The following is a 288,358-nucleotide window of genomic DNA, read 5'->3' as shown; positions in this document are numbered from 1 at the left end:
GGAATCAAATGGTGTTGAATTAAGATGTTGCAAAAAATGGGTGGAGTCTCTGATATATGTACTTGTTTTTTGAATAAGAGGTTGTAGGAAGTAATCCACATATTTACCAAGGGGTTCTAGGATACTGTTTATCCCTGCAACGATTGGTCTTCCTGGTGGTTTTACTAAATCCTTGTGCACCTTTGGGAGAGTGTAAAAATGTGGTATCTGTGGATATAAGTTTGTCAAGAATTTCTTTGTGTGATGGTTTATCCATTCCAGTTCCTCTGCTTTATCCAAAAGAATTCCCAAATTCTGTTTAATTTCTGCTGTTTGGTCATTTACTAGTTGTGCATAGGTATTGCTGTCTCTGAGTTGCCTTTCGCATTCTTCGTTGTAATCCGTCGTATTCAACAGTACTAGACCACCACCTTTGTCTGCAGCTCTTATTGTAATGTTTGAATCACCATATACATCTTTTATTAGTTTTAATTCATGTGGTTTCATATTGCGTCCAGTTTTAGACTTGAAATGTATTTTTTCAAAATCTCTTTTTACTTGTTTTTGAAAAATATCTATTGATGGAACACTAATTGGAGGGATAAAAGTGCTTTTACTTCTGAACTCTTTCAGATCCTCTTTTTTTTCTTCTTCCTTTTTGTTTTCAGTTTCTAGTTCCTCAAAAAACACTTTTAGCTTAATTTTCCTAATAAGTTTGTATAGTTCTATTTTGGATTCAAATAAAGTGCTATCATATGTTGGCACAAAGCTTAGGCCTTTTTGTAATGTCTGTAGTTCTTGAGTCGTCAATATTCTTGTTGATAGGTTTATCACGATGTTTTCTTTTGTTGTAACCTTGTATTCGGTTTCCCTCTTTGTCTTTCTCTTCCCCCTTCTTGTTCGCCTCTGCCTTTCTCTAAAAAAGCTGTTCTTCCTCTTGTTGAGGCTTCTGAGGGTCTTGTGTACCCTGAGGTTGTTGGCAGACCCTCTTCTTCCACATTAGTAGACTCTCTTTCCGTGTCTGTTCCTGAACTGGACGTTTCACTAATGTTCGTAGGTTTAGGTTTTCTTATTGGAGGACCATATTTGTCCATCCAGGTATAAACTTCATCCTTTAAATAGTCGTATGTATCTCTTTTAAATAGAATATTGGCGACTCAAGAACTACAGACATTACAAAAAGCCTTAAGCTTTGTGCAAACATATGATAGCACTTTATTTGAATCCAAAATTGAACTATACAAACTTATTAGCCCTTATTAGGGCTACCATGGCCCCTTCTTACGCTAACTCATTCATGCACAAATTTGAAACTGAAAATGTTCTACTTAACCAACGGTGGCAGCAACAGCGAGGGATCTGGATAAGATATATTGATGACATATTCGGAATATGGAAAGGCAGCGAATCGGAACTACTTGAATTCTTTGATTACCTAAACAGCATAGACACAAGAATACAGTTCACACATGAATACTCTCGAGAAAGTATACATTTCTTGGATGTACAAATTAGAATAACAAACACAGGATATCAGACCACTATTTATCGTAAATCCACAGACCGGAATAATTTACTTCAACGGCTAAGCTTTCACCAACCAAGCCTCATCAAAAACTTACCATACAGTCAGATGCTTCGTGTGAAAAGATTGGTGAGTGATCCAATAGAGTATGAAAAGGAGGTCAAAGAAATGGGAAAGAAATTCCTTGACCGTGGTTACATGCAAGAAGAAGTGTCGGCAGCGGAAACACGCATAGCGACACAGACAAGGGAAGATCTATTGAAAACAAAAATCAAAAAGGATGAAGAATCTCCCCTAGTATTTGCATCAAAATACTCAAGACAGAGTAACCACATTAAGACAATCATTAAAAAACACTGGAACACAATGACCTGTGACCACCGAGTAGAACACCTATTCAAAGAGGCCCCGACATTCGCATATCAACAAAGCCACAATCTGAAGGATAAACTTGTAAAAACCAAACCAGCACAGAAAAAGAAAACAACGAAAAGATGTGGTACTTTTCCCTGCCTGAATTGTAGCAACTGTGGCTACATAATGAAAGGTGATACCTTGAGACATCCGTACACAGGAGAAACTATAAAATTAAAAAGATTCGGGACATGTGACTCTCAAAACTTGATATACACTATAAAATGTCCCTGTGGTTTACATTACGTTGGTCAAACTGTGAGAACAGTCAAAACAAGATGGAATGAACACAGATCCTGTATACGCAATAACAACAAAACCTCGGCTGTGGCCAGACACTGGCAAGACAAGAAACATAACTTGGCACAAATACGCTTTGCTATCCTAGAGATAGTGGAAAAGAGAGATCCACATGAAAACTTCCAAAAAACAATGGATCAACGAGAAGCTTTTTGGATTGACCGTTTGAGTTCTCTGATGCCTAAAGGAATGAATGAGGAGATCAACTTTATGTGTTTTTTGTAATTTAGAATTTCTGACTTTGCATAAATACCCACAGATGTTGGATAACCTTGGATGGATTCCAGACATTGGTGCATAAGACTGATAGATTTAGACACTTGGATTAACATTCATGCTTACCTGAATAATCATTGCGTGTTTTAATTGTTTAAAAATTATTTTGGGTGAATGTCTGCTGCTTGCACCTGTAGATGAAGTACTTTTAACACTATACACTATTTAAATCATCATTTAGGTTAACTGTCTTGGGTTGCACTTATGACACACTATTGACGCTCTTTATATTCATATTGAGACTCACTGCTCTCAGCTAACTACATTAGTACCTAACATTGGTCGAAATTTAGATAATGAGCTCTAGGCTGTGTACTTTGTGCACACTTAGCTAATTTTTGCTAATAGTTGCCAATGAGGCAGACATACCTCTCATAATAGCCAAGAGAAATAGTAGGAATAGCGTAGTTCATACATCATGAAACACATGGCGGACATACCATTTAAAAGAGTAAAGAGAAATAGTAGGAACAGCAGAGTTCATGCATCATGTGAAATAGGTAATACACCAGAGATACTCATGTGTAATGACACATAATGTATTTAACAGAGAGTATGTTCATATGAAAGGGTTTAACACACGGCAGACACACCTTTCAAAAGAGTTTAGAGAAATAGTAGTAATAGCATAGTTCTTACATCATGTAATACACGTAATGCACCGTAGAAACCCATGAAAAATCACACATAGTGTATCTAACAAATAGTATGTTTAGCTATCCGAATAAAGAGTTAAACACATGAGTAAGGCACTGACAGCTCGACTTATCGCACATAGTGGGACAGAGGTTGCCATGGAGACATCCCCGCCCCAGGGTTAACACCCGGGGGTGGGGCGCGAGGCGTACGTGCTCCAGCATTCCGGTTGGACCACGGCGCCCCGCCACCGTCTCCATGACAACGTTTAAATCAAACACATAGGCATGCGCGCGCACGTCTCTCTTCAGACGGCAGGACAACGCTGGAACTCTAGGTAAGCATCGGCGAATACTCGCCGCTCTTTACAATAGATACAACAATATGAGAATGGCTGTTTAATTGCCTATCTCTTCAACAGAGGCATGATGGACATATGCGCTTCGTTACGCATCTAAACATACTTAGCCGTGAGGCCGCGGGGGTTACAATACGAAATAGAGGAACAGAAGCCCTTGGGGCTTGTAAACACTAGAGAGAAAAACGCATTCAAAGCGATCAGGTAGGACTCGTTTTTGTCCTAAAAATCAATGCATATAGAGCTCATAATGCTGAAACTAAATGGCTATTTCTGGTTGTTTATTTTTCATCTGGCGGAACTATTGAATATACGTAGGACAAACCAAATGGTATGTGTGAATTCGTTAATATACTGTATTCAAACCACGCAATGCATTTAAACTGATGAATATATAATTATGATTAGCTTGATGATGTAATCAAGTGCCTATATACAGCCCTGACGAAGGTTCTAACCGAAATGCATTGGCAGAATGTATATTGATGGCAAAATATAATAACACAGTATAATGTGAATCAATAATTATACAAAAACGGGAATGTGAATAAACATTCCTGGCTAAAAGTACATAGATACATTTGACTTTTTTTGTATTTAATTTGAATAACATATTGAAGAAGAAATTGAACTTCTTGGAAAATTTGCAGCCCTACAGAGGGGCCAACTGAGATGCGCCAGTTATAATAAGGCAGAGTTGCCTTGTTTCTGTATTTTCATAGCGAAAAGGACAACATTCTGTAGAAAGTTGATACCAGATCCTACAGCTGCGAGATTTTGATGAGCAGATACTCCAAAAAATATGGCATCTGTTTATATGATTTTTATAGAGGCTGCACATGTGTAAATATGTATTTTGCCAAAATTAGAATTTGTGTTCCAGTGCCTAGGGGTGGATGCTCAGCATCATAAAATTATACCATAAAGATGAGACTCTGTTTATCTCATCCAATCAAGGCAGAGAGTAGACTCTGACCCAATCACCTTTCACAGGGGCAGACTTAGCTAAGCCGGCCCATACACCCCTTTGTGATGTCATTTTTAAGGCACACATAGAGACAGCTGAGAGACATAGGGCTACTCCCTGATCCAGTGACCTTCTTGATTCCGGCGAAGCACTCTGATCCAGCTTTCTACATCCAGCTTTAAATATTCTTCCAGATCCAGATGCCAGATCTCTTGCCAGCAATAGAGACTATTGATTTCCAGCAAGGCCCCAATCCTCAGATGTATTCTTTCCACTCAGTAAAGCACTGTGTGGTGTGAGAAGGCCATTTTGAACCAGTATCCAGAAATCTCTGGCTTGCCACCACTAGGCTTGCCTGAGGAACTCGCCATCCAGCTGATCCAAATACCCACATACTATGAGAGCAGATCCTGTGCCAATCCGGCGACCGGCCTAGAGGATCCAGTCCCATGCCTGAGGTGCTGTTTTTCCTAATTTTTTTGTGTAACATGAAGGTTTGGACATTTACCAACTGTATTCAAGTTGAAGTGAGAGTAACCAAAGAATAGTCTGTTTTCCAAAGCCAGGTAGGTAGCCTGTTCTTTGGAATAAAACCACCATGGTTAAGGGCACAGTTAATTCTCACAGAAAAAGAAACAACTGTGGGTTTTAACGCCCACAAGGGCAAAGCTGTGTAGGAAGACAGGAAAGGATAGATTTGAGTTCTAAATGTCCCTTCCTTCTGGACTCTTCTGTCCCTGTGTAGCGCTGCTGGGCTGCCTATAAAAACAGTGGATAGAATAAGAAGAGACACTAACTACTTCTAAATGTTATGCATCATTCAGCCTTGCATCAATGTGCCCATCAACCACTCTCTCCCCCTATGTGTTAGCATGGGGAGAGACAAATACCCGATCTAAAAACAGTGTTTACGTGATGAGGCGAACATACATCCACTTGGTTGTGTACATTTATTTGCCCAAGGATTGTTTGTCACACCCCGTCCACTGTGAATTTTAAAAGGACTACCACAAAGACAGGTCGCAGTCACTCTGAAATTGTGTTAGACCAACATCAAGAGACAAACAATACAAAACTCTCCACTTGGCCGTCTTCCTATTAGTATGGCAGGTGGAGGATGATAAAAAACTGCTCATGTATAGAAGGTATCTATCATATGTAGCAATTGCTGTCTACCGGTTTCAGCGACTCATGTTTGTAAAGGAAGCTTTCTTCAGGACAGTCTTTTTCTATGTATTGACAACACAGGGGTAAGAGAGCTAAGTTCTGTACCTCCGTGTGTAATTTCTAGTAAGGAAAATTGGATAATAAATACTTTACCACCTCCTCGGTGCGGCAGGGCTGTAACAGACAGGTGACCTGTGTCAAGACAAAAGCATATGAAATGCACACGTCACCATTGGTTGTTCACTGCCAGTAGATGGCTTGCAGGATTAGCGGGTTTCTAGTGCTAGTCCTGTTCTTAAAAATACTAAGCTGAGCGTGGTGTGGTTTACCTCTTAGCTTAGTTGTTACTCAGTTATTGGAAGTTTCAAACAGGGGTTTTAAAATGGAACCCGTGGGGGCTTTGCTTGTATATTTTGTGACTTGTCGAACTGGCCCGAATCGATCTCTCAAGGAATGCTGCTAAGGGCTTTCATTCCCTGTTAACTTAATCATTTGCCCCCATATACTTTGTAAAGCTGTTTTTCCTAAACCAGATCCAATCCGTGACCAGAACTGACGGCCCCATTTAAAAACGTATCCAGTGAGTATAAATAGGAAGAACTGTGTCCCATGGTATAATTGCATACTCTTGTACCTATCCAACCCATCACATCTTTTATTCAGTACCAGTATTATTAGATGCACTTTGCATAGTCTTATCCCTATCTCAGACCCATCATCTCTTTCCTTCAGAACCAGTATTGTGAGAACTATCTTTGCGCTGAACCTTTTCTCATCTGGAGAAGTCGAGTTTCCTTATCAGGTGGGTCACCCTGATCCAGTGGCTGTAAGATTCCTGTGTGGTATTCGCTTTTTCATAGTCATCCCCTAGTGTAAGCAAATCCATTTGTCATTTTCAAAAGTGCATTTCCGTTTTCAATTCTCACGCCTATTTTTCAAAAATGATCTTTACTAAAACCTCCCTAACTCCCTCCTAAACTGCACTCCAAATCCGTGTGATTGTCCCGTTATCGCGAATATCGTGCAATGAAAAGTTTGCCGCGATTTTAAAAATCCGAAAGTTTTACACTTGTAAAATAGCTCTAAACTGCTTCCGACTTGGGCCTTGAGATTTCAATTGTTTTCTGCTGACCAAATCATTACTTGTGCGTGTGTGCAATTATCCAAAGCGGCTCCCATACAAATGTATATCAATTTCAGTAGTTTTGACCATATTTGGTGTTTTGCCCAGTCCATTCTAAAGACAATTTTAAAAGCCATTCGAACAGCTGGACGGTCAATTCTGTTTTCTCTTGTGTTTGAAAGGGGGAAAGTGGGACTGATATTCTGTTTGATTAGTGCTATTCCTGAGTACCTGCTCTCTCCTCCTATCTCCTTACATTGCCTTTTGGGGGCTTGAGGGGTGTTGCAGGGGGAACTGCTAACCACAGTGCTATCTCACCTGAACCAAAACAAAAGTTTTTTTTTCTGTGCTGCATTTGTTTTTCTTATTACCTATTCCTTGCGTACTGAATATATTATTCAGTGTTCTGTCACCCGATTGGTGATTGTTGTTTATCTATTAAAACATATTGTGATTACATTTTAAATACATAAATAAATATTTACCTTTGCAAACCAGCCTGATTCCTGGTTCAGTGTGACAGGGGTGGGGTCCAGGAGAAGGGTGTGATATGAGTGGTATATCATTCAGAATATTGAACTTTTAGACAAAAAGAAATAAGGATTTCAGATGTGCTCTACATGCTGTGCTTTGACTTGGGTGTGTGCTGAATTGAAATCACTTACAGCTTGGGGGCTCGTCGCGGGATCCTGAATTAGACATACCACTTGTGACAGTCTAACACAGCGTGCTAACTGACGGCGTACATACACCTTGTTGGGTTACCATACTGTGCTACACTGTACAAGCACCCTTCATTAGAAATACTCAAAGGAGTTGGGCCTGTTTGCAAAAGTAAAGTATCCCTGAGATAAGCCAGAAGGAAATTAATATTTCCGGAATGGCGATCCCATTGGAAATCAATATTGCAAGGGAACACCTACTGCACACATTGTTTGTCAGGGGTGAATGGGTAGAACAGGACAAAGAGATATGGCTGCAACAGATATGGCTGCAGGGAATAAAACAAGAAGTCACTGAAACCAACCTTCATTTCTGGCAGCACAAGGGCCATTACATCAAGCACTTAGAGAATTGTTTATGACCCCTTAAATAAAAGAGGGGCAATGCAAAATTGCCAAAATAGCAGCCTACCTGCACCTCCACGTAGGAGGCATACAGGAAAAGTATGCCAACCATGTAGACTTCACAAAGAGGCAAGGGGAAGCAATGCAGAAAATCCAGACTATCTGGACTCTGCAGAGCAAAGGCTCCAGTGTAGCCAAGAAGCTAGGCAGTATGCCACGAAAGTGCAAGAAGAACTGACGCTCTTACTGCAAAAGAATGCAGAGCAAGATGCCCGGGTACTGAAACTGCAAAAAGAGTGTCAGGAAAGGCTTGATTCTTTAAAACAGAGTCAACAAAAACTTTTAAAAGAGCATGCGCAGAACAGAAAGTCACCTTAGAAAACCACCTAGAATCTTTAAAAGGGGAAATAATAAATGAATTATTAAAGATTTAGAATCCTAAACAGAGTTTGATAAGGAACGCCAGAAAGCTGTGCCCTTAAAAAACAGAGGGATAAACTGGCTGCACAAAGGGGCACTCTAACTCAGGAAAGGGACGCCTTAGGCCAGGAAGTCAGCCATTTAAAAACAAAGTTAGAAGAAAATCACCTGGCCCTTCAGGAACTTGGTGAAATCAAAATGGATTATGAAAAGCTGTTAGAGCACACCAGGTGGGTGGAGGAGGCACTGGCAAAGAATAATCAAACCAGTAAGGACCAAATTCAGGAGGTGAGTCTCCTGCAGCAAACATTGGCCCAATACTCCCAATTCAGGCAGGAAGCATAGAGCGACAATGAGGCTCTCTGTGAAAAGAATGACAGGCTCCATAGACAGATAGCCATGCAAGAACAACTCATAGAGACCAGTAAGGCCTTAATGGAGGAACAAAAGGGTCAGATCTTGGCAGGCCATCAGGAAATAGGGGCTGAAAGAGATGAGGTTAGATGGGAGACAGAAACCCCTGAGCATAACATCAGGAACCCTGGTATCATGGACTTGAATCCCTTCATTTCCATGGACCCTGCAACCCCCATGTCCACTGGCTCATATGAGCCAAGGGCCATGGGGATGGTAGGCTTCACTTCAACACAATGTGAAATATGGGACTGATAGGTCAATGCCTCCCAGAAATGGAGGGGCAGGCATATATGTACAGGTTCCCAAATGCTAGGGCCAGCATCTCTGACCAGGGAGACTCCAGTGAGGGGAGAATCAGAGAACTGGATCCTCAGAAATATCACCTACCAAGAGATCAGTCAGTAAAATTTGGTGGGGAATTCCATGAGAATAGGCCCACTAAGACCATACTAAAAACTTCTTCCCAGCTAGGACATTGGGGGAGTACTCAACAAATCCGGGGAGCAAGGGAGAGTCAGAAGACTCTTCTGAGCACCACCGGTCTCAAGAGACTAGGCCCCTACATTCTGCCAGCCATTTCCAAGCTTGCAGAATCAGGGAGAGCCTAGAAGATCAGACAGCCACCTCTGGTAGCAGTGCCTCTGAGTCAGAGGATGAGTGGACCAGGGTGACCAGAACCAAAAAGGCCAGCAAAGTTAAGAGGGCTTTGCTGAAAGATCCCCTGATGCAAATCGAACCTATTAGGAGCGTCATCACGCCCTACCACAAAAATGCCAAATATTCAGTTTGTGAGCTCCTTCAATTGTTTGAGCAAATGATGGAGACTTTACACCTGAAGGACAGTTAAAGCTGTATTCAGGATGTCAAGTGCACATTTTCACCTGAATACTCCAGCTTTTTTGCGAGGCTGGAGGATCAGAACCATTCAAGATGGTCCACCTATAGGGCGGCCATCCTAAAGCATTTTTCCATTCATAGAAACCCTCAAGAGGCCCGCAAGGCAGCCTACAACCTGCAATGTGGGGAGGACCAGGCCCCACAAGAATTTGTCCAAGAACTGAAACGTGCCTTTGCACAGCCCTACAGTAGGATGCACACTGACAGTAGGGAATTTGTCAACACCATCTTTCATGCTCTCCCTAAATACATTATGACCCAGCTAGTGAGGGACTTTCATGAGAAAAGATCACTAGACTGGGTCATTGAATAGGCAACTCGCATCTACGAAGTGCAGAAGTCACTAGAAAGTAAAAATACTAACAGAAGCCCAAAACCAACCAACACCCCTGCTGCTGCTAAGGTGGCGGAGGTGAAGGTTGCCCCCATTTTAGATCTGGAGATGAGGGGGCCTAAAAACATTCAAGCACAGAATTGTACCAACCCCAGACCCTGAAGGCCCTCAGGCCAATTCCAAAAAGGGATTCAGGGCGGTAACCCCACAAATGGGACCCCTAATTCCCCTGACTACATCAGCCCACACTACAAGGGCAACAGACCCATCCTAGGCTGTATGTGGACTCCCCCAGCCCAAGGGGGGGTCCAACCAGGCAGCTGCCAACCCAGGGGACTTCCCTCCTCACTTTCCCCAGGAGGGCAGTAATCCTTTAAATGCCGGGCCAAGTTTCTTTCCCCGGTGCCCGCCAAACCACAACCCCCAAAACAACCCTTCTTTCTTTCCCAACTTTCCTGAGCCCAGACAGCCCAATCCGGGAGAGAGAGGCCAAGGGTGGAGGGGTACCAGAACTATCCTAACCAGGGGTATTACGGGAGAAGGTATAACTACCCTTCACGTGATCAACCAAGGGTAGACCAGAGGACCCCGTACCAGCCAGAGTGGGTGTCCCAGCTGGAGTGCCAGGTCCTGAACATGGCACAGGATCTGGGTCCATGTTGAGGGCGCAGCAAAACCCTCCAATGAACATGGTGATTCAGAACTCGTCAAATCAAGGGACTAGTGCTCCAGAACAATGACGGGGGAAGAACCCAGACAACTCACCGATTCCCAGGGAGGAGGCACAAGGGGAAGGGAGGTGTAAAGCCTTAGAGGAAGCTCCCTTCCCCACTTGTGAAAAGCCCCTGGAAACCCAGGTACCAAAACCAGAATCTCCTGCCCCCGAAAGTCTGCAACCCAAGGAACAGATTGTGGGTAGGAGAAATAAAGAGCCTAAAAAGGCCCATTTTGTGGAGGAGGTGCAAATCTTCCAATTTGAAGGAGAGGGGTCCTTAGAGGATTCTGGGAAAAGGATCTTCTCCTTCAGGGATGGGGGAACTCCTCGCAAAGAAAAATGAGTCCCAAGAGATCCTGATCAAGACTGGGTAGATGTGGGGACCGAGTTAAAATTGGCCATCATCAAACCCCAGAATGACCATTAAGAAAATCACCTTGTGCAAACCAATTCCGGTGACTGCCTCCAAAACGGGGGTGGGGGCAGTCCAGAATCAGAACCAGGGGAGTCCAAAACTTCCCCCATATCCAATTGCAACCTTTTTCTTACAGGTTCCCAAGATCCCAAACAAAATCCTGCCCAAATCACCCCTCTGCCAGTATCCAAAGCAAAAAATTCAACTCACCAATTGGCCAAAAATGTGCATTATCTTTGCCCCCTTAAGGAAAAGGAGGGAAGATTTTATGCCCCGGTCCAAATACAGGGGCATTGGACAATTTTGGCACTGGTGGACACTGGATCCCAAGCCACCCTTCTGTCAAAATGGGCCTCTGATCAGCTGAATTCGGGAAGGGGGGGAGAAATACCAAATCCCTCTTACCACTCTTCCTGGACAACTTCAGAATTTCAATGGGAATTAAATTCCTGTCGAGGGGACTGCAGATTTAGAAATTAAAATTGGGCGACACAAGGTGAAGCACCCGGTCATAGTTCTAACTCCAGAATGCACACCATGTTTACTAAGACTGACATCTTGCGTAGATTGTCTCCCCTCATAGATTGTGTAAACAAGGTCCTCTGGACCCAGACAAATACAATCGAAACATAGTGTCAACCATGTTAGTTTAAATGGCGCATGCCACATGGTTGAACAAGAACCTGACCAAATTGAATTCCACTTCGAGAAAAACCAAATCCCAGACGTGACAGTAATTGCAGTAGGACAATAAATTGGTGATGGGGAGTCCTCTCTATTTCTGAAAATCAACCTTCCTTCCAGTCTAAGGTGGCATTCCACGCTGGAAGGAAACACTCTGAAATTCTATACAAATTCACAATCGGAAAATCCTACTCCTATAGTCCAAGTAGATGAGAAATCAGGTCAAAGGTTGGCTGATATTCAGAAAATTGGAGAGCAGTTGTTCATCCCTATTCAGTTAAATGAAGGGAAGGACTCTGTTCTCGCCCGAGTGTGTGTGAACAACGGTAAGAGCTTCATCAGCGAGGCCATGTTCCGCAAACTCCGAAAAGATCCAGCCATTCCCACATTTAAACTGTTAGACAAATGGGAAATGGACCTGGAAACACCCAATTCCAAACATCTCCTGCCAAGCAGGTGTATGCTCAAAAGTTCCATAGGCAACAAGAGCTTAGTCCATAATTGTTGGGTCGTGCGAGATGTCCCTGCTGCATTTTATTTAGGCAGTGACATTCGCAATCGCTTTGCCATTAGTTTGGACCTAATAAACTTCAAAGCCTGGTCCCAATTAGCAGGTAATCCCATGGACTTTGACGACCCAGAGAAAGCATTTCCATCAGCTCAACTGCTGCCATATGCAGTCGAAATTCAGATTGGAGAGGAAGTCACCATTCCAGAACGGACCTGACAATTTTCAATGGAAGTAAACATTAAAAGAGGACAGAAACTGAAAAATCCTGACTCCTATGTTCATCTCACTGCTCATTTCCAACAACAGTGGTTGGGGGTAAACCCAACACCACTAGTCAACCTAGAACACAACACCATTCCAATAGATGTGGATAACAGCGACCTAAACAGTATCACTCTGGGTGCATGCACCATTATTGGAATGGTGGTTGATGACCAACATTTTTCCATAGATTTAGGTAACCAACTGTTAGGACCAATCCCCAAGGACTGTTTTGACAGTGATAGCAATGATGACACAACACCAGGCAGGATCTTCACCCGGCATGGGGGGATTTCCTGGTGTACTCTTCCTGCCCTTATGGTAAGGAAGATGTGACCTGTGACTTCAGGAGGGATGAGGTGATCTTTCAAGTCCAAAAGGACTGCCTTCCCCACCTGAAGGCATCAGTCCAAGCCAGTACTTTGACCAGGGCCTTCTCCACCCAGGTGGAGGAGGCCGCTGAGATAGCCAAACCAGAAGACTTTCCAGATTTCAGGCAGATGGTTGAAGAGAGAGTCAACCTAGCAGATGCCTGTGAGACTCTGTTGCAAAAGCCAACATTGAAACAAGTTTTCTTAGATTTTCAAGATCCATTTGCGGTGGACTCTTATGACTGTGGTCAGACCGACATCGACACAACAACAATTCCCATGGACCCTGGAATGACTCCAGTGTTTGTGAAGCAGAATCGCTTGCCTCTCGCATCAATGGAGTCCCTTACTGAAATAAGTAAGAACCTTGAGTCCCGTGGGATAATTCGTCCAGTCCACAGCACCTTCAATAATCCAGTGCTGGGTATTTTTAAACCAAACGGCCAGTGTAGACTCTGTGCAGACCTAAGGGAGCTCAACAAATGGGTCCATACTTCCCGATGGCCTCTTCCCTACATTGACCAAGGGCTGGCCCAGATCCAGGGGTCAAAGGTATTCACTGCCATTGACCTGACCAATGGGTACTGGACTGTACCTGTCAGTAGAGAGGACCAATACAAGCTGGCCTTTACCTTCGGGGGCAGTAGTACACTTGGACCCGGACTCCCTTCGGATACATCAACTCCGGCAATGAATTTAACATCTTTCTGCATAAGGTCATGCCCGACTTGTGTGAAAGGGGTAACGTGGCCTATGTAGATGATGTTCTGGTCAAAAGCTCAACTGTGGAGTAACACATAGCGGAGATCCGTTATGTTCTGACACAGTTGAGGGCTGCCGGAGCAAAACTCACTTTCCGAAAGGCACAGTGGTGCAGAACCTTTGTCAATTTCTTCGGGCATGAGATAACTCCTGAGGGTCTCTGTTCCCAGGAAAAGAAAGTAGAAGCACCCCACAACTCTGTATGAACTAAGGAGCCTCCTTGAACTAACTAATTATAGCAGAAAGTTCATTGAGGACTATGCAGAGATCACGAGACCCCTGATCCATCTGTTGAAGGGGGGGGGTCAAGTGGGAGTGGGGTCCAGAACAAACTGAGGCAGTAAGACAACTCAAAAGAAGCCTCTCACAAGCACCTTGCCTAGGTTACCCTGTCAAAAACAAGGAGTTCTTCTTGGAGACAGGGTTCTCAAATACATGCTTCATTGCAGTATTATATCAAAAACATGACAAGGTAAATAAAGTAATCTCCTATGCGAGTAAGACTTTATCCTCTGTGGAGGGAAAATTCAATGATTGTGAGAAGGCACTCCTGGCAACGGTGTGGGCATTGAAGAATTACCGTCCGTTTATTTAGGGGGAACACATCATAGTGAAGACTCCACACCAACCTTTGCAATATCTTCAAAGTGACAGAGACCGGGCTGGAAATGTGAGTAATTCCCAAATTACTTCCTGGATTCTGTCAATGCAAGGCTGTCCTGTGGAGGTCAGATATGGCCAAAAAAAGAAGAATACCCTCGCGCAAGGTCTGGCTGACTTGCATGATTGTGTCAGAGAACACTGTCTCGAGGACGAAAGCCTTAAAATCAAGGACAACATGGAGGCCTACCTTAATTCCCCACACAAAGTCTATGAAGAAGACAAGTGTGGGGGAATGCCCACTGTCTATGTGGATGGGTGATCCTCCCATGTTGATAACAACGGGGAAAAGGAACTTGTGGGTGGCATGGGGAATGCATGGGTGAATGATGGCCCGGAACCCTCCACTGGGTACAAAATCGGTCCCTGAAGTAGTCAAGTGGCAGAGTTGATGGCTGTGCATCAAGCCATCCTCAAAACTGTCCTACACCAACTCCACAAACTTGTCATAATCACTGATTCAGATTATGTATGGAACGGTTTTGTGGAACACCTGGTTAACTGGAAAACCACAGGCATGCTATATGCTAATAATAGACCTTTAAAACACAGAAAATTAATACAACATATTGATGATCTGGTCACATCGAATGGGATGACCATCTACTGGAAAAAGATCAAGGGACATTCTAAAGTAGAGGGACAAGGAAAAACTGGAAATGATCTAGCTGATCAGCTGGCCAAAACCAGAGCCATCCAAGTGGATTTACTTCAAATTGAGTCCCTGTTGGGGGAAATCCTTGTCACTGCCATCACTAGGTCCCAGACAAATGCTCACAATGAACTCTCAACTGCACAATGGAGTAAGGAGACCCCAGATGCTGATTTGATTATGGCTCAAAAAGGGAATCTAATAATTGGTAAGTTTTATCAACACATTGAGGACCGTGAGAACTTTCCCCTGACGGATACCGATTAATTTGGGAAAGAGGACCTCAGAGTGTTGATGAAATGTCCAAAAAGGTTCCAAATCCAAGACGGTTTGTTGGTGAGGAAATCCATAGCTGGCCATGACCAGTGGGTGGTCCCTACCTCATTCGGAAGCCTGATGCTAAGCCACGCCCATGATGCGGCCACAGCCGGTCATCAGGGGTTTTATACGACATTAGAAATCTTACGAGAGGTTGCATACTGGCCACACATGGGGCAGGACCTCGACCAATAATTGAAGCAGTGTCTTTTGTGTGCACAGTTTCAGCCCACATCACTCACACACCGTGCTCCCCTTCAAAAGAGATGGATGACACTGCCTTGGTCAGATTTGCATGTCAATTTTATTTGGCCCATGATTCACTCCTCTAGGGGAAGTAAGTACATGTTGACCGTGACATGCTTGTTTACTAAATGGGTGGAATGTCTCCCGGCCCCGAATTGCAAGGCAGAAACAGCTGCTGTCCTGATAATCAATCACATCTTCTCACGTTTTGGACTACCCCAAAGGATTGAGTCAGACTGAGGTAGCTACTTCACCAGCGAAGTGATGACAAAGATGTGGGAGATACTTGGGGTCAAAAGGAAACTACACATATCCCACCAGCAGTCCTCTAGTGGTGGGTGAGAGGTACAACAAAACTATTGTGAGCATATTAAAAAATGTGTGGCAGATTCTGGGCCAAGTTGAGACATTCAATTACCCCTTGTCCTGATGGCCATCAGATCTATCCCTTCTACTGCAACAAAAATGTCTCAATTTGAGCTGATGACTGGATGAAGGATGGTGCTACCCAAGCATCTGCTCTACAGACCCAAGAGCAGACCTTGATAAATGCCTCCAAAACTCACGAGTATGTTGAGAATCTGAGAAAACACCTTCAGCATGCTTTTGCCTATGCTCAGGGGAATTTAGAGTTATCTGCAGACAGTATGAAGACCCACTTTGATCTTAAGACAACTAAAAAAGAATACCAAGTAGGAGACCGGGTCTACTTGTACAATTTCCAAAGGAACCAATCCAAACAGTGCAAATTCCTCCCAACTTGGTGGGCCCTTTTGAAATTGTAGACAGAATCTCACCAGTCTCCTACAGAATCTGCATCCCCATGGGCAGTTTGGCAGAAGGGGAAGATAAGTGAGTCCACATAAACCAGCTAAAGAGTTGCCATCTCAGGCATACTTTGCAGCAAATAGAGCAACCAACCGGACACCCAGGTGTAGAATACTGCCAATTATAGCCAATGCAAGTGTCTATCCCACTGCTGACATCCCCAAATGATGTGTGGACAAAGCAGTGGGAAAATATCCATAGCCATGCTCTATTCTATCTTCTAGCATCTGGATTAAGAATTATCCAAATGATTACCAAGGAGGACCACTCGGGGCCCGGGAGGAAAGGCCCAAGGAGCCGGAGTGCTGCTCCATACTTCCAACCAGAACCAACAATACTCCTGACCAGAAACGGGGAGGAGAGCGTGTCCCTTCAGCACTGACGGGAGAAGCATCTGAATTTCTCTGTATGGACTAAAGAAAAAAACATCCCAATCTGCCGACTTCCCCTTGACGGGTGGTCAAAATCAAGTCAGGAGGGGGGGCTCTGTTGGATGTATTGACCCACTCTGCTATGCTATGCGGCATCACCCTGCCAGTTATGGGGAAAGAAACAGCAACAATAGCAGCAAAAACTTTGTGTGTATCAAAAATCTACAAAAACCTTCAGCACACAAAAAGAGGGACGCGCAACCTGCCACCCATGGTGCATGTGCGGGGGAATAGAGAACACCCTGCAGAAAAGGTGCCAGTGGGCTCCATGACCAGCAAACAGAGTGCAGAGAGAAAAGCAGCACTTTGCAAGTGAAACCCCAAAATGTGCCTACAATTGTCATTTGCTTTGTTGCCCAAAAACTCCAAAATGCCTATAACACATCACCTTTCAACATTCACAATCTTGCCTGTTGCTAAAATCCATGTATCAAATGAAACATTGTGAAACAAACAAAGTCTGAGAAAACTGACAGCCGCTATGCCAAAATCTTGGTGCAGTACCCTGGGCGACCTGAATGACAGCTGTCAGAGGTGCATTAAGGCAGCTTTAAAATGACCTTACTCTCAAAAGTCTGCTGAATTAGCAAACATAAACAGGATTGTTGCCAAAACGGAATACAGATTTTAGTTGTATTTTTGATTCCACAGATTTTAAGGCCAAGAAAGAAATGCAACAAATGTGCTTTTTTTCTATGTTTAAAAAGTTAATTAGCTTGGCTGAAATTGCAAGGACTTGAAAAGCAGGTTTTTCTACCAGAAGAAGGGCCTTCCTCTCAACCGAAAATCACTGGGCAGTTTTAAATGCAGGGTAGGACAGAATCTGGTCTACAGAGAGCAAAGGAACAATGACAAGCTGCAGCTCAGGAAACTGGAGGTGTAAAGGCGATCGTAAATGGCTCTTGGCAGGAACATTCCCCAAGGAGGGGGTGTTCCTGGACTCCAGGGAGAGACCAAGGGGTGGAGCCAAGCGATCATCTGTTGCTAAACATGAACAAAGAACACTTTTTAAAGATGTATAACTTGTTAGTCAAAATGCTGAAAAATATAAAAATGACAGAGTTGTTCATTTAATTTCTGGCTGCACGTGTGAAGAGGCGACAAAACCGTGGGGCAGGTGCTGGAAAGGAATGGCGAGATATGTGATTTTACGCAAAATGTATTACTGTTAGAATTGTAAAAATGTACACGCATATCCCTATGTTAAACACCCACATTTGTGGAAATTCGCTTAAAAATTGGAAATTGTGTTCATAGCGAAAAGGACAACATTCTGTAGAAAGTTGATACCAGATCCTACAGCTGCGAGATTTTGATGAGCAGATACTCCAAAAAATATGCCATCTGTTTATATGATTTTTATAGAGGCTGCACATGTGTAAATATGTATTTTGCCAAAATTAGACTTTGTGTTCCAGTGCCTAGGGGTGGATGCTCAGCATCATAAAATTATACCATAAATATGAGACTCTGTTTATCTCATCCAATCAAGGCAGAGAGTAGACTCTGACCCAATCACCTTTCACAGGGGCAAGCATAGCTAAGCCGGCCCATACACCCCTTTGTGATGTCATTTTTAAGGCATACATAGAGACAGCTGAGAGACATAGGGCCACTCCCTGATCCAGCCACCTTCCTGATATCGGCAAAGCACTCTGATTCAGCTTTCTACATCCAGCTTTAAATATTCTTCCAGATCCAGATGCCAGATATCTTGCCAGCAATAGAGACTATTGATTTCCAGCAAGTCCCCAATCCTCAAATGTATTCTCTCCACTCAGTAAAGCGCTGTGTGGTGTGAGAAGGCCATTTTGAACCAGTATCCAGAAATTGTCTGACTTGCCACCACTAGGCTTGCCTGAGGAACTCACCATCAGGCTGATCCAAATACCCACAGACTAGGAGAGCAGATCATGTGCCAATCTGGCAACTGGCCTAGAGGATCCAGTCAAGTGCCTGAGGTGCTGCTTTTCATAGACCAGTTCTTATCTGTGACCAGAACTGACAGTCCCATTTAAAAATGTATCCAGTGAGTTTAAATAGGAAGAACTCTGTCCCAAGGTCTTGTCCCTATCCAAACCATCCTATCTTTCATTCAGTACCAGTATTGTTAGATGTACTTTGCATAGTCTTATCCCTATCTCAGACCCATCGTCTCTTTCCTTCAGAACCAGTATTGTTAGAGCTATCTTTGCGCTGATCCTTTTCTCATCTGGAGAAGTTGAGTTTCCTTATCAGGTGGGTCACCCTGATCCAGTGGCTGTAACATTCCTGTGTGGTATTCGCTTCTTCATAGTCATCCACTAGTGTAAGCAAACCCATTTGTCATTTTCAAAAGTGCATTTCTGTTTGTAATTCTCGCGCCTATTTTACAAAAACGAACTTCACTAAAACCTCCATAACTCCCGTTATCGCGAATATGGTGCAATGAAAAGTTTGCCACGATTTTAAAAATCTGAAAGTTTTACACTTGTAAAATAGCTCTAAATGCTTCTGACTTGGACCTTGATATTTCCATTGTTTTCTGCTGACCAAATCATTGCTTGTGATTGTATGCAATTATCCAAAGTGACTCCCATAGGAATTTATAACAATTTTAGTAATTTTGATCATATTTGGTGTTTTGCCCAGTCCATTCTAAAGACAATCTCAAAAGCCATTCGGACAGCTGGACAGTCAATTCCGTTTTCTCTTGTGTTTGAAATGGGGAAGTGGGACTGATATTCTGTTTGATTAGTGCTATTCCTGAGTACCTGCTCTCTTCTCCTGTCTCCTTACATTGCCTATTGGGGCTTGAGGGGTGTTGCAGCGGGAACTGCTAACCACAGTGCTATCTCACCTGAACCAACATAAAAGTATTATTTTCTGTGCTGCATTTGTTTTGTTTATTACCTATTCCTCGCATACTAAAGATATTATTCAGTGTTCTGTCACCCCATTGTTGATTGTTGTTTATCTATTAAAACATATTGGGCCTCATTACGAGTTTGGATGCAGCCATGGTGCTATTAGCACCATGGCTGCCTCCAAACCGGGCTCCATTACCGGGTTCCTTCAATGAGGAATAACCGGGTCATTCCAACATTGGAGGACCTGGTAATTCCTCCTTGAAGGAACCATTCCCCATTCTCATTTGAGCCCCCATAGGGCTCAATGGGAATGGGGAGGGAGGTAATAACGGGCACATTACAAATGGCCTGTTATTACCTCCCTCTTCCCCTCGCGGGACCCGGAAAGGATGTCTGGTTTTACCAGACATCTGTTCCGAGTCCCGCAAAGGGAATCTCGTAATAGGCGCTCCCCTAATGAAGGGTGCCGGTCCCGTGCTGGCACCCTTCATTACGGGAGCGCCAGGATCGTAATGAGGCCCATTGTGATTACACTTTAAATACATAAATAAATATTTACCTTTGCAAACCAGTTGGATTCCTGGTTCAGTGTGACGGGGCGAGGGGTTCCAGGAAAAGGGTGTGATATGAGTGGTATATTGTTCAGAATATTGAACTTTTAGACAAAAATAAATAAGGATTTCAGTTGTGCACAACATGCTGAGCTTTGACTTGGGTGTGTGCTGGATTGAAATCACTTAGAGTATGTTTTTAAAGCATCTCCCATGGTGTCTCTTGTGATTAGTGGGTTGATTGTATAGTGCTAAAGCATTTTATGCATACTGTTAGGATCAACATATGCAAACGGACTAGTTGTTAATGTGTCTTCAGATATGTTGTATGCTTATTTTATGTTATTTTCAAAGTGGCTGATTCATGGAATTTGTGCGCCGAAAAAGGGGGATTTGTGTGCCATTCTGCCCGCAAATCCCCATTTGTTAAACAGGGATTAGCGGGCAGAATGGCATACAAATCCCCGTTTTTTGGCGCACAAATTCCATGAATCAGCCCCAATGTGTTTGTTTTTGTAGCATTCATTGTGCTTTTTGAGATAAAGTATAGCTTGTTTGAGTCAAGTAGTTGTTGCCAAATGTGTTTGTCTTGTATTGGTGCACCAATCACCAGCACAATTAACGATTGATTTACTGGGCATCCTACTCCGAAAATGTCAGTGTTTTCTTTCAGGTCTAAAAGTAAATATTCAATCTTGCCACAAATGCCTCAGTAATTGTGATGGAGGCAATTTGCCAGTTTTGTGTTGTAATCATATCACAGTTTGCACTGTTTCAGGTTATGCCACTCACCCATATGTTGAATTGCTGGAGAGCATCGGGATGGTGTTGGTAATAGCTCGAGATGGAATTTGGTTGTCTTTGAGCTTAGTATTTCAATATGAGCAAACTAAAATGAAACCTGTTATATTTTAGGCATGTTCTATTGTGAGGTACAAGCCAAACATTTTGATTGCTCATTGCCCTCATGTTTGTGACACATGCACACTATTTTTGCAGTTTTTCTGTAAAATATTCTACAGCAGGTCACATATACTGTGCCAGAAATCTCAGCTGAGGTTTTGCAAACTTTGCAATTGTTTTGTATATGTTTCACAAAGAAAGTAATGTGTTAGAAACCACTGGTCGCTAGTGAGATAGATTTGTTTTCTTGATTTACTGCAGTATCAAAATATTAGTTTGTATGTTATTTATTTGTCAAACAACTTCTTGTGCTGTTCCCGTTAGCAGGGTTCCATTTATTTGTTGTAATTCTGGAGCTGTACACTTTTAACTGTGGTAGTGAGTAGTGTGTTAATGTATTTTTATGATGACATGTATTATTGCCAGATGCTGCTGAAACGCAGCCCAAAGATGTGTCCACATTGTCTGCTGCATATGTTCACAGGACCAGAGTCCATGTTCTGAACAGTTGATTTATATTTTATTTTATAGTTTTAAAAACGAACCTAATTTGAGTGTAGCAGAGCACAGAACAGGGTGTGGGTAGCCAGTAGTTGGGCTGGCATATTTTCTGTGCATACATTGGGATTGGTCCTTGTTAGGCGGAAACCTGTGCAGTTCCCTCTGGGACCACTGCAAAAGATTTAGGACTACAGGTGTTTGGCAGTAAACCCACTTGGTAGCAGCCTGTACCACACAGATTCACTCGGTAGCTGTGGCTGAGCAGTCAGACTTCCCTCAAGAAGAGTTAGGCAGTATGTGGAGTATACAAGATAGGGCAATTTACACAGTAGAACAAGCAAACACGGAACAGAGCTTCGGTGTAAAGATATATAGTTATTTATTTATAAAAACACATCTATGAAAAACACACTGGCATTAATACGGCAAACAACTTCAATTTCAATTACTATAAGTAAATCAATCCCCCTAACAATAGTTCGACAAGTCTAGGTTCAACGGCACCACTTATTTGCAGACAGAGGTGAATGCTTTAACCTAGATGGCACTCTAGTATTTGTTAGGACGGGAGAGAAAAAGGCAGGGTATGAAATCAACTCGGTACCAACACTTTTACGAACAAATGCAAGGCAAGTAAGGCAGGGTCTGCTGTAGATCGCAGAGTTCAGAGGCCAGGCCCACTCGGAGAGAGGCAAGGCGATATGTCCCAAAAAGTAACACAGTGGAAATGTACTTCGAGTCTTTGGCGCAAATTGTCACAGAAAGATTGGACCAGTTCAGAACAGAAAGTTAAGAAAGCTTGGTGGCGACCCAATGGAGAGGCAAGGATTAAGACACCTCACGCTAACCGTCACAAGGGAAGCCAGGCGGACACGGTACCTTGTATGTGGAGAGACAGCTCCGGCGGGGGCAGTTGTTCCTGGTGGTGGATGCAAGTCGGGGCTTTGCCAAGAGAAGAGATGCTCTCGTCGTGGAAGGAAAGTTGAAGATCGTTGCACTACCAGGGAAGAGACCAGCCCGGAGTGCTCTGTCACAAGGCACCACCTTTTGTTTGCGGTACGGGTTAGTGGCTATCCGGTTGCCGGGGTGCTCAGTACGGGCAATTCGACCACTACGCCCTGGAAGCGAAGAAAAAGCAAAGGGGACTGGTTGTTCTCACCAGTCAGGGGAAGAGACTCTCCAGCCGGGAGATCTCCTCTGTCGTTAGGAAGTGGTGAGTCGGTTCAGCAGGGCTCCACCGGAGGTGTCGTCGTTGCAGGTCGGCTCAGTTTTACCCTTGTCAGATTCTTAGGTCCTGTGGCGACTTCTGAAGATCCAGTCCCAAAAGCCCTGCTTTTATGCAGAAACCCCCCATTCATTCAGCCTAGCTGTCAATCAAAACATGCTAAGTGGTGAGCGGGGTGGCTCACCACTTGGGCCAAACACACCAGAGTGTGACGTGAGTTGGCACGGCAACTCAGTCCAGGGTGCCTAAACCCCCTCCCATACCCCCTGTGGTACCCAGACAGAATGGCACCACTTTGGAGGGCCTCTGTGCAGAAGCCCGCCAAAAGTGGAACAAAGGGCTCAACCTTTGGTTTAGGAGTCACAGAGACGAACACAGAAGCCATTTTAAAAACCGAGTTCTGGCAGAAAATACCAACCGATAGATTTATTTAAGATAAATAAACCGGTGGTATGTTAGAGATTAACAAGAAAAAGTATTAACCTCCAACAATGGGAAGAATCCCATAGAGTTATATTCGGGGTCGAATATAACAAGTAGTTTCCACTGCCACCAGCCAAAACTCAACGAGGGGGGACGGGACAGTGCCCCCTCAAATAACAGACCCAGGGGTAATCGAATTACTCCTACTAGTACGTCCACAATAGGATGGTTTGTACTAGTTCTGTTAGTAAATTTAGGTCTAGTAAAGCCAATGGTGACTTTACATGCCCTGGGAGACAGTAGTCAGTCCCAGGGTATGGAGTCTATGGTGGGGATCCTCTAGGACGCCCCAGTGTTACGGCACGGAGGGTGCAGTGTAACACACATAGTAAAACATATGAGACCCTATGGAGTAAAAGACCCCATAGCCCATAGAACACATTGACATTTAAAGGAATTAACCACATTCATGTCCAAGAGTGGGAGAAAAAGAGTCTCACTCTTGGCAGGATGGAAAAAAACAAACTCCAGAAATCCAGCAAAGCTGCTGGAGGACTCACTAGGTTAGGAAATTCAGCCTAAACAGAGAATTCTCCCTAACACTCCTTGGTCAGGCGTTGTTGAAAAAGCCGCCTTTTGAGAGATGTGCGAAAATGGAGAATTGTTCTTGATACTGAGCAGCTATTGTCCTTTTTTGTATTATTTCTGAAATGGTTGAAAGATTTGAACACGTGGGAGCATGCTGCAGCTTGATCTACATGACCATTTATAAACTGGACATAGTGTCTGGTAATGAGCAGCATGGGGTTCAATATGTCCTTGGGAAGGTTTTGGGATTACAGTTTCTTTTTACAAAACAATTTCATTCCCATATCCTCTACAATGTGGATCTGTTGCAATTGGATTTTCTTTTCCTGGTGGTAGGCTTCTTGATTGTAGTATTATGCTAGGCCAGTAGTATGACACCAATTAGCCTCACAAATGTTGCAGAAGTTATCTACATTGATGTTTTATATGTTTCTTAGTTTAGTTTCTATTTTTATAATACATTTCTGTCAATGATAAGCATTCCTGCAGCCTCTTTCCTTTACAGTTGTTGAGACGGTGCAAGTGGATTGAGGTCACCTGACATAAGCCCTGCCCAATTGTCAATCATCTCCAACTGTTGGTGCCGTCCTGTTTTCTAACCTTTTTTCCCTACTTAAGCAGCCCCTAGCCTCTCTCCTTTGCAGTTGGTGAGCAGGTGCAAGTGGATCTATCCTAAGCCCCTCCCACCTTCTTAGCCCTTCCTCTTCCTTTCTGCTCTTAACTCCAAAGTGAAAGGAAAATGAAGAAAAGGGCAAATCCTGTTTGGACCTTTTTGTACCGGGAGGACCCAGGGTCCTAACCCCTGCTCCGACAACATGCAAGCACGCGTCGGCATGCGCTTTCTCCCTCCGTCCCCAATGGTCATCCGCACCATCACCGGACAATGCCAACGTCAAAGACATTGCCCCTCCTCTAAGGCTTGGCCTCCACAATGCAGCAACCTCACCCAGATCAGCCTCAAGCTCATCACAACCCCCACCAGATGTTGATGCTCACCGATGTCTGCTCAGCTATCACCCAGGCAGTAGACATTGCCAACCTCATCACTACACACAACCTTTGACTCCATCTTCATCACTGAGACCTGGATGACACGCACCTCCACCCCATCCTAGATGTCCTTGTCCTGACAGATACAGCATCCATCACAGAGCCAGGCCGAGCAAGACAGATGGAGGCCTTGCCGTCAGACACAAGACATTGTGGCCCTGCACCAGACTTGATGTCAACAACATTGGCTTTCTGCTCTCCCCTGCATCATGCCAGACAAACCTCTAGGATCTCCGAGCAACCTGCCAACAACTAATGAACATGGCCATGTCCTCCTACTATCAAAATAACAAAGCAAAAGCCAACAACAAAAGCAGATCCCTCTTCAGCAGTCAAGCAGTGTGTCAACCTGCTACTGAACCCTGCCATACCACACTCAATTGAAAAATCCACCCCCCATCAACACCTTCGTCATTGACAAAATCAGCAAGATTCGCCAGCGCATAGACACCAGCTCTGCATCCACAGACCCGCCTCACATTCCTCCTTGTAAAATATCCACACACTGGACAACATTCAAGCTACTCTCAACAGAAGACCTTGTTGAAACACTAGCCGCCCTCAAATCCACATCATATACAGAAGACATCCTCCCAGCATCAATCCTCAAGACACTCCCCGCAGAAGCTCTCCTTCCCTACCTGGAGATCATCAACAGCTCCGTAAATCAAGGCACCTTCCTATCGACCCTAAGAACAGGACAAATCCTCCCTCTAATAAAGAAACCCACGCTGGATCCTGACAACCTAGGTAACTATCGCCCCCATCCTCCATATTCCCTTCCTAGGTTAGATCATAAAAAAGTGGATGCTGTGCAACTGCAGTAACACATCGACACAAACAATATCCTCCAAACCTACCATTCCAGATTCAGACCCAGATGCAGCATAGAGACAGCAACCATACGGGTGGTGGACGACAGCCTCAACATCCTTGACGATGGCCACCCCTGCCTCCCGGTTCTACTCGATGTCTCAGCTTCTTTCAACACAATAGATCACCAGGCACATATGGACACCATACATTGGCACATGGGGATCAGCAACCTTGTCCTATGCTGGTTCAAATCCTACCTCGCCAACCGCAATCAATTTCTTCAGATGGACTACGATAGATTGCCAATGCTACCCATCACCTATGGAGTCCCACAGGGTTCCATCCTCTCCCCAGTGATCTTCAATCTATACATGGAGCCATGGGGAGCCCTCCTAGCCACACACAACATCCACATCCACTAATACGTCGATGACACACAGCTGTACCTCAAGATTGACTCTTGAGTTCATATTTGAAGCTCGACCCCTCCAAGACCGAATTCCTGCTCCTCCCTAACAATACTGAACACCCAGACATACAGACCTGGCTATCAACCATGAACTATGAGGGATTCAGAACTGAGCTCACCTCCTACGCCAAGTAACTCACATTTCACATCGACAAACACCTCTCCTTTAAGGCACACATAGCTAATAAAACTCATACAGCTTGGTATCAGCTCTGCCTCCTGTGAAAAGTCAAGCCCTTCCGCCCTCCGGACAGATGTAGATCCACTGTTCAAGCACTGGTCCTATCCAACTTGGATGGGGGAAATGCACTCCTAGAGGGTCTCCTGTAATCCTCCTTTGTGCCCCTGAGAAGTGGCCAACAATCAGCTGCATGCCTCATCAAGGGTCTATGCAGATACAATCACATCACCCTTACTCTCATCAGTCTTCACTAGCTCTCACTGCACTCACAAATCACCTTCAAATCTTGCTGCATCATTCAAAAGGCAGTCACCCTCAAGTCACTCAGCTACCTCGAAGAGAAACTCTGCATTTCCAACAGATGGCACACCACCACAAACCAGGACACGTACAGACTTGAAATCTGCTGCTACAAATAGGAAAAGACCAAAAAACAAGCCTTTTTAGGTCTACACCTCAAGACTAAGAAACCTCCTCCCTTCCGGCATCAGACTCGCCCCCCATGCTCCTACAAAACAAAAAAGAACTCAAGACCCCAAGGAGTCTCTCATCAACACATAGGCCATCAAGTCACCCCTTGTCCACCTGACTCACTAGACTCCATCTTCCCCTCTCCTACCTGTGACCCTGTACAGCTGTACCCATCCTCTTTCCCCCTCTGTTTCCTACGCCGCATTGTAAATCTGTTCTGTTACCATGGAAACCCACTTTGTTATGCATTTATAATGTTGTACACCTCTGTAAAAAGCTCTGTTAGGTATCCATATTGGTGTATTCCTCTGTAAAGTGCTCTGTTTCATTTCAAAGCTAGGTCTGCGCTCAAAAATAATAATAATAATAATTATTATTATTATTATTATTATTATTATTATTATTATTATTATTATGCAAATAATGTTTGTTAACGATCCATATAAATACATTTATTTTTAGAATTAATGCAATGGCAATAATTGCTTCTAAAATTCGTTTTCTTTGATAATAGACACATTATGTTCCCTTGCATTTGTATTGCTCCTACAGCCATAGGTTATGGCGATAAAGCACTTGCTGCCTGTGAACAAGACAAAGGAGCTATTTTTTTCAGGAGGGAGGCACAAAACCAATGAGATATTTGGGATGAGGGTGAGGGATAGAGAAGATGCTCAGGAAGGCATTGGAAGAACATGTAGAGGAGCTATGTGTGCAATTGGGCCAAATATTTTGTGATACTCAACTACCTACTATGGGGTATGCCTCAGTTAAGAGAGACAGCTGGTTCCCAGGTTTATGTCTGGAACGTACTCATCTCATGGTGAGCAAAGTCATTTTAAAGCCATACCTAAAAAAACAGACGGAAAAGCCCTTCTACTTACTTTCTTTGGTAGGCCCCCAATAATCATTTGGAAGGAGTTGCATGTCAGAAATCTGAATTTGCCAAGGTTGCAAAAAGCACCGAGAAAAAGCCAGCAAAGGGATGTTCTTTTACCCAACACCCAAGGACTATGCTTCTGTGCAATGTACCTAATGCCCCACATCCTCTATATTGCTCTGCAGTGGTCAGACCTTGAGACTTCCACAGTTTCATGGTGAGCCAAGGCATGGCCAGAAACCCAAGTGTGACCAGAATTGATTAATGTTACTTGTCAGAATTGTGTATGAGATTAGTGCAGACTCTAAAATGTGGCAGCTTTTGGCAGACATTAAAAAAAAAAAAAACATGGTTAGACTTCATTGACATTGGCGGACATGCTTTCCCTGTCTTTTGTGTGTGTTGTGGCTGATTTCGTTGAAATTGCTTTGCAAGCTAATTGTTTGCATTTCCCTTTTGATGGAGGTGGGGAATGAGACCTACTTTGGTGGTTGGTATGTTTGTACTTTGTGAGGTGAGAGTTGCTTGTACATTTTCTAAGAATTGTTTGAGTGCAGTGTGCGTGTAAGCCTCTCCCTTGTTTGTACCTACATGTTATCAGCAGCAACACTCAGTCATCACTAATCTAAATCAAGGACATTCTATGATCAACCAGTGCATTGCGTCATTGGAACATATTTACTTGTTTATATGTGGTTGTTTGTCTGTTAATAAGCTCTACCTTATTCTGTTTTTCATTATTTCTGCCTGAAATGGATAAGGGGCTACCACTTGTTAATGACTTTGGGCCTCATTACGACCCAGGCGGTAAGTTACGGCCTGGGTCGTACCTTTACCACCATGGCGTAAACTACGTTTACGCCATGGTGGTTGGCGGACTTACCGCCCCATTCCGAGGTTGGCGGGGCGGTAAGTCCCCAATCCCCATTTACCCTTCCCCATTCCCATTTTTGCCCCATAGGGCATAATGGGAGTGGGGAAGGCGTTAATTACGCCACCGTAAATTACGGTGGCGTAATTAACAACAAGGTCCCTTAGCGCCATGGATTTTAACACCTGCTAAAAGCAGGTGTTAAATCCTCCATGGCGCTAAGGGACCTCGGAATCAGGCGGTAAGGGTCGGCGCTCTTTACGCCGCCGTAAACCCCTTACCGCCTGGGTCCTAATGAGGCCCTTTATGTGTTATGGTGGCCATTTAGTTTTCATCTTTTTAAGAACTTGAGAAACAGTGGCTGTGCTATTTTTAACTTTAGAACGAAAGGTATGTTCACCCTTTTCAGTTGGCAGGGGTCACTAATAATTGTAGGTATGTTGGTGGGGTAGCTTTACTGGTCAGGTAATGGGTCTGGGCCCTCTGTTAAGCTATTGCTTCATTTGGTTGCGTAACCTGGGTACTAAGCCATTATGTAGGTAGTATGCACGCTGTTCTGTGGACTACTGGTTACATTATTATAGGTGCAGTAAAATAGCATTGTAGATGGGTATGTATTAACTCGTTTGCTCTATTATACTTCTATATGTTAGCCCCCTCAGAGAGTCTGTCATCCAATCAGGTTGCTCCAACCCCAGGCTTAGTTTCATGACCCAAGCCCAGGTTCGGAGCAACCCAAACACTAAGCCTACTTGCTGGCTATCTTCCCTCCCAAGCCATGCACTGCCTTTACCCTTGAGTTTCCCCACCTGCTCCTAACCCTCCCTGGCAAAACGTATTTGAGTGAATGTGGTGCCACCTCCTCTTTTAATCTTCATACAGCATGGCTGCCCATGGCCCCCATCGAAATGGAAAAGGGGCTCCCCAGAGAGGCCAGCCTTTCGATTCCATGGAAGCCATATTAATCGGGAAAATGTTTGAGAAAATCAACAGGTTGAGCGCTTGCTGAGACCCACTGCTTTTCAAAAACATATTATATTGTGCACCAGGTTCTTTGGCCAGATGTGCTAATAGCAATACACATCCATTCTGAGGGCTGCACCGGGTGTTAATGGCACTGTGGCCCCACATTAATGCTCTGGATTCACTCAGGTCAATAACCTCCAGAAATGATAATAAGCTTAACTGGAAAAAACATTGGGATGAAACCAAGAGAAAGTGCATGATTGCCACCATGACATTAAGTAACTGTATTGAATGTCAAAGTAATTTCTCTGGTAGTACTACATTGAATTTATACCCTGCCAAGATAGTGGCCTGTATGATATATGGGGCTGCAATTTGGGATGGACAATTTAGAAATGAGTTGGATAAATTCGAAGAAAAACTGCTGAGGATACTAATGAGAATGCCTAATAATCTCTCGTATGAATATATTCTATTAGAGTGTGAGCTAAACAGTGTGAACAGTAGAGTTCAATATATGATCACCATGCTGTACGCTAAACTGATAAGGCTATATAACGACACCTTTATGGTAAAGTTAACAAAACAGCATGGATTGATAACCAATAGAGCTGTACTATCTACACTACATAGATGGAGAGGAGCCTATTTAAAATGGATCAATAATGATGTCTCTGGTTGGATATGTTCTTAGAATATTGCTACAGAAGAAACTGCAACCCATTTTATCAATTAGCATATCCAGACTGTATAACTATCCGTTGGTATTTGATGTTTAAGTTTAATATATGTAATGTGCTAGAAATATTAGGTGCAAAGTTGGTATCCAAAAAGAATATGGAATAAAATGGAATAAATGTAGTAGAATCTGTGCAGCATATTATATGTGTCTGTGAAAGCCCAATAGAGCTACGAAGTAAATATCTTTTGGCATATAACAATACTACGAATAATTGCAATCTAGGCGACATTTGGGTAAAACTGTTAGAAGGGAATGATATGAATTACATTTTTTATATGATTACATTTTATGTGTTGATACTATCTATTTTTAAAGAACTATTGAATGGAATATTGCTCTTTTAACAAAATGTATTTATATTAGGCTAGTCAATAGAATGTTTCTTTTTTTAGATATCTTTCTCCTAGACTATCAATGTTTTTGGAGTGCATTGAGATGTATTGTGTGTGTATGTTTATATGCAAAGTATTTTATTGCTGTGAGCATATTATCAATAAATAAATAAATACTCCTGAATATATGTTATCTAAGCAATATGACCCTCACGGCGGGGGCATTACCGACTCAGATAATGCCCCGGGGCCCATAGTTATAGGCCCCGGGGCATTACCAAAGTCAGTAATGCCCCCGCCGTGAGGGTCATATTGCTATTAGTACCCCGGCCTGTATTATATGCATGACCGGGGCACTAAAAGCATTTTTTTCTGTCCCGAAAAGCCGCAGCGTTTTGGGACAGAAAAAAAAAAAAACAACCAAGAAAATGGCCGCCGGAAAAGGGAAAACCGGAGTCCGGTTTCTCTTTCCATGGCGGCCTTCGGGAGCAGACGTGCTGCGAACACAAGTTTTCCCAGAGTGTCCGCTCCCAAAAAAAAAAAGAAGCAGAAGGTAAGTGGGGTTGGGAGGGCAGGAGGGAGGGGAAGGGGGGAGAAAAAAAAAAAGTACATTCGTCCCTGCCAGGGGCCGATGGAAGCCTCGAGCTGTGTGGAGGCGCAGAGTCTCCACACTGCTGGAGGCTGCCATCGTCCCCCACCAGGGACGCAGGAGCAAGAAGGTGAGTGAGGTGGGTTAGGGAAGAGGGAGGGAAGGGGGAAACAAAAATAAAATCTTACCCGAGTCCCCAGCGGGGGGCAGAGGCAGCCTCTCAGCCGTGGGGAGGCTCGGAGCGGGGATGGCCCCGCTTCGAGCCTCCTCATTGGCTGAGAGGCTGCCACGCCCACCCACCGAGGACAAGGCAGCTGGAGTCCCGGCCAAGAATCGAAGGATTCTCGGCCGGGTAAGGACCCGGTGAGAGTCAATCAGAATGCGTGTTGCATTCTGCTTGACTCTCGCCGGGTACTAATAAATATTAAAACATTACTAAGGAGTTCTGTGATGAAGTAGAGAAGGTAAACTCCAAGTTTTGAATATTGTTAAAGAACTACTTGATCAAACCAAGGAAAGGGAAACCCCACTATAAACCCCAAATGTAAGGGGTAGAGATCACAAGAAGAGGATACTCAAGGGGAAACTGTATTGTTAGTCGTAATAACAAGTATATAATGTATGTAACACAGCATACAAAATATATCTGGAAGGCAATGAGTGATATGCCCAAGCTTTTGCAGTTAACAAATGAATATGTGTATTGTATTATTAAAAAGAATTGCATGTATGAACGTAATCCAAATGTTATGGTTCACCAAATGTTATTCTTGAACACATTGGTAATACATACTGGAAAATAGTCACCAATATGTGAACCACAAGGGTACCAACACCATACAATAACCATATATGTCAGAGATGTTTACAAAATATGCAGCACCTATTGCCTGACTACATATGGCTGCTAAACAAGATGATGGAGAAATGGAAAACCAGCTAGTTTCGGCTTTCCACTGAGTTTCTGGCCACCTTCATCTTGGTCAGATAAATGCACAGATCCACCTCGATGAATCTTGGGCAACCTTGGTCTATATAACATGTCATAAGTAGTGGCATGCCAGGGTAAGATACAAAGAAGCACCTCGCTGCATGCCACATCATATTTCTCTTATTGGCACAATCTGATATGTGTGTTTGCTATTGAAGTCTGATATGGTTCATCAGCTTGACAATGCGACCGGCGTCTCGGGCACACAGAATATCCAATTATATGTGCTGATCCAGAACATAGAAAAGCCATCACAAACTACCTGATGATTTATAATATTTATGTTTGATATGAAAGTACGATTTCAATGTGAATAACACATGGTCACACAGTGTCATCGACTTTAATACATACATGCTACTTAGTCTAATGTAACCGCTGTTATAGTTGCTGCAATGTAGATATAAAGATAAATTGTAAGTGACATCAAGTCTCAGTTAAGCGAGGAAGTAGGAATTGCGGTGAAACTCTGAACAATAAGGGACTGGAAGAAGGAGACACATTGTAGGGTTAGTTCGATCGTTGGATGAATAGAAGATTTAGTTTGGCAATCAGGACTGGGAGAAGCACATAGTTGTTACTTGAGTGTTGGTGTGTAGTAGAAAGTGGACATATCTTAAGGAGAGTAGGGGAATACGTATTAGGTAGATACTATAGTTAAATACCTATTAGGTAGAGATGGTTGTGAAATACACATCACATAGATATACACAAGTTTTGTGAAAAAGGTTTTCTCTTTTAAAACCAAAACAAATAAATAATTAAAAAAGAAAGCCTGGGAATATTGCTTTTATTCTGTAATCTTGGTTTCAGTGAAAACATAATGTGTCAATATGTTTGTGGAAATTGTAACACATGTATAATATATGTATGGTTTGTATTCCTTTTTTAAGTTTGCTTTTTTAATGTTAGAGGGTGTTTCTGTGCATTAAAAACCACATGTTTAATGTATAAATAAGAAGGGCTTGTAAGGAACAGAACTGATGTAATGTGTGGCATGCAATATTTCCTTCTTGACAGTCGGCACTCTTTTGTGTTTGTATATGTGTGTTTGTTTCTCATTCTTGTTAACCCCTTGCTGTATTTTCAGTATCTTTCATTCTCTATTCCTGAAATGGATTACGGATTACTAGTACATTGTGCCTTTACAATTTATGTTTTTTTGTATCTTTTGACTTTTTAGGAAATATGAGAAAGTCTTCACTATTATCTTAAAGAAATGTACTGGCACCCCGTGGATGTGTGTGGGGTGCTTATAGGTATATGTTAGGTGGTGGAACACCATTACTGGTGAGGTAATAAGTGGGGGGCCTGTTGCAGCTGATGCTTCACTTGAGATTGTATCCTGGGTACTGGGACATTATCTGATTGGTAGGGCACCCTCACAATGGAGCATATTGGTTAAATACCAATGGTGACAGTAATATGTTATTATTAGCATGTACGGGTCCGGCGAATACATTGAATAAAGTACCCCATAACATGTGTTATAGGGATATTGCAAATAACTGAGTCATTCTGAAATGAAATAGTGGAGAGTGCTTAAGGCAGAGTATTTGTATAAAGTCACATAACTGTTGACTTGGAATAATTGTTTTATATATGGTAGAGGGTAATTGAATGGTCATTATATAGTGCAAAACACCTCTATGATTGTCATTACCTCCTCGGGTGGGCATAGCAGCCAATGAGTTTGGGTGGTTAGCCTGCTGAATGTCACTAGGCAAGCTTATGTATGGAGAAAGGAGACAGCTACTTTCCTCTCCATCCCCGATTTTCCCAAATCAATCCCCCACTCCACCTTTCCCATGCCCATCTTTCCTTGCACACAGACCTATCAATTGGGGTGCCATCACTGCATTGCTTCTCACAAGGGACTTGCTCTTCCAAGACATGGAAGATGGGTTTCACATTGAGTGCTGACTTCCATTTCAATGGGAACCGTGTTGTGTTGCTTGAGTTATTGTTTTAAAGGACGAGCCGTGTACGAGAGTGTGATGCATTCGTTCTTAGTAATCTTGGACGTAAACCCGGGGTGCTAATGTCACCATTAACCTGTCACTGGTTGGTGAAGCCTGCACCCTAGGTGATTATTGCATAGCTGCGTTGTTGGTTAATGTATTTTAAGAGCTGTTACAGTTGTTGGTGAATAGAGGCAGCTTGCAATTGGTTTGCCTGTTAATAGTGTCAATCTAAAAAAAAACGTTTTGTGTAGCTAGAGCTCATGGGGTGAGTCTCAGTTGTACACACATTAAACATGTGTCGTACAGAGTGTGTGACCTGCACTGGCTTGTGGTAGAAGTGTCTTTTTAAGGAAGAAGTGGCTTTGAGTGGAGGTTATCCCGAAGTTAATGGTGGCAATGGTTTAAAAAAACGGTTAGTCTCACTAAAAGCTAATTTGTGATGAAGGGGGGTGGTATGGATAGCAGGGGTTGGATAGTGGAATGGTGGCACGTGGCTTTGGATGAAGCTAGCACCATAGTTGCTCATGAGCTGGGAAAAAAGAGCTGCCCAGACAGTAGACTTACAGCTCGCAGGCTTACCTCCTTCCCTGATAGGTCACAATTCGGGCATTGTCTGACGTGGGTGCTTAGTGCCTAAACCCCTTTTTTTTTAACAACCTTACCTGGTCATCTGAAATCAAGAGGGTATTCATGATACGAGTTTTAAAATTCATCATGAAATTCATCAGGGTTAACATTAATTTGCTATTTAATAGCTTGGCACGCCACCCTCTTGGCAATTCCTATGATCCAACTATTGGCAGGGGAAAAATATCATTGCCCTCATAAAATGCGCTATCTGGGCCAACCTGGTTGCTGTCACCCATTACGGGGGGTAATGAAGGTGTGACTGAAGCAACTGCCAAACAAGACACCCGGTTATCGACATCCAATTGGCACGGTCTTTTTCCTGAGGTACCGCTCTAGCTATCTCTTGGGTGCTCAATGTGGCGGACATGTGCAGGATAGCCCACCTCCCAGTAGAGATGATTGCCAACTCTGTGGCCCTAATTGCTTCATCCAATCATATGACTTTTTGTAGATAATAGTCCATTGTCACCTTCCCCCCCTTAGATGCCTGCCTGCCACTATATTTCCCGACAGAGGAGTTTTGTACTTCTCTTTAACTTTCCCGTGTTTCTTTGGACCCTGGTAGCCATAAGGCTTGGGGTCCCTTTATGTTTCATCTTATTCACCACCGCCTATAGCAGAATAACAAAGTAAATCTAATAACTCTGATTATTTTTGAATCTCTGTAGCTCCTACGATATCATTGGTTCACCACAACCCAGGTGCTATATGATTTACTAGTAACCAGTATCAACTTAAAAAAGTTATGACAGCAATGGCCATGCAAAGTATCAAGGATATCTGGGAATATCCTATTCAGTCTATGAGAGACCAATAAGAAGGAGCAATGTGAAATCCTAGAAAACCTGTGATACAACCCTTAGTAGAAAGAAAACATAGTTAAACATTTAAACAGTTGAATATAGTTAATAGTAATAAAAATGAATACACAATTAAAAGTGTAGATGATGATGATGCCAAGTTCCAGAAGCAAAGAAAGTATCAATAATATGTCAATAACATGTCAATTTATGTCACAGACACGCCCGACTGGCACATGGGGCTGCCAGAGTCTGTCTCACCGTCCCCTGAGAAATTAGTCAAATACGTTTTTCACCGTAGGCCAAGATCACCTTAGGCCAAGATCACCGGGCTCACTCAATACATGATCCACAGTTAACAGTTTACACTAAGGGGCAACAGGGCCCACATTAGCCCACACCAACCACGGCAGAGCAACGGTCGCAGCCTGGGTTTCGACGGGGAGTGGTGACTCTTGGCAGTGACTCTAAATGACTCTTAGCAGCAGTTAGCTTTTGTTGGTGAGTTCCTCATCCTTTATTGCTTCGCTGCTCTGGACACAGAGCTTCTCCTCATAACGTGGGACAATGCTGCGAGGATTGAGGTCTACCAATTGAAATAGGATCTCCAAGGGGGTCTCCAAGGGGCAGGCAAAAGGGAAGGGGTATGCAAAGTGTAAGGGATCAAGATTAGGTTGGCCAAACAAAACCTGGAGATACCCTTACTCGCTTCACCTCGCCAGCGGACCTGCAGATGAGCAGACCTGTGGACTGCAAACTGCAGACTGCTTCAGTTAGCAGCCAGCGCCTCTGAAGGATCTTCAAAATTAATATACTAATAGCTTGAGGAAAGGTCCTCTGCCCTTTGGATTTACTTGTGCTGAAGTTCTCAGTCAGGAAAGTGGACTCCCAAAATGCAGTATCCCTAAATTATCCTTGTGGAGCAAATTCAAGGGTTATTGAGAATACTTTATTACTGGAGCGTGCAAGTCGTCTCGTGCCCCACACCCAACACCTAAGACTGCAGCACTCCGCTCCCTCCGCTTGTGGTGCGTGTTTTCGATCTGGTGGCATATACTCTCAGTGAATGTAGTGGTAGCCAGACTCCCTCTCTAGACGGCACAGCAAGAATTCACAGGGACTGCCCCCAACATCTAACACTCCAGCAAATATTAAATAAAGCATAAATCTCAACTGTAAGACAGTGTTTATTAGATACAAACAAACAATGTTTTTAATAATATGGCACAAAGCTCATTACTTTCATAAGTATACATTCATCACTTGATAGTCATTCAAGACAATTTCTCTTTGGACTCATACAAATTTAGAGATTGATCCAAAAGTATAAGGGTTGTTCAGAACAATAAGTTTTCTACCAAATCAGTATTAGGATTAGGTACTATTATAGCCAAATATTTTTGCTGATATACAAAAGAGGCTTGTGGATTACACTGTTGGGTAATGCGTTATTACATTGCAAGGTTTTTTTTGCATCGTGTCTTGGCAAAGGTTTTCAGCTGAAAAACAAATTGAAACATATAGGGGGTGGTTTGGTAAGGGCATATAAGGGGTAGGGAGGTGTGGGTTATAGAGACGCAAAATATGGAAGTGGGGAATTTGGGAGGGGACCCCACAAATATGAACAAAAAAATTAGATACGTTATTTTCGGCTGAAGATTTTTGGCAAAGTATACTGTAAAAAAAAGCCTGGCGATATAAGAACTATAAGAACATAGAGTCCACTGTTGTAAGGTAACCTTCCCTCAACACAGACATTGTAAATATTATCTATTGAAATGCAAGCATTCATCATATAGAATATATTTAATTACAGCTTTTGTGAAATAGAATGGCTGCAACATGGCCAGTTCAATATTTTTTAGGTTGGAATCTGTATTCATTTTGAGCTGATCTTGGTTTTTATGGAAGTTTTCTATTTTAGAAGACTAGACATGTATATATTAATTATATTTGTTTCTTTAAAGCATAATTCAACAATGTGTGAAGAACGTGCTAGGAGGAAGGATCGTTTGAAGGGTAGTAACATGTTTAAATGTAGAACTGTTCATGGTCATTTTTCAAGTTCTGTAGACAGCTATTTAAATGACAATACACCCATGACTGTTAGTGATAACATTTTTGAAAATTGCCAAATTCATATTGGAGATATGACAAGCCCATTACAAGTCAACATTTTCAAATTAATACTGTTAGTAGTTAGAAAGAAAGAAAAGTTTGTTTTTTAATTAGAAAACAAAGCAAACTTCTTTAGGTTCTAGGCAGAGGAAAACAGATATATGTAGAACATTTTTCCATTATCAAGTTTTTACAAATCAGTGGAGAAGTGTGAAATCAAAATCTAGATATGTAATGCTACAAAAATGTAACATGTTTGAAGTGATTGCATTGCACATGTTCATATTCTCCAGGTTATTGTTAGACTGATGCCAAAGATGTCTAAACTGCCTAAACCATTGTTGGTGCAAGGTGTGAGAGGCAAGGTTGTATATTTACCTCTCAATTTGCAAGAAAATATCACATGACATTTCAGATTTGTTTGTTGTTTTAGTAAATGGTGTTGCCAGAAAAGATAAGAACATTTTGCAACAGCTTATATATATTGGAAAGTTGAAAGATGCTTCTACTGAAGCACAATTATTTGTACAAAGGCAGTCTGACTGTACTATGTTTATGTTTATGTATGCTTGTAATCCGGAGAAAGCCCGTGAGCATCAGGACACGGAAACACAGAGGTTCAGAAAACGTCATAAAGCCAAGCTTACAGTAGTGGAAACAATCTAACTGACTTTTATCGGATAGAGTAGATTAGTGAAAAAGATGCGTTTTCAGAATTTCCTAAAACTCTGATAATTTTCCTCTAGCCGGAGGGTAGCGGGCAGCTTGTTCCAATGTTGTGCTGCCCGTACTGGAAAGGATCTGGCCTGGCCTGTAACACGATTTGCGTGTGGTACATTAAGCAGGCCTAAATCGGCTGATCTTAAATGTCTCTGGGGAGGGTAGCTTGAGAAATGTTCTTTGAAGTAACTCGGTGCATCGCCAAATGAACTATTGTCATTGACTTGAAAATGACTCTGTCTTCAACCTTAAGCTAAGGTAAGGATTTTCTTCCTGTATATGATCTCTGTTTTTGATTCACTTTACTATGCGAACTGCATCGTTTTCCATTACTTGGCGTCTCTCTATTTCTCTCTTGGTGGCTCCGAGCAACAAGGCATTGCCATAATCTAGTTGCGACAATATAATCGCCCTAGCAATAGTGGACGTGTTTTCCTCATTGATGAATATTCTGATGGCTCTCAGTAGGCGCATGTAATATGCATTATTTTTGTGCAGGTAATTAACCTGGACCTCTGACCTCACTAATGCTTCTACCATCATCCTAAGCATTTTAACTTGTGTCGTTACAGGAATCTTAGCCTCTTTAATGATGAAAGCTTTTTATTCCATCCAGAATTCTATGCATCTATGCATTGTTGCATCCAGAGTTCTATGATGTTATAGACCTCTGTTATTTTTGCACTGTCCGTGGAGTGGTCAGGTTTTAGTTTGAATATTGATATGATATGATATGGCATTTGTAACGCGCCTATACACAAGTGTTTCAAGGTGCGACGAGGCGGGGGGGAACAAGGGGAGAACAGACAACGATCCTACTAGGCCAGGTGTCATTCAGATCGCGCAAGTGCAAGAGTAGGGGGACTGGGAAAAGTGCAAGGGGAAGGGGAGAGGGGAAGTGCAGTACATGGTTAGTAGAATACAAGATAAGTAATAGGGCCAGCTGGTGGCAAGTGCAAGGAAAGTGCAGTACATGGTTAGTAGATTACAAGATAAATAATAGGGCCAGCTGGTGGCAAGTGCAAGGTAAGTGCCGGGAGAAGGGGCTGTAGATACAGAGACAGTCCCGTAGTGCAGGTAGGCAGTGCAGGGAAGAGTGGCAGGGCCAAGGACCGAGATCGGTGAGTGGCCAGTTGCAGATTCAGTGCAGGTTCAGTGATTTTAGCAGGGTAGAGAGGAAGAGAAAGCGTAGACAAAGAGGAAGGTTTTGAGGTGCTTCCGGAACCGGAGATGGTTCTCCTCAAGTTTCAGGGAGGCAGGAAGGCTGTTCCAGAGGGAGGCCCCTGCTGCGGAGAGAGATCTACCCCCAGCTTGTTGCTTGGAGAAGTGGCTGACTCTGAGGTAGTTGGAGGTGGATGAGCGAAGAGCTTGAGAAGGAAGATATTTAGGAAGAGAGAGTTGAAGGTATTTTGGCCCAAGGCCCCAGAAGGCCTTGTGGACAATGCCGAGGGTTTTGAACTTAATCCTCGCGGCCACTGGGAGCCAGTGTAGCGATTTCAGTCCTGGAGAGATACGGTCCCTGGGCTTGAGGCCAAGGACAAGTCTCGCAGTACTGTGCAAAGAGTTGCAAAGAGTGGAAAGTAGAGGCAGTAATATTTAGATAGAGGCTGTTACAGTAGTCCAGCTTTCGAGAGAACCAGGTTTCTGGAGACAGTGAGCTTCTGGGGGAAGGAGAGGAAAGTAAGGATATCTCTAAGGAGGTGTAGCTGGTAGTGTGACTTCTTAGAGACGTCAGATATGTGAGGAGAGAAAGAGAGTGTGGAGTCGAAGATGACCCCGAGGTTTTTTGCCTTCCAGGTAGGAGCAGGAAGAGGGCCAAGGGAGGCCGGCCAGAGAGCAGCAGGGAAGGAGGGAGTGGGTGTTGTGATAAGTAAAATCTCAGTCTTACTGGCATTAAGGCAGAGATCGTTGGCGGCACACCATACCTGGATAGCAGAAAGACAGTCGGAGATGAGGGAAGGGGAAGAGGACGCCGAGGGTAGTGTGAAAATGAGCTGGGTATCATCCGCATAGCACTGAAAGTTGGGACAGAGAGCGGCAATGCGGTGAGCAAGAAGTGCCAGGTACTGGTTGAACAGCCAGGGGGAGAGGTAGGATCCCTGGGGGACACCACAGGTAGAGAAAAAGATGTCAGAGAGGAAGGAACCCAGTTGGACCTGGGAGGGTCGATTGGAGAGGAAGGAGGTCAGCCATGCCAGAGCTTATCATCGGCATAATTTGTAAAGAATAGGCCAATGCTTTCTAATAAATCGCAGAGACTTGTCATATACAGGTTAAAAAATAGAGGGGGTAAGCTGGCTCCCTGAATGACTCCAAAAATAATGGGAGCGGCCTCTGAAAATGAATCCCTCCAGTGTTCTCTGGCTCGCTGATCCTTCAAAAAAGAGGATAACCATGCCAGGGCAGCTGGCGAGCAGCCTGTTATTTTGTCCAGCACATGTTGTAATAGCTGGTGATCCACCAAGTCAAATGCTGCACTAAGATCGAGTAGCATTAGAATCCCAGTTTTGCCTCTGTCGATCAATTCCAGCATATGATTCTGTAAGTCTAATATGGCAGTTTCAGTACAGTGAGCAGCCCAAAAACCTGATTGCTGCTCATGTAGGGTTCCTAGGCCTTCAACGTGCTTCTGAAGTTGATTAGTCGCTATTTTGTCAAGAATCTTTAGAATGAAGTTGGAATTTGTGATCGGTTGTAGGTTACCTGGGTCTTTTGGATCCAGGCTGTCCTTTTTGACCAGTGGTGTTGTAGTCACCTCTTTGATTTCCCTGGGCACTGTACCCTCGTTGAAAGAGGCATTGATTATCCTAGTTAGAACTGGAGAGAATAGTTCTTTATTATCTAGAATAATTTTTGTCGGCAGAATATTCTCTGTGCACAACGTAGATTTCATTGTGGCCATCACTAAGCATAGTTCTTCCTCTGAAATAGGTGAAAAACTAAAAATGTCTACTAAGTGCTCTGTGTTTCCCGAAATTGCTCTGGTGATGATAATGTTGTTTCTGGCTTTCTGAATCTTAGCTGAAAAAGCCTCTTGTACAACATCACAGTCTTCCTTTGAAGGGGCAAAAGAGTGTGAGAGCGCCTTTAGTTGCTCTATGACCTTAAGTATTTCAAAAATGTTACTAGTGGCATTTGGAGCTGCTGCTATTTCCTTATTGTAATAATTCTCCTTTGCTTCTCTAACTACTTTCCTGTACATATGATTTAGGCGTTCCAGTTATCTTTATTTTCCAAAGTTGGATTATGTCACCATATCCTTTCCTTGTCTCGTTTTTCTAGTTTTAGTTTATTGATGTCCTCATTATACCATTTGCGATGATTATTGTTTATTCTCACCTGTTTCGTTTTCAGTGGAGCAACTTGTTCCACCAGATCCATTATGTGTTTCGAGTATTTCTGTAGCATGTTCTCACAGCTGCCGTTATCTTTCTCTTGAAATGACTCTAATATCTTGGATAGACAGGGGGTTAATTGCTCTGATCCCAAGTTTTTAAAGTTTCTGCTTAGCACCTTCATATGGGGGTTCTCAAGACATGTCTATGTTGATGTTGAGTCAACAAGCAAGAGCAGTGAAGGTCAGTTCCACTGTCTAACTGTTGAGAAGGGAATCATTTTTATGAATATTACACTATTCATCCTCTACACTCAAGTGAATTCATGAGCAACAGTTTACAATTATACCAAACGAAAGCAACAAATCAGTGTCTGGGGAAAAAGAAAAATATGTTTATTTTGTCCCTATGCTTTTTTCTACTGGAAAAGGAGTCAGATTGGATGATCGGAAGGTTCTAATTTCTTCTTCAGAATATTTTTGTACACGGATGTATGCTGAAGATTCCCAATTCCGATTCTGCAGCAATGTTGAATATATTTGTCACATACTTTATGAAAGTACATTTTTGACATTATGTTGAAGTACTGTCATAGAAATTATAAAAGTAAAATAAAGTACTACAACTAATGCAAATTTGGCTTTCCAAGGCCTGTGACACCAGTTGACCGCGCAAATAGCCTAATATCATTTGTTTGGCTAGGGGTTGAAAGCCGAGATGGAAATGTCCGAGGGAGAAAAGTCCAAAGACTATTTTTCCGAAATAACATTCAGTCTTTTCTCCCCTGGACATTTCCCACATGGATAAAAGGCAGAGCACAAAAGCACACTCTGAGCAAGGCAAAGCTCAGGCAAAGCACACAAGGAAGCAGCAGTTCCAGGATGGCAATTTAATACAAGGCAAAAGATGGCAAAGCCAAAGAGGTTTGCAAGGAGGGACGTACACTTGATCTTTTCAATGGAAGACTGTTACTTTCATGAACCTTTGAGAAGACCAGGATTCAAGGCTGAAGAACCCTGTTTTGTGTGTCAAAGGCAGCAGGGGCACTCCTGCATCGATAGACAAGTCGCAGAGAGTCATTTACCACTGTGGTGCTGTCCTTGGTGCCTACAACAAAGCAGTCAGCACAGCCAGTGAGTGGGGGGACTGATACCAGGCCGGCCTGTGTTGAAGCTAAGGCTGTAAGCAGCAACATTCTATAGTGAAACTTGAAGAGAAGAGTGTTTGAGACATATGTGGCAAAACGACGCAAACACAATTTAAAACAATGGATAAGTGATTATACTTTTAAGCCAAGATACAATAACATACAAAGAGTGGTCTGGCACCACGTGGGTGCTCATTCAAAAGTTTCTGTTAGGTATGCCGCTGAAAGCTGGCGAATGTGAAGAGCGATAAACAATTGTGAAATCAAAGAGGTGCTGCAACGGGTCATGCCAAAACCTGCACCCATTTGACGGTCTTTGATAGATGTTGAATAAGGTAAATGAAATTGGCCCGAGCCCGGTTGAGGGAGACAAATAGAACCGTGTGTGAAAGAGGATCTGAGCCGGTCAGAGAATTATCCGGGGTGCACAGGAATACACACGAAAAGTTGAACATTGTGTTAAAAGGGATCAGAGCCTGACCAAGGGGGATCCAAGATCTGAGCCCAACAGAGGGGGATCCGAGATGTGAGCCTGACTGAGGGGCATGCAGGGTAAACAATCAGTCACCCGAGAAAGAATATCCTACGAGAAATTGGATGCATAAATAATTTACAAACATTGCGTTGAGAGGATCTAAGCCCAACTGAGGGGGATCCGAGGTAAATAGTCTAAGCAATTGAATGTGTATACAAATCTGGAAAAGGAAAATAACTTTATTGTTTTTTTTTGTTAATCAGGCCCTCTGAATAAAGAGACTTTGAATGGTAAGAGACTTGGGCACGGCAGGCCCTGATGCTAATGATTGAACTGTATCCTCATCCTCGAGTAGTCAGAGACTGTGCTAAGCGTGAGTGTACCGCCTTGTGCTGAAAACATAGGGAAGGGATTCAAACACTTCTTTATTGTTCGCAATATTGTTTCCCCCCTATTTGTATTTACAAGTAAGGATTCACAATTGGTTTATTAGTATAGGCCCTATTATTTTGACAAGACTCACTCTGCAGGGTACACTCTGGATGTTGCGACCTCCTCTTCTCTAACTCTCTCACCACTCCTCTCTCTTGGAGTGATCACTTTCTCTTTTCTTGCCATCTCTCTCTCTCATCACCGCAGGTCAAGCTGACTCCAGCACTGCCACCTACCTTCTCGGTCATCCGACCCATGAAGTGTGTGAAGTTGAGGCTTTTACCGCTACTTTCTCTCCTCCTCCTGCACCTTTCGCTGACTCACACCCTGACACAGCCCTCTCTAACCTTCCTCTCTCTATCTCTAACACTCTGGGTGTCCTTGCTCCTTTCAGGAGGATCCATTTGAAGCCCAAATCCACATGAACTCTTGGTACGATTCCGATCTTGTGACCTTAAATGCAAGTATGGGGTAGTGGAGAGGAAGTAGAGGGCCTCGGGTGCACCCCCTGACAAACTGGCCTGCCACCTGCTCCAAAGTCAGCACAGACTCTCTGTCCTCTCTAAGAACAGAGCCTACATCCAAGCCTGCATCTCTGCAACATCTAACAACTCAGCCAAATCTGCAAGGAGCTGGCCAATCCCTCTGCAGTCTCTACCTCTCCTGTTCCCTCCCTGGCACTCTGCATGGCCTTGGCCTCTCATTTCACTACTTAAACTCATTGCATACTATCCATCCTCTCTTCCTCTACCTCCTCTACCACTCCTGGCCTGTCTTAGGCCATCTCTCCTCCTCCTTTCTCCTCCTTTCCCATGTTCACCCCTGAGGATGTTTCTAGACAAGCTACCTCTTTCTCTCTTCCTCTCCCCTGCTGATGCACCTGACTGCTCAGTGCACTGGTTACCTGGTCACCCTCTGAACTCTAGCCTGGTCTTCTGCATGTCCAATTGCCCTTGCACTGCCTCCAGGCTCCCCAGCACTTAAAGGTCTGTATCTGCAACCCCACAGTTCCTTCTCTCTGTGTTTTTGAGCCATCCGCTGGCTGTCATTGTGAGTTAACTGGACTTCCCCCTTCCTCTCCCACCTGGCATTTATCCCCTTCCCTATTTCCCGCACTTATGGTATCTGATTGACACAAGTCCTAGTAAGATCTTTCTTTTGATGTCTCTTGTTTCCCCCGCCTTGTCTTACTTGTTTACAGGCACGTTATAAATGCCATATCATATCATAAAACACTAGGAGGACTGCATTATTTTTATTTGATGGTAGTAGCTTACTCCCATCTATAGATTAAGGATTAGATAGACATTTTTCAAACCCTTGTTTACGTTCAATAAACACCCTTGAACTGTGGTTACTTGTGTCTGTCTTGCTGTTGATACCATGCCTTCCTTGCATAAGTCACTGAGGAATATGTATCTTTTAAAAATAGATAAGGAATGCCAATTCATTAATGATTAGATACTGTCATTGCTCAGCTGTGGAATGCAAATACAGATGTACAGTACATTGCAGATGATACTACAACCATTGCTCATTATGTTACAGCCTACTTGACAGAAGCTGAAAGGAGCAATGCAGCTGAAGTTTGTGCAGACTTATCAGTAGACAGCAGTCTTAGAAACTTTTGAGCTGTGTACTCAAGATGCTCTCTCATAGAGAGTGTGGAAGCTATGAAGCTGCAAATCGGCTAACTAGCTTTCCTCTGAATGGATGCAACATTGATGTGTGTGCTATGGCTAAATCGTGGCCCAGCTACTACAAGGCATTGATTACTGAAGCCTTTCAGTGAAATTCAGCAGTTAGCTGAAATAATGCCCTTTATTACAGAGCTTTTCAAAGCCAACTTGATTGATACCTATTATCCAAATAAGTCTAGAGAGATGGAGAATATGTGTTTATATATATATATATATATATATATATCGAAATATTGAACAATGACACAGGATGTTTAAAGTACAAGGATATACTGGTTGTCTAGTGAGACATGAAAACCCAAGTATCATCAACCACATGAAACTGTCTTGCCAAACTGCAGAGAAAAAGGAATGTTTGATGTTTGCTTTCTGCAGTTGGTCTTCCCATGGCGTGCAGAATGTGATTTGCTTGGAAGATTTGAAACTTTTGAAGAATACATTCTTCGAGAAAAAGAGTTAATTAGATATCCAAAATGTGACCAGTACTTAGAGCTACTGGGGAATAAAACAACATCAATAAGAATGTTTTGCAGCTGAATTGGCAAAAGAGAAGCATGAGCAGTGGTTGAAGTGTACGAAAAGAAGTAGTGGAACTATGATCCCTGGGGGCCTATCCCCACTCCCCACAATCCCCATCAACACTACCCCACTGACATGCAATCCAAACACCCAAAGAAACATACCTGCTGTTTAAGGGAATGTTCAGTGTAGTGCATTGAAGTCCAAGTTTCAACTTCTTCCTAACACATTCATTTTAAAAATAAACCATTGTGGAATGGTTTCTTTTTCAAATAAAAGTATCAGAACAGTAAAACCTTTAAAAAAAGGTAGAGCAGCACCGCGCCCAACAGTCTTTGCCCACTTCGACCACTGCTCCTTCAGACAGTCAAGATTCTGCAGTAGGACGTGACAATCTCTTTGGCAAGACAATTATACAGACTGATACTGAGCTCACTATGAAAGAAGTAGAAAGTGCAATGCAACTAACTAAAGTTACAGATGAAAATTATGAGACAAGTAAACTTATTGTAGAACAGAAGCAAGTTTATTGTAAAATCACCATTGCAGAGTGGCCTGGTCAGCATGGGCCTCCCAGCTTCCACCAGGACCGAGCTCTCCCCCTCACCACCAAGCACGCACAGAAGGTGAGCTCTTGGGGCTTCTGCGGCACATAACCACCACCCCATCACAATCTGCACTTTTTCCCACCTTAGCACAGTTTTTGCTTTGTTTTGTTTTATTGCAAAAAAGAAAACAAGAAAAGGAAAGGGAAGTCAAATCCGACACTAAAGTGTGTTTAAATTACACATGTGCACCATGTTTCGGGCAGCAGTGCAACCCTAAATCCTTACGTGGCTGCTTCTTTGCCCATTACCAACATGGCCACCTATACTTCTGGCACTGGAGTGCCTTGGTACAGAGAAGGACCTCACTGATTGGCCTTGCTGACCTGATAAAGTCAATCAGACTTAGCTGGCAGGCGAATGCCAGCCCGCCTCTGAAGGTCCCAGACTAATATATCGAGGAAAGGCCTGTTCCTCCACCATTGCAGAGTGACCTGGCCAGCACAGGTCTCCCTGCTTACCCTGTCCCCACCAGGCATATGCAGATGGTAAGCCCTTGGAGCTTCTGGGGCACATAACCACCGCCCAAGCACAATCAGTGCTTTTGCCACCTTAGCACAGTTTTTACTTTTGTTTTATTGCAACAAAAGAAAAGATAAGAAGAAAAGGAAAGTGAAATCTGAAACTAAAGTGTGTTAAAATGACACATGTGTACTGTGTTTCAGGTCCAGTGCGTCTCTGTTTCCTTGCTTAGCTGCTTCTTTTCCCCTCACTAACATGGCCGTCTATCCTCCTGGCAACGGAGTGCCTTGGTCCTGGGAAGTACCATACTGATTGACCTTGTTGGCCTGATAAAGCCAATCACACTTAGCCGGCAGGCGAATGCAGGCCTGCCTCTCAAGAGGCCACTCCTAAGGCTCCTGTCTGCTGCCTGGCCAGGTCTGTGGGTCCTCTCCTACACCCCCACGACCCACTGCTCATGGAGGCTGAGGAGACCTCTGATCTCTCTGGACATACTGTAATCAACGGTACAGCTAACATTTCATGAAAGTCAGTTCCCTTAACTAGCTTCATTAACCCTTTCCTTCACTCCTGGGTCTGTCCCATTTCCCACTCATCTCAGCTGGACTCCCACCAATCTAGCTGTGCCCAATTGCTGCATGTGTTACACTTGTCCTTCTGTAATTCAAATCTAGCTGTTCCTAATTGGCGTATGTGTTTTCACCGTCCTGCTGATAACTGAATCTAGCTGTGCCCAGTTGGTGCATGTGTTTCACCTGTCCTGAAATTCGAATCTAGCTGTGCCCAGTTGGTGCATGTGTTTCACCTGTTCTGCTAATAACTGAATCTAGCTGCGCCCAATAGCTGCATGTGTTTTCACCTGTCCTGCTGATAACTGAATATAGCTGTGCCCAGTTCGTACATGTGTTTCACCTGTCCTGCTGATAACTGAATCTAGCTGTGCCCAGTTGGTGCATGTGTCCCCACTAGCTGCCGCACTTCCCTCTGTATGCCCCCTCCCTTCTGCTCTCTACCACACCGACCCCCTTCTTGCAAGTGCTTCAGTGCTTCATACTGGTAAATGTATCCCCCCTCCAATGCAGCCAACCATATCGTTATCTATCTATCCTATCCTCTCCAACTGCTTTACTATCTCCTATCCTTCTCCTATCACTAAATCTGGTTGGAAGAAACTAAAGATGGACATACTGGGCTCGAATCCAGGCCTTCCTATTGCAAACACATAAGTCATGGCTTCCGCTAGAGAGATTATCACTGACATCCTTTTCTTTGTTATCGCGCCTGACCGATGGAGTCGCTACATGGTCGGCTTTCTCTGTCCTATCGCCTCTTCTCCCATTAATGGTGGCACTCACTGGGAGGTTCTCCTTGACCTCTTTGCCCTGATGAAGGACCAGTATTTAGGTCTGAAATGCATTGGCAATTTGTTGGAATTCTGTTCCCTCAACTAAAGATGAACTTTGGAAATTAAAAATAACTACAAACAAAACTATAAAGGACTATTGTCTATCTTTACAGATGGAAATCTAACTATTCTTTTATTCTTCAACATTATATGAAATAGTGAAATATGCTTCAGTAGTTTTTACTACATTACTGGCGACCCAAGGTCTGATGAAAGCTTTTCATCAGACACATTTTTTTTCTTTAGTTTTCCAGGAGAGTGCATACTGGGTTACTTAGGATTCGCCACTAATCACACAAGGAAAGTTGCTTTTGGGGTGATGGGGGAGAGGGCCACCAGAAACTTTGGGACAAGCCCCCCAGTGGGTGAGGCAGTAAGGTCCGGGCACCCTTCTCCAAGGGGAGATGGGTTGCCAAAGGAAAAAAGTGAAAATGGTGGAACGCATTTTAGGGGGTCTGTGGGGCACCCCAAAGTGATGGGGAATTTTCTAATGGGACGGGGCAGTGACACCCTACCCACAATGGAGTGGGGGTCATGTCATGCAGCCCTCCCTGGGCCCAGATATCTGCTCCTAGGAAGGGACACCTGAGCCCAGGGAGGAGTGCAGGACACCCCCCTTATGTGCCCCCAGGCAGGGGTACATGAGATGCGCCGCCCCTCCATGGGGGTGGGGGTGGAGAGGTGCACCCCACTTCACATTACAAAATTCCTCAGCGGTGTTGGATGCCCCTAGCTCACCCCCGTAAAGTGCAGACTGCCATTTTCAATTTTTTTCTTTGTTTTATCAAACTTGCCTTTGGCGCAGAGGGGCACATTGGGGTGCCAATCTGGCCCCAGGGTGCCCCAAACGTACTGGCCAATGCAATAGGGGGGGCAGTATGGGTGCTTTGGTATTTGGGTGGGCTGACACAGATAATTTATGTTTTGTGTTTCCCTTTACAGGTCTTCAGCAGTTCAAGCTTCTCCCTTGTTATGTACGTATGGAATTTTGGTTATTTCAACATTGTATAGTACGTGGAGGGCACATTGCTATTGGGGTGGGTGGGAACTGGGCCTGTAGTGTTGGTGTTGTGAAGGGGAAAGTTCCCCCCAGTCCAGCTGAACAGTGCTGTTCCCCTGGGAGGGCAGTTTGCCACTTAGCCATCGGTACACGTTTTTTTGTTTGTGCTGGCGGTTGCCATACGCCCCTTGGTCTTATTCTCATTTCCTATCATTGTGCAGTCCAGCTTTCCGTGGTGGTAGATGACTGAGAAGTGTCATGTATCTGGTGGAAGGAGCTGAAAAATTCACAGATAGATGCCTGACAGTTTGGATGTGTTATTGGTAGGCAAAGCACTGAATTTCATTCTTTTATGTTTCCTTTGCAGTTGCGGCTACTGAAACGCTTTTGCTGACTTATGTAAATAATACATATATTACTTGGTAATATGGGGGTTGAGGGTTACTGTGGTGGACTGAAGTGTCAGTGGTATGGGTGGGGAAGGGTAGTAGGGAGGTTTGGAGGCCAGTGATGGGTGTGCCTTGTATTGAGGAAGGTGGCTGATTTGCAGAAGGAAAGGTTTGGCTGACATAAGTAGCAGCAAACTTTCAAAAATGTGTTCGTTAGTTATGCAGATGGTAATTTTTTTCTGAGCATGCTATGCACACTTGGTACAGAACGCATTACTTTTACTGCAACGGTCACCATTTCTGTGGTCCAGTTCCAGAAGTGATTCCAGTGAGCCCCGCCAGGGACCCCATCCTTTTTGCAGGGGGAAAAGCTGTAACGATGGGTAGCTTAAGGGGCAGGACAGTCAGGGGGGTGATGTCATTGGCCTTGGGCGTCCAACTCCCAGGTGGATATTTTGTCCCCCAAATTCAGTGGGTGCAGGGTGCCTCTCTGCCTTGGTAGTCGAGTTCCCCCAAGTTCACCAGTGGTCCTGGAGCTGTGGGCAAAGCATTCACAATCAAAGTGTCTAAAGTTGCATCCATTTGTGGTAAATGGGGTAAATTCTGTCAGGGTACCTATATTCAGAGAGTCTACAAAACAGATTTGCTGTGGACTTCATATCCTCTGGCAGACTGGACACCCTGCCAAAGTATAGTGGTGTAGCATGTGCAAGTCACCTTACCACAGTTCAGTGCAGTTGATGGCCCACAGGAGTAGTAACCTTCACAGATTACAATTTAGCCAGCACAACTGTGTTACTGGCACAAGGTGACCGACTGTGACATACTGTCTTCTTCACCTCTTTCCCCTGAAAATAATGTGCCAATTTCGTATCGACTTACTGTAATCTCACATGAGAGGTTCGAAAGGTGAAGTGTGTGTCTGGGATTGTTACAAGAGCCATGTGTTGATACAATCATTGTTCTATTTGGTAAACTGTATGTCTAGCCATAATCATGGGAGTTTTCCTGTTTCCATTTCCTAGTGAGGATGAGGGTCGTGTGGATTTTCAGCCACTCTTCCATCAAAAGGGCTGCATGACTTTTCCGAGGGCCACCCACATCTGGGTCTGGAAGGGTTGGCCTCACGGTGCATTGGTTTGGGTTTGGGGGGATGCACCTACACCAGCTCAGAGGAGCCATCATCGATGCCCAGGCAAAAGGAGAGACCGCCCCCCGATCTTATAGTGGTGCACCTGGGAGGAAATGATTTGGCGTCTGTGGGACGGAAGCGGGTACGGGAGCAGCTCATAGGGGACCGGAATGAATTGCAGAGAGGTTTCCAAACACTGTGGTGGCCTAGTCCCAAATGATTCCCAGGAGGAATGGAGAACTCCAGGGAATGCAAGGGCCATCAACCGCTCGGTGTGGAAACTGAATGGTGAATTTGCTAGACTGACAATGGGCAACATCAGAATTCGGACCATTCACCATAGCTTTATCAAAGGTGAAGTGATGTTTCACAGAGATGGGGTGCACCTTTCAAAAACAGGCATGGATCTCTTCATAGAAGACATTATGCAATTTGCCCAGATGCTATTTTACGCCCAGTAATTGATGGATGTACTGGATTATTTGAAACGTGAATAAAAATGGTAGTAAGTATGTTGGCAGTGAGACTCCCACTTCCTAGCAATTGTTTGTGTTCATGGCATGTCAATGCATTCAGTATGTCCGTGCTCCTTATTTCTTAGCTACCCATCACCACTTGCATCAGCCTAAATTAATTTGCTTGCCCTTGCATTAATTTTGTCAACACATGCCCCTATGTGAATGAGCAGGTGTTTTTGTCAAAAGTGTGCCAGTCTTGAAGGGCCTGCCATGTACTTTTCTTATCTTCCTTGTCTGCGTCTTGATTGCCTCTGGCTTTTCAACTCACCCAATCACTAATACGTTGCATGGTTGCTTCTCACCTCCATTTCCCATCCACCAGCATCCCATGGAGGAGGGCATGGTGCAAAGCATGTTGGCTGTTTCTGAATAGGTAGTGTGGCTGCAATCCTCGTCCCCACACTTGTATTTGTGTAATGTATAGCAGAAGAGGATATCATCCTTAGCTTTTTGCTGTCTTTCTTTTAGGTGCAGGTGTGTTGTAGCTGTCTACCCACTTGTAGGAAAGCAGTCAGCTGGTCCTTAGCATTTCACGTGAGTTTTTGCAAAGTAGTACTCTGTTTATTGTAGTGTGCAGGGTGTACGTCATATTGCAGAGGGCTGCTACAGTTTGAGAGCAAAGTCTGGACCTTTTGGTGTACCTGTGTGGAGTAGGTTTGTGGCACTGATTACCACTTACTCTGCTACGTTCAATACTTTGAGAAGCACACATACTTATTGTTTCAGTCTTCAACTGGTCTTTGGGCAGTGAAGGGTTCCATAGCGACAGTACTTATGGCTTCTCATCGATCAATGTCTGGTGCCGAGGCTTTAGCTGCAATGATGGATTCTGGCTCAGAGCAAGGCACAGAGGTGGACATGCAATCTGAAACAGATATCGCTTCTGTTGATGAAGAGGAAGAAAGAGTGCATCCATCTTTTCGCACACTTCCCACATGCATGGGACATGTAAGGGGGAGGGGATGTGCAGGACGGCCACGCAATGTGGCAGTTCCTGACATGGCTGAAGAGTCGCAGTGGGTGACTCCAGCAATGATTCAGCCTGTCGTGCCCCCTTTCACTGGTATATCAGGGTGCACAGTGAATACAAATGGGTTTCAGCCTATTGATGATGGGTTAATTGCAGATGTGGTTCAGCACATTTATACGCTGCACAGTTCTTGAGGTCAAGGGGTCCCACTCTCAAACCCTAGTCCAGAGCACAAGCATGGGTTCCCACAACCAATGTTGAAATGAGAACATTTTGGGGTCTCTTTCTGCTCATGGGAATTTCCCACAAGCCGTCTGTCTCGACATACTGTTCTACTGTAGCTCCACTTTATTGCCCGTTTTTTGCAGCTACATTGAGCAGAAATTGCTTTCAAGCACTGCGCCGTATGTTGCACTTCAATGACAACTCGGAAGCGTTACCCAGAACTGACCCAAACTTTGATAGGCTCGTCCCCACATGTGTCCCGATGAAAACGGTATTGCACATGTGTGGGTGCACCTACCTGGGGCGCAAAGGAAAAGGGTAACCCACTCGTGAGGTGTGCCAAATGTGCCCCTCTGCGCCAAGGCAAATTTGGTTAACAAAGAAACCTCCCCACAACACCAGCCATGATATATTTTTTTTGTTGCCCTCCACCCCTGGGGCAGATAGTCACCCATCCGCCCCAGGGGTCTCCATACATGTGGCCCCATGCTTTGGAGCCACGGGGGGAGGGGGGCAGCCCCCGCCCCCATACTACAAAGATATCCCTGGTGTCTAGTGGCATTGCTGCCCACAGATCGAGCGCCCTGGAGCAGCAATGCGGGAGCAGCAATGCTTACACAAAGGGTGTTGTTGGCAAGGGGACAATCTCCCCTTTCCAACGACACCACCACAAAAAAAAGCCCTGGTATCTAGAGTCCCCAACCCCCTCCCCGCTTCCCATAGATTATATTGTCTGCATTTTTTTTTACCCCCACCCATCCACCCTCAGGGCTCTCCATACATGTGGCTCCATGCTTTGGAGCCGCAGGGGGAGGCGGCCGCTTACCTAGTAAGCATCCGCCCTCCCTCCATACTACAAAGACATCCCTGGTGTCTAGTGGCATTGATGCCCACGGATCGAGCGCCCTGTGCCCGATCCGTGAGCAGCAATGCTTACACAAAAGGGGTGGAAAGGGGAGAATCTCCTCTTCCCAACGACACCCCCACAATAAAAATCCCTGGTGTCTAGGGTCCCCAACCTCCTCCCTCCTTTCCATAGTTTATTGTGTCCGTGTTTTTTATTTTATTTTTTCCCTCCACCCCTGGGGGCAGATGGTCACCCATCCGCCTCCTGGGGTCTCCATACATTTGGCCCGTGCTTTGGGGCCATGGGGTGGGGGCGCTTACCTAGTAATCAGCCCCCCTCCCCCTGCACTGTAAAGACATCCCTGGTGTCTAGTGGCATTGTGCCCAGCACCCGATCCGTGAGGAGCAATGCTTACACAAAGGGTAGGGTTGGAAAGGGAAGAATCTCCCCTTTCCAACGACACCTGCCTCGATCTCCAGCTCGAAATACAACCGGAGATTGAGGCAGAGGAAGAAGGGCACTCACCTTCTTTCTTCACTGTGGAAGCCGAAAATGGATGCTGCAGTGAATTTATTTTACAGTTTCACGCCAGCATGCTTTATGCACACCGACGTGAAACTGAGTTAATCCAGACCCCTGGCAGTGAGAGAGGTCCTCCCCCTCACATAGCCCAGGGGTTGGATTACAGGGATCGCTCAAAACAGACCGCCAAAAAGGATGAGCTATCTCGTCCTTGGCACTACGGAGGTAATGTCAAGGATGAGATATCTCGTCCTGGCACTTAAGGGGTTAAACGCAAGTGTAGGGCAGCTAAGCAGAAATGGAATGTGTTGGGTGAACCATCAGACAAACTGCTGCCTCCTTCAAATGCATAATCGACTCTGCATCTGCACCAAGAAAAGAGACATTATCCAAGCCTTCATCTCCATGGCATAAAACTGGCATAAAACAAATCTACATGGAACTGGCCAAACCTGCAGCAGCCTCATCTTCTTTCACACCCACTCATGACCTCTTTTCCACCCTCTCTTCCACACCACAGCATACACCAACACCAGAGCTTCCCGTGGCACCCCCTCCACTTCCCCTCTCTTCCCTCTCACCTGTCACACTGGATGAGGTCACCAGAAAAGTCTGATCTATGAAGGCCTCATCCAAACAGGTGGACCCCTGCCCCACAAAAACCATTGAAGATAATCTCAACTCCCTCACCTCAGGCCTGGCTGATCTGTGCAATCTCTCCTTCTCCACTGGAGTTTTGCCAACTGTCCTCAAGCACCCCCTTGAGCACCCTCTGCTCAAAAAAACCCTTAGCCAACCCCTCCTTTCTGGAAAACTACTGCCCTATCTCCATCACTCCTTTCCAGGGCAAACCTACAGAGATGCTTGCCATCTCTCAGCCGACCCTCGACACTGAATCTATTGGTTGCCTTCATGACCATCAATCTGGCTTTATAGCATCGAGAGGCAAAGAAACTGCTCTTCTGAACACTTGCGAAGACATGCTCTCAAATCTTGACACTATTACCACCTCTATCCTCATTCTCCTTGACCTCTCTTCTGCATTCCGCACAGGTAACACAGCATCCTAATTGCACGTCTCTGTGGCACCCTGGTAATCACAGGTCAGGCTCTGGCGTGGTTAACCTCCATCTTCTCCGGCCGCCCATCCCAGGTGGTACTCAGAGCCTTTCACTCGACTGTCACTCTCTTAGTTGGTGGCATTGACCAGGGATCTAAGCTATCCCCCTGGTTCTTCAACATCTATCTGATTCCCTGGCAAGTCTGATTGCCACTTTCACCTCTAACTTCCAGTGCTATATGACACGCAGCTATCTTTCAGGGTCGCCCCGGGCCACCTCCTCATCCTTGCTCATATCTGACTGTTCATTATCCAGTCAGGGTGAGCTTCAAATTACCTCTGCCTGCCTCAATGCCAGTAAGACTGAGATTGTTTGGATTGGGACCCCTGGTCCCTGTTAGGCAGAATCATATGCAGTACCCTTTGGGAACACTACACACAATTAAGACTACAAGTGTAAGTATAGTTTTACATTTGGTACAAGCCTGTACTACACAGTAAAGTGGTTGTGATGGCTGAGCAGCCAGACTTATCGCAAGAGTAAAGTGAGCAGTACAATAGTTTACACAAAGGAAAACAATTACTATGATTCAAATAAACACTGATTCAAGGTTTCTGAGTAAAATAATATACATTTATTTACACCATCAGTTATAAAACAGTTCACTATAATAAAGCAGCAGAAAATCACAGTCTTAATATACTACAACAACACCCAATCAATTATGGACAAGTTACACTCAAATTGAAGTGTGAGCAAAATGGCACAGCAGCATTTTAAAAGGGAGAAAAGACAAGGTTATCCAAAATCAATAACACCAACAAGTTATAGGCAGAGCAATCTAGAAAAGGCTACTACAACTAGGCTTCAAGTCAAAAGGTCTGGGCCAATGTTAATGGTTCAGAGTCTTGGCAGAGGATCACACAGTTCAAAGTATTTTGCGGTTAAGTCTTTGCCAAGAGTTCAAAAAGGAAGTCGGTCAGAGGAAAGGTTATTCAAAGGATAGGAGAAGGACAAGCCTTTGGAGAGGCGAAAGGTTTCCTGAACTTTCACCGCGGTCGGACGGAACAAACAACCAAATTCACACAGTAGCTTAAAAGAAGAAGAACACTGTAGCTGAGGCAGTTGTTCCTGGCAGTTCCTGCAGGCTCACATTTCCTGCAGCTTCAGTCGAGGTGAAAAGAAGGAGGATGGCTGGAGGGACCTGCACTGCCCAGAGATGAAGCCAGCAGCGGAGCAAAACAGTGAATAAAAGGTGTGCTCCTTAAAACCTAAACTGGTTCTCTTCCCACTGGCTATCCGATCTACTGCAGTGATGCACAGCAAATTCTACTAGGATGAGGACCGGTGTTTGGTGTTTGGCGAGCTGGTTGTTCCTACCAAGCTCAAGGTGAGAAGATTCCTTGCAGATCTCCTCTGTCGTCAAAGTTGTAGGCGATTCGGACCTGCAGCAGGCTTCACCGGGTATCCAGTAGTTGCAGCAGTAATCTTCCTTCAGCTTCTCGTTGGTTCTCTCATTCCAGTGACGACTCTGCCTTCCACTCCCAGAGACTGGCTTTTTATCCACCAAATCCCCCATTCACACAGCCTGGCTGTCAATTACACGGCAGGGTGGCTGTCCTGGCAGGGCAGCCACCTAGCCAATCAAACAAGAGTTCGACATGGGTCTCCAAGGAGACCCTGTGCAGGGGGCCTCAAACCCCTCCCTCACATCCTGCCCACCCAGACACGCAGGTGCCTAAGGAGGACTTCTGTGCAGAAGCCTGCCAAGGGACGTCGAACAAAGGAACCAAACCTGGTTTGGCGCGAAGAGTAAAACACTAGAACGACCTTTGCAAAAAGATATGGCGAAACAACTCGACTGGAACCAAGTAAAATTAAAAGTGGATTACCGGGTTTGAGTTTGAGGCTACCACCATAGCCTCTAACGGTACTAAGGCTATTTTCTTGGTCTGCGGTAGAATAAAAATGGTAGATACTACTGCCACCAGCCAAATCCTAGAGAAAGAGGAACATACTATTGTTCCATGAGAATAAGACAAAAGGGGATAACTATTAACCCCTCCAGTACTCTATTGGAAGATAGGGTGTACTGGGTCTGTACATTTAAAAAGACTAGTAAAGTCAATGGCAACTTTACATGTTCTAGGAGACAGTAGTCAGTCCCATAAAATTGAGTTTAAAGTGGGAAGTATGAAAGAGACATCCCTGTGTCTCTGCGCTGATGGTTCCGGGTGACACACATTAAAAATAGGATGCCTATGGGGTGGGTGAGACTTCATAGCCCATGAGCATAAAAATGTATAACACACTGAAAATGAAAAGTTCAAAGCCCAAAAATATAGCGAAAGAGCTGGAGGGCTCTAAGTTAGAGGGAATTAAGCACTTGTGTGAGAAATCTCCTTAACACTCCCGCCATCCCACTTTCACTTTGGCCGGTCTCCCTTGGCCCTATGCCCACACGCACCTGTGAGGCAAAACCTTGGGGTCAAATTCGACTCCACTTTCTCCTTCTCCACTCATAGCTCGGACATCTCTATAAAGTCCAACTACCAGCTACACCTCCTCAGGGGTACTCTTCCATTTCTTACCTTACCACAGTGGCTCACTGTCTCCAGAGACCTAGACTACTGCAACGGCCTCTTTCTCAACCTCCCTGCCTCTTCTCTGTACCCTCTGTAACTCATCCAGAACAGAATCACAAGACTCATCCATAGCCTCATCGTTGACTCCACTCTCTCCTTCTCCTCTCACATTTTGGACATCTCTAATAAGTCTAAATATCAGCTACACCTCCTCAGAGGTATTCTACCTTTTCTCACTTTCCCCCAGTGGCTCACTGTCTCTAGAACCCTGGTTCTCTCTAGGCTGGACTATTGCAACAGCCTCTTCCCCCGACTCCTGTCCTCTGCACTGCGCCCTCTGCAACTTATCAAGAACAGAACTGCAAGATGTATCCTTGGCCTAAAGCCCAGGAACCACATCTCTCCAATGCTGAAATCCCTTCACTAGCTCCTCGTGGCTGCAAGGATCAAGTTCCATACCCTCTGTATTGTTCACAAGGACCTTCTACCTGCAACGCTGCCTACCTTAATACGGTCCCTCACGAGCCCTCGCTCATCTACCTCCAACCTTCTGCAAGTGAGCCGGTTCCCCAAGCAGATGTTTGGATGGAGATCCTTGCCCTCATCAGGTGGCTCCCTCTGGAATAGCCTCCCTGCCACCCTCCATCTTGAGCTATATCTCCTTAAGTTCCAGAAACTCCTCAAGACTTTCCTATTCTCCTCTTCCTTCTCTCTCCCTCTAACCTGCTAACCCAGTCTCTGTTATTTCCCCCTGTCCCTCCTCTTCCTTACAGCTTGTTGACTGGCAGCCTGGTGTACCTCACAGTTTCACAGGTCCCCAGCACCCCCACCAGTCCTCTTTTGCACTTGCCTCAGGGCCCTACACCCCTCCCATACTCACTGCACTTGAGAATTAACCCGAGAGTTGCTCTCCTGCACTTGCCTCAGTCACAAATAACCGGGTGCACTTGATCCTCTCCCTCCCTTTGACCTTCTGTGCACTTGCATGATCCTTACGCACTGTGCCGGATGTTCATCTGTCTGTTCAACGTTGTCTTCACACTGGTAAAACTGCCATTAGGCCTATTTGCCATATCTCTTACTGTTAAATGTATTTTCTACACACTTACACTTCCTGTGCAGACTATTATCATCACAGAAATTCAAGGGCTCTGAGTGACTGCTGTTTTTCCCCTTGTTCCCACCCTCTTTCAGTGCTTTGAAACACTTGCCTGTGGTTAGGCGCTATATAAATAAACAATATCAAAGATAGGTGCGTACATGTTTTACAACATGACAAGCATGAATGTTCTTGTGTCCAATACAAACCTCTCCTGATGTATGCTAGTGGACAAGAGGGAAAGGGACATTGTTTTTAACCAATTGCTCTCTGTCATGTATTGTAACTGCTCCAACAGGTTTAGCAACATTCAATAGAAGGAGGAATTAGTTTACATCCATTTCTGATGCTACCAGTGGAGCTTGACAATAAACTAGAGTATCGAAAACTTGGGTCAAGTGCAGCACAAGAAGTAGAAAAAATGTGTAGGAAAACTAAAGGCCTTTTGATTGTAGATGAAGTTACTGTGGTGTCTTAATTGATGCTAGCTTACATTGACTAGCGAAAGAACAACTATGATGTTTTCTTTGGAGGTAAACATGTTCTTGTTTTTTTTTTATTTTTTACAATTAACTTCCTTAAAAGGTTAACCATTTTTCAACAGGCTTCACTCTAATGATAATCAAAAAACTATAGGTAGCATTGGTAATTTCAACCTTTGGAATTGTTTTAAATTCCAGGAACGTAGTATTAACTTGAGGCAATATGCAGACATAGATGCAGACATGCTTAATACAATTATATAGGTATCCTTGAAGAGAATATGAAAACAGTCTTAAAAGGGAGACTGATTTCTAACATGATTCATGCAGGTTGCACTGTGACTGATGTCATGTTGACTCTTCAAGAAAATACATTCTTTTTGTTGCTTTGATGTGTACAATTGGAGAGTGTGACAAGTTCAACTATAATGCAGCTCTCTGAGAAGCAAGACATTGTAGAGATAACATTTTGCAATGTTTTAGATGGCAATCTTATGCCATTAGAGTTAGATAAAAGCGGAAAGACTTGACTAATTAAATTAGAGGGTTCAATTACGAAAAAAGCAGGTCTCGAATCAGTTTAAAACTGTGCATCAATTCATGAGCAATGTTACAGAGAAAACTGAATGCAGTAATCGGTCTAATAAATTGAGCAATGGGGAGATTGGGTGAATTTCACATGTTTCCTCACAGAACAAAAATGTAACATATTCAAGTAAAGTTTGATTGTGTAGAGGCACCTCATTTGATTTCTCGGTCCTATGCACACTTCATGCTATTTAAGGATACCTTTGTGAAAAGGACACAATGTCCATTGTTTTCTTCATATGCAGTTATTATTCATAAATCACAAGTGTTGACTTTAGAAGCAGCACTAATTGGCATTGTTCATGCAGTGATACAGTGTTCAAAGAAAGAATGTCATATGTAGCCCTGTCACTTGTAATAAATATTGAAGGTTTACTTTGATGAAACAAAAGTGACAGCTGTCATTTCCTGCATTGAAGAAAATAATAGAGTATGTTTACTGTATGTTCCTCATCTTGACTTTATACCTTTACCTGCAAAAGACTTAGCAAGGAAAGCGAAGGAACCAGTGAAGCTACATTCAAATGAACTTGTTGCTCTTAAGAGTACACAATAAGGGAAGCAGTGTTGGAAATTCATACAGATATAACATACTCCCACTGTAGATTTAGTAATCAAACAGAGGCGGAATGCTATTCAAATGCAGCTTTGTGCATGTTGTTTAAAATGACACTTCTGATGCAAGAAATAGCTTCAACAGTCACCAAATAGCTATGTTCAATGTTTTAATTGTTGTAATGATATCAATAGACACTTTTCTGCAATGCAGATGTGTAATATAGTACAGACTTAGTCTGAGAAGATAGACAATCCCCCAAAGCCATGTGTACATTGTTTTCTTTAAATGTTCTTATGTTTTATTGAAAGGTAATAATCATAGAAAAGGGGAAACAGTTGAAAATGTAGATCTTCTTGAATCTGCAAATAGAAATCTGTAAGAGGGCAAACAATAGTTTATGATAGAGCAGCCTCTGAATCACAGAACAAATGCAATCTCAGAGTGTCCACTGCAAATACACCTGTATTATGTATATTTACTGATACTTACTTTCAACTTCACCCACAGCATGTGCACAGTGTGAGTGCTGAAATCAGAAAGGTAAAACTCTACAAAATGGTGCTTATGATACTTTTCAAACAGCAATTACACAAAAAGAGGACTATAGTATGAAAACTACTAACATGGCTGAAACAGTTCCACTGCAACCTATCACAGGCAAGTACACAATTGCAACAGTAACACCAACCAATTACAAACAGCAACACACAGACATCATGAATGTCCCACTACCACTACCACAAATAGAAGAAATTCAAACTTGGAGTTGTTTTCCTGCAAGCAGAGAAGAACAGCAGAGATCATGGCTGGTTTTAAAACTGTGTGCCTGATTGGAGAAATGCTACAGTCAGTGTACCACAAACACTATTACAGACATATACAAACATGCACAACCGTGTAACCATCATTTCATAATGGCTGCTACGAGAGGCTATGGAAAAGGCTCATCGGCCATAGACATCCATTGTAGCCACAGTTTTAAACAAAATGCTACCTGTATCCACAGGTACAGGTAAATTTTTTATATACTCAAAAACAAACATTGTCAAGAATTCACATGACACAAGGGTAGAAGTGAGGTCATCAAATAAGAAAGACATGTAAAATTGTGTTGTTTAACATCCACAGAATAATATGATTATTGCAGAGAAACTTGTGGCTAAATACTTGCGGCTATTCTACAACCAATCAGCTAGTGTGGTATGTTTACAAGGCTATGCCTAGGTGCAATGCTGAATACCTACTTGTTTGCTAAGAACCAATGAAACCAGGTATTTTTATTTTACATGGCTGCGGCTAATAAGACAAATGAAAAAATAAAGCTGCCTTGCTCTCCCAGGCCCACACCACGTGCCCACCATATCTCTGCCAGCTCCCTCCACTCCCCTGACAGTCTCATCAGCTTACCTGCCCTCTCCCATTCCTCTTATAACACTTGTTATTTAAGTGAAGCGGGTTCACTGGTGGTGTTGGAGTGGCCCTCATTTTCCCTGAGTGGGTCCCTGCTACTATACTACCCACACATTCATATTCCTCTTTAAAATCCCTTATCTGCAGGCTTGGAATCTCCCCCAGACTCTCTCTGACTCTAGCCACCATCTACAGGCCTCCTGGCCAGGTTTCCCACTTCCTTTATGCATGGGTTAGCCTCACGTCTTCTCTTGTGACCTCCTCTTCCAAGCTTCTCTTCCTTAGAGATTTCAATATTCACCTCAACTCCTATGATGTGACCTGTAGTGCTTTCTGCAACCTCTGTGACTCTCATTCCCTCTCCATTCTTCACTCTGATCCAAAGCACTCTGCCAGATATACCTTGAATGCTGTCATCACCTCAGACCTCCCCATCTCCAACCCTCTCTTTTCACCCCTCTCCTGTACTGATCATGTCCTTCTTTTCTCTCACTTTGTCCTCTTTGGTCCTCCGGCTAAGCCTCCCCCTGCACTGCCAGCCTCCTTCTCCTACATTAGTCTGTTGAAGTGAATGACAGCTGCTGCCTTTGCCACCACCTTCACTCCCCCCTATTACATCCACTGACTCTCACTCTGACACTGCCCTCTCTAACCTTCAACTCACCATCTCTAATACAATTGATATCATTGCCCCTGCCATGAGGGTACATCTGAAGCCTGTTCCAAGTGCAATTCTTGGTATGCTTTGATGCAAATGCAGCATTGCCGTGTGGAAGTGGCAGGTTTCTAGCACATTTTCTGACAATCTGGTCTGCCCCCTGTTCCAAAGGCAATACAGACTTGCCATCTGCTCAAAGAGAGGGCCTATATAGAGGCATGCAACTCCACGGCTGCTAACAACATGGCTGAACTCTTCCAAATCTGCAAGGAACTCGCCAATCCTACCGCAGTATCAAACTCTCCTCTGCCCTCCCGAGCAACCCTGCACTTCTGTGGCCTCTCATTTCTTCACCAAAACTTAGGACATCCTCTTTTCACTCACCCCTTCTCCACATACTTCTCCGTCCCCCTCCTCTCCACCAGGCCTCCCTTGGCCCCCATCTACCCTCTCCTCTATTCCCCTCATTTTCTCCCATAACATCTCATGAGGTTTCGAGACTGCTCTATGCAAGACTTCTCAAAACAGGTGTTCACCAGACACTCCAGAACCATCAAGGATAACATTGTCTCTCTTGCTCCAGCCTTGGTTAATTTCTGTAATCACTCCTTTGCCACTGGTTCCTTCCCCACTATTCACAAGCACTCCTTTGGGCACCCTCTCCTCAAAAAGCCCTCTGCTGATCCTTCCGGACCGGCAAACTGACACCCTACCTCCACTACCCCCTTCTTGGACAAGCTCTTGGAAAAGCTGGCCATCTTCCAGCTTGTACACTGAATGTGTTGCCTCCACGACTACCAGTCTGGCTTTAGAGCTGCCATAGGCATGGAAACTGCTCTTCTGAACACCCCTGAAGACTTGCTCACTAATCTCGACTCTTCTTCTGTCCTTTTCATTCTTGACCTCTCCTCTGCCTTTGACATGATCAACCATGCCACCCTGATAAATCGGCTCTGTGACAAGCTTGACATCACAGACCTGGCTCTTGAATGGTTTGCTTCCCTTCTCTCTGATCGACCCTCCCAAGTCCACTTGAGCCCTTTCCTTTCCACCATCTCACGCTCCACCTGTGGTGGCCCTAAGGGCCCCTATCCTCTCACCCTGGATTTTTTATATTTACCTGGCTGCCCGGCACATCGTGTCACCTCCTTCTCTCCTAATTTCCAGTGTTATGCTGATCACACGTGGCTGTGCTACAAGTACCCTCTGCTACCTCTTCTTTTTCCTCTCTCATTTCTGATTGCCTATCTGCTATTCAGGCATGGTGCACTGCTAACGAGCACTTAATTAATGCCAGTAATACAGAGATCTGTCTCATTGGGACTACTCCCACTTCATCCTCCCCAACTCTGACCATCTTCCTTGGGCCCCCTACCTCACACTTGTGTGAAGAAAAAACATTGGTGTCATCTTGGAATCCTCCCTCTCCTTCTCTCCTCACATCATGGAGCTGGCCAAGAATGGCCACTTCCAGCTGTACCTGCTCAAAGGCATTCTCCCCTTCCTCGTCTTCCCTCAGATGCTCAATGTCTCCAGAGCTCTGGTTCACTCCAGGATGGACTACTGCAACAGTTTCTACCTTAATCTGCCTAACTCTTCCTTTCCCCCTTCAACTAATTCAGAATAGAGCTGCAAGACCTATCAATGGCCTCAAGCCCAGGGACCACATTTCTCCAACCCTTAAATCTCTCCACTGGCTCACTGATTCACTGGCTCACGGTAGATGTGAGGATCAAATTCAAGACACTCTGAACCAGCCACAAGACTTTCCGGGTTCTGGGACCACATTATATCCAACTCTCTTTCTCTCTAAATACCTCCCCTTCACTCAGCTAGCTACAACTCTTTGCAAAAGAGACATTGTTCTAAGGAGAGAATGGGGGGTAGATATCTCTCCTCTGCAGGTGTCTCCCTCTGGGATGGCTTCCCTGCCCCTCTCAGACTTGAACCAGACCTTACCTTCTTTTTCTCTGATTGCTTCCCCTCCACCTCCCTTGCTAATGTCCAATCTACCTTTGACTGGTAGAATGGTTCATGTCAGAGTCTCTCTTGGTGTCGGGCCATCCCCTGCCCAGTCTGCCTCTGCACTTATTCTTCCTGTCACTGCCCCTCATCCTGTGCTTGCCTCAATGCCCCTAACCCACACTCAGCTGGAATCTTGCACCCTTTGGAGCCTCCCAGACCCTTAGTGTACTTAGCCGTGGACACCTCTTCCTCCCCCTGGCCTGGTCCACCTGGCCTCCTGTACACTTTCTTTCCCATGGGTCCTTCCATCCAGTGCGTGACCCTCTCCACCACCCTACCCCATTCACTTCCCATTACCGCACTTGCACAATCTGAATGTCAGAAGGCCTATTACATTCACTTCTTCCCCCACCCTCTTCCTCCCCTCCGGCCTTGCTGCACCTCAGACACTTGTGTATAGGAACATTACAAATGAACAATAAATACATGTGTTCCCTTTTCATTTCCTTTTCACAATAACTCTTTCAAGGCATTCTGAACATTGGAAAGAAAAATATGATTTCCAACATCTGTCAAATGAACTCCATCTCTACGAAAAATATTCACGTCATCAAACTTTATGTTCTCATTGTGGAAAGAAGTGATTCCTACACCTTGTAAAAAAGCACATGCATCTTTATTAACGTTCCGGTAGGCTTTTTACTTTTGTGGACAAAACAAGTTTGAACATTTCCACATTTGCCTTTGATATATTTGTGAAAAAGTAATCTTCGAAGCTAGACACCGTTCCATTAGCCTTTTAAACATATCCTTCATGGCAAACTGCAAGGATACTCCAGTCAAATAGCCCAAACTGTTGCCTCCACAATGTACAATAATGATGTCTGGACATTTAAACCAAACCATATTTTCACACAACGGTAATAATGCCACCCAGTTTAACCCACAACATCCATAATATGACACCTCCACTTCTTCTACTCCAAGATTAGCAGAAATGCCACGTTGCTCAGTGTAAACCTTCAACTAATGTATCCATGAATCTCCCAGCATCCACAAACTCTGCTTCTTCATACCCATATCCATCCTTCTACCAGTTCACACAAGAAAGAAAACAATTTCTACCATGTGCACAGCAATCCTATTTACATGCCAGATAGCCTTAAATGATCCAGAGGCACATGGGAGACTGAAGATTATCGTGGATGGCCACAGACACCATCACACAGGTAGCCCCTCTACCCTTTTTACTTGTATGTTTCTAACACTCCTTCATTAGCTGTTTTCAAACAGTCACACATCCAGCTTTCAATCACATCCGAAAACTTGACATGTAACCCTGTCACCTCAGTTGAACACTTCAGATGTTCATTTAATTTCTCAGAGTACATGTCTCCTGTCATTCACAGCCTCCTGCATCAAAAACTACTGTCAAACACTCCAAGATTTCTATTCCAAGATTCAACAATATATCCATCCAACAAGACATAGTACAGTTATGCTTATATTTTTTTAAGTAATTATTTTCAACACATTTATATATATATTCAGTGAGAAAACTTTGTTAAAGGGACGTTATGGTTAAGTTGTGCTACTAAAAACCTATGAAATTCAGTGAAAACTCTTTGTCAAAGGGACGTTATGGTTCCAAGTAAAACTGAAAAACCCTTGAAATTTGCCAGTTATGGTAAGCTAAGCAACCATAACTCGCGCCATCACCGTGCACTGCTAAGACTAACACCCAGGACATCAAAGATGACATCACAAATGTCATTGATGACATGCGGCGTTCCGGTGTAGGAAGGAAAATCTTTTACCAAGATGGCCACCATGGAAAGGGAAGGCAGGGTGTATAAAGAACACAACAGGGAATGAGCGGGGGGGGGCAGGGGAGACACATGGGCATGAGCGGGGGTGAGAGGGAACAGGGTTCAAACGGGGCATGAGCTGGGGGTGGGGTGAAACACGGGGCATGAGCGGTGGTGGGGGGAACATGAGAGAGACACGGGGCATGAGCAGCGGGTGGGGGGTACATGAGGGAGACACGGGGTATTAGTGGGGGGTGTGGAGGAACACGAGAGAGACACGGGGCATGAGCGGGGGGGTACAGGGCACACACAGGACATGAGCAGGGGTGGGGGGGAAAGGAGAGAGACAAGGGGCATGAGCAGGGGGTGGGGGGAACACGAGGGAGACACCGGGCATGAGCGGGGGGTGTGGGGGGTAACACAAGGGAAACACGGGGCATGAGCGGGGGGTGGGCGAACACGAGGGAGACACGGGGCATGAGCGGGGGTGAGGGGCAACAGGAGACAGACACGGGGCATAAGCGGGGGGTGGGGCCAACAGGAGAGAGACACGGGGCATGAGCGGGGGGTGTGGAGAACAGGAGACAAACACGGGGCATGAGCGGGGGGGTGGGGTTGAACAGGAGACAGAGACGGGGGTGGGGCCAACAGGAGAGAGACACGGGGCATGAGCAGGGGGTGGGGGCAACAGGAGAGAGACACGGGGATGGGCGGGGGGTGTGGAGAACAGGAGACAAACACGGGGCATGAGCGGGGGGTGGGGGGCAACAGGAGAGAGACACAGGGCATGAGCGGGTGTGGGGAACAAGAGACAGACATGGGGCATGAGGGGTGGGCAACAGGAGAGAGACACAGGGCATGAGCGGGTGGTGGGAACAGGAGACAGACACAGGGCATGAGCGGGGGGTGGGTGGGTTCAGGAGACAGACACAGTGCATGAGTGGGGGGTGGGGGGCAACAGGAGAGAGACACGGGGCATGAGCAGGGGGTGGGGGGAACAGGAGACAGACACGGGGCATGAGCAGGGGGTGGGGGGAACAACAGAGACAGACAGGGGGATTGCGTGGGGTGTGGGGGGCAACAGGAGACAGACACAGGGCATGAGCGGGGAGTGGGGGGCAACAGGAGACAGACACGGGGCATGAGTGGGGTGTAGGGGGCAACAGGAGACAGACACGGGGCATGAGCGGGGGTAGGGGGGAACAACAGACACGGGGCATGAGCAGAGGTTGGGGAGAACAGACACGGGGCATGAGCGGGAGGGGTGGGGCTCAACAGGAGACAGACACGGGGCATGAGTGGGGGGTCGGAGGAACACGAGACAGACACGGGGCATGAGCGGGGGGTGGGGAGAACAGGAGACAGACACGGGGCATGAGCGGGGGGGTGGGGGGCAACAAGAGAGATACACAGGGCATGAGCGGGTGGGGGAATAGGAGACAGACACGGGGCATGAGCGGGTGGGGGCAACAGGAGAGAGACAGGGGGGATGAGTGGGAGGTGGGGGGAACAGGAGACAGACACGGGGCATGAGCGGGGGTGGGGGGAACAACAGAGACAGACACAGGGCATGAGCGGGGGGTGGGGGGCAACAGGAGACAGACACGGGGCATGAGCGGGGGGTGGGCGGAACAACAGACACGGGGCATGAGCGGAGGGTGGGGAGAACAGACACGGGGCATGAGTGGGAGGGGTGGGGGGCAACAGGAGACAGACACGGGGCATGAGCGGGGGGTGGGAGGAACAGGAGACAGACACGGGGCATGAGCGGGGGGTGGGGAGAACAGGAGACAGACACTGGGCATGAGCGGGTGGGGGGAACAGGAGACAGACACGGGGCATGAGCGGGAGAGTGGGGGGCAAGAAGAGAGAGACACGGGGCATGAGCGGGTGGGGGGAACAGGAGACAGACACGGGGCATGAGCGGGTGGGGGGAACAGGAGACAGACACGGGGCATGAGCAGGGGGTGGGGGGAACAACAGAGACAGACACGGGGCATGAGCAGGGGGTGGAGGGAACAACAGAGACAGACACGGGGCATGAGCGGGGGGTGGGGGGAACACCAGAGACAGACACGGGGCATGAGCGGAGGGTGGGGGGCAACAGGAGACATACACAGGGCATGAGCGGGGGTAGGGGGCAACAGGAGACATACACAGGGCATGAACAGGGGGTAGGGGGCAACAGGAGACAGACACGGGGCATGAGCGGGGGTGGGACGAACAGGAGACAGACACGGGGCATGAGCGGGGGCTGGGGAGAACAGCAGACAGACACGGGGCATGAGCGGGGGGCTGGGGGGCAACAAGAGAGAGACACGGGGCATGAGTGGGTGGGGGAACAGGAGACAGACACGGGGCATTAGCGGGTGGGGGGAACAGGAGACAGACATGGGGCATGAGCAGGGGGGTGGGGGGAAACAGGAGATAGACACAGGGCATGAGCGGGGGGTGGGGGGAATAGGACACAGATACAGGGCATGAGCGGGGGGTGGGGAGAACAAGAGACAGACACTGGCCATGAGCGGGGGTGGGGGGCAACAGGAGACATACACAGCACATGAGGGGAACAGGAGACAGATACGGGGCATGAGCGGGGAGTGTGGAGAACAGGAGACAGACACGGGGCATGAGCGGGGGGAACAGAAGACAAACACGGGGCATGAGAGGGGGGTGGGGAGAAGGGGAGAGAGACACATGGGGCATGAGCGGGGGTGGGGGGAGGGAGAGAGACACACGGGGCATGAGCGGGGGTGGGGGGAGGGAGAGAGACACACGGGGCATGAGCAGGGGATGGGCGGGAGGGAGACACACGGGGCATGAGCGGGGGGTGGGGGGAACAACAGACACGGGGCATGAGCGAGGGGTGGGGAGAACAGACACGGGGCATAAGCGGGGGGGTGGGGGACAACAGGAGATAGACACAGGGCATGAGCGGGGGGTGGGGGAACAGGACACAGACACAGGGCATGAGCGGGGGGTGGGGAGAACAGGAGACAGACACTGGGTATGAGTGGGGGGTGTGGGGGGCAACAGGAGACAGACACGGCACATGAGGGGAACAGGAGACAGATACGGGGCATGAGCGCGGGGTGGGGAGAACAGGAGACAGACACGGGGCATGAGCGGGGGGAACAGAAGACAAACACGGGGCATGAGCCGGGAGTGGGGGGAAGGGGAGAGAGACACATGGGACATGAGCGGGGGTGGGGGGAGGGAGAGAGACACACGGGGCATGAGCGGGGGATGGGTGGGAGGGAGACACACAGGGCATGAGCGGAGGGTGGGGGCGGGAAGGGGAGAGACACACGGGGCATGAGCGGGCTGGGGGGAGGGAGAGAGACACACGGGGCATGAGCGGGGGGTGGCAGTAAGGGGAGAGAGACACACGGGGCATGAGCGTGGGTTGGCGGGAGGGAGAGAGACACACGGGGCATGAGCGGGGCGTGGGCGGGAGGGGGAGAGACTCACGGGGCATGAGCGGGGGGTGGGCGGGAGGGGGGGAGTCACATGGGGCATGAGCGGGGGGTGGGCGGGAGGGGGAGAGACACACGGGGCATGAGCGGGGGTAAATGGAAGGAGAGAGACACACGGGGCAGGAGCGGGGGTGGGGGGAGGGAGAGAGACACACGAGGCATGAGCGGGGGTGGGGGGAAGGGGAGAGACACGGGGCATGAGCGGGGGTAGGGGGGAGGGAGAGAGACACACAGGACATGAGCGGGGGTGGGGGAAGGGGAGAGACACACGGGGCATGAGCGGGGGGTGGGCGGGAGGGGGAGAGATACACGGGGCATGAGCGGGGTGGGCGGGAGGGGGAAAGACACACGGGGCAAGAGCAGGGGTGGGCGGGAGTGGGAGAGACACACGAAGCATGAGCTGGGGGTGGGGGGAAGGGGAGAGAGACACAGGGCATGAGCGGGGGTGGAGGGGATGGAGAGAGACACACGGGGCATGAACGGGGGTGGGGGGAGGGAGAGAGACTCACGGGGCATGAGCGGGGGTGGGGGGAGGGAGAGAGACACACGGGGCATGAGCGGGGGTGGGCAGGAGGGGGAGAGACATACGGGGCATGAGCCGGGGTGTGGGCGGGAGGGGGAGAGACACACGGGGCATGAGCGGGTGTGGGGGGGTGGGAGAGAGACACATGGGTCATGAGCGGGGGGTGGGCGGGAGGGGGAGAGACACACGGGGCATGAGCGGGGAGTGGGCAGGAGGGGGAGAGACACATGGGGCATGAGCGGGGGTGGGGGGGAGGTAGAGAGACACACAGGGCATGAGCGGGGGGTGGGGGGAAGGGGAGAGACACACGGGGCATGAGCGGGGGTGGAGGGGAGGGAGAGAGACACACGGGGCATGAGCGGGGTGGGGGGGAGGGAGAGAGACACACGGGGCATGAGTGGGGGGTGGGCGGGAGGGGGAGAGACACAAGGGGCATGAGCGGGGGGTGGGCGGGAGGGGGAGAGACACACAGGGCATGAACGGGTGTGAGGGAAGGGAGAGAGACACACGGGGCATGAGCAGGGGTGAGGGGGAGGGAGAGAGACACACGGGGCATGAGCGGGGGGTGGGGGGGAGGGAGAGAGACACATGGCGTTCGTGTGCAGGCGGCAGATCCCGCTCCTCGGCCCTCCACTGGCCACCGTGTGCCGATGGCGTGAGCATGGGGCTGTGTTAAGCAGAAACCTGTGCAGTTCCCTCTGGGACCACTGCAAGAAGTTTAAGACTACAGGAGTTAGCAGTAAACCCAATTGGTAGCAGTCTGTACCATCCAGATTTACCTGGTAGCTGTGGCTGAGCAGTCAGACTTCTCTCAAGACGAGTTAGGCAGTATTTAGAGTATACAAAATAGGGCAATATACACAATAGAACAAGCAGACACTGATCAGAGCTTGGGTGTAAAGATATATAATTATTTATTTAAAAACACATCTATGAAAAACACACTGGCACTAATATGGCAAACAACTTCAATCACAGTTACTATAAGTATATATCAATCCCATAACAATATTTCGACAAGTCTAGGTTCAACGGCACCACTTATTTGCAGACAGAGGTGAGTGCTTTAACCTAGATGGCACTCTAGTAATTGTTAGAAAGGGAGAGAAAAAGGCAGGGTTTGAAACCAACTCAGTACCAACACTTTTACGAAGCAAATGCAAGGCAAGCAAGGCAGGGTCTACTGTAGATCACAAAGTTCAGAGGCCAGGCCCACTTGGAGAGAGGCAAGGTGGTATGTCCCAAAAATACCACAGTAGAAATGCACTTCAAGTCTTTGTAGCAAAATGTCACAGAAAGGTTCGACCAGGTTTAGAACAAAAGTTAAGAAGGTCTGGAGGCGACCCAGTGGAAAGGTAAGGATTTAGGAGACCTCACGCTAACCGTTTCAAGGGAAGCCACGCGGACACAGTACCTTGAAAAGTGGAGAGACAGCTCTGGCGGGGGCAGTTGTTCCTGGTGGTGGATGCAAGTCGGGACTTTGCCAGAAGAAGAGATGATCTTGTTGTAGAGGAAAGTTGAAGATCGTTGCACCACAAGGGAAGAGACCAGCCGCCGAGTGCTCCGTCACAAGGTACAACCTTTTGGTTGCAGTGCAGTGGTTAGTGGCTATCCGGTTGCCGGGGTGCTCAGCACGGGCAATTCCACCACTAGACGTCCCGGAAGCGAACAAAAAGCAAGGGACTGGTTGTCCCCACCAGTCAAGGGAAGAAGACTCTCCAACAGGGAGATCTCCTCTGTCGTTGGGAAGTGGTGAGTCGGTTCAGCAGGGCTCCACCGGAGGTGTTGTCATTGCAGGTCGGCTCAGCTTTACCCTCGTAGCATTCTTAGGTCCTGTGGCGACTTCTGAAGTTCCAGTCCCCAAAGCCCTGCTCTTATGCAGAAAACCCCCATTCATTCAGTCTAGCTGGTAATCAAACATGCTAAGTGGTGAGCTCACCACTTGGGCCAATCACACCAGAGTGCGACTTGAGTTGGCAAGGCAACTCAGTCCAGGGTGCCTAAACCCCCTCCCACACCCCCTGTGCTACCCAGACAGAATGGCACCACTCTGGAGGGTTTCTGTGCAGAAGCCTGCCAAAAGTGGAACAAAGGGCTCAACCTTTGGTTTGGAGTTACAGAGGCAAACACATACGCCATTTTAAAAACCGAGTTCTGGCAGAAAATACCAACCAGTGATTTTATTTAAAACAAATAAACCGGCAATATGTTAGATACTAATGTGAAAAAGTATTAGCCTCGAACAATGGGAAAAATCCCATATGAATATATTCGCTGTCGAATTTAAAAAGTAGTATCCACTGCCACCAGCCAAAACTCGACGAGGGGGGATGGGACAGTGCCCCCTCTAACAACAGACCCAGGGGTAATCAAATTACCCCTACCAGTACGTCGACAATAGGATGGTTTGTACTGGTTCTGTTAATAAATTTAGGTCTGGTAAAGCCAATGGTGACTTTACATGCCCTGGGAGACAGTAGTCAGACCCAGGGTATGGAGTCTATGGTGGGGGTCACCTAGGACACCCCAGTGTTACGGCACGGAGGGTGCTGTGTAACACACATAGCAAAACACATGAGGCCCTATGGAGTAAAAGACCCCATAGCCCATAGAACGCATTAACATTCAAAGAAATACCACAAATCATGTCCAAGAGTGGGAGAAAAAGAGTCTCAATCTTCGCAGGATGAAAAAAACAAACTCCAGAAATCCAGCAAAGCTGCTGGGGGACTCACTAGGTTAGGAAATTCAGCCTAAACAGAGAATTCTCCCTAACAGGGTGGAGGAACAGGGGAGACAGGGAGCATGAGTGGGGGTGGGGAGGACAAGAAGGACACATGGGGCAAGAGTGGGGGTGGAGGAAAGGAGACAGACACAAGACTTACTGTGCAGACGGCGAGGAACAACGATGGCGGGCGTCTCTGAAGCCAGACGCACTGCACGCTATCACCGCATCCAATGAGAGAGCACGTCAGATGTCCGCGGACATCACGCAAGCTGCTTGCCCAATCACCATCCTGTCCGCGGAGCGAACAGGGAAGTGTGTCCGCGAAGCGAACACAGATATCACTAATTTTTTTCACTTACATTTTTTTCATTTTTTTAAAAACTACTGGACGGATTTACACCAAATAAAGCAAAGCACGCTTTCGGGACCAAGCCGCCGCTGCTGCCGCAAATTTGGTGTAAATCCGTCCAACATTTTTGGGCTGTAGGCGTGAGCAAAGTTTTTTCCCATTATGTCTATGGGAAAAAAATAAGTGTTGGGACCCCCCTATAACTTTGCCCCCCCGGACGAATCCTCACCAAACTTTGCAAACTTTACCGAAAAATTTGATGCACTTCACGCTCCACGCCGTCCAATCAGCAAACACGTTGCATGTCCGCGAACATCACGCAAGACGATTGGCCAATCAGGACACTGTCCGCGGAGCGAACAGGGAAGTGTGTCCGCGAACCGAACACAGATATCACTAATTTTTTCTGACATACTTCTTGGTCATTTTAAAAAAAACTACTGGACGGATTTTCACCAAATTTGCAAAAGCACGCTTTCGGGACCAAGCCGCTGCTCCTGGTCCAAATTTGGTGGAAATCCGTCCAGCGGTTTGGGCTGTAGGCGCGAGCAAACATTTTTTCCCATTCAGTCTATGGGAAAAAAAAGTGTTGGGACCCCCCCTATAACTTTGCGCCCCCGGGCGAATCCTCACCAAACTTTGCAAAAAAATTCAGAGTGACCCAAATACTTTTTTTGCAAAGTTTGGTGAGGATTCGTCCAGGGGGTTATAAGCCGCCCAAAAAATGCTCTTCCTATGGAAACACCAACTTAACCATAACTACATGGCCACTACCGTGGCCATGTAGTTATGTAATATATATATATATATATATATATATATATATATATATATATATATATGCAATATATATTACATGGCCATGTAGTTATGGTTAAGTTGCTGTTTCAATAGGAAGAGCACTTTTTGGGCGGCTTATAACTTCGCTCTCCCTGGACGGATCCTCACCAAACTTTGCAAAAAAAGTATTTGGGTCATTTCTTTGCAAAGTTTGGTGAGGATTCGTCCAGGGGGGCCAAAGTTATAGGGGGGGTCCCAAAACTTTTTTTTTTCCCATTGACTGAATGGGAAAAAAAATGTGCTCGCGTCTACAGCCCAAACCGCTGGACAGATTTACACCAAATTTGGACCAGGAGCAGCGGCTTGGTCCCGAAAGCGTGCTTTTGCAAATTTGGTGAAAATCCGTCCAGTAGTTTTTTTTTTAAAATGACCAAAAAGTAGGTAAAAAAAAATTTGTGCTATCTGTGATCGGTCCGCGGACACACTTCCCTGTTCGCTCTGCGGACAGTGTCCTGATTGGCCAATCGGCTTGCGTGATGTTCGCGGACATGCAACGTGTTCACTGATTGGACGGCGTGGAGCGTGAAGCGCGTCAGATTTTCGGTAGCGCCCGCCATCTTGGATTTGCGGCCGTCCGCAGACAGCGGAAACTTTGTTCAAAATTTTTATTTAGTAGAGTGTGTTGATGTGTAGGAGTGTTTGGGGAGGGTGGGAGTGTATGAGATAGGATGAAAGTTGTGTTTTGTATGTGTTAGATGTTCTTTTTTGTGTTTGATTTGTCTGCGGACATCACAGGTGTTCTGAAATGTTCTAAATAAACTGGATGGGGGTGTTCTGAGGACAAAATATGTGTCAGTTTTGTTCGCAAGCAAACTGAAACTGTTCTAAGAACACTTGCAGTGTCCTGGAATGTTTGCAAATAAACAAAATGGGGGTGTCCTAAGGACGCTGTCCGTATTGTTCGTTGTCAAGTTGAATATGTTCTAAGAACACTCGCGGTGTCCTGAATTGTTCGCAAATACACAAAATGGGTATGTTCTGAAGAAGTTGTCGAACACTCGCTGTGTCCTGAAATGTTCGCAAATATGAATGGGGGTTGTGGCTGACAATTTGAATGTGTTCTAAGAACACTCGCGGTGTCCTGAAATGTTTGCAAATAAACAAAATGGGGGTGTCCTGAGGACGCTGTCCGTATTGTTCTCTGTCAAGTTGAATGTGTTCTAAGAACACTCGCGGTGTCCTGAAATGTTCACAAATAAACAAGATGGTGGTGTTCTGAAGACAGTTCTAAGAACACTTGCGGTGTCCGAGGAATGTCCGTAGGGGGTGCCCTGAGGACGCTGTTCGTATTGTTCTCTGTCAAGTTGAATGTGTTCTAAGAACAATTGCGGTGTCCTGAAATGTTCGCAAATAAACAAAATGGGGGTGTTCTGAAGACGTTTCTAAGAACACTCCCGGTGTCCTGGAATGTTCGTAGGGGATGTCCTGAAGGCGTAGTCCGTATTGTTCGCTGGCAAGTTGAATGTGTTCTAAGAACACTCGCAGTGTCCTGAAATGTTCACAAATAAACAAAATGGGGATGTCCTGAGGACGCTATCCGTATTGTTCTCTGTCAAGTTGAATGTGTTCTTAGAACACTCATGGTGTCCTGAAATGTTTGCAAATAAACGAAATGGGGGTGTTCTGAGGACACTGTCCGTATTGTTCGTTGTCAAGTTGAATGTGTTCTAAGAACACTCGCGGTGTCCTGAAATGTTCGCAAATAAACAAAATGTGGGTGTTCTGAAGACGTTTCTAAGAACACTCGCTGTGTCCTGGAATGTTCGTAGGGGGTGTCCTGAAGGCGTAGTCCGTATTGTTCGCTGGCAAGTTGAATGTGTTTTAAGAACACTCGCAGTGTCCTGAAATGTTCGCAAATAAACAAAATGGGGGTGTCCTGAGGACACTGTCCATATTGTTCATTGTCAAGTTGAAAGTGTTCTAAGAACTATCGCGTTGTTCTGAAATGTTCATAGGGGGTGTCCTGAATATGCTGTCCGTATTGTTCGCTGGCAAGTTGAATGTGTTCTAAGAACACTCATAATGTCCGCGGACATTAAAAGTTTCCATAGACCATAGTTGAAATGTTTGACTCTATGGATGTGATATGCTGCGGCGGTTGTTGCCAGGGCATAGAGTCTTGGGTGCATGACCATTTGGGTGCAACAACCACCGCAGCATATCACATTCATATTTGCTTATAACTTTGGGTGAAAAACAAATGTATAAGGAACAAAGGTATTAGATACTATGGATGTGATATGCTGCTATGGTTCTCCTTATTATTGTATACTTACTGTTTGGTCTAGTAACGGGAGTCCATGTTCTTCTTGTTCATTTCTGTGATAAAACAAAATAGCATGTTAGTATTAGTATTTTGTAATGACTTATTACATTGTATAATCAATATATATTTTTTTTTTGGACCCTTATATTTAGTAGATTACAAATCAGAGTACTGTGCAATTTGCTCAGTTTCTGTATTTGTTGCTAAAATCATTGGGTCTGTGGGAGAAAAAAAAATCCATGTTGGATTAAAAAAAAACCTTTTTCTGTTATGCTACAGTTTATTTGTTTGTTTTCAGTGTTCACTTGTTGTTTCTGGCTAATGCTTTATACTTTGGCTTGTTGTATTTTTTTGGAGCAGTAACATATTATTTATTTGTTTTGATATTATAAAATTTTGGAGCAGTTAGATACCAATTGGGGTATTCTAACTGTCTATTTTTTTTATATATTTTAGTGGTATTGATTTATCTATTTGGATATTGTTAAATTTTGGGACAGTTAAATACCAATTGGCGTATTCTAACTGTGTATTTTTTGGTCTAATTTAGTGGTATTCATTTATCTGATTAGTTGTTGTAGAATCTTTGAGCAGTTAGATAGCTTTTGGAGTATTCTAACAGTTTATATTTTTTTAACACAAGTTTACTTAGGGTTTAAATACAGTTTAGTTATCAAATTTTGGTTTTAAGAACATCAAATAAGCGTTTGTAAGATTTCCTGGTAATCTCTGCTCTAGAATAATGGTACTATCATTACATTCAAACCATCCACATTTCTTTTTTATATATGCAGTGTAGTGCCCTGAATTGGTTGTGGCTCCTGCGTGGTAGATTATACCTATTGTTGTGAAGGTTTTCTTACCAAGTGATATTTGACCATGTGTGAATCCAGCCAGTTTGCAGTTGTTTTTGGTACCATCTGCATTGTAAAGTAGAAGCATTAGTATTATGTATTTACTATGTGTTTGTATTACTAACGTGGAGCATAATCTACCATGGTTTGCATTTTGTACAAGTCGCTGAAATGGAATGGATTCACAATTTGGTATTGATATATATATATATGAAGCGTTCATTGGGGATTTCGTCTTGTGTCACATTGTTGCAGAGAGTGCATGTATGTTTCCACATGTATGAAATCTGAAAGATTTCATTTATAGGTATGTTTTTGTTTTCCAGTACTTGTAGTAAGTACATTAGACATTCTTGTGGATCTTCCTGTGAATTTATAGTGAATTTCACCATTCCAGCACAGTAGTCCAATTGTTGTCTTATTCCAAAAACACTATACGTGTTGTCAGGATTGTTTGCTGCATTTCTGTGAAGTACTAACATTTGCAAACACAATGGGTCTGTACTGTGTAAGTAAATGTTGTCAACAATTGATGGTAATTGAAATAGAATATTCATTGCTACATTTGCGTAGCAATTTACACCAACTATATTTGAGAATTTAAATGGTCCAGGAAGTTCTGTATCTAACTGCTTTTTTTGGAGTTTGTCTTCCTTCTTTAAAGAAGTACTTGGTTTACTTTCCCTAATTGATTCTTTTTTGCTTATGGTACTTGATGAAGTATTAGTTTATTTTACTCTCTTTGGAGGATTTGCAGTGACATCCTGTTGCATTTCTGTGTGATTTATTTTTCTTTTATAACGTTTTACTTTTTGTGGAACAGAATATGTGTTTAGGTGGGGGGTGTATAGTGAGCCAAGTCTATTGTATTCTAAAATGCAAGGAATATCAGCGTTTATTTTACTTGCATCAAAGTTGATTAGAAATAGACCGTCAAGTGCACGTAAGCGTGTTAGTGCTACATGGCTCATGCCTTCTTTAAAAACTGTGTTACAAATATCTATCATTGCTTTGTCTAGGGTAAGACCTTGTGATTTATGAATCGTGACTGCGTATGCAAGAGTTAGAGAAAATTGTTCTCTGCGTACATACATATCTTTGAAGAGAAGGAATCTAGCTGTTGAGCGTCCTATCCTTTTTACTTCTGAAAGTTTGTCAAAGAGTATATTGACAAACTGAATTTTGTTGTCAAGTGGGTATGTTTGAAAGCCAACAACTGTACCCAGTGCTCCATTAACTAGTCCTTGGTCCACGTCAAGGTTACGTTTAAGCATTACTCTGCAATTTAAGGATAATTTTAATATCTTTTCTAAGCCTGCTGTGTTTGAGATTGATTTTTCTAAACTATTTAGTCTTGTTGTGGCTTGGTCACACATGGGTAGTGTCATACCATGTACATCTAGTTTGTCTGTGGCGCTAATTTCCATTATTGGTTGCATTTCTTTACTTAGCATGATTTCATTGAATTTGAAACAGCTTGCAAGAGTTGGCATTAAGGCCATACAATTGACATTTTTGTGGGCTAATTGTTCCATAACATCTGTAGCACATGCATTATCGCCATAAAGTGCATTAATGTGCCGGGTTTTCAATATTGCTTCTGTTTCTTTAGAAAGTATACCAACTTTGATACTTTTTAAAATGTTGGCATAAGTGAGATCTGCAGATTGCCGCAAGTTTTCTGTTAATTCTCTGTATTGGAAATGTTGCCAAAGGTTGACATTTCCAATGCTGCCAACAGTTTTACGGCAGAGTTTGTGTCCTAATGTTTTAAAAATATGCTCACCTTTTACTGGTGTTAACTGAAGCAGATTTCCAAAAACAATAATGTGTTTTCCTGCAAAGAGCTCTTCATAGTCTGTTTTGAGTACTTCTTGTAATCTGAGGTAAATCAAAGCTAACATCAGGTTGGAAACCATGCTCACTTCATCTATTAGTAGCATTTTCATTTGTTTCAATACTCTGCGTAATTCCATTGCAGCTTCTGCAGAAAGTTTGTAATAGTCTAATTTGTTCTGGTGTTCTTCTGGTAATAGTAGTAATCGGTGTAATGTAACACCACCTATGTTGTAGGCAGCTAAACCTGTGGGGGCAGTGACAACAGCTGACAGTTTGTTGTTTGTCAATTGTTGAAGGAACTTACTAATGATTTTGATTAGGAATGTTTTGCCAGAACCAGCTTCACCACTGACATACAGTAGTATAGGTTTATAATTATGGCAGGAACATTCTTTATTTTCATGTTTTACACCATGTGCAATTTGTTTTGTTACTTCATTAAAAATGCTGCTTTGCTCATTGTTTAGTTTTGATTGTAGTATAGTTAAGTCTTCCTTATCTTTATACTGACACATGGTGTTTTCTACTTCTATCATAGCTAATTCTGCCTCATTTATTATTAGTGGTTCTCCCAGTGGTTCTTGGCTTCCTGTTACAGAAGGTTGACTACTGCCAGGAGTGTCCTTATCTAGTTGGGCTTGGAGTTCTTCTTCGTGTTGCTGTTCATTGTGCAACATTGTTTTGTACTGTGTAAAGTTTACATCAGTTATAGTGCTTTCATTTGCTTTGAAAGCATCCTCATATAACTCATAGTTATCTAGTAATTGTTCTTCTTTTCTCCATGGTTTGAAGAGTTGTAGCAGGAACATGTAATATACTTCTTTATGTTGAGGAGTCTTTAATGACAATTTGATATGATTAATTAAATTTGGTTTAGTGAGTTTAACTAAGCTGCCTTCACAGTTTGTCACTCTATATTTACCTTTTTTTTCATCAGGTTTCATATTATTTTTGTATGTGTAGTTTTGGGCTATGTGGTATAGACACATGTTTTCCAAAGTATTACTTCTGTTTGGGTAGTATGTGTCCAATACATTGTTTTTTAAAATGTCTTGGCTGTTGGGATCATGTTTGGCTATTGTTTCTATATCTTCATATGATTTTAGAACTCTTTTTCTAGATTTAGCTGGACCAAGACTTAGCCATACTATATTTTCAGACTTACCATACAATGCAGTACCAGTTAAACACTCAACTGCTTCATATGATCCACATTCTCTATGGGTGAGCATTTTTATGCCCAAGCTGTATAATTTCTGAGATAATGTATTATCTGATGACAGGTCATTCCAGAGGTATTGGAGCTCTGTCTTTTCTGCTTTAGTTAAGTATGCTGTGACATATCATGCAACTGCAGTAGAATTGTCTGCAATGTACTGCACATTTATGTTTGCATTCCATAAGTGGGCAATGATTGCATTATAATCATTGATATATTTTTCTTCTTCTTTTCTTTTTATGTAATGTGTATTTTTAGGTGACTTACCTTTAACACTAACTGAAGACATGAGATTGTTCACTTGACCTGCATTTGTAACTGGTCTAGGGAAACCAAATCAGCATTTGGTGTAGTATTTCCCTTTGTTTTTGTATTTGCGACAACAATATTTTCCACATTTGTGTCTTTGAAATTGTAAAATGTGTGCATGAGGATCACTATTTGTGGCTTCTGATGGAATTTTACAAGTGACATATTTTTCAATAAACTGTAAAACAGTGGCATCACTGTCTTGACCAAATTTAGGAGCATCTTTAATCCATAAAAGCATGTAGATATGTGGTGCTCCTCTGGCTTGGTATTCTTTTCTCCAAAAGAAGTGTTGCACTTCACCAAGGGGATGAACAGTTTTATAACAAATAAAATGTAGCATAGCAATGAAGTGATGGTGAACATATCTTGAAACATTAACAGGATCCAAAGAACAAAGTTCTCCAGGTGTTAGTATATCTATGTTTGTTTTGTTTTTATTTGATATGCATAGGAAATCATGTAAATCTTCCCATGCATATTCTGCACAACTTAATGTAACAAACCAAGTGGGTGGGCCAAGGTTTCTGATCATACAATGTACATCTCCATGACATTGAAACCAGTACTCTTTAGTACCACGCATATTTGCTAATAGATTTGTAATATTTGATTGTAAAACCTCATCCTTTTGTTGCACTTTTTCTAATAATTGTGTAGCTGTCATATTTTGTGATCCTGATTTTAATATGTGTGCAACTCCGTAACATAAAGTTGCTAGTTCACTTTCAAAGAGTAGGTGGAATATGTATTCCACATTTTGTCTAAATCTGGGATCTTCAGAATACATCCGTAATGAGCGGTATTCTGAAGCTGATATTTGAATAGGTCTATCATCATACCTTCCTCCTTTGCCAGTAGGAAAGAGTAGAGGAAAAGCATGTGCTTCTATACTTTTTTCCCATATGCTGATTGGCGATCCTTTTGTTTGACGCATTTGGTAAGTTTCCAGTACATCTTCTACGGTGTCATTACAGTGCAAAGGATGAATTGTATAATGGTCTAAAGTATTTGATATTGTAGCAGGATCTAGTAGCTCAAATTGACCAGCTTCTTGTGTTTCTTGAATTATTTCAGTTGTATCTTTCAAGTTTTCTTCAATATTAATTTCTTTGTAATATTCATTATTCTCTTTAAGATATTGGACGGGTTGTCTAACTTTATAAAAATCTACCAGCGGTTGCCATACTTTTTTGTCTTTTGTAGGTACTCCATTTACTAAGATAATTAAAGAGTGCTGCATTGGACGTTGCACTCATAGAGTATGCACATATTCTTTTAGATCTAATGGTAAATAAACTACTTTTCCACGAATGCCTTTTACCAATTCAGAGGGAGGTAATTTTGCTGTTTTTGGTTGAAGGCGTATTATTGCTTGAAATGGGTGTACTGTTTGAATTATGATGCTCTCATATAAATTAAGTTGTTGTAGGGGTTTTGGTACTGGGTATAATTCCAAATTATTTGTGATAGCACGTGAAGGAGTTTGGTTGTTGTCAAGTTTTGTAGTGCAGTAACTGCAAAGTATTAAGGGCTCAGTTATTTCGTATTTGTTTTCTGCTACACGGTAGGGAGCTAATTCAAACCATTTAGAATCTTCATTATCTTCTATGTTGTATGATAGGTCTACAGTTATTGTGTTACTTTTATAAAAAGTTCTACGGCCACATACACATACATGGTTTGGTACTTCAGCTGATGTACTTTTAAATTTTAGTATTTCTTTTTTGTATGTGTTTAGCAAAAGGTTGCCATATGTAGAATTGTTGCTTAATTGGTTTAACGCTATTTCATTCTGTAAATGGCTTTCACTTCCAAAATATTTTTTCTGGATATAGTGAATTTCTTCAAGTAGGTCTTTTGCTGTACCATGTAGAAGGATGTTATTTAACTTTGCTAGTGCTAAAGCAGGACTTTTAGCATAGTACAGTTTATAGACTAGATTTCTTATAGTTGAATGATGTGTTGATATCCTTTTGATATCATGGAAAGTGGTTTTACAATTAGGTCCTGTAATGCAAGCCAATGAATGTCCTTGTAGTCCTGTGTACTTGCGCACTGGACAGGTATCCATATTTTGCAGTAATTTAAATTTGATTTGTCTTTGCTTTTTACATATTTATTGAGGAATTGGCATAAAGATTTGAAACATTGTTTGGGAATGTTACACATTGACGTGCATGGCCATTTGTACACTAGACGTTCTGATTCAGTTGAATGGAGGGGTAATTCTAAGTTTTCAGGGCATATTTTTGTAAGGAGTACTTCTTGTTCCATTATGGTATTATTCACTTTTTCATAATCTCGACCACTGCTATGTATGGCAATTATATTTGTTTGCTTTTGTTTGTATGCTTCTTCATTAAAATATGGTTCTGTGCTCGTAGTGTGATTCCATTCACCTCCGCAGATACTTAAGAAGTTCTTTCTGTTGACATTTCGCTTATTGAGAAGTCTTTTTTGTAATTTAGCTATTAGTTTTGTTAGTGGTTTCATTTTGTTTAACAGTAAAATAAATAACTTTCTTTTCAGAAGAATTGCACTGTCAATCAACGCTTCTAAGATTAATTTCCTACGATAGGTTTTAAGCATTGAAACTGATTTCTCTCCTGTTTTTATAAGATTTTGAAGGACTTTGTGACGGTCCATTTTGGCTAAAATACTTTTCTTGGTATGCTTACTTTGCACTATATTAAAAGTTGAAGAAGTAGTTTTATCTGTAGTGATAGCTGATTTTCTGTTAATTGTTTTTTGGTTTGTTTTACATTTTGATAGAGGAGGCAAAGTTTTTGTACTTGAAACTTCTTGTGTTTCACTAAATGACTGTATTAGCTGTTTTGTTTCAACTTTTTTTACAAATTCTGCTAGAGATGAATGCTTATGTTGGACACTTTTATTTTCATTTGCTCTACTTTTGCATTGCTTTCTACGGACTTGACTTTTGGTAGGCATTCTTTAGGGTCTGTTGAAAAAAATAAAGAAGATATGGGTTGGGGTGTTCTGGAATGTATGTGTGCTGTGTGCATGAGTGTTTGAGTAAGATGATAAAGATGTATGTAATGGTGTGTGATTGTGCATTGGGAACTACAACTAGTAGGGATAGATATTCTTGAATTTATGTGTTACTAAACTGGGGTTCAGATGACAAAGAAAAGTAAGCTAGTGGTATGGAAAAGTACAAATAGTAAATCTAATGTATACAATTAAAACAGTTGTTTGTTCTATAATATGAAAATTGTAGCGGTTCAGTTGGGTAATTTGTGTGTCCAAAAATAGAAATGTGTGCGCCATTCTGGCTGTAAATCGCTGTTTAAGACATGGAGATTTTTGGACAAAATGGTATACAATCTCTATTTTTAGGCACGAAAATAGCTTGTATTAACATTATAGTATGTTTGATTAATAATACAAATATTATGGTGATATTCTACTTACTTTTTTTCTTAAATTAACAGGTAACTTCTTAGTTCTTCTTTGTTCTTCGAATTCGGCTGCTTCTTTTCAGGAGACTGGTCTTCACTGCAATTGTAAAAGCTTCAAATTAGTAACTTTGTTTGTATATAGCGCTGTTTTTAATTTAGATATTGATTTTTTTAATTGAAATCCTCAGTGCCTTCTTTAAAACCATTAAACTAATTTATTTACATAAGATACATTGCATCAGTTCTGTACATATGATATGTTCTTAATGAACAAATTGTATTGAATGACTAACTGTAGCAAAAAAAAAATCTTTACTATGTCTTGTGAAATTTATAATATACCAGTGAATACCACTATTTCTGTAATTAAGCTGTTCTAGGTAATAGCGCCTCAATGTCATGTCTAAATTAAAGTAATTAAGTAAATAAATAAAAAAAAATATGAAATTGTATAAGTATTTTTTTAAAGATTTAAACATAGATTGTGCTTGCATCCAATTTTGTTTGAATATATGTAGTCTATATATTTCATTTAAAAAATGTTAGTTTAACATGATTTGAGTGAATGTGTATAAAGAAAGTAAATAGTATAAAGGTTTATAAGTGATAGTTGATTTTAGGAAATTGAGAAAAATACAGTAAATTCATTTTACAGATTACACAAGCTAAAAGTCTGTTTGAAAATGTGTTCATCTACTGTACAGAAAATATGCATACCTGAAGTTTGCGTTCATGCATATGGATATGCATGGAGCTGCAAGTAGAAATCTTGGAGACTTGTACAGTATTTCTGGTAGATGGTGCTTGCCAATGATATGACACTTGTACTCAGAGAGATTCACAGTACATTTGCAGTGCTGATCTATGATGATGCAGTTAGATCGAGAGGTATTGAATGTGATTGGTGCATGGTCATGTGATTTTTTAGCTACATCCAATGAGGGAATGGCATAGAGAGTGAAGTGGAAATGGTAGAAGGGCGTTTCATGTTACGATATGTCCGCGGACATGGCGGTAGTTCGCAGACATCGGGAGTTACATCCGGGGATTTTTGGGTTCAGAAGTCATGCAAATGAGAATAAGCACTGAAAGAGATTGGTCAGGAAAGTTTAGTGGGTGTGTTGTGCTAGGAGAGAGTTTCTCAGATACTCTTTTTGTTGAGAGAACAAAAGATAGCTATGGCTGTGTGTTTCAGAAAACAGATTGTTTGGATTTTGGGAGATTCGTGGATACATTGGTTGAAGGTGCATGCAGAAAGCTGTGGAGTAGCTGTAGATCTTGGATTCCCACATGTGGAAGTACACTGGCATGGAGTACGTGGAATGAAGTGGTTGGACATGCTACCTCTCTGTGCTACTTTGGAGACAGAGCAACACCCAGACATAATTGTAATTCATTGTGGAGGGAACAGTTTAGGACATGTGACTGGAGTTTTTTTGCAATTTGCTATGAAAGAAGGACTTGGGAAGGTTATGGACATGTTTCCTAATTCTCAAGTGATATTTTCACGGATTGCGCAGAGACAAATGTGGCTTCGTTCTTCTTCATTTGTTCCACAAATGGAAAAAGCAAGGCGCAATGTTAATAAGGCTGTTTGTGCCTTTCTAATGAGATTTTGGCATGTCCTCTTTTCACAATGAAAATATTATGTTTCGTAGTACATACATTTTTCGCAGAGATGGAGTCCATCTTACTTATGCTGGCAATCAGATTTTTCTGAGAGATGTACAAAATGCATTGCGACCTTTTTTGGAATTACAACCATTTTGAAGTAGGTGCTAAGCATTTATAATTTTTGACTTACAAACACCACCCAAAGGCTCTTTTCAGAGCCACCACTTCTTCCCAGAGAAAATTGCAATGTTTGTGATGGGGTAGCAACCCAATTTTTTAAATGTTCGCAAACTGTCCAAAAACCGTCCAAAATACAAAGGGCCCTGCTTCATTTATTTTCACTTATATTTTTTAACTGTGAAAGGTGGCTCTGAAAAGAGCCTTATTTTTTTTTTGATTTTTGATATTTTGTATTTTTTTGGTTTTTTATACACGACACATTAGCTAGGAGAGGAGGGGAAAGGAAGGTAAAGGGGGGGACACCAACCACATTGATAAGAAAGGGCGAACTGAGAGAGGAAGATGTAGAGTGGGTTTTATTTGGGTAGTGAGCAGATCTTCTCGTGCTCTGAGACGATAGTCTCAAAAGCACTACGAAGTTGCTCCCCCCTGCATAGTACTGTGTCACAGTACATACATACAACTGTGACCCTCGAAAGGTAAGGGTCATCAGCATTCTGTATGGCCTGTGAGGCAGCTTGAGGAAGACGCTGTCCCACAGAGGTGGTCCTTTTGGTGACAGGATCAGAAACAGAGGATGAAGTAGAGGAAATCAACCTGCTACGTTCTTCGCAAGGTACAACCCTGCGAATAGCCCCATAGTGAAATGACCTCAGGTGTCGCTTCATAGTAGTGGTCCCAAAGCTGTACTTACCGTGCTTCCCGCGACTGAATATCATTTTGCACTCATTGCAGGTAACACGGTTTGCACGAGCCTTAGGAACATTACCATGAATGGTAAATAACTGCCACACCCAAGACTCACGCCTAGTGCGGGTAGTACGGTTTTCCTCTACCTCATCCTCATCATCCTCTTCTTCCTCCTCCGAATCCTCACTCCTGTTCCCCTCTTCAGGCCCTTGGGGAGGTGGTGGTGGTGGAGGGGGAGGTGGTGGTGCTGAAACAGGTGCAGCACCAGGTGGCAGTTCTGCAGCCAGGGATGCCATTTCGATGGTGTAATCAGCAAGTTGCTGGAGAAATAGCTGTGCTCTGAAGAATAGCCAGAAACACAATGAGAATAAGCTCTAGGGCGTGGTCTTTTATAGGGGTGCTTGTGCGCGGTTCGCGGACAGGCGCGCTGTCTGCGGACAGATCGAACACAAAACATTTTTTGAAAAGTTTCAAAAGGTATGTAGAAACTCAGGATTACTATGTGGGACTTGTGCCATGGTGAGATTTTATTGAAAAATATTATGGATTAATTGAAAATGTACTTTTAATTTGTTCGGGGACCCGAACAGTGTCCCATTCAGAACACGCGATCAGCGTGGGCGTGGTCATATGATCCGTTCGCGAACAAGTCCGCGAAGGAAGCGCATGTCCGCAGGACACCAAATGCACGGAGATTGGCTAGCGCATGCGCGTTGATGTTCTACGGACACTGTTCGGGTCCTGAACTAGTTAAAATTGCGTCACACGTGAAACGAACATTTCAGGACACTGGCTGTGTTCTTAGAACAGTTTAAATTTGCTAGCGAACAGTAAGGACAGATATAGTGTTCTTCAGGACATGTTCATTTTCGTTCATGTACGAACATTTCAGGACACCAATTGTGTTCTTAGAACATTTTCAACTTGCTAGCGAACAGTACGGACAGGTATAGTGTTCTTTAAGACACCTCCATTTTTGTTTAATTACGAACAATTCAGGACACCGCGTGTGTTCTTAGAACAGTTTGAACTTGCTAGCGAACACTACGGACAGGTATAGTGTTCTTTAGGACACTTGAATTTTTTTTTTACGAACATTTCGGGACACCGCGTGTGTTCTTAGAATAGTTTCATCTTGCTAGCGAACAGTACAAACTGGTATAGTGTTCTTCAGGACACCTCCATTTTCGTTTATTTATGAACATTTCAGAACACCTGCACTGTCTGCGAACACCTACATTTTTTTATTTTTTTTAAAAACGAAACTATTTACAACACAATATAAAAATTAAACTTTATTTAACATACATTAATAATTTATGACAGAGAAGGTGAGGCAGAAACAGAAACAAAAACAGGAGAATTAGGAGTTTCATCATGATTGTTATTAGGTGAAGAAGGGATGGAAGTCTCATCAAAACATTTTGGGTTATGGAGAGGGTTTGGGGATAATTGATTGGGATATGGTGAGGAGGGACAAGTCAAGTGGGGCAATGGTACGAGGTTTTTGGTTTGAAATAATTTTCTACAAAAGTTTTTAAACTATTAAAATTAGCCAACAATACATCCATTTTTTCTTCTATAGTATGAAGACTCTTATCCATAACAGGGTTTTCTGAAGTTTTTTCTATTTTGGTATGCTCTGTACAAAAAAATAATATATATGTAAAATGTATATAAAAAAAATAATAAATAAATGGTTTATATAATAAAGTGTTTACCATTAGTTTCACTATCTTGTGACATTTCTTCATGTGGGAAATTGTCCTCTAGCCATTCCAGAGTACTAGACATTTCTGTGAGAAAAAAAAAAGATAATATATTTTTTAATCTAATACAGAAAGTTTATAAATATATGAGTACAATGAAGTACACTTACTATTTCTGGTAAGATAAGTCCTATTTATTCAGTGGGTCTGGTCTTGTTCTCAGTTCTGTTGTGTCTGTGAGGTAATTATGTTGGAAGCCAATTTATCTTCTTGTGGTATATTCCATTTCAGAACATATTGTATTTAAATGAATGGTTAGTGTGTTACATATATGGGTTACATTTCTTATGTATTACTATATATAATGTGTTTGTGTGCTGCTTTTTGAATTTGTTAAATGTTCCTATATTATGATATAACAATCAAACATACCCCACCCCCCCCCCCACAGTTTTTAGGTAGTGGTACTGTTCTCCGAACATGTCCGCGAACATTAAATAAGTTTGCGGACATCAAGTTCATAAGAAGAGATCTAGTCAGTTCCATATGACATGTATATAAAGTCAAAGTCATTATGGTTAAGTTGCGCTACTAAAAACCTATGAAATTCAGTGAAAAAAACTTTGTTAAAGGGACGTTATGGTTAAGTTGCGCTACTAAAAACCTATAAAATTCAGTGAAAAAACTTTGTTAAAGGGACGTTATGGTTCCAAGTAAAACCGAAAAACCCTTGAAATTTGCCAGTTATGGTAAGCTAAGCAACCATAACTCGCGCCACCACCGTGCACTGCTAAGACTAACACCCAGGACATCAAAGATTACATCACAAATGTCATTGATGACATCACTGATGACATCACATGTGTATGTACTTCTCATGAAATATGTGTAGAAGGGATTCTTATTATGTTGCGAAAAAAGTGTCAAGAATCATTGCAAGAAATATACCCTAATAAGTGCATTGAACGATGCATTGATATAAATATCATCCTATTATGGGGTTCTATCTAGTATACTAAGCTACTCATACAGAAACATAACATTGTGTGCAGCGTACAAGATGAAGGTATGATATTCGTAATGTTAATATGTTGAATAATGAAATGATAATTGTTTTCTTAATACATTTTTGTGTACTGTGAAATATGTAATAAGTAGCTAATAAAACCCATGTATTACATAATTGCATTACTATAGACAAAACACAAAGACACAAGAACACATACCAATATGGGTATATACAGGGAAAGTGAAGTTAGCAAAAAAGCACAAGTAGTAGCAGAAACAATTCATAACTTAACTGATTAGTTTCATGCAAATGAATGATTGCTCTATTTCAAAGCTGCTATTTACCCTATGTATATGTATCACTTGATGTGATTGGACCCTAAGGAAAGTAGTGTGAGTACAATGTATACAAATATGACCATATACAGGGAAAGTACAGCCATAAAAAAAACAACAGAACTATCAGAAAGTGCTCATAAGTCTAGTGATTATCTTTATGCACAAAAAGGATTGCTGTCTTTCAAGTTTGTGTTTCCCATATGTATATGTTTCATATAATGTGACTGTACTCTAAGGGAATTACTGTAAGAACCTACTAGAAGGATATGTCTACAAATAAAATAAAATTCTTAGTTTCTGACTGTTACTGAAGAAAACCATGTGGCCTAGATATGTCAGCAAAACAAAAAATAGTGAGCCAGACATGTGATGTCATCAGTGATGTCATCAATGACATTTGTGATGTCATCTTTGATGTGCTGGGTGTTAGTCTTAGCAGTGCATGGTGGTGGCGCGAGTTATGGTTGCTTAGCTTACCATAACTGGCGAATTTCAAGGGTTTTTCGGTTTTACTTGGAACCATAACGTCCCTTAAACAAAGTTTTTTCACTGAATTTCATAGGTTTTTAGTAGCGCAACTTAACCATAACGTCCCTTTAACAAAGTTTTTTTCACTGAATTACATGGCCACGGTAGTGGCCATGTAGTTATGGTTAAGCTGCTGTTTCCATAGGAAGAGCACTTTTTGGGCGGCTTATAACTTCGCTCTCCCTAGACGGATCCTCACCAAACTTTGCAAAAAAAGTAGTTGGGTCACTCTGAATTGTTTTGCAAAGTTTGGTGAGGATTCATCCAGGGGGGGAAAACTTATAGCGGGGGTCCCAAAACTTATTTTTTCCCATAGACTGAATGGGAAAAAACTTTGCGCAAAGCTACAGCCCGAACCGCTGGACGGATTTACACCAAATTTGCGGCAGGTGCGGCGGCCTGGTCCCAAAAGCGTGCTTTTGTAAATTTGGTGTAAATCTGTCCAGTAGTTTTTTTAAAAATGACCAAAATGTAAGGCAAAAAAATTAGTGATATCTGTTTTCGCTTCGCGGATGGACTTCCCTGTTCGCTCCGCGGACAGCACCCCGATTGGCCCCTGGCCTTGCGTCATGTCCGCGGACATGCGATGTGTTCGCTGATTGGACGGCGAGAGGCGTGGAGCGCGTCAGATTTTCTGTGGCGCCCGCCATCTTGTATTCGCAGTCGACCGCGTACAGCGCAGTGAAACGTGGATAAAAAATTGTATTTAGTGCCGTGTGTTGGTGTGTAAGAGTGTTTGGGGAGGGTGGGGGAGTATGAGATAGGTTCAATGTTTTGTTTTTTTATGTGCTAGACGTTTTTTTTGCGTTCGATTTGCCGCGGAGAACACGGCTGTTCTGACATTTTGTAAATAAACGAAATGGTGGGGTGTTTAGAGGACGGAGTATGTGTCATTTTTGTTCGCAAGGAAGGTAAAAATGAGCTATGAACACTCGCGGTGTACTTAATTGTTCGTAAATACACAAACTGGGGGTGTCCTCAGGACGCTGTCCGTATTGTAATCTGTCTAGTTGAATGTGTTCTAAGAACACTCGCAGTGTCCCGAAATGGTTGCAATTACACAAAATGGGGGTGTTCTGAGAACGTTGTTTGTATTGTTCGTTGTTAGGGTGAAAGTGTTTTAAGACCACTCCTTTTGTCCGCTAATAGTACAATTTCCTAGGGGCGTCAACCGACTTTTTGTCCACTAAAGAAACGATAAATCCGGCTGGTGTGCGCCGACATTATGTGATAATCCTATGACTGGCGCTATTGACCTGGCTGACTTGCTTTTGCAACACTAAATCTTATCTCCCGCCCCTAAGCCTGATATTATCAAAGCATTCATATTCCACGCCTCTCTCCGTGACGTTACAGGGTGCGTAATCAAATGCGCCCAGTCGTCTCCAGTCCTACGCGACTTTACACAGAACCCGGAGGACAACACACATTATGTCACAACACAGCGCGCCACAATTCGGAATATGAAACAGTGATTTAAAAGCAAACAGCAAGATTGTAAATGTTGTAAAGTACATTTATTTGACATCAAATGTTTAGAGAATATTTAGCAATTTGCATTTGTCTTTGTTGTCGATCCGCAAAAGTTCATGTTGAGGCACGCGATGTTCCTGTGCGGTACAGAGGGTGTTAGATCAGCTTACAACTCAGTGTGCCACAATTCGGAATATGAAACTGTGGTTTAAAAGTAAACAGCAGGATTGTACATTTGGTAAAGTACATTTATTTCACATGAAATGTTTAGTGAATATTCAGTGATTTGCTATTGTCTCTGCTTTGATCAGCAAAAGTTTATTTGGAGCCACGCGTTGTTCCTTTGCGGTAGATAGGCTGTTGGTTTATGATAAAAGCAGTAAATGGTCGCTCTGATAATCGGCAGGTTGCTCCAACAACGAGCCATTAGACCACCCTATTGGTTGGTATGTTGTTTGTAGCCGCTAGTACTGCGTAAGGGCATATTGGTCCTTGGCGATTGTCCCATAAAATGGTGAGGGTCATGAAGTTGCATATTTGGACCTGCACCTGGCAGTTGAAGACCCCATCCTCTGGAGTCTGTAAATCGTGACATAGGCAAAATGGAGCCACATACCTGTTTTAAAAAACATAAAATAGTCTCACCAGCCGATCTTCATTAAAAATCATCATTTTATTTATTAGGGAGTGAAACTATTTGCTATCGAAGATAGTGCAACAGAGTATGTTAATAATAAAATAATAATATTTTCCCATTCATATAGCGCTAAGAACCGTGAGGTATCTAAGCGGTGCTTATTATTAACCACGGTGTGTGGTGCTCATTTATCGACCACGGAATGATGAAAGGCTGAGTTTGGCCTTGCCGGGATTCAAACTTGCATTAGCAAGCTGTGCACGGATGTCAAAGCGAGTGCTGTACTCGCTGTGCCACTTGACAGGCTACAGTGAGTAGACCGCTTGACCGCCTATAAACCGGTTAAATTATTTCTATTAACCCACCCTGTGTCGTCTGCCTTTTTCAGAGCCCTCTAAACGACAGGGGATCAATTCGGCGGTGATAGTGCACGGTAGAAAACATTATGCCACTTTCAATGAACAAGTTCAACTTGAGCAGTCTTTAATGCTACGCTATTGTAATTATATTTGGTATACAATAATCTAAAGGGTTACTTACAGTACAATTGCAATTTCCATTGTCTACGAGTGGTGCAGTCCCAAAATACGACTCCGCGTGTGCCAACGATCTTTCGCATAATGATATAACATATAAAAGTGGTTTCGTTTCAGAAATTTCATCTTTATCTTCTCTTATGTTTTAGCAACACTCCTTCAAGAGAAGTCTTTCATCACAATCTCTGTCTGTCAAGGTCAAAACACAATACAACCTTATAGTCCGCTTCGTGAGCCTCTCCGGGGCCCGAGAAAAAAATAGAAGCAGTTGACCTTCACTGTGAACGAGCATACATTCTTACTTTGCAACATTCTGTGTAAATCCATCTGTAGAAGTTGGTTTTTGCACGCCATGTTTGTATATTGTTTGCGTGATATTAAAAAAAGTTTGTTTAAAGGACGTTATGGTTCTAAGTACAGCCGCAAGACCCCTGAAAATCGCAAGTTATGGTAAGCTTTGAAAAATAACTGGCGCCACCACCGTGCACTGCTAAGACTAACACCCAGGACATCAAAGATGACATCGCAAATGTCATTGATGAAATCACTGATGACATCACGTGTGTATGTACTTTTCATGGAATGTGTGTACTAGGGATTTTTATTATAATGTTGCGAAAAAAGTGTCAAGGATATTGCAATAAATATCATACCGTTATTAGTGCTTTGAACAATGCATTGATATAAATAGCATTGTATTATGGGATTCTATCTAGTATACTGAGCTACTAATGGAGAAACATAGCATTGTGTGCAGAGTACAAGATGAAAGTATAATATGTGTAATGTTAATATGTTGAATAATGAAATAATAATTGTCCTGAAATGTTCGAAAATTCACAAAATGGGGTTGTTCTGAGGACGTTATTCGTATTGTGTGATTGCTTAGCTGTATGCAATGAGGGAATGGCACAGAGAGTAAAGTGGATGCCGTCCGCGGACACCGCGGCTGTTTGTGGACAGGGCGTGCTACATCCGGGTTTTTCCAGGAAATCCAACATGGAAAGAAGACTGTACGGATCAGCCAATCAGATGTCGAGGTTGTGGATTTGTGTTGAAAGAGACTGTGTGTGGTGAAGATGGCAGAAGTGGAGAAAGTCAGGGTGTTGGTGCTCGGAGATATGTTTGTGCATGGTTTACAGCAGTACGCTGAATGCAGGCATGTTGCAAAGAACTTTGATGTGAAAGGAGTGGAGGTGGTGTGGAGCAGTGTGCCTGATTGCAATGTACAGGGAATTGTACAAGTTTGTGAGGATATGGCCACGATGAACAGTCCGCATGTGGTAGTTTTGCACTATGGTGCTTTCCATTTGGGCAACGTCAGTGCCCCTACTTTGTTGGCTGATTTGGAACGCTTGGTTCAAGCAGTAATGAAGATCCTTCCAAATGCAAAAGTAATTTTTTCTGGATTACTACCTAAGGCAATATGGGACAATAGTTCAGTTTTTTGTCCTCAGCAAAATATTGCTAGGTGTGTCATCAACCGAGGCATGTGTGCCTTCATGCTTAGAGCTGGTATGTTCTTCTGTAACAATGAGAATATTGATGCCAGTAATGCTGTTAATTTTAAAGAAGATGGCATTTCTTTATCTTTTACGGGAAATGCCTTTCTAATTTGGAATGTAAGGGTTGCTTTGGAGAAGGTTATGTGAAGATTTTAGGAGTAAAGTAAGAAAAAAAACAAGAAAAAAAATACAAAATAACAGGTGTCTGTCAAGCATCTGTAAAAAAAAAAAAAAAAAAAAACGCTCTTTTCAGAGCCAACTTCAAAGGGGAAATGGGGCACACTATTTAAATTTACATTCACCACGCTCAGATTTTCGATGTGTCCGCGGACATGGCGGTAGTCCCCGGACATGAAAATCACTACGTGGGGGTTAGTATGTTCTATGTTACATGTATATGAAGTCAGGGATATTATGGTTAAGTTGCGCTAGTAAAAACCTATGAAATTCAGTGAAAAAACTTTGTTAAAGGGACGTTATGGCTCAAAGTAAAACCGAAAAACCCCTGAAATTCGGCAGTTATGGTAACATAAGCAACCATAACTCGCGCCACCGTGCACTGCTAACACTAACACCAAGGACATCAAAGATGACATCACAAATGTCAGTGATGACATCACTGATGATATCACATGGGTGGCTCTCCCTTTTTATCCTTTACTGACATATCAAAGCCACATAGTTTTCTTCAGTAACAGTCAGGAAGTAAAAATTGAAAAGGTACTATATTTGTAGACTTAGGGTCCAGTCACATCATATGAAACATATACATAGCGGAAGATACAGGCTTGAAAGAGAGCAATCCTTTCTGTGCATGAAGATAATCATTATGGTTATCAGCACTTTCTCATAGTTTTATTTTTATTACTCTACCTTCCATCTATATGCTCATATTTGTATACATTATACTCACTCTCCATAGAGTGAATGAGAAAAAAATGTTGCTCGTGCCTACAGCCGAAACCGCTGGACGGATTTCCACCAAATTTGGACCAGGAGCAGCGGCTTGGTCCCGAAAGAATGCTTTTGCAAATTTGGTGAAAATCCGTCCAGTAATTTTTTTTTAAAATGACCAAAAAGTAGGTAAAAAAAAATTTGTGATATCTGTGTTCGGTTCGCGGACACACTTCCCTGTTCGCTCTGCGGACAGTGTCCTGATTGGCCAATCGTCTTGCGTGATGTTCGCGGATATGCAACGTGTTCGCTGATTGGACGGCGTGGAGCGTGAAGCGCGTCAGATTTTTCGGTAGCGCCCGTCATCTTGGATTTGCGGACGTCCCCGGACAGCGCGGTGAAACTTTGTTCAAAATGTGTATTTTGTAGAGTGTGTTGGTGTGTAGGAGTGTTTGGGGAGGGTCGGAGTGTATGAGATAGGATGAAAGTTGTGTTTTTTATGTGTTAGACGTTCTTTTTGTGTTCGATTTGTTTGCGGCCATCACGGGTGTTCTGAAATGTTCTAAATAAACTGACTAGGGGGTGTTCTAAGGAGTCAATATGTGTCCGTTTTGTTCGCAAGCAAAGTGAAACTGTTCTAAGAACACTTGCGGTGTCCAGGGAGTGTTCGTAGGGGGTGTCCTGAGGACGCTGTCCGTATTGTTCTCTGTCAAGTTGAATGTGTTCTAAGAACACGCGCGGTATCCTGAAATGTTCGCAAATAAAAAAAATGGGGGTGTTCTGAAGACGTTTTTGAGAACACTCCCGGTGTCCTGAAATGTTTGTAGGGGGTGTCCTGAGGACGCTGTCCGTATTGTTCTCTTTCAAGTTGAATGTGTTCTAAGAACACCCGCGGTGTCCTGATATGTTCGCAAATAAACAAAATGGGGATGTTCTGAAGACGCTTCTAAGAACACTCGCGGTGTCCGGGGAGTGTTCGTAGGGGGTGTCCTGAGGACGCTGTCCGTATTGTTCTCTGTCAAGTTGAATGTGTCCTAAGAACACTCGCGGTGTCCTGAAATGTTCACAAATAAACAAAATGGGGGTGTTCTGAAGACGCTTCTAAGAACACTCGCGGTGTCCGGGGAGTGTTCGTAGGGGGTGTCCTGAGGACGCTGTCAGTATTGTTCTCTGTCAAGTTGAATGTGTCCTAAGCACACTCACGGTGTACTGAAATGTTCGCAAATAAACAAGATGGTGGTGTTCTGAAGACGCTTCTAAGAACACTCGTGGTGTCCGGGGAGTGTTCGCAGGGGGTGTCTCGAGGACGCTGTCCGTATTGTTCTCTGTCAAGTTGAATGTGTCCTAAGAACACTCCCGGTGTCCTGGAATGTTCGTAGGGGGTGTCCTTAGGACGCTGTCCGTATTGTTCGTTGTTAAGTTGAAAGTGTTCTAAGAACTATCGCGTTGTTCTGAAATATTCGTAGGGGGTATCCTGAAAACAGTGTCCGTATTGTTCGCTGGCAAGTTCAAAGTCTTCTGAGAACACTCACATTGTTCGCGGACATTAAAAGTTTCCCATAGATCATAGTTGAAATGTTTGACTCTATGGATGTGATATGCTGCGGTGGTTGTTGCCAGGGCATAGAGTCTTGGGTGCATGGCCATTTGGCCATGCACCCAAGACTCTATGCCCTGGCAACAACCACCGCAGCATATCACATTCATATTTGCTTATAACTTTGGGTGAAAAACAAATGTATAAGGAACAAAGGTATTAGATACTATGCATGTGATATGCTGCTATGGTTGTCCTTATTATTGTATACTTACTGTTTGGTCTAGTAATGGGAGTCCATGTTTTTCTTCTTTATTTCTGTGATAAAAGAAAATAGCATGTTAGTATTAGTATTTTGTAATGACTTATTACATTGTATAAACAATATACTTTTATTTTTTTTCGACCCTCATATTTAGTAGAGTACAATTCAGAGTACTGTGCAATTTGCTCAGTTTCTGTATTTGTTGCTAAAATCATTGGGTCTGTGGGAGAAAAAAAAATCCATGTTGGATAAAAAAAAAAAACCTTTTTCTGTTATGCTACAGTTTATTTGTTTGTTTGTTTTCAGTGTTCACTTGTTGTTTCTGGCTAATGCTTTATACTTTGCTTTGTTGTATTTTTTTTGGAGCAGTAACAGATTCTTCATTTGTTTTGATATTATAAAATTTTGGAGCAGTTAGATACCAATTGGCGTATTCTAACTGTCTATTTTTTTAATATATTTTAGTGGTTTTGATTTATCTATTTGGATATTGTTAAATTTTGGGACAGTTAGATACCAATTGGCGTATTCTAACTGTTTATTTTTTGGCCTAATTTAGTGGTATTTATTTATCTGATTAGTTGTTGTAGAATCTTTGAGTTGTTAGATAGCTTATGGAGTATTCTAACAGTTTATATTATTTTAACACAAATTTATAATTTTGGGACAGTTAGATACCAATTGGCGTATTCTAACTGTGTATTTTTTGGTCTAATTTAGTGGTATTCATTTATCTGATTAGTTGTTTGAGAATCATTGAGCAGTTAGATAGCTTTTGGAGTATTCTAACAGTTTATATTTTTTTAACACAAATTTATTTAAATGTTTAAATACAGTTTATTTATCAAATTTTGGTTTTAAGAACATCAAATAAGCGTTTGTAAGATTTGCTGGTAATCTTTGCTTTAGAGTAATGGTACTATCATTACATTCAAACCATCCACATTTCTTTTTTATATATGCAGTGTAGTGCCCTGAATTGGTTGTGGCTCCTGCGTGGTAGATTATACCTATTGTTGTGAAGGTTTTCTTACCAAGTGATATTTGACCATGTGTGAATCCAGTCAGCTTGCAGTTGTTTTTGGTACCATCTGCATTGTAACGTAGAAGCATTAGTATTACGTATTTACTATGTGTTTGTATTACTAACGTGAAGCGATTATCTGAATTGCAGGTAGAGCATAATGTACCATGGTTTGCATTTTGTACAAGTTGCTGAAATGGAATGGATTCACAATTTGGTATTGATATATATATGAAGCGTTCATTGGGAATTTCTTCTTGTGTCACATTGTTGCAGAGAGTGCATGTATGTTTCCACATGTATGAAATCTGAAAGATTTCATTTATAGGTATGTTTTTGTTTTCCAGTACTTGTAGTAAGTACATTAGAAATTCTTGTGGATCTTCCTGTGAGTTTGTAGTGAATTTCACCATTCCAGCACAGTAGTCCAATTGTCGTCTTATTCCAAAAACACTATCAGGCCGATTCATGGAATAATTAGCGCAGCGCAAGTGGCCAAAAACGTGCGATTCTCAGTGGAATAGCGAAAATCGCACTGCAAGTGCGAAAATCGCACGAAAAGCAGCGCACATCGATTCATGGAAGGCCGTGCGCGAGAAAACCATCGGATGTGCGCTAAAAAAGTGCGCGGCGCACGTTGTCGCACAGGCCATCTAACAGCGTGCGCCAGGTCACAGCGAAAATCGCACATAGCGCGGCGCACACAACAAAAGTAGGCAGAACACAGGGCGTAACACTTGGAATGGGGAACAACTTGCCAAAATCTGGGCGTCACGGGGGAAGTACAGGGTGCAAGTGCGCGGAACGCCCACACGATCGCCTACAACATGTATTCATGGAATCGAATAAGGAAAAAAAGCGCACCGTCAAACCAGCGCACAGGCACAAACACGACCGCCACAAGAAAGCCGGCGGTAGCGTCTCTGCGCCTGTAATAAATGTGCGCCAAAAGGTGCGCCAACAAATAGCACCTATTTACAGCCATGATGAATGTCCTATACTGTGGCCCTCCAGGACAAATGACGTGCAAAGGGGTACCCACAAACACGGACACCCGCTGACTGAAAAATAACGTGTGCGTGTATTCCGGGGTGCGCGGGAACTTTCACACGCGATTTGGCAGGGTACGTGGATTTCAGGGGTGCGTGGGAAGTTCCACACGCGATTTGGCCGGGTACGTGCGCAGGAATTTCCACACGCGATTTGGCTCGGTACGTGGATCTCAGGGGTGCGCGGGAAGTCTCACACGCGATTTGGCAGGGTACGTGGTTTTCAGGGGTGCGCGGGAAGTTCCACACGCGATTTGGCCGGGTACGTGCGCGGGAATTTCCACACGCGACTTGGCTGGGTACGTGGATCTCAGGGGTGCACGGGAAGTCTCATACGCGATTTGGCAGGGTACGTGGATTTCAGGGGTGCGCGGGAAGTTCCACAGGCGATTTGGAAGGGTACGTGCGTGGGAATTTCCACACGCGATTTGGCTGGGTAACTGGATCTCAGGGGTGTGTGGGAAGTCTCACATGCGATTTGGCAGGGTACGTGGATTTCAGGGGTGCGCGGGAAGTTCCACAGGCGATTTGGCCGGGTACGTGCGCAGGAATTTCCACACGCGACTTGGCTGTGTACGTGGATCTCAGGGGTGCGCGGGAAGTCTCACACGCGATTTGGCAGGGTACGTGGATTTCAGGGGTGCGCGGGAAGTTCCACATGCGATTTGGCCGGGTACGTGCGCGGGAATTTCCACACGTGACTTGGCTGGGTACGTGGATCTCAGGTGTGTGCGGGAAGTCCCACACGCGATTTGGCAGGGTACGTGGATTTCAGGGGTGAACGGGAAGTTCCACACGTGATTTGGCCGGGTACGTGCGCGGGAATTTCCACACGCGGCTTGGCTGGGTACGTGGATCTCAGGGGTGCGTGGGAAGACCCACACGCGATTTGGCAGGGTTCGTGGACTTCAGGGGTGCGCGGGAAGTTCCACACGCGATTTGGCCGGGTACGTGCGCGTGAATTTCCACACGCGATTTGGCTGGGTACGTGTATTTCAGGGGTACGCGGGAAATTCTACACGCGATTTGGCTGTGTGCTCCCAGGTATTTCCTGTACACCCTCCACGGCCCCTGCAGGCAGCCGACACCACAGGGGACTACCCTGCACACCTGCTCATGTCACCCAGCACCCCCACCCCCCAGCATCCAGGGGCACCCTCCACCAGGCCCCCACTCATGGCCACCTGCACCCCCACCCCCCAGCATCCAGGGGCACCCTCCACCAGGCCCCCACTCATGTCCCCCTGCACCCCCACCCCCCAGCATCCAGGGGCACCCTCCACCAGGCCCCCACTCATGGCCCCTATCACCCCCACCCCCCAGCAGTGCAGGGGCACCCTCCACCAGGCCCCCACTCATGTCCCCCTGCACCCCCACCCCCCAGAATCCAGGGGCACCCTCCACCAGGCCCCCACTCATGGCCCCTATCACCCCCACCCCCCAGCAGTGCAGGGGCAGCACCACCAGGCCCCCACTCATGTCCAACTCATGTCTCCCACCACCCCCACCCCCCAGCAGTGCAGGGACACCCTCCACCAGGCCCCCACACATGTCCCCCTGCACCCCCACCCCCCAGCATCCAGGGGCACCCTCCACCAGGCCCCCACTCATGGCCCCTATCACCCCCACCCCCCAGCAGTGCAGGGGCAGCACAACCAGGCCCCCACTCATGTCTCCCACCACTCCCACGCCCAAGAAGTGCAGGGGCACCCTCCACCAGGCCCCCACTCATGGCCCCTATCACCCCCACCCCCCCAGCAGTGCAGGGGCACCCTCCACCAGGCCCCCACTCATGTCCCCCTGCACCCCCAACCCCCAGCATCCAGGGGCACCCTCCACCAGGCCCCCACTCATGGCCCCTAACACACCCACCCCCCAGCAGTGCAGGGGCAGCACCACCAGGCCCCCACTCATGTCCAACTCATGTCTCCCACCACCCCCACCCCCCAGCAGTGCAGGGGCACCCTCCAACAGGCCCCCACTCATGTCCCCCTGCACCCCCACCCCCCAGCATCCAGGGGCACCCTCCACCAGGCCCCCACTCATGGCCCCTATCACCCCCACCCCCCAGCAGTGCAGGGGCAGCACCACCAGGACCCCACTCATGTCTCCCACCACCCCCACCCCCCAGAAGTGCAGGGGCACCCTCCACCAGGCCCCCACTCATGTCTCCCACCACCTCCACCCCCCAGCATCCAGGGGCACCCTCCACCAGGCCCCCACTCATGGCACCTATCACCCCCACCCGCCAGCAGTGCAGGGGCAGCACCACCAGGCCACCACTCATGTCCAACTCATGTCTCCCACCACCCCCACCCCCCAGCAGTGCAGGGGCACCCTCCACCAGGCCCCCACTCATGTCTCCCACCACCCCCACCCCCCAGCATCCAGGGGCACCCTCCACCAGGCCCCCACTCATGTCTCCCACCCACCCCCACCCCCCAGCCACCATGGGCAGCCGCCACCAGGCCCCCACTCATGTCTCCCACCCACCCCCACCCCCAGCCATCATGGGGAGCCCCCACCAGGCCCCCACTCATGTCTCCCACCACCCCCACCCCCCCAGCAGTGTGGGGCACCCTCCACCAGGCCCCCACTCATGTCTCCCACCACCCCCACCCCCCAGCATCCAGGGGCACCCTCCACCATGCTCCCACTCATGGCCCCTATCACCCCCACCCCCCAGCAGTGCAGGGGCACCCTCCACCAGGCCCCCACTCATGTCCCCCTGCACCCCCAACCCCCAGCATCCAGGGGCACCCTCCACCAGGCCCCCACTCATGGCCCCTAACACACCCACTCCCCAGCAGTGCAGGGGCAGCACCACCAGGCCCCCACTCATGTCCAACTCATGTCTCCCACAACCCCCACCCCCCAGCAGTGCAGTGGCACCCTCCAACAGGCCCCCACTCATGTCCCCCTGCACCCACACCCCCCAGCATCCAGGGGCACCCTCCACCAGGCCCCCACTCATGGCCCCTATCATCCCCACCCCCCAGCAGTGCAGGGGCAGCACCAGCAGGCCCCCACTCATGTCTCCCACCACCATCACCCCCCAGCATCCAGGGGCACCCTCCACCAGGCCCCCACTCATGACCCCTATCACCCCCACCCCCCAGCAGTGCAGGGGCAGCACCACCAGGCCCCCACTCATGTCCAACTCATGTCTCTCACCACCCCCACCCCCCAGCAGTGCAGGGGCACCCTCCACCAGGCCCCCACTCATGTCGCCCACCACCCCCACCCCCCAGCATCCAGGGGCACCCTCCACCAGGCCCCCACTCATGTCTCCCACCCACCCCCACCCCCCAGCCACCATGGACAGCCCCCACCAGGCCCCCACTCATGTCTCCCACCCACCCCCCAGCCACCATGAGCAGCCCCCACCAGGCCCCCACTCATGTCTCCCACCACCCCCCAGCAGTGTGGGGCACCCTCCACCAGGCCCCCACTCATGTCTCCCACCACCCCCACCCCCCATCATCCAGGGGCACCCTCCACCAGGCCCCCACTCATGGCCCCTATCACCTCCACCCCCCAGCAGTGCAGGGGCACCCTCCACCAGGCCCCCACTCATGTCTCCCACCACCCCCACCCCCCAGCATCCAGGGGCACCCTCCACCAGGCCCCCACTCATGGCCCCTATCACCCCCACCCCCCAGCAGTGCAGGGGCAGCACCAACAGGCCCCCACTCATGTCCAACTCATGTCTCCCACCACCCCCACCCCCCAGCAGTGCAGGGGCACCCTCCACCAGGCCCCCATTCATGTCTCCCACCACCCTCACCCTCCAGCATCCAGGGGCACCCTCCACCAGGCTCCCACTCATGTCCCCCTGCACCCCCACCCCCCAGCATCCAGGGGCACCCTCCACCAGGCCCCCACTCATGGCCCCTATCACCCCCAGCCCCCAGCAGTTCAGGGGCAGCACAACCAGGCCCCCACTCATGTCCCCCTGCACCCCCACCCCCCAGCATCCAGGGGCACCCTCCACCAGGCCCCCATTCATGTCCCACTGCACCCCCACCCTCCAGCATCCAGGGGCACCCCCCACCAGGCCCCCACTCATGGCCCCTATCACCCCCACCCCCCAGCAGTGCAGGGGCACCCTCCACCAGGCCCCCACTCATGTCTCCCACCACCCCCACCCCCCAGCATCCAGAGGCACCCTCCACCAGGCCCCCACTTATGGCCCCTATCACCCCCACCCCCCAGCAGTGCAGGGGCAGCACCACCAGGCCACCACTCATGTCCAACTCATGTCTCCCACCACCCCCACCCCCCAGCAGTGCAGGGGCACCCTCCTCCAGGCCCCCACTCATGTTTCCCACCACCCCCACCCCCCAGCATCCAGGGGCACCCTCCACCAGGCCCCCACTCATGTCCCCCTGCACCCCCACCCCCCAGCATCCAGGGGCACCCTCCATCAGGCCCCACTTATGGCCCCTATCACCCCCACCCCCCAGCAGTGCAGGGGCAGCACCACCAGGCCCCCACTCATGTCTCCCACTACCCCCACCCCCCAGCATCCAGGGGCACCCTCCACCAGGCCCCCACTCATGTCTCCCACCCACCCCACCCCCCAGCCACCATGGGCAGCCCCCACCAGGCCCCCACTCATGTGTCCCACCCACCCCCACCCCTCAGCCACCATGGGCAGCCCCCACCAGGCCCCCATTCATGTCTCCCACCACCCCCACCCCCCAGCATCCAGGGGCACCCTCCACCAGGCCCCCACTCATGTCTCCCACCCACCCCCACCCCCAGCCACCATGGGCAGCCCCCACCAGGCCACCACTAATGTCTCCCACCCACCCCCACCCCCCAGCCACCATGGGCAGCCCCCACCAGGCCCCCAATCATGTCTCCCACCACCCCCACCCCCCAGCAGTGTGGGGCACACTCCACCAGGCCCCCACTCATGTCTCCCACCACCCCCACCCCCCAGCATCCAGGGCACCCTCCACCAGGCCCCCACTCATGTCCCCCTGCACCCCCACCCCCCAGCATCCAGGGGCACCCTCCACCAGGCCCCCACTCATGTCCCCCTGCACCCCACCCCCCAGCATCCAGGGGCACCCTCCACCAGGCCCCCACTCATGTACCCCTGCACCCCCAACCCCCAGCATCCAGGGGCACCCTCCACCAGGCCCCCACTCATGTCTCCCACCACCTCCACCCCCCAGCAGTGCAGGGGCACCCTCCACCAGGCCCCCACTCATGTCTCCCACCACCCCCACCCCCCATCATCCAGGGGCACCCTCCACCAGGCCCCCACTCATGTCTCCCACCCACCCCCACCCCCCAGCCACCATGGGCAGCCCCCACCAGGCCCCCACTCATGTCTCCCACCACCCCCACCCCCCCAGCAGTGTGCGGCACCCTCCACCAGGCCCCCACTCATGTCTCCCACCACCCCCACCCCCCAGCATCCAGGGGCACCCTCCACCAGGCCCCCACTCATGTCTCCCACCCACCCCCACCCCCCAGCCACCATGGGCAGCCCCCACCAAGCCCCCACTCATGTCTCCCACCCACCCCCACCCCCCAGCCACCATGGGCAGCCCCCACCAGGCCCCCACTCATGTCTCCCACTCACCCCCACCCCCAGCCACCATGGGCAGCCCCCACCAGGCCCCCACTCATGTCTCCCACCACCCCCCAGCAGTGTGGGGCACCCTCCACCAGGCCCCCACTCATGTCTCCCACCACCCTCATCCCCCAGCATCCAGGGGCACCCTCCACCAGGCCCCCACTCATGGCCCCTATCACCCCCACCCCCCAGCAGTGCAGGGGCAACCTCCTCCAGGCCCCCACTCATGTCTCCCACCACCCCCACCCCCCAGCATCCAGGGGCACCCTCCACCAGTCCCCCACACATGGCCCCTATCACCCCCACCCCCCAGCAGTGCAGGGGCAGCACCACCAGGCCCCCACTCATGTCCAACTCATTTCTCCCTCCACCCCCACCCCCCAGCAGTGCCGGGGCACCCTCCACCAGGCCCCCATTCATGTCTCCCACCACCCTCACCCTCCAGCATCCAGGGGCACCCTCCACCAGGCTCCCACTCATGTCCCCCTGCACCCCCAACCCCCAGCATCCAGGGGCACCCTCCACCAGGCCCGCACTCATGGCCCCTATCACCCCCAGCCCCCAGCAGTGCAGGGGCAGCACAACCAGGCCCCCACTCATGTCCCCCTGCACCCCCACCCCCCAGCATCCAGGGGCACCCTCCACCAGGCCCCCATTCATGTCCCACTGCACCCCCACCATCCAGCATCCAGGGGCACCCCCCACCAGGCCCCCACTCAAGGCCCCTATCACCCCCACCCCCCAGCAGTGCAGGGGCACCCTCCACCAGGCTCCCACTCATGTCTCCCACCACCCCCACCCCCCAGCATCCAGGGGCACCCTCCACCAGGCCCCCACTCATGGCCCCTATCACCCCCACCCCCCAGCAGTGCAGGGGCAGCACCACCAGGCCCCCACTCATGTCCAACTCATGTCTCCCACCACCCCCACCCCCCAGCAGTGCAGGGGCACCCTCCACCAGGCCCCCACTCATGTCTCCCACCACCCCCACCCCCCAGCATCCAGGGGCACCCTCCACCAGGCCCCCACTCATGTCCCCCTGCACCCCCACCCCCCAGCATCCAGGGGCACCCTCCATCAGGCCCCACTTATGGCCCCTATCACCCCCACCCCCCAGCAGTGCAGGGGCAGCACCACCTGGCCCCCACTCATGTCTCCCACCACCCCCACCCCCCCAGCATCCAGGGGCACCCTCCACCAGGCCCCCACTCATGTCTCCCACCCACCCCCACCCACCAGCCACCATGGGCAGCCCCCACCAGGCCCCCACTCATGTCTCCCACCCACCCCCACCCCTCAGCCACCATGGGCAGCCCCCACCAGGCCCCCATTCATGTCTCCCACCACCCCCACCCCCCAGCATCCAGGGGCACCCTCCACCAGGCCCCCACTCATGTCTCCCACCCACCCCCACCCCCCAGCCACCATGGGCAGCCCCCACCAGGCCACCACTCATGTCTCCCACCCACCCCCACCCCCCAGCCACCATGGGCTGCCCCCACCAGGCCCCCAATCATGTCTCCCACCACCCCCACCCCCCCAGCAGTGTGGGGCACACTCCACCAGGCCCCCACTCATGTCTCCCACCACCCCCACCCCCCAGCATCCAGGGCACCCTCCACCAGGCCCCCACTCATGTCCCCCTGCACCCCCACCCCCCAGCATCCAGGGGCGCCCTCCACCAGGCCCCCACTCATGTCCCCCTGCACCCCACCCCCCAGCATCCAGGGGCACCCTCCACCAGGCCCCCACTCATGTACCCCTGCACCCCCAACCCCCAGCATCCAGGGGCACCCTCCACCAGGCCCCCACTCATGGCCCCTATCACCACCACCCCCCAGCAGTGCAGGGGCAGCACCACCAGGCCCCCACTCATGTCTCCCACAACCTCCACCCCCCAGCAGTGCAGGGGCACCCTCCAGCAGGCCCCCACTCATGTCTCCCACCACCCCCACCCCCCAGCATCCAGGGGCACCCTCCACCAGGCCCCCACTCATGTCTCCCATAAACCCCCACCCCCCAGCTACCATAGGCAGCCCCCACCAGGCCCCCACTCATGTCTCCCACCACCCCCACACCCCCAGCAGTGTGCGGCACCCTCCACCAGGCCCCCACTCATGTCTCCCACCACCCCCACCCCCCAGCATCCAGGGGCACCCTCCACCAGGCCCCCACTCATGGCCCCTATCACCCCCACCCCCCAGCAGTGCAGGGGCAGCACCACCAGGCCCCCACTCATGTCCAACTCATGTCTCCCACCACCCCCACCCCTCAGCAGTGCAGGGGCACCCTCCACCAGGCCCCCACTCATGTCTCCCACCACCCCCACCCCCCAGCATCCAGGGGCACCCTCCACCAGGCCCCCACTCATGTCTCCCCTGCACCCCCACCCCCCAGCCACCATGGGCAGCCCCCACCAGGCCCCCACTCATGTCTCCCACCCACCCCCACCCCTCAGCCACCATGGGCAGCCCCCACCATTCCCCCACTCATGTCTCCCACCACCTCCACCCCCCAGCATCCAGGGGAACCCTCCACCAGGCCCCCACTCATGGCCCCTATCACACCCACCCCCCAGCAGTGCAGGGGCAGCACCACCAGGCCCCCACTCATGCCCAACTCATGTCTCCCACCACCCCCACTCCCCAGCAGTGCAGGGGCACCCTCCACCAGGCCCCCACTCATGTCCCCCTGCACCCAGGTCCTCACAATCCCCAATCATGTGCGTTATGGTCAGCCTCCACAGCCAAAAGGCCCTACCAAGTAACCCATTCACCCACATGGAAATGGAAATTACATGTTACACCCCCAATGTTCATAAAGCTAATGAACCCATGTCCGTCACACACAATGGTTGCAATTGAATAGGGAAACACCCAACATGACATGCATGAAACCAATGAGATGATACCACACAGTGAAGTATGAAAACAAAATTGTATTAAAAAAAATTGAATGCAAATGAAATGAAACAAACTACAATGGCAATGAAAAAAAGATAAGCTGCATGTCCGTCAAAAAAAATCAAAACTACAAATCCAAATCCAAAAAAATGTTGTCCAAAGTCACATTAAACATAAAATCAATCCGAGAGAGAAAAATAAATGCAAAGACCATTGCTCCATGGTGAATAAATAAAAATAAAAAAAAAAAAAACAATCCAATGAAGAACTATGTACAAAACATGCAAGGGTCCATGAGCCCAACTGAACAAAGGAAACCTGCAAAAAACCCTAACTAAAATGCAACTATATACAAAAAGTGGAGCAGTGTCCGTCGACTCCAAATCATAAGAAACAAAGGAAACCTATACTAAAGAACTATATACAAAGGCGGCGGGCAAGTCCAGCGGCTCACTCCGTGGTGTTCCGGGCCAGGGCATCATCAAACTCCTCGTCTATGTCCCGGAGGCGGTCCTGTTCCATGGCCCTGAGGGTCTGCAGGGACGACGCCATCTGCTCCTCCAACCCCCTGCGGATTGCCTCGAGGCACTCGGCCCGCCTCAGGGCCCTCCGCATGGAGTACTCCGCCCTGACCATAGTGAGCCGCGCCTCTTCCGCCCGCCGCCGCACCGCACCTATCTGCTGGCCCAACCGCAGCCACACGGAAGACACTTCCTGTCCTGGGTCCTCCTGCCCTCCGGCCGATGCCTGCCCCTCCGATGTTGATGGCCCCGAGCCATGATGCCTCCCACGTTGACTCTGCTGCTGCCTCCGACGCAACTGCCTCTGCCAGCACGACGGCATCCAGGCTGATGGAATCCACCGACGCCGTTGTGCACGTGCCCTGCCTGATGATGCCGGCACATCCTCCATCTGCTGGGGTACAGTTGCTGTGGTGTCCACCCCTGCTGGACCTCCGACTCCCGACTGTGGCAGGGATGGGATCCCCACCAAGCTGGCTGCATTCATCAGGGCAGGTCCACAGGGGGCCCTGGTGGCATCTGGGCCGGAAGACGGCAAGGAGAACGACCGACGTATAGCCTCCACAGAGGAGGAGAGGGCCGCCAGATTGGCCGACACATGCAGGAAACCCCCGAACATGGAAGATCCCAATTGGGCCACGTCGGCACGGTGCTCTTCGTGATGACGTGCGTGCTCGTCCCGGGATGCACACACGTCATCATAAAATGCACCTGCGCGCATCGCGACCCCAATCAGGACCTTCTCCATACGGCCACGGGTCCCCTCATCCACAGGTGGAGGGGAGTCAGGTGACATGGACATCCCCTCTACCTGCGGACGGGCCTGGGACGGGGCATCCCTGCTGGTGCATGGTGGTGCACTCACAGGGTCAGGGACAGCGACATGCACAGGCCCCTCCATGGTGACCTGTTCTGCCTCCTGCCCCTGCCCCTGGACTGCACCACTTGCATCAGCAGGGATGCCCCCACCAGGCCCCATGTGTGCCTCAGTGGCGGCCTCCTCCTCCTCTGTGGAAACCACCAACCTGGATGGCTCCTCACCGTCTTCCGCCGTAGCAGGCCCCTGTGGGGGCTCACCCACCCCTTCCGCTGCAGCCGTGGGGGCATCCCCGCCGCCTTGCTCCACAGCGCCGTCTCCGCCCTCTTCTTCACTAGCCGCTGCGTAGAGGGAGACATAGAACACAAGCATAAGGGTACTGTTCAATGGTCCCCTAGACAGGAAGCAATAGCAGATGAGTACCACTGTCAAAATACACTTCCATCATGTCCCTCCACAACACATGGGTCAGTCCAGGCAAAACACACACAGTAACAGGCATGGTGCATGCCATGGACATTTCCATACATGTCCAATGGACTCTTGAAACATACAATGATATGGAACTCACATGCATCATGGGTCATGCCTATCACATGCACACACTTCACCTCAGTCACATCCATCTGGCCTCATACACCCCAAACACAGCGGATACAAGGATAACTTGGCTGCATCAGTGAATCTGTGCATTGTCACACACATGTGTCATGCATCCATGGCATTCACAAGTCACAGACACGCAGGTCAGGCACACAAACATGGCTACCATATATGTACCTGGCATCAGCACCCATCCCTCACCCCCACCCATGTCCAGGAACAGAGACTGGCATGCTCTCATGTGTAAAATCTGCATAGGGCTCCCCATGTCGCATTTAAACACATGCAACAACCATGTGGTTCACACATCACTGGTCGCACATGCATTACCATGAGGTCCCTGCACACATACATGCATACATGGCCTATGTCACACATACAGGCAAGTATCAGACAACCAGCACACCGCAACATGCCCTGTCTCACACAGCAATGCTTGGCCACTTACCGCTCAACTCCAGATGGGTCTCCCTCTCAAGGATCTGGGCGTGGAGCGCTGGGCGTACGCGTTCCAGGACCCTCATCTGGATGGAACTCATGCAGCCCCGGCCCCCCTCCACGAGGCGCCGGGCCTTCACGAGGGTCCTGGACCTCAAGTCCTCCCAGCGCTTCTTGATCTTCTGGACGTCGCGGGTTGCCACCCCCTCCGCGTTAATGGCAACCACACAGTCGGCCCAGATCCTCTCCCGTCCTTCCTTGCTGGCGCGGGACGATCCAAAGAGGGCATCATACTGCCCCAGGACATGCTCCACCAGGACACCAACTTCGGTGGCAGTGAAGCTGGTGCCCCTCTGCCCCTCTGGCCTGGGGTTGCCACTGGTGCCAGATGTGGAAGTGCCCGACATGGCAACCCAAGAGGCAGGAGTGGATGGGCAACTGGGTCCTGGGGCTGGGCTGTGGAGCGATGTTATCCCAGTCGGGAGTCTTCTGTTCCAGCAGGGGTGGACACAGCAACTGGACCCCTGCAGATGGCTGATGTGCAGGCACCAAATGGCAGGGCACGGTGGCAGCAGGCAGGCAGGCAGGCAGGCAGGCAGCAGCAGCAGATGGCACGTGGGAGGTTGCTCGGTGCACTGGGGGGCAGTAATTCGGCCTTCTGGGCAGGAGCGTGGTCTTCTGTGTGTTTTCGCGTGGCCAGCTTGATACGGAGTGATTTCGCGCGTGCAAATCCTGCACGTCAGTGTGAAATTCGAGGAAAGGCCCTTAGCGCGTCAGCACGCATACGCGATTCTATTGGACCAAAGGCCCTCAGCGCGTAAGCGCGTCTGTGACGTGACCCGCACGGGTGTTTCCCTCATAGCACGTGATGACGGAGCACACGTGGAAAGACTGCACGTCAGAGTGCCATCGCGTGTAATTGTACAAAAGTGCGCGTACACGCGATTGGCCTATGTACGTGTATTTCAGGGGTGCGCGGGCACTTACACACGCGAGTACATCAGCACACATGTATTCCGGGGTGCACAGGAATTTCCACACGCTATTGGCATGGGTACTGGATTTCAGGGGTGCGCGGGAAGTTTCACACGCGAGTACATCAGCGCACGTGTATTCCGGGGTGCGTGGGAATTTCCACACGCTATTGGCCTGGGTACTGGATTTCAGGGGTGCACGGGAAGTTTCACACGCTCGCCTACAACACGCGCAAAGAAACACGTACGCCAGTAGGAAGCAGGCATACGTCGACCCGCGACGCATAAATTTGCGCGCAAAAAACTAACAAGCTCAGACGCCAGGATGAATATACTGTTCCTAGCAGCAGTGGCCATGGGCTACCAAAGGAGGAGGAGGAGGATAGTCAGGGCCAGAATATTCACACCCAGAACCAGCCTTTTCGGGATGCCTGATGACCAGGTGTATGGGAGGTACAGGTTTCCACCACACATAATATTGGACCTGGTGAGTGAGTGGGAGGATGACCTCACATCACCCACCCTGTGCTCCCAAGCACTCAGCCCCCTGGAGAAGGTCCTCAATGTACTGCACTTCTTAGCCACTGGATCATTTCAGCGGACAAGTGCCATAGTGGGTGGGGTGTCACAGGCCACGCAGTCATGCTGCCTACACCAGGTCTTGAACATCATCACTGCACGCCCATCAGTCCGCAGGCACATATACCTGCCCAGAACACCTGCAGAAAGGCATGCTGCCGACCTGGATTTTTACGGTGTGGCACGATTCCCCAAAGTGCTAGGTGCCATCGACTGCACCCATGTGGCTCTACGTCCCCCCAGGGATCTGAGCACATCTATAGGAACCGCAAGCACTGGCATTCCATCAACGTGCAGGTAGTATGTAATGCCAAGGGAATCATCACCTCAGTATATTCCAACTATCCCGGGTCCACCCACGACAGCTTCATTTACCCAATGTCCACCCTAAGCCGGGACCTAGAAGCTGGGCGGCATGGCGATACATGGCTGCTTGGTGAGTATGAATGCCACTGCACATGCATGCATGTCAGATACTGAGCAAGGTCACAACCCCACCAATGATACCAATCACCACCTCCACAGGGGACAGTGCCTACCCTCTCAGCACCCACATGATGACGCCAATTCGGAACCCCACCACGCCACCCGAGGTAAGATGTAACACAGCCCACATTGCAACCCGGGGCTTAGTGGAGCGCACATTCAGAGTGCTTAAGTCATGCTTTCGCTCCCTTGACCGTTCTGGCGGGCAGCTGTTATACGCTCCCCCAGTAGTGTGCAGGATCATAGTGGCAGCATGTGTCCTGCACAACGTTGCAACACGCCGGAGACTGGCCGTGGACATGGTGGTGCCCCCACATCCCCAACCACATGCACGCCCGCTGCGCATGGGAGGGGAAAGGGCACGGGGGGAGGCAGCCCGTACACAGCTAGTGGCTAATTACTTCACATAGAAATCACACCCCTGTGGAGTGCACACTGCCCTGGCACATACCATCTGACAATCAATGATGACTCAACCTGACACTGATCCTGAATGTCTGGAGAATCAACCGTCAAAACCATATCAGCCTGAGATTGTTCACCTGGAAGTGTTACAATGTGTGCATCCCTACCTACACAGACACCACCAATGCAGTTTCGTGAAAAAAACACATTCATGCAGCTAAAATGAATACCCACTTGCAAAATGCAACATGAGGACAGTGCCATGTCACCCAACCCATCCCTAGCACCGCCACACGACACACCGTGCCATGTCATGCTATGTGCAGGTAAACAAAGTAATCCCCACAACATGACACAAGTGTCACAATGTACAGTGTCCCTAATTGAAACTTGCGACACCTGAAATGCTCACAGTAATGCAGGACCAACAACACACTTGAGCAGGTATTTAGCAATAACACTTATCAGCTACTGACCCTCAAAACTACCATTAACATGACATTACGAATGTAAGGAATTAGTAGTCTCACCACCTGGTAATGCCTGCACTCCCACCACTTCCAACTGTACAGTGTTGCCGCCATGTAGAGTTGTAGGTGCACTGCTGCCAACATGGACCCCATCTCCAAAGTAGAGGGCCTTGTGTAGACATGAGGAAAGGACCTGCAAATTAGGAGGTAGACAAGGATGATGAGTTACACATCAATGCAACATGCAGTGTACAACACAACAGCAATATGCACTAGGAATGTATACACAGTATTGACTAGACTACCCACACATGTAGTGGGAGTCCAATGTCACCATGTACGTCAATGTCACTTTGGCACACCCTTTGCAAGCCCATGGAAACGGGAAGCAGGAGGGGTGTGTGTGACAAAAACCCAAGCATCTGAACCAAATACATAACAAGCCTGCATGTGCCCAGCCACAATGCAGCGTATGCCCACGAGAGCCACACAAGGCAACACATTGTCCCCAAAAAAATAAAAAAATAAATAAAAAAAATAAATTAAAAAAAAATAAAAAATGGCCATTAATGGGCCCGGGGGGGTTGGGGAGGCCACACAGGAGGTCCAAGGACAGGGTGCACACCAAAACCCACCTGTGTGGATCTTACGAAAAAAAAACACCTCCATGGGCTCATGGCCCACACGGCTACCCTATTGTGGGAGTATCACTGCTGTCGCTATTATCACCCGGTGCAGCTGCATCCGGAGGTGGTGGCACTATGGGAGGCAGCCCACGTAAGGCCCTAGTCTGTTCCTCCATGGCTGCAAGCATGCGGGTGTGGTAGTTCTCGTTCTGGAGGATGAGTGTGCGGAGGTCCCCATGCAACAACTCACGGGATGCCCGGACCTCCGCCCTAGTTGCCTGCATCTCAGCTGAGAGTGTACGGGTGAGACGCTCCAGCTGCTGTTCTGTCCTTCGGTTTGTTGAAGCCTCAAGCTCAACAAGAGTCGTCCTGAGGTGAAGGAGTTCCAGTCTCAGGGCTTCCCTGTGGCCCTGGGACTCTATGGAGATGGCTTCCTGCAGAGTCGCCAGTGCCGCCCGCCTGTCCCTGTTGGACGCCAACATGTCCTCCCTGTGTGACTGGCAGATGGAGTCGGTTGCCTGCTGTAGTCGCTCCATAAGCCTTTTCGGGGGGACAATGGAAGTGGCCACCCTATCCATGGCCTGAGCCATCATCTCTGATGATGCTGCCTGTTGGGTTGCCATACCGTAAATGGATTGCTCCCATGCTGTATTGCCAGGTGGCGTATGGCCACCACGTCGGCGGGCACCACACCTGTCTGGGGCAAGGCGAATTGCGCCTTGCTGTGCCGGCACTGCCTGAGGCTGCATGACTGCATTCCCCCTCTGATCTGCTGGCCCAGGAACAGGATCAGATGTCGCGGAGTGTGACCCTGCATCCGTAACCACCAAAGGCGTAGCTGCCAACACTGACATCCCCATTGAGGGTTCTGACCCTGGTGCAGGTGGGTGGGACAGAACAGAATCCCTCCCAGGAACACTCACCTGCGACGGCACGTAGGTCTCATCATCCGAATCAACACCTGAGTACAGCTCGGAGGAGGTGCAGCCAGAGAGACCCCTTGAGAGCACGACCTGCAGCAGTTGTGGGTTCTCACACACCAACACACCACGTCCCTCACTGGTGGTCGGTCGGCCCTCGGACCCCTCCTGGGTCTGCACCATCTCCACAACCCCAGCAGTATCAGGTGCGTCTTCCCCTGCAAAGACATAAAAACAAATAAATGGAAACAGGCATTAGCACCATGGCACACAATGAGGGCTGAGAAGCAACAGAACCAGTACTTGATTGACACATGTCCCACATGACTAAAACCCTCCCATGCATGCACCCTCACTGCGTATGAAGGGCAGGCAAATGGCACACACTGATGACACCAAGATGGAAGATGAACACATTTTCTGCATGCTGCCTGGCAGTGGCACAACACATTGGCCTGTGATTGCCAGGTGAAATACACATGCCATCACACAGATGGCATGTACCATTGCTATTGAGTGAAGATGGAGAGGAGGGCAGCACTTATTCATTCAGTCCAGTTCCCTCATGTAATAGCTTTTCTAATTCAAACAGGTCTGATTTTTCACCTGGAGCTGCCAGTCCAAAATGGTCCGATTGCACAGGGACATGTCTAGACAAATGATATCCAGGTAACAAAGTCACTCCACTTTACCATAGCCATGTCAGACATGTGACTAGAGGACTGAGAAATGCCTAGTAAAAGTGGTGGAATGCAAACAATCTGCCTGAATGAACAGAGAAAAATAAACAACAATGTTGTGGCAAGGTGACACTTCAAGGGCAACTGGCGTGCTGTTGGGCTAGATGTCTACTGTTGGCAGAAGGGATACTGCTATGGCCAAATGCTGCTGCGCAGAATGTATTGCATGAAGCACATGGGTGACCCAAACGACTCAGGCGCACACACCCTCACCTGGCACACAAACAGAAGCCCTCACACACACACCATGCACATGGATGACACACACATGCATGTGCACTCACCGGACAATGCCTCATAATCAGGCAGATCTCCCACGCCTTGGATCTGTTCCTCCGTGACGTAGGTCCCAGTGACTGACTCATGTGGAGTGAGTTCCATGTCTTCTACTGGAGACCCACCTCCAGTCACTAGAGTTGCGGCATGACTTGAGGCCAGCTTATTCTTTGCCCTGCGCTTTAGGTCATTCCAGCGCTTATAGCAATCATTGGCTGTGCGCCTCACGATTCCAAGGGCACTTACGATGTCCGCAACGGTCTGCCAGTGTGTGCAGGTGTGGTCTTGGATCCTGCAACAATGACCATCTCGTTATCATGTGCGGACACATACTCGACAAGTGCATTCATTTCGGCATCCGTGAAGCTGGGCTTCCTCGACGGGCCGGACTGTGTAGCCGTGTCTGGGGCATCAGCCTGTGCCGGACGAGCACTCTTCCTCTTCCGCTTGGAAGGTGGTGGTGATCCTGAGTGTCCTACGCCGCTCTGGACACTAGGGGCAGGAGCCCTGGTGGACTCTGTATCAGGAGTGTGGGATTGCACACTCAGCATGGGAGTTGGTGCAGGCATTGGCTCAAGTGTAATGGTGTCAGGGGGAATGTCAGCAGGATGGACTAGGACCGACGCTGTCCTGGCTGGGTGTGTGAGAGCTGGGGTGGATGGAGCCGCAGCTGCCCCTGCAGCCTCTCCACCCTGCCTACTTGGGGCAGCAGATGACCTTGCTGCCCCTGATCCACGTGGCCTGATGACATCAACGTGCACCAGCGCACGTGTCATAGGCCTGCTGACCTGGAAGTCAGCCATGGAGTCAGCCAGGTCTGGTGCCACAATGGGCTGGTCCAACAGGGGCTGAGCATGGATGGTGTCAGCCACATCAGCCTTAACCAGGGGGGGCGGAAGGGGGTTTATGGGTGCCCTTGTCTGGTCCTCCACACATGGGGGGACAGGGTCATCCTGCAAGTAACGACCGCGTCCCCTACCGGATCCACCACGGCCACCACTTCTGGCTCGTCCACCTTTGCCACCCTTACGGATTCCTCGCCTCCCAACCATGGCACTGATGTTAATGTGCGTATGGGAGTGGCTGTAAACTATTGTCCTGGGCAATTGGGGGTCAAAGGGGTTGGGTACCAGATGGTAATTGTACCCTAGTGCTCTAGCAAGGCTGAATGTGACCCCTGGGGAAAGATGACGGGTCACGCAACGCACAGGAAGCCCAAAAAAGGGAGATGACGTGCACGCAAACCCTCCTAGACCAGGTGTGCGGAAAAAAAAAACCTGCACTACGCTGTGGCACCCAGTAACACAAGAATGAACGTATGCGTGTCACACGCAGCCTAGAATGACCTCTGAAGGGGTAGGCTACACACGGGGCAAGCACAGATGTTAGATACGTGCGTGACTCACCGTCTGCCAGGAAAAAGAGCGTGAAAAAAAGCGCGTTTGCGCGTTGGCAACACCCCCGCCAAAAGAAGAATTGTAGGCTGTCTGAAGAGACAGAACAACAGTAGAAGGGAACGCTGTTTGAGGGAACAGGCCCAGGAAAACCAGAAAAAGAGAAAAAAGAGAAAAAGCTGTCAGAGGTAACAGGGAGAACGAACTTGAAACGCCGTGAAGTAAATCGCGTGTGAAACGACAAGAAGTACAGATTTCACCCACTCGCTCTCCACGAAAAGCACGTACAAGGAAATGGTGTTCTACGCGTACCTTTTATGCAGGCCCACACGTCCAGCGTCACTTCCGCGTGTACGCGCTAGGGCCATTTCCAATTACACGCTTTGTCACTTCCGCGTGTAGGGCCATTTCCACCAATTACACGCTTTGTCACTTCCGCGTGTACGTGCTAAGGCCATTTCCACCAATTACACGCTTTGACACTCGGACGTGTCTTTCATTTTTTTAACATGCAACATTTCAAACATGTGCCATATTCAACGTGCACGTGACTTCATAGACGCGCATACGCTGGTGGCCTTTGGGCCAATGAATGTACAGACGTGTGCTGATGCGCTTACGCGCTAAGGGCCTTTCCTCGAATTACACGCAGACGTGCTGGATTTTCACGTGCAAAATCACTCCGTATCAAGCTGGCCACGCGTTCACACACGGAAGACCACGCTCCTGCCCAGAAGGCCGAATTACTGCCCCCCAGAGACCTGAGCACGCTCTGACCTGCCATCTGCTGCTGCCTGACTGCCTGCTGCCCACGTGCCCTGCCATTTGCTGCCTGCACATCAGCCAGGGGTGCTGTTGCTGTGACCACCCCTGCTGGAACCGAAGACTCCCGACTGCTTTTCCATCGCCCCACAGCCCAGCCCCAGGACCCAGTTGCCCACCCACTCCTGCCTCTGGGGTTGCCATGTCGGGCACTGCAACATCTGGCACCAGTGGCAACCCCCGGCCAAGGAGGCAGAGGGGCACCAGCTTCACTGCCACCGAAGTTGGTGTCCTGTTAGAGCATGTCCTGGGGCAGTATGATGCCCTCTTCGGAAGGTTGCGCGCCGACAAGGAAGGACAGACTCGGATCTGGATGGACATCGTGACTGCCATCAACGCGGAGGAGGTGGTAGTCCGCGACTACGAACGTGTCAGGAAGCGCTGGGAGGACTTCAGGTCCAGGACCCTCAACAAGGCCCGGCGCCTCCTGAAGGCAGCGGATGCTAAGGGGCGCCAGGGCCACTTGTCGGAAGATCAGATGAGGGTCCTGGAACGCATATCCCCAGCGCTCCACGTCCAGGTCCTTGAGAGACAGACCCGTCTGGAGTCGAGCGGTAAGTGTACATGCATACTGATTGTAAGCTGTGCGTGTGGTGTGCCAAGAGTGTGCAGGTTGAACATGTATTTTTATGTGGGCAAGTAGGGGGGGTGTACAGGGCTGTGAGGGTGACACACGCGAGGGGTCTCATGTGTGACACATGGATGGTGCTTGTGTGTGTGGGCTTGCATGGCACAGGATGTGGAGGAATGATTGTCAGGTGTGACATGGATGTCGATCGGAACACTGCGACAGTTGGCGGAGGTGTACATGCAAGTTTGGTGGTGTGTGTGCATGTGTAGTGTACTCCCTATGTTGCATGTGATGTGTGGATGACCTTTGGCTGCTCATGCTGTTGTATGTGAATGGATGGTGCTGGCTGTTGCAATATGGCTGTGGTATGGCTCATGTGTGCAAGTTGAAATGACATGTGTGTTGGGGATTGTGATGCCATGTCTGAGGTTTACCTCAGACTGTCATGTGTGTATGAGTCCATTGGACAGTGCCCTGATGCCTGTGTTTTCTTTCTCCCTGTCTGCAGCGTCAACTGATGAAGAGGGCGGAGAAGGTGCTGTGGAGCACAGCGGCAGGGGTCGCACCACCAGCCGGAGACGCAAGGCCCGGATCCCCTCCCAGGTTCTGATCTCGTCGGGGAGTGAGGAGTCCGGTGCCGTGTCCCAGGCCGCAGCTGCCGAGGGAGGTCCAAGAGGTGGAGGTTGGAGTTGGACTCCTCGGCAGCAGAAGGGGCAGCTGGGACCCCACAGGGCCCAACGGAGGAAGATGGCACGGAGTCATCCAGGTTGGTGGGGGGTTTGGAGGAGGAGGAGGCCGTGCAAGCGACAGAGGCGGGGTTTGGAGGTGGGGATTCCACTGGTGCCAGTGGTGCAGTGCAGGATCTGGGACAGGAGGCAGCACAGGCCGCCGCAGAGGTGCCTGTGTGCAATCCTGTCCCTGCTCCTGTCACTGCATCATCTTGCACCAGCGGGGATGCCTACCTCCAGACCCGTTCTCATGGAGGGGATTGGCTTACGACACCTGGCCTTCCTCTCCCTGCGGATGTGGCTATCCTGCACCAGGTTGAGCCTGTCCAGGGTGGGATGGCGTTGCGTCAACGGGCCATGCGAGCTGACCTGCAGTCTTTTCATGATGAGTCTGCACGTCTTCTTGCATGGCTCGTTGACTGCGTTGACCCACTGGGACAGCTCACCAGGGCTGGATTCCTCCGTTTCCTGGATCTTGTTCCGACCCCCTCCTCCACGGAACCCCCTATGCCCCAGTCGTCCTCCATGCCATCTTCCCACCCATGTGTCACCTGGGTGCCCTGTGGAGCTGCCTCCGACCGTGCGGCCAGGCTGGTGGACAACAGATCCCTGCCACAGTCGGGAGTCGGACGTCCAGCAGGGGTGGCCACATCAACGACTGCACCCCAGCTGGAGGAGGATGTGCAGGCACCATCGGACAGGGCACATGGACAGCAGCAGCTCCAGCAGCAGGAGGCTGTAGGTGGGAGCCACGATAGCTCGGGGCCTTCAACATGGGAGGGGCAGGCATCGGCCGGAGGGCAGGAGGACCCTGGACGGGAAGTGTCTTCCGTGTGGCAGCGGTTGGGCCACGCCATAGATGCAGAGTGGCGGCGGGCGGAAGAGGCGCGGCTCATGATGGTCAGGGCGGAGAACTCCATGCGGAGGGCCCTGAGGCGGGCCGAGTGCCTCGAGGCAATCCGCAGGGAGTTGGAGGTGAACATGTCGGCGTCCCTGCGGACCCTCGGGGCCATGGAACAGGACCGCCTCCGGGACATAGACGAGGTGTTCGATGATGCCCTGGCCCGGAACACCACTAAGTGAGCGGCTGGACTGGCCCGCCGCCATTGTATATAGTTATTTAGTGATAGGTTTCCTTTATAGTTTATTTTTATTTGGAGTCGACGGACACTGCTCCACCTTTTGTATATAGTTCTATTTTAGGTTTCATTTCTTCTGTTGGGATGATGGACCCTGAATACTTTGTACATAGTTGGACTTTGGATTTGGACATTTTTTTTTTACTATGAATATTTTTTCCCATGGAGCAATGTTTTTCTATTTCTTTTTTCCCTTCATTTACTTTTTATGGACTTGAACTTTGGAAGAAATTTTTTTGGATTATCATGTATTGATTTTAATTTGAAAAGGGACAGCCAGCTTAATTTTTTTTTTTTTTTTTACTTGTGTATTTTGTTTAATTTTGATTGCCATTACTGTTGTTATTAATACATTATTTGGATTTTTTCATTCTTCAATGTGTGGTTTCATCTCATTGTTTTCATGCATGTCATGATATGGGTTTTCAGGTTCACTTGCAACCATTGCGTGTGTGTGAGACACATGTGTTGATTTACATTGTTTCCATTGGAGTAGTATCATGGGCTCATGTAATACTTGGTTGTGTCTTTGGGCTGTGGTGGCTGGCCATGAGGCCCATGTTTGAGGATTGTCAGGGCCTGTGGGCAGGGGGACATGAGTGGGGGCCTGGTGGAGGCTGCCCATGGTGCCTGGGGGGTGGGGGTGGGTGGTCGACATGGGTGGGAGCCTGGTGGGGGCTGCCCATGGTGGCTGGGGGGTGGGGATGGTTGGTAGACATGAGTGGGGGCCTGGTGGAGGCTGCCCCTGCACTGCTAGGGGGTGGGGGTGATAGGGGACATGAGTGGGGGCCTGGTGGGGGCTGCCCATGGTGGCTGGGGGTGGGGGTGGTGGGAGACATGGGTGGGGGCATGGTGGAGGGTGTCCATGGTGGCTGGGGGGTGGGGGTGGTGGGAGACATGGGTGGGGGCCTGGTGGAGGGTGCCCCACACTGCTGGGGGTGTGGGGGTGGTGGGAGACATGAGTGGGGGCCTGGTGGGGGATGCCCATGGTGGCTGGGGGTGGGGGTGGTGGCAGACATGGTGGGGGCCTGGTGGAGGGTGCCCCACACTGCTGGGGGGTGGGGGTGGTGGGAGACATGAGTGGGGGCCTGGTGGAGGCTGCCCATGGTGGCTGGGTGGTGGGGGTGGGTGGGAGACATGAGTGGGGACCTGGTGGGGGCTGCCCATGGTGGCTGGGGGGTGGCGGTGGGTGGTAGACATGAGTGGGGGCCTGGTGGGGGCTGCCCATGGTGGCTGGGTGGGGTGGGTGGGAGACATGAGTGGGGGCCTGCTGGGGGCTGCCCATGGTGGCTGGGGGGGTGGGTGGTAGACATGAGTGGGTGCCTGGTGGAGGCTGCCCCTGCACTGCTAGGGGGTGGGGGTGATAGGGGACATGAGTGGGGGCCTGGTGGGGGCTGCCCATGGTGGCTGGGGGGTGGGGGTGTTGGGAGACATGGTTGGGGGCCTGGTGGAGGGTGCCCATGGTGGCTGGGGGGTGGGGGCGGTGGGAGACATGAGTGGGGGCCTGGTGGAGGCTGCCCATGGTGACTGGGGGGTGGGGGTGGGTGGGAGACATGAGTGGGGGCCTGGTGGGGGCTGCCCATGGTGGCTGGGGGGTGGGGGTGGGTGGATGACATGAGTGGGGGCCTGGTGGGGGCTGCCCATGGTGGCTGGGGGGTTGGGGTGGGTGGGAGATGTTAGGCGGAAACCTGTGCAGTTCCCTCTGGGACCACTGCAAAAGATTTAGGACTACAGGCGTTGGCGGTGAACCCACTTGGTAGCAGTCTGTACCACACAGATTCACTTGGTAGCTGTGGCTGAGCAGTCAGACTTCTCTCAAGAAAAGTTGGTCAGTATGTGGAGTATACAACATAGGGCAATTCTTCACAGCAAGACAAGCAAACACGCAACGAGGCTTAGTGTAAAGATAGTAAGTTATTTATTTATAACACAGCATCTATGGAAAACACTACAGCAAATCACGGCCAACAAATCAAACACAATTACTCTACGGAGTAGAAAACGATCAATCCCCGTAGCAAAATATCAACAACTCTAGGTTCTACCGGTACCACGTATTTTCAGACAGAGGTGTATACCTCAACCTAAATGACACTCGAATATTAGTTAGGACGGGAGAGAAAAAGGTAGGCAGGTTATGAAATCAACACAGTTCAATCCTATGCGGATAAAATGCAAGGCAGGAAGGCAAGAATCACAATAGATCGTAAAGTTCAGAGGCCAGGCCCACTCGGAGAGAGGCAAGGCGCGATGTCCCAAAAAGTCTCTAGTGGAGATGCATTCAAGTCTTTATAGCAAATTGTTATCAGCAGATTGAACCAGTTCAGAACAAAGAATGAGCAAAGCTTGGAGGCGACCCAGCGGAACGGAGAGGATTAAGACACCTCACTCGAACCGAACGAAAGGGAAGCCAGGCGGACACGGTACCTTGTTGTGGAGGGCAGCTCCGGCGGGGGCAGTTGTTCCTGGTGGTGGATGCACGTCAGGTCTTGGCTAAGAGTAGAGATGATCTCGTCGTCGAAGGAAAGTAAAGTCCGGTGCACCACCAGGGAAGAGACCAGCCGCGGAGTGCTCCGTCACAAGGCACCACCTTTTGGTCGCGGTACAGGGGTAGTGGCTATCGGGTTGCCGAGGTGCTCTGCACGGGCAATTCGACCACTGCGTCCTGAGGCGAATAGAAAGCAAAGGGGACTGGTTGTTCCCACCAGTCAGGGGAAGATAATCTCCGGCAGGGAGATCTCCTCTGTCGTCGGGAAGTGGTGAGTCGGTTCCGCAGGGCTCCACCGAAGGTGTCGTCGTGCAGGTCGGCTCAGCGTTACCCTCGTCGGATTCTTAGGTCCTGTGGCGACTTCTGAAGATCCAGTCCCAAAAGCCCTGCTTTTATGCAGAAGACCCCCATTCATTCAGCCTAGCTGTCAATCAACACATGCTAAGTGGTGAGCGGGAAGGCTCACCACCTGGGCCAATCACTCCAGAGTGCGACCTGAGTTGGCAAGGCAACTCGGTCCAGGGTGTCTAACCCCCTCCCACACACCTGGGGTAACCCAGACAGAATGGCACCACTTTGGAGAGTCTCTGTACAGAGGCCCGCCAAAAGTGGAACAAAGGGCTCAACCTTTGGTTTAGGAGTCACAGAGACGAACACAGACGCCATTTTAAAACCGAGTTCTGGCAGAAAATACCACTCGATAAAATTATTTAAGATAAGTAGATCGGTGGTACATCAGAGATTAATGAGAAAAAGTATCAATCTCCAACAATGGGACGAATCCCATAGGGTTATGTTCGGGATCGAACATAACAAGTAGTTTCCACTGCCACCAGCCAAAACTTGACGAAGGGGGACGGGAGAGTGCCCCCTCGAGTAACAGATCCAGGAGTAATCGAATTACCCCTACTAGTACGTCCACAATAAGATGTTGGTACTAGTTCTGTTAGTAAATTTAGGTCTAGTAAAGCCAATGGTGACTTTACATGCCCGGGGAGACAGTAGTCAGTCCCCGGGTATGGATTCTATGGTGGGGGACCCGCTAGGGCGCCCCCGTGTTACGACACGTAGGGTGCGGTGTAACACACATAGAAAAACATATGAGACCCTATGGAGTAAAAGACCCCATAGCCCATCGAACACATTGACATTTCAAAGGAATTACACACATACATGTCCAAGAGTGGGAGAAAATAGTCTCACTCTTGGCAGGATGGAAAAAAACAAACTCCAGAAATCCAGCAAAGCTGCTGGGGGACTCACTAGGTTAGGAAATTCAGCCTAAACAGAGACTTCTCCCTAACAGGAGACATGTGTGGGGGCCTGGTGGGGGCTGCCCATGGTGGCTGGGGGGTGGGGGTGGTGGGAGACATGGGTGGGGGCCTGGTGGAGGGTGCCCCACACTGCTGGGGGGGTGGGTGTGGTGGGAGACATGAGTGGGGGCCTGGTGGAGGCTGCCCCTGCACTGCTAGGGGGTGGGGGTGATAGGGGACATGAGTGGGGGCCTGGTGGGGGCTGCCCATGGTGGCTGGGGGGTGGGGGTGGTGGGAGACATGGGTGGGGGCCTGGTGGAGGGTGCCCCACACTGCTGGGGGGGTGGGGGTGGTGGGAGACATGAGTGGGGGCCTGGTGGAGGCTGCCCATGGTGGCTGGGGGGTGGGGGTGGGTGGGAGACATGAGTGGGGGCCTGGAGGGGGCTGCCCATGGTGGCTGGGGGGTGGGGGTGGGTGGGAGACATGAGTGGGGGCCTGGTGGGGGCTGCCCATGGTGGCTGGGGAGTGGGGGTGGTGGAGACATGGGTGGGGGCCTGGTGGAGGGTGCCCCACACTGCTGGGGGGTGGGGGTGGTGGGAGACATGAGTGGGGGCCTGGTGGAGGCTGCCCATGGTGGCTGGGGGGTGGGGGTGGGTGGGAGACATGAGTGGGGGCCTGGTGGGGGCTGCCCATGGTGGCTGGGGGGTGGGGGTAGGTGGGAGACATGAGTGGGGGCCTGGTGGGGGCTGCCCATGGTGGCTGGGGGGTGGGGGTGGGTGGGAGACATGAGTGGGGGCCTGGTGGGGGCTGCCCATGGTGGCTGGGGAGTGGGGGTGGGTGGGAGACATGAGTGGGGGCCTGGTAGGGGCAGCCCATGGTGGCTGAGGGGTGGGGGTGGTGGGAGACATGAGTGGGGGCCTGGTGCAGGCTGCCCATGGTGGCTGGGGGGTGGGGGTGGTGGGAGACATGGGTGGGAGCCTGGTGGGGGCTGCCCATGGTGGCTGGGGGGTGGGGGTGGTGGGAGACATGGGTAGGGGCCTGGTGGAGGGTGCCCCTGCACTGCTAGGGGGTGGGGGTGATAGGGGACATGAGTGGGGGCCTGATGGGGGCTGCCCATGGTGGCTTGGGGGTGGGGGTGGTGGGAGACATGAGTGGGGGCCTGGTGGAGGCTGCCCCTGCACTAATGTGTGGTGGCGGTGGGTGGGAGACATGAGTGGGGGCCTGGTGGGGGCTGCCCATGGTGGCTGGGGATGTGGGGGTGGTGGGAGACATGAGTGGGGGCCTGGTGGGGGCTGCCCCACACTGCAGGGGGAGGTGGGTGTGGTGGGAGACATGAGTGGGGGCCTGGTGGAGGCTGCCCCTGCACTGCTAGGGGGTGGGGGTGATAGGGGACATGAGTGGGGGCCTGGTGGGGGCTGCCCATGGTGGCTGGGGGGTGGGGGTGGTGGGAGACATGGGTTGGGGCCTGGTGGAGGGTGCCCCACACTGCTGGGGGGGTGGGGGTGGTGGGAGACATGAGTGGGGGCCTGGTGGAGGCTGCCCATGGTGGCTGGGGGGTGGGGGTGGGTGGGAGACATGACTGTGGGCCTGGTGGGGGCTGCCCATGGTGGCTGCGGGGTGGGGGTGGGTGGGAGACATGAGTGGGGGCCTGGTGGGGGCTGCCCATGGTGGCTGGGGGGTGGGGGTGGGTGGGAGACATGAGTGGGGGCCTGGTGGGGGCTGGCCATGGTGGCTGGGGGGTGGGGGTGGGTGGGAGACATGAGTGGGGGCCTGGTGGGGGCTGCCCATGGTGGCTGAGGGGTGGGGGTGATGGGAGACATGGGTGGGGGCCTGGTAGAGGGTGCCCCACACTGCTGGGGGGTGGGGGTGGTGGGAGACATGAGTGAGGGCCTGGTGGAGGCTGCCCATGGTGGCTGGGGGGTGGGGGTGGTGGGAGACATGGGTGGGAGCCTGGTGGGGGCTGCCCATGGTGGCTGGGGGTGGGGGTGGTGGGAAACATGGGTGGGGGCCTGGTGGAGGGTGCCCCTGCACTGCTAGGGAGTGGGGGTGATAGGGGACATGAGTGGGGGCCTGGTGGGGGCTGCCCATGGTGGCTTGGGGTGGGGGTGGTGGGAGACATGAGTGGGGGCCTGGTGGAGGCTGCCCCTGCACTGCTGGGGGGTGGGGGTGGGTGGGAGACATGAGTGGGGGCCTGGTGGGGGCTGCCCATGGTGGCTGGGGGGTGGGGGTGGTGGGAGACATGAGTGGGGGCCTGGTGGGGGCTGCCCATGGTGGCTGGGGGGTGGGGGTGGGTGGGAGACAAGAGTGGGGGCCTGGTGGGGGCTGCCCATGGTGGCTGGGGGGTGGGGGTGGTGGGAGACATGGGTGGGGGCCTGGTGGAGGGTGCCCCACACTGCTGGGGGGGTGGGGGTGGTGGGAGACATGAATGGGGGCCTGGTGGACGCTGCCCATGGTGGCTGGGGGGTGGGGCTGGGTGGGAGACATGGGTGGGGGCCTGGTGGGGGCTGCCCATGGTGGCTGGGGGGTGGGGGTGGGTGGGAGACATGAGTGGGGGCCTGGTGGGGGCTGCCCATGGTGGCTGGGGGTGGGGGTGTGTGGGAGACATGAGTGGGGGCCTGCTGGGGGCTGCCCATGGTGGCTGGGGGGTGGGGGTGGGTGGGAGACATGTGTGGGGGCCTGGTGGGGGCTGCCCATGGTGGCTGGGGGGTGGGGGTTGTGGGAGACATGGGTGGGGGGCTGGTGGAGGGTGCCCCACACTGCTGGGGGGGTGGGGGTGGTGGGAGACATGAGTGGGGGCCGGGTGGAGGCTGCCCATGGTGGCTGGGGGGTGGGGGTGGGTGGGAGACATGAGTGGGGGCCTGGTGGGGGCTGCCCATGGTGGCTGGGGGGTGGGGGTGCGTGGGAGACATGAGTGGGGGCCTGGTGGGGGCTGTCCATGGTGGCTGGGGGGTGGGGGTGGGTGGGAGACATGAGTGGGGGCCTGGTGGGGGCTGCCCATGGTGGCTGGGGGGTGGGGGTGGTGGGAGACATCGGTGGGGGCCTGGTGGAGGGTGCCCCACACTGCTGGGGGGTGGGGGGAGACATGAGTGGGGGCCTGGTGGAGGCTGCCCCTGCACTGCTAGGGGGTGGGGGTGATAGGGGACTTGAGTGGGGGCCTGGTGGGGTCTGCCCATGGTGGCTGGGGGGTGGGGGTGGTGGGAGACATGGGTGGGGGCCTGGTGGATGGTGCCCCACACTGCTGGGGGGGTGGAGGTGGTGGGAGACATGGGTGGGGGCCTGGTGGAGGCTGCCCGTGGTGGCTGAGGGTTGGGGGTGGGTGGGAGACATGAGTGGGGGCCTGGTGGGGGCTGCCCATGGTGGATGGGGGGTGGGGGTGGGTCTGAAACATGAGTGAGGGCCTGGTGGGGGCTGCCCATTGTGGCTGGGGGGTGGGGGTGGGTGGGAGACATCGGTGGGGGCCTGGTGGGGGCTGCCCATGGTGGCTGGGGGGTGGGGGTGGTGGGAGACATGGGTGGGGGCCTGGTGGAGGGTGCCCCACACTGCTGGGGGGGTGGGAGACATGAGTGGGGGCCTGGTGGGGGCTGCCCATGGTGGCTGGGGGGTGGGGGTGGTGGGAGACATGGGTGCGGGCCTGGTGGAGGGTGCCCCACACTGCTGGGGGGGTGGGGGTTGGGAGACATGAGCAGGTTTGCAGGGTAGTCCCCTGTTTTGTGGGCTGCCTGCAGGGGCCATGGAGAGTGTACAGGGTACACCTGTCAGGACCCACCCAGCCTAATCGCGTGTGATAATTCCCACGCACCCCTGTAATACACGTACCCAGCCAAATCGCGTGTGATTATTCCCGCGCACCTCTGTAATACACGTACCCTGGCTATTCGCGTGTAAAACTTTACGCGTACACCTGTCATACACGTACCCAGCCAAATCGCGTGTGAAAATTCCAGCGTACCCCTGTAATACACGTACCCTGGCTAATCGCGTGTTTAACTTCACGCATACCCCTGTCATACACGTACCCTGGCTAATCGCATGTAAAACTTCCCGCGTACCCCTGATATGAACGTTACCCGCTTTGCGTTCCTTGTTTGGCAGCCCTATAAACTGGTCCAGGATTAGCGCAGCCCTTTGCGATGATTTAGCGATTTTGTTGACTTTTCCTTGCGCGAGGGCGTTCTTGGGGGCGTTACTGGCGCTGCTGCAGGGTCCTTGCGATACTCTGCGCCACAGCTGGTTTGGGAGCCTAAAATCCATAAATACGCTGTGCGCGGAAATCGGTTTTGGCGCACGCTCCTGGCGCAGACAATCGCACGCGGACACTCTGCGCCAGCCGCTAGCGACACTTTTCTGCGAAATTCTATGAATTACCCTGTATATGTGTTGTCAGGATTGTTTGCTGCATTTCTGTGAAGTACTAACATTTGTAAACACAATGGGTCTGTACTGTGTAAGTAAATGTTGTCAACAATTGGTGGTAATTGAAATAGAATATTCATTGCTACATTTGCATAGCAACTTACACCAACTATATTTGAGAATTTAAATGGTCCAGGTAGTTCTGTAACTAACTGCTTTTTTTGGAGTTTGTCTTCCTTCTTTAAAGAAGTACCTGGTTTACTTTCTCTAATTGATTCTTTTTTGTTTGTGGTACTTGATGAAGTATTAGTTTCCTTTATTCTCTTTGGAGGATTTGCAGTGACGTCCTGTTGCATTTCTGTTTGATTTATTTTTCTTTTACAACGTTTTAGTTTTTGTGGAACAGAATATGTGTTTAGATGGGGAGTGTATAGTGAGCGAAGTCTATTATATTCTAAAATGCAAGGAATATCAGCGTTTACTTTACTTGCATCAAAGTTGATTAGAAATAGACCGTCAAGTGTACGTAAGCGTGGTAGTGCTACGTAGCTCATGCCTTCTTTAAAGACTGTGTTACCAATATCTATCATTGCTTTGTCTAGGGTAAGACCTTGTGATTTATGAATCGTGACTGCGTATGCAAGAGTTAGAGAAAATTGTTCTCTGCGTACATACATATCTTTGAAGAGAAGGAATCTAGCTGTTGAGCGTACTATCCGTTTTACTTCTGAAAGTTTGTCAAAGAGTATATTGACAAACTGAATTTTGTTGTCACGTGGGTATGTTTGAAAGCCAACAACTGTACCCAGTGCTCCATTAACTAGTCCTTGGTCCACGTCAAGGTTACGTTTAAGCATTACTCTGCAATTTAAGGATAATTTTAACATCTTTTCTAAGCCTGCTGTGTTTGAGATTGATTTTTCTAAATTATTTAGTCTTGTTGTGGCTAAGTCACACATGGGTAGAGTCATACCATGTACATCTAGTTTGTCTGTGGCGCTAATTTCCATTATTGGTTGCATTTCTTTACTTAACATTTTTGTGGGCTAATTGTTCCATAACATCTGTAGCACATGCATTATCGCCATAAAGTGCATTAATGTGCCGGGTTTTCAATGTTGCTTCTGCTTCTTTAGGAAGTATACCAACTCTCAAACTTTTTAAAATGTTGGCATAAGTGAGATCTGCAGATTGGCACATGTTTTCTGTTAATTCTCTGTATTGGAAATGTTGCCAAAGGTTGACATTTCCAATGCTGCCAACAGTTTTACGGCAGAGTTTGTGCCCTAATGTTTTAAAAATAGGTTCACCTTTTACTGGTGTTAATTGAAGCAGATCTCCAAAAACAATAATGTGTTTTCCTGCAAAGAGCTCTTCATAGTCTGTTTTGAGTACTTCTTGTAATCTGAGGTGAATCAAAGCTAACATCAGGTTGGAGACCATGCTCACTTCATCTATTAGTAGCATTTTCATTTGTTTCAATACTCTGCGTAATTCCATTGCAGCTTCTGCAGAAAGTTTGTAATAGTCTAATTTGTTCTGGTGTTCTACTGGTAATAGTAGTAATCGGTGTAATGTAACACCACCTATGTTGTAGGCAGCTAAACCTGTGGGGCCAGTGACAACAGCTGACAGTTTGTTGTTTGTCAATTGTTGAAGGAACTTACTAATGATTTTGATTAGGAATGTTTTGCCAGAACCAGCTTCACCACTGACGTACAGTAGTATAGGTTTATAATTATGGCAGGAACATTCTTTATTTTCATGTTTTACACCATGTGCAATTTGTTTTGTTACTTCTTGAAAAATGTACTTTGCTCATTGTTTAGTTTTGATTGTAGTATAGTTAAGTCTTCCTTATCTTCATACTGACACATGGTGTTTTCTACTTCTATCATAGCTAAGTCTGCTTCATTTGTTATTAGTGGTTCTCCCAGTGGTTCTTGGATTCCTGTTACAGAAGGTTGACTACTGTCAGGAGTATCCTTATCTAGTTGGGCTTGGAGTTCTTCTTCATGTTGCTGTTCATTGTGCAACATTGTTTTGTACTATGTAAAGTTTACATCAGTTATAGTGCTTTCATTTGCTTTGAAAGCATCCTCATATGAGTCATAGTTATCTAGTAATTGTTCTTCTTTTCTCCATGGTTTGACGAGTTGTAGCAGGGACATGTAATATACTTCTTTATGTTGAGGAGTCTTCAATGACAATTTGATATGATTAATTAAATTTGGTTTAGTGAGTTTAACTAAGCTGCCTTCACAGTCTGTCACTCTATATTTACCTTTTTTTTTCATCAGGTTTCATATTATTTTTGTATGTGTAGTTTTGGGCTATTTGTTATAGACACATGTTTTCCAAAGTATTACTTCTGTTTGGGTAGTATGTGTCCAATAAATTGTTTTTTAAAATGTCTTGGCTGTTGGGATCATGTTTGGCTATTGTTTCTATATCTTCATATGATTTTAGAACTCTTTTTCTAGATTAAGCTGGACCAAGACTTAGCCATACTATATTTTCAGATTTACCATACAATGAAGTACCAGTTAAACGATCAGCTGCTTCATAAGATCCACATTCTCTATGGGTGAGCATGTTTATGCCCAAGCTGTATAATTTCTGAGATACTGTTTTATCTGATGACAGGTCATTCCAGAGGTCTTGGAGCTCTGTCTTTTCTGCTTTAGTTAAGTATGCTGTGACATATCATGCAACTGCAGTAGAATTGTCTGCAATGTACTGCACATCTATGTTTGCATTCCATAAGTGGGCAATGATTGCATTATAATCATTGATATATGTTTCTTCTTTTTTTTCTTTTTATGTAATATGTATTTTTAGGTGACTTACCTTTAACACTTTGTCTAACTGAAGACATGAGGTTGTTTACTTGACCTGTATTTGTAACTGGTCTAGGGAAACCAAATCGGCATTTGGTGTAGTATTTGCCTTTGCGACGACAATATTTTCCACATTTGTGTCTTTGAAATTGTAAAATTTGTGCACGAAGATCACTATTTGTGGCTTCTGATGGAATTTCACAAGTGACATATTTTTCAATAAACTGTAAAACAGTGGCATCACTGTCTTGACCAAATTTAGGAGCATCTTTAATCCATAAAAGAATGTGGATATGTGGTGCTCCTCTGGCTTGGTATTCTTTTCTCCAAAAGAAGTGTTGCACTTCTCCAAGGGGAGGAACAGTTTTATTACAAATAAAATGTAGCATAGCAATGAAGCGATGGTGAAAATATCTTGAAACATTAACAGGATCCAAAGAACAAAGTTCTCCAGGTGTTAGAATATCTGTGTTTGTTTTGTTTTTATTTGATATGCATAGGAAATCATGTAAATCTTCCCATGCATATTCTGCACAACTTAATGCAACAAACCAAGTGGGTGGGCCAAGGTTTCTGATCATACAACGTACATCTCCATGGCGTCGAAACCAGTACTCTTTAGTACCATGCATATTTGCTAATAGATTTGTAATATTTGATTGTAAAACCTCATCCTTTTGTTGCACTTTCTCTAATAATTGTGTAGCTGTCATATTTTGAAAGTGTGATCCTGATTTTAATATGTGTGCAACTCCGTAACATAAAGTTGCTAGTTCACTTTCAAAGAGTAGGTGGAATATGTATTCCACATTTTGTCTAAATCTGGGATCTTCAGAATACATCCGTAATGAGCGGTATTCTGAAGCTGATATTTGAATAGGTCTATCATCAAACCTTCCTCCTTTGCCAGTAGGAAAGAGTAGAGGAAAAGCACGTGCTTCTATACTTTTTTCCCATATACTGATTGGCGATCCTTTTGTTTGACGCATTTGGTAAGTTTCCAGTACATCTTGTACGGTGTCATTACAGTGCAAAGGATGAATTGTATAATGGTCTAAAGTATTTGATATTGTAGCAGGATCTAGTAGCTCAAATTGACCAGCTTCTTGTGTTTCTTGAATTATTTCAGTTGTATCTTTCAAGTTTTCTTCAATATTAATTTCTTTGTAATATTCATTATTCTCTTTAAGATATTGGAAGGCTTGTCTAACTTTATATACATCTACCAGCTGTTGCCATATTTTTTTGTCTTTTGAAGGTACTCCATTTACTAATATAATTAAAGATTGCTGCATTGGATGTTGCACTCCTAGAGTATGCACATTTTCTTTTAGATTTAATGGTAAATAAACTACTTTTCCACAGTAAATGCCTTTTACCAATTCAGAGGGAGGTAATTTTGCTGTTTTTGGTTGAAGGCGTATTATTGCTTGAAATGGGTGTACTGTTTGAATTATGATGCTCTCATATAAATTAAGTTGTTGTAGAGGTTTTGGTACTGGGTATAATTCCAAATTATTTGTGATAGAACGTGAAGGAGTTTGGTTGTTGTCAAGTTTTATAGTGCAATAACTGCAAAGTATTAAGGGCTCAGTTATTTCATATTTGTTTTCTGCTAGAAGGTAGAAAGCTAATTCAAACCATTTAGAATCTTCATTGTCTTCTATTTTGTATGATAGGTCCACAGTTTTTGTGTTACTTTTATAAAAAATTCTACGGCAACATACACATACATGGTTTGGTAGTTCAGCTGATGTACTTTTAAATTTTAGTATTTCTTTTTGTATGTGTTTAGCAAAAGGTTGCCATGTGTAGAATTGTTGCTTAATTGGTTTAAAGCTATTTCATTCTGTGAATGGCTTTCACTTCCAAAATATATTTTCTGGATATAGTGAATTTCTTCAAGTAGGTCTTTTGCTGTACCAAGTAGAAGGATGTTATTTAACGTTGCTACTGCTAAAGCAGGACTTTTAGCATAGTACAGTTTATAGACTATATTTCTTATAGTTGAATGATGTGTTGATATCCTTTTGATATCATGGAAAGTGGTTTTACAAGTAGGTCCTGTAATGCAGGCCAATGAATGTCCTTGTAGTCCTGTGTACTTGCGCACTGGACAGGTATCTATATTTTGCAGTAATTTAATTTTGATTTTGTCTTTGCTTTTTACATATTTATTGAGGAATTGGCGTAAAGATTTGAAACATTGTTTGGGAATGTTACACATTGACGTGCATGGCCATTTGTACACTAGACGTTCTGATTCAGTTGAATGGAGGGGTAATTCTAAGTTTTCAGGGCATATTTTTGTAAGGAGTACTTCTTGTTCCATTATGGTATTATTCACTTTTTCATAACGTCGACCACTGCTATTTATGGCAATTGTATTTGTTTGCTTTTGTTTGTACGCTTCTTCATTAAAATATGGTTCTGTGCTTGTAGTGTGATTCCATTCACCTCCGCAGATACTTAAGAAGTTCTTTCTGTTGACATTTCACTTATTGAGAAGTCTTTTTTATAATTTAGTTATTAGTTTTGTTAGTGGTTTCATTTTGTTTAACAGTAAAATAAATACATTTCTTTTGAGAAGAATTGCACTGTCCATCAATGCTTCTAAGATTAATTTCCTACGATAGGTATTAAGCTTTGAACCTGATTTCTCTCCTGTTTTTAAGATTTTGAAGGACTTTGTGACGGTATATTTTGGCTAAAATACTTTTCTTGGTATGCTTACTTTGCACTATATTAAAATTTGAAGAAGTAGTTTTATCTGTACTGATAGCTGATTTTCTGTTAATTGTTTTTTGGTTTGTTTTACATTTGTTTTACATTTTGATAGAGGAAGCAAAGTTGTTGTACTTGAAACTTCTTTTGTTTCACTAAATGATTGTATTAGCTGTTTTGTTTCAACTTTTTTTACAAATTCTGCTAGAGATGGATGCTTATGTTGGACACTTTAATTTTCATTTGCTCTACTTTTGCGTTGCTTTCTACGGAGGTGTCTTTTGGTAGGCATTCTTTAGGGTCTGTTGAAAAAAATAAAGAAGATATGGGCTGGGGTGTTCTGGAATGTATGTGTGCTGTGTGCATGAGTGTTTGAGTAAGATGATAAAGATGTATGTAATGGTGTGTGATTGTGCATTGGGAACTAGTAGGGATAGGTATTCTTGAATTTATGTGTTACTAAACTGGAGTTCAGATGACAAAAAAAAAGTAAGCTAGTGGTGTGGAAAAGTACAAATGGTAAATCTAATGTATACAATTAAAACAGTTGTTTGTTCTATAATATGAACATTGTAATGGTTCAGTTGGCTAATTTGTGTGTCCAAAAATAGAAATGTGTGGGCCATTCTGGCTGTAAATCGCTTTTTAAGACATGGACATTTTTGGACAAAATGGTACAAAATCTCTATTTTAAGAAACCAAAATAGCTCGTATTAATGTTATAGTATATTTGATTAATAAAACAAATATTATGGTGATATTTTACTTACTTATTTTTTAAATTAACAGGTAACTTCTTAGTTTTTCTTTCTTCTTCGAATTCGGCTGCTTCTTTTCAGGATACTGGTCTTCACTGCAATTGTAAAAGCTTCAAATTAGTAACTTTGTTTGTATATAGAACTGTTTTTAATTTAGATATTGATTTTTTTAATTAAAATCCTCAGTGCCTTCTGTAAAACCATTAAACTAATTTATTTACATAAGATAAATTGCATCAGTTCAGTACATATGATATGTTCTTAATGAACAAATTGTATTGAATGACTAACTGTAGCAAAAAAAAATATCTTTACTATGTCTTGTGAAATGTATAATATATTAGTGAATACCACTATTTCTGTAAGTAAACTGTTTTAGGTAATAGCGCCTCAATGTCATGTCTAATTTAAAGTAATTAAGTAAATAAATAAATAAAAACAAAAAATATGAAATTGCATATGTATTTTTTTAAAGGTTTAAACATAGATTGTGTTTGCATGCAATTTTGTTTGAATATATGTAGTCTATATATTTCATTTAAAAAATGTTAGTTTAACATGATTTGAGTGTGTGTGTATAAAGAAAGTAAAAAGTATAAAGGTTTATAAGTGATAGTTGATTTTAGGAAATTGAAAAAAGTACAGTAAATTCATTTTACAGATTTTACAAAGTAAAAGTCTGTTTGAAAATGTGTTCATCTACCATAGCTCTCAACTCACACGGTTTTGGCGGGTGTCACACGCCTTGTAAAGGGCAGACTCACCTGCCAAGCCTCCTGCACGCCCATTCATTCCAATGGGCGTCTCACCCGCCAAAAACAAAATCGGGTGATTTCACCCGCCTGTAAAACAAAAATGATTGAGAGCTATGTCATCTACTATACAGAAAATATGCATACCTGAAGTTTGTGTTCATGCATATGGATATGCATGGAGCTGCAAGTAGAAATCTTGAAGACTTGTACAGTATTTCTGGTAGATGCTGCTTGCCAATGATATGACACTTGTACTCAGAGAGATTCAGAGTACATTTGCAGTGCTGATCTATGATGATGCAGTTAGATGTAGAGGTCTTGAATGTGATTGGTGCATGGTCATGTGATGATTTTTGAGGTACATCCAATGAGGCAATGGCAGAGAGAGTGTAGTGGAAATGGTAGAAGGGCTGTTCATGTTACGATATGTCCGCGGACATGGCGGTAGTTCGCGGACATCGGGAGTTACATCCGGGGATTTTTGGGTTCAGAAGTCATGCAAATGAGAATAAGCACTGAAAGGGATTGGTCAGGCAAGTTTGGTGGGTGTGTTGTGCCAGGAGAGATTTTCTCAGATACTCTTTTTGCTGAGAGAACAAAAGATAGCTATGGCTGTGTGTTTCAGAAAACAGATTGTTTGGATTTTAGGAGATTCGTGGATACATTGGATGAAGGTGCATGCAGAAAGCTGTGGAGTAGCTGTAGATCTTGGATTCCCACATGTGGAAGTACACTGGCATGGAGCACGTGGAATGAAGTGGTTGGACTTGCTACCTCTCTGTGCTACTTTGGAGACAGAGCAACATCCAGACATAATTGTAATTCATTGTGGAGGGAACAGTTTAGGACATGTGACTGGAATTTTTTTGCAATTTGCTATGAAAGAAGGACTGAGGAAGGTTATGGACATGTTTCCTAATTCTCAAGTGATATTTTCACGGATTGCGCAGAGACAAATGTGGCTTCGTTCTTCTTCATTTGGTCCACAAATGGAAAAAGCAAGGTGCAATGTTAATAAGGCTGTTTGTGGCTTTCTAAGAGATTTTGGCATGTCTTGTTTTCACAATGAAAATATTATGTTTCGTAGTACATACATTTTTCGCCGAGATGGAGTCCATCTTACTTATGCTGGCAATCAGATTTTTCTGAGAAATGTACAAAATGCATTGCGACCTTTTTTGGAATTACAACAACGATTTTGAAGTAGATGTTAAGCATTTACAATGTTTGACTTACAAACACCACCCAAAGGCTTTCAGAGCCACCACTTCTTTCCAGAGAAAATTACAACCCAATTTTTTTAATGTTCGCGAACTGTCCGCGGACTTCTAAAAAATACAAAGTGCCCTGCTTCATTTATTTTCACTTCTATTTTTAACTGGGAAAGGCGGCTCTGAAAAGAGCCTTATTTTTTTTGATTTTTGTAATTTTGTATTTTTTTTGGTTTTTCAGACACGACACACTAGGAGTGAAGGGTAAAGGAGGGTAAAGGGGGGGACACCAACCACAGGGATAAGAAAGGGCGAGCTGAGAGAGGAAGATGTAGAGTGGGTTTTATTTGGGTAGTGAGCAGGTCTTCTCGTGCTCTGAGACGATAGTCTCAAAAGCACTCCGAAGTCGCTCCCACCTGCAGAGTACTGTGTCACAGTACATACATACAACTGTGACCCTCGAAAGGTAAGGGTCATCAGCATTCGGTATGGCCTGTGAGGCAGCTTGAGAAAGACGCTGTCCCACAAAGGTGGTCCTTGTGGTGACAGGATCAGAAACAGAGGATGAAGTAGAGGAAATCAACCTGCTACGTTCTTCGCAAGGTACAACCCTGCAAATAGCCCCAGAGTGAAATGACCTCAGGTGTCGCTTCATAGTAGTGGTCCCAAAGCTGTAGTTACTGTGCTTCCTGCGACTGAGTATCATTTTGCACTCATTGCAGGTAACATGGTTCGCACGAGCCTTAGGACCATTCCCATGAATGGTAAATAACCGCCACACCCAAGACTCACGCCTAGAGCGGGTAGTAGGGATTTCCTCTACCTCATTCTCATCATCCTCTTCTTCCTCCTCTGCATCCTCAGTCCTGTTCCCCTCTTCAGGCCCTTGGGGAGGTGGTGGTGGTGGAGGTGGTGGTGATGGTGCTGAAGCAGGTGCAGCACCAAGTGGCAGTTCAGCAGCCAAGGATGCCATCTCGATGATGGTGTAGTCTGCAGGTGGCAGCAAAAATCACTGTGTTCTGAAGAATAGCCAGAAACACAATGGGAATAAGCTCTTGGGCGTGGTCTTTTATAGGTGTGCTTGTGCGCGGTCCGCGGACATGCGCACTGTGCGCGGACAGATCGAACACAAAAAAAGGATCGGAAAGTTTCAAAAGGTATATAGAAACTCAAGATTGCTATGTGGGACTTGTGCCATGGTGAGATTTTATTGAAAAATATTATGGATTAACTGAAAATGTACTTTTAAATTGTTCGGGGACACGAACAGTGTCTGCATTTCAGGACACACGATGAGCGTGGGCGCGGTCATATGATCTGTTTGCGAACTAGTCTGCGAAGGAAGAGCCTGTCCGCAGGACACCAAGTGCACGGAGATTGGTTAGCGCATGCGCATTGATGTCCTACGGACACTGTTCGGGTTCTGAAGTAATTAAAAGTGCGTCACACGTGAAACGAACATTTCAGGACACCGCGTGTGTTCTTAGAACAGTTTAAACTTGGTAGCGAACAGTAAGGACAGATATAGTGTTCTTCAGGACACGTGTAATTTAGTTTATGTACGAACATTTCAGGACACCAATTGTGTTCTTAGAACAGTTTCAATTGGGTAGCGAACACTACGCACAGGTATAGTGTTCTTTAGGACACTTTAATTTTTGTTTGTTTACGAACAATTCAGGACACCGCGTGTGTTCTTAGTACAGTTTCATGTTGCTAGCGAACACTACGAACAGTTGTACTGTTGTTCAGGACACATCATTTTCGTTTATTTACGAACATTTCAGAACAGCAATTGTGTTCTTAGGACAGTTTTAAGTTCAGAGCGAACATTACGGACAGATATAGTGTTCTTTAGAACACTTTAATTTTTGTTTCTTTACGAACATTTCAGGACACCACATGTGTTCTTAGAACAGTTTCAACTTGCTAGCGAACAGTACGAACAGGAGTGGTGTTCTTCAGGACACCTCCATTTTCGTTTATGTACGAACATTTCAGAACACTCGCACTGTCCGCGGACACTTTTATTGTTTTTTAAAAAAAAACAGAAACTATTCACAATACAATATAAAAATTAAACTTTATTTAACATATATTAATAATTTATGACAGAGAAGGTGAGGCAGAAACAGAAACAAAAACAGGAGAATTTGGGGTTTCAACGTGATTGGTATTAGGTGAAGAAGGGATGGAATACTCATCAAAACGTTTTGGATTATGGAGAGGGTTTGGGGATAATTGACTGGGATATGGTGAGGAGGGACAAGTACATGTGGGGCAATGGTATGACGTTTTTGTTTTAAAATGATCTTCAACAAAAGTTTTCAAATTATTAAAATTGGTCAACAGTAAATCAATTTTTTCTTTTATGTTGTCAAGCGTGTTTTCCATAACAGCTTCTTCAGAGGTAGTTTCTATTTTGTTATGCTCTGTAAAAAAGAAATATATATATGTTAAATGTATACAAATAATAATATTTAAATGATTTATATTATAAAGTGTTTACCATTAGTTTCACTATCTTGTGACATTTCTTCATGTGGGAAATTGTCCTCTAGCCATTCCAGAGTACTAGACATTTCTGTGAGAAAAAAAAAAAGATGATATATTTTTTAATCTAATACAGAAAGTTTATAAATATATGAGTAAAATGAAGTACATTTACTATTTCTGGTAAGATAAGTCCTATGTATTCAGTGGGTCTGGTCTTGTTCTCAATTCTGTTGTGTCTGTGAGGTAATTATGTTGGAAGCCAATTTATGTTCTTGTGGTATATTCCATTTCAGAACATATTGGGCCTCATTACGACCCAGGCGTTAAGGGTTAACGCCGTCGTTAACCCTTAACGCCTATTCTGATTTCAACGGCTGCTTTTAGCAGCCGTTAAAATCCATGGCGCTAACCTGCCATGATGCTAATTACGCCACCGTAATTTACGGTGGCGTAATTAGCGCCTTCCCCACTCCCATTATGGGGCATTTGTGATGTCATCTTTGATGTCCTGGGTGTTAGTCTTAGCAGTGCACGGTGGTGGCGCGAGTTATGGTTGCTTAGCTTACCATAACTGGCGAATTTCAAGGTTTTTTCGGTTTTACTTGGAACCATAACGTCCCTTTAACAAAGTTTTTTCACTGAATTTCATAGGTTTTTAGTAGCGCAACTTAACCATAACGTCCCTTTAACAAAGTTTTTTTCACTGAATTTCATAGGTTTTTAGTAGCGCAACTTAACCATAACGTCCCTTTAACAAAGTTTTCTCACTGAATATATATATATATATCTTACATGGCCACGGTAGTGGCCATGTAGTTATGGTTAAGTTGCTGATTGCATAGGAAGAGCACTTTTTGGGTGGCTTATAACTTTGCTCTCCCTGGACGGATCCTCACCAAACTTTGCAAAAAAAGTATTTGGGTCACTCTGAATTGCTTTGCAAAGTTTGGTGAGGATGCGTCCAGGGGGGGCAAAGTTATAGGGGGGTCCCAAAACTTTTTTTTCCCATAGACTGAATGGGAAAAAAATGTTGCTCGCGCCTACAGCCCAAACCGCGGGACGGATATTCACCAAATTTGGACCAGGAGCAGCGGCTTGGTCCCGAAAGCGTGCTTTTGCAAATTTGGTGAAAATCCGTCCAGTAGTTTTTTTTTAAAATGACCAAAAAGTAGGTAAAAAAAAATGAGTGATATCTGTGTTCGGTCCGCGGACGGACTTCCCTGTTCGCTCTGCGGACAGTGTCCTGATTGGCCAATCGGCTTACGTGATGTTCGCGGACATGCAACGTGTTTGCTGATTGGATGGCCTAGAGCGTGAATCGCGTTAGATTTTCGGTAGCGCCCGCAATCTTCGATTCGCGGTCATCCGCGGACAGCGCAGTGAAACTTTGTTCAAAATTTGTATTTAGTATAGTGTGTTGGTGTGTAGGAGTGTTTGGAGAGGGTGGGAGTGTATGAGATAGGATGAAAGTTGTGTTTTTTATGTGTTAGACGTTGTTTTTGTGTTCGATTGGTCTGCAGACATCACGGGTGTTCTGAAATGTTCTAAATAAACTGAATGGGGGTGTTCTGAGGACTCAATATGTGTCTGTTTTGTTCGCAAGCAAACTGAAACTGTTCTAAGAACACTCGCAGTGTCCTGAAATGTTCGCAAATAAACAAAATGGGGGTGTCCTGAGGACGCTGTCCATATTGTTTGTTGTCAAGTTGAATATGTTTTAAGAACACTTGCGGTGTCCTGAAATGTTCGCAAATACGAATGGGGTTGTGGCTGACAAGTTGAATGTGTTCTAAGAACACTCGCGGTGTCCTGCAATGTTCGCAAATAAACAAAATGGGGGTGTCCTGAGGACGCTGTCCGTATTGTTCTCTGTCAAGTTGAATGTGTTCTTAGAACACTCATGGTGTCCTGAAATGTTTGCAAATAAACGAAATGGGGGTGTTCTGAGGACACTGTCCGTATTGTTCATTGTCAAGTTGAATGTTTTCTAAGAACAGTCGCAGTGTCCTGAAATGTTCGCAAATAAACAAAATGGGGGTGTTCTGAAGACGTTTCTAAGAACACTTGTGGTGTCCTGGAATGTTCGTAGGGGGTGTCCTGAAGGCGTAGTCCCTATTGTTCGCTGGCAAGTTGAATGTGTTCTAAGAACACTCGCAGTGTCCTGAAATGTTCGCATATAAACAAAATGGGGGTGTCCTGAGGACACTGTCCGTATTGTTCGTTGTCAAGTTGAAAGTGTTCTAAGAACTATCGCGTTGTTCTGAAATGTTTGTAGGGGGTGTCCTGAAAACGCTGTCCGTTTTGTTCGCTGGCAAGTTGAAAGTGTTCTAAGAACACTCATAATGTCCGCAGACATTAAAAGTTTCTATAGACCATAGTTGAAATGTTTGACTCTATGGATGTGATTTGCTGCGGTGGTTGTTGCCAGGGCATAGAGTCTTGGGTGCATGGCCATTTGGCCATGCACCCAAGACTGTATGCCCTAGCAACAACCACCGCAGCATATCACATTCATATTTGCTTATAACTTTGGGTGAAAAACAAATGTATAAGGAACAAAGGTATTAGATACTATGGATGTGATATGCTGCTATGGTTCTCCTTATTATTGTATACTTACTGTTTGGTCTAGTAACGGGAGTCCATGTTTTTCTTGTTCATTTCTGTGATAAAAGAAAATAACATGTTAGTATTAGTATTTTGTAATGACTTATTACATTGTATAATCAATATACTTTTTTTTTTTTGGACCCTCATATTTAGTAGATTATAAATCAGAGTACTGTGCAATTTGCTCAGTTTCTGTATTTGTTGCTAAAATCATTGGGTCTGTGGGAGAAAAAAAAAATCCATGTTGGATTAAAAAAAAACCTTTTTCTGTTATGCTACAGTTTATATGTTTGTTTGTTTTCAGTGTTCACATTTCTGGCTAATGCTTTATACTTTGGCTTGTTGTATTTTTTTAGAGCAGTAACATATTATTTATTTGTTTTGATATTATAAAATTTTGGAGCAGTTAGATACCAATTGGCGTATTCTAACTGTCTATTTTTTTGATATATTTTAGTGGTATTGATTTATCTATTTGGATATTGTTAAATTGTGGGACAGTTAGATACCAATTGGCGTATTCTAACTGTGTATTTTTTGGTCTAATTTAGTGGTATATTCATTTGATCTGATTAGTTGTTGTAGAATCGTTGAGCAGTTAGATAGCTTTTGGAGTATTCTAACAGTTTATATTTTTTTAACACAAGTTTACTTAGGGTTTAAATACAGTTTAGTTAATAAATTTTAGTTTTAAGAACATCAAATAAGCGTTTGTAAGATTTCCTGGTAATCTCTGCTTTAGAGTAATGGTACTATCATTACATTCAAACCATCCACATTTCTTTTTTATATATGCAGTGTAGTGCCCTGAATTGGTTGTGGCTCCTGCGTGGTAGATTATACCTACTGTTGTGAAGGTTTTCTTACCAAGTGATAATTGACCATGTGTGAATCCAGTCAGCTTGCAGTTGTTTTTGGTACCATCTGCATTGTAATAAGAAGCATTAGTATTATGTATTTACTATTTGTTTGTATTACTAACGTGGAGCGATTATCTGAATTGCAGGTAGAGCATAATGCACCATGGTTTGCATTTTGTACAAGTCGCTGAAATGGAATGGATTCACAATTTGGTATTGATATATATATATATATATGAAGCGTTCATTGGGGATTTCTTCTTGTGTCACATTGTTGCAGAGAGTGCATGTATGTTTCCACACGTATTAAATCTGAAAGATTTCATTTATAGGTATGTTTTTGTTTTCCAGTACTTGTAGTAAGTACATTAGAAATTCTTGTGGATCTTCCTGTGAATTTATAGTGAATTTCACCATTCCAGCACAGTAGTCCAATTGTTGTCTTATTCCAAAAACACTATACGTGTTGTCAGGATTGTTTGCTGCATTTCTGTGAGGTACTAACATTTGCAAACACAATGGGTCTGTACTGTGTAAGTAAATGTTGTCAACAATTGGTGGTAATTGAAATAGAATATTCATTGCTACATTTGCGTAGCAACTTACACCAACTATATTTGAGAATTTAAATGGTCCAGGTAGTTCTGTATCTAACTGCTTTTTTTGGAGTGTGTCTTCCTTCTTTAAAGAAGTACTTGGTTTACTTTCCCTAATTGATTCTTTTTTGATTGTGGTACTTGATGAAGTATTAGTTTCTTTTACTCTCTTTGGTGGATTTGCAGTGACATCCTGTTGCATTTCTGTTTGATTTATTTTTCTTTTATAACGTTTTACTTTTTGTGGAACAGAATATGTGTTTAGGTGGGGGGTGTATAGTGAGCAAAGTCTATTGTATTCTAAAATGCACGGAATATCAGCGTTTATTTTCTTGCATCAAAGTTGATTAGAAATAGACCGTCAAGTGTACGTAAGCGTGATAGTGCTACATAGCTCATGCCTTCTTTAAAGACTGTGTTACCAATATCTATCATTGCTTTGTCTAGGGTAAAACCTCGTGATTTATGAATCGTGACTGCGTATGCAAGAGTTAGAGAAAATTGTTCTCTGCGTACATACATATCTTTGAAGGGAAGGAATCTAGCTGTTGAGCGTCCTATCCGTTTTACTTCTGAAAGTTTGTCAAAGAGTATATTGACAAACTGAATTTTGTTGTCACATGGGTATGTTTGAAAGCCAACAACTGTACCCAGTGCTCCATTAACTAGTCATTGGTCCACGTCAAGGTTACGTTTAAGCATTACTCTGCAATTTAAGGATAATTTTAACATCTTTTCTAAGCCTGCTGTGTTTGAGATTGATTTTTCTAAATTATTTAGTCTTGTTGTGGCTTGGTCACACATGGGTAGTGTCATACCATGTACATCTAGTTTGTCTGTGGCGCTAATTTCCATGATTGGTTGCATTTCTTTACTAATTGTTCCATAACATCTGTAGCACATGCATTATCGCCATAAAGTGCATTAATGTGCCGGGTTTTCAATATTGCTTCTGCTTCTTTAGATAGTATACCAACTCTGATACTTTTTAAAATGTTGGCATAAGTGAGATCTGCAGATTGCCGCATGTTTTCTGTTAATTCTCTGTATTGGAAATGTTGCCAAAGGTTGACATTTCCAATGCTGCCAACAGTTTTACGGCAGAGTTTGTGTCCTAATGTTTTAAAAATAGGCTCACCTTTTACTGGTGTTAATTGAAGCAGATCTCCAAATACAATAATGGGTTTTCCTGCAAAGAGCTCTTCATAGTCTCTTTTGAGTACGTCTTCTAATCTGAGGTGAATCAAAGCTAACATCAGGTTGGAGACCATGCTCACTTCATCTATTATTAGCATTTTCATTTGTTTCAATACTCTGCGTAATTCCATTGCAGCTTCTGCAGATAGTTTGTAATAGTGTAATTTGTTCTGTTGTTCTACTGGTAATAGTAGTAATGGGTGTAATGTAACACCACCTATGTTGTAGGCAGCTAAACCTGTGGGGGCAGTGACAACAGCTGACAGTTTGTTGTTTGTCAACTGTTGAAGGAACTTATAATGATTTTGATTAGGAATGTTTTGCCAGAACCAGCTTCACCACTGACGTACAGTAGTATAGGTTTATAATTATGGCAGGAACATTCTTTATTTTCATGTTTTACACCATGTGCAATTTGTTTTGTTACTTCATTAAAAATGCTGCTTTGCTCATTGTTTAGTTTTGATTGTAGTATAGTTAAGTCTTCCTTATCTTCATACTGACACATGGTGTTTTCTACTTCTATCATAGCTAATTCTGCCTCATTTATTATTAGTGGTTCTCCCAGTGGTTCTTGGCTTCCTGTTACAGAAGGTTGACTAATGTCAGGAGTGTCCTTATCTAGTTGGGCTTGGAGTTCTTCTTCGTGTTGCTGTTCATTGTGCAACATTGTTTTGTACTGTGTAAAGTTTACATCAGTTATAGTGCTTTCATTTGCTTTGAAAGCATCCTCCTATGAGTCATAGTTATCTAGTAATTGTTCTTCTTTTCTCCATGGTTTGAAGAGTTTTAGCAGGGACATGTAATATACTTCTTTATGTTGAGGAGTCTTTAATGACAATTTGATATGATTAATTAAATTTGGTTTAGTGAGTTTAACTAAGCTGCCTACACAGTTTGTTACTCTATATTTACCTTTTTTTCATCAGGTTTCATATTATTTTTGTATGTGTAGTTTTGGACTATGTGGTATAGACACATGTTTTCCAAAGTATTACTTCTGTTTGGGTAGTATGTGTCCAATAAATTGTTTTTTAAAAAGTCTTGGCTGTTGGGATCATGTTTGGCTATTGTTTCTATATCTTCATATGATTTTAGAACTCTTTTTCTAGATTTAGCTGGACCAAGACTTAGCCATACTATATTTTCAGATTTACCATACAATGCACTACTAGTTAAACGATCAGCTGCTTCATATGATCCACATTCTCTATGGGTGAGCATTTTTTATGCCCAAGCTGTATAATTTCTGAGATACTGTTTTATCTGATGACAGGTCATTCCAGAAGTCTTGGAGCTCTGTCTTTTCTGCTTTAGTTAAGTATGCTGTGACATATCGTGCAATAGCAGTAGAATTGTCTGCAATGTACTGCACATCTATGTTTGCATTCCATAAGTGGGCAATGATTGCATTATAATCATTGATATATTTTTCTTCTTCTTTTCTTTTTATGTAATATGTATTTTTAGGTGACTTACCTTTAACACTATGTCTAACTGAAGACATGAGATTGTTCACTTGACCTGCATTTGTAACTGGTCTAGGGAAACCAAATCGGCATTTGGTGTAGTATTTCCCTTTGTTTTTGTATTTGCGACAACAATATTTTCCACATTTGTGTCTTTGAAATTGTAAAATGTGTGCATGAGGATCACTATTTGTGGCTTCTGATGGAATTTTACAAGTGACATATTTTTCAATAAACTGTAAAACAGTGGCATCACTGTCTTGACCAAATTTAGGAGCATCTTTAATCCATAAAAGCATGTAGATATGTGGTGCTCCTCTGGCTTGGTATTCTTTTCTCCAAAAGAAGTGTTGCACTTCTCCAAGGGGATGAACAGTTTTATTACAAATAAAATGTAGCATAGCAATGAAGCGATGGTGAAAATATCTTGAAACATTAGTAGGATCCAAAGAACAAACTTCTCCAGGTTTTAGTATATCTATGTTTGTTTTGTTTTTATTTGATATGCGTAGGAAATCATGTAAATCTTCCCATGCATATTCTGCACAACTTAATGTAACAAACCAAGTGGGTGGGCCAAGGTTTCTGATCATACAACGTACATCTCCATGACGTCGAAACCAGTACTCTTTAGTACCACGCATATTTGCTAATAGATTTGTAATATTTGATTGTAAAACCTCATCCTTTTGTTGCACTTTTTCTAATAATTGCGTAGCTGTCATATTTTGAAAGTGTGATCCTGATTTTAATAAGTGTGCAACTTCATAACATAAAGTTGCTAGTTCACTTTCAAAGAGTAGGTGGAATATGTATTCCACATTTTGTCTAAATCTGGGATCTTCAGAATACATCCGTAATGAGCGGTATTCTGAAGCTGATATTTGAATAGGTCTATCATCATACCTTCCTCCTTTGCCAGTAGGAAAGAGTAGAGGAAAAGCACTTGCTTCTATACTTTTTCCCCATATGCTGATTGGCGATCCTTTTGTTTGACGCATTTGGTAAGTTTCCAGTGCATCTTCTACGGTGTCATTACAGTGCAAAGGATGAATTGTATAATGGTATAAAGTATTGATATTGTAGCAGGATCTAGTAGCTCAAATTGACCAGCTTCTTGTGTTTCTTTAATTATTTCAGTTGTATCTTTCAAGTTTTCTTCAATATTCATTTCTTTGTAATATTCATTATTCTCTTTAAGATATTGGAAGGCTTGTCTAACTTTATATAAATCTACCAGCTGTTGCCATATTTTTTTGACTTTTGTAGGTACTCCATTTACTAAAATAATTAAAGATTGCTGCATTGGACATTGCACTCCTAGAGTATGCACATTTTCTTTTAGATCTAATGGTAGAAAAACTACTTTTCCACGAATGCCTTTTACCAATTCAGAAGGAGGTAATTTTGCTGTTTTTGGTTGAAGGCGTATTATTGTTTGAAATGGGTGTACTGTTTGAATTATGATACTCTCATATAAATTAAGTTGTTGTAGGGGTTTTGGTACTGGGTATAATTCCAAATTATTTGTGATAGCACGTGAAGGAGTTTGGTTGTTGTCAAGTTTTGTAGTGCAGTAACTGCAAAGTATTAAGGGCTCAGTTATTTCGTATTTGTTTTCTGCTACAAGGTAGAGAGCTAATTCAAACCATTTAGAATCTTCATTGTCTTCTATTTTGTATGATAGTTCTACAGTTTTTGTGTTACTTTTATAAAATGTTCTACGGCAACATACACATACATGGTTTGGTACTTCAGCTGATGTACTTTTAAATTTTAGTATTTCTTTTTTGTATGTGTTTAGCCAAGAGTTGCCATGTGTAGAATTGTTGCTTAATTGGTTTAAAGCTATTTCATTCTGTAAATGGCTTTCACTTCCAAAATATTTTTTTCTGGATATAGTGAATTTCTTCAAGTAGGTCTTTTGCTGTACCATGTAGAAGGATGTTATTTAACTTTGCTAGTGCTAAAGCAGGACTTTTAGCATAGTACAGTTTATAGACTGGATTTCTTATAGTTGAATGATGTGTTGATATCCTTTTGATATCATGGAAAGTGGTTTTACAAGTAGGTCCTGTAATGCAGGCCAAAGAATGTCCTTGTAGTCCTGTGTACTTGTGCACTGGACAGGTATCCAAATTTTGCAGTAATTTAATTTTGATTTTGTCTTTGCTTTTTACATATTTATTGAGGAATTGGCGTAAAGATTTGAAACATTGTTTGGGAATGTTACACATTGACGTGCATGGCCATTTGTACACTAGACGTTCTAATTCAGCTGAATGGAGGGGTAACTCTAAGTTGTCAGGGCATATTTTTGGAAGGAGTACTTCTTGTTCCATTATGGTATTATTCACTTTTTCATAACCCCGACCACTGCTATGTATGGCAATTGTATTTGTTTGCTTTTGTTTGTACGCTTCTTCATTAAAATATGGTTCTGTGCTCGTAGTGTGATTCCATTCACCTCCACAGATACTTAAGAAGTTCTTTCTGTTGACATTTCGCTTATTGAGAAGTCTTTTTTGTAATTTAGTTATTAGTTTTGTTAGTGGTTTCATTTTGTTTAACAGTAAAATAAATAACTTTCTTTTCAGAAGAATTGCACTGTCCATCAACGCTTCTAAGATTAATTTCCTGCGATAGCTTTTAAGCATTGAACCTGATTTCTCTCCTGTTTTCATTAGATTTTGAAGGACTTTGTGATGGTACATTTTGGCTAAAATACTTTTCTTGGTATGCTTACTTTGCACTATATTAAAATTTGAAGTAGTTTTATCTGTAGTGATAGCTCATTTTCTGTTAATTGTTTTTTGGTTTGTTTTACATTTTGATAGAGCAGGCAAAGATTTTGTACTTGAAACTTCTTGTGTTTCACTAAATGACTGTATCAGCTGTTTTGTTTCAACAGTCTTTTACAAATTCTGCTAGAGATGGATGCTTATGTTGGACACTTTTATTTTCATTTGCTCTACTTTTGCGTTGCTTTCTACGGACTTGACTTTTGGTAGGCATTCTTGAGGGTCTGTTGAAAAAAATAAAGAAGATATGGGTTGGGGTGTTCTGGAATGTATGTGTGCTGTGTGCATGAGTGTTTGAGTAAGATGATAAAGATGTATGTAATGGTGTGTGATTGTGCATTGGGAACTACAACTAGTAGGGATAGGTATTCTTGAATTTATGTGTTACTAAACTAGGGTTCAGATGACAAAAAAAGTAAGCTAGTGGTGTGGAAAAGTACAAATAGTAAATCTAATGTATACAATTAAACAGTTGTTTGTTCTATAATATGAAAATTGTAGCAGTTCAGTTGGGTAATTTGTGTGTCCAAAAATAGAAATTTGTGGGCCATTCTGGCTGTAAATCGCTGTTTAAGACATGGAGATTTTTGGACAAAATGGTACACAATCTCTATTTTTAGGCACCAAAATAGCTTGTATTAATGTTATAGTATGTTTGATTAATAATACAAATATTATGGTGATATTCTACTTACTTTTTTTTCTTAAATTAACAGGTAAACTTCTTAGTTCTTCTTTGTTCTTCGAATTCGGCTGCTTCTTTTCAGTAGTCTGGTCTTCACTGCAATTGTAAAAGCTTCAAATTAGTGACTTTGTTTGTATATAGCGCTGTTTTTAATTTAGATATTAATTTTTTTAATTGAAATCTTCAGTGCCTTCTTTAAAACCATTAAACTTATTTATTTACATAAGATACATTGCATCAGTTCAGTACATATGATATGTTCTTAATGAACAAATTGTATTGAATGACTAACTGTAGCAAAAAAAAAAATCTTTACTATTTCTTGTGAAATTTATAATATACCAGTGAATACTATTATTTCTGTAAGTAAGCTGTTCTAGGTAATAGCGCCTCAATGTCATGTCTAAATTAAAGTAATTAAGTAAATAAATAAATAAAAACAAAAAATATGAAATCGTATAAGTATTTTTTTTAAAGATTTAAACATAGATCGTGCTTGCATGCAATTTTGTTTGAATATATGTAGTCTATATATTTCATTTAAAAAATGTTAGTTTAACATGTTTTGAGTGTGTGTGTAAAAAGAAAGTAAATAGTATAAAGGTTTATAAGTGATAGTTGATTTTAGGATATTGAAAAAAATACAGTAAATTCATTTTACAGATTACACAAGCTAAAAGTATGTTTGAAAATGTGTTCATCTACTGTACAGAAAATATGCATACCTGAAGTTTGTGTTCATGCATATGGATATGCATGGAGCTGCAAGTAGAAATCTTGGAGACTTGTACAGTATTTCTGGTAGATGGTGCTTGCCAATGATATGACACTTGTGCTCAGAGAGATTCACAGTACATTTGCAGTGCTGATTTATGATGATGCAGTTAGATCTAGAGGTCTTGAATGTGATTGGTGCATGGTCATGTGATTTTTTAGCTACATCCAATGAGGGAATGGCAGAGAGAGTGAAGTGGAAATGGTAGAAGGGCTGTTCATATTATGATATGTCCGCGGACATGGCGGTAGTTCTCGGACATCGGGAGTTACATCCGGGGATTTTTGGGTTCAGAAGTCATGCAAATGAGAATAAGCACTGAAAGGGATTGGTCAGGAAAGTTTAGTGGGTGTGTTGTGCCAGGAGAGAGTTTTTCAGATACTCTTTTTGCTGAGAGAACAAAATATAGCTATTGCTGTGTGTTTCAGAAAACAGATTGTTTGGATTTTGGGAGATTCGTGGATACATTGGTTAAAGGTGCATGCAGAAAGCTGTGGAGTAGCTGTAGATCTTGGATTCCCACATGTGGAAGTACACTGGCATGGAGCACGTGGAATGAAGTGGTTGGACTTGCTACCTCTCTGTGCTACTTTGGAGACAGAGCAACATCCAGACATAATTGTAATTCATTGTGGAGGGAACAGTTTAGGACATGTGACTGGATTTTTTTTGTACTTTGCTATGAAAGAAGGTCTTGGGAAGGTTATGGACATGTTTCCTAATTCTCAAGTGATATTTTCACGGATTGTGCAGAGACAAATGTGGCTTCGTTCTTCTTCATTTGGTCCACAAATGGAAAAAACAATGCACAATGTTAATAAGGCTGTTTGTGCCTTTCTAAGAGATTTTGGCATGTCCTCTTTTCACAATGAAAATATTATGTTTCGTAGTACATACATTTTTTCGCATAGATGGAGTCCATCTTACTTATGCTGACAATCAGATTTTTCTGAGAAATGTACAAAATGCATTGCGACCTTTTTTGGAATTACAACAACCATTTTGAAGTAGGTGTTAAGCATTTATAATTTTTGACTTACAAACACCACCCAAAGGCTCTTTTCAGAGCCACCACTTCTTCCCAGAGAAAATTGCAATGTTTGTGATGGGGTAGCAACCCAATTTTTTAAATGTTCGCGAACTGTCCACGGACTTCTAAAATATATAAAGGGCCCTGCTTCATTTATTTTCACTTCTATTTTTTAACTGTGAAAGGCGGCTCTAAAAAGAGCCTTATTTTTTTTTTTGATTTTTGATATTTTGTATTTTTTTTTGTTTTTTATACACGACACACTAGGAGAGGAGGGGAAAGGAAGGTAAAGGGGGGGACACCAACCACAGGGATAAGAAAGGGCGAGCTGAGAGAGGAAGATGTAGAGTGGGTTTTATTTGGGTAGTGAGCAGATCTTCTCTTGCTCTGAGACGATAGTCTCAAAAGCACTACGAAGTCGCTCCCCCCTGCAGAGTACTGTGTCACAGTACATACACACAACCGTGACCCTCGAAAGGTAAGGGTCATCAGCATTCTGTATGGCCTGTGAGGCAGCTTGAGGAAGACGCTGTCCCACAGAGGTGGTCTTTGTGGTGACAGGATAAGAAACAGAGGATGAAGTAGAGGAAATCAACCTGCTACGTTCTTCGCAAAGGTACAACCCTGCGAATAGCCCCAGAGTGAAATGACCTCAGGTGTCGCTTCATAGTAGTGGTCCCAACGCTGTACTTACCGTGCTTCCCACGACTGAGTATCATTTTGCACTCATTGCAGGTAACACAGTTCACACGAGCCTTAGGAACATTACCATGAATGGTAAATAACCGCCACACCCAAGACTCACGCCTAGTGCAGGTAGTAGGGTTTTCCTCTACCTCATTCTCATCATCCTCTTCTTCCTCCTCCGCATCCTCACTCCTGTTCCCCTCTTCAGGCCCTTGGGGAGGTGGTGGTGGTGGAGGGGGTGGGGGTGGTGCTGAAGCAGGTGCAGCACCAGGTGGCAGTTCTGCAGCCAGGGATGCCATCTCGATGGTGTAATCAGCAAGTTGCTGGAGAAATAGGTGTGCTTTGAAGAATAGACAGAAACACAATGAGAATAAACTCTAGAGCGTGGTCTTTTATAGGGGTGCTTATGCGCGGTTCGCGGACATGCGCGCTGTCCGCCGACAGATCGAAAACACAAAAAAAAGTTTCAAAAGTTTCAAAAGGTATGTAGAAACTCAGGATTACTACGTGGGCCTTGTGCCATGGTGAGATTTTATTGAAAAATATTATGGATTAATTGAAAATGTACTTTTAATTTGTTCGGGGACCCGAACAGTGTCCTCATTCAGAACACGCGATCAGCGTGGGCGCGGTCATATGATCCGTTTGCGAACAAGTCCGATATATATATATATATTCAGCAAAAAAACTTTGTTAAAGGGACGTTATGGCTAAGTTGCGCTACTAAAAATCTATGAAATTCAGCAAAAAAAACCTTTCTTAAAGGGGCGTTATGGTTCCAAGTAAAACCAAAAAACCCCTGAAATTCGCCAGTTATGGTAAGCTAAGCAACCATAACATGCGCCACCACAGTGCACTGCTAAGACTAACACCCAGGAAATCAAAGATCACATCACAAATGTCATTGATGACATCACTGATGACATCACATGTGCATTTATACTTCATGACAATTCTATACATGGGATTCTTATTGTAATGTCTAAAGTAGTGCCAAGGATCATTGGAATAAATATCATGATGTACGTAGTGCATTAAGCAACAAATCAATCCAAATAGCATTGAATTATGATTTTGTTTCCAATATACTAAGGTACACATGTCGTAACATAGGCATAGTTTGCAGGCGACATGATGGAGATGCAATATTAATAATCTTGCGATGTTAAATACTAAAATTATAAATGCCTTCTTATTAGAGTTTTGCATACTGTGAAATATTTAATAAGTACCTAATAAAAATCACTAACTACATTATTGCATTACTGCACACAAAACACAAACAGACAACTACACATACAAATATGAACATATACAGGGAAAGTGAAGTAATTTAACTGATTATATTCATGCACAGAAATTATTGTTCAGCTTCAAACTTATTACTTCCCTATGTAAAACTATCACATATTGTGACTAGGCCCTAAGGAAAGTAGTGTACGTGCAATGTGTACACATATAACCATATCCAGGGAAAGTACAGTAATAAAAAACAACAGAACTATAAGACAGTGTTGATAACCTTACTAATCATCTTCATACATAGAAAGCATTGCTTTCTTCCAAGTCTGTGTTTTCCCCTTTGTATATGTTTCATATGCTTTGAGTGGACCCTAAGTGAATTACTGTAAGAACATATTTGAAGTATAAATGTACAAATATAGTACTTTTTGAATTTTTAGTTCCTAAGTGTTACTGGACTAGATATATCAGTAAAGGAAAAAAGAGTGAGCCAGACATGTGATGTCATCAGTGATGTCATTAATGACATTTGTGATGTCATCTTTGATGTCCTGGGTGTTAGTTTTAGCAGTGCACCATGGTGGCGCCAGTTATGGTTGCTTAGCTTACCATAACTGGCAAATTTCAAGAGTTTTTCGGTTTTACTGGGAACCATAACTTAACAAAGTTTTTTTACTGAATTTCATAGGGTTTTAGTAGCGCAACTTAACCATAACGTCCCTTTAACAAAGTTTTTTTACTGTATTTCATAGGTTTTTAGTAGTACAACTTAACAATAATATCTCTGACTTTATGTACATGTAACATGGAACATGCTGAACCCCCTCTACTGAATTTGATGTCCGCAAACTCTTCTAATGTCCACGGACATACGCGGACAACAGAAACACTACCCAAAAAGTCTGGGGGGTATGTTTAATTGTTATGTCATAACATATAAACATTGCACAAATTCACAAACCAGCACACAATCACATTAACAGGCCGATTCATGGAATAATTAGCGCGGTGCAAGTGGGCAAAAACGTGCGAATCGCAGTGGAATAGCGAAATTCGCAGTGCAAGTGCGAAAATCGCACAAAAAGCAGCGCACATCGATTCATGGAAGGCCGTGCGCGAGAAAACCAGCGGATGTGCGATAAAAAAGTGCGCGGCGCACGTTGGCGCACAGGCCATGTAACTGCATGCGCCAGGTCACAGCGAAAATCACACAGGCCACAGCGAAAATCGCACATAGCGCGGCGCACGCAACAAAAGTAGGCGGAACACGGGCGTAACACTCGGAATGGGGAACAACTTGCCAAAACGTGGGCGTCACGGGGGAAGTACAGGGCACAAGTGCGCGGAACGCCCACACGCTCGCCTACAACACGTATTCATGGAATAGAATAGGGCAAAAAAGCGCACGCTCAAACCAGCCACAGGCACAAACACGACCGCCACAAGAAAGCAGGCGGTAGCGTCTCTGCGGCTGTAAGAAATGTGCGCCAAAAGGTGCGCCAACAAATAGCACCCATATACTGCCATGATGAATGTCCTATACTGTGGCCCTCCAGGACAAATGATGTGCAAAGGGGTACCCACAAACACGGACACCCGCTGACAAAAAATACGTGTGCGTGTATACCGGGGTGCGCGGGAAGTCTCACACGCGATTTGGCCGGGTACGTGGATTACAGGGGTGCGCGGGAAGTTCCACACGTGAATGGCCCCGTGCAAGCAGGGTACGTGTATTTCAGGGGTGCGCGGGAAGTTCCACACGCGAATGGCCCCGTGCAAGCAGGGTACGTGTATTTCAGGGGTGCGCAGGAAGTTCCACACGCGATTGGCCCAGTGCGAGCAGGGTACGTGTATTTCAGGGGTGCGCGGGAATTTCCACGTGCGATTTCAGCAGGGTATGTGTATTTCAGGGGTCTGCGGGAAGTTCCACATGCGATTTCATCAGGGTACGTGTATTTCAGGGGTGCGTGGGAATTTCCACACGCGATTTCAGCAGGGTATGAGTATTTCAGGGGTGCGCGGGAAGTTCCACACGCGATTTCATCAGGGTACGTGTATTTCAGGGGTGCGCGGGAATTTCCACACGCGATTTCAGCAGGGTATGTGTATTTCAGGGGTGCGTGGGAATTTCCACACGCGATTTCAGCATGGTATGTGTATTTCCGGGGTGTGCGGGAAGTTCCACACGCGATTTCATCAGGGTACGTGGATTGCAGGGGTGCGCGGGAAGTTACACACGCGATTTCATCAGGGTACGTGTATTTCAGGGGTGCGCGGGAAGTTCCACACGCGATTGGCCCAGTGCGAGCAGGGTACGTGTATTTCAGGGGTGCGCGGGAATTTCCACACGCGATTTCAGCATGGTATGTGTATTTCCAGGGTGCGCGGGAAGTTCCACACGCCATTTCATCAGGGTACGTGGATTGCAGGGGTGCGCGGGAAGTTCCACACGTGATTGGCCCAGTGCGAGCAGGGTACATGTATTTCAGGTGTGCGCGGGAAGTTCCACACGCGATTTCAGCAGGGCATGTGTATTTCAGGGGTTCTGGGGAGTACCACACGTGAATTGGCCGTGTGGGTCCTCCCAGGTGTACGCACCACAACCTCCACGGCCCCTGCAGGCAGCCCACACCACGGGGGACTACCCTGCACCCCTGCTCATGTCCCGCAGGCAGCCCATCCACCATGGACATGCCCCCCAGCCAACTCACATGTCACCTTGCACTACTGATCAACAATGCATGTCTCCCACTACCCCCAGCCCCCAGCCACCAGGGGCACCCAACACCAGGCCCCCACTCATGTCTCCCAACACCCCCACCCCCCTGCCACCATGGGCAGCCCCCACCAGGCCCCCACTCATGTCTCCCACCACCCCCACCCCCCAGCAGTGCAGGGGCAGCCTCCACCAGGCCCCCACTCATGTCTCCCACCACCCCCAACCCCCAGCAGTGCAGGGGCAGCCTCCACCAGGCCCCCACTCATGTCTCCCACCACCCCCACCCCCCAGCAGTGCAGGGGCACCCTCCACCAGGCGCCCACTCATGTCTCCCACCACCCCCACCCCCCTGCCACCATGGGCATCCCCCACCAGGCCCCCACTCATGTCTCCCACCACCCCCACCCCCCAGCAGTGCAGGGGCAGCCTCCACCAGGCCCCCACTCATGTCTCCCACCCCCCCACCCCCCAGCAGTGCAGGGGCAGCCTCCACCAGGCCCCCACTCATGTCTCCCACCACCCCCACCCCCCTGCCACCATGGGCAGCCTCCACCAGGCCCCCACTCATGTCTCCCACCACCCCCCAGCCACCATGGGCAGCCCCCACCAGGCCCCCACTCATGTCTCCCACCACCACCACCCCCCAGCAGTGCAGGGGCAGCCTCCACCAGGCCCTTACTCATGTCTCCCAGAGCAGTGCAGGGGCACCCTCCACCAGGCCCCCATTCATGTCTCCCACCACCCCCACCCCCCTGCCACCATGGGCAGCCCCCACCAGGCCCCCACTCATGTCTCCCACCACCCCCACCCCCCAGCAGTGCAGGGGCACCCTCCACCAGGCCGCCACCCATGTCTCCCACCACCCCCACCCCCCTGCCACCATGGGCAGCCCCCACCAGGCCCCCACTCATGTCTCCCACCACCCCCACCCCCCAGCAGTGCAGGGGCAGCCTCCACCAGGCCCCCACTCATGTCTACCAACCCCCACCCACCTGCCACCATGGGCAGCCCCCACCAGGCCCCCACCCATGTCTCCCACCACCCCACCCCCCAGCCACCAGGGGCACCCTCCACCAGGCCCCCACCCATGTCTCCCACCACCCCCAACCCCCAGCAGTGCAGGGGCAGCCTCCACCAGGCCCCCACTCATGTCTCCCACCACCCCCACCCCCCTGCCACCATGGGCAGCCCCCACCAGGCCCCCACCCATGTCTCCCACCACCCCCACCCCCCAGCAGTGCAGGGGCAGCCTCCACCAGGCCCCCACTCTTGTCTCCCACCACCCCCACCCCCCAGCAGTGCAGGGGCACCCTCCAACAGGCCCCCACTCATGTCTCCCACCACCCCCACCCCCCTGCCACCATGGGCAGCCCCCACCAGGCCCCCACTCATGTCTCCCACCACCCCCACCCCCCAGCATTGTGGGGCAGCCACCACCAGGCCCCCACTCATGTCTCCCACCACCCCCACCCCCCAGCCACCATGGGCAGCCCCCACCAGGCCCCCACTCATGTCTCCCACCACCACCACCCCCCAGCGGTGCAGGGGCAGCCTCCACCAGGCCCTCACTCATGTCTCCCACCACCACCACCCCCCAGCAGTGCAGGGGCACCCTCCACCAGGCCCCCATTCATGTCTCCCACCACCCCCACCCCCCTGCCACCATGGGCAGCCCCCACCAGGCCCCCACTCATGTCTCCCACCACCCCCACCCCCCAGCAGTGCAGGGGCACCCTCCACCAGGCCCCCACCCATGTCTCCCACCACCCCCACCCCCCTGCCACCATGGGCAGCCCCCACCAGGCCCCCACTCATGTCTCCCACCACCCCCACCCCCCAGCAGTGCAGGGGCAGCCTCCACCAGGCCCCCACTCATGTCTACCCCCCCACCCCCCTGCCACCATGGGCAGCCCCCACCAGGCCCCCACCCATGTCTCCCACCACCCCCACCCCCCAGCCACCAGGGGCACCCTCCACCAGGCCCCCACCCATGTCTCCCACCACCCCCAACCCCCAGCAGTGCAGAGCAGCCTCCACCAGGCCCCCACTCATGTCTCCCACCACCCCCACCCCCCTGCCACCATGGGCAGCCCCCACCAGGCCCCCACCCATGTCTCCCACCACCCCCACCCCCCAGCAGTGCAGGGGCAGCCTCCACCAGGCCCCCACTCTTGTCTCCCACCACCCCCACCCCCCAGCAGTGCAGGGGCACCCTCCAACAGGCCCCCACTCATGTCTCCCACCACCCTCACCCCCCAGCAGTGCAGGGGCAGCCTCCACCAGGCCCCCACTCATGTCTCCCACCACCCCCACCCCCCAGCATCCAGGGGCACCCTCCACCAGGCCCCCACTCATGTCTCCCACCACCCCCACCCGCCAGCCACCAGGGGCACCCTCCACCAGGTACTCACAATCCCCAATCATGTGCGTAATGGTCAGCCTCCACAGCCAAAAAGCCCTACCAAGTAACCCATTCACCCACATGGAAATGTAAATTACATATTACACCCCCAATGTTCATGAAGCTAATGAACCCATGTCCGTCACACACAATGGTTGCAATTGAATGGGAAAACACCCAACATGACATGCATGAAACCAATGGGATGATACCACACAGTGAAGTATGAAAACAAAATTGTATTGAAAAAAATAAAGAATGCTAAAGAAAGGAAACAAACTACAATGGGAATGAGAAAAAATAAGGTGCATGTCCGTATTAAAAAAAAAACACTGCAAATCAGAATCCAAAAAAAAGTCGTCCAAAGCAAATGTAAAAAAATCTCTATGCAATAAAGAACTATGTTAAAAACTAACAAGGGTCCATGAGCCCAACTGAACAAAGGAAACCTACTAAAAAACCTAACTAAAAATCAACTATATACAAAAAGTGGAGCAGTGTCCGTCGACTCCAAATCATAATAAGAAACAAAGGAAACCTAAAACTAAAGAACTATATACAAAGCTGGCGGGCAAGTCCAGCGGCTCACTCCGTGGTGTCCCGGGCCAGGGCATCATCGAACTCCTGTTCGATGTCCCGGAGGCGGTCCAGTTCCATGGCCCCGAGGGTCCGCAGGGACGACGCCGTGTCCTCCTCCAACCCCCTGCGGATTGCCTCGAGGCACTCGGCCCGCCTCAGGGCCCTCTGCATGGAGTTCTCCGCCCTGACCATTGTGAGCCGCGCCTCTTCCGCCCGCCGCCGCTCCGCACCTATGGCGTGGCCCAACCGCTGCCACACGGAAGACACTCTCTGTCCTGGGTCCCCCTGCCCTCCGGCCGATGCCTGCCCCTCCGATGTGGAAAGCCCTGAGCCTTCATGTCTCCCACCATGTTGCTGCTGCTGCACTGCCTCTGCCCGTGCACTGCCTCCTGCTGCCTGCACATCCTCCGCCGGCTGGGGTTCAGTTGTTGATGTGGCCACCCCTGCTGGACCTCCTACTCCCGACTGTAGGAGGCCGCACCGTCAGAGGCAGCTCCACAGGGCACCCAGGTGACTGATGGGTGGGAAGATGGCACAGAGGACGACTGGCGCGTAGGGGGTCCAGTTGAGGAGGGGGTCGGAGCAAGCCCCATCAGACGGAGGAATCCGGCCTGGGTGACCTGTCCCAGCAGGCTGACGTGGTCAACGAGCCATTCGAGATGACGTGCAGTCTCTTCATGAAAAGACTGCAGGTCACCTCGCATGGCCCGTTGACGCAACGCCACACCAGCCAGGACAGGCTCAACCCGGACCTGGATGGCCACATCCGCAGGCAGAGGAAGGCCAGTTGACGTCAGCTCATCCCCTGCCTGAAAACGGGTCTGGACGTAGGAATCCCTGCTGGTGCAAGATGATGCAGGGACAGGATCGGGGACAGGATTGCACACAGGCACCTCGGCGGCGGCCTGTGCTGCCTCCTGTCCCTGGTCCTGCACTGCACCACTAGCACCAGTGGGATCCCCACCTCCAGACCCCGTCTCTGGTGCTTGCACGGCCTCCTCCTCCACCAAACCCCCCACCAACCTGGATGACTCCGTGCCATCTTCCCCTGTTTGGCCCTGTGGGGTCCCAGCTGCCCCTTCTGCTACCGAGGAGTCCAACTGCAACCTCCGCCTCTTGGACCTCCCCCCGGCAGCTGCGGCCTGGGACGCGGCACCGGACTCCTCACTCCCCGACGAGATGACAACACGGGAGGGGAGCCGGGCCTTACGTCTCCGGCTGGCGGTCGGATCCCCGCCGCTGTGCTCCACAGCACCTTCTCCGCCCTCTTCATCAGTTGACGCTGCAGACAGGGAGAAACAAAACACAGGCATCAGGGCACTGTACAATGGACACATACACACATGACAGTTGCACATGAGTGGCATTGGCAAACCTCAGACATGTCATCACAATCCCCAACACACATGTCATTGCAGCTCGCACACATGAGCCATACCACAGCCATATCGCAACTGCCAGCACCATCCATACACATACAACAGCATCAGCAGCCAAAGGGGAGCCAGACATCACATGCAACACAGGAAGTGCACCACACATGTACACACACCACCACACTTGCATGCATGTGTACACCTCTGCCAAGTGTCGCACTGTTCAGACGGCCATCCATGTCACATCTGCCAATCAGGCTTCCACATACCGCTGTCACATGCATCCATGTTGCATCACTGTTGCACCCTTGTCAAATATACACACATGCACATGTACACAGTGCTCATACATACAGCTGAAAACAACATACATGCGTGACATCACGGACATGTCTACTTACATACACATTCATACAAACATGTGTGCACGCACAACTGCATTTGCCATGCAAGCCTACACACACAAGCATCATCCATGTCTCACAGATTACAGCCCTCGAATGTGTCAGCCCCACGGCCCTGTATACCCCCACCCATACTCGACCCCATACAAACAGATGTGCAACCTGCACAATACCGAATAATCACCACACGCACTGCTCACAATCAGGATGCATGTACACTCACCGCTCGACTCCAGACGGGTCTGCTTCTCTAGGACCTGGACGTGGAGCGCTGGGGATATGCGTTCCAGGACCCCCATCTGTTCTTCCGACAAGTGGCCCCGGCGCCCCTTGGCATCCGCTGCCTTCAAGAGGCGCCGGGCCTTGTTCAGGGTCCTGGACCTGTAGTCCTCCCAGCGCTTCCTGACATGTTGTAAGTCCCGGACTGCCACCCCCTCCGCGTTGATGGCAGTCACGATGTCAGTCCAGATCCGAGTCCGTCCTTCCTTGTCGGCGCGGGAACTTCCGAAGAGGGCATCATACTGCCCCAGGACTTGCTCCACCAGGACACCAACTTCGGTGGCACTGAAGCTGGTGCCCCTCTGCCTCTCTGGCCGGGGGGTGTCAGTGGTCACAGATGGTGTTTGCCCCGACATGACAACCCCAGAGGCAGGAGTTGGTGGGCAACTGGGTCCTGGGGCTGGGCTGTGGAGCGATGGAATTCCAGTCGGGAGTCTTCGGTTCCAGCAGGGGTGGTCACAGCAACAGCACCCCTGGCTGATGTGCAGGCAGCAAATGGCAGTGCACGTGGGCAGCAGGCAGTCAGGCAGCAGCAGATGGCAGGTGGGAGCGTGCTCAGGGCTCTGGGGGGCAGTAGTTCGGCCTTCTGGGCAGGAGCATGGTCTTCCGTGTGCTTACGCGTGGCCAGCTTGGTACGGAGTGATTTGGCACGTGAAAATCCTGCACGTCAGCGTGAAAATCGAGGAAAGGCCCTTAGCGCGTAAGCGCATCAGCACGCATACACGATTCTATTGGACCAAAGGCCCTTAGCGCGTAAACGCGTCAGCACGCATACGCGATTCTATTGGACCAAAGGCCCTCAGCGTGTAAACGTGTCAGCACGCATACGTCAGAGTCTCATCGCGTGTAATTGGACAAAAGTGCGCGTACACGCGATTGGCCTATGTACGTGTATATCAGGGGTGCGCGGACACTTACACACGCAAGTACGTCAGCGCACCTGTATCCCGGGGTGCGCGGGAATTTCAACACGCTATTGGACTGGGTACTGGATTTCAGGGGTGCGCGGGTCACACGCTCGCCTACAACACGCGCAACGCATTAATTTGCTCGCTAACAAAATAACAAGCTCAGACCCAGGATGAACATACTGTTCCTAGCAGCAGTGGGCGTGGCCTACCAAAGGAGGAGGAGGAGGATAGCCAGGGCCAGAATATTCACACCCAGAACCAGCCCTTTCGGGATGCCTGATGACCAGGTGCATGGGAGGTACAGGTTTCCACCACACATCATACTGGACCTGGTGAGTGAGTGGGAGGATGACCTCACATCACCCACCCTGTGCTCCCAAGGACTCAGCCCCCTGGAGAAGGTCCTCAATGTACTGCACTTCTTAGCCACTGGATCATTTCAGCGGACAAGTGCCATTGTGGGTGGTGTATCACAGGCCACCCAGTCACGCTGCCTACACCAGGTCTTGAACATCATCACTGCACGCCCATCAGTCCGCAGGCACATATACCTGCCCAGAACACCTGCAGAAAGGCATGCTGCCGCCCTGGATTTTTACACTGTGGCACGATTCCCCAAAGTGCTAGGTGCCATCGACTGCACCCATGTGGCTCTACGTCCCCCCAGGGCATCTGAGCACATCTATAGGAACCGCAAGCACTGGCATTCCATCAACGTGCAGGTAGTATGTAATGCCAAGGGAATCATCACCTTAGTATATGCCAACTATCCCGGGTCAACCCACGACAGCTTCATTTACCGAATGTCCACCCTAAGCCGGGACCTAGAAGCTGGGCGGCATGGCGATACATGGCTGCTTGGTGAGTATGAATGCCACTGCACATGCATGCATGTCAGATACTGAGCAAGGTCACAACCCCACCAATGATACCAATCACCACCTCCACAGGGGACAGTGCCTACCCTCTCAGCCCCCACATGATGACGCCAATTCGGAACCCCACCACGCCACCCCAGGTAAGATATAACACAGCCCACATTACAACCCGGGGCATAGTCGAGCGCACATTCGGAGTGCTAAAGTCACGCTTTCGCTCCCTTGACCGTTCTGGCGGGCAGCTGTTGTACGCTCCCCCAGTAGTGTGCAGGATCATAGTGGCAGCATGTGTCCTGCACAACGTTGCAACACGCCGGGGCTGGCCGTGGACATGGTGGTGGCCCCACATCCCGAACCACATGCACAGCCGCTGCGCATGGGAGGGGAAAGGGCACGGGGGGAGGCAGCCCGTACACAGCTAGTGGCTAATTACTTCACATAGAAATCACACCCCTGTGGAGTGCACACTGCCCTGGCACATTCCATCTGACAATCAATGATGACTCAACCTGACACTGATCCTGAATGTCTGGAGAATGAACCGTGAAAACCATATCAGCCTGAGATTGTTCACCTGGAAGTGTAACAATGTGTGCATCCCTACCCACACAGACACCACCAATGCAGTTTTGTGAAGTAACACATTCAAGCAGCTAAAATGAATACCCACTTGCAAAATGCAACAAGAGGACAGTGCCATGTCAGCCAACCCATCCCCAGCACCGCCCCACCACACACCGTGCCATGTCATGCTATTTGCAGGTAAACAAAGTAATCCCCACAACATGACACTAGTGTCACAATGTAGAATGTCCCTAATTGAAACTTGCAACACCTGAAATGCTCACAGTAATGCAGGACCAACAACAAACTTGAGCAGGTACTACCATTAACATGACATCACAAATGTTATATATTAGTAGTCTCACCACCTGGAAATGCCTGCACTCCCACCACTACCAACTGTGCAGTGTTGGCGCCATGTAGAGTTGTAGGTGCACTGCTGCCAACATGGACCCCATCTCCAGACTAGAGGGCCTTGTGTAGACATGAGGAAGGGACCTGCAAATTGGGAGGTAGACACAGATGATGAGTTACACATCAATGCAACATGCAGTGTACAACACAACAGCAATATGCACTAGGAATGTATACACAGTATTGACTACAGACTGCCCACACAGCTCATGGGAGTCCAACGTCACTGTGTAATTCACTGTCACTTGGGCACACCCTTTGCAAGCCCATGGAAACGGGAAGCAGGAGGGGTGTGTGTGACTCAAACCCAAGCATCTGAACCAAATACATGACAAGCCTGCATATGCCCAGCCACAATGCTGCGTATGCCCACAGGAACCACGGAAGCCAACAAATTGTCCCAAAAAATAATGGGAAAAAATTATTTAGAAATTAAAAATAAAAATGAAAATAAAAATCAAAAATAAAAATAAAAAATCAAAATAAAAATCAAAAATGGCCATTGATGGGCCCGGGGGGGTTGGGGAGGCCACCCAGGAGGTCCGAGGACAGGATGCACACCAGAACCCACCTGCGTGGATCCTGGGAAAAAAAAACACCTCCATGGGCTCATGGCCCACACGGTTACCCTATTGTGGGAGTATCACTGCTGTCGCTATTATCACCCTGTGCCGCTGCATCCGGAGGTGGTTGCACTATGGGAGGCAGCCCACGCAAGGCCCTAGTCTGCTCCTCCATGGCTGCAAGCATGCGGGTGTGGTAGGTCTGGTTCTGGAGGATGGGTGTGCGGAGGTCCCCATGCAACAACTCACGGGATGCCCGGACCTCCGCCCTCGTTGCCTGCATCTCAGCTGAGAGCGTACGGGTGAGACGCTCCAGCTGCTGTTCTGTCCTTTGGTGTGTTGAAGCCTCAAGCTCAACAAGAGTTGTCCTGAGGTGAAGGAGCTCCTGCCTCAGGGCTTCCCTGTGGTCCTGGGACTCAATGGAGATGGCCTCCTGCAGAGTCGGCAGTGCCGCCCGCCTGTCCCTGTTGGACCCCAACATGTCCTCCCTGTGTGACTGGCAGATGGAGTCGGTTGCCTGCTCTAGTCGCTCCATCAGCCTTTCAGGGGGGACAATGGAAGTGGCCACCCTATCCATGGCCTGAGCCATCATCTCGGATGATGCTGCCTGTTGTGTTGCCATACCGTAAATGGATTGCTCCCATGCGGTATTGCCAGGTGGCGTACGGCCACCACGTCGGCGGGCACCACACTTGTCTGGGGCAAGGCGAACTGCGCCTTGCTGTGCCGGCACTGCCTGAGGCTGCAGGACTGCATTCCCCCTCTGATCTGCTGGCCCAGGAACAGGATCAGATGTCGCGGAGTGTGACCCTGCATCCGTAACCACCAAAGGCGTAGCTGCCAACACTGACATCCCCATTGAGGGTTCTGACCCTGGTGCACGTGGGTGGGACAGAACAGAATCCCTCCCTGGAACACTCACCTGCGACGGCACATAGGTCTCATCCGAATCAACATCTGAGTACAGCTCGGGGGAGGTGCAGCCAGAGACACCCCTTGAGAGCACGACCTGCAGCACTTGTGGGTTCTCACCCACCACCACACCACGTCCCTCACTGGTGGTTGGTCAGCCCTCAGACCCCTCCTGGGTCTGCACCATCTCCACAACCCCAGCAGTATCAGGTGCGTCTTCCCCTGCAAAGACATAAAAACAAAGAAATGGAAACAGGCATTAGCACCATGGCACACAATGAGGGCTGAGAAGCAAGAGAACCAGTACTTGATTGACACATGTCCCACATGACTAAAACCCTCCCATGCATGCACCCTCACTACATATGAAGGGCAGGCAAATGGCACACACTGATGACACCCAGATGGAAGATGAACACATTTTCTGCATGCTGCCTGGCAGTGGCATCACACATTGGCCTGTGATTGCCAGGTGAAACACACATGCCATCACACAGATGGCAAGTACCATTGCTATTGAGTGAAGATGGAGAGGAGGGCAGCACCTATTCATTCAGTCCAGTTCCCGCATGTAATAGCTTTTCTAATTCTAACAGGTCAGATTTTTCACCTGGAGCTGCCAGTCTGAAATAGTCCAATTGCACAGGGACATGTGTGAACAAATGATATCCAGGTAACAAAGTCACTCCACTTTACCATAGCCATGTCAGACATGTGACTAGTGGACTGCGACATGCCTAGTAAAGGTGGTGGAATGCAAACAATCTGCCTGAATGAACAGTGAAAAATAAGCAACAATGTTGTGGCAAGGTGACACTTCAAGGGCAACTGGCGTGCAGTTGGGCTAGATGTCTACTGTTGGCAGAAGGGATACTGCTATGGCCAAATGCAGCTGCGCAGGATGTATTGCATGAAGCACATGGCTGACCCATACGACTCAGGTGCACACACTCTCACCTGGCACACAAACAGAAGCCCTCACACACACACCATGCACATGGATGACACACACATGCATGTGCACTCACCGGACAATGCCTCGTAATCAGCCAGATCTCCCACGCCTTGGATCTGTTCCTCCGTGACGTAGGTCCCAGCGACTGACTCATGTGGAGTGAGTTCCATGTCTACTACTGGAGACCCACCTCCAGTCACTAGAGTTGCGGCATGACTTGAGGCCAGCTTACTCTTTGCCCTGCGCTTTAGGTCATTCCAGCGCTTATAGCAATCATTGGCTGTGCGCCTCACGATTCCAAGGGCACTTACGATGTCCGCAACGGTCTGCCAGTGTGCCTGGCGTTGTGCAGGTGTGGTCTTGGATCCTGCAACAATGACCATCTCGTTGTCATGTGCGGACACATACTTGACAAGTGCATTCAGTTCGTCATCCGTGAAGCTGGGCTTCCTGGACGGGCCAGACTGTGTAGCCGTGTCTGGGGCATCAGCCTGAGCCGGACGAGCACTCTTCCTCTTCCGCTTGGAAGGTGGTGGTGATCCTGAGTGTCCTGCGCCGCTCTGGACACTAGGGGCAGGAGCCCTGGTGGACTCTGTATCAGGAGTGTGGGATTGCACACTCAGCATGGGAGTTGGTGCAGGCATTGGCTCTAGTGTGATGGTGTCAGGGGGAATGTCAGCAGCATGGACTAGGACCGACACTGTCCTGGCTGGGTGTGTGAGGGCTGGGGTGGATGGAGCCGCAGCTGCCCCTGCAGCCTCTCCGCCCTGCCAACTTGGTGCAGCAGATGACCTTGCTGCCCCAGATGCACGTGTCATGGTGACATCAACGTGCACCAGCGCACGTGTCATAGGCCTGCTGACCTGGAAGTCAGCCATGGAGTCAGCCAGGTCTGGTGCCACAATGGGCTGGTCCAACAAGGGCTGAGCATGGATGGTGTCAGCCACATCAGCCTCAACGGGAGGGGGGGGTATTATGGGTGCCCTTGACTGGTCCTCCACACATGGGGGGACAGGCTCACCCTGCAAGTAACGACCACGTCCCCTACCGGATCCACCACGGCCACCACTTGTGGCTCTTCCACCTTTGCCACCCTTACGGAATCCTCGCCTCCCAGCCATGGCACTGATGTAGATGTGCGTATGGGAGTGGCTGTAAAGTATTGTCCTGGGCAATTGGGGGTCAAAGGGGTTGGGTACCAGATGGTAATTGTACCCTAGTGCTCTTGCAAGGCTGATTGTAACCCCTGGGGAAGGATGACGGGTCACGCTACGCACAGGAGCCCCAAAAAAGGGAGATGACGTGCACGCAACCCCTCCTAGACCACGTGTGCAGAAAGAAAAACCTGCACTACGCTGTGGCACCCAGTAACACAAGAATGAACGTATGCGTGTCACACGCAGCCTAGAATGACCTCTGAAGGGGTAGGCTACACACGGGGCGAGCACAGATGTTAGATACGTGCGTGACTCACCGTCTGCCAGGTAAAAGAGCGTGAAAAAGGAGCGCGTTTGGTTGGCAACACCCCCGCCAAAAGAAGATTTGTACGCTGTCTGAGGAGACAGGACAACAGTAGAAGGGAACACTGTTTGAGGGAACAGGCCCAGGTAAACCAGTAAAAGAGAAAAAAGAGAAAAAGCTGTCAGAGGTAACAGGGAATACGAACTTGAAACGCCGTAAAGTAAATCGCGTGTGAAACGACAAGAAGTACAGAATTCACCCACTCGCTCTCCACGAAAAGCACGTACAAGGAAATGGTGTTCTACACGTACCTTTTATACAGGCCCACACGTCCAGCGCCACTTACGCAGCGTGTACGCGCTAGGGCCATTTCCACCAATTACACGCTTTGTCACTTCTGCGTGTAGGGCCATTTCCACCAATTACACGCTTTGTCACTTCTGCGTGTAGGGCCATTTCCACCAATCACACGCGATGACACTCTGACGTGCAGTCTTTCCACGTGTGCTCTGTCATCACGTGCTGTGTGGGAAACACCTGTGCGGGTCACGTCACAGACGCGCTTACGCGCTGAGGGCCTTTGGTCCAATAGAATCGCGTATGCGTGCTGACGCGCTTACGCGCTAAGGGCCTTTCCTCGATTTTCACGCTGACGTGCAGGATTTTCACGTGCCAAATCACTCCGTACCAAGCTGGCCACGCGTAAGCACACGGAAGACCACGCTCCTGCCCAGAAGGCCAAACTACTGCCCCCCAGAGCTCCGAGCACGCTCCCACCTGCCATCTGCTGCTGCCTGACTGCCTGCTGCCCACGTGCACTGCCATTTGCTGCCTGCACATCAGCCAGGGGTGCTGTTGCTGTGACCACCCCTGCTGGAACCGAAGACTCCCGACTTGAATTCCATCGCTCCACAGCCCAGCCCCAGGACCCAGTTGCCCACCCACTCCTGCCTCTGGGGTTGTCATGTCGGGGCAAACACCATCTGTGATCAGTAACAACCCCCAGCCAGAGAGGCAGAGGGGCACCAGCTTCAGTGCCACCGAAGTTGGTGTCCTGGTGGAGCAAGTCCTGGGGCAGTATGATGCCCTCTTCGGAAGTTCCCGCGCCGACAAGGAAGGACGGACTCGGATCTGGACTGACATCGTGACTGCCATCAACGCGGAGGGAGTGGCAGTCCGGGACTTACAACATGTCAGGAAGCGCTGGGAGGACTACAGGTCCAGGACCCTGAACAAGGCCCGGCGCCTCTTGAAGGCAGCGGATGCCAAGGGGCGCCGGGGCCACTTGTCGGAAGAACAGATGGGGGTCCTGGAACGCATATCCCCAGCGCTCCACGTCCAGGTCCTAGAGAAGCAGACCCGTCTGGAGTCGAGCGGTGAGTGTACATGCATCCTGATTGTGAGCAGTGCGTGTGGTGATTATTCGGTATTGTGCAGGTTGCACATCTGTTTGTATGGGGTCGAGTATGGGTGGGGGTGTACAGGGCCGTGGGGCTGACACATGCGAGGGCTGTAATGTGTGAGACATGGATGGTGCTTGTGTGTGTAGGCTTGCATGGCAAATGCAGTTGTGCGTGCACACATGTTTGTATGAATGTGTATGTAAGTAGACATGTCCGTGATGTCACGCATGTATGTTGTTTTCGGCTGCATGTATGAGCACTGTGTACATGTGCATGTGTGTGTATTTGACAAGGGTGCAACAGTGATGCAACATGGATGCATGTGACAGCGGTATGTGGAAGCCTGATTGGCAGATGTGACATGGATGGCCGTCTGAACAGTGCGACACTTGGCAGAGGTGTACACATGCATGCAAGTGTGGTGGTGTGTGTACATGTGTGGTGCACTTCCTGTGTTGCATGTGATGTCTGGCTCCCCTTTGGCTGCTGATGCTGTTGTATGTGTATGGATGGTGCTGGCAGTTGTGATATGGCTGTGGTATGGCTCATTTGTGCGAGTTGCAATGACATGTGTGTTGGGGATTGTGATGACATGTCTGAGGTTTGCCAATGCCACTCATGTGCAACTGTCATGTGTGTATGTGTCCATTGTACAGTGCCCTGATGCCTGTGTTTTGTTTCTCCCTGTCTGCAGCGTCAACTGATGAAGAGGGCGGAGAAGGTGCTGTGGAGCACAGGTGCGGGGATCCGACCGCCAGCCGGAGACGCAAGGCCCGGCTCCCCTCCCGTGTTGTCATCTCGTCGGGGAGTGAGGAGTCCGGTGCCGCGTCCCAGGCCGCAGCTGCCGGGGGGAGGTCCAAGAGGCGGAGGTTGCAGTTGGACTCCTCGGCAGCAGAAGGGGCAGCTGGGACCCCACAGGGCCCAACAGGGGAAGATGGCACGGAGTCATCCAGGTTGGTGGGGGGTTTGGTGGAGGAGGAAGCCGTGCAAGCACTAGAGACGGGGTCTGGAGGTGGGGATCCCACTGGTGCTAGTGGTGCAGTGCAGGACCAGGGACAGGAGGCAGCACAGGCCGCCGCGGAGGTGCCTGTGTGCAATCCTGTCCCCGATCCTGTCCCTGCATCATCTTGCACCAGCAGGGATGCCTACGTCCAGACCGGTTTTCAGGCAGGGGATGAGCTCACATCAACTGGCCTTCCTCTGCCTGCGGACGTGGCCATCCAGGTCCGGGTTGAGCCTGTCCTGGCTGGTGTGGCGTTGCGTCAACGGGCCATGCGAGGTGACCTGCAGTCTTTTCATGGAGAGACTGCACGTCATCTCGAATGGCTCGTTGACCACGTCAGCCTGCTGGGACAGGTCACCCAGGCCGGATTCCTCCGTCTGATGGGGCTTGCTCCGACCCCCTCCTCATTGGACCCCCTACGCGCCGGTCGTCCTCTGTGCCATCTTCCCACCCATCAGTCACCTGGGTGCCCTGTGGAGCTGCCTCTGACGGTGCGGCCAGGCTGGTGGAGGAGGCATCCCTGCCACAGTCGGGAGTCGGAGGTCCAGCAGGGGTGGCCACATCAACAACTGCACCCCAGCCGGCGGAGGATGTGCAGGCAGCAGGAGGCAGTGCACGGGCAGAGGCAGTGCAGCAGCAGCAACATGGTGGGAGACATGAAGGCTCGGGGCTTTCCACATCGGAGGGGCAGGCATCGGCCGGAGGGCAGGGGGACCCAGGACAGAGAGTGTCTTCCGTGTGGCAGCGGCTGGGTCACGCCATAGGTGCGGAGCGGCGGCGGGCGGAAGAGGCGCGGCTCACAATGGTCAGGGTGGAGAACTCCATGCAGAGGGCCCTGAGGCGGGCCGAGTGCCTCGAGGCAATCCGCAGGGGGTTGGAGGAGGACACGGCGTCGTCCCTGCGGACCCTCGGGGCCATGGAACTGGACCGCCTCCGGGACATCGAACAGGAGTTCGATGATGCCCTGACCCGGGACACCACGGAGTGAGCCGCTGGACTTGCCCGCCGCCTTTGTATATAGTTCTTTAGTTTTAGGTTTACTTTGTTTCTTATTATGATTTGGAGTCGACGGACACTGCTCCACTTTTTGTATATAGTTGATTTTTAGTTAGGTTTTTTAGTAGGTTTCCTTTGTTCAGTTGGGCTCATGGACCCTTGTTAGTTTTTAACATAGTTCTTTATTGCATAGAGATTTTTTTACATTTGACTTTGGTCGACTTTTTTTTGGATTCTGATTTGCAGTGTTTTTTTTTTAATACGGACATGCACCTTATTTTTTCTCATTCCCATTGTAGTTTGTTTCCTTTCTTTAGCATTCTTTATTTTTTTCAATACAATTTTGTTTTCATACTTCACTGTGTGGTATCATCTCATTGGTTTCATGCATGTCATGTTGGGTTTTTCCCATTCAATTGCAACCATTGTGTGTGACGGACATGGGTTCATTAGCTTCATGAACATTGGGGGTGTAACATGTAATTTACATTTCCATGTGGGTGAATGGGTTACTTGGTAGGGCTTTTTGGCTGTGGAGGCTGACCATTACGCATATGATTGGGGATTGTGAGGACCTGGTGGAGGGTGCCCCTGGTGGCTGGGGGGTGGGGGTGGTGGGAGACATGAGTGGGGGCCTGGTGGAGGGTGCCCCTGCACTGCTGGGGGGTGGGGGTGGTGGGAGACATGAGTGGGGGCCTGGTGGAGGGTGCCCCTGGATGCTGGGGGGTGGGGGTGGTGGGAGACATGAGTGGGGGCCTGGTGGAGGCTGCCCCTGCACTGCTGGGGGGTGGAGGTGGTGGGAGACATGAGTGGGGGCCTGGTGGAGGCTGCCCCTGCACTGCTGGGGGGTGGGGGTGGTGGGAGACATGAGTGGGGGCCTGGTGGGGGCTGCCCATGGTGGCAGGGGGGTGGGGGTGGTGGGAGACATGCGTGGGGGCCTGGTGATGGGTGCCCCTGCACTGCTGGGGGGTGGGTGTGTTGGGAGACATGAGTGGGGGCCTGGTGGAGGCTGCCCCTGCACTGCTGGGGGGTGGGGGTGGTGGGAGACATGAGTGGGGGCCTGGTGGAGGCTGCCCCTGCACTGCTGGGGGGTGGGGGTGGTGGGAGACATGAGTGGGGGCCTGGTGGAGGCTGCCCCTGCACTGCTGGGGGGTGGGGGTGGTGGGAGACATGAGTGGGGGCCTGGTGGGGGCTGCCCATGGTGGCAGGGGGGTGGGGGTGGTGGGAGACATGAGTGGGGGCCTGGTGGTGGGTTCCCCTGCACTGCTGGGGGGTGGGGGTGGTGGGAGACATGAGTGGGGGCCTGGTGGAGGGTGCCCCTGCACTGCTGGGGGGTGGGGGTGGTGGGAGACATGGGTGGGGGCCTGGTGGAGGGTGCCCCTGGATGCTGGGGGGTGGGGGTGGTGGGAGACATGAGTGGGGGCCTGGTGGAGGCTGCCCCTGCACTGCTGGGGGGTGGGGGTGCTGGGAGACATGAGTGGGGGCCTGGTGGAGGCTGCCCCTGCACTGCTGGGGGGTGGGGGTGGTGGGAGACATAAGTGGGGGCCTGGTGGAGGCTGCCCCTGCACTGCTGGGGGGTGGGGGTGGTGGGAGACATGAGTGGGGGCCTGGTGGAGGCTGCCCCTGCACTGCTGGGGGGTGGGGGTGGTGGGAGACATGAGTGGGGGCCTGGTGGGGGTTGCCCATGGTGGCAGGGGGGTGGGGGTGGTGGGAGACATGCGTGGGGGCCTGGTGGTGGGTGCCCCTGCACTGCTGGGGGGTGGGGGTGGTGGGAGACATGAGTGGGGGCCTGGTGGAGGCTGCCCCTGCACTGCTGGGGTGTGGGGGTGGTGGGAGACATGGGTGGGGGCCTGGTGGAGGCTGCCCCTGCACTGCTGGGGGGTGGGGGTGGTGGGAGACATGAGTGGGGGCCTGGTGGGGGCTGCCCATGGTGGCAGGGGTGTGGGGGTGGTGGGAGACATGAGTGGGGGCCTGGTGGAGGGTGCCCCTGCACTGCTGGGGGGTGGGGGTGGTGGGAGACATGAGTGGGGGCCTGGTGGAGGCTGCCCCTGCACTGCTGGGGGGTGGGGGTGGTGGGAGACATGAGTGGGGGCCTGGTGGGGGCTGCCCATGGTGGCAGGGGGGTAGGGGTGGTGGGAGTCATGAGTGGGGGCCTGGTGGTGGGTGCCCCTGCACTGCTGGGGGGTGGGGGTGGTGGGAGACATGAGTCGGGGCCTGGTGGAGGCTGCCCCTGCACTGCTGGGGGGTGGGGGTGGTGGGAGACATGGGTGGGGGCCTCGTGGAGGGTGCCCCTGGATGCTGGGGGGTGGGGGTGGTGGGAGACATGAGTGGGGGCCTGGTGGAGGCTGCCCCTGCACTGCTGGGGGGTGGGGGTAGTGGAGACATGAGTGGGGGCCTGGTGGGGGCTGCCCATGGTGGCAGGGGGGTGGGGGTGGTGGGAGTCATGAGTGGGGGCCTGGTGGTGGGTGCCCCTGCACTGCTGGGGGGTGGGGGTGGTGGGAGACATGAGTGGGGGCCTGGTGGAGGCTGCCCCTGCTGGGGGGTGGGGGTGGTGGGAGACATGGGTGGGGGCCTGGTGGAGGGTGCCCCTGGATGCTGGGGGGTGGGGGTGGTGGGCAACATGAGTGGGGGCCTGGTGGAGGGTGCCCCTGCACTGATGGGGGCTGGGGGTGGTGGGAGACATGAGTGGGGGCCTGGTGGAGGCTGCCCCTGCACTGCTGGGGGGTGGGGGTTGTGGGAGACATGAGTGGGGGCCTGGTGGGGGCTGCCCATGGTGGCAGGGGGTGGGGGTGGTGGGAGACATGAGTGGGGGCCTGGTGGTGGGTGCCCCTGCACTGCTGGGGGGTGGGGGTGGTGGGAGACATGAGTGGGAGTCTGGTGGAGGGTGCCCCTGCACTGCTGCGGGGTGGGGGTGGTGGGAGACATGAGTGGGGGCCTGGTGGAGGCTGCCCCTGCACTGCTGGGGGGTGGGGGTGGTGGGAGACATGAGTGGGGGCCTGGTGGAGGGTGCCCCACAATGCTGGGGGGTGGGGGTGCAGGGGTGCATGAGTTGGACATGGGTGGGGGCCTGCTGGCAGGTGCCCCACGGTGCAGGGGGGTGGGGGTGGTGGGAAACATGAGTTGGACATGAGTGGGGGCCTGCTGGCAGGTGCCCCACAGTGCTGGGGGGTGGGGGTGGTGGCAGACATGCATTGTTGATCAGTAGTGCAAGGTGACATGTGGGTTGGCTGGGGGGCATGCCCATGGTGGATGGGCTGCCTGCGGGACATGAGCAGGGGTGCAGGGTACTCCCCCGTGGTGTGGGCTGCCTGCAGGGGCCGTGGAGGTTGTGGAGCGTACACCTGGGAGGACCCACACGGCCAATTCACGTGTAGTACTCCCCAGAACACCTGAAATACACATTCCCTGCTGTAATCGCGCGTGCAACTTCCCGCGCACCCCTGAAATACACGTACCCTGCTCGCACTGGGACAATCGCGTGTGGAACTTCCCGCGCACCCCTGAAATACACGTACCCTGCTCGCACTGGGACAATCGCGTGTGGTACTTCCCGCGCACCTCTGAAATACACGTACCCTGATGGAATCGCTTGTGGAACTTCCCGCGCACCCCTGAAATGCACGTACCCTGCTGAAATTGCATGTGGAACTTCCCGCGCACCCCTGAAATACACGTACCCTGCTGCAATCGCGTGTGGAACTTCACGTGCACCCCTGAAATGCACGTACCCTGCTGAAATCGCGTGTGGAACTTCCCGCGCACCCCTGAAATACACGTACCCTGCTGGAATCGCGTGTGGAACTTCCTGCGCACCCCTGAAATACACGTACGCTGCTGAAATCGCGTGTGGAACTTCCCACGCACCCCTGAAATACACGTACCCTGCTTGCACGGGGCCAGTCGCGTGTGGCACTTCCCGCGCACCCCTGCAATACACGTTCCCCGCTTGGCGTTTGCTGTTTGCCAGCCCGCTGAACTGGTCCAGGGTTAGCGCAGCCCTTTGCGATGATTTAGCGATTTTGATGGCTTTTCCTTGCGCGAGGGCGTTCTTGGGGGCGTTACTGGCGCTGCTGCAGGGTCACTGCGATTCTCTGCGCCACGGCTGGTTTGGAAGCCTAAAATCCATGAATACGCTGTGCCTGGCGCAGTCAATCGCACGCAGACACTCTGCGCCAGCCGCTTGCGACACTTTTCTGCGAAATTATATGAATTACCCTGTAAATGTAGTGATAAATAAGAAGTGTAACACATATATATAACACATTAACCATTCATTTAAATACAATATGCTCTAAAAAGGAATATACCAAAAGAAGAAAGATAGGCTTCCAACATGATTACCTCACAGAAACTCCACAACTAAGAGCAACAGCAGATCTACAGACCAGTAAGAACACACCTTACCAGAAGCTAGTAAGTGTACTGCATTTTACTCATATATTTCTAAACTTTCTGCATTCGATACAACACAAGGGATTTTTAAAAAAAATTTCTCACAGAAATGTCTTCTATTCTGGAGTGGCTAGAGGAGCATTTCCCATGTGAGGAAAAGTCTGAAGATAGTGAACCTAATGGTAGACACTTTACTATATAAACCAATTAATAAATATTATTTTATATACATTTAACATATGCATTCTTTTTTGTACAGACCATACAAACATTGAAAATAGTAAACAAAAAGAAATTGTGGATAAGACTCTCCAGCACATGAAAGAAAAAATGGAATTAATCATGGCAAATTTCAACAATTTAAAAAACTTTGTGGATCACTTGAAACAAAAAACTAGATACCATTGTCCCACATGTGCCTGTCCCCCCTCACCATACCCCAGTCAATTATCCCCAAACCCTCTCCATGACCAAAACGTTTTGATGAGACTTCCATCCCTTCTTCACCTGATATGAATCCTATTGAATCCTCCAATTCTCCTGTGTTTGTCTCAGTTTCTGCTTCACCTTCTCTGTCATAAATTTAACATCCATATATAATAAAGTAAAATTAATATATTGTGTCCTAATGAATTTCCTTTTTTTTTTCTTTTAAAAAGCAGTCCAGATGTCTACAGACAGCGCAGATGTCTGGAATGTCCATTAAGAAACGAAAATGGAGGTGTCCTAAGAACACTATACCTGTCCATACTGTTCGCTAGCAAGTTGAATATGTTCTAAGAACACACGAGATGTCCGAGATATCCGCAATTAACCAAAATGGAGATGTGCTAAGAACATTATGCCTGTCTGTAATGTTCACAAACAAGTCCAATTTGTTCTTAGAACACATTTGGTGTCCGAGATGTCCATAATCAAAGTAACACACGCGGTGTCCTGAAAAGTTCGTAAATAAACAACATGGGGGTGTCCTGAGGACGCTGTCCGTATTGTTCGCAGGCGAGTTGAAACTGTTCTAAGAACACAGGAAATATCCTGAAATGTTTGTAAATAAACAAAATGGGGGTGTCCTGAAGACGCTGTCCATATTGTTCGCAGGCGAGTTGAAACTGTTCCAAGAACACAAGCAATATCCTGAAATGTTTGTAAATAATCAAAATGAGGGTGTCCTGAGGACGCTGTCCGTATTGTTGGCAAGCGAGTTGAAACTATTCTAAGAACACACGCGGTGTCCTGACATGTTCGTAAATAAACAAAATGGGGGTGTCCCGAGGACGCTATGCCTGTCCCTATTGTTTGCAAACGGATTGAAACTGTTCTAAGAACAAACTCCTGTTCGTACCTGTTTGTTTCACTTGTGTCGTATTTTTAATTAGTTTCAGGACCCGAACAGTGTCCATAGAACACCAACGCACATGAGCAAAACAGTTCCTGTGCATTTGGTGTCCTGCGGACACCGGTTCCATTCGCGGACATGTTCGCGGAGCTATCATGTGACCGCGCCCACGCTGAGTGTGTGTTCTGACTGCGGACACTGTTCGTGTCCCCGAACAATTTAAAACTACCTTTTCAGGCAATCCACAATATTTGTCAATAATAAATCACCATAGCACAAGTCCCAGACAGTAATCCTGAGTTTCTACATACTTTTTGGGACTTTTTGAACCTTTTTTTGGTGTTCGATCTGTCCGCGGACAGAGCGTGTTTCCGCGAACCGCACACAAGCACCCCTATAAAAGGCCACACCGTAGAGCTCATTCTCATTGTGTTTCTGGCTATCTTACAGAACACAGTGCATTTTGCTGCCAACTTTCCAGATTTTCATCTAAAACCTGATGGTATTCATGGCTGCAGTGCTGCCACCTGGTGCTACATTTGCCTCAGCACCACCCCCATCCCCTCCACCACCACCACCTCCCCAAGGGCCTGAAGAGGGGAACAGACAGGAGTGAGGCTGCAGAGGAGGATGACGAGAATGAGGTAGTGGAAGTCCCTACTACTAGCACTCGCCGTGAGACTTGGGTGTGGCGGTTATTTACCATTCATGGTAACGTACCTAAGGTGCGTGAGAACCAAGTCATTTGCAACCAGTGCAAAATGGTACTGAGTCGCGGGAGGCCTGGTTCGTACAGCTTTGGTACGACTATTATGAAGCGACACCTAAAGTCGTTCCACGCGGACTTCCTCTACTACATCCTCTGTTTCCGATCCTGTCACCACAAGGAACACTCCTGTGGGACAGCATAGTCCTCCAGCTGCCTCACAGGCCATTCACAATGCTGATGACTGTTACCTTTCGAGGGTCACAGTTGTGTGTATGTACTGTGACGCAGTCCTCTGCAGGGGGGAGAGACTTCGAAGTGCTTTTGATACTCTGGTCTCAGAGCACGAGAAGACCTGCTCACTACCTAAGTAAGGCCCACTCTACATCTTCCTCTCTCCACCCACCCTTTCTTATCCCCATGGTTGGTGTCCCCCCTTACCCTCCTTTTCCCTCCTCTCCTAGAGTCTCATGTGTAAAAAAACCCAAAAAATATAAAAAAACAAAAATAAAAAAAGGCTCTTTTCAGAACCGGCTTTTCATAGTTTAAAAATAGAAGTGAAAATAAATGAAGCAGGGCCTTGTGTATTTTTTAGAAGTCCGCGGACAGTCCGTGAACATCTAAAATTTTGGGGTGCTGCCCTATCATAAAATTGCAGTTTTGTCTGGGAGGAAGTGGTGGCTCTGAGAAGAGCCTTTTGGTGGTGTTTTTTGTGTTTGAAAAATTTGAAATGCTCAACACCTACTACAAAATGGATGCTGTAAATCCAAAAAAGCTTACAATGCATGTTGTACATTTCTCAGAAAAATCTGAATGCCTGCATAAGTAAGATGGACTCCATCTCTGCGAAAAATGTATTTGCTACGAAACATAATATTTTCATTGTGAAAAGAGGACATGCCAACATCTCTTAGAAAAGCACAAACAGCCTTATTGACATTGCGTCTTGTTTTCTCCATTTGTGGACCAAATGAAGAAGAACACAGCCACATTTGTCTCTGCGCAATCCGTTAAAAAATTTCTTTAGAATTTGGAAGCATGTCCATGACCTTCCCAAGTCCTTCTTTCATTGCAAATTGCAAAGAAATTCCAGACATGTCCTAAACTGTTCCCTCCACAATGAATTACAATTATGTCTGGATGATGCTCTGTCTCCAAAGTAGCACACAGAGGTAGCAAGTTCAACCACTTCATTCCACGTACTCCATGCCAGTGCACTTCCACATGTGGGAATCCAAGATCTACAGCTACTCCACAGCTTTCTGCATGCACCTTCAACCAATGTATCCACGAGTCTCCCAAAATCCAAACAATCTGTTTTCTGAAACACACAGCCATAGCTATCTGTTCTTCTGTCATGAAATAGAGTATGTGACAAACTCTCTCCTGGCACAACACACCCACTTAACTTTACTGACCAATCCCTTGCTCTGCTCATTCTCATTGTCATGCCTCCCCACCCCAAAATCCCCGGATGTAACACGCGATGTCCGCAGACTACCGCCATGTCCGCGGACATATTGTAACATGGACAGTCCTTCTACCATTTCCATTTCACTTTCTGTGCCATTTCCTCATTGGAAATAGCTGAGGAGTCACACAACCATCCAAGACCTCTACATCTATCCGCATCATCATAGATCAGCAAGTGTCATATCATTGGAAAGCACCTTCAACAAGAAATACTGTACAAGTCTCCAAGATTTCTACTTGCAGCTGCATGCATATCCATATGCATGAACACAAACTACAGGTATGCATATTTTCTGTATAGTAGATGTACAATTCTTATACATTCATATTAACAGATTAACTAACTTTTAGCTTGTATACCCTATAAAATGAACTTACTGTCATTTTTCCAATCTCCTATAATCAACTCACTTCCAAACCTATCTGCTATTTAATTTCTTTTTAAACACACATTTGCAAAGCATGTTGAACTAACATATTTAAAGTAAAATATAAAGAGTTCACATAGTCAAACAAAATTGCATGCACACACTATGTTCAAATATCAAACAACAATATTTGTACAAAAACATACAAATCAATGTCTAAATTAACATCAGTGCTATATACCAGCAAAATTACTAATTTGTTTCCTTTACAATTGCAGTGAAGACCACTTTCCTGAAAAGCAGCAGCGGAATTTGAAGTACAAACAACAACCAAGAAGAAACCTGCTAATTCCACAAAAAAAGTAAGTTAAATACCACCATAATATTTGTACTATTATACAAACATACTGTAAGGTTAATCCATGCTATTGATGCACCTAAAAATAGAGATTGTGCACCATTCTGTCCACAAATCCCCATTTGTTAAACAGAGATTTACAGGCAGAATGCCGCACAAATTCCCATTTTTGGCGCACAAATGACACAACTCAGCCCTTAGAATTTTGATATTATAGAACAAACAACTGTTTTAATTGTATACCATTAGATTTACTATTTGAACTTCTGCACGCCACTAGCTTGCTTTCTACTGTCATCTGAACCCCAGTTTAATAGCACATAAATTCAAGAACACCTATCCCAACTAGTTGTAGTTGCCCAATGCACAATCACACACCATCACATACATCTTTATCATCAGACTCAGACACTCATGCACACAGCACACATACATTGCAGAATACCCCAACCCATACCTTCTTTATTTTTTCAACAGACCCTAAAGAATGCCTACCAAAAATCAAGTCTCTAGAAAGCAACACAGAAGTAGAGCAAATGAAAATAGAAGTTTCCAAAATAAGCATCCATCTCTAGCAGAATTTATAAAGAAAGTTCCAACAAAACAGCTAATATAGTTATTAAGCGAAACAAAACAAGCTTCAAGTACAGAAACGTTGCCTCCTCTATCAAAATGTAAAACAAAACAGAAAACAATTAACAAGAATTCAGCTACCACTACTGATAAAACTGCTCCTATAAATCTTGATATAGTGCCAAGTAAGCATACCAAAAAAAGTATTTTAGCAAAAATGTTCCGCCACAGAGTCCTTCACAATCTTATAAAAACAGGAGAGAAATCAGGCACAACCCTTAAAACCTATCGTAGGAAATTACTCTTAGAAACTTTGATAGACAGTACAATCCTTCTCAAAAGAAAGTTATTTATTTTAGTGTTAAACAAAATGAAACCACTAACAAAACTAATGACTATATTAAAAAAAAGACTTCCCAATAAATGAAATGTCAACAGAAATAACTTCTTAAATATCTGTGGAGGTGAGTTGAGTCACACTACAAGCACATAACCATATTTTAATGAAGACGCATTCAAACAAAAGCAAACAAATACATTTGCCATACATAGCAGTGGACGAAGTTATGAAAAAGTTAATAATACCATAATGGAACAAGAAATACTGCTTACAAAAATATCCCCAGAACACTTAGAATTACCTCTCCATTCAACTGAATCAGAATGTATAGTATACCAATGGCCATGCACGACAATGCACGACAATGTGTAACATTCCCAAAAAATCTTTCAAGTCTTTACGCCAATTCCTCAATCAGTATGTGAAAGGCAAAGACAAAATCAAAACTAAACTACTGCAAAATATGGATACCTGTCCAGTGCGCAAGTACACAGGACTACAATGACATTCATTGGCCTGCATTTCAGGACCTACTTGCAAAACCACCTTCCATCATATCAAAATGATATCAACACATCAACACATCATTCAACTATAAGAAATCTAGTCTATAAACTACTATGCTAAAAGTCCTGCTTTAGCACTAGCCAATTTAAATAACATTCTTCTACGTTCAGCAAAAGACCTACTTGAAGAAATCGACTATATCCAGAAAAAATATTTTGGAAGTGAAAGCCACTTACAGAATGAAATAGCTTTAAAACAAATTAGCAACAATTCTATGCATGGCAACCTTCTACTACACATATACAAAAAAGAAATACTGAAATTTGAAAGTACATCTGCTGAAGTACCAAACCATGTGTGTGTATGTTGCCGCAGAACTTTTTATAAAAGTAACATACAAACTGTAGACCTAACATACAAAATAGAAGACAATGAAGATTCTAAATGGTTTGAATTAGCTCTCTACACAGAAAACAAATATGAAATAACTGACCCCTTAATACTTTGCATTTACTGCACTACAAAACTTGACAACAACCAAATTCCTTCATGTGCTATCACAAATAATTTGGAATAATTTCCACTACCATAAACCCTACAACAACTTAATTTATAGGTGAGCATCATAATTCAAACAGTGCACCCCTTTCAAGCAATAATACGCCTTCAAACAAAAACAGCAAAATGACCTCCCTCTGAATTAGTAAAAGGTATTCGTGGAAAAGTAGTGTATTTACCATTAGATCTAAAACAAAATGTGCAAACACTGGGAGTGCAACGTCCAATGGAGCAATCTTTAATTATCTTAGTAAATGGTGTACCTACAAAAGACAAAAAAACTTAGCAACAACTGGTAGATTTACATAAAGTTAGACAAGCCTTGCAATATCTAAAAGACAATAATGAATACTACAAAGAAATTAATATTGAAGAAAACTTGAAAGAAACCACTGAAATAATTCAAGAGTCACCAGAAGCCAGTCAATGTGAGCTTCTAGATCCTGCTACAGTATCCAATACTTTAGACCATTATATAATTCATCCATTGCACTTTAATGACACTGTAGAAGATGCACTAGAAACGTACCAAATGCAACAAACAAAAAGATCAGCATATGGGGAAAAGTATAGAAGCACGTGATTTTCCTCTTCTCTTTCCTACTGGCAAAGGAGGAAGGTATGATGATAAACCTATTCAAATAACAGCATGAGAATACCGCTCGTTACGGATGTATTCTGAAGATCCCAGATTTAGACAAAATGTGCAATACATATTCCACCTACTCTTTGAAAGTGAACTAGCAACTCTATGTTACGGAGTTGCACACACATTAAAATCAGGAGCCCACTTTCAAAATATGTCAGCTACACAATTATTACAAAAGTGAAACAAAAAGGTGAGGTTTTACAATCAAGTATTACAAATCTATTAGCAAACATGCGTGGTACTAAAGAGTACTGGTTCCGACGTCATGGAGATGTACATTGTATGATAAGAAACCTTGGCCCACCCACTTTTGTTACATTAAGTTGTGCAGAATATGCATGGGAAGATTTACATGATTTCCTACGCATATCAAACAAAAATAAAACAAACATAGATATACTAACACCTGGAGAACTGTGTTCTCTAGATCCTGTTAATGTTTCATGATATTTTCACCATCGCTTCATTGCTATGCTACACTTTATTTGTAATAAAACTGTTCCTCCACCAAGGAGCAGTGCAACACTTCTTTGGAGAAAAGAATACCAAGCCAGAGGAGCACCACATATCCACATGCTTTTATGGATTAAAGATGCTCCTAAATTTGGTCAAGACAATGATTCCACTGTGCCACTGTGTTACAGTTTATCCAAAAGTGTGTCACTTGTGAAATTCCATTGGAAGCAACAAATAGTGATCTTCATGCACAAATTTTACAATTTCAAAGACACAAATGTGGCAAATATTGTTGTTGCAGATACACAAACAAAGGGAAATGCTGCTTTGGTTTCCCTAGACCAGTTATAAAAACAACTTCATGTCTTCATTTAGACATAGTGTTAAAGGTAAATCACCTAAAAATACATATTACATAAAAAAAACAGAAGAAGAAAAATATATCAATGATTTCAATGCAATCATTGCCCACTTATGGAATGCAAACATAGATGTGCAGTACATTGCAGACAATTCCACTGCAGTTGCACGATATGTTACTGCATAATTAACCAAAGCAGAAAAAACAGAGCTCCAAGACCTCTGGAATGACCTGTCATCAGACAAAACACTGTCTCAGAAATTATACAGCTTGGGCATAAAAATGCTCTCCCATAGAGAATGTGGCTCCTATGAAGCAGCAGATTGTTTAACCGGTACTGCTTTGTGTGGAAAATCTGAAAATATAGTATGGCTAAGACTTGGTCCTGCTAAATCTAGAAAAAGAGTTTTGAAGTCATACGTCGATTTGGAAACAATAGCCAAACATGATCCCAGCAGTCAAGACATTCTACAAAACAATTTTCTGGACACATACTACCCAAACAGAAGTACCACTTTGGAAACCATGTGTCTATACCACATAGCCCAAAACTTCACATACAAAAATAATATAAAACCCAATAAAAACAAGGTAGATACAGTGTGTCAAATTGTGAATGCAGCTTAGTAAAACTCACCAAACCAAATTTAATTAATTATATCAAATTGTCATTAAAGACTCCTCAACATAAAGAACTATATTACATGTCCCTGCTACAACTCTTTAAACCATGGAGAAAAGAAGAAGAAATACTAGATAACTGTGATTCTTATGAAGACGCTTTCGAAGCAAATGAAAGCACTATAACCGATGTAAACTTTACACAGTACAAAACAATGTTGCACAATGAACAGCAACCCAAAGAAGAACTCCAGGCCCAACTAGATAAGGACATTCCTGACAGTAGTCAACCTTCTGTAACAGGAAGCCAGAAACCACTGGGAGAGCCACTAATAACAAATGAGGCAGAATTAGCTATGACAGAAGTAGAAAACACCATGTGTCAGTATGAAGATAAAGACGACTTAACTATACTACAATCAAAACTAAACAATGAGCAACGTAGCATTTTTCAAGAAGTAACAAAAGAAATTGCACATGGTGTACAACATGAAAACAAAGAATGCACCTACCAAAATTACAATCCTATACTACTGTAGGTCAGTGGTGAAGCTGGTTCTGGCAAAACATTCTTAATCAAAATCATCAGTAAATTCCTTCAACAATTGACAAACAACAAACTGTCAGCTGTTGTCACTGCCCCCACAGGTTTAGCTGCCTACAACATAGGCGGTGTCACTTCACACCGATTACTACTCCTGCCAGTAGAACAACAAAACAAATTAGACTATTACACACTTTCTACAGAAGCTGCAATGGAACTATGCAGAGTATTAAAACAGATGAACTGAGCATGGTCTCCAACCTAATGTTGGATTTGATTCACCTCAGATTACAAGAAGTACTCAAAACAAACTACGAAGAGCTCTTTGGAGAAAAACACATTATTGTTTTCGGAGATCTTCTTCAATTGACACCAGTGAAAGGTGAGCCTATTTTTAAAACCTTAGGACACAAACTCTGCTGTAAAACTGTTGGCAGCATAAGAAATGCCAACCTTTGGCAACATTTCCAATACAGAGAATTAACCGAAAACTTCTGCAGATCTCACTTATGCCAACATCTTAAAAAGTATTAGAGTTGGTATACGATCTCAAGAAGCACAAGCAATATTGAAAACCTGGCACATTCATGCACTTTATGGCAATAATGAATGTGCTACAGATGTTATGGAACAATTAGCCCAAAAAAATGTCCATTGTATGGCCTTAATGCCAACTCTTGCAAGCTGTTTCAAATTCAATGAAACAATGTTAAAAAAAGAAATGCAACCAATAATTGAAATTAGCGCCACAGACAAACTAGACATATATGATATGACACTACCCATGTATGAACAAGCCACTACAAGACTAAATAGTTTAGAAAATGCAATCTCGACACAGCTGGATTGGAAAAAATATTAAAATTATCCTTAAATTGCAGACTAATGCTTAAACGTAACCTTGACGTATATCAAGGACTAGTTTATGGAGCACTGGATACAGTTGTTGGCTTTCAAACATACCCATGTGACAACAACATTCAGTTTGTCAATTATCTCTTTGACAAACATTCAGAAGTGAAAAGAATAGGACACTCAACAGCTCGATTCCTTCTCTTCAAAGACATGTATGTACGCAGAGAACAATTTTCTTTAACTCTTGCATACACAGTCACCATTCATAAATCACAAGGTCTTACCCTAGACCAAGCATTGGTAGATATTGGTAACACAGTCTTTAAAGAAGACATGAGCTACGTAGCACTATCACGCTTACGTACACTTGACGGTCTATTTCTAATATACTTTGATGAAAGTAAAGTAAACGCTGATATTCCTTGCATTTTAGAATACAATAGACTTCGATCACTATACACCTCCATCTAAAAACATATCCTGATCCACAAAAATTTAAATGTTCTAAAAGAAAACTAAATCAAACAGAAATGTAACAGGATGTAACTGCAAATCCTCCAAAGAAAATAAAAAAAACGAATGCTTCATCAAGTATCTCAAACAAAAAAGAAACTATTAGGGAAAGTAAACCAGGTACTTCTTCAAAAAAGGAAGACAAACTCAAAAAAAGCACTCAGATACAGAACTACCTGGTCCGTTTAAACTTTCGAATGTAATTGGTGTAAGTTGCTACGCAAATGTAGCATGAATATTCTATTACAATTACAACCAATTGTTGTCAACATTTACTTACACAGTACAGACCAATTGTGTTTGCAAATGTTAGTACTTCATAGAAACGCAACAAACAATCCTGACAACAAACACGTATAGTGTTTATGGAATAAGACAACAATTGGACTACTGTGCTGGAATGGTGAAATTCACTATAAACTCACAGGAAGATCCCCAAGAATGTCTAATGTACTTACAACAAGTACTGGAAAACAAAAACATACCTATAAATGAAATCTTCTAGATTTCATACATGTGGAAACAGACATTCACTCTCTTCAACAATGTGACACAAGAACAAATCCCCAATGAGCGCTTCGTGGATGTATCAATACCTAATTGTGAATCTGTTCCATTTCAGCAACTTGTACAAAATGCAAACCATGGTAGATTATGCACTACCTGCAATTCGGATAATCGCTCCTCCTTACTAATACAAACACATAGTAAATACTTAATACTAATGCTTCTACGTTACAATGCAGATGGTACCAAAAACAACTGCAATCGGACTGGATTCACACATGGTCAAGTATCCTTCAGATAGAAAACCTTCACAACAATAGGTATAATCTACCACACAGGAGACACAACCAATGCAGGTCACTATACTGCATATATAAAAAATAAATGTGGATGGTTCGAATGTAATGATAGTACCATTACTCTAAAGAAGAGATTACCTGCAAATCTTACAAACGCTTATTTAATCTTCTTAAAACCAAAATATATTAACTAAACTGTACTTAAACAGTAACAAAACTTCTATTAAAAAACTATAAACTGTTAAAATATGCTAACAGCTATCTAACTGCCCCAAGTTTCTACAACAACTAAACAGGTAAATGAATACCACTAAATTATATCATAAAATAGACAGTTAAAATATGCCAACTGGTATCTAACTGCCTCAAGATTTTCAATAACCAAACAGATAAATCAATACCACTTCATTATAAAAAAAATAGACAGTTAGAATACGCTAACAGCTATCTAACTGCCCCAAGATTCTACAACAACTAAACAGATAAATGAATACCACTAAATTATATCATAAAATGGACAGTTAGAATACACCAACTGGTATCTAACTGCCCCAAGATTTTCAATAACCAAACAGATAAATCAATACCACTTCATTATATATATACAAAAAAATAGACAGGTATCTAACTGCCCCAAGATTCTACAACAACTAAACATATAAATGAATACCACTAAATTATTTAAAAAAAATAGACAGTTACAATATGTCAACAGATATCTAACTGCTCCAAAAATCTTCAACAAGCCAACAGATAGAACATTAGCCAGAAACAACAAGTAAACACTGAAAACAAACAAACAGACTGTAGCATAACAAAAAAAGTTTTTTTAATCCAACATGGATTTTTTTTTCCAGAGACCCAATGATTTTAGCAACACACACAGAAACTGAGCAAATTGCACAGTACACTGGTTTGTAATCTACTAAATATGAGGGTCAAAAACAAAGAATGTTGATTATTCCATATTATAAGTCATTACAAAATACCAATACTAACCTAATCTTTTCTTTTATCATAGAAATTAACAAGGAATACATGTATTCCAGTTACAAAACCAAATAGTAAGTATATTATAATAAGTATAACCATCCCAGCAAACCAAACCCATAGAGACTTATAAATTCACTTTTTATAAATTTGGTCTTGACCATGCACCCAAGACTCTAGGCCCTGGCCACAACCACCGCAGCATACCACACCCATGATAGCTTATAACTTTGCTGCATATAAATTTGATCTCGTCCATGCACGCAAGGCTGGATAAGCCACTATGGGTGTGCTATGCTGCAGTGTTTGTGGCCAGTGCATAGAGTCTTGGGTGCATGGCCATATGGCCATGCTCCAAAGACTCTATGCCTTGTCCACAACCACCACAGCATATCACACCCATAGAGTCAAACATTTTAACTATGCCATATGGGCACTTTTAATGTCCGCGAACATGACGAGTGTTCTTAGAACAGTTTCAACTTGCCTGCGAACAGTACGGACAGGCATAGCATCCTCAGGACACACCTATTTCGTTTATTTATGAACATCCCAGGACACTTGATATGTTCTTAGAACAGTTCCAACTTGCCTACGAACAGTACTGACATGTATAGCGTCCTCAGGACACCACCATTTTGTTTATTTACGAACATCCCAGGACACATGTTCTAAGAACAATTTCAACTTGCCTACGGACAATACGGACAGCATCCTCAGGACACACCCATTTTGTTTATTTACGAACATTTCAGGACACCGCAACCACCACAGCATACCACACCCACAATAGCTTATAACTTTGCTGCTTATAAATTTGATCTTGTCCATGCACCCAAGACTGGATAAGCCACTATAGGTGTGCTATGCTGCGGTGTTTGTGGCCAGAGCATAGAGTCTTGGGTGCATGCCCATATGGCCATGCTACAAAGACTCTATGCCCTGGCCACAACCACCACAGCATATCACACCCACAGAGTCAAACATTTTAACTATGCAATATGGGCACTTTTAATGTCCGCAAACATGGCGAGTGTTCTTAGAACAGTTTCAACTTTCCTGCGAACAGTACGCACAGGCATAGCGTCCTCAGGACACACCTATTTCGTACGTCCAGGACACATGCTCTTAGAACAATTTCAACTTGCCTACGGACAATACAGACAGTATCCTCAGGACACACCCAGCGTCCTCAGGACACACCTATTTCATTTATTTATGAATATCCCACGCCACTTGATGTGTTCCTAGAACAGTTCCAACTTGCCTACGAACAGTACGGACAGGAATAGCGTCTTCAGGACACCCCCATTTTGTTTATTTACAAACATCCCAGGACACATGTTCTTAGAACAATTTCAACTTGACTACGGACAGCATCTTGAGGACACACTCATTTTGTTTATTTACGAACATTTCAGGACACCGCAAACACTGCAGCATACCACACCCATAATAGCTTATAACTTAGAACAGTTTCAACTTGCCTACGAACCATACAGACAGGCTTAGTGTCCACTGGACACACCATTTACTTAATTTACGAACATTTCAAGCCACCCGTATTGTGCGCGGTCATGAGAAAAAACACAACAGGGGTGCCTGCCACTTAAATAAATACAACATTTAACCCATCTCTTACACCCCCACCCTACCCAAACAGTCTTACACACCGTAACACTTTACTAAATAGTATTTTTCCACCAGGTTTCACAGCGCTTTCCGTGGTCGTCCTTTAATCCAAGATGGCAGGCGTTTCCAAAAATCTGATGCACTTCACGCTCTTCACCGTCCAATCAGCGAACACGTTGCATGTCCGCGGACATGATGCAAGCCGATTGGCCAATCAGGACACTGTCCGCGCAGCGAACAGGGAAGTGTGTCCGCGGCCCGAACATAGATATCACACATTTTTTGTGACCTACTTTTTGGTCATTTTTTTTAAAAACTACTGGACGGATTTTCACCAAATTTGCATTAGCACGCTTTCAGGACCAAACCGATGCTCCAGGTCCAAATCTGGTGAAAATCCGTCTAGCGGTTTGGGCTGTAGGCATGAGCAAAACATTTTCCCCATTCAGTCTATGGGAAAAAAAGAAGTTTTGGGACCCCCCATATAACTTTGCCCCCCTGGACCAGACCTCACCAGAATTTGCAAAAAAAATCAGAGTGACACATATACTGATTTCGCAAAGTTTGGTGAGGATTCGTCCAGAGGGAGCGAAGTTATAAGCCACCCAAAAAATGTTTTTCCTATGGAAACACCAATTTATCCATAACTACATGGACGCAACCGCGTCCATGTAATATATTGAAAGTGAAACAGTGGAAAAAAACAATATCAGCATATATTTGATGTCATGGGTGTGGGTCTTAGCAGTGCACGCTTGTGGCGCGAGTTGAGTTATGGTTGCTTAGCTTACCATAACTGGCGAATTTCTGGGGTTTTTCGATTTTACTTTCAACCATAATATGGATAGGTTTTCATTAGTGCAAAGTAACTATAACATCCCTTTAACAATGTTTTTGCACTGAATTTGATGGGCTTTTATTAGAGCAACTGAACAATAATGTCCCTTTAGCAAAGTGTTTCACTAAATTTGATAGGTTCCTAATAGTGCAACTTAACCATAAGGCCCCTTTAACAAAGTTGTTTCACTGAACTTCATAGGTTTTTACCAGGATACCCTTCATTTGTATCAATGTAGCATACAACATACTGAATCCCTTAGCCACATGCTGATAACCACAAGGTCTGCGGACTGTGTGACTGATTGCGGACGTTGGGTAGCATCCACACTGCCCAAAAGCTCAGAGGTTGTCTTACATTGTTGTAGAGTGCAGCAAAGACACGAGCAAAACATACGTGAATTATAAAGAAAAATTAAGTAGATCTATAAACTCTGTACTTATAAAAGCAGCAGTGCAATTGCTTAGGGTATGTAACATAGTTGAGTTTACCAAGAAGAAAAATAACCTGTGCTTCCAACAGTAATACCACTTTACATATAAACTGAGAAGCAACTGTCAGCTGGAGAAGTGCAAAGTAGTGACAGCACAACCGTACTAGAAAATGGTAAGTACACAATTGTTTTTCCTATAACTGTTTGCAGTTTGTTCTGAATACATGAGTAGTAAAAGGTTTTCTTTTTTTTTTACACAGAATTGGCAAGTACCCTGGAGTGGCTTAAAGATAATTTCCCTCTTGATGAAATTAATGAATGTAGTAACTCCAATGGTACATAGTGCAGTTTGAAAAGTAAGAATGAATACACATTGCTTCACATGTAACTGAAACATGTTTTTTTTTGTTTAACAGTATATATGGGAAATGAAGGGAATGGCCCAGATGCACCAGCTACTACACAAGTGCATGAGCACATAGAAACCCAAACTGACAAACTGACAATACGGCCAATGAACTAGTGAGCCTGGGGGCTAAAAATGGACCAACTGAATGACATTTTTGCAGATTTTAAGCTACTTGTTCAAATACATCCCCACAAATCCCCTGTAAGCAGAGATGTTACGATGAGACCTCAATCCCTTACTCCCCTGATGACCCTGATGACCAGCCTATACAAAAACCATTTCCCCTGTATATGTTTCCATTTCCGCTACCCCTTCCCTTTCCTAATTGTGTGTATTTGTGTGTGTGAATAAAGTTCTATGTGTATACTGTTGTTGTGTGTGTGTGTTTTCTTTTTTAAAAGCCCCGTTAGGAGTCTGCGGACAGCACAACTGTCCAGCTTGTCCGTAATCAAAATGGAGGTTTCCTGCGGCCACCGTGCCTGTCCGCACTGTCTGCAATCAAAATGGGGGTCTGTGCCTGTCCAGCAGGGCCGCAAAGGTGGGACGTACCTTTAATTCGTTCGGGGACCCCACCTCTGTCCTTCGAACACCTGGGCACATGCGCATTACATTCCCTGTGTCCTACGGACAACGTGCCTATCCGACATGTCCGCCAACAATGATGTATTTTAATTAGATTGGGGAGCACACCCATGTCCAGTGGACACCTGGGCACATGTGCATCCCACCCTCTGGGTCCTATGAACACGACACCTGTTTGGAACTGTCCGCCACATGTGTGCCACGCTTTTGATTAGTTCAGGGAGCCCAACCCTTTCCGTGGGACACCTAGGTGCATGCACACAATGCATCCCAACTAATAGGTGTCCTACGAACAGCCATCCCGTTCACAAACTTTCACATGTCACCATGTGACTGCACCCACAGTGAGTACCGGCCCTTATTCACAAACAGGGTCCAGGCCCTAAACAGCAGAAAAGTGCTTTTTGGGCCAATCCAAGGTGTTTTACTGTGAAACTTCACCCTTGCAGAGGTCCTGTACCATGCCCCTACCAATCTAGAGACATTTTTGAACTTTTAGTTCCTAGCGTGGGGTTAGAAGTGTCTGCGAAGCAGTCGACTATCTGCAAATCGCTCCCCAGCACCCAGCTGTTTTTGGATTTCCAGAACAGAGCACACCAGATTGCGGGATTTCTGCCTTACTGCTCCGCATTGCTGGATTGCTGCATTGCTGGGGTGCTGAGTTGCTGGATTACTTGGCATCCACTGCTGTTGCATCTGCCTCAACACCATTCCCACCACCACCACCTTCCCAAGGGCCTGGAGAGGGGAAGAAGCATGATGATGCAGAGGAGGAACAAGATGAAGAAGAGGAGGAGGTAGTGGAATTCCCCACTACCAGCTGCTGAATTGAGTCTTGGGTGTGGAGATTTTTTCATCACCGTCGGGGTTTAGCCAGTGCTTAAGCAGCCAAGGTTCCCTGCAATGTGTAATCAGTCACGGCAAACCTGGGCTGTACAGTTATGGCACCACCTCCATGCAGCAACACCACAGAGCCAACCACAAAGCAGCAGTTCAGAGGGTTGTCCCCTTTGAACAGGGTAGTAGGTTGCGTTCCACTGCAGCATTCTCAACATCTGGTCCAGTCAGCACAAAGGACACTCCTGTGGGGCAGCGGATCCCTGACTCAGCCTCGTAGGCCATATGCACCGCAGTAGATCCTTACCTTTTAAAGGTCACTGTTTTGTGTGTGTACTGCGACATGGTACTCTGCAGGGGTGAGCAGTTCTGGAGTGGGTTTGAGGCTGCGGTCCGGGACTACGAAGGAAAGCACATCCAACATCTTCCTCTCTCCATCTGCTCTTTCATATCCCTCCCTTCGATTCCCTCACTTGTATGTCATGTTTTAGATTCACAAAAAATCACAAATAACAAAAAAAAAACAGCTCTTTTCAGAGCCACCTTTCACAGTTTAAAAAAGGAAGTGCCAATGAAATACAAGTGGCCCTGCACAGTCCATGAAGTCTGTGGACAGTGCGGTAGTCTGTGGACTTCCAAAGCATGCAGGGGGTGGCAGCATGTAAACTATTACATTATTTTCTGGGAGAAAGTGGGGGATCTGAAAAGAGTCTGTTTGTTTTTTTCTTTCCTTCTTGGAAGTTATGACGTGGCCAACACCTACTGCACACATTTTGGATATTCTGCCAAAAAACAAATTATTGACAGCATCAGTAAAATCGACGCCATCTCTGCGGAAAATGTTGGTGCTACGAAATGTATTGTTTTCATCTTGCAAAAATGTGCAAACAGCCTTGTTGATATTGTGCCTGGCTTTCTTCATTTGCGGACCAAGTGATGAAGAGCGCAGCCACATCTGTTTCTGTGAAATGTGTGAAAAAAGAGTTTGGAAACATGCCCATGACTTTCCCAAGTGCCTACTTCATCGCGAACTGCAGAGAGAATCCAGTAACGCGGCCTAAACTGTTCCCATCTCAATGAACAATAATAATGGCTGGGTGATGCTTCATCACCAAAGTGGCACAAAGGGGAAGCAAATCCAGCCCCTTCATGCCATGCACTCCATAGCAGTGCACATCCACTTGAGGGAATCCAAGATGTGCAGCCACTCGACAGTGCTCTGCATACACCTGCAACCAATGTATCCAAGAGTCCCCCACAATCCAGACACTTTGCCTCCCTAAACACACAGCCATAACCACATCCATCTGCACTTCTCTCAGCCTCTCCCACACTCTCTACTTGCAAACCACACACAGGGAACCTTATTGACCAATCCCCTGGCCTCCACAGTCCCATGTCCATGCCTACCATCCTTAAGAGTCCTGGATGTGGCATGTACGATCCACGAACTACCGCAGAGTTCACAGATAAATCGGCCAATTCAAGGGGGTGAGGGAGAGAAATTTAGCCCAGGGTAGGAGATTTCCACTATTTCATTTTTTTTGTAGGTGCTACTGAACAAACACCTTTTGTTTTATTTCTTTTTGGGGGGATTCTTTTCTCTCCTTTTCCTCCTTACTGCATTACATCAACCTCTGCAAAGCATCCCTATGATTGTGAAGAAAACAAGCATTTCCAAGAATGGACAACGGAACACTGTCTGCGGTTCAATAGTGCACACTAAGGGAGTCAATATTGTCATTGGATGGAACAGACATCTCAGCAGGTCACAAAACTATACCCATGTCGCTATTAACAAGACACCTTCCAACATTTTGCTGGGGATTAAAGGCATTGGGGTTGTTTCATTGTGCTATTGGTAGTATTTCAGAAAGAAAACACCTTTGCAGTAGGGAAAAGCAGCTTTAGTTCTTCCACCAACAACTTCAATACAGGATCCAAACTTGGATCACTGATATAGCCCAAATACTCTCCTCCATAGTGCACCACCAAAACATCAGGACTACCAAAAGTAGCCATGTTTCTGCAAAGAGCAAGCAGTGCCTGCAAATTGCGTCCAGGCACACTGCACCATAAAGGCTCCAGGCCTAGAAAACACCTCTTGCCTTTGCATACTTCTCCACAACACATACAAAATAATCTCCCACTATCCATACAGTAACTCCAGCCATCTTCACTACACAACCAACCCAGCAATAAAAAACGGTATTGGCCTACCTTTCTGTAAAGCACACCCTTAACATCTGATTGGCTAATCCCCACAGTCCGATTTCCATGCCAGGCATGCTGAGAAGCCTCAGATGTGGCACGTGTGATCCAAGAACTAGCGCAGTGTTGCAGATCTCGTAACACAAGGGCAGCCCTTCTTCCCTTTCCACTTCACTCTTTGCAGCACTTTCTCATTGGCTACTAGTAAGCAGTCCCACAACCATCCACCACTCACATCCAAGATCTCTACATATAACTCTATCAACTCAGTACAACACTGCAGATGTACTGTTCAACACTAAGAGCACAGGTCTCCTATGATTCCCAAGCACCTGCATTCAAAAGTACTGTACAACTCTCCAAGATGTCTACTTCCAGATGACATCCACATCTGCATCCATCAAAACAAACTACAAGTATGCATATGTTTTATAATGCACACAGAAAATGAAAACTGCATGTATGTTACCAAAGCATAGCAAGTACATAGATTGCATGCATGTGAACAGGGTGCCTGCCACTTGCCCTACATCACCTACTCAATAATCATACCCACATGTGTCCCATCTCCTCTCATCAACTAACAGTTACTTACAATGGTGTTTGCTTTCAAAGTGTTTTTGTACTGCCCACTAGCATAAAAGCTGCAAAGCACATATTTCAATTTCAGCACCACTGTCTGTGATTTTTTTAAATAATAAAACGCATTGAGAACATTTACACAGCACATGCAAGTGCCAGATCCTATGTGAAATGTTCAGAATGCACACAAAAAACGTTAACTGAATGTATGTTAGGAAAGCTTGCCAAATACATACATTGCACAACTGACAAAATGAACCATTGCGAGGAAAGCATGTACATTAACAGTACATTTAGATAAATAAATGAAACAACAGAAAAGGATTTCAGCACTCATGTAGCAAGCATCTATGTGTGAGAAAGTTAACAAAATTCCACACACTAGATTCTCTTTTCCGATCTGTACATCTGTCTGCCCTTTTTCTCTAAGTACTATGACTTGCACTAATCCATTTCCAAAGCAAGTAGTGCAATAACTTCTCACACAATTTAAAAGTGCATCCCCACAGGGCACAGTTATCACTGCAACACTGGTTCCCCTACCAACAATGCTGATACTCCCAAGTCCCCACTCGTATGCAGTGATGTAGAATTGCACACACACACACACACACACACACACACACACACACACACACACACACACACACACACACACACACACACACACACACACACACACACACACACACACACACACACACACACGCACACACACGCACACACACACACACACACACACACACACGCACGCACACACACACACACACACACACACACACACACACACACACACTCTTCCTGCCAACAAATCCTCCTACAATCTAAAATAATGTGTTCTCCTACTGCTATTACTGTACCATTAACACACATGCCCACTAACTTCCTTCTTTTGCAATTGCAGTAAGGAACCGCCTCCTAAAGGCCAGTGACGTCTCTGCTGGAAGATAAAACCCAGAAGAAATGTATTCTTCACATCCAACAAAGTATGTGCAGTACTGTAGTAGTGTTCTACCTGTTACTCAGACAGTGCAGGGTTGTTGTATTGTAGCCTAGACAATTATATCCATCCGCACAGCACTCACTTCACCCTTACTCCTTGCACCTTGCCAGGTCCACTGTTTGTAATGTCATCAGAACACCAGTATGGTAATACCCATTAGTTTTATAAAAACATTGTTATGTTCTTCCTTCTTCAAGCACATTATACTGTCATACACGCTGAAGCAAACCTTTCCCACAGGAATACACACACATGCAGGAAAATGACTCTGGATGCTCTCATAGTCAGTGCATTTCTCCTCAAAAGGAAATAATTTCTATTAATTTTAAACACAATTAACCAATGAATCAGTAACCTACAAAAAGTTCTTTGCAACATATGCAAATCAAAATAGATACCTTTGCAAACGTCTGTGCAGGTGAGTGGATTCACACAACAACCACAGAGCCATATTTCAAAGAAGAGGCATACAAACAAGAGCAAACAAACCCAATTGCCATACGTAGCAGTGGCCGAGTGTATGACATGGTAGACAGTACCATTATGGCAGAAGAAATGCGGATAGCAAGTATATCCCCAACAAACTTAGAATCAACTCTCCATTCCAATTAACCAATTTTTCCTGTCTACAAATGGCTGTACACCTCAATGTGTAACGTACAAACACAATCCTTCAAATATTTGTGGCAGTTCATCTATCAGTATGTGAAAGCCAAAGACAAATAAAAAATGTAAATATTACAAACCATGGACCCCTGTCAAGTGCCCAAATACTCAGAACTAAGAGGACATTCATTAGCCTGCATTTCCGGGCCTGCTTGTAAAAGCGCCTTCCACCACATCAAAATATTAGCAACACACCATTGTATTATACAAAATTTCATCAGAGACTGTTCTATGCAAAAAGTCCTGCTTTAGCAGTGGAGCATTTAAATCACATTCCCCTACATGGCACAGCAAAAGAACTCCTGGATGAAATAGACCGCATCCAAAGCAAATATTTTGGAACTGAAGAGCACTTACAAAATCCAGTAACTTTAGAAGAGATTAGCAACAACCTTACAGTTGCCAACCTTCTATTACACACATACAAAACAGAAATAGCAAAGTTTAAAAGCACATCTACTGAAGTACCAAACCAAGTATCTGTGTGTTGTCACAGAACTTTTTATACGAAGAGCACCAACACTGTAGATATAACATACAAAATAGAAGACAATGAGGAATCCCAATGGTTCCAGTTATCTCTCTAGCTCATGGCAGAAAACAAATACAAAATTACTAAAGCCTCAATACTTTGCACATACTGCACTGGAAAACATGATAATAACCAAATGTCTTCACCGGCTATCATTAATAACTTGGCCATATTCCCACTTCCAAAACCACTCCAACAGCTTAATTTGTATGAGAGCATTGTAATCCAAACAGTGCACCCATTTCAAGTGATAATACACCTTCAACCAAAAACAGCCACGTTGCCTCCTTCTGAATTACTGAAAGGCATTTGTGGTAAAGTGGTATATTTGCCATTAGATCTTAAAGAAAATGAAGACACTCTGGGAGTGCAACGGCCAATAGATCAATCTTTGATTATCCTAGTGAATGATGTACCTACAAAATACAAAATAAATGGCAGCAACTAGTAGACTCAAACAAAGTCAGGGAAGCCCTGCAATATCTTAAAGAGAACAATGAATACTACAAAGAAGTAAACATTGAAGAAAACCTGAGAGAAACCACCAAAATAATGCAGGATTCCTCATCAATTGGCCAATTTGAACTTCCAGATCCTATTACCGCCTCCAATACTTTAGACCAGTATACAATTCACCCACTGCACCCCAAAGACACCATAGTCGATGCACTAGAAACATATCCGATGCGGCAAACCAAAGGATCCCCAATCACCATATGGGAAAAGGTGTAGAAGCACAAGCTTTTCCTCAACTCTTTCCTACTGGAAAAGGTGGAAGGTATGATGAAATTTACACACAAATAACAGCATCAGATTACCACCATTTTTTAATGTATTTTGAAGACCCCAGATTCAGACAAAACGTTGCATACATATTCCACCTCCTCTTTGAAAGTGAATGTCTGCTACGCACCTACTTCAAAAGGTGCAAGAGAAAGATGAAGTTTTACAGTCAAGTATTACAAATCTCTTTACAGACATGCGTGGTACGAAAGAAAACTGGTTACGACATCACGCAGATGTACGGTGTATGCTACGCAACCTTGGCCCACCCACATGGTTTGTCACTTTAAGTTGAGCAGAGTATGCATGGGAAGACTTGCCCAATTTCCTATGCATAGCAAATGAAAACAAAGCAGGGATAGACATGAAAACTCCAGGAGAACTCTGCTCTCTTGACCCTGTAAATGTGTCAAGATACTTCCATCACCGCTTAATTGCCATACCTCACTTCATCTGTAATGAAGCAATTCCTCCCCTCGGAGAAGTGCAACACTTCTTTTGGAGAAAAGAATATCAATATATATATTTGCACAGTGTATGCCACTTACCCTGTAATAAGCATCTCCATAAGCATATTCTCTTTTTTTAACCACTGCTATTAAATGTCATGTATTGCAAAATTCTGCACCTGGTCACATCAAGTGGCAGTTACTCACATGTCCTGCCAACATATTTGACTTCCTCACACTAACTGCCACTTATCAGTGTTCTACACATCTTTTGCAACTGCATTTTCCTTACTTGTAGGAAAACTATGCACACCCTACACTTGTTTTTTAAAATATTTTGAACAAAATGTTAATTAAAACAACACCATGTTTCTTTATGTATAAACATCATATGTTCCAACCTTTGCCATCACATGCCTTACAGTGCCACCATTCACCGCCGACTCACATATATGTGTGTAGTTCCAATGCAGGTACACATGTTTCCCCTTTCAATAAATTCATACTACAATCATGGAAACCTAAATGCAGCACTTTTCCTTACATAAAAAAGACTAGTGATTTCCAGCCACCACTACAACACACCACATACTAAAGCCATACACTGCTGCAACTGCAAGTTCTGCAGTATTACCACTAGGCCACAGTTTGTCCTACTTTCTGAAAACACTGCAACACATTACAAATCCATTGCACCACAACAAGTGCACTCTCCATATCAAAAGCACCAGTACTCACCTTGCCCTACTGCCAAAACAAAATGTTGTCATGCATTTTTACATTAAGGCAAACTTTGCTGTATAGCTAATATCATTACATATTAGCCCTAGTTTAAACCTTTTACACTGTTGCTTATAATATGAAAACTAAACTTTTCATAGTGCAATCTTTGTAACAACATACTTAACCTACTTTAGCACTCCAGATGTAACACAACTTTACTCACTGCTCCTGACTTAATAAATAACAAACTTACCACATATACCAACTAAATGTCTTTTACAATTACAGGAAAAAAGAAGATTGACAAAGACAGCTACCGAACACAGACAACTCTTCACACCCTACAAAGTAAGTAGATTAATATAGGGTGCATATCTCTCTAATTGTACAATGTACGTTCACTAAATATTAGCCTAAAGTATTGTTTCCTACTCAACAATATTGTATTTCACTCGTACTCCTTCTATTGCAGCATGTATACTCTTTCTAAACTTACCTGAACATTGTTCTTTATTCAATACACCACCAATTCCTTACTGCCTAACAACACTGTCACCAATGTATATACCACAATTTAATTTCTTTATTCTTCCATATCCCTATCCACCTCAAATCCTCAGTTCCAACCAAACATTGTTTCACTCATTCCATTCCAAATTACTAACACACATTAGCACACATACACACTCTTCTTCGCCCCTTTTCAATTACACCCACACAACCGAATCACATGAATACATAAACCACTGTTTTCCTCAATACATCATAATATTCCAAACCACCACTCTCTTACTAACAACAGTTCTGCTCAACATATTATGCTTTCAATACTTTATAACCCATTCCCATCAATGAATATATTTATTTTATAAAACACCACCAGATTTCAATGTCATATTTACCCAAGACCATCACAGGTATACAGCCCCTTACCACCTCCCAACCACACCTATCACCCTACTACACAATCACACAGCACTATTGTTCTCTCTACAATAACGCCCCCACATCAATGTATAATACATGTATACACATTGAACGTTGAAACACAAACGTTCTTTCTTCCCAACAGACAAAGCAGAATGCCTACTAAAAAAACAACTCAGTAGGAAACAAATAAAATATAGAGCAGATACAAATAAGAACAAGCCATACAGACATCCACCTCTAAAGCAATGTATAGAAAACTGAAAAACAGAAAAGCTACTAACCTCACTCAAAAGTAAACCAAACCAGCCAGAATTATAAAAGTCAGCCCCCTCTTGCAAAAATGTAAAGTAAAAAAAGATGTACAAATAAAAGCAGACCTAATAATTAACCTAACGCCAGATCTACCAATCTTAAGGTAGCCACAATAAAACATTCCAGAAAATATATTTTACAAAATAATACCACTGTCGATTTCTTAACAATCTCATAAGAAAATCTAAAAAGTCATGTTCTACCATTAGCATTGATAGCACATTTCTGCTAAAGAAAATGTTGTTTGTATTAATTTTAAACAGAATAAAACCACTAACAAAATGAATCAATACATTACTAAAACTACTTCTAAACATGTGCAATGTTCATACAGATTCCTTATCAAACTTCTGTTAAGGTGAATGGTTTCACACAAGCAGCACAGAACCATGTTTCAATGAAGATGCTAAAAAACAAGAACAAATAAACCCAAATGCCACAGACAATAATGGGTGAGGTTACACAGTGGTAGTAGACACCATTATGGCAAAAGAAACCCTTAAAGAAGAAACTTCAGCAACATACTTTCAACCAAATTCCTCTCATTCCATTCCTCTTATTCACCCACAAAACGCTCACCATCATTTCTCTCAGCATGTCCAGAGTAGACTATGCCAACAGCATATATCTAGGCATGCCAGAGCGACTTAAAACAAAAAAACTTCAATGCATCCAAAATGCAGCGGCCAGAGTCCTCCTCAAATTACTGCGACGAGAACACCTCACACCAGCTCTGAAAATGCTACACTGGCTACCAATAAAATAGCACTAAAAGTTCAAATCAATGTGCATAACGCCAAAGCCCAGAGTTCCTAAGAGAGAAAATAAATGTCTACTATCCAACAAGGCGACTCAGATCTAGCAGTGTCATCCATTTGGAATCAAAACCATACAAAAAAAGAAAATGTACAGGATCCACTTTCTCTCAGATTGCACGAAAAAACTGGAATGAGTTACCAAAGAACATACGCAACACGAGAGAGCACCTTCTATTCAGAAAACTACTCAAAGCCTGGCTCTTCCCCCCATAACTAGAAGGAATGCCTATTGGGGCACATATGCAGCTAAAACAATACTGAGAGAGGGAAACTATCCTCCCTATCTCCTAAGCTAGCCTTTAGGAACAGAGAGAAGGGAGGACACTTTACGGCATATCAGTATACCAAAATGAAAGATAGATCAGTTAGAATTACACTAATGAGCGAATTTGGAGAGATCAGGAGGGCAGGATAAGGATGACATGTCAACTCACCTTTAGCCGACGAAGCACACAAAGGCAACTATAGTTCAAAGACAGGGAAATGGATAGGAAGGGAGCTGATGAATGTAAAACATACAGCACCAATACCAGAGCGGGGGACAATGCGTGCCTCAACCTGGTACACAAAGCTCTGAAATAGCTCAGATGGAAATTTGCCATCCCATCACACCTAACCACTAGACAGACCAATTAAATACCAACTCCATAGGACAATCAGAGAAGTGGATCAAGAATTGCAAAGACTATGCCACAAAAAAACACTAATCATTAAGCTCAACTTTCCGCATACATCTCTCACACAAAAAACTCAAACAACCACGTCTCTGCAGAGCAAACTACATGAACATCAACACACTGCAACAACAAACAAAAAACACATCAGGGCCCACATTGATCTGATAATCACACTCAAGATCAGCCACAGTGAAAACCGAACTGAAGCTGCCAACATGACACCACCTTCCTCACCTTCCTACTCCCACTTTACTGTACTAAACCCCACCCCTCCTTTTTTGGTTGCAGATCCACCAGGGTGCCTGGGGACCAATTCCATTGGTGACGGTGTGCAGTACCAATACTATTAACATTAACATTAACAAATATTCCTTTTGTCCAAACAAACGTCAGTGTACAAATGGACCTGCAGCTCAATATGTAATGTACCCCAACAATTCCTGAATCACTATGTGAAACTAAAAGACAAAAGTATAATCAGAACTTTACAAACCATGGACTGCTGCCCAGTATACATCCACACTGGACTGTGCGGACATTCATTGGCCTGCATTTCAGGAACTGCTTGCAAAAGCACCTTCCACCACATCAAAAGGTTAGCAACACACCATTCCGCTATACAAAACCTTGTGCATAGATTGTACTATGCGAAAAATCCTGCTCTAGAACTGCAGACATCAAATAACATTTGCCTACAAGGCCAAATAACTCCTTCGAGAAAGAGAACACTTCCAAAGTAAATATTTTGGAACTTTAGAAAACATTAGAGAAAACATCACAAATACCAACCTCCTTACAAACACATACAACACAGAAATAGCAAAATTTCTAAACACATCTGCTAAAATACCAGACAAAGTATGCGTCTGTTGTTTAAGATTTGTTTTATAAAAAGAGAACAAAAATAATAGGGGGGTAATTCATGGAATAAATGTGCACCGAAATCAGTGGCGCAATCAGGCGCAAGCGTGAAAAAGCCAGCGCACACGAGCGAATCGCACGCGTGCGATTCATGGAAGGACCTGCATGTGTAATTTCCGGGATGTGCGTCAAATTCGTGTGTAGCGCTAACCGGCGCACGCATCATTTCCACATCCCGAATGTCATGTACGACGCGCACAGCGAAAGCGCACAAAGTCAGCGCACACACTAAAAAGTAGGAACATGTGGAATGGGGAACAACGTGTGAAATAGAAGGCGTAACTGGGGAAGTACTGCACGGAAATACACGGAATGCCCACACGCACGCGATCCACACGTATTCATGGAATCGAATAGGGGAAACCTATGCACAGCCAAAGACACGCACAGGCCTAAATACGTCTGCCACATAAAGGCAGGCGGTAGCGTCCCTGCGCATTACAAAAGTGCGCTCAAACAACAAACACGTAAATACAGCCATGATGAATGGCCCATTATGTGGCCCCCTAGGAGAAATGACATGTCACGCAACACTCAGGCATCCCAAAAAAGCATAAAAAATAGATACGCGACCCCTGTAGCCCACGTGCGTGGAAAAAAACACATGCAGTAATCTGTGGCAGCCAGGAATACAAAAAATGTGCATGTGATCAACACGTGGGCTAGTATGCCCGGAGAAAAAGGGTACGCGACCAACTGGGACACCCGCAGCATAAAAAATAGTGTGTGTCCGACTCACCATCCGCCTTGTGTGTACAAGAAGAATGCACAGCCAACACCCACACCAAAAGAAGAAGTACGCACTGCATCGGCTGTGAAATAACCACGCGTGAACCCCAACATCTGGAAAACACACGCACCGCTTCCCACAAAAAGCACATCGAGAGCGATGGAAACCCACGTGGGACCATCAACCCGTGACAGGGAAATGCCTGTGCGCACATTATGTCACCTACGCGCTTATGCGCCAAGGGCCTTTCCTCGAATTACACGCTGACGTGCTGTTTTTTCACATGCCAAATCACTCTGTATCAAGCTGGCCACCAGACAACACACGGAAGACCATGCTCCTGCCCAGAAGGCCAAATGACTGCCCCCCAGAGCCCTGAGCAGCCGCCCACGAGCCATCTGCTGCTGCCTGCCTGCCTGCTGCCACTGTGCCCTGCCATTTGGTGCCTGCACATCTGCCATCTCCAGGGGTCCAGTTGCTGTGACCACCCCTGCTGGGACAGAGGTCTCCCGACTGGTATTCCATTGCTCCACAGCCCAGCCCCAGGACCCAGTTGCTGACCCACACCTGCCTCGGGGGTTGCCATGTCCGATACACAACACCATCTGGAACCAGTGGCAATCCCCCAGTTGAGAGGCAGAGGCCTGCTAGCTTCACTTCCAATGAAGTTGGCATCCTGGTGGAGCAAGACCTGGCATCCTGGTGGAGCAAGTCCTGGGGCATTGTGTGCCAACAAAGAAAGACGGAGGAGGATTTGGACGGACATAGTGGGTGCCATCCACGTGGAGGGGGTGGCACCCCGCGACATCAAACACGTCCAGAAGCGCTGGGAGGACTACAAGTCCAGGACACTCAAGAAGGCCCGGTACCTCTTAGACACAGCGGATGCAGTGGGGTGCCGGGGCCAGTTTACCAACCAGCAGATGAGGGTCTTGGAGCGCATTCGCCCAGTGCTTCACCACCAGATACTCAGGATGCAGGCCCGTCTGGAGTCGAGTGGTAAGTGGTCATGCATTGCTGTGTGAAACAGGTATGTTGCAGTGTGCTGGTAGTTAGCTATTTACCTGTATGTGTGACATGGGCCATGTATGGATGTGTGTGTGCAGGGACATGATGATGCTGTGTGTGAGACCAGTCATGCGTGAACCACATGGATGGTGTGTGTGTTACAATGCAACATGAGGAGAAGCATGCGGAATGCACACATGAATGCATGCCTGTCTCTGTTCTTGGACATGGTTGGGGGTTGAGAGATGGGTGCTGCTGTCATGGACATGTATGGTCTACATGTCTGTGTGTCTGAGTAGCGTGTGTGTGACTTGTAAATGCCATGGATGCATGACACATGTTCGTGACAATGTTCTTATTCACTGATGCAGCCTAGTTATCCTTGTATCCACTGTGTCTGGATACAACAGGCCAGATGCATGAAACTACGGTGATGTGTGTGTATGTGATCAGTATGACCCATGATGCATGTGAGTTTCAAACCACCATTGTATGTTTCAACAGTTCCTTGGACATGGATGCAAATGTTCATTGCATGCACCATGCCTGTTTCTGCATGTTTGTTGCCTGCACTGACCCATATGTTGTGGAGGCACATGATGGAAGTGACGTTTGACAGTGCCACTCATGTGATATTGCTTCTTGTCTATTGTACAGTACCCTGATGCTTGTGTTCTAAGTCTCCCTCTACACAGCGGCGAGTGATGAAGAGGGAGGAGACGGTGCTGTGGAGCAAAGTGGCGGGGATGCCGCCACCGGCCGGCAACACAAGGCCCAGTCACCCTCCCAGGAATTACCATCATCCCGGAGCGAGGGGACTGGTGCCGCGCCTGCCACTACGGTGTCGGGGGGGAATTCTGCCGGGGTCGGCCGGGCCGTCCGCAGACCTCCGGGCAGGGAGGCCCCAACTCCTCCCGTGTATATCTCGGATCGAGACAGAGTATGAGGCACACACAAGGAGCAAGGCAACTTCTGTCGTTTATTATGCAAACGGCAGGGATGGGTCAAGGAGCGCACGCGTTCGTCCTGACACACACACAATAGTGGGGCTCGCAGGCCCTTTTTACTACATTATGACGCGCTACTTGCGTCATTCCAAAAAGTTACCAAAAGAACCTATCGCCACTCTTGATTGGTTGCTCGAGTGGTGGGGTTAGTATAGTACGCCTATAGAGAATGATATTAGTGGTTAAGGTGTAGTCAGGTGGTATATCTGGGTTGTCCCTACAATTAGATACATAAGAATTGTTACATGAAGACCCCTGAGGATTGGCTAACGTTACTGACGTCTGAGATAAGAACCTCATGTTCTGATTGGTGCATCCGTGAGCTCCCCAGCCTGGGACCACCGTTGTTCCCAGCACACGGTGCACCTGTGGTTGCAACAGTGTTTCAGTATGGGTACGTGCAGGCAATGTGAGGATTTATTCATAGGTGGGAGACTGACCGTTCCCACTGTAGCAGGTGTCCATTGAGCCTTTCAAGTGTGTCGGCCTGCGTCTCGTAGCGAGGTACCCAGACGCCTTTTCTCTCCTGGGTTTTGGCATCTCGTCAGGTTCGGCTTGGTCACGTGGGGAGGGACCGTGTTTGAGGCATAATTCTGCACAATTAATATTGTTTTTCCACTGTATGTCTGGTTTAATTTGCAGATATGATTTTAACATTGGTACGTGGAGTGCGAGGTTGCAACATCGTGCCTTTGAAGATTTGTTTCTTGACTGTGGGTTTGCAACATTACGACCTTGGCTAGTTGCTCCACTGGGTTCTTTCTGCAGGCTCAGCAACCTGACTTTTGCTTTGTTAATGTCCACGGGAACTCTTGCTTGAGGCCTACTTGGGCCTGGTGCACGAGTAATCCATTTAGTGCATGGATGCTTTAGGTTATAGTGGCATACAGTTTCATGGCCAGTATCGTGTTTCCATTATATCTCTCACGATGGTAACGGGTTTCAAGAGAAGCGTGAGCAAGCGTTATAAATGAGCTCATGGTGCGTCTTGCGTTTCTGCATTCTGAAAGCCTATGTAAAAATAATAAAGATGCACGTCCGTGAATAAGCCTGTCGCCTACGTCAGAGCACTGAGTATGTTCTTCGTGTAGATTGGTGTGGAAATGTTCAGCGTGTATAATAGTTCAGCGGTGCTTCCCGTTATCTAGGTCGTCATGGCATCTCTAACGATGTGTAGATTTCAGTCTAGTTGGTCCGTGCCGCAGGTGTCGGCATGGCCAGTGCGGGCTGTTGGGCAGGCAGATGGACACATCCGTATGTTTCTGTACCAGGGTATTTGGTCATCTGGTAAATGGGCAAACTCTTCTCGTGGCGGGTGTCTGGGCCGCGACCCTCTAGGCCAAGCGCGAGAGGTGAAGGACGGGAGTCTGGTTTTCCATTCTCCCACTTCAGTCCCCCCTCTGGTCGACTTGTCGACCACAAACATATCCTTCTCGTTATCTCCTCTTACTCTCCATATCTTGGTTATCCCTCCGAGATGTCCATAATGGTTTACGTGATCTTCAAATGACCAATACATGTATTCGCATGTTCCTCCAGGAGTACAGTACACCCATCTTCCTATGTAGCTCCTAGGGTTCCTTGGGTTCTCGATCTTCACTGATGGTGGGTCTAGATGATTGGCGATGATTTGGGTGCGCAACTTCTCCCTTTCGTGTATTATCACACCTGTGTGCTGGCCGTCATCCGCTGGCATCAAGGGGTGCATTCCCACCATTTCCAGCAACTCATCAGTTGAGCGCGCCTTCCGGGCTTTCCAAAATCTAATTATTATCAGTGCAGCTCCAGCCAAAATAGCACATCCCACTATTATTTTCAGTCCATCTGACAGCCAAGATGGCATCCATGACCATAATAGTGAAAACCAGCTTTTATCCTTGTTTACGCCGTTACTTTCGTCCATCATTTTGGAGTGCATCTGGGCCAATTGTGAAACTGCTTCTGTTAGTGTACCATTGTCGGCATCGTTGGCAGGTATGAACGTGCAGCATGATTGTCCTATCTTTGCACAAACTCCTCCTTCCATTGCTGTGAGAAGGTCCAATACATATCTGTTCTGTAGTGCTACCATCCTTACAGCTCGCAGCTCCTCTTTAATTGCGTTAAACCCATTTACTGTCGAATTTATGGTCATCATTAGTTCCCATCTGGTTATTTGCAGCCATTTTGCGTTTGCGTATGCCTGCAGTCCCGGATGTATTATTGAGGAGAAGAACATTGCTGCTCTGCTGAATAGTCTGTGTTCTGGCGGTGTTGAGGTTAGTTCCGTTTCCGACCTTCCCCACAGATAATTTCCTGTTAATGGCTCTCCTTGTCTTTTTCTCCTGTTTAGGACAGTATCATTGCTGTTTGTCCTGTTTTCTTGCTCCTTCTGGAGTGGTGCAGATCTCTTTCTTCTCCTGTCTCCTTCATCCATTTTCGGAAATTTCGCCACATCGACATGCTTCTTAGGTACCACTAGTGATGGTACATTGACGTGTACCATTGTGCACACACCACTCCACAGGGGAGGCAGTGTATGATATGCCTTTTCTCCGCAGGCCCAATAATGGTCCATTATTACTGCTGTTCCCGCTCCCCCCTCAGGTAACTCCATCACACTTGCACAATTGGTGTTATATCCCACGTCCACCTCTCCTTTATGCTGGTAACATACTTTGGGCGCAGTCAATGGTAATATAGTTATCGGGTCTTCATCTTCTTCTACCCACGTGAGCATTGGTACATACTTGATCCATGTCGTCCAACATCGATGATTGTGTGTCTCGATGGTTGAGATAGTTTCTTTTGTTACCATGTTGCTGCCAACCACTCCTATCTCCCAGCTGGTACCCAGGAACACCTTTCCTGTTATCGTCAGTAATGGCCTCTCCCAGCATCCTTGTTTACCCGGAACTTCCGTGGCGTACCAATCACATGGTAGATACTGCAGTGTTACCTTCTTTGTTTCTCCTTTTTCAGGGCCACTTGTTATGTATCTGAATGCTTCAGCATGTAAACTGGTCTTGTGATAACTCAGATAGGTCTTGAGGAAGTTGTTTTCATATGGGTATGAGTCTCGTGTTTTCCATGTCATGTGCACTACTGTTCCTTGGAATCTTCCTTTCGTTTGGAACAGGGCCAAATATATTATGCACTGTGCTGTTTTTTCATCTATTTCTGTGGCAACAAATGTTCGTGAAGCGCTCATGGCGTATGGTATTAATGAGCAAACGTAACAGCTATCCTCAGTTGTCTGCTTACCAATGCGGGTCATGTGCTGGTACCATATGTTGTTTGTGACGTGTGCTGAATCTTGTACATAATTATCAATACCTTTATTGTCTGAGTATGTGCTGCGTTTAACTTTATTTCGCTTTTGTTCATTGTTACTGCTACCACCTGACGTAACACCTGTTGCAGCAGGGAGGTGGGGTACATTAGGTTTGGGTGCAGCAAAAAAACTCATAGCATAGCTGTACTGCCATACAGAGGCAGCCAAAACTCCGGTGATCATAAAAATCCCTATTATTTTTATTACATATGCTAACCTCACCGACATTTTGCTCTTACCTTGCTGCAGTCCTGGCAGCGTATTCTTGCGACGTTAAAGTTGCCCGCCTAAAAATTCTCAAAAAGTGCTTGTTATTAAATGTTAGTTTTGTTTCATTAAGCTCTCCCTATCAAATAGTCATTCAGTGCCCAGGTGAAGAGTTGCTCCCACGCTACTCTAAGTGATCGGTCTCTCAAGACCGGCAAGTATGGGCGGAGGTGGGGCATGTAATTTTCTATGGCCAGGAGGAAGGCCGTGTAGTATACACGTACCCTTTTCTTTTTTAAGTATGTTGGCCTTTTTATTTCGTATACAAATTGGTGTGACAATTCTTCTGGGTAACTATCGTCTGGCAGCACCATCTACGCCTGCACACTGAATTTGTTAGATAACTTTTCTTAACAATACAATATTACGCAGCTCCTGTATGTGCGAGAGAAAAAGAGAACATTCACGTGTTTACATGTGTATTGGTGCAAGCGAAGTCCTTAGTTTTTATTACAATTGTATTTAGTAGTCAATGGGGGGGGGTTTGCTCAGATGGTGGGAGCAGTTTTACTCTTTGAACGTGTGACCATGGGGTGGGCAGTGTGGGGATCACCCCCTTCTTCGTCCGTTATTCTCTCCGAGGGGACAATTGGGTCGTTGTCTGTGGTTGTGTTTTCTTCCGCTGCCGGGGATGTTGTTGGCGTTTTTCCAATGGACCTGTCGTTGGCGCTGGGGCGGGTCTGCAGTTTGTAGATTTTTACATCATGCAGGTGGTTCCACGCACGCTTATCCTTTAGTTTTACTGCTCTTGTTGATACGTCCTCTATTAAATGGGGGCCAGTGAACCTCTGCTGGTTCCACCTTCTATTAAAATTTCGAAGTAGTACGTGGTCGCCTTTGGCAAGTTTGCACAAGTTCTCCTTTTCCAATTCTGTATTTTCGTCTATTTCTTGGTTGCTGGTGGACCCGCCCCGTGTGCGCTCGAGCTGTTGAGACACAAACACAACGCTAGTAATCAAAGAAGACACATATTGATACATTTCATCACCTAACACATTCGCAGAACTTTCTTGGTCGGTGAATGCCCTTGACGTTGGTGTTAGGGGAAGGCGCATTTGGCGTCCAGTAACCACCTCGTGTGGGGTGAGGTGGTGGTCGGACCCTGGCCTGTTTCTAAGTTCGAACAGTGCTAACGGAAGGCAATACAACCAACTTTTCTTTGTTGTTTGCTGTATTTTAGCAATTGCCTCCTTCAATAGGCCATTCAGGCGTTCACATACACCATTGGCCTGTGGGTGGTACGCACATGCAAATTTGTGTTTAATGTTCAGTAGGGATGTGATATGCTGGAACATTTCATTTGCGAAATGGGGTCCGTTGTCTGATCTTAACACCTCGCACACTCCCCACCTGGGGAATACCTCCCTTACTATAAATTTGGCTGCTCTAAACGCATCAGGGTGTGAACAGGGCCCTGCTTCGATCCACCTAGAAAATGGGCATACTACTACTATCATGTATCTATTGCCTTGACAAATGTTGATCATATCAACATAGTCAATGTGGAGGTGCCGAAAAGGTCCTTCTGGTCGGGGTATGGTACCTCTTATCACCTTTAAAGTATGACCGGCCGTGAACTGTTGACATGTAAGGCAATTGCTGATAAAATTTGACACATGGGATGTTAACTCGGGACAGAACCAATCTTCTCTAATTCGTGCTGCTATTATTTCTTTGCCTGTATGGGCAGGGTGATGTAATTGGTTCAAGGCGGTATTTAACAATGCCAATGGTATTACAACTTTCCCAGTGCCACCCTGGCGCCATAGTGCGTCGGTTGGTGACATTGTGCATCCTCTTTTCACCCATACTTCTTTTTCGGCCATTGGTGCAGCCGCTTGTAACTCCATAATCTGGGTGGCTGGGAGATGGGTGTACCCTTCTTTTATTAACATCTCCCTCGCTATTCCCCTCCCTCTCCCTCTCTGTGAGTCTGTGGGGTTCCATATCTCACCAAAATATGCAGCATATTTTGCATGTGCGTCTGCTGCTGCATTTCCTTTTGATATATAGTCTTCTCCATTGGTGTGTGCTGTGCATTTTACTAGGGCTAGTTCTTGGGGATCGTTTATTACTTCAATTAGTTCAGCCAACAAGAGGGCATGTTGTACTGGAGTGCCGTCAGCTCTCCTAAACCCTCTTCTTCTCCACTTTGATAGCCCTGAGTGGACAGTGGATGTAACATATGCACTGTCGGAATATATAGTAACTTTTTTATTAAAACTTTCCTTTAGTGCCAATATGAGTGCAACCAGTTCCGCCGCTTGAGCAGAGTAATGCTGTGGTAATTGTACACACTTAATAGCCACACACACTGGCGCTTCCATCATTTGTACTACTGCTGCCCCAGTCCTCCTTATCCCGTCTCCTTGATCAATAGTTGATGACCCATCAATAAACAAAAGCTCACCTCCCTCTAGTGCGTTTTCTTCAACTTTCCTAGTACATGAGTACATCTCAGTTACTTGGGTGCAGTCGTGGGCGTAATCTCCCTCTTCAATTACTTCTGCTAGGAACCTTGCAGGGTTAACCGTGCTACATCTAACAATTGCCAGTTCAGCTTTGGACAAAATAATCTCATAACCTGTTGCCCTCTGTGTCGTCAGTGTGGACTTAGGTTTATTCAATATCGCAAATAGTGCATGTTCTACAAATAGTGTAGTTGGACACCCCATAGTTATTGATGATGCTTTTTCTACTGCAAATGCAGCTGCAGCAAGACCTTGTTCGCAAGAGAATTGTCCTAACATTATTGGATCTAAGTGACCGCTGTAAAATGCTACTGGTTTATAGCCCATGCTAGTCTTTTGGGCCAATACTGCTTTCATTACTGCTGAGTCGCAATGTGAGAATATAAAAAATCGTCGCTCATAGTCTGGGGATGCTAGTACTGGAGCAGTTGATATTGCTTCTTTTAATTCATCAAATGCCTCCTTCATTTCCATAGTCCATCCCAACTTTTTCTCCCCTTTATTTGCTTCCTTCAAACCCTCAAGCAGGGGTCCTATGTAAGAGCTGTAATCAAATACCCATGCTCTACAGTAGTTGCACAGTCCCAGAAATTGCTGCAGTTCTCTTACAGTCTGTGGCACGGGAGTGCCTGATATTGCCTGTGCTCTTTGTGGTGCAATCCTTCTTCCATATTGTGATATCAGTTGGCCAATGTAAAGTACCTGTTCCTGACAGTATTGTATCTTTTCCATGTCTACCTTGTACCCCTTTTCAGCCAATATCGTCAACATTTTTAATGAGTCCTCTCTACATTTATCTTCATTTGTACTGCAAATTATTATGTCATCCACATACTGTAACACTGTGCTTTCCAACTCAACGTTACCCAAATCCATCTGTATTACCCTATTGAAAATTGAAGGTGATTCACAATATCCCTGTGGTAATCTGGTATGTTTCCACTTCCTATTTCGGTAAGTGAAGCTTGTCAAGTCTTGTGAGTCTGGGTGTAATGGTATTGAGAAAAAAGCATTTTTAAGGTCAATCACTGTAAACCGTGATGCTTCTGCTGGAATGCCACACAAAATTGTGGCCGGGTTTGCTGTTACTGGATACTCTGCTTCTACTATGTTGTTCAACGGTCTGAGGTCCTGTATGAACCGCCAAGACCCTCCTTTAGCCTTGCGCACCGGGTACACAGCTGTGTTGCATGGGGATTCTGAGGGGACCAATATGCCATTGTTTATAAGGGCTGTTATGGTTTCGTATATGCCCTCATCTGCCTCTCTTGACAATGGGTATTGTTTCACTCTTGGTAGTATGGCACCCTTTTTTAATTTTATCCTTACACCCCCTATGCTTTTAATGCATCCTACATCATAAGGGCTAATAGTCCATAATGATTTTGGCACCTTTGACATATCTTCTTTAAAAAATGGGACTGGTGTGCCAGCGGGTGCCTCAAGTGCCATTGCAATTTTCTGTGCCACTTGTTTGTGAGCCACTGTTAGCCACATTTCTACACTCATCATGAACACCATTTCATTTTCCTCCTTTTCTTCTGAAAACAACTCTTCATCTGACACCTGAGTCAGCCTACATCCTTCTGCTAGTGCTATCACCGCCCTCCATGCTCTCCCTTCTTTATCTTGGGCGTGCACAGCAACATAATCAGCTGTTGCAATAATGCTCTCAATGTCCACTGCAATGACCTTCCCTTCCAGTTCATTAGCTGGTGTTTCTGGTCGGAATAGATAGGCTGCTGGTCTCCTCCATATTTTCCCTCCTATCCCTGGCATCCATGCAAATGCCATGTCTGTTCCGTACTGGAATAGCTCGCCGTCTACCGGCTCCGCCCTGATCGCTATCTGTCCACAGTATGCTTGCAAAATCTGTCGTGCTGCAAGCATGTTAATCCCTGGAGTAGAGCAAATTATGCCATCCTCTGTAAAGGAGATCGTCATATTTAATCTGTTCATTATGTCCCTCCCCAGTATGTTTACTGGTGAGGCACTATAATACAAAAGTGGTACTGACAGATCGTAATCTCCAATAGATAGCGGAACGTTATCAGTAAATGGAACCAACCCTTTAGCCCCAGAAAACCCTTGTGTGTTCATGGCTTCGCCTGACATCTTAAACTTACCTTCCCTTATGCAAGACCGGGTCGCCCCGGTGTCAACAAGGAATGATAATTTTTTGTCACCTATCGTTACCTCTATGCGTGGCTCCTCCGCACTATTAGGTGTTACTGACAGGATGGGACACACCAAGGCCGTCTGTGGGCTGTCCTATTGGGGGTACAATGACTGGCCATTCCCTGTGTAAGGGTTGTGCCCCAACACCGTCACCCCACCCAATTGCGTTCGTTCAGGTTGTGGTGGTGGTTGTATTAACGCTGCACCAGTTACTTGTGGCAGGTATTGTTTTATTTGTTGTTGTGGTAGGGAATAGTGTTGGTCACTCCCTTGTGGTGACATCTGCTGTGGTTGTATGCCCTGCTGTTCTTGTGATGTCCTATGTTGTGCTTGTTCGTTCCATGCTGGTGTTCCTGGCCTGACCCTGCATGTACGTGACATGTGTCCTAATAGTCCGCAGCTCCAACACACGGGTGGTTCCCTGTTTTGCCATGGGAAGTTCCCTGTGTTGTCCTGGTATACTGGTTGCCCTGTCTGGTAGTTATTTCTGAGTCCCCCAGCCTGTTGTTGGGTATTATATCCGTATCCTCTTCCCCTCATAAACCCTCCTCTCCCTCTATTATAATTATAATACCCAGCTCCTTGCATTGGGTACCCTCCTCCCATGTTCTGTGCGTGTGATTGCAGAGGCAGCACTTGCTCTATTACCTCTTGTGGAGGCGCTATTTGAGCTGGATTTTGTGCAGCCACTACTTGCGTTGGGCTTTGGGCCATTGGTGTTGGCGCAGTTATTAGTGCCCCTTCCATGGTATATTTAGTAAGTTTTTTCTGTACTAATTTGGCCTCTTCTGTTTTCCTGTCCTCTTCCTTTTGTTTCATTTTTCCTTGCCATGTTCTACAGTGATGTACTATAGTCAGTTGTATTTCCGGCCATGGTTTTGCTTCCATCCCCACTACTTTCTTTAATTGTCTCTGAACTCCTTCTGGGAGCCCTTGTACTAGTATATGATAAAATATGGCTGGTGTTTTGTCCCATTGTTCTCTAGTTTCCATGCGCCACTTCTCTTGAATATCCTGGATATAATCAACAGGATCCTCGTTCTCACCCATCTTACGGGAAGTAATGGCTCCTATGTCTGATGTGTCTGGGTACTGCACTCTTAGTGCCTGCCATAGCGCATGTCTGCAGTTTGCAAATGGTGCTCCATCATGCGATGTGTTTGTTATTGTTACCCCATGGAATCCCGCTCTTTTCCAAATGTCATCCGCTCTATCCCCTAATATTGATATTAACAGGCCCTTAACATCTCCCACTGCTAGTTTCTGTCCTGCGGTGTGTTTTTCCATTTCATATATCCATTTACCCGCACCTCCACTTAATGATGGGAGCCTACATTTTATGTTTTCCTTATCCGTATGTTTCCAAGGTACATATTGTGGTCTAACCCCTCCTCTCTCCAGCAGTGGCATTACATTCTGTCTTGTGTCATCCTTTATGCTCCATGATGTTAACTCTTCACACCCCTCCTCTTCCCCCATTCCTTTTACTACTTCAAATCCTTCCTTACTACCTCTTCTCCTACCTCCCTCTTCTTCCTTTCCCCTTTTTTCATCCTTTCCTGTGTTCAATATTGTCACGTCTGTTTGCCTGTCTTGCCTGCGACTAGGGAGGTCCCTAAGCCGACATGCATAAGGTGTAACTTCGTCCATGAAGGGTGCGAGCTTTATTCTGTGCAGAGAGCGTGCAGTTGTTGAACATGTGGGGTGTGGCGTTAGAGAGCGTGATGGTGATGTGGGTGGCGTGTGTTGGTTGGTGAGCGTCGGTGGCGTGTGTTCGTTAGTTTGTGTTTCTCCCATTCTTTTCACTTCCTCCTTACTTCTCTCCAGCTCCTCCCATCTTCTACTCACCCATGGCGAATCTATGTTTGTTCTAGTGAGGTATAGCTTATCTAAGCTTTCCCTTTCACTCTTCCTTCCATCCTCACTACAAAAATCATTCATAAATTGCGCCCCCCACTCTGCCTTTTTTCCTTTTATTGTTACAGTTTTTAAGTCTATTAGGTCTCCCTCTTCCTTTCCGTTGTTACCACCTGTTCCCCTTAGTGCTGACGTTGTTGCTACCTCTCTATTTTTATATACTTCTCCCCATCTTTCACTCTCCCTCTTACTCTCTTCTCTCTCCCCTTCACTCCTCTCCTCCATCTCCCTACTATTTTCCTCTCTTTTCCTTTTTAATTCCTCCATTACTTCGTTGCTCATCTGTTCCAATATCCTTTCATCCTCTCTCCTCCTTTCCCATTTCACCCTTTCTCTTTCTACTATACTCTCTATTACCTTCCCCTCTTCATATTTTTTAGCTGTCTCTGATATTATCCTCCTCCTCCATATTTCCATTTCCTTTTCATTTTCTTCTTCTTCCTTCTTCTTCTCCCTCATCACTACTCTTGATACCCTTTCTGCTGCTGCTTTTACCCTTACAGCTTCCCTCTTTCTCTCCTCACTTTGCTCCCTTAATTTTTCCAATTCGTCCTTATCTTCTTTCCTTTTCCTCACTCTCTCTCTTTCCTCCCCCTCAAGTTGTTTTATCAGTTCATTCTGCTCATCCCTTAGTTTAGCTAATCTTTCCTCCAAAATCTCTTCCTTCTGCCGTAGCAGCTCCTCTCCCCTCATTTCACTCTCTCTTTCACTATCCTCGTTTGTTCTCTTTACCGCCTCCCTTTCCTCTCCAGTTAGTGATCCTCGTAATTTCAACAATATCTGTGCAGCTACCCACTCATCGTTTCCTATCTCTACAGTCTGCTCTTCTCTCCTCCCGTCCCCCATTGGTATCTTTCCATGAGCCACATATGGTGGAGGGCTGTATGCCGGGTTTGAGTATCCTTCAGCCGCCCTTAACTGTCCTTTTATTTCTCCTAATTCTCTTAAAGGGTACAACCCTCCCCCCTCTGTTTTCACTCCCGGTGTTAAGGGTATCTCATTGCTCGGTTCCTGTTTTATGTCAGCTAATTTATCAACCTTTCCTCCACCCAATTTTTCATTCCCCACATTCTTTGTTCCTTCACTCTCCTTTTCCCCATCCGTTCCTTCTTTCTTAATCTCCTTTTCTTCCGGTGTTTCCCCCATAGTGAACATTCCATTTGGTCCTGGTCTAGACCCCTGGAACATCCTCCATAAGTTAAACACCTCCACATGGTTTGCCAACTTCTTCCCCTTGTATGTATTGTGCAGATGGTTTAATAGTGAATGTTGGGCATATGGGTCAAAGCTACCATTAGGCGGCCATGGTGTCAACATTTTGTTGTCCGTCCCCTGGGTCCACTCTATGCTGTACTTAATTAACTTCTCCCTATGTGGTGGCAGTGTGGTGCATATATGTTGTAGTGGGGTAGTGAGGGTATTCCCCCACCCTCCCAACCCTCTCCCGTATGACATACTAGCGCACCCTTTCTTACCCTTCCCCTTGCTACCAGTTTGCAACATACAACCTTTTATTGCTTACCTTGCCCCGCAAGTGTGGGGACTTACGACAATCCTTTGACAATTTATGCAATTATAATAATCACAAAAAAAAAAAAAAAAAATTATAAAACAAATATATTTATGATGTTATATTATATTCCTTCCCCTACGGCCCCCTGCGGCCGAAGCGCACGCAGCCCCCTACAGCTGCGTACCCCTTACGACGATCTTACACAGTCGTCCTTTTTCCCCGTTCTCCTCCCACCTTTACACTTGCCGTGGCCGGCGTTCTCCGTGCGCAGCCACGCCCCCTTCCCCTTCTCCTCTTTGATCCACTCGTTTATCGTTTATCTCCGTGTCCGCTCCTTTATCATGTTTCTCTTCCCCACCAATGTCAAACCCAAAGCTTCTTGTGTTCACGATATCTTACTAAATCCCTACTGGTGACGTCACCTATTTCTTCGAACTACTGGTATATTCGTGTTATGTTCTTTAAATTCAAAATACACTTGCAATCTACCCCGCTAACCCTACAGCTGTCTTCCTGTCTCTCCTGGAACAAGGTAATCTCATCAATACTATAACCGGACTGCGCACGCTGCGTCGCCTCGCGTGTGATACGCCCCTCAACAGGAGGGCTTAACCAGCCAATTATCTTCCGTTTTGGGCAACTACGTAACTAGCCACCGCCCACAGGGAAACGTCATCTACCTATCGAGTTTCTTGCTCGAACAATAGGGAACCTCATCTACCTATCGAGTTTCTTGCTCGAACAATAGGGAACCTCATCTACTCATTGAATGATAAATGTCAAATCGTAGGAAACCACACACACCCACCCTCACACGTAGTCGCGATTTAGGCCAATCAGTGTCTTTCGAGCGGCTGCACGTGATGTTTTCGTGCCCCGCCCCCCTCTTTCGCGTAACGTTAGCTTTTTGTTGCGAGCGTCTGCACGTGTTGTTCTCGTGCCCTGCCCCCCTCTTTCGCGTAACGTTAGCCGCCTTCTCTCGCACTCAATTCACTACCATTCATTCCATTATCATCACTCAATTAAACCTTCACCCCACCTTTTTACAATACCTCCCTCCTCCCTTATTTACTTCCGCCCCCTCCCTCACAATTTCGCATTGCTTGTTGTGCGTGTCATGCTCACCAAGTTCCCTCGATGCAGGGCCGCTCGACTGCGTGCACCCCTCCAAGCGGCTCGCCACCTCCCCTCGTCTGGACCACGTCTGGACACTCGCCGACCGCGGGCGGGATACTTCTCAACCGGCTCCCGAGGGCCAATATCCGGATTGCGCTGTCCGGTCCTCTCGCAGCTCCGCGATGGTCCTGTAGTCCTCAGAAGGGGGCAACGGCAGAGGGGGCCGCGCCGCCGGGCCTCCCCGCAACGGGAGTGCCTGGAAAAATAAAAATAAAAGTCGATCTTAAACAGATCTCAGCAGTGCCTCCAACTTGTCGGGGGGGAATTCTGCCGGGGTCGGCCGGGCCGTCCGCAGACCTCCGGGCAGGGAGGCCCCAACTCCTCCCGTGTATATCTCGGATCGAGACAGAGTATGAGGCACACACAAGGAGCAAGGCAACTTCTGTCGTTTATTATGCAAACGGCAGGGATGGGTCAAGGAGCGCACGCGTTCGTCCTGACACACACACAATAGTGGGGCTCGCAGGCCCTTTTTACTACATTATGACGCGCTACTTGCGTCATTCCAAAAAGTTACCAAAAGAACCTATCGCCACTCTTGATTGGTTGCTCGAGTGGTGGGGTTAGTATAGTACGCCTATAGAGAATGATATTAGTGGTTAAGGTGTAGTCAGGTGGTATATCTGGGTTGTCCCTACAATTAGATACATAAGAATTGTTACATGAAGACCCCTGAGGATTGGCTAACGTTACTGACGTCTGAGATAAGAACCTCATGTTCTGATTGGTGCATCCGTGAGCTCCCCAGCCTGGGACCACCGTTGTTCCCAGCACACGGTGCACCTGTGGTTGCAACAGTGTTTCAGTATGGGTACGTGCAGGCAATGTGAGGATTTATTCATAGGTGGGAGACTGACCGTTCCCACTGTAGCAGGTGTCCATTGAGCCTTTCAAGTGTGTCGGCCTGCGTCTCGTAGCGAGGTACCCAGACGCCTTTTCTCTCCTGGGTTTTGGCATCTCGTCAGGTTCGGCTTGGTCACGTGGGGAGGGACCGTGTTTGAGGCATAATTCTGCACAATTAATATTGTTTTTCCACTGTATGTCTGGTTTAATTTGCAGATATGATTTTAACATTGGTACGTGGAGTGCGAGGTTGCAACATCGTGCCTTTGAAGATTTGTTTCTTGACTGTGGGTTTGCAACATTACGACCTTGGCTAGTTGCTCCACTGGGTTCTTTCTGCAGGCTCAGCAACCTGACTTTTGCTTTGTTAATGTCCACGGGAACTCTTGCTTGAGGCCTACTTGGGCCTGGTGCACGAGTAATCCATTTAGTGCATGGATGCTTTAGGTTATAGTGGCATACAGTTTCATGGCCAGTATCGTGTTTCCATTATATCTCTCACGATGGTAACGGGTTTCAAGAGAAGCGTGAGCAAGCGTTATAAATGAGCTCATGGTGCGTCTTGCGTTTCTGCATTCTGAAAGCCTATGTAAAAATAATAAAGATGCACGTCCGTGAATAAGCCTGTCGCCTACGTCAGAGCACTGAGTATGTTCTTCGTGTAGATTGGTGTGGAAATGTTCAGCGTGTATAATAGTTCAGCGGTGCTTCCCGTTATCTAGGTCGTCATGGCATCTCTAACGATGTGTAGATTTCAGTCTAGTTGGTCCGTGCCGCAGGTGTCGGCATGGCCAGTGCGGGCTGTTGGGCAGGCAGATGGACACATCCGTATGTTTCTGTACCAGGGTATTTGGTCATCTGGTAAATGGGCAAACTCTTCTCGTGGCGGGTGTCTGGGCCGCGACCCTCTAGGCCAAGCGCGAGAGGTGAAGGACGGGAGTCTGGTTTTCCATTCTCCCACTTCAACGGCTGCAGCAGAAGGGGTGGCAGAGCCAAGATGGTGTGGAGCCATCCAGGTTGGTGGTGTGCACATAGGAGGAGGAGGCCGCTATTGAGCCGCACATAGCGCCTGGTGGGGGTGGTACCACTGGTGCAAGTGGTGCAGTCCAGGGGCAGGGGCAGGGGCAGGAGGCAGCACAGGTCGCTGTGGAGGGGCCTGTGCAAGTCACTGTCCCTGACACTGTGACTGCACTACCATGCACCAGCAGGGATGGCCCATCCTAGGCCCGTCCGCAGGTAGGGGGGAGGTCCACGTCATCCGGCACTCCTCTACCTGCGGACGAGGGGATCCGTGACCATATGGAGACCGTCCTGGTTTCCTACATGTGTTGGGCACTCTGGCGGCCCTCTCCTCCTCTGTGCAGACTATGCGCCAGTCGTTCTCATGCTGTCTTCCAGCCTAGATGCCACCAGGGCCCCCTGTGGACCTGCCCCGACCAACGCAGCCAGCCCGGTGGAGATCCCATCCCTGCCACAGTAGGGAGTCAGAGGTACAGCAGGGGTGGACACCCCAGCAACTGGACCCCAGCAGATAGAGGATGTGCCGGCATCATCGGGCAGGGCGCGTGCACGACGGCACCGATGGATTCCATCAGCCCAGATGCCGTCGTGCAATATCAGAGGGGCAGGCATCAGCCGGAGGGCAGGAGGACCTTGGAATGGGAGTGTCTTCCTTGTGGCAGCAGTTGGGCCAGCGGATAGATGCAGAGCGGCGGCGGGCGGAGGAGGCACGGCTCACTATGGTCAGGGTGGAGAACTCCATGTGCAGGGCATTGAGGCGGGCTGAGTGCCTCGAGGCAACTCGCAGGGAGTTGGAACAGGCCATGACTGCATCCCTGCGAGACCTTGAGGACAGGGAAGAGGCTCGCCTCCAGGACATCGACGTGAAATTTGATGATGCCCTGGCCTGGAACATCACAGAGTGAGCCGTAAGACTTGCCCGCCCCCATTGTGTATAGTTCATTAGTCTTAGGTTTCCTTTGTTTTTCTTTTATTTTGGAGTTAATGGGCATTGCTCGACTTCGTGTATATAGTTTTTTCTTCATAGGACTTTTTTGTAGGTTTCCTTTTGTTTGTGGATCATGGACCATTTGGACTTCCATTGTATATAGTTGCAGACTTGTACATACTTTCTTTTTCTATATTCCCATGGATCAATCTTTTTTTTATTTTTTTTTTATTTGGTTTATGGTTTTATTATGGACATTGGCAATGGAACACTTTTTTATTGTACATGATTTTTCTTTTTTTACTTCATTGGATTTACAATATTTTTATTCATAATCTGTCATTGTACATTGATTTTCATTTCACAATTCCTCCAAGTCAGTTCATTATGTTTACAATACATTGTTTCTAACTTCTGAATTGCTGTTTTGTTCTGTCATTGGTTTTGTGCATGTCTCATTGAGCATTACCTCAGTCATGTGTTGCCATTGTGTGGCTCCGTTGTGCATTCCAGCATGGGCATGGTGGTTCATTTAGACTATTGTGGCATTGGTAATTTGGGAGTGGGTTCTGTGGATGGTTGCATGCTTGATTGGGGGGTAAGGGAGATTAGGGTTGGCTTTAGGGAAATGGGTCTGTTTTGTTAGGACATGTTGTTTGTTGGGACATGTGTCAGGGCCTGCTGGCAGGTGGCCGTCACTGCTGGGTGGGTGAGGGTTCAGGGGGACATGAGTCGGTGCCTGCTGGCAGGTGCCCATCACTGCTGGATGGGTGGGGTTGCAGGGGGACATGTGTTGGGTTCACAAGTGCATGGTGCCATGTGGGCTGCCTGGGGGCATGCCCAGGGTGGATGGGCTGCCTGCAGGGTATAGCCAGGGGTGTAGGGTAGTCCCCTGTGGTGTGGGCTGCCTGCAGGCCTGGGGAGGGGGCACAAGCGGGACGACCCACACTGCCAAATCACGTGTAAAACTCCCTGCGCACCCCTCAGAATACACGCATGCAGCCCATCCACCCTCCCCATGCCCTACAGGCATCCCATCACCCGAGTGCATGCCCCACAGGCAGCCCACACCACAGGGGGGACTGATTCTGAGGGGTGCGCGGGGAGTTTTACATGCATTTTCGCTAGCGCTTGTGGGCTACGTGTATTCTGAGGGGTGGGCGGGGAGTTTTACATGCAATTTCACTAGCGCCAGAGGAGTATGTGTATTCTGAGGTGTGCACGGGGAGTTTTACATGCGATTTCACTAGAGCCAGAGGGGTACGTGTATTCTGAGGGGTGCGCGGGAGTTTTACACGTGATTTTGCTAGCGCGAGAGGGGTACGTGTATTCTGAGGGGTGCTTGGGGAGTTTTACATGCGATTTTGCTAGCTCAAGAGGGGTACGTGTATTCTGAGGGGTGCGCAGGGAGTTTTACACGTGTTTTCGTGGTTGGGGGTTGTATGCTGGTCCACTGGCCTTTGTGCCATGTACTGGATTTGTGCGCTGTTCATGGCACATGGGGCAGGGTTGGGGGCCTAACTGGCGCTGCTTCAGGGTTGCTGTGCCACTCTGCACCACGGCTGGTTATGGATGTTCAAATCCATGAATACGCTGTGCGCTGAAATGGGTTTTGGCACATGCGGCTGGCGCAGACTGCCGCACGCGCACACTGTGCACCAGCCGCGTGCACCACTTGTGTGCTGATTTCTATGAATTACCCCCTAGATATGGCCTACAAAGTGTAAAAGCTCTAGGAGCATGATGGCTAGTTAATGGAGTACCAACAAAAGGCAAACAAAATTGGCAACGAATAGTCAACGTAAACAGAGAAACCACCCAAAGAATGGAAGATTCATCACAAACTGGCCAATTTGAAGGAGTGGATTCTGTTACTGCAGCCAATGTTTTAGACCAGTATACAATTCACCCACTCCCTTCCAACAACACCATTGAAGATGCATTAGAAACATGTCAAATACATCAAGCCAAAGGATCCCCAATGAACACAGTGGCGAAAAGTGCAGAATCACCTTCTTTTCCTCTACTCTTTCCTAAAGGAAAAGGAGGAAGACTCTTTACAATTGTATTCTGAAGACACAAAATAGAATACATTATCCACTTCTTGTATGAAAGAGAACCAGAAACTTTATGTTATGGAATTGCACATACATCGTAAACAGGATCTTAATTCTTAAACATATTAGCTATCTAACATCCTCAAAAGATAAAAGACAAAGAGAACATTTTGCAGTCAAATATCGCAAATCTCTTGGAAAACATGTGTGGTACAAAAGAACACTGGTTACAACATCACAGTGATGTATGTTCAATGCTGCGAAACCCAGCACTATTGATTTCTTATGCACTAAAAAGTAAAATAATAAGGGAATAGATTTAAAAACACATGGAGAATTCAGTCCCCCAGACTCTGTCAATCTTTCATCACCGCTTCATTGCCATGCTTCACTTCATCTGCAACAAAATTACCCCTCTACTCAGAGAAGTAGTGCCCTTCTTTTGGAGAAATTAATATCAATCCAGAGGAGCACCAGACATCCCCATGCTTTTTTTGATAAAAGATGCTCCCAAATTTGGCCATGCCAATGATGCCAATGTTTTACAGTTTATTCCAAAATGTATTACCTTTGACATCCCTTAGGAAACCACACATAGTGACCAACAAACGCGTCTATTAAAAAAACAAACCTAAATCAGTCCCTTCAGGATGTTGCGGCATGACTTGGCAAATATTGCAGCATGAAATGGCAAATTTTGTGACAAAAAACTGTATTGCAGTGTTTTGCGGCACATTTTTATTGACTATTGACTGGAGGGTGTAAGATTCCTCCGCCAGTATACAGTCCTTCATTCTTTCATGCGACTTTTTCATCTTGCATCCTTTATCCCATTCTATCACACTCTTCCCTCATCCTTTCTCCCAATCTGCAGCTCACTGCCTCTTTCCGGAAAACTACTCCTTCTCTGCTTTCTGGCCCATGGATCCTCCTGAGCCCACGCTCACCTCTAGTTTCTGTACCTCTGCTCCCTTTCTGATTTCTAGCCTGCTGATCCCGCTCTGATGTCTGGCCCACTGCCCCACTACTTCCTCTGTGCTCTCTTGCCCATCGCTTTTCCCTCTGACCCACTGTTCTCCCTCTGATTTCTTGCCTTCCACTCCACATCTCACAAATCATTCCCCCTCTCTCTCCTGTCCCTCCCATATTGTGACAATTTTTTTTAAAAATGTAGATTTAAGCCAGATCATCAAAAAATGTTGTATCTATTTTTTTGAGGAAATGAGCAGGTCACCTTATTCTCAAAGGTGACCTGTGCATTCCCAGAGGGCTGAGATGTAATGCAAATGATGTGCTGGCCACTGGCCAACTGCCTGAATATATTTGTGTCAGGTAAACTTCCCCGCCAATGTTCTACAGGTTCCCAGTGCATTTTCAGTGACAGGCCTTTAATATGACACAAAAACACATTTCTACCCCATTTGAGCAATAGAAATCCAAGTGAGATAACAGTAGTTCATCACTCTACTGTCACACAAAGAAATAATAAAAAAAATGGCATGACTGAGTTGCGCACTCGGATGAAAAATGCCATCTGAATGGGCATATCTAATATGCACCCATTGATATGCCATAGTCGATTGGGCTGCTCTTTTTTTGGCTCAAGTCATGAGATGTGCTTGTGCATATCATTACTTGTGTCCCAGAAAGTGTTGAAAAACTTAGCTGTCGGTATTTTTTTAAAGATTGTCATTTTAGCAAAAGCTGCCATTTTCGCATGTTATTTTACTCTTTTTAGTAAAAAAAACATTTGTTTTCGCTGCACTTTGCGGATCGCAAAATCGCTATAAACTGTAGGGTCAGGTAAAAAGTATACCAAATGTTGCTTTAGCTTCCCTGGACCAGTTTCCACCAAACAACAAGTAAATAGCTTGATGTTGTCTGTTAGACAGAGTGTAAAAGGGAAATCTCCTAAAAACACATACAACAATTAGAACAACAAGGCATTCAAGTACATCAATGACTACAATGAGATCATTCCCCTCTTGTGGAATGCAAATGTAGACATCCAACATTGCAGACAATTACACTGCAGTTGCAATATATGTGAAAGCCTAGCTCACCAAAGTTGAAAAGACAGAGCTAAAAGACCTTTGGGATGGCATATCATCTGACAAAACCCTGTCACAAAAATGGTACAGCTTTGGTATAAAAATGTTTTCACATAGAGAATGTGCATGCTACAAAGCTGCAGACTGTTTAACAGGTACACCCTTATATGGGAAATATGAAAACACTGGGCCTCATTACGACCCTGGCGGTACGGGGTTAACAGCACCATAAAAGGTGCCGGCGCCGTTTACCCCGTACCGCCTCATTACGAGGTCCCCTCGCGGTGCCCAGGAAGTGACGCCTGGTCAAACCAGGCATGCTTACCGGGTCCCGCGAGGGGAAGAGGGCGCAAACAACGGGCCAACTCATAATGGCCCTTTGTTTGCTCCCTCTCCCATTCCAATTCAGCCCTATGGGGGCTGAAATGGGAATGGGGAAGGACCGGGTCTAAGTCCTTGGAGGGAGGAATTACTGGGCCTTCCGAACTCGGAATGGCTCGGTAATTCCTCATTATGTGGACCCGGACGCGATTTCGGCGGCAGCCCTGCCGCCAATAGCGGCATGGCTACTACCAAAGTCGTAATGAGGGCCACTGTCTGGCTAAACCTTGGTCCAGCTTTATCACGAAAAAGGCTACTAAAATCATACCAAGAGATATAAACAAAAGCCACAAACGATCCCAACAGTCAGGACATTTTAAAAAACAAAGTAATTGACACATACTATCCAAAAAGAGGTACTGCTTTGGAAAACATGTGCCTCTATGACATATCCCAAACCTACTCCTACAAAAACAATGGGGGTCATTCTGACCGTGGCGGCATCCTTACCGGTGCCATTAACCCCCTACTGCCCTATAACGCGGTCCCTTAGCGGTTCCCACCAGGACCGGCTGGATTTACCAGCCTGTTTTAGAGGGAACCATCAAGGGACCATGGAGCTAATAACGGGCCTGCAATTTGCGGGCCCGTTCTTAGCTTCTTCCCCGATCCCATTGAGCCCTATGGGGGCTCAAATGAGAAAGGGGAATGGTTTTTGAAATGGGGACTTACCGGGTCCACATAGGTCGGAATGTCCCAGTAAGTCCCCATTCTGACACCACGGACCCGGACCTGAGTTTGGAGGCAGCCATGGTTTTAATAGCACCATGGCTGCCTCCAAACTCGGAATGAGGCCCAATGTTATGTCAGAAGAAACTACTCGCAAATATTCAGTCTGAACTTGCGAAGGATGTCTAGTAAAACATACCAAGCCCTGTCTAATTAATCAAATAAAGGGATCATTTAAATTGTCACAACATAGTGAACTTTATTACATGACCCTACTGCAACTTTTCAAACCTTGGAGAAAAGTAGAAGAATTATTAGGTGACCAACCTCATTCCAAGTCTGGCAGTCCAGAAATAAGGATACCGGTAGCAACATACCAGACTAGGAGTTTGTCTGCAGGGGCTGGAACTCCTGGCAGGTCTGACCTGCTGGGAGTACCGGACGCTGCATTCATGTTTCTCACAGAAGCACCAGCACCATTGCGAACGGTGCTGGTTCTTCCATGTCTCCATTAGTAATGCAGACTTACAGTTCCCGCCGCCTGACATCCCAGGCTGACGCGACTTGTAATGTCCCAGTGGCACTGGGATATCAGGCAATGGAAACAATATTACCAAGTTACTGCTGACATCGTAATACGTCTCCATGACTCATTTGAAGCTGCATTCAAGGCAAATGAAAGCAGTATAACAAAGAGCAATTTTAAACGATACTAACACATTTCGGACAATGAAAATCAACAAGAGGAAGAAATTTAAGCTGTACTAGATTAAGGCACTCCTGAAGGCTGTCAACCTTCTCTTAAAGGTAGCCAGAACCTCTTGGAGAACCACTCATTATAAATGAGGCAGAAATATCCATGACTGTGTCAGAAAACACCATGGGGGTAATTCATAGAATTCAGCGCACAAGTGGTGCATGCGGCTGGCGCACAGAGTGCGTGTGCGGCAGTCTGCACCAGCCGCATGCGCCAAAACCCATATCAGCGCACAGCGTATTCATGGATTTCAACATCCATACCAAGCCGTGGCACAGAGTGGTGCAGCGACCCTGCAGCAGTGCCAGTACCGCCCCCAACCCGCCCTGTGTGCCAAAAACATTGCACAAATCCCCTACATGGCGCAAGCCAGTGGACCAGCATACAGCCCCCCAACCAGGAAAACACATTGAAATCTCCCTATGTGCCCCTCGGAATACACATACTATGCTTGCGCTAGCGAAAATGTGTGTAAAAGTCCATGTGCACCCCTCGGAATACGCGTACCCCGCTCGTGCTATCGAAAACGTGTGTAAAAGACCACACGCACCCCTCTGAATACACGTAACCCACCTGCGCTAGCGAAAACGCTTGTAAAAGTCCACGCGCACCCCTGGAATACACGTACCCCGCCCGCACTAACGAAAATGCGTGTAAAAGTCCATGCGCACCCCTTGCATGCATGTACCCAGCCCGCGCTAGCGAAAACGTGTGTAAATGTCCACACGCACACCCAGAATACACGTACCCCGCCAGTGCTAGTGAAAACGCGTGTAAAAGTCCATGCACACCCCCAGAATACGCGCAGGCAGCCCATCCACCCTCCCCATGCCCCACAGGCAGCCCACATCACAAGGGGGACGTTTTCCATGCATTTTACCTAATGCGAGCGGGGTACATGTACAAGTCTGCAGCTATATACAATGAAAGTCCAAATGGTCCAAGATCCACAAACAAAAGGAAACCTACAAGAAAGTCCTATGAATAAAAAACTACATACACGAAGTGGAGCAATGTCCATGAACTCCAAAATAAAAGAAAAAACAAAGGAATCCTAACACTAATGAACTATTTACAATGGTGGCGGGCAAATCCAAAAGCTCACTTGTTGATGTTCCGGGCCAGGGCGTCATCGAACTCCATGTCGATGTCCCGGAGGCGAGCCTCTTCCCTGGACTCGAGGCCTCGCAGGGATTCAGTCATGGCCTGTTCCAACTCCCTGTCAGTTGCCTCGAGGCACTCAGCCCGCCTCAATGCCCTGCATATGGAGTTCTCCGCCCTGACCATAGTGAGCCGTGCCTCCTCCGCCCGCTGCCACTCCACATCTGTCCGCTGGCCCAACCGCTGCCACACGGAAGACACTCCCAATCCAGGGTCCTCCTGCCCTCCGGCCGATGCCTGCCCCTGTGATGTTGAAGGCCCCGAGCCATCATGGCTCCCACCCTGAGCCTGCTGCTGCCATGCATGTGCTCTGCTGGTCGATGCCTGCATGTCCTCCTCTTGCTGGGGTCCAGTTGTTGGGGTGGCCACCACCAGCTGGCTGCTCGTTCAGTGCCAGCTCCACAGGGTGCCCAGGTGATACTTGGGCAGGCAGATGGCACGGAGGATGACTGGTGTATAGGGGGTTCAGTTGAGGAGGGGTTGCTAGAAGATACAGCACACGGAGGAACACAGCCTTGGTGACCTGTCCTAGTAGGTCGACGCAGTCAATGTGGTATTCAAAATTACGTGCATTGTCCTCACGAGAACCCTGCACGTCATCCCGAATACCACGTTGACGCAATGCCACCCCAGCTAGGACAGGCTCAACACGGTCCCGGATTGCCACGTCCGCAGGGAGAGGAAGGCCAGTTGTTGTGTGTGTATCCCCTCCCTGAAAACGGGTCTGGACGGAGGCATCCCTTCCGGTGCCAGGTGATGCAGTCACAGGATCATGGACAGGATTACACACAGGCACCTCCACGGTGGCCTGTGCTGCCTCCTCTCCCTGCCCCTGGACTGCACCACTGGCACCAGTGTAATCCCCCCTACGAGGGCCTCTTCCTCAACCGAACCTCCCACCAACCTGGATGACTCTGTGCCATCTACCTCCACAGGCCCCTGTGGGGGCTCAGCTGCCCCTTCTGCTGCTGAGGAGTCCACCTCCAACCTCCGCCTATTGGACCTTCCCTCAGCATCTGCGGCCGTGGACGTGGCAGCAGACTCCTCACTCCCCGAAGAGATGACAACCTGGAAGGGGTGCTGGGCCTTGCGTCTCCGACTGGCGGTGGGATCCCTGCCACTCTGCTCCACAGCACCGTCTCAGCCCTCTTCATCAGTTGACGCTGCAGACAGGGAGAGACAGAACACAGGCATCAGGGCACTGTACAATGGTCTGATACACACATGGCAGTTGCACATGAGTGGCAGTGTCAAACTTCACAGATGGCATCACACTCCCCAACACACATATCATTAGAACCCACAAACATGTGAAAATTAACAGGAATGTTGCAGCAGGCAGCAGCATCCATATCAAACAACAGCATGAACATCCGAAGGTTAGCCTGACGTCACATGCAACACGGGGAGTGGCGAACACATTCACACACGCCATAAGACATACATGCATCTGTACATCTCCACCACCTGTCACAGTGAAATCATCCGCAACTATGTCACATCTGCCAATCAGCCACCTACATGCCGGTGTCACATGCATCCCTAGTGTATCAAAGTCGCACACATGTCAATACACACACACACACATGTACACCATGCACGTACATGAAGGTGGAACCAGCATCCATGTGTGCGTCTCCACATGCATTTGTGCATCATGCATTGGAACACATACTCCATTGATGTGCATCACACATGACTCACGTGCTCATGTCCCTGCACGTACACATCCATACATGGGCCTTTCCAGACATATGGCCAAGCTGCACACTCCTGGCACACCTCAACATGCACTGCGTCCAATCAGTACGAATGGACACTTACCACTCAACTCCGGATGGGTCTGCCTCTCAAGGACCTTAAGGTTAAGCGTTGGGCGTATACGTTCCAGGACTCTCATCTGGTGGTCGGTAAGGCGGACCCGGCACCCCTCTGCATCCGCTGCCTTCTAGAGGCGCCAGGCCTTCCTGAGGGTCCTGGACCTGAAGTCCTCTTAGCGCTTGTGGACGTGTGTTAGGTCCCGGGTTGCCACCCCCTCCGCGTTGATGACAACAAGGATGTCCGTCCAGATCCTCTTCCGTCCATCCTCGTTGGCGCGTGGTCTTCTGAAGAGGGCATCTTAATGCACCAGGACTTGCTCCACCAGGATACCAACTTCTGTGGCACTGAAGCTGGTAGCCTGCTGCTTCTCTGGCTGGGGGTTGCCGGCGGTGTCTGATGGTGTTTCTCCTGACATGGCAACCCACGAGGCAGGTGTGGGTGGGCAACTGGGTCCTGGTGCTGCGCTGCGGGCGATGGAACTTCAGTCCGGAGTGTTCTGTTCCAGCAGGGGTGGTCACAGCAACTGGACCCCTGCAGATGGCTGACGTGCAGGTGGTTGATATTGTCAAAAATGCCCCCAACCCATCCCCTGGCACTATCTAATAAGGAGGCATGTTGGATTTTCGAATTAGATACGATCGCCAATGGTCTCAATGAGGCATCTCCAACTTGGCGGTAAATTTGATCTTCTTTTTTAGTGCAGTATTAGCCAAGCCCCTTTTGGATGACGCTTAGCATAGATTACAATACATCCCGAGCCTCATTGCTCGTAGATGCATTAATAGTAAGTGTTATCTCCAAAACGCTGCTTACTTTATGCATCATTTTTCGCTGAGCATTTGATTTTATTTCAAAATAGTTGCCCCCTGGCCTTTTCCTTTTTGTTTACCTTTTATACATCTTAGTACGTTTTGCCCTGGTGTGCTATCATATATACACGTATGTGCATATGAACGCTGCAGAGCTGTCTGCCGCGGCCGCAAAATCCAGTGGGCGATACACACAGACTGGACCTAATAGTACCGGCATGAGCTCAACCAGGCCGCTAAAAACGAAGCAGAGCTTTGCTAGAGGCACAGCATTGGTGGTTTCAGTCCTTTTTCTATATACATGCATTCTTTGAGCTGAGACCACGCCCCGGAAGAGTAAACAGTGCATTTACTCGGCGTCTTCGTACCGACGCTTAGCTTCCAGCCCGGCGGTTACTTGACGATACTCGGAGGGATCTTTAGAAGTAAGTATCCTGCTGCAAATCTTTTTATGTACAATTAGTTTGTATCTGTCAGAGCCTCTAAAACTTCTGCGTATGTCGTTTCAGCCATGACGCAACACTCAGCATTTTTTGCTTATACGGTGCAATGGAACCCGATAAACAATTTGGTTTCCTGCTTTTCTGGCATTGAATCTGCACAACACGCTTCTTGCAAATAAGCATAGGTTAGTTTCAGCGCACCTTATATACGAGCCTTGCTCGTATCTGTAACTTATGGTAGTTTGTGAATTAATTTTCGAATTGCTTGGTTCTTTACATATGTGCCTTCACCTTTGAGAGCGGATAGCACGCATTCTGTTACTTTGTCGCAAACACACTAATTGCGATGCGATTCCCCTGCAGGCACTCTTTATGTTGCCTTAGGTATGTTTTTGTTTTACACCCATGGAGTTGTTGTGAGTTACCCGTTTCTATTGGGATGCCATTCAGTTCTTTCAAAACACCTGTTTGCCTATATCGTTTCCTTTTTTGGCTTTGCTTGTTTTTTTGTGCATGGCACTGAAGACATGATTCTGTGACTTCTTCTCACTATAATCTCCTTCTAAATGGCACATTTATTTCACCTCTTCACAGGGGATTCTTGTAGTATTCGGGTTACCTCGTATGCTAATACCTATATGGGGCCACCGTATGCCAGCTGTAGGGGGGCACAGGCCTGATGTTTCCTACCATACGTTGGTATTTATCTTTCCCTATCGCCCACTTTAGAAAGACTTGCAGCATTTCTACATGTCCTTTGTTATTACCATATTTGGTGGACATTGCATTTCATTGCTTTTATAGGGGCTGAATTTGAAGATCTTAGTACCTGAGGAAGGTGGTCTCCATCTATTACCATACCCCCGAAACGCCACCCATTCCCACGCTACGACCACAGGCGCTTCTGCTCCTGCTTTAAGCTTCGTGGCTATACACGCTTATTAGCGGAAGGCGTAGTACACCATTTTCAGCCTGTGATATAACCTTAGAGGCCTTTTGTACACTATTTCAGTCCGTGACATTATCTTTGATTTTGCTGTCAAACTAAAGCAACTGTATATATCAACATACAAATTTCCATTTATGTGTTGTTGTGTATGTTGTTCTTTCTTCCTGTGCCTAAATCAGGCCCAATTCACAGCCTCTATTGTCTGTTTGCATAATCTTTTCATTTAAACTGTCTCTTTCAATAAAGAGACCCCCTCTGAATGTGTGGATACATCTTATCCTCTAGACAGTAAGGGCTAGTCAGTGATAGTCTAACTCAAATTTGCCAAATAATTTTTCTTTGTATTTTTTGAAAAAATTAAACAATTTCTATTTTTTTGTTATTTCATGAATGATCACCTGTATTTATTATTGTTGAACTTTCATATGGATGAAGGCCTTCAATAGAACTAATGTGTTGTTTGTATACCATCTGATGTGGTGTTGGACTTTTACCTCTGACCTTTTTTTCATTTATGTATGATTTTGTCCCCTCCTATTCTATGATTGAAAGAATCATGTTCCTTCTTGTAGTTTGAACTATATATACTTATTTGTGTAATTCCTGTTTATATCTACAACCATCTATTCATCAAATTGGTTATTTTTATAGACAATAAAGCAAAAAAATAATTGTTTTCATACTTTTTGTACCTACTCTTTTGTTGGAGTATCATTTGATTGGTGAGATATCTAAAATATATATGAATAATTACATGTTTTGTTCAGCTTAAGCTACCAGTTGAATAAGCACTGATAGCTTTCTAAATAATACTATAACTTCAGTTTGTTCAGGAACACCCTTGTGTTTTAGTGCAGGCACCAAATAGCAGGGCACGTGGCCAGCAGGCAGGCACGCAGCAGCAGATGGCTGGTGGGAGTTGTCTCGGGGCTCTCGGGGGCAGTAATTCGGCCTTCTGGGCAGGAGCATGGTCTTCCGTGTGTTGTCGCGTGGCCAGCTTGATACGGAGTGAATTGGCACTTGAAAAAACAGCACGTCAGCGTGTAAATTGAGGAAAGGCCCTTAGCGTGTAAGCGCGTAGGTGACATAACGTGCACGCAGGCATTTCCCTCAGCACGGGTGAAGGTCCCACATGGGTTTCCATTGCTCTGTACGTGCTTTTCGTGGAAAGCGGTGCGTGTGTTTTCCAGATGTTGGGGTTCACACGCGATTACTTCACAGTGGCTACAATGCATACTTCTTCTTTTGGCGTGGGTGTTGGCTATGTGTTCTTCTTCTACACGCAAGGCAGACGGTGAGTCAAGCATGCTATTTCTCCTACTGCGGGTGTCCCTGTTAGTCACGTACCCCTTTTTTTCAGGCATACTAGCATGCGTGTTGAACACGTACGCATTTTTTGTGTTCCTGGCTGCCACAGCATAGTGCGTGTGTTTTTTTACACGCACGTGGGCTACATGGGTCACGTATCTCTGTTTTTTGCTTTTTTGGGATGCCTGAGCGTTGCGTGACATGTCATTTCTCCTACGGGGCCACAGAATGGGACATTCTTCATAGCTGTATATACGTGTTTGTTGTTTGCGTGCACTTTTATAATGCGCAGGGACGCTACCGCATGCCTTCGTGTGCCGACGTGTTTAGGTCTGTGCATGTCTTTGGCCATGCACGGGTTTCCCCTATTCGATTCCATGAATACATGTTGTTCACGTGCGTGTGGGTGTTCAGTGTATTTCCCTGCAGCACTTCCCCAGTTACGCCTTCTTTTTCACGCGTTGTTCCCCATTCCACGTGTTCCGGCCCATGTTCCACTCCCTTTTTGGTGTGTGCGCTGATGTTGTGCACACAGCGTTCTGGATGTTCCAATGACATGTGCCGCGGATTTGGCGCACATCCTGGCGAAAACACGCACAGGGCCTTCCATGAATTGCACACGTGCATGTGCGCTTGCTTTTTCATTCTTGCACCAGCTTGCGCCACGGATTTCAGCGCAAATTTGTTCCATTAATCGGCCCCCATTTATCAATCAAAACAATCTGAAGAAGATTTGCCAGTGCTCAAATCACAGCTAAATGATGGTACACTCACCATTTACCTAGAAGAAATTGATCATGGGTTTGCTGCAGTTTTTGGGTGGCTTATAACTTTGCTGCTGTTTGATGAATCCTCACCAAACTTGCAAACAAGTATATGGCCATCTATGAATGATTTTGCCAAGTTTGGTGCAGGTCTGTCAAAGTTATAAGGCGTCCCAACACCTTTGAAATCTTCATAGAAATAATGGAAAAAAATATTTAGCAGACACCTACACTTATGAGGAGTAGTTATATTACAGTTATTTTTGGTACCATCTGCATTGTACCTTAGTAGCATTAGTATGACATATTGGCCATGTACATTTATTTGTATGCTGGGGCGATTGTCTGAATTGCAAAAAGAGCACAATGATTTGCATTCTGCAAAAGATGGTGAAATGGCATGCATTCAGAATTTGGTGTGGATACGTACACAAATAATTCATTAGGGATGTGCTCTTCTTAAACATTATTGCAGAGAGTGCATGTGTGCTTCAACATGTATGAAATCTGGAAGATTTCATCAATAGGGATCTTTTTGGTTTCTAGTCCTTGTAGTAAGTAATTAAGAATTTTTGTGGATCATCTGGTGTGTTTATGGTGAATTTGACCATTCCTGCACAGTCGTCCAATTCGTGGATTATTTGTGTCATTTGTATGAAGAATGCGCATTTGCAAACACAACTGGTCCGAGCCGTTTAAGTAAATGTTGTGAACAATTGGTGACAATTGAAAGAGAAGTTTGATTGCTACATTTGCAAAGCAATTTGCTGCAGTTGAACTGCGGAATATAAGCTCAGCAGAGAGCTTTGCCTCTGTATGCTTTGATGGGCCTGCAGTTGTTGTTTGAGAAGAGATATTTGACTATATGCCTTTTGGTTGACATTTAGTTGTTTCTGATCTAGAGAATGCTGTGCTTGTAATTTGATGGACCAGCAGTTGTTCTTTGTTTGTCAATGTGGCATTTCAAGGAGATCTGGAAAAGCTTCTGTTTTTATAATCTCTTTTTAAATGTTTCAGTTTTTGAAGTACAGGGTATACATCTAGATGGGGTGTACAGGGCACACAGCCTGTTGTATTCTGGGATGCAAGGAATGTCAACATTTACTTTTTCTGCATTAAAGCTAAGAAGAATAGACCATTGAGTGTAGTGAGACATGAAATTGCTACATAACTCATACCTTGTGACTTGTGAATAGTGACAACATATGTAAGAGATAGACATAATTGTTGGAAGGTGTGGTGGGGAGGTTCACTCTCTTATTGTAGATTACCGTATTACTGGGTATCATATGTTTCTACATTGTCTGTACATTCTCAGGTGCTATTTTCTAAGTCTGTGCTACCAGACTAAAATCTAAACAAAAATGGGAGTGGTGGTCATCCGTATCAAATGGAGGACATAGCAAAAGCACACTTTTTTGCTGAATAAAACATCAATCATAAAGTAAATGAATTACGTATTTCTTTGTGTTCAAAAAAGTATATACTTTGTATTTGTTTGTCACAACAAAAATGATATACATAAATTGTTCAATTTGTAACTTTGCATAACTAATCATTTGACAAAAAACATTTCAGCATTTATCATGTGAATATTTCATTGTCATGATTTGACATAAAAGCAAATTTCACATAGGTCTGATCAATTTCTAATCACATATATAATACAATGTATTGACATATTCTTTAATTACTGTGTTGATACTCAGTGATCATATCTCTGGACCACTCTTTTCTATTATTCTTCAATTTTGTTCAATGCGTTTGATGTAAGACTGATGCTCAAAACCTGAAGAACCAGTAAACCAGTTAGAGCGTTTGATATGTCGAGAAATAAGTCAGAGACTACATGCAACTACTCTGTCACAATACTTTAGAGCACAACGAATCCCAAGAGGCCTAAGGATCGACCTGGAACCCGCCCCTCTCTAAAGAAAACCAAGATTTCATGAAAAGTTGGAGACTCATACTTAATAAGTGTTCATTGGACCTTATTCTCCTAACGATTGAGGAATTATCCAAATCTTTTACAACAATTGAACTTGAACTAGAAACAACTAAAAAAACATTATCATCATTGATGACGAAGGACGAGTTATCTTCACTCTTGGAGGAAATCAATAACAAATTGGACAACTATAAAAAAGAAATAGAATCTAAGAAAATCAGAAAATTCAGGAGGGACACCCTAGACTACAAACTTGATATTGTGTTTATGTGGAAAGAATATTACCAACAGAGAGACAACAGTAGAGGTTCAAGACCTGGGTGGAACAAGAACAGGAAAGATCCTAATCAGACAACACAGTCATCGGACGCATCTAGTGGAGAGACAGAACACCCCGAAACCGCTCCAAGTAGGGAACGGGGAGAGGACGAAGAGACCCCAAGAAACAGTCAAGTACCAAAAACTTTTAAACAAACCACAGAAACCACAACACCCTCATACTCTTTTTTAGACCAAATCCGTGCCGAAGAGGGAAAAAGAAAAAAATCCATCAAGAAAACCCAACCTACAATAGAAGAAAACCTAGTAATTAATATATCTAGCTATCAATTTACCAAGTGTGAAAGAAAGACACTATAGAAACGAATCTAGTTCGTCCCTTCATATAACAGCACTTTACTCAAAGAGAAGATAGACTTCTTCAAACTGACCTGGAAAATGAAATTGAAAATATTCTTTGACTCTCTAGAACTACAAGAAATGTAACCAACATCAGAGAACCTGGAGATGAAACCAAAAGAACACCTTCAGTACACCTGTACAGAATTCAGTGTTGGATGCATTTAAAAAAATTGTATTGAAATATGTCCAGAAAATCAAATTTAGAGACAGAGAATGCTCTAATTTGATAAACAGAGAAAAACAAGTTCTGGGAAAATGATGGCAGAACTCTGACATCATCTTGAAGCCGGCCGACAAAGGAGGAACACTGGTCATTCTAGTCATTGACAAGTACAGAACAGAAGTCGAACGACAACTTAATGACCAGGATACCTATTTAGAAATACTCTGGACCCCAAAGAAAGGACACAGGAAATAATAAAGAAGACACTAGAAGAAGCAGAAACAGATGACATCATCACACCCGCTAATGCCAGTAATTTACATCTTACCAAAGATACACAAGAACTTGGAAAATCCAACCGGACGTCCGATTATTGCAGCAAAGAATAGCTTGTTGGAACCATTAGCCCAATACGTTGATAAAGTGATCCAACCATTGACACAAAAATTGACCACATACATTACAGATACCAACCATTTCTTGAAGCAAGTACAGATATTATGTTCATGATGGACATAACAAGCCTTTATACCAATATTAACCATCAAGCAGGACTCAAAGCCATGGAATGGCTCTTACTAAATACGGAAGAAGTTCTCAGAAGTGATTGATTACTAATATTGAACTATTGACAATCATTCTGAACAGTAACTACTTTATGTTCGAGGATCGTTACTTTGTTCAGATATCAGGGACCTCAATGGGTGCCGCAATGGCCCCTAGTTATGCTAACACTAGAGGAGATGCATGTCTTTCAGAATCCTAGATGGAAGAACAAACTTAAATGTCTTGTGCGATTCATAGATGATCTATTTGGAGTATGGAATTGGACAGAAGAAGATTTAAAAGAGTTCTTTACATATATGAACACTATTGCGTCTAGAATTAAATTTATACACAAATAGAGTAAAACTTCAATTGAATTTCTGGATGTGATGATCTATCTCGACTCCAACAAGCTTGAGACGACAATCTTTACAAAAACAACAGACAGGAATAGCCTACTCCTCGCATCAAGTTTTAATCCCAAAACGACATTGGGGAGAATCCCTTTAAGTCCATTTTTGAGATACAGAAGGATAATATAAAATGAGGAAGAATATGACATGAAGGCGATGGAACTTACTAAGAAATTTCTAGAGAGAGGATACAGCCCAGATTCAGTATCGAGACATGCAGCTGAAGTTAAGGAGACCCCAAGTACTGAAGCAATGAAACCTAAAACAAAAAACACTGCAACAGAACTTGTCTATATGACTACTTATTCTCAGCAAAGCAACAGCATAAGAAAAATAATCAAAAAAAAATTGGAAATTACTAGGATTGGATCCTACGCTAGCAGCTCCATTCCACAAACTACCATTATTTGCATATGGTAAGAGTCCATCGATCCGTGACCAGTTGACGAAATCTGATCTTGGGCACAACAAGAGGAAAAGTAACACAAAACGTATGGGTACCATCCAGTGTAATAACTGCAATTGTTGCAATAGTATAATCTAAGGGAACACAATAAATCATCCACAGAATGGAAACAAAATTTCACTACTACACACTTCGACATGTGACACTAAACATGTGATTTATGGAATTAAATGTCCTTGTGGAATTTACTACATTGGATTAACAGGACGGAAGGCTAAAACAAGATGGTGTGAACACAAATCAAATATTAGACAACAATGAGCTAAATCACCAGTCGCACAACAATTCGGGGAACAGAAACACACAATCGCACAAATCACTGAATATTACAACACAAGAGAAGAGATTGGAGTGCTTATTAAAGTAATGGGTCTAGATAAACTGTAAGCGGGAACTTAAGACTATAGACACATGATCCAGATAAAATGTGTCGAACGAATATAAGGGAACCCTTGCACTTTGTAAAATCATGCAATGTGAATCACCTTTGGAAGGTTGCTTCAATGATGCTTAATGTTATAAGAGGATAATGAGAATTATGACTGTCTGTGATTCCCTTTTGTAACTTTGCACACCTTAGTGTGTGAAGAATGAGACCATTACCAAACCGCAAGGTTTAAAATCTGTTTAATTGTGAGCATTACTGTATTAAATTTTGTGCAGCAACGTGTAGCTTACGATATAATTGCTAAAATGTAAGGACGACTAGTCGGTATGATTATGAATGTTTACCCGACACTTTTACACATAGGGTTGAAGTTAATACACGTATACACTCAAGATGGCGGACAAAAAAGACGAGAGACAAGCTAACAGAGTTAGCATAACAGACAGAATAGTGCGTAATGTTGCTTAGCAACATTCCGATGCTGCATGCGAGAGAACGAGTGAATGCTGAGCATGAGCGGATCGGAACGAAAATACAGCCGACAAGGTAAAGAATCTCCATACAGATGAGAGGTGCTCACCAACCGCGATTTTGTGAATAAGCATGAATTTGCAGTATGTAGAACCTAACACAGACATATCTTCTTGCAGCGATGGCGTCGCATGAGAAGTATCTAGCACTCACAGAGCCTCACGCTGAATTGAAGCACAAGATTGGTTACCGGAATTTGCTCTGCTAGACGTGTCCTACATAGTCCTGCTTAAAGCATCCAACAAGTTAGAACTACATGTTTTTACAGGTACGAGACATTTTGGTCTACTATCAAACTGACTAGAATGTTACGAGGATAGAGAGAATAATGATTTAAATTTACCCCAATTATTTCTTTCAGAGAGACTCATAATCCAACATCATAGCGAGTTACTCCATAGAATTGGTTAAAGCCAGATTTTGTGTTCTGGTAAGTGTTGCAACATTAGAATTTAGTATTGACATACACGTGATCACAGAGGGGGGCCCAGCACCTTTTTTTTGGTGACTGGTGCCGCTCATGATCACACCACACTGTTATTATCTTGATAAGAAGTTGCAGACTTTTAAAGTAGTGCTTTATCTTCACAGTTAAGAACACATGAGAAGAATAAATACACAACACACTCATGAGAGAACCTGGTGGTCCAATCCAGACGTGTGAGAGCTTGATCCACGATTTACACTTGTTCTATTAAGGTTAGTATAGCGTTAGTGCATATATTACATATCCAGAAAAATGTTTTTTACATATTAATTTTGTAGATTAAGAGAGGAAGGTACTGATATTCTCACCTGAAGAAGGGCAGATAGTTGGCCCGAAACGCATAGTGAAAATCCTAGAGGCTTATATTGTGAGCATCAGTCTAACATCAAACACAAAATATCAGCACTGAACAAGATTGAAGAATAATAGAAAAGAGTGGCCCAGAGATATGATCACTGAGTATCAACACAGTAGTTAATGAATATGTCAATACATTGTATTATATATGTGATTAGAAATTAATCAGACCTATGTGAAATTTGCCTTTATGTGAAATCATGACATTGAAATATACACATGATAAATGTTAAAATGATTTTTGTCAAATGATTAGTTATGCAAAGTTACAAATTGAACAATTTATGTATATAATTTTTGTTGTGACAAACAAATACAAAGTATATACTTTTTTGAACTCAAAGAAATACGTAATTCATTTACTTTATGGTTGATGTTTTATTCAGCAAAAAAGTGTGTTTTGCTATGTCCTCTGTTTGATACGGATGACCACCACTCCTATTTTTGTATAGACATCATTGTTTTTTGCTTACAGACATGTCTTTGAAAAGAAGAAATCCTGTTATTGTTCAGCCTATTGTTTTAACTTCGGCAAGATTTTCAAAGTGGATACTGGCAAATTGAATAATGTTGTCATATGGATATGTCTGGAAGCCAACAAATGTACCAATTGCTCAGTTGACTTAACCTTGTTCTATGTCACGTCAAGGTTGACGTTTAAACACAGAGTTAATCGTTTTTCAAATCCAGCTGTGTTGGAGATACATTTTTCTCAGCTATTTAGTTGTTCTGTTTCTTTTTGACACACAAGGAGTGCCATGCTGTGCACTTCTAGTTAGTCTGTGGACGTGATATGCGCTATGGGTTGCATTTCTTTTTTCAACATTGTGTCATTGAATTGGCAACAGCTTGCAAGTGTTGGAAGTAAGTAAATGCATTTTACATTATGCTGAGTTATTGTTTTGAAAATGGGTTGGCCTTTTACTGATGTTAACTCTAGGAGGTCTTAGAAAACAGTAACATGTTTTCCCCCAAGCAGTTTTTCATAGTCAGTTTTTAGGACTTCTTGCATTCTGAGATGAGTTAATGTTAGCAAACCATGCTTTTTTTCATCAACCAAGAGGACTATAATTTGTTGTAGAATTGTGTGTACTTCATTAGCAGCTTCTGCTGACAATTTGTAATATTCAAATTTGTTTTGGTGTTCTACTGGGAGCAGAATCTAGATCTGTGGGGGCTGTTACAACAGCTGAAAGATTGTTATGTATTAATTCTTGTGTACATTTCCTGATTATTTTAATTAAGATGGTTTTGCTAGAACCTGTTTCACCACTTACATACAGGAGCAGAGGTTTATCATTTCACAGGTTTTAGTTTCATGTTTAAGTCCATGTTGAATTTCTTCAGTGACCTCTACATAAATGGTGAGTTGTTCCTCATTTAGCTCAGATTTGAGCACTGGCTCATTTACAGTCATTGGTGAGGTTACTAGCTGTTTTGTTTGAATGTTTTCTATAAATTGTTCTAGTGGCAGATGACTATATGATTTGTTCTTATTTTTATCTGTTCTATATTGTCTTTGTTTCCTACAGAGTTGGTTTTTAGTAGGCGTTGTGTTATGAAAGTGTGTGTTTGAAAAGTTTTGGAATGTTTATGCGTGTGTTATTGTATCAAAATGATGGATGTTTATGTTGTAGAGGGATGAAAAAGTGGGCTGATAGTTGTGGTTTCCAAGTTTGTAAGAGCAAGAGGTTGTTTAGGTGTGATGTGTGTTGGGTAAATTTGACATCAACATTGGGTGATGTTGTATAAAATAAGTATATATATATTTATATATATATATATATATATATATATATATATATATATATATATATATATATATATATATATATCTATATCTATATATATATATATTATATAGACATACATATATAAATATATATTTTGTTTTTTTTAATTTTTTTAAAGAAATTATTTAGGGTTTTTTTGTGTCACATTAGACATTTTAGTAGTTACATTTATGGTTTAATGTAAAATATAAAAAAAATAAAAAAAAGGGGAAATATGTCTTCATAAAATAGTTCACCGTGAGTGACATGCATAGGTAAACTTTTCACACTCTATGGACGTTTGAGATACATCTCGCTATATTTCAGCATTAATGAGTCCCAAAACTGAATAACTCTAATTGTGAGTAATTTATCATACCCCGCCATAATATATACCCAGCGTTCCTTTATGTCCATTTTACTTGCTGCTTGAGGGAGCATGTTAGCATAACTTTTTCTTTTTTCAGCAATTGCCCACCATTCCATGATCAAGTTGAAAGGGGATTCTGTCTGTTCGATACAATTGCTAAATCTGCAGTAATTTTCCTCCTTCAGTAGTTGGGGAGTGTGTGCCAAGTATTCTCGGGTAGGTAGCACGTTCAGTCTTAGCTTGAGGAATGTACCTCTGATGTCTCGATCTGGAAATTGTTTCAGATATAATGGCAGTGAATTGAGAGATCTTACAACCGCAGTGGGCTGTATATCCATTTTGTATTTTGTTTTTTGATTTTGTGTTTCAATCCAGTTGTTTCTTTGTATTTTCAATTTTACTTTCTATGGGTGATTTTTTAAACTTTTTTTCAGTTACTTCTATCGCTTCCATCAGTTGTTTGCAATGTGTTTTCCACATGTTTATTACTGTTGCATTAGACGCAGTTGAGTTGTCATGTAGGATATTAATAGGTGGGATGATGTCTCCAACCAAGGTTTTCCTGTAAAGATCTAGGTACTTCCAGCTAACTATGGAGTCCAGTGATTATAGTGTCGCAGTTCATATCTTATTCTTGCCATCGGGTATGCCTTCGGTAATAGCAGCACTTTCCTCCATAAAATGGCTTCAATTTCAATCCAGATTTGTATGGAGAGATTTATTATTGATTCGCTCCCGTAAGTCAAGATAGGGATAACTTTTTGTTTGTAAAATGTCCATGCTGGCATTAGAGAAAATTGTCCATATTTCTTGTAGATGGTTAAGGCTTGACGAACTAAAGACAGTGCTTTTGTTTTCAAGTGGGCCATCCATCGACTGTCTATTGCTGATTGATTAACCCAAACTCCTAGTTATTTGACTGTTTGGACTCGGCAAACTCTTTCACCTTTGATGGTAATGTACAATGTCTTGTCCTCGAGTTGTCAAAGCCATCACTTCTGTTTTTTTTTGCACACATTTTCAAATTATTTTGCTCTCTGTATTGTACTAAGGCTGATATCTTTTTTGGAGGCCAATTTCCATCTTGTCAAATAAAAAAAAAAATCTCATCGTCCGCAAACAGAGTAAATGGAATTTTGGTACAATTCAGGATAGGAAGATCACCAATTAATGCCACTTGAGTTGTTACTAAGTCAGAGATATATAGAACAAACAGTGTCGCTGCCAGAGGGCAGCCTTGTTTCAATCCGTTCTTTGTTGGAATTGATTCTGACATCATTCCATCTAGGAACAATCGAATCCAGATGGCCGTTTTTGTATATGCGGCCTTGATCGGTTCTATAATGTTTTGAGGGCAACTCCAGTTCTTTAGTTTTTCCCAAAGTTTGAGCCGATTTACTGTGTTGAAAGCTAGTTTCAAGACTACAAATATTGCATAGGTGGAGATGTTTTTCCTCCTTGCTTCACGCTTCATGCAATTGAGCAGTAAGATGTTCAAATTTATTCCGATGTTCTTTGTGAATCTGGTTTGTCTTGGATCAAAACGTCCTTGTGTTACTGCCCATGTATACAGTTTCTTCTGGAGAAAAGCAGCAAAGATCTTTCCCACAGGGTCTAATAATGTTATGGGGTGGTAGTTTGCAGGCGTATTCCTACAGCCTTGTTTTTAAATTGGAATAATTGTCGCTGTTTTCCACGTCTTCGGAATTGTGGCACGTGCTCCAATGATGTTGAATAGTTGAAGCCATATATAAGACCATTGCTCCGGGTGTTTTTTAAGGGTGGCATTACTCAGGCCATCAGGGCTGGGAGCTCTTGAAGCATTCAGATGTTCAATGTGTGTCTGTATTTCATTGCGGTGCCAATGGATTTCCCACACTGCAGTTGAAATCAAGGGCATATCTTTGATTGTTTCAACTGGTTGGGTGTATAACTCTGAGAAGGGCGCCACCCAGTCTTGTTCCACTACACCTGCTATAAATTTTAATGTTTGGACTTCCTTGTTGTTGATTATCACCCATAGGTCTCTGGTGTTTCTTTGTTGTAAAACATTTAGCATCTTCTCTGCATCATTCTGTGCAGTTTGAGCTTGTTGAGTTCTAATCCAGTTCCTATACTGAGTTTTAAGTCACTTTTTTTCACTCCATCGTTTTTGAGGCCACAAAGCACTCGCTTTTTTGATGTTTCTTATACGTTTTTTTTTTTCATTTGAGCAATCTGTAAATTGTATCCATGATTGTGATTCCCATTCTGACTCTGGGTTTGTCTGATGTCTTTTTTATTGGGTATCAGGAGTCCTAGATAATCTAGTTTTTCCTCGTCAGGCAATTTTTGGTCTCCAAATTGAGTTGTTAATGTGTCGATTTGTTGGTCGTTTAGTCGTAATCTGTTACAACCATTATTTATTAGCATAGTTGGTAGATGTCGTAGGTCGGTCAAATCGTACGTCTGTTTCATCAGAAGTTTGTGATGGTTGCTGAAGTCTGTTGGTATCACTTCAAGCAATATCATCGTTAATATTACAGAGACAGATACATAGATGTAATTCAATAGCAACGTCGAATGCTGGCCTACTTTGGTGGGTTTTATTCTAGTGTCTTTATTTTTTTGGCTTTCATTAACCATTATCATATCACGTTTTGCCATTTCGTTTTCCCATATCTTAGCTTTCTGTTGTTGTTACTTATATGAGGTTCTTAATCCGTCATGGTCATACAGGGGCATGTTAAAATCACCACATATGATCACTTCCAGGTGTTTGTATTTCACTTGTAATTCACCTATTTGAGTGAGAATCATGCCAATGAATAACACATCTAATATTCCATTTACACTCCAATAGATGTTAATCAGAGCAGATTTTGTCACTTTGTTTTTTTTATAGTTCCCAGATTGTGTTGTGTAAACCTGCTGAGGGCTGTCCCCTTGTTAGCTGGAATGCTGGATTTAACTTGATCATGAAGCCTGTCGCTTGTCGGTTGCTCAGTTATCCACATTTTTTGAAGGCAGATCACTTCTGAATTTTACAATTTTGCATTGATATCTTAATAAAGATGACAGGAGCCCTGCATATTCCATGAGCACAGAGTCAGGTATTGATTTTCTTGTTGTTGTGGTTGTTCATCTTCATACATTCTTCTGATTTTGATGAGTCTTTTAGACTGACACTGTTCCTTTCTTAGACCATTACCTGTTAGGGGTTTTTTATCGATGGGCCTCTGATCTTTTCATAATGTGATCGCTTAACTGAGTGATTCAGATCCCAGTTATGTTGTTCTACTGTATCCGTTTGATATTTCGTCAATGTGTTTCCTTGGGGTCGAAATTTGTAGTATGCTGATTGTTGTTTTGGTGATCTTCCCCTTTGGCTGTTAAGCAATGGAATCCTAGGAATCATGGCTGATTGTAGTTTGCTATCACTAAGTCATATATTTTTTTGTAATGAGTTTTATCTCCACTACATCTGTTACTACTTCTACAGGAAATTCAACTAGTTGTATGTGTTTAGAGCTGATGGTTCGTAATCCTATTATGGCATCAAACAAGTGTAATATGTTAGCCCTATTTAGGATTAGACCATCATTTCTATCTTTGATACATTCAATTCTCACTTTAAAGGATTTGTGTTTCTTTCTTGGGTCTATGAATCTTGTTGTTCCTATTCCCTGCTTCCAATGTGACTGTTCTTCTGGTTGGGCTGAGTCCTCTGTTTTCTTGTGGTTGGAGAATTTTTGTTTGTGAACTGTTGAAGGGTCAAAATATGTTGATTGTGAACTTACTGTGGTATATTCTGAGCAAACAGAAACCACTGAGTGTCGTGATATGGATGAAAATTCCATTTTGGTATCTGAAATATCTTATATCGACAGGGGGCCCGATTCTGAGTTTGGTGTTTGCCCAGACTGGTATTCGTCAACAATATAAAGTGATTCATTACATCATACGTTTCTAGGTTTAGAATGTTTAAGGCTCCTACTTCTGTAGACTGCGTCATCAGTGTATGTTGATAGGTTCAGTAGTAATTGTTGAATATCATGATTTTCTGTTTCAGTGATCTTGTCAGCATTTTCTGTATTATTCTTTTCCAATGAGAGACGTTTTGTTGAAGTCTTGTTCATAGTTATTCTGTTTCCCATTTTTGATTCCTGTGTTGCTTGTTTGTTTGGTGCAGTCAGGTTCTGTAGAAAGGCATGCGATCCTCTCCTAGCACCTTTTGACTTAAAGTTACCTTTATGGTTTTTCTGTAATTGTGGTTTGTTCTCATGCTTTTCTTCTTTCTTTAGTGGGATCCTAAAGTCAAATATTGCAAAGCTTTCTGCTATATTAGATGACGTTTTGCTCTGAGCTGACGTCTCCATTGGTTTTTGAAGAATTTGAAGAATTAGTTTTGGTTCCTTAGAATTCGTCTTAGTTGCTTTATTATTTTGTGTGCTGTGAATGCGAATTTCGCTGATCGTATCATCAGCAAGTTTTGACATTGGAGTAGGTGGATTTGTCTCCCTCTGATTAATTGCTTGTTTTTGGTATGCTGTCATAATTATTTTCCCTGTCCCTTTTTGGAAAGAGTTATTAAAGAGTGCTTGAGTTTGTGCAGCATTGACAGCACTAGGTGTTGATCTCACATATTCCACAGCTTTTTGATTTGATTGAATGGGTTGGTTTTTATCTATTGATAAGGTTTGCTATGGACCTTGTTTTGTTATTTTCGCTTGTAAGTGTATGTTTTCCTTATGTACTATGATGATCATTTTTGTCCATGTTTTGGCCATAGCAGTTTTCTCTATTCTGTCACATTTAGCAACTTCAAAGAGGTGTTCTTGCCACTTCAAAGAGGTTTCAGACTCTTTGTTACGTCTCTCTTGGACTTTATTTGTAAACACTTCCAAATATAATTGTTTCATATGAATCAGAGCTAATAAGGTCACTTGAGTTTCGTATAGCTTCATAAACGGTATTAGAGCATGTGTAGCGGCAGTTCTCAAGGCATTCTGTAAGTCCAACATTGTTGTAGGGATTGTTGCATATCTTTCCTGTTGCTCTTATAGGGACTTGTTATGGTCAGATACTTTTTTTTATATGTTAAACTTGTTTTTATGCTGTTCTGAATGCCGAACTGTTGCTGACGGGCCACTGTATGTTGTTTATGTAGAATGTTTTTCCTCAGGTTTAGTTTCTTGATTGAATTTGCATTTTTGTTTTTCCAGTTCAGCTGGTCCAGTTTTGGCAAGAGTTTGCGGTGTAGAAGTCATCTCTCTTTGAAGTGTAGGTCTATAGTTTAAAGTTAGCTTGTTTCTCTTGGTCTACCATCAGTGATTCTATTTCGGTAATGTCCAATGAGAGCCTCTCTACCCTTGGTTGAGCTTCTTTAGAGTTTTCTTTGCTCAACCGATTTGAACTGGCTTTTTCTGAGAATTTCTGTTGCCATATTTTTTTTGCCTAAATGGCTTTTTGGTGTTGTGTTAGTTGTGAGGTCACATTTACTCCTGAATTTTGGGAGCTATTTTCCAAACGTTTGCTTTTAACCAGGGCCTTTTTAATGTGATGAGTCTGTTTATTCGAGTCATCCTGCAGTTTGTTCGTTTCATTTAAGTTATATATATGGCATGTATCAGAGCATATACCTTCATGTTGTTTCTGTTTTGTCTCTGTGAGGTAATTACATTTTTTATAATTTCCTGTCAAATCGAATCTTGTATTTCTAAGTGCTGTTTATTCAAGTTGCTCCTTTGCGCCCATTCTTTTAGATCTTCTTTGGATTGGCTGCTGGGACTACATTAGGTTGGTGTTGGAGGACTTGACTGTTGATGTTGTTGCTATGATATCCTTAAGTCGTCCATTTGTTGTCAATAGATTGCATCTTTGAGCATTGGTTATTCTTTTCTGTGTTATATAAATATCGGTTTCTTGTGTCATTGCACTGGTAGTGAGTAGCAATATTTCTGTCCCTAGTTCACTATTATGCGCAACATCCTTTTTAATGTTTTTGTCAATAAGTATCTTTAGATTATGTAACAGGTCCATAAGATTTGTTGTTGTTTCTCTTTGACTAACGTTCTGAGCATGTGATGCCTGGACCTCTTTATTAGATTCTTGTAGGGTTTCTTTTGAGTGTATTTCTTTCCGTGTATTCAGTGGACTGCGCTGTTAATAGGATCTTGCGTTTGTGTCACTGGACATGGCTAATTCAGCTTAGATGGAGACCGATTGCATTTGGAGTGCTGCAATGGTGTGATTTCGTCAAGTATCAAGCAAGGTTTTACAATTAGATCTGAGAGGACCAAACACATATGTCATTGAGAATCTTCTGGGTCTACGCCTTGAGGTGGAGTAAGGACATCTCCTCCTGTCTTGGAGCGTTTGAGTGATGCTTTCTCTACACAATTTCTATTGAAGATAGGTAGCATGGGATCCTTTAAGGTTGTTAGTGGGGTAGCAGTGTCCTGTGGAGCACTGCAAAGGTTATATATTTTTGACATTATGAAGGGTTAATTTCCCTTGTGTTTTCTCACTCCATCAGCTCTTTTAGATCTCTTGTTTCTGACACTGGGCAATGGCTCTCTATTGATTAGTTGAAGTCTCCTAGGTGTGAACCAGCAATGCGTCAGTTATCGGGTCAAAGGCAATAGCCCGCTCTGCCCGAATTTAGTTGCTGATGTCTAGTTCTAAGGCTCTTCTTCAGAGGCGTGATAATTAAATATTTTTGTTTCCGCCCAAAATCCTCTTTGAGTGTTTGTTCTCATTTATCTCGCGATAGATGCAGAATCAATTGAGTTTATTTGATGTCTAATAATATTGAGCAGGTGATGAGTCAGCTGTCGGGTCAAAGGTGTTCAAGCCCACAGTCCCTGAGGAAAAAAATAAAAAATAATAACACTTTGTGGTGATTCTAGAAAGTGTTTGCTGTAATGAACAGGAGGTTTGGTTAGGGTAGAAAATGTACTGTTGGGCTCGGCTTGTTTTTTCTGCCCGACAGTTAGATCTATGTTAAATTACTGCTGTTAACTCCAGTATGTCTTTGTGTGAGATGTAGTTGACAGCAGTGGGACCAATAATGTTTAGTCAAGTGGTCAGCAGTAAACGGGAGTAATTCAGTATTGTTAGTGTGATCAGTAGTGATCGAATGTGTGGAATAAGTTAGGTACTACTGATTAGTATGACCAGTCATACGTTACTTCATATGTAATCTTTTTGCAGATGGCAGAGTGTGAAACACATGAGACACGCAAACATTTTGTTCAAGTCAACATCTTGATCAGGTTATCTTAATTTGCACAGGGGGTTGTCCTTGGGTCGGTTCTGCAGGATTCCAAATGCTGGAAAGTGCAGATTCTCATTTGCCTCATATGTCAATACCCACCAGCCAAAACAGCCCAAAACAGTGGAGACATTCGCCCTTTTCTCCACAGCGGGCTTAACGTGGTAGTGAGTAAGGGAGTTGCAGTGTGATACAATAAGTAGGACTATTATGCTGTGTTGAGGAAACAGTGGTTGCTGTAATGGTGTGATTTAATGTACAGGTTTAAGGGCTGTGTGGGTATAATTGTAAAGGAGTGAAGAAGATTGTGTATGAGTGGTAGTATGTGCTAGTAATTCGGAATGCAATAAGTGAGAAGTTGCTGAGTTGAGGAATTGCAGTTGATAGGGGCATGTGAGAATACAGAAATGAAATTGTGGTATAGAGGTTCATGAGGGACGGTTGAATTGTTAGGCAATAAGGAATTGGTGGTGTATTGACTAAAACATAGGGCCTCATTACACAGTAGGCGGTAAGGGTTTACCGGTACCGGTAAGGGCACCGGTACCGGTAAACCCTTACCGCCTTACTACGAGGTCCCATTGCGGGACCCGACCTTAACGGCTGGTGTAGACCAGCCGTTAAAGTTGGGACCCGCAAAGGGACCTTGGTGCTAATTATGGTACTGCAATTTATGGTACCGTAATTAGCTCCTTCCCCATTCCCATTGAGCCCTATGGGGCAAAAATAGGAATGGGGTGGGGCCATGGAGAAAGTGGGAATTACCGCCCCGCCAACCTTGGAATGGGGTGGTAATTCCCCTTTTCTCCAGGGTGGTACGGGTATGGTACCGGCGGCAACCATGGTGCTGATAGCACCATGCTTTACCGCATAACGTGTAATGAGACCCATAATGTTGACATAGGATTAGAAAGAGTAATAGAATGATTTAGAGTGAAATACAATATTTTCGAGTAGAAAAGAATACTTTAGGATCATATAGTACGTTATTTCAACTTGAGATATATAGATGCTATATAAATATAGTAACTTTTTGAGGAGAAGAGTTTTCTTTGTTTGGTAGCTGTCGTTGTCAAAAATACACTTTTGTTATGTGTGAAGTGCTAGTATGTTTAGCATGTTGTTACAATCTGGGGCGACATTATGTAAACTGTGCACTGGTTCAAGTGGAAAGTTGCACAGTATTAGCAGTAGGGCAAAGTGTGGCTTATTTTTAAAAACACTGGGATACATTAGGAAATTATTGAACGATGACAAATGCAGTTTGGCAAATTATAAGCAACATAGTAAAAATTGGCCTAACGTAAAAAGTATGCATTTATATTGCATTTTAGCAGCACAGCAAAGTTTGCACTGGGGCTAATATTGAAGTGTGTATTAGCTGTCCAGCAAAGTATGCCTCATTGCAAAAACCCATGAAAAATGTATTTTTTGCAGTAGAGTAATTGTCCTGGTGCCTTGCACTGACTTTGCAATGGTGCACATTCACTTTGCACTGCAAAACCAGACTGTACACCGGTCTGTGAATCAGGGTGCTTTTTGGCAGTGCAAAGTCACTTTGCACCATGCAAATAATTCCATGAATCAGGCCGTTCATTCGGTACAACTAACACAAGAGCCAGATTTCACTACACAGCCACTATTTATACAATTATATTTTCAGATAATAATAGAATATCTTTACTGTTAAGAAATATATTGGATGTTCACTGAATTTTTAAATAAAAAGAGATTGCTTTCACCACAGGGAAGATCATGCTACATTTAAAAGATATGAAAGCTGCAAATTGGAACTCTGTGAAAAGCCTAAGGCTGACCAAAATGAAATTTTAATGTCTAGATTACAGTTTTCATTTCAGAAGAATGCGGTTATTACACTAGGAACACATGTTGAACATTTATCCTACTTGTAAATGAATAGCCCCTGAACTATTAGCAACCTGTCTCATTCCGATTTCATGTACGCTTTAAATTATAATAAAGAATGCAAACCAAGGCAATTAAAATGCATACGCTCAACATTAAATTAAACATGTTCTGATAATTAGTAGTGCATCATCTGATTTCCATTTTAAAAGTACACGCACAACTTCCTTTTGTTAATGATGTGAAACTATTTTGGGAACTCTTTCAAATGATAGATGTTCAAAATCTTAGTTTCATGAACAAACAAAAAGCAGCCGAAAACAGAGAATTTATGAATTACACAGACACTGCACAAATGAGCATGCCTGTCCTTGTGAAAGGTGAAACAGGCATCATTTTTAGTTTCTGTTTTTGTTTTATTGGTTAAACAGATTAAACCTTCTCCATCTTCCATACTGTCACATCAAGTAGATGTCCATTGTTTATTGGTAATTAGTGATCTTTTCCTGTGTCGGTTTTAAATGAGGGAGTGCTGTTTGCACGCTGAAATGTCTTCCTCTTCAGATCCATCTTCCTCCAATTCCAATTTTAGGGATTCAACAAATTTTAGGGCGTCCAATGTTCTGCCAACTTTTCCTCCACCTTCCCCGGCGATATGTTGGTAGTATAGCTTCCCATAGCTACCTGGCGGTTTAGTGCCAGGGCCGAGCAAGCTAGCATCACATGTCTAATGGATTCCAGGTGTTCTTTGTTTTTACAGAACGTATAGTATGCTTTTGACTTTTCCATTAGCTTTCTTCTCCATTTTACCTCTCCAGAATTCCCGATATTAAGTCTACATCTCAGCAGTAGGTCTCTGTAGTGGCTTGATGGAAATTTTGCCAGTACGGTGGGAGCATATTTAAAGCTTTTCGCTCCCATATGATGTTATGGCACTGATTCTTGTATGTCGGATCGCCTGAGTTTCATCCCAGTCCTTTTCCTGGATGGTTCTTTTAGCCTTATCTGGGTTGAATTTCAAGGTGTCATCTGAGATGCGGAACTGATCCAGGATGGTCTTGCATTTCATTTTCCAACATTGGAGTATCGTGTCTCTGTTTAATGGCCCTGTCTGTGCTAGTATTTCATACGTTTGAGGTGGTTTATCAAGGATACATTTCATGTAGAGAGATAAGGTTTTCCACAGCACAGTTCATACCAAAGATTGGAGCCTTAGTTCCGTTCTTATAAGCTCAATCGGCAGCAAATTCGGGAGGCACAACATTTTCTGCCAAAAGTAGGACTCGGGCAGACTCCAGATTTCCCACCACAGGGCTAGCAGGGCCTCCGCTCCATAGGTAATTATGGCCAGCACCTTTTGTTTATAGGAAGTTGTTATGGGCGTCAAGGAGAACTTTCCGTACTTTCGATGAATAACTAGCCCTTGATTAGTCAAGGTCGTTAGCTTTTCCCGGATCAATGCGTAATGCCCATCTTCATTACAGTTTTTATTTATCCTTAACCCAAGGTATTATGTTGTGTCCACCACTTCCAATTTTTCCTTCTCTAGCGACCAGGCAGTGTTCCCCTGCCGGCTTTTTTCCTTGACAGGACTTCATTATTAGTACCATAGACTTCTGGATGTTTATTTTCATGTCATTTTCTATTAAGTTCTTGTTGAAGGCCTCAATCCGTCACTGCAGTCCTATGGCCGTTTGGTCGGCAAATACAGCATCATCCGCATACAACATCCACGGCACTTCAGTCCCATTTATATTTGGAGGTAAGGCACGAATCTGGGCTTGCGGGATCTTCAAATTTGCCATATATATGACAAATAGAATGGGGGCTAAGGCGCACCCCTGTTTAATTCCGTGGGAAGTTCCGATCTTTCTGGTCAGCCGTCCATTTGCAGTCATTTGGATCTGTATCATGGTGCCAGTGTATAAGGCTTGGATAGCTTCTAAAAGGTCTAGCGAGCATCCCCAGATCATCATTTTGGTCTACAGGTGCTCCCGGTTTATCCCATTGAACGCCTGTTCAAGGTCAATAAAGGCTAGGTAGGTGGCTTTCTTTACTTCCAAGGCCTTTGCTTTCATCAGATTAATAAGGAACAGATTTAAACTAGTTCCTACTCCACTGATGAAAGCTGTTTGTCTCTCGTCCAGGATTTTCGCATGTGTTGCCCATTTTTTTAAGTCTCTTAACAGAACAGATGCAAATAGCTTGCCAATCAAGTCCAGCAGCGCTATCGGTCTATAATTTCTGGGATTGCCTCGGTCCCCTGTTTTTATATATTGGCATGATACATGCTTCTGCCCAGGAAGAGGGAATTTGCCTTGCTTGTTTTATTTGTTGGAACAGCGCATATATTAGGTCCAAGATGCCATCTTGGCCCGCTGCTCTAGAGGCACTACGTTTTTTATCAACATTATGCTGTCATCTCTGTCGAATTCCAGGGCCCAGGGAGTTTGATCAGGGATCTTCTCTGTAACCTTTTTCTTGTTTTTCCCATCATACAACAGGGTGTAGTGGTTTTCCTCCGAAACTTGGTTTACACCTTTTGCAGTTGTTTAAGGTCTCTGTTGTTAAGTAGGTCCATGTACTTCTTGTATTATTTGTTGACACTGCAGCTAACACTTTCTCTGCATCTCTCTGTGCTCTCAGGAATCGGGTAGAGCGTAGCCAGTTTTTGTATGTTTGCTGACACTTCCTCCGTAGATCGTATTTTTCACAAGAGTTTGCCTTTTTATCTGTATCAAATCAGCTCTCTATTGTTTTCTTCTGGCCACTAGAAGGTCATCATAAGCATGTTTCTTTTCAATTGTTTTCACTATATTCAGATCAGACTTGATCTCAAAGGCTTCAAGCAGCCATTTGTATTCGACCACCTCTTCACCTTTCTCAATAATCTTGCACCAACTTTGGTATTACCTGTTTTTTCAGTCTTAATCGATTTCTTCCCCAAGAAACCTCTGTTTCCATCGTTCCTTTTCTCCTTGGAATTGATCTTATTTTCCAGGTGAGTTCCATTTCCAGAAAGCTATGGTCGCTGTTAGCTTGCTTCTTCATTATGAATGAGTTTATCCATGCAAGGGTATTACCTCCTACAAAGCAATAATCTAGACAAGCTCCCGATTTGCCACTGTGCCATGTACTCGCTCCAGGCAGGTCACCTCTCGTCTGGCTATTTAGCATCCTCATGTCTCGGATTCCCATTTCCTCCATCCATTTTTGTTCTTTCCCTACTAGATGTTCTATCTTTTTGATTTTACTCTGCATGTCCAACAATTTAATATTTAAATCCCCGCTGAGGAGAATCAGCTGGTCTTTTTCCTCCATCACTGATTGATCGATGGCATTCATGATGGCTTTTAGGTACCCCACCAGATTCAGCATGTTTTCGCTCCAATAGGTTTTGATCAGTAGCATCCTTGATAGCCCTTCTTTCTCCTCGGGTTTGAATGCTATTTTTAATATTTGGACGTAGAGGTTCGGAATATTTTGTTCCAGCACTTGAAGGGGACTATCTAATTTTTTTAGAATCATAAGACCCGTAAATGGTCTCCCTTTTGGCCCCTTTCTGGCTGGGTTTATATACACTTCATATCCCTCACACACTGGTGGTTCGCGCAGCCAGGATTCCTGAATAGAGATGAGGTTGTATTTGCCCAAGAAGCTACTGTCTTTAGAAAACAAATGTTTAAAGCCTCTGGTGATACATGAGGCACAGTATACAGATCTTTGGGGATTCTCATCAATCTGTTTCTTCTTTGTGTTTAGAGTGCTGGCCATCCATGTCCAGTCATTGGACTTCTTTTCCCCTTCAATAGGGTTTATTTTACCCTTCCTCAGGTTCCCAGAGTTATCCACGGTAAACCTCAGGGTTTTCAATTTCTCTGCGCTTTTCTTCATTGTGGATTGACTTTCCCTTTGAATTTTTGGGTCTTCTTTTGCGTTTACTCTTTGAGTCCTTCTTTATATCATCCACTGGGATCAGTCTGTTTTTTTCACTGCACTCCATGTCAATGGCTTTTTTCGTATTATATACTTTCCTCACCTCCTTTTATTGCTTTTCTGCATTCTTTGTTTCTTTGGAACTGTCAGGCTTGGGATTTTCTTCCAGAGTTTCTACTCAGAAACCCTTTTTTCATAAGGATGTCACTGGCCTCCACCAATTTCTGTTTGATCTTATTGGAGGTTAAGTGGAGTATAACTTGGTCCATCCGCTTTTCTCTTGGGAATTCTACAATTTTTATATCATCTGTTGATATTGTGCGTAGTGCTGAGGTTTGATTACATGAGTCATCACATAGCTCCTATTTAACACCACCCCTTTTGGGTCTTTTGATGTTGTTACTAGTTTTAGGTAGCAACCTTTAGGTGGCCTAGGTTTTCTGGGGCTTTGCGGAGGAAAGGCATGACTCGAATCATCTTCAGTATATTCCCCTTCTTTTTTGTTACTTTTTGAATTTGGGTGGGGCTCTTATTGTTTCTTTCGTGTGGTATTTTCTTTGATGTCATACTCTTTCCTTTTTTGTTCCAGGGTTTTGAAATGGATGGAGTCACTTTGATCCTCACCGAGAGGGCCTCTATCTGAAGAATCTGCCTTTTTCTCTGGTTTCTTGATCAGCTATGTCAGATTCTCTCTTCGGAGTTTCAGCGTCTTTCGATCTTTTGGTTGCACTGCCGAGTCAGCGGTTTCCCAGTTATCTATGGTTTGCCAGTCAGATAAACTGATGCTATCCCATTCCTCCTCTTCCCTGTTTTTGTCCATTATTTCGATTAAGTCACTTAGGTCCGCAGTTTGCTCCAATTCGTCCCATTCTTCCTCGTCTATTGGCGCAGTGTTGTGTTTTTGGTTGATTTTTCCCTGTCCTCCACCGGAGGGTCCAAGTCTCTCATTATTAATTCTCTTCTAGACTTCTTTGCACACTGTGTGCTTTCTCTTTTGGGCGGTGTTCTCAGATTCCTCAGGAAAACTCTCGAACCATTTACTTTCCATTTTAGGATTTCATTCTTTGATTTTTTTCCATTTTCTAACTTTTTCTTTGGCGCCCCCTATCCATTCTGGAGGGCCTGGCCGTTGGGGTTGCCACCTGCAAAGATGGAAAAATTTGATCGATCCGGTTTGGGTGTTGGTACAGACCTTTCCTCCGCCTTCGTTCGTGGGGAGACCAGGGTTACATCTTCAAGCGGTTGGCCTGTTTGTTTAGGGTGAGTATTACTGCCTTGTTTCAGTTTCATTGGATCTTTTCCTGCCTTTAAGTTATCTCCCAAAGGGTCTGGCTCGTTTTTCTGTTTCTAGAGGCTTCTCATCCATTTACAGTCCTCAAGGACTGCCTCCATTAGTAGTGATTTGTCATTTGCATCTCTTCTCGCTAATTCACTGAGGCGGTTTTGCCAGAGTTGCATTTGCTCAGCTTATTTGTTTGTTCGTATGTCCAATATCTGCAGGGAAGCTTCCATTTGCAGATTAGCCTCCTTGATTTGTGTATTAGTGCTGGCTACTTCTTGAAGAGAGTCCTTTATCACCTCATAGCGTTTTAAGAATGGGGCGAGTGTGATATTCAAAGATGCCATGATCACTTTTTGAGTGTGTTCAATGTCCATTTGGCTTTCAGTTTTACAGGCATCCTTGACTATTTGTGAGATTTGCTCTTTGGACAAATCAGCTTGAGACGGGCTTTTTTCTTCGCAAGCTGATGTTTGAGTCATTTTAGTTGATGTTTTTTTCTCATGGGGCTTAGTTGGGCTCATGACAGGGTCCTCATCATTGAGATATCTCCCTATCGCTTGTTCTTTGTCTAATGCTGCCATCTTCTCATTTATGAACGAGAAACCTTTCCTTTTCTCTCTTTCAATTTTCCCCGTTAGGATCATTATGTCTTCCATGATTTGATTTGCCAGACTAGAATTGCTCTGGCTGGCTGCTAGCGAATTTGGGTGGTCTTTGTCTCTTAAACTACCTGATGGTTTTGCTCTCTCAGCTCTGGCCGAGCTTGATCGTTACTCCACCCAAATTTGGGGGTTGTCATTGTCATTTCCTGGATGGAGCTAGAATAATGGCTTCCTTCGTCTACTAGATTTTTATTAGCCATAGCCATTGCTTCATTTTGTTTACTATTTTGGTACTCTCTGTCCTTGTATCCTTGGTTTCAATGGTCTTCCATATATGGCAGGAAAATGGTGAATCCTGCAGGTTCTGCACATCTGAGAACTATTTGCTGAGACTTTTTCCCCATGGTAATCGTGGAGTCCTGTAGGGCATTGTCAAAATGACCTAACTCGGTCAAGTCCCAAGGGCCAGCATTTTCCCATAAGGCCGCCGTAGATGCAGATGCGCATGGGGTTTGATTAAGGAGTAACTTTGCAGTCTTGAGACCGATAGTGGGTGTCTTAAGTTCCACCCCTGACATGCTTTCCATTGCATTGTCTGATGGACAGTCATTCGGTCCCTTGATTGGTGAAGACGACCCTTCCCAGGTTGGGAGGGTCAGGTCGACAACAATAACAGTTATCACTGTTTGGCTTGCGGTTTGCTCACCTTTGCCTTTTTCGGGGAGTTGTGGCTCTCTACAGGGTGAGTCATTAGAGCGATCTTCCTCACTTGCTCTAGATTTTTCACTTAGCTCTAAATTCTCTTTCTCAATTTCTGTTCTCAACTTGTCTAAGGCTTTATAAAGAGTCTCACACGGTTCCGTTTTTATTTGGCCTAAGCAGGTGCTGTGCTCTTTAGGGGGGATGACACAATCGATCTGGCCATTTTCCCCAGTGTCATTAGCCTCATGATCTCCCAAGGTCACCTAGTCCGGGCAAGCTTTAGCCGGTTGGATTTTGCCAGGAGCCAAGGGTGGCAGACTTGTAGTCTCAGCTGGAGTTGGAATGGTGCTGGCATTGTGGGAATCGAAGAGCTTAGGGGCAAGATCTGAGTTGACCTCAGCTTCCAGGGGTACCAGTGTGTTCTTGGCAGTTGTCAAATCAGCCCCCACTGAAAGGCTCTTTCTCTTCTTAGTGCTAAAAGGTAGATGGGTCTGTTTTAGCATGGGCATATCCTTTTGCACCATTCTAAGTGACTGGTCAGGGTTTCCCTCGACTTCCGGGAGTGAAGTAAACCTTTGTCTTACCTGAAGGCGGGTTCTTAAACCAGCTGTTGACGTTTCCACGGGTACCGCCTTCATTTCGTCTTGCAGCTCCTCTTACAGCTTCCCTCCAGGCTGAATTCAGATGACCTCTCTCGTGAGGTTAGATGGCCGGCAAAGCCACAGCAAGCAGCCAGACAGCGCAACAGCAGGTAGTCTCACAATGTCACCCCTTTGCTCGCACAGGCTTAGCGCCGCAAGGGTGCCTGGGGCAGTATTTTGTAGGCACACTTCCTGAATAGGCGGAACCCGGAGCAGGGGGCGGGGCTCCTCGGCGCGACAGCGTTTTCCTCGCTCCCTCGATTCTGGGAGGATTTCTTCCTGATTCCAACAGGTGATTGCAGCCAAGGGGGTCGCAGCCACAGCACAACAGCAGGTAGCCTCACAATGTCACGCCCTTTGCTCGCACGGGCATAATTGTGATTTTTGCACAATCCAATTACACATGTTTCTCCTATGTTTGCATCATTAGACTACCCTTCGGTGATAGTGGTGTGCATTATAAATCAACATAACATAACATATGGTAATAAACTACGAGACATCTGTACAGAGTGCTGTGCACCGAAACACATACTAGACTCTGGGTCTATTTCCGAGCTCTGAATTAAAGTGTTCAGCGCCACCATTCTGAGGTGGGTGGAAAGATTGTAGGGCCGATGTTGAGCTTTCTAGCTGCAAAATCTGTTAAAATCTGTCTTTATGGAGCCAGCCTGTACACCAGTTACTTTGCCACTTAAGTCTGCCACTTTTCTTATTTAGAAACGTGTCCTTAGCCCTTCAGTAAATAAGAGAAGTGTGCTGCAGACTGATAAATTCTGTCATCTCCAAGAGGCTGTATTTGAAATCCTTGTTTACATAGTTTTTGAAAGGAGAATCCCCTTGCATTGTCTGCCCTTCCTCCCTTATGGTTGTCAAGCCTAAAATCAGGCACACGCAAAAGTCCAGACTTTGATGTCATGCCGCCATATTCTCATTTTGTCAGAATAGGGTCCTTTTAAGAAAAGTGTTCATTCTTCATGGAAGAACGCTTTTTTATTTGTGCACGCAGTTCAAAATCGGGACCTCTGACAGAGCGGTGGTCAACTAGTCTGTCAGAGTGTGAGGTTGGAACCCTTGTGCTATTGCTATTGCAAAGGTATTTCTGCCTGTTTTTCTCTCATTCTTTGTACTTTATAGTTTGAAAGATGAAAGACCTGTTTACATGAAGTAAAAATGCACAAGGTCATGTCCATTCAATGTGCAAGGGTTTGGAAAATGATGCTCGCAATATTTTGTTTGCACATGGATTACTGATTGTTGCCCTTGACGTGATTATCAATTCCTAAGGGATAATTTTTGAAAATGCAGTTGTCTCGCCTTCTGGTTTGTTCTTTTTACACAATGGGGCTGTTGAATAGAGGACCCTCAAATAATAAAAAAAATCCAATATGACGCAGGAGAGCAAAGAAGCTACATAACTGATAGGAAATACAGCATTGATTGCACAGAAGAGAAACAGCAACCATCAACCCCTTTCTGTATCTATAGGAATACTTACATTATTTTAGTAAATATTACATCATAATGGCATTAATAAATCTCACTAAAAAGTGCCTGCAAATGTACACGCATGCATTGAACAGATAATAATAATTACTTACGAAAATGTTTTAAAATATATATAAACAATTGTATGAATTTTACAATTATAGAATAACACATTCCATATGTAGTAGTAAGAGACATTGGGCCTCATTACAAATCAGGCGGTCCGGAAATAACGGTGTCAGTAAACCCGCCGCCACCGTTGTTTCCGGACCGTCTGATCCCGACTCCTGCAGGCGGGAGGTGATGTTCCCACCAGGTTTGACCTGGCGGGTTTGACACCGCCCGCCTGCAGGCGGACGTGGAAACACCGGCAGCATTACGAGATGCTGCCGGTGTTTCCATGATCCCATTCCCATGGGGATTAACACCATTCCGCCTCCGTGATTCCCGAGAAACCGGGGTTGTAATGCCACAGTAATTCCAGGAATCACAAAGGCGGAATGGTAATGCGAGTCTGGCGGTAACCAGGTGGTTTTACCGCCTCGGTTACCACCGGACTCGTAATGAGGCCCATTGGGCCTCATTACGACCTAGGCGGAGGACCATGGTGCTATTAGCACCATGGTCCATGCCAGTGTCCGTTATGGCGGAATGGGGAATTACCACCCCATTCCGAGGTTGGTGGGGCGGTAATTCCCCATGCCGCCATGGCCCTTCGCCATTCCCATTTTTGCCCCATAGGGCTCAATGGGAATGGGGAAGGCGCTAATAACGGTACCGCAAACTGCTGCCGGTGTTTCCATGATCCCATTCCCATTGAGTCCCATAGGACTCTATGGCAATGGGGATTAACACCATTCCGCCTCCGTGATTCCTGGGAAACCGGGGTTGTAATGCCCCGGTAATTCCAGGAATCACGAAAGCGGAATGGTAATACGAGTCCGGCGGTAACCAGGTGGTTTTACCGCCTCGGTTACCACCGGACTCGAGGACCATGGTGCTACTAGCACCATGGTCCATGCCGGTGACCGTCATGGCGGAGTGGGGAATTACCACTCCATTCCGAGGTTGGTGGGCGGTAATTCCCCATGCCGCCAATGGCCCTTCCCCATTCCCATTTTTGCCCCACAGGGCTCTATGGGAATGGGGAAGGCGCTAATAACGGTACCGCAAACTGCGGTACCGTTATTAGCACCTAAGTCGCTTTGCGGGTCCCTACTTTAACGGCTGGAAAAACCAGCCATTAAGGTAGGGTCCTGCAAAGGGACCTCGTAATCAGGCATTAAGGGTTTAACGGCGCTGACACCTTTTACGGCGCCGTTAAACCCTTAACGCCAAGGTCGTAATGAGGCCCATTGGGGCTGATTTACAAAATATGTAGTGTGGCGTAAAAGTGACTTAGTACTGTTAAAGTACACTTTGCGCTGTGCTAAAAAACTATTTCCAACTCACAGATGCGCTGTTTCTTTCTAGTCTGTGCAGTTACGCTTCACGCGAATATGTGCAACACCTGGGATGGGTCAGCACCAGAACTAAATAGGGAACGGAAAATGCCAAATCCCCATTCAAGGTGGAAAAGAACATGGGCTGGGGGAAGAGGCATCATGCAAACAATAAACACTCCCTATCAAGCTCTATAACATCTCTTTATCTTAGCACCACTCTGCATATGTCAGCAAATGAAATGACAGCTACCACTGATCCTACTACTTGGAAGAAAGGGGATGAGGGGGAGGGACAGAATCTTCCACCCACAAATGACATCATTTATGGAAGATACCGATTCCCTGCTCATGTCATCCATGACCTGGTCAGGGAGCAGGAGAATGACCTGACATCACCCACCATGTGCTTGTAGGCAAGTGACACCCCTGGTCAACACTATCAGCCTTACAGTGCCTGGCTACTATATCATTCCAGCACACCACAGACATTGTCAGGGCCATATCACAGCCCACCTATTCCAGGTGCCTCTACCAGGTATTGCGCTGCATCCTAGCACACGTGCATAGTGTGAGAAACCGGAGGATGTTTCACCAGCTAGTCCCCAGGGATCTCTCTCTCGGGTGGCCACAGCACGGTAATCACGTTTGGATCCAGACCCTCGGGGAGGATCACCTGGGTGAGGGGTCTGCAGGGAGTGAGTGTGAGATAGCCGATGGTGAGACGTGGTATTCTCCTTATTTTTTTTATCAAACTCATCCTATGTTTTAGGATGGTCTGAGATCCCAACTCCCTGCCTTTTTCTTTACACAAACTCTGGGCAGAGGAAGAGGATGACTGAAAATAACAATACTGACTTGCATACATAGCACTGGCCATGACCTGGTAATTGGGTCAGGCAAAGTCAGGCACTTAATCCTAAATGCATACACCTGATACCAATTAGCTCTCCTCGCATGCATAAAAGGCAGAAACCAAAAACACATTCAGAGCAAGGCGGAACACGAAAACAAGCAGAGCTTCCAGGACAAAGGCATACCTACTGGAGCAGAACAACAGAACAAGAGACGAGAGCAGCGGGCCGAAAACCCAAGGCTTCTCTATTGGAGGTTGTTGCCTCCGACCTCTGTGAAAGATGCATGGAGAAGGCCAGATCCCACAAGTGAAGATTGCATTGTATTTTTCGTATGACAGTGACCCTCCCGAATGAACGGCAGAGTTGGGGAGGTGAGGTCAAGCCTGTGGTAATGACGTTGAGTCGAAAATTAGAAAAAACCCAAACAAGAAATAAACGCACACAGCTGGTGAGTTGCCAAGTGACTGATGTGTGTTGAAGTGAACGAAGTAGCAACATCATATCACAAGTGAAAGCTGCATGTGTGTGGATAAGATGTGAAGAAAGGCAGACCTGTGAATGAACTTTGATTTAAAGAGCGCTTGGGAAATCAGCGATACTAAGTAACAGAGTGGTCCGGTGAAAGGAAGTAACCTATTGGAAAGTCTCTGTGAAAGGAACTTTGTTTAAAGCAAGAAAGCAAATGAACAAGTAAAGTAAAAGGTTAATTCCAAGGGAAGCAAAGAATGAAAGTAACACAGTGAAATTTGAGTCGAAGTTGTCCTGCAGTGGTCTGACAAAGAAGCCGCACACATTCGAAAGTCTTCGACATCTGAAAGTGGTCTGAGTCTGACAGAGGGAGACTCGTAGTGAAATAAGCTTGGGGAAGGGAGCCCACGTGCAACTTATGTTCAACTTTATCATAGGAGACCTGAGACCGACAGTGGGCAATCTAAAACAACTGTGTAGTGAAAGGTCTGAGCCTGTCAGAGGGGGATCTTTTGGGAAAGTTTTGAATAAGACATTGGCCCTCATTAGGACCCAGGCGGTAAGGGGTTTACGCCGGCGTAAACCATGGCGCCCCTTACCGCCTGAGTACGAGTTCCCTTAGCGCCATGGTGATTTTAACGCCTGCTTTTAGCAGGCGTTAAAATCCATGGCGCTAAGGGACCTTGTTGTTAATTACGCCACCGTAATTTACGGTGGCGTAATTAACACCTTCCCCACTCCCATTATACCCTATGGGGCAAAAATGGGAATGGGGAAGGGTAAATGGGGATTGGGGACTTACCGCCCCGCCAAGGTCGGAATGGGGCGGTAAGTCCGCCAACCCCCATGGCGGAGTTGGCAGCTTAGCGCCATGGACCATGGTGCTAATAGCACCATGGATCTCCGCCAAGGTCCTAATGAGGGCCATTGTTTTGGAAGAGAAATAAAGAGTCTCAAGCATGGAAGGCCAGGCGGGCCTCGATCCACAGCTTTTTGAACTATATATATTATGTTGAAAACTGAGCCAGAGTCTGTCATCATTCCTACAAGAATCGCCTTACGTTGTGAGGCCAAACGTGGGGAGGAGTGCTGGTTCAACCACATTATCATTTGAACACTGATTTTTCCTTTTGTAGAAATGTTTCCTTTTCATGCTTTTTGTACAGGAGTTAGGGCAGGCATTAGGTTTTGTTAGTATAGGCCATTTTGTATTGACAGGCTATTTATTATTTGATGGTGGAGACTACTCCCATATTAGTTATAGAGCAGAATAGCAGTTTTTCCAATCACAATCATTTTACATTTGCACCCATAATGTCAGTCTCTGCTTGTGATACCATGCCTCCCCTACAATAGGCACATATCCATGCAGCACACACTGCAGGCAAGGCTGAGAGTGTGCCAGGAACTCTATGCAGATGCACACTTTCCACACGGCCTGGGAGCCATTGAATGCACATATTTAGCCATGCAGCCCATTCGAGAGACTGAACACATCTATCGCAACATCAGTGTTCCATTAAAGAGCAAGTAATCTGTGATGCCAAGGGACACATCATGCATGGAATCATGCATGTCAATGCCAATTATCCGGGATGCAAGCATGACAGCTACATCTTCTGTCATTCCCCCATACGCCAGGCCCTTGCATCAGGAACCTTTGGAAACACCTGGCTGGTGGGTGAGTATCAACAATCATGCACACAAAAGCAGTAATATGACACACATGAGCATAATAAATGACAATACATGCAAACTATAACCATTTCCCTCTTTGCAGGGAAAGTGCTTACCCGTTCCCAGAATTCCTATTGGCACCTATCAGGCATCCAGCCACCCCAGGTGAGTCTGGATATAACATAGACCACATAGCTATCAGAGGCAAAGGTCAGTGCACATTTGGAGTGCTCAAGTCATGCCAATGCTCCCTTGACTACTCCTGTGGCATAGTGCTATAAGCACCCCCTGTAGTATGCAAGATCATTGTGGCGTGTTGTGTCCTGCACAATATTGCCACACGTCGCAGCATAGCAGTAGAGCTGCAGGAAGTCCACCGCCCTCATCCACAGGCACCACCCATTCCCTTAGTTAGCCAAAGGCACAGGCACAGGACACAGACAATCGGATTGTAGAAACATTCTTTACATGAACTGCAACCCCTGGTGAGCACACACAGTCAAGCCACATCCCTGATGCCCTTCAAGATACAATCAGACCAATCCAGCTTGCACATAAAACCACTCAGAGGAAAACTAGAAGTCAAAGTAGCCAAACACAGGATACACAAACATACATACAAAGGTACGGCAACACACCCCTGACCCTTAACAGCCCTTCACCATATCAATGGGAACACAACAGCAAAACGACTCAGGAGAAGGACATACGGCATCCGACAACTGCACACCGCCATAAATCCACTGTACACTAGATACATCACCCACATGCATACATATCAACTGGATCGTCCAACTATGTTGAATGAGACAGTCAGGTGTTTTACATGGCCATGCAACATGGACAGGGGTGTACTGGGAACCACAGGAGACCATGGAAATTATTCCCAAAGTGACCCCATATCAGACATCAACTACAAAGTCAACTTGATTCCCAGGAGAAAATGTGGAAACACCACTCAAACTAGGCCCAAGGAGCAGAGGCATACACCAGAGCACCTAGTCAGCCAGTACACCCCTGATTATGGAGTTGTTTCTGCACGTGACACATAGCCGGAGATGTCATTCAAGGCTGACATGAAAGGAGTAGAAATGGAATGCCACAAAAACAAATTAAGCTACTGCCTCAGCACTCACCAAAAACATGTGCACAGGAACATCCTGAGAAGACTGTCTGCAAGCAGAAAATCATGGATGTGCAACCAGCAACCTAAAGCACATGCATAGCTGATCAAGGTGACATGCACATACACAGTCATTTAGGGCAACTCATATCTTCAGTAACAGTCACCATCACCCAAGCATCACCAACTCACATCATCCATGCAAACCCTACGTGTGCCACATCATGCCACTATTGGGGTGCATATGTCACCATCCATGAACATCATGACAGTGTAGAACCTTACCTACTGGTACAGCTGTGGTGCTGCAAATCCTTCACCACATCTACCTAACACTGGGCCTCCACATTGTTGGTAGGAGGGAAGTACCCAGCAGAGGAAATTGGGACCAAGGTTCAAATAGGGTGCTGGATGATCCTCTCAGTGTGGGCACTTTATGAGGAAAGATACCAGTAACAACATAGGACATGTGTCTGGGCCAGAGGTTCAGCCATACAGACGGCACAAATACACATCAATGTAGAATGGGATGTTCCCCTGTATGTGGGAGGATGTAGACAAAAGTAGGAACAGCTTGACTACCCCTCTCTGAACAATCCCTATTGCACAACAGGCTAACATTAGTTGGCTATAGTTTGTCATTGGGCAGATGAATCACCTAAAAAGGCTTGATGTTTCCGTATAACACACAGCTTTAATTGTGAAAACAATTCTCTTTATTAATTTATCATAAAAACATTATAGAAATATTTAAACACATGATCTATGATCATCATTCACCACTTTCATCCAACAATAATTCTACATTAATGGGGTAACTGAATTTGCTTTTCTTCGGTTATGCTTAAATTCCCATTGCGGTCGACATATGTTTCGGCTGTTAAAATGTATACAACATTCTCTCTTGGGTTGTCACTTGATCAAATATTGGACCATCTTCAGGACACAAAATAGTCTATTCATGAAGTTGAGTTTCAATCCCCACTGGTAGATATAGTGATCTCAAAAAATACATAAAACATTTTTAATAGAAAGGAAAGCCATACTTGCCAAATAATTTAAAGGTGATGACTCATATTTTTTACATGAAGAATCTACCAGATCACTAACCTATTGTCCATATACTATTTGGGATTTCTGAGCTTTGCACACTGGTCAATAAAATGTATGGCATCCAGTGTCTTATTCCCTGAAAATAGAAAAAATGGAACAAATAAATGTCCCTTCATGTAAGTTATTGTTGATTTTATTTTTGGACATATCCCTTATTAAGGTGAGCACAGCTGTATGACTTATGTGTTCACTCATTCTTTGACTGTGCCTTTGAAAATATGGCAATTGTGTCTTTCAGTAATGGACCGAGTGGGAGCGGCACAGCAGAGCTCTCTTTTGTTCAACTTCTCAATGTCTGCCAAAAGAAAATAAGGGCATGCTTAAGTATTGCCATTCATTTTTCTAGTTGTTTTGTTGAACCAGCATGCTTATGTAATGGTCTGGCTCTCGCTCTTAATTCCGGGGCAGATTCATTTAGTAGTCATTCATTACTACCGCATGTAAATATCAGACCTTCTTTGTTTATTACATCCCTTACATCTTGACGTTGGGATTCCCTTGAGGCCAATATCTCCACATGACGTGTTTCCCTTAAGGTGTTCATCACCTGCTGCTGGTGGTCCATGAAGGCCAAAAGCTCATTACACAGGAATTTCTTGAGAACCAAACCATCCTCGATAATCACCTGTCTCAGATGTTGCATATCCTCTCTCCCCTCACGGAAACATAGGCAGCGTTCGTAAGTGTGTGCAGCAGTTGAGGAGATGACATTTTTTCAGCCAGGCGATGGATGTCCCTGGCCATCTCCTGCAGGACCTCACCCAATCGGGCACTCCTCCTCCCACTCTGAGTGTCAGACAGGCAGACAGACATCCACCACATGTGTGAGGTCTACCAAGCCGGGATGTCAAGGTCCGGGACCGTCGCAGTGAGCACAATGTCATTGGCTGGAGGACTGCAACTCCCTAATTGACGCAAACCTCTGCTGCTGGTTCTATGATGGTGTAAGGCAATCTTGCAGACACTGAATCCTCCATTTACGCAGGGCTTCCCACTGCTGGGTCCATGGTCTCTTGGCTCTCCTCCTCAGACTCAACAGCCTCAAGAAACTCTTGGAGCTCCCTGGCATCCGGACTACTCATTGGTGATCCTTCCACCATATCCCTCAATATGCCGTCCACATCATATTCAGCAGCATCACTGAAAGAGTGTGCAGGACTGCTGATAATGCCTTGCAGCACGAGGGGGCACACACCATGGGCCGCACTGGTGGATGGTTGTGAATCCTCCCCCTCCTCTTCCTACTCATCTGCTTGATCATTGCCTGCACAATACATACAACAATATACAGTATAAAGAGGTGTGACTGCCTGGCAGAACATGTATATGTGTATTACAATGTGTTCAGAAACAATAGACACATACATCACACATTGGAACTGAGAACACAGTGACTTGAAAAGCACAGATGACTGGCATTCGATGACCTGTGCAATCATGTCAGTGCCTATTAAACCCTGGGATATGCCATGATTTGGAGGAGTAAGAGAGCATAAATACATATAGACATGTATGAGATTGGAAGTCCCACCAGTGGATGGATGGAGGCCCATGCATTGTTGCTGAGCTCCTACTCTACTTAAATCGTGTCTACTTGCAACATGTGGAAGTGCCACCTCTACTTCTGCCGACCAAACCTGGATGCAAAGTTACATGGTGTCATTATCCCCTTCACCCCTTCACCATATTTACCTCAGCCAGATATGCGATTAGCCACGCTCATATACATCTGTTAGGAAGAATTATATGCAGTTCCCTTTGGGAACACCACACACAATTAAGACTACAAGAGACAGTACAAATTCACCTTTGGTACAAGCATGTAATACACAGTAAAAGTGGTAGCGATGGCTGAGTGGCCAGACTTATCTCAAGAGCAAGTGAGCAGTATCAAATTGTTACACAAAGGACAGCAATTACCATGATTCAAACAAACAACGACTCAAGGTTTCTGAGTAAAAGAATATACATTTATTTACACATCAGTTGTATAACATTTCTCCTAAGTAAAGCAGTTGAAAAATCAAGTTACCAATGCACCACACCACTCCCAATAGATTCTAGACAAGTTTAAACTCAAAACGAAGCGTGAGCAAAATGGCACTCCAGCAATTTAAAAAGGGAGGGAAAAACAAAGTTAGGCTAATATTGAGCAGCACCAACAAGTAAGTAAGCAGGGCAATCTAGAAAGAGGAACTACAGTGATGGAATCAAATCAAATAGGCTTACGGCCAAAGTCAATAGGACAAAAGTCTTTTGCTCAAGATCATACAGTTCAGGGTAGTTCGCGGTTAAGTCTTTGCCAAGAGTTCCGGACGAAGTTGGTCTGCAGAAAAGTTAGTTTAAAGAGAAGAGAAGGACAAGCCCTCTGATTGCCAAAAGGTTTCACACCCCTTCACCGCGGCTGCACGAAACACACAACCGGATTTGCACAGTACATTTAAATGGAGAAGAAGCCAAAGCTGAGGGGGACGTTCATGGTAGTTCCTGCAGGCTCACAGTTCCTGAAGCAACTGTTGGTCTGACACGAAGTAGGAACACTGGAGGGTCCTGCACTAACCAGGGAAGAAACCTGCAGCAGAGCAAAGCAACAAATAAAATGGGCGGTCCTTAAAACCCAAGCAGGGTCCGACCTTCCTGGCTATCCGGCCCACTGTAGCTCTGTACAGCGAATTTGACCAGAGGAAGTAGTCCTGGCTTGAACTTTTGGCAAATTGGTTGGTCCCACCAGCTCAGGGGAAGAAGATTTCTGGAGGATCCTCTCTGTCGTTGGAGTCTGAATATTCAGACCTGGAGACGGGCTTCACCAGGTGGTTCAGTCATTGTAGGGGTCCTCTCTGTCAGCTCCTCGTCAGTTCTTTCATTCCAGTGGTGACTCTGCCTTTCCAATCTCAGAGACCTGCTTTTTATGCAGTTTTGCCCCATTCACACAGCCTGGCTGTCAATCACACAGTAGGGTGGCTGTCCTGGCCGGACAGTCACCTAACCAAACAAACAGGAGTGCGACTTGGGTTACCAAGGGAACCCATGGCTGGGGTCCTAAAACCGCTCCCTCACATCCTGCCTACCCAGACTTTCAGGTGCCTAAGAGGGCTTCTATGTAGAAGCCCGCAAAGAGACGGTGAACAAAGGAACCTAACCTGGTTTGGCGCAAAGAGAAAAACACGAGAAAGACATTTTCAAAAAGAAATGGCGAATAAACCCAGCTGGAACTGTATAAAAACGTATATGGTCTAGAGGGTTTAAGTCAGAGGCTACAAAGATAGCCTAAAACAATACCAAGACTATTTAAGATAACCGCGGTAGGAAAAATAGGGTAGTTACCACTGCCACCAGCCAAGTCTTAATGAAAAGGGAGCAAAACAATGCTCCAAGAGACACAGACAAAAAGGCATACGCATTAACCCTTTCCAGTACTCCATGTAAGATGGTTTGTACTGGGTCTGTGGATTTAAAAAGGCTAATAAAGTCAATGGAAACTTTACATGTTCTGGGAGACAGTAGTCAGTCCCAGAAAATTACAAAGTGTGCTTGAACACAGAAGGCATGTGCAGCAAGCTCAGGCAGGGCCATATTAGTACAGGGAAGGCACCCGCAGAAGACAGGAGGAGGAGCTGGGTGGGGCCAAAAGGAAGGGTCTAAGGGGAGTGGCTGTGGCCAGGCTATATAAACCCACCCCACCCGCATACTGGTGCTTCACGTTAGTCTGCTAAGAGCAGCCTAACGCTTACTGCCGTTCAGAAGACCCTTACCTGGTTCTGCACGTGTGTCTTCAGTCTCCGGAACTCTCCAGCATCTTACCTGGTGCATCACGTGCGTCTTCAGTCTCCTGGATCCTCAAGTATCTTACCTGGATTTAGCCACGCCATTGCTGGAAGCACTGCCATCTGCTTCCCACTCTGCAGCAGCCGTGCGCATTTTACCTTGAAGCCACGCCAAAGCTGGAAGCACTGCTATCTGCTTCCCACTCTGCAGTCACCGCACGCATCTTACCTGGATTCAGCCATGCCACCGCTCGAAGAAGCGCTGCTACCGCTTCCAACTCTGCAGCAGCCGCATTCATCTTACCTGTCTTCCTGAATCCTCCGCTGGTGCCACCCAGCATCCTTACCTTTCACGAGCTCCCATCAACACAGGGCCATCTTTAGGCGCAGCATCCACGCGGATCTTCATCTCCGGCAGCCTGTAGGAGCTCGGACCCCGCTCACCAACTATCATCGACCAGCCACATATGCAAAGAGAATAAGAAAGACAAGGTGAGCAATCGTATAGACTTTAACACGCTAAAGCAGCACAACTCACAAACTTGGCGCAGCTTCTGGAACTGTCTACTTACCATCCGTGGGCCATCCGAATAGGCTCTTTTCACCATCATGCGCCCCTGAGCCATCTTTATCACTAAGGGGGAGAGAGAACAATATATAGTTACGAACAATAATCATTGGGAAAGAATTAACATACGAATACGGACAATAATCATGGTTATAAACACCAACATTCAAGACGGAATGGTTGCATCCGGCCTGGACCTCCACAATCTGGACCAGTGACACAACTAGGTCCATCCAGAGCGCCCCTGCTGAAGGAAAGCCGGACGGAGAGCTCATCCTTACATAAAAACAGATGAGCTTGCATGGGCAAACTCCTGCACACTACATTTTGGCACAAAAGGGTCGAGGGGAACCGCGACACCACCACGCTATCCTCACTGCCTCTCATCTTCCCTCAGGAACAGTTCCAGCATTTCAGGTCCCCAAAAAAGCAGCAGTTGGGGGAGAGACGCGATCCGAGGGTGTCAACTCATGGGAGGGCTCCAACCGTGCCCCAACACCCCTGCAGAGACCAGGTGAGACCAACACAAGGAATCTTCTTCCCTTGAGCTGGTGGGACCAACCAATTCGCCAAACACCAAGCAAGGCCTCCCTCCCCTGGTCGAATTTACTGTGCACAGCTGCAGTGAATCGGATAGCCAGGAGGACCAGACCCTGTTTGGGTTTTAAGGAGCGCACCTTTTATTTGTTGCTGTGCTCTGCTGCTGATTTCTTCCCTGGGCATAGCAGGACCGTCCAGTCTTCCTTCTCCATATCAGTCCAACAGTTGCTTCAGGAACTGTGAGCCTGCAGGATCTGCCAGGAACTTCTGCCTCAGCTACAGCATCCTTCTTCTTCGAAAGGTAATGTTCAAACCCGGTCGTTCGTTCCGTCCGACCGCAGTGAAAGTGTTTTAAATCTTTCGCCAATCCAAGGGCTTGTCCTTCTCTACTCTCTTAAGTAACTTTTCTTCTGACCAACTGCATTTCGAACTCTTTGCAAAGACTTAACCGCAAACTACTCTGAACTGTGTGATCCTCTGCAAAGACTCTGAACCATTAACATTGCCCCAGGCCTATTGATTTGAATCCTCATTGCAGCAAGCCTTTTCTAGATTGCCCTGCCTACTTACTTGTTGGTGCTGCTTAATTTTGTATAGCCTTGTCTTTCCCTCCCTTTTTAAATTGCTGGAGTGCCTTTTTGCTCACACTTCATTTTGATCTTAACTTGTCCAGAATTGATGGGGTGTTGTGTAGTAGATTAAGAGTGTGCTTTTTCTGTTGCTTTATTTAGTCAACTGTTTTACAAATGAATGTGTAAACAAATGTATATTCTTTTACTCAGAAACCTTGAGTCAGTGTTTGTTTGAACCATAGTAATTACTGTCCTTTGTGTAACTTCTGATACTGCTCACTTTACTCTTGAGATAAGTCTGGCTGCTCAGCCATCGCTACCACTTTACTGTGTAGTACAGGTGTGTAGCAGAGGTGAATTTGTACTTACACTTGTAGTTTTAATTGTGTGTGGTATTCCCAAAGGGTACTGCAGATGATTCTGCCTAACACATGGTGACTGAACCATTGACACTGCAAATGCGGAACGAACATCACTCAAACATATCTTGGCCCGCCACTGCAACTCCTGTCTGGAACACAATCTCATGTGCCTTTGCACTTACATTGGGTCTCATTTTAAGTTTGCCGATCTGGAAACAAGGGTGCCAGTAAGCTCACCGGTACCCTTGTTTCCGGACTGGCACACTACTTGTCTGCCTGCCATGGCTACTGTGCCCATTAGGTCTACACTGCCGGCCATGGTAGGCAGAGTCCTCCCTATTGGACTCGATGGGAATGGGGACTTACATTTTACTGCCAGCTGAGTTCCCAGGCCAGAGTTATAATCTCTGCATGGCACCGGGAAGTCAGGCGCCAGTAAGGTATTACAAGTCCGGCAGCAACACGCTTGTAGCTCCGGCAGGGTTACTAAACATGTGTGTGTAGGTGTAGGGATGCACTCTCCCAGTTCTGGGTTAGATACTTTACTCATGTGCATGCCATGTAATAAGATGAAAGCAAGGCCTAAGACAGCACGAGTTTCCAGATTGAGACATGGCAAGCATGTGAGCTACATTCATACACATCTCCTCTATGGGTTGTTCAATAACATGTGATGATTGCATCATCCCTACTCAATGGCTGAAACTGACACGTGTATGAATGTGTGGTAATGTGTGGTAATGCCAATTTAGTGCATTTGACTATCTGCAATGGCATTGTGATCTGTCAGGCTACTGATTGTATGTCATTCTTGCATTTGTTGGGGTTGGGAGCAACTACATTTCTGCTTGATCCTCAGCAACAGGTGCATGTGTGTGTCAGGGATGCCTGTAGCCTGATGTGGCTGGTTAGAGATGTTGCAATAGACACATATGGCCAGGTGCCTTTGCCATTGCCCTGCACTGTGGTATTGTGAGGTGGAATGAGCTGTTGCCATGTGGATGTGGCAGCACCTCCATGTGATGGGTTTTCTCTGAGAGCTTTGAAACACTCTCATGTGTATTGGCGCTATATAAATAAACAATACAATACAATACAATACATGTGCATGTCTTGTAATTGTGACTCATCTTTTTTCCTACACTTATGTGACAGTATTAATTCTGATTGCAGGGCTTGGGCCTGTGTGTGTGTGTCAGTTGCTGGTTGACTCATGTTGCCAGCATGATACTGTTACAATTGTGGTGACTATACATGTATTGACACTCTTCATTGATGCCTATGTTCTTTGTTCCTTTTTCACCAGTTAATGAGGCTTTTGAAGAGGGTATGAGCTGTGCTTTGGAGCAGAAAGACAGGGACAAGGCCTCCAGACCCAGGAGCAGACTCCTGTCACCAGTGGCGTAACACAAAATGTGGGGGCCCCCCTGCGAGCCATGCTGAGGGGGCCCCCCAACTCGGCAACAAATCACGGGTTGCGCCACACTCTGGGCCGGCCTAGACTGTCACGCTTGCACAATACGCATGAACGTGCTGCTGAAGGGGTATGCCGCACACTGCACTAGGAAAAAGATATAAATATGTGTTTTAATGCAATATACAGCACACTTTCTGAGATAAATTGGCTATAAAGCCAGAGTGTTTGCAATTGTTTTGTAGGGTAACACAATCCAATACATGCAAGTCACCAACAGTGCACAGGAACATTAATGCTTCCAACTGGCTGCACAATGTAGACCAGTGTAAACACGTAATAACATTATAGTACAGAATGCCAGGCCACATTTAGACATACCTAGACTGTTTTCAGCAAAATGCCAGTCAAAGCAATAACACTCATCAAGAAGAGAGCACACAATAAAGCATGTGTCTCCATGGCCTCGAACAACACGGCCAAACTCTTTAAAATCTGCAAGGAACTGTTCAATCCTGTTGTGGTCTATACCTCTTCTGTTCCCTCCCATGCCCTCTGTACAGCTCTGGCCTCTCATTTCTCTGCTAAATCTCAGGACATCCTGTCCTCTATGTCCTCTTCCTCTCTCGGCCCATTTTGGCCATCTCTTCTCTCCTCCTCCTTTTTCCTCTTTCTCTCTGACAACACCTGACGAGGCTTCTAGACAAGTACGATCTATGAAAGTTTCGTCCAAACAGGTGCTCCGCTGCTCCTCCAGAACCATCAAAGCCCATATTGACACCCTCGCTCCAGCCTTGGCCGATTTCTGTAATCACTCTTTCGCCACTGCAATGTTCCCCTCTCCCTTTGAGCACTCCCTTGTGCACCCACTCCTCAAGAAGCAGTCTGCTGATCCTACCTGCTGGAAAACTATCGCTCAATCTCCACCTTTCCTGAGCAAACTCTTGGAAAAGCTTGCCATCTCCCAGCTTACTCTCCACACTGAATCTGTTGGTTGTCTCCATGACCATCAGTCTGGCTTCAGAGCTGCCAGAGGCATGGAAACTGCTCTCCTTAACACCTGTGCTGCTCTCTAACCTTGATTCCAGCATTCCTTCTATTCTCATCCTTCATCTTTCCTCTGCTTTCGACAGGGTCAACATCGCCATCCTGATCAATCGACTCTGTGAGAACCTGGGCATCACAGATCAGACCCTAGAGTGACTGACCTACTTCCACGTGGACCGCCACTCCGCTCCCAGGTCGATCGTGGTCCCATTCTCTCTGCCACCTCTCTCTACCTGTGGCATTCCCCAGGGCTCTATCCTCTCACGCTGGTTTTTCAACCTCTACTTGGCCACTTTGGCCTCCCTGATCTCTACCTTATCCTCTAACTTTCAGTGTTGTGCGGATGACTCAGCTTTCCTTCAGGCTCCCCTCATCCTCCTCTCCTCTCTTGCTCATTCCTGACTGTCTATCCACGATTCAGGATTGGTGCGCCTCCAACAATCTCTGCCTTAATGCCAGTAAGACAGAGATCCTTCTCATTGGGACCCTTGCCACTGTGTTTCCTCTCTCACTATAGCAGACCACCTTGGGCCCTCTTCCTTTGCCTTCCTGCGAGGCAAAAAACCTTGGTGTCATCTTCAATGCCACACTCTCTTTCTCTCCTAACATCTCGGACATCACCAAGAAGTCCCACTACCAGCTGCTCCTCCTCAAAGGGACTCTTCCCTTTCTCACTCTCCACCAGAAGCTCACTGTCTCTAAGCTAGACTACTGCAACAGCCACTTTCTCAATCTGTCTTTCTCTAGTCTCCGTCATATGCAAATAATCCAGAACAGGACTGCAAGACTTAGCCTTGGCCTCAAGCCCTGGGATTGTATTTCTCCAGCCCTGAAATCTCTCCACTGGCTGCAAGGATCAAGTTCCTTTGCATTGCCCACAAGGCTTTCTGGGGCCAGTGCCAACACTAAATCCAATGCTCTCTTCCAAAATACCTTCTTTCTTTTTTTTTTTTTTTTTTTATTTGTTTTGGCTGAAATAAATCAACCTTTCAAAAGAAAGAATAAAAGACAGATACATGTAGGACAAGATTCATAAACATAAACATCAACATCTAAATCGAAATCAGCATCTAGCATCACACATTTTTTAAATATTCACTAACAAAACAATACACAAAAGAAGAGAATAAAAATATGTAATTCAAGTTTGCTTTTTCAGTTGCATCCCGAAGTTATTGTTAAAGGAACCTCGTTTTCTAGGTTTAAACTATGCAGAAAATTAACTGCTGCAATTTGAATAGCCAGATTGTTACAGGCCAAAATCGCTGCCCAACATTGTTTTTCCGATAGGCTCCCCAAATAGGTGCAATGTCTTGTAAAAAAAATGTTCCGTTTTGCCATTAGCATTGTACATTCTGTGAATATATGACATAGTGTTTCTGGGATGGTTTGAATTCTGCAAAATCTGCATACATTCTGTGTTGCACTTATAAGACCCCTTCTTGAATTTATATCGTTGGTCTTCCATAGATTCATGCGTAATCGTATGATATCTGCTCGGTACATAGGAGTGGGACAATGTCTCAGATATGGTGGCAAAATGCCTGATCTTTTAGGCGGAAAACGCAAAGAATCACCATCACGAAAATTGGTGCATTGTTGACAAGTATTAATCCAGTCCAGCTGATGAATCTTAAATTTTGCTTTATCTGGATTAGTTAGCAACAGATGGATAGAAATATCTGCAGTGGCCAAAATGTGGTAAGCTGTTTCAGACCATATTTTGGCAAAGTTGTAGTTGGCCGAGAACATATACTGCGATAGTTTTTTTAGCAGTATGTCCTCCTTTGATGAAAGTAAGCATTTCCTAAAGAATGCGCAGAGCCGCCAATTATAATGTGCCTGTAAGGATATAAGCCCTAACTCATATCTCAGCCAGGCACACAGTGTACATTGAGGTAGCCGAAGCACAGATCGCCAAAATTTGGCTTCCCATTGCTTGAATTTAAATGATGAATTGGTTGGCATTGTCTCTAACCCATATAGCATTATTGGGACAGTTTTTTTAGTCCAAAAATGCCATGCTGGTAGGATCGAAAATTTGCCATATTTGTACATAATTAGGCGTGCCTGCGAAATTGCAGATGTTAATTTAGTCTCCAGTCGCGTGAGTTGTCCCTGTTTATTGCTATTGCCATCAAAAATCATGCCCAGGTAGCAGTAATCCATTACTACCTGTATGGGAACCGATGCGATTGACCACACATATGAAAGTGGGCCTAATCTTTTTGGTGAGTAATAGACTATTTGGGTTTTAGAGGAGTTTACTGAAAGTTCATTTGCCTGTACATAATCTTGAAATCCATTTAGTAGCCGTTGTAAGCCTATCTGGGTTCGTGAAATGAGCACCAGGTCATCGGCATACATTAATGCTTGAATTTGCACATTGTCTAGCCTTGGGGAGTCTGATATAATTTTGGAAAAAAGTTCTTTAACATCATGAATAAAATAATTAAATACCGCAGAGGCCAAGGCACACCCCTGTTTCAGACCTCGATAGGTTGGAATTTTTTTTTAAAGTAATCCATCAACAGTAATTCTAACACGTACTGAAGTCTCATGGTGGAGTGCAGAAATAATATCATACAAGGTTGAAGGGCAATTATCTCTCTGAAGTTTCCATAAAAGAATGCGTCGACTAACAGAATCAAACGCTGCATTCAAATCAATGAAGCCAAAATAAACCTGTTGCTTGTTTTCTTGGCACTGTGCTTTAAGAGCATTTAGGGTAAGTAGATTAACATTAGTCCCCATACCAGCAATAAAACCTGTTTGGTTGGGGTCACGATAGTTATTAATTTTTGTCCAATTATTAAATTCACGCAGAACTAGCCTAGCAAAGATCTTCCCAGGTGCATCAAGTAGAGCTATGGGGCAATAGTTTGCTGGGATAGTTCTGTCACCTTTTTTAAATATTGGAATAATAATTGATGTTTTCCATGAGGGCGGTATTGTGCATGTTAGTAATACATTTGAAAATATTATACACAAAATTTTAGTCCAGATTTCTGGATGACATTTAAACATGTAATTAGACAACCCATCGGGGCCTTCCGCCCGAGAAACACTGATGTGCTGAATGATATTAAGTACTGATTCTGGTTCTATGTCTAGTTGCCAGTGTGAAGTCGAATATTTTCGGTAGGGACTACTAGCGTATTGATCATCGGCATATAGTTTTTGGAAATGATCAATCCACAATTGTTCTGTTACGCCATTTATTTGTGAATCGGCTTGTTGATGGCAAGTGTGGTTGTTAAGTAATTGCCACATACCAGATGAGTTTTTATTTTGAATTGCTCGGGCCATGGATTCGCTGTCATGCTGAAAGACAATTGCTTTCCTGGCACGCATCCAATTCTTGTATTTGCATTTCACAGATTTTAACTCTTGCCATTGTGTTGCTGAGCCAGATGCAAGAATTTTCCTTTTTAACCCCCTGAATTCAGCTCTTTTCTTCACGAGGATAGCATCATACGTGTGGAGATGTCTAACCGTATTTCCTTTCGGAATAATAATTCTTTCAGCAAAAGCAGTTAACACTTCTGTATATGGATTTTTGTCTAAATTATGCTTGATTAGAGCCTCAAATTTACATAATGAACCATGATTCCACTTCACACGAGTGCGAGCACTGTTCACTTCTAGGGATGTTCGATAGAAGGCACTCATTTTTTGCTGTTTCTGTTCGAATTCAAGGGTTAAAATCAGTGGACAGTGATCACTCAAGATATGCTCCTGAACAATTAAGGACTCTATCCTTTGAAACAGCGGCAAATCAACAAATATGTAGTCAATCATGCTGGTGACAGATCCTCGATGCCAAGTGTGCTGTGGTGGCATATCTCCCTTTACTGCCCCATTCACCATACAATAATTGCGTTCCAGCATAAGTGCCTTCCACCTTGATGCCACTGAATTCAAGGAATTATCGAACCAACAATTCAGATTCAGGTCGCCTAATATGATGAAATGACTGATAGATCTTTCCGCCGAAATGAGATGTAACATATCTAATACGCCATCAAAGAACTTCTCATCAGACAAGCTGGCATTATTGCGATATATATTGAGTAAAGCAATAACTCTTTGACCATAAAAGATCTTAACTAACTGCAGGTTTATCCCCACAGAGGCCCAAGATGCAATGGAGAAGCCAGCTTTAATGTTTACTGCGGTGAGGAGATACCTTCTTTCTCTAACCCTTCACTCAGCTACCTCCAACTCTCTAAGGCTTAGACATTTCTCCAGGCAGAGAGTGGGGGTAGACCTCTCTCCTCTGCTGGTGCCTCCAACTGGAATGGCCTCCCTGCCCCTCTCAAACTTGAGGCGGACAACCTGAAGTTTCGGAAGCAGCTAAAAGCTTTCCTCTTCTCTGCTGCTTTCGCTCTCTCTCCCCCCTGCTGACCTACCTGACCTACCTGTCTGCTGTACTGACTGGCTGCTTGGCTACCCTCAGAGTCTCTCTGAGTCCAGGCTCTTTCTTGATTGGTCACCCTTGCACTGCCTCCGGGCCTACCATGCACTTAGGGGCTGTAACTGTAACCCTGCAGTCCATTGTTCTCCTTGCACAACCAATAGCTGCTCTGCCCTGGCTGCACTTACTGAGAGCATTGCTGCCCTGTTTTCCCCTCCCCTCTCACTTGCACTTCCCTGCTCCCTTTTCCCTTGCACTTCTCGTTCTCACAATGACACAAGGCCTAGTGAGATCGTTTGTCTTGTCCTCCCTCTATCATCCCTCCCTTGTGTACACTTGTGTACAGGCGCATTATAAATGACTTGAATCACATCATATCATTTTATCACAGATGCCCAAAAAAATATACAATGCCACAGTAAGAAATGGCTAGACTGGCAGCACCCAAATGCCAATCTAGCCAGTTAATTAAAGTTAGCAGGACTACTTTATCAGAAATGTCCAGTTAAAAGAAAGTCATACCAAACTGAGGAATGACTAGACTGGCTAAATCAAAATGCCTCTCTAGCCACTAATACCACATATCATGCCTGCTTAGCCTGGACATGGACAACCATTATGATTTATCACACAATCCTGCCCCCCCACACATGCACTCTCCCTCCCACCCACCACCCCAACCTCCACAATCAGCTCCTTGGCCCAGAATTACCTCTGCGCCCCTCTTCCTTGTCCCAGAGCTTTCGTATGAGGCTCCTTGCCTCATAGGTAAGTACTGGGATGAGGAACAGTGGGATTAGGAGTGATGAAGATTACAGGTAGCTAAATCAGGCATTACCTCCATGTACCTCTACCTCTTACCAGTACTTTTGTATGAGGCAGAGTGCCTCAAACACACGTACTGCCTCGTATATAAGTACTGGGACGAGGAAGAATAGGGCTAGGAGTAAGCAAGGCATTAAACACAAGTAGTAGCGCAACACCATTGAGTTGACTGGGCTTCAGCACTACCCCCCCTGACATTTTGGGCTATATTGACTCAACTTGGATAACCTTTAGAGCAGTTCCCCACCGAACAGGACACAGATTTTAAACGGCACCTGGTTTTTGCTGTTAACAAGAACCCAGCAATTACCAACGTAAAGCATTTCACTGTTAGTACCTGCATTCAAATGCCACATTGTTTAGGCGATTGAAATCGTGATGTGGGTTTAGTACTTGCATGCCAGGGGAGTGATTGGAAGGGTAGAGAGGGAACAGGAGACTTATAGGAGAGAGTTAACTGCTTGTAACATTGAATCTGCACTAGAATAGTCTCATTAAAATGCGTAAATAATTTGGATGCGCCCACACAAATAAGTTTCCCCCTCCCCACCGCATGTGAAGTTAGCGCCTCTCCCAACATTTGAAGGGTTAGCCCCCCGCAATGAAGGTTTTCTTGTGCCCCTGTACACAAGCACACACACCATTCACCTTATACACACCCAGTCATCCACACATTTAAGTGTGCATCCTTTCACCATACACTCACACAGGTAGCCACCTATACATTTATGTGTGCACCCTTTCACCATGCAGGCACACCCCCACAGCCACCCATACATTTAAGTGTGCACCCTTTCACCATACACACACAGGCAGCCGGCTATACATTTGAGTGTGCACCCTTTCACCATAGACTCATACACGCACACCTCATGGAGTTGAGGGGGGGCCCTATTACTTAAAAAAGAAATTGGGGCTCATTACGGGTCCAGCGGTAACCGAGCCGGTGCTACCGGAGGGTTGCCGCCAGACCCATAAAAAATTACTATGGCCTGACTTCCCGGTGCCACCGTGCTATTTCAAGTCCGGCGGCTGGGAAATCAGGTGCCGGTAATTTCGTTAAACCCCAGACTCCACGGGAATGGGGACACAGAAGCACCTGCACCATTGTTAACGGTGCCGGTGCTTCCGTGACAGGTCTGCCTACCGTGGCTGCTGTGCCTGGCAGGGTCAGACCTGTCGGGCACGGCAGCCCCACCAGGCAGACCTGTAATATGCCGGTCCGGAAACAACAGTGCCTGTAAGCTTACCAGCACCGTTGTTTCCGGACCGGCATGGTCAGAATGAGCCCCATTGTTTCTTTTTTAAGTCACTATAACTTCATTAAGAAATTATTTCAGTTAAGGACCGAACCATAATCAAAATAATTTCTTTATGATGGCTGAGTGGCTTCAAAAACAAACAATTTCTTTTTGAAGGCATAGGGTTCCCCACCCCCCCTCCACCCCATGACATGGAGGCCTCCAGCCAAGGGTCTTCCATGTCATGGGGTACGGGGGCCCTCAGACTTCAAAAAGAAAGTTTCTTTTTGTAGTCACTCTGCCTTCATAAAGAAATTATTTCTGTTACAGAAATGTTCTTTATGAATGCAGAGTGAATTTCAAAAGAAACTTTTTTTTTTAGAATTTTTTTTTTTTTTTTTTTACTAGGGCCCCCTCCCAGCCATGTGCTGGTGGGGCCCCCCACACCGCGGGGGCTGCGGGGGCCCCTGTTACGCCAGTGCGGCTGTCACACCTATTTGTCTCCACCTCTTCGGAGGGCAATGTGGCTGGGGAAGCATCTCATACATCGGGCAACGCTGCTGAGGGTGAGTCTAAGGATTCCACCATTGTGGTGGACCCCCCTAGAGCTGTGGCTGTGGGGCAGAGTGGTAGTGAAAGTGCCAGAAAACGGTCCCAAACCATGGTGACCTCATTGGAGGTATTTGGGCTGATGGAGCAGGAGAAGGATTAGGAGGCCATTGCAAGCCTGCCCATGGTATCACGTAGGGATACTGACACTGGCGTAACAGGGGCCCCCGCAGCCCCCGCGGTGTGGGGGGGCCCGCGGTGTGGGGGGCCCCACCAGCACATGGCTGGGAGGGGGCCCCAGTAAAAAAAAAAAAAAAAAAATTCTAAAAAAAAAAAAGTTTCTTTTGAAATTCACTCTGCATTCATAAAGAACATTTCTGTAACAGAAATAATTTCTTTATGAAGGCAGAGTGACTACAAAAAGAAACTTTCTTTTTGAAGTCTGAGGGCCCCCGTACCCCATGACATGGAAGACCCTTGGCTGGAGGCCTCCATGTCATGGGGTGGAGGGGGGGTGGGGAACCCTATGCCTTCAAAAAGAAATTGTTTGTTTTTGAAGCCACTCAGCCATCATAAAGAAATTATTTTGATTATGGTTCGGTCCTTAACTGAAATAATTTCTTAATGAAGTTATAGTGACTTAAAAAAGAAACAATGGGGCTCATTCTGACCATGCCGGTCCGGAAACAACGGTGCTGGTAAGCTTACAGGCACTGTTGTTTCTGGACCGGCATATTACAGGTCTGCCTGGTGGGGCTGCCGTGCCCGACAGGTCTGACCCTGCCAGGCACAGCAGCCACGGTAGGCAGACCTGTCACGGAAGCACCGGCACCGTTAACAATGGTGCAGGTGCTTCTGTGTCCCCATTCCCGTGGAGTCTGGGGTTTAACGAAATTACCGGCACCTGATTTCCCAGCCGCCGGACTTGAAATAGCACGGTGGCACCGGGAAGTCAGGCCATAGTAATTTTTTATGGGTCTGGCGGCAACCCTCCGGTAGCACCGGCACGGTTACCGCTGGACCCGTAATGAGCCCCAATTTCTTTTTTAAGTAATAGGGCCCCCCCTCAACTCCATGAGGTGTGCGTGTATGAGTCTATGGTGAAAGGGTGCACACTCAAATGTATAGCCGGCTGCCTGTGTGTGTATGGTGAAAGGGTGCACACTTAAATGTATGGGTGGCTGTGGGGGTGTGCCTGCATGGTGAAAGGGTGCACACATAAATGTATAGGTGGCTACCTGTGTGAGTGTATGGTGAAAGGGTGCACACTTAAATGTGTGGATGACTGGGTGTGTATAAGGTGAATGGTGTGTGTGCTTGTGTACAGGGGCACAAGAAAACCTTCATTGCGGGGGGCTAACCCTTCAAATGTTGGGAGAGGCGCTAACTTCACATGCGGTGGGTAGGGGGAAACTTATTTGTGTGGGCGCATCCAAATTATTTACGCATTTTAATGAGACTATTCTAGTGCAGATTCAATGTTACAAGCAGTTAACTCTCTCCTATAAGTCTCCTGTTCCCTCTCTACCCTTCCAATCACTCCCCTGGCATGCAAGTACTAAACCCACATCACGATTTCAATCGCCTAAACAATGTGGCATTTGAATGCAGGTACTAACAGTGAAATGCTTTACGTTGGTAATTGCTGGGTTCTTGTTAACAGCAAAAACCAGGTGCCGTTTAAAATCTGTGTCCTGTTCGGTGGGGAACTGCTCTAAAGGTTAGCCAAGTTGAGTCAATATAGCCCAAAATGTCAGGGGGGGTAGTGCTGAAGCCCAGTCAACTCAATGGTGTTGCGCTACTACTTGTGTTTAATGCCTTGCTTACTCCTAGCCCTATTCTTCCTCGTCCCAGTACTTATATACGAGGCAGTACGTGTGTTTGAGGCACTCTGCCTCATACAAAAGTACTGGGAAGAGGTAGAGGTACATGGAGGTAATGCCTGATTTAGCTACCTGTAATCTTCATCACTCCTAATCCCACTGTTCCTCATCCCAGTACTTACCTATGAGGCAAGGAGCCTCATACGAAAGCTCTGGGACAAGGAAGAGGGACGCAGAGGTAATTCTGGGCCAAGGAGCTGATTGTGGAGGTTGGGGTGGTGGGTGGGAGGGAGAGTGGATGTGTGGGGGGGCAGGATTGTGTGATAAATCATAATGGTTGTCCATGTCCAGGCTAAGCAGGCATGATATGTGGTATTAGTGGCTAGAGAGGCATTTTGATTTAGCCAGTCTAGTCATTCTTCAGTTTGGTATGACTTTCTTTTAACTGGACATTTCTGATAAAGTAGTCCTGCTAACTTTAATTACCTGGCTAGATTGGCATTTGGGTGCTGCCAGTCTAGCCATTTCTTACTGCGGCATTGTATATTTTTTTGGGCATCTGTGATAAAATGATATGATGTGATTCAAGTCATTTATAATGCGCCTGTACACAAGTGTACACAAGGGAGGGATGATAGAGGGAGGACAAGACAAACGATCTCACTAGGCCTTGTGTCATTGTGAGAACGAGAAGTGCAAGGGAAAAGGGAGCAGGGAAGTGCAAGTGAGAGGGGAGGGGAAAACAGGGCAGCAATGCTCTCAGTAAGTGCAGCCAGGGCAGAGCAGCTATTGGTTGTGCAAGGAGAACAATGGACTGCAGGGTTACAGTTACAGCCCCTAAGTGCATGGTAGGCCCGGAGGCAGTGCAAGGGTGACCAATCAAGAAAGAGCCTGGACTCAGAGAGACTCTGAGGGTAGCCAAGCAGCCAGTCAGTACAGCAGACAGGTAGGTCAGGTAGGTCAGCAGGGGGAAGAGAGAGCGAAAGCAGCAGAGAAGAGGAAAGCTTTTAGCTGCTTCCGAAACTTCAGGTTGTCCGCCTCAAGTTTGAGAGGGGCAGGGAGGCCATTCCAGTTGGAGGCACCAGCAGAGGAGAGAGGTCTACCCCCACTCTCTGCCTGGAGAAATGTCTAAGCCTTAGAGAGTTGGAGGTAGCTGAGTGAAGGGTTAGAGAAAGAAGGTATTTTGGAAGAGAGCATTGGATTTAGTGTTGGCACTGGCCCCAGAAAGCCTTGTGGGCAATGCAAAGGAACTTGATCCTTGCAGCCAGTGGAGAGATTTCAGGGCTGGAGAAATACAATCCCAGGGCTTGAGGCCAAGGCTAAGTCTTGCAGTCCTGTTCTGGATTATTTGCATATGACGGAGACTAGAGGAAGACAGATTGAGAAAGTGGCTGTTGCAGTAGTCCAGCTTAGAGACAGTGAGCTTCTGGTGGAGAGTGAGAAAGGGAAGAGTCCCTTTGAGGAGGAGCAGCTGGTAGTGGGACTTCTTGGTGATGTCCGAGATGTTAGGAGAGAAAGAGAGTGTGGCATTGAAGATGACACCAAGGTTTTTGCCTCGCAGGAAGGCAAAGGAAGAGGGCCCAAGGTGGTCTGCTATAGTGAGAGAGGAAACACAGTGGCAAGGGTCCCAATGAGAAGGATCTATGTCTTACTGGCATTAAGGCAGAGATTGTTGGAGGCGCACCAATCCTGAATCGTGGATAGACAGTCAAGAATGAGCAAGAGAGGAGAGGAGGATGAGGGGAGCCTGAAGGAAAGCTGAGTCATCCGCACAACACTGAAAGTTAGAGGATAAGGTAGAGATCAGGGAGGCCAAAGTGGCCAAGTAGAGGTTTAAAAACCAGCGTGAGAGGATAGAGCCCTGGGGAATGCCACAGGTAGAGAGAGGTGGCAGAGAGAATGGGACCACGATCGACCTGGGAGCGGAGTGGCGGTCCACGTGGAAGTAGGTCAGTCACTCTAGGGTCTGATCTGTGATGCCCAGGTTCTCACAGAGTCGATTGATCAGGATGGCGATGTTGACCCTGTCGAAAGCAGAGGAAAGATGAAGGATGAGAATAGAAGGAATGCTGGAATCAAGGTTAGAGAGCAGCACAGGTGTTAAGGAGAGCAGTTTCCATGCCTCTGGCAGCTCTGAAGCCAGACTGATGGTCATGGAGACAACCAACAGATTCAGTGTGGAGAGTAAGCTGGGAGATGGCAAGCTTTTCCAAGAGTTTGCTCAGGAAAGGTGGAGATTGAGCGATAGTTTTCCAGCAGGTAGGATCAGCAGACTGCTTCTTGAGGAGTGGGTGCACAAGGGAGTGCTCAAAGGGAGAGGGGAACATTGCAGTGGCGAAAGAGTGATTACAGAAATCGGCCAAGGCTGGAGCGAGGGTGTCAATATGGGCTTTGATGGTTCTGGAGGAGCAGCGGAGCACCTGTTTGGACGACACTTTCATAGATCGGACTTGTCTAGAAACCTCGTCAGGTGTTGTCAGAGAGAAAGAGGAAAAAGGAGGAGGAGAGAAGAGATGGCCAAAATGGGCCGAGAGAGGAAGAGGACATAGAGGACAGGATGTCCTGAGATTTAGCAGAGAAATGAGAGGCCAGAGCTGTACAGAGGGCATGGGAGGGAACAGAAGAGGTATAGACCACAACAGGATTGAACAGTTCCTTGCAGATTTTAAAGAGTTTGGCCGTGTTGTTCGAGGCCATGGAGACACATGCTTTATTGTGTGCTCTCTTCTTGATGAGTGTTATTGCTTTGACTGGCATTTTGCTGAAAACAGTCTAGGTATGTCTAAATGTGGCCTGGCATTCTGTACTATAATGTTATTACGTGTTTACACTGGTCTACATTGTGCAGCCAGTTGGAAGCATTAATGTTCCTGTGCACTGTTGGTGACTTGCATGTATTGGATTGTGTTACCCTACAAAACAATTGCAAACACTCTGGCTTTATAGCCAATTTATCTCAGAAAGTGTGCTGTATATTGCATTAAAACACATATTTATATCTTTTTCCTAGTGCAGTGTGCGGCATACCCCTTCAGCAGCACGTTCATGCGTATTGTGCAAGCGTGACAGTCTAGGCCGGCCCAGAGTGTGGCGCAACCCGTGATTTGTTGCCGAGTTGGGGGGCCCCCTCAGCATGGCTCGCAGGGGGCCCCCACATTTTGTGTTACGCCACTGGATACTGAGGGGGGTGTACAGGCTTCACGCCTGGCTATGAGACAGGGGGATTTGAAGTCCACCGTGGAGGTGTCGGCACAACATACTCTCCTATCCCAAGACCATCTGCACCAGCACTACCCACCTTTAGCGGTGTCTCCACCCAGACATAGGCCGTACTTACAGCCGATGTGGCCATCTGGGATAAGCTGCTGTCTCCGGCTGATGGGTATCTTGAGGGGACAGGTTTCTATGCATGATGCTGCTTGTAGAGCATCAAATGCAGATGAGTCGCCTTCTGTCACAACTGGCAGCAGCACTTCTTTCTGGTGGTCTCTCGATACAGGCCACTGCAATGGCACCTTCCTCCTCCTCATCTGTGCCCCAGGAATCCTGCACTGAGGCCACCATGCTATCTAAAAGCATAGCCTCCTGTGCACCCGTCCCACATTTCCCTGTATGGATGGGCCTGTGTCCCTGGTGGAGGTGGAAGTACATTTGATAGCACTTGAGGCGTTCACTGAGCCTTCTCAGGATCCTACAGCGGAACAAGCTGTGGACATTCATCATCCACTTGAGGGACGTGCAGATGATGTACTCACCTAACACAGACCATTCAGTTAGAGGGAGTACCTGTGCTGCACACACAATGGCAGGCAGCAGCATATGGTGATAGTGGGGAGGCAAATCCTGGAGGTCATTTCCAATTGGAGGAGGCAAGCAGGCACAAACATGCTGCCAGTGAGGCAGGAGGTACAACAGAGCCTGTATGTTCTGGTGTCAGCCCAGTTGCACGTTATGCAGCAGGAGGACGAGAGGCAAAGGGCACAAGATGCAGCAATAGCCAGTGCTGAGGTGGAAGAGAGGATGCCCTGGGCACCGAATGCCATCCGTGGGGAGTCTTGCAAGGCAGTGTAGGACATAAAATCTCAGATGAGGGAAACACTGCAAGCCATCCAAGAAATAGCAGCAGCCAGTCTGCAAGCGACAGAGAGATAAACAGGGAATTCGCCTTGCCACAAGCATTGTCTGAGATCATAATGGACTAGCCCACTGACTCATGTACATAGTTCATTAGTTGTAGGTTTCCTTTTATATTATTTATTTTTCCAGGACAGTTATTCCCTTCCCCTTTTTTGTACACAGTTTGTATTCAATACATTTTGCTGTAATGATTCAACCACACCATTTGCCCATGTGCACCTTTTCTTTGGCCATGTTCTCTGAGTGAGTACGTCCTATGGCTGTCATGTGGGTTTTGACCACACTCTGTGGGGATGGTCTATTGTAGATGTGGGGAGGTGACATGTTTTTGGGGGTCACGTGTTTCACATATTTGTCATGTGCATCTGTTGCTTGCTTGACTACTTACGTGCAGTACAGGCATGTTGCCCAATTGTGTACATTGTGCGCGTGGAGGTGTAAGGCATGTATGCTGTGATTCACATGGCACCTAATGTGTGACTGTGTTCATTGGTGTTAGGTAATGTGAGGTT

This window comes from Ambystoma mexicanum, chromosome 5q, assembly GCF_040938575.1.
Source record: "Ambystoma mexicanum isolate Mex_15411 chromosome 5q, UKY_AmexF1_1, whole genome shotgun sequence".
NCBI lineage: Eukaryota > Metazoa > Chordata > Amphibia > Caudata > Ambystomatidae > Ambystoma > Ambystoma mexicanum.
The sequence above is the reverse complement of the archived record's forward strand: the minus strand, read 5'-3'. Positions refer to the sequence as shown.